The 274,494-nt window shown below is 48.2% G+C and overlaps 6 protein-coding genes and 1 long non-coding RNA gene across 16 annotated transcripts; 2 read left to right on the forward strand and 5 right to left on the reverse strand.

Annotated features, from left to right (window-relative positions):
* Positions 1 to 273: 273 nt before the first annotated feature.
* Positions 274 to 25,485, reverse strand: LOC149856411 (uncharacterized). 3 transcript variants are annotated; one of them, XM_090020367.1, is made up of 3 exons: positions 22,489 to 22,889; positions 21,365 to 21,905; positions 274 to 12,312 (listed from the first exon to the last, which is right to left on the reverse strand). In XM_090020367.1, the coding sequence occupies exon 3, from the start codon at positions 12,095 to 12,097 to the stop codon at positions 7,601 to 7,603; it is 4,497 nt and encodes a 1,498-aa protein (XP_089876493.1). In that variant the 5' UTR covers positions 12,098 to 12,312; positions 21,365 to 21,905; positions 22,489 to 22,889; the 3' UTR covers positions 274 to 7,600. The 3 variants fall into 3 exon arrangements, with proteins under 3 accessions (XP_089876493.1, XP_089876494.1, XP_089876492.1); XM_090020368.1 differs by lacking the exons at positions 21,365 to 21,905; positions 22,489 to 22,889 and adding an exon at positions 25,400 to 25,485; XM_090020366.1 differs by lacking the exon at positions 21,365 to 21,905.
* Positions 25,486 to 40,329: 14,844 nt separating this feature from the next.
* On the reverse strand, positions 40,330 to 49,556 carry SPATA24 (spermatogenesis associated 24). 2 transcript variants are annotated; one of them, XM_090064232.1, is made up of 5 exons: positions 49,326 to 49,556; positions 46,032 to 46,162; positions 45,096 to 45,166; positions 43,666 to 43,768; positions 40,330 to 40,754 (listed from the first exon to the last, which is right to left on the reverse strand). In XM_090064232.1, exons 1-5 carry the CDS (start codon positions 49,470 to 49,472, stop codon positions 40,652 to 40,654), a joined length of 555 nt encoding a protein of 184 aa, XP_089920358.1. In that variant the 5' UTR covers positions 49,473 to 49,556; the 3' UTR covers positions 40,330 to 40,651. The 2 variants fall into 2 exon arrangements, with proteins under 2 accessions (XP_089920358.1, XP_089920359.1); XM_090064233.1 differs by having other exon boundaries at positions 40,330 to 41,081.
* Positions 49,557 to 49,641: 85 nt separating this feature from the next.
* On the forward strand, positions 49,642 to 69,608 carry LOC149856413 (uncharacterized). Of its 2 annotated transcripts, XR_016444387.1 has the most exons (4): positions 49,642 to 49,691; positions 53,045 to 53,326; positions 68,108 to 68,270; positions 68,965 to 69,608. It is a non-coding gene; the product is annotated as an uncharacterized LOC149856413 (long non-coding RNA). The 2 variants fall into 2 exon arrangements; XR_016444386.1 differs by having other exon boundaries at positions 49,649 to 53,326.
* On the reverse strand, positions 54,570 to 93,211 carry DNAJC18 (DnaJ heat shock protein family (Hsp40) member C18). Its single transcript, XM_090064231.1, has 8 exons — positions 93,081 to 93,211; positions 92,822 to 92,993; positions 89,476 to 89,621; positions 86,176 to 86,361; positions 74,642 to 74,754; positions 72,453 to 72,562; positions 66,086 to 66,258; positions 54,570 to 61,164 (listed from the first exon to the last, which is right to left on the reverse strand). The coding sequence occupies exons 1-8, from the start codon at positions 93,115 to 93,117 to the stop codon at positions 61,040 to 61,042; spliced, it is 1,062 nt and encodes a 353-aa protein (XP_089920357.1). The 5' UTR covers positions 93,118 to 93,211; the 3' UTR covers positions 54,570 to 61,039.
* A 14,413-nt stretch (positions 93,212 to 107,624) lies between these two features.
* ECSCR (endothelial cell surface expressed chemotaxis and apoptosis regulator) lies at positions 107,625 to 164,318 on the reverse strand. 2 transcript variants are annotated; one of them, XM_090020551.1, is made up of 9 exons: positions 164,169 to 164,318; positions 158,228 to 158,394; positions 130,248 to 130,289; positions 123,063 to 123,182; positions 117,383 to 117,487; positions 115,773 to 115,871; positions 114,970 to 115,006; positions 114,048 to 114,147; positions 107,625 to 111,108 (listed from the first exon to the last, which is right to left on the reverse strand). In XM_090020551.1, the coding sequence occupies exons 2-9, from the start codon at positions 158,283 to 158,285 to the stop codon at positions 111,100 to 111,102; spliced, it is 570 nt and encodes a 189-aa protein (XP_089876677.1). In that variant the 5' UTR covers positions 158,286 to 158,394; positions 164,169 to 164,318; the 3' UTR covers positions 107,625 to 111,099. The 2 variants fall into 2 exon arrangements, with proteins under 2 accessions (XP_089876677.1, XP_089876678.1); XM_090020552.1 differs by having other exon boundaries at positions 123,135 to 123,182; positions 164,169 to 164,314.
* SMIM33 (small integral membrane protein 33) lies at positions 131,785 to 172,716 on the forward strand. 3 transcript variants are annotated; one of them, XM_090020555.1, is made up of 2 exons: positions 131,785 to 131,823; positions 172,097 to 172,716. In XM_090020555.1, exon 2 carries the CDS (start codon positions 172,127 to 172,129, stop codon positions 172,556 to 172,558), a length of 432 nt encoding a protein of 143 aa, XP_089876681.1. In that variant the 5' UTR covers positions 131,785 to 131,823; positions 172,097 to 172,126; the 3' UTR covers positions 172,559 to 172,716. The 3 variants fall into 3 exon arrangements, with proteins under 3 accessions (XP_089876681.1, XP_089876680.1, XP_089876679.1); XM_090020554.1 differs by lacking the exon at positions 131,785 to 131,823 and adding an exon at positions 131,897 to 131,979; XM_090020553.1 differs by lacking the exon at positions 131,785 to 131,823 and adding an exon at positions 168,911 to 169,040.
* A 9,517-nt stretch (positions 172,717 to 182,233) lies between these two features.
* On the reverse strand, positions 182,234 to 215,648 carry STING1 (stimulator of interferon response cGAMP interactor 1). 3 transcript variants are annotated; one of them, XM_090064684.1, is made up of 8 exons: positions 215,544 to 215,648; positions 201,996 to 202,146; positions 189,835 to 190,079; positions 188,550 to 188,730; positions 186,432 to 186,540; positions 186,037 to 186,275; positions 184,951 to 185,137; positions 182,234 to 183,361 (listed from the first exon to the last, which is right to left on the reverse strand). In XM_090064684.1, the coding sequence occupies exons 3-8, from the start codon at positions 190,077 to 190,079 to the stop codon at positions 183,168 to 183,170; spliced, it is 1,155 nt and encodes a 384-aa protein (XP_089920810.1). In that variant the 5' UTR covers positions 201,996 to 202,146; positions 215,544 to 215,648; the 3' UTR covers positions 182,234 to 183,167. The 3 variants fall into 3 exon arrangements, with proteins under 3 accessions (XP_089920810.1, XP_089920809.1, XP_089920811.1); XM_090064683.1 differs by having other exon boundaries at positions 201,996 to 202,394; positions 215,544 to 215,632; XM_090064685.1 differs by lacking the exon at positions 201,996 to 202,146 and having other exon boundaries at positions 215,544 to 215,639.
* Between the last annotated feature and the right edge of the window lie 58,846 nt (positions 215,649 to 274,494).

Here is a 274,494-nt window from a genome sequence, read left to right on the forward strand (position 1 = left end):
CAGGAATGGTGATGGTTCTGTTGTGGGGTGTAGTTATTGTGGGGGTGGTGGAGATGTGTTGGCAGGTTTACATTTTTGTCCTGGCATGTTCTGGTCCCCACATCTGTCTCACACATATTGTCTCCCATCGCCTTTGAACCTCGCTGCCACACATTTGCATTTTCACAGACCTGCATTTTGCATATTCTACCCAGGACAGCACACAAAACAGCAATGGAGTCTCCCTATGCCTGAAGAAGGCTGTTTGTGCCCAAAAGCTTGCAAAGAACAATTTTCCAGCTATTTAGTTGGTCTAATAAAAGATATCACATCTACCCAAAGAACCTGGGCTGCCTGTGTCCTTAGACCAACATGACTACAACCAACAACCCTAATTACTACACTTAGGTAATTTACTGCTTTATACCACAGCTTGCTTGTGAGATAAGACCCTGTTACTTTTGCAAGGTGCTGGGACACCTGCTTCCCCTCTGCTTGTGACTCTTTGCTAGAGAAGGGCAATGTTGGAGACAAAAATACCAATAAATAATTCCAGCACAAGCAAGGACCTCACCCAGAAAGAGTCAGGGTTTCTGTCATCCTAAGCCATCTTAAGGAAACAGATATAGACATGCTGAGAGTTTGCCCTTGTGTTCCCACTTGTCCAGCCTTCTCTCCCATTTTATGCCTTTATGGATTTTCTCTTTTTGATCGTTTCTATCAGGATCCAGTCTGGCAAAAAGGGGTGCTTTAGGAGCCTCCTTAGACAGATGTGATTCAGTGGGGTCTCCTTAGACACATGGATCTGCTCTTTCATGGGGACAGAAACTGAACTGGGACAACAGGTTGGCCAGTGAAATCACTGAGTCTTTCAATCACTTCATTGTGCTTTGGCTTAACACCTCCATAAACAGTCACACTCCAAACCTCCAGGAGAGGCCCCACCCCTTTCCTGCTGCTTCAAATACAATTGCATACACATTCTTGAAATATACTGTATTTATTTCATCACTTGTATTGCTATTTAAAAAATATATTGGTTTTTAAACTTCTCAAACGTTACACAGAATTTTCCCAGACCATAGGAAGAAACACAGATAAAGTCAGGAAAAAAAGACAATTTGAGCAGGTTCCATTTGAAGCTATGTTTCCAGTTGGTTGGGCAGGGATGTGAATAAGCGTGTATCCTCTGGAGGAAAGAGTGTGGTGTGTCATAGCTGTAGAAACCACTCTTTTGTATACAGCAAATTGATTTTGTGTGGCAACCACAATTGACCACATTGTAGAACCAAACCTGATGAGTAAATAGATGCTTTTACCACCCACACCATACAAACCATTTAGTAGAAATCTGAGTAGACCCAGCAATGTCCTGATCTTGCACCTGTGGAGCAGGATCCCACTAATGGCCAAGCTACTGTAATGCAGCTTACTCCCAACAGTTCATCACGCTGGGAGATCTGATTGCAGGGCCCAGGGCAGGTGTTCTCTAGAAGATGATCCTTCCTTTAAAACTCTTCAAAGGGCTGTGATTAACTCTTGTGTATCCTCTGAAAAAAGATCACTGCCTCCCTGACTCCTCCAGTAGTGACTCCATGAAGACCTAGTTTCTCTTTGGTATAACAATGCAGTGCACTCAGGAGCAGATGCTGCAGGCCATTCATTCCCCAGGAACCTGACAGCAGGTTCTGGCCACTATTGGCTCTTCTGATTGTACTGCCGTGCTCTGTAACCTACACTTGCCAAATAAGGTGGGACTCTCAGGAGTTTTTCATAGATTTCATAGACATTAGAACTAGAAGGGACCTCGGAAGATCATCGAGCCCAGCCCCGCGCCTGAAGGGCAGGAAGTCAGCCAGGGTCATAGGATCCCAGCAAGATAAGCATCCAATTTGCTCTTGAAGGTGTTCAATGTAGGTGCTTGAACCACCTCCGATGGCAGGCTGTTCCAGACCTTGAGGGCTCGGACAGTAAAGAAATTCTTCCTTATGTCCAGCCTGAAACAGTCTTGTAGTAGCTTATGACCGTTCGACCTCGTCCTCCCTTGAGGCGCTCTGGTGAACAAACGTTCCCCCAGCTACTGGTGGACACCCTGATGAACTTATAGGTGGCCATCAGATCACCCCTGAGCCTACGCTTTTCCAGGCTAAAGAGCCCCATGGCTCTCAGCCTGTCGACGTAAGATCTGTTTTCCTGACCTCTGATCATGCGTGTGGCTCTTCTCTGGACTCTCTCAAGCTTCTCCACATCCTTTTTGAATTGTGGAACCCAAAACTGGACGCAGTACTCCAGCTGCGGCCTCACCAAAGCTGAGTACAGGGGGAGAATGACATCCCAGGATTTGCTTGAGAAGCATCTATGGATGCAAGCCAGTGTTTTGGTCGCTTTACTAGCCGCAGCATCACATTGCAGGATCATGTTCATCTTGTGGTCAATGATGACCCCCAAGTCTCTTTCTTCCACAGTGCTAGCCAGTGTAGCACTGCTGAGCCTATAAGGATGCTGCAGGTTTTTCTTCCCAAGGTGGAGAACCTTGCATTTTTCGGTGTTAAACACCATCAGGTTCTCATACGACCATTTGCTGAGCCTGTCCAGGTTAGCCTGGATCATCCGCCTGTCTTCTAGTGTGGATGCCTTGCCCCAAAGTTTGGTGTCATCGGCGAACTTGGCCAGTCCACTTCTGACTCCAATGTCCACATCATTAATGAAAATGTTGAACAATATGGGTCCCAGGACAGAGCCTTGAGGGACCCCACTGGTCACAGGACACCATAATGAGTGACTTCTATCAATTACTACCCTCTGGGTCTGACCACGGAGCCAATTTTCTAGCCAGTGGATCGTGGTGGACCCAAGGCCACAATTGGCCAGTTTCGCCAAGAGGTGATCATGTGATACCAGATCGAAGGCTTTTTTGATGTCAAGATATATGACATTAATCTCTTCTCCCTTGTCCAGGTGATAGGTCACCTGGTTGTAGAAGGAAATGAAATTGGTCAAGCAAGACCTACCCGCAAGAAACCCGTGCTGGCTATCCCTTAGGATGTTGGCGTCGGCCAGTCCATTAAGGATAGCCTCTTTAATAAACTTCTCAGCATTGACGTGACTTTGCTTCTTGGAAGTTGGTAGGAGTTTTGCAACTTGGGGAATAACAGTTGGGCTAATGACAGCCAGTAGCATTTGAGCATCCTGCCCTAGCTAGCTAATGAATAGCTTGCCTCCCACCCTCATTGCTCTGTGATCATTTAATGAAAAATCGCATTGTGATGGACAAGAGTCAAGATTTTTGTGGCAGCCTCTCCTAGCTTTTGTGGGTTCCCAGATTACGACTGTATTACCATTACTGGCCTTTAATTTCTCTGGTCTAAGAGACACAGAAAAAGTACAAGCCTCTCAGGCCATGAAAGGTCATGATTCTGGTACTGTCTGGTGCAGGCAGAAAGGATATGTCTCTTCATATACAGCACTGAATAAATAGTTAGGCTTATTAGAGAAGGCATAACTTCCTTAAAGCATCAGATATTGCATGTGATATTCATGGAAGTATGCTTTGCTCCAGTATGGCATCTCCAAGTATCTGAAGGGCAGGTGGGACTAAAGTTTTTCTCTGCCCCCTGGCCTTTGTTCTGATTAGCTTTGTTTGCCAATCAGCTTGCATTTCAGGCTTTCCAGAATACATGCAATTGAGAAGGGTGATCAGACTTCTCCCTGGCTAGGGTTCACTAGTGTAATGCTGAGCAGGCGAGTGGGGTATGAGTCCTGGGGGAAAGCAGTGGAATGGAGGTAGGGGGGCACCTCACCCCCATGCACCCCCCTACTACCCCTACCTCCTATACATTCCCTACAGTGGTTCCAGCTCTGAATCTGGCTCTGGCTTCAGCTCCAGGGAGCAAAGAGTATCAGTGGCTGAGGACAGAGCAGCCCCTCCTGTTTGGCACTGAAAAGTGGTGTTTAAATGGCTGCATGACACACATGTTGGTAGCCAAAAAAGGAGTTGACAGCCCCATTCCTTGGAGCAGCAAACCTCTGGCTGTGGCCTCTGCACCATGCACTGCCACTGGTCAGGGTGCAGTACCAGCTGGTTATACCTCTGCTAATGTCCAAGATAAGCAGTGAGAGAAAGAAAAGTAAAGCTGGCTTAGCTGGAGAGAGTTCCTGATCTGGGCTTTTCTGGAATCTGCTTTCCATAAAGCTTTGCTGTACATGTAAAAATACTATGCATGGCACCTAGAAAGGTCTCCAGACCTCCGCTCTGTCCCTCCTCCCTTCTGTGTCCCTACTTTTGACTTTCAAATAAGCCTGTGCCTTTTCCCAGACCTAGCTAGGTCATGATAAACATTCAGAAGAGAATCAGGGTTTGATTTTACCTTTACACATGAGTCTTTATTCCCCTTACCTGAAATCTCATTGGTTTGGAAAATACCTCAAAAATGAAGTTGTGGCTTCACAAATGCCACAGGTCTCACTGCAGCCTGGGCAAGGTGTGGTATTCATGATGTCATCAGAGATGTTCTGGAGCATTTTCAGGGAATACAGAAATACCAAAAGGGTTCCCAAGAGGGCAAGAACTTCTGAAAGGTTCATTGCTGTTATTAATCTATGCAGCAGGCCAAAGCCCCTTTGTTCTAGGCGCTCTTTCTCTATAAGGCCCCTTAGCCGTGTCTACACGAGACACTGACTGTGCGATAGCCCAAGACTACTGCACAGTACCGTTGCACGGCAGAAAGCGTGATGCGAGGCTACTGAATAGTAGTCTTGAGCTACTGTGCAGTCAGTGTCATGATAAAGCCATTCATCAGCACTACTGTGCAGTAACGGAGGTTACTGTGCAGTCATTTAGGATTTGTTTACACGAGTATTAAATGACTGTAATAACTGCACAGTCAATGTCTCGTGTAGGTTGTGGCCCCTGTAGCCTTCTGTAGCCAAGAAGATAAACTGTATTTAAAAAGCACTTTTTACCAGGGGTAAATGTGGAAGTGCTTTGCAAAGATGAGTAATATTGTCCTCATTTTACTTAAAAGAAAACTGAGGCACACTTAAGTGACTCACCCTGGGCCCCACGGGGTGCATCTACATATGACACTACGTTGCTGTAGCAACGCACTACAGTGACATAGCATTGGTGGTCACAAACCATGACGCCACAGTTACATCGCCATAGCAATGCACTCCCTTGCTATAGCATGTTGCTATGGTGATATAGCAGCTAAATATAACTCAAGCCCAGCATGCGTGACACCGAACGGGCTGTTACTGCACTGTCATTTAGTACTTTCAAAAGGAAGTAAGTACTAAATGACGGTGCAGTAACAAAAGTGCTGTAGGGACGTGTAGATGCACCCACAGTGAGTCAGTGACAGAGATGGGAACAATAGGACTCTTGACTCCCATTCTCTTGCTCTGTTTGCAGCACCATGCTAGTTTCTATTAGGACATGGAGGGTGAATGGGATAGAAATCTGCTTAGCTCAGTGTTCAGTCATCCTTAGCACCTGCTGTTGGTTATCTCTTAGTGTTATCCCTCAGCCCTTCACACTCCTTTTTTAAAACATCTTTGCCCCGACCAGACACCAACTCAAAAGAGCACAGTACCATTACACAGGACCTGCCACCCACAGTGTCTGACCAGCCCGGAGGCCCTGGGGGCAGCAGCACTAAGACAAGGTGAGATGGGAATGCCAGACAGTACAGACTGTCCAGGGCCCACAGGCTGATCCCACCTACCTTCCTCTACAGAGGCAAATCTGCCCTTTTGCTCTGTGCTGCTTCACTTAATCTCCCCCCATCCTTTCTGCTCTTTCTCCCATGCTCTCTTGCACATGCTGCCCAGCCAGACAGCTCTCTTCCATCCCTCCCATCACCAGCTGCCTGGCTGCCTCACTTCCCACTCCCCCAGCTCCTTCTGGCAGCTGCAGTTTCCCAGGCAGCTCTAGTTCCTGCAGGCAGCTTCTGTTTCCTCCCCTCTGGTAGGGCAGTGGTCCCCAGTGGAGGCAACCAGGCTGCTTCTTTCTTCTTTCCAGCCACCTATTTGGGCTTCTTAGCAATGAACAGCCTGCTACCTGCAGGAACCTACACTCGGTAGGCAGCCCCTGTGACCTGGGGGCTCTCCACAGGTGATGGCTCACAAACTACAGCCTGAGAATCACTGCTTTGGTTTACTGAGCTAAAACATACATGGCTTACGCAAAGTTCTTCAATGCCACTAACATGAAATGGGGCCCCTTATGTGAGCAGAGGCTAGTCCCATGAATAAGGGTTGCAGAACTGGGCCCTTAGGGGTCTAGCATGGAGTCCTCCCCTGTCCTTCCTTGTAGAATTTACTCTCTCAGTTCTGAGTGCATGAAAATTTTTCCCTCCTCTGTCCCAACACTGGGTGGGGTGGGGTGGGGTGGGTCACTATTGCCATCCAGTACTGTCCTTCCCCCAACCACCTCTGCACCAGGGAATTGTTGTTCTGGGCTTTTGCAGACTGTAAATTCCAAAGAAAGTGAAGGAAACAATCATGTTAAAAAATGCTGGGAAAAATTGTCAGACAAAGGATCATGTACTGTAAGAAAAGGCAAAGCCAAGCCAATATTATAAAGTTTTGCAGTGTCCAGGGGGTGAAATGTGCTCCAGTGTGGTGGGAAGGTGGGAAATCTAAGGGTTTCATAAATCTAGCATAAGCCCAAACTTCAAAAAGGCTTGTGAGATGCTCTGGTCTGTACCTTCCCCCTATCACAGAAATGCATTTCACCCAAGGAGCACCTGAAGAAGCTGAGGCCAGTATATCCTGATACCACAGCATATCCTGATCCTGTAGTATTTAGGATACAGCTCTTTTTTCTGAGAATGTATATGATATATTTGCAAGTCCCATAAAAAAATGCCCCCTCAGAGGCTGGTGTCATGACACCATCAGGTGTTTTAATCTTTCCTTACATGCACACTCTTTCCCTGACATAAAACGAATAAGGCTGTAGACTTTCCAGCCACAAGGTGTACATTCCTCATTGAATGGACTTTTCCAAAAAAAAAAAAAGGCTTTGCCTGAGACTTGTAATATTTTGAATACTGGGAAGTTTCATGTTTCAAGTCTGGACCCAACAGGGAATACAGCAGGAACACAATTTAAGATAAAATGGCTGCTCCTAGTCGACAACAGGGCCTGATCAACGCCCTCTCAGTACAACTCATGCAGAATTCTGGTTGAAGGTGATCAGCACCTCCCAGGAACAGGCACAGCATTAAAGTAGTTTACTCTGCAAAGCAACCACCAGACTGGCAGCTACAGTCTGTACAGCTGAATTCTGACCTCTTTGAAGTCAGTTGCAAAAATGCTCTTGACTTCATGAGCACCAGGATGCCCAGGATTGGTTACATTTAGTTTGAAAATGACCAATAAGATTAACAGATAGTGGCATGTGCCATGCAACCTTGGTGTGCCATTACCTCTTACTGACTTCAGAAGTCCAAATATCTGGATAAGGTGAGCAAAATTCTTTTCTTTTTCACCAGGTCTTGCGGACTGGTGTAAACATGACTTCTTTTATAAAGTACTGTGATCAAAAGTAAATGTGCAATACACATCCCTTCTGGAAACCCACTGTTGAATTCTCATTATGTTGCATGTTCATATCTCACATCCTGAACATGGGCCCTTTCTCTGGCACAGAAGGACTTGAACTTGTCGCTGGAAAGAATAAGGGCTGATTAGGATTAGGACTTGAATTCATTCCGGTGGGAATATAATATAAACTCTCCATGTAGCTGCAGTCACTGGCTTGGGTAAGCGGTGGAGCTTCGCTTTTAGGAACATGGCTGAAAGTTGCATTGAAGTTTGTACTTTCTTGAGTAGGCTGTTGATTTTGCAGATCAGAGTGGGTAGGTGGCATAGCTACAGGAGGAGGTGGCAGGGGGAATGCTGGAAATCCTGAATATGGCATGTAAGATGGTCCATAAACCCCTGGATTCATGACCAGTGGGTTGAAAGGAGATTGGTAAAGCCCACTGTGTGATGCCAAGGGAACAGGTGGTATCAACACTTCGATGTACTGGCCTGTCTCTGGATCGTAGAGCATCTTCAGCTGGGGCTGCCTGGGTGGTTCCATGTAGTAGCATTTCCCACTGTCTGGATCAATGAGCATTTTTCTGTGCACGTGGGAATGTGGAGCAAAAGGCCTGGTTGGACTAGCAGCGCTTTTACCACATGGGAAACTGCTGTCGCTTCTCCTCATGAAGTTGGGTGACTCGTCACGCCGAGGAGAGGGATGTACGTGACTTGGGGGACTGGATTTGGAATGATCGGTGTCTGCCTTCCCCTCTGGTGCTTTGGGCTGAGAAGGCTCGTCGCTCATTTTGCTCGCTGAAGCTTCCCCGCCTGGCTGGAAGGACACGTTGGAACTGAATGAAGCACTGTCTGGGTTGGAGACCCCTGAGGGTGTAGGCGTTGGTTCAGATATCTGGCCCTTCGTGGGAATTGTTAAGTAGTTTGCATTCTCAGCCTGGGCAGCTGTGAAATACTGTTCATTTGTTGCCTGCCGTTTACTTAAATGATCCCTACTCTCTTGGAGCTTTCCAGATGGTGGCAGTGGCTCAGCAGATGGGCTGCTTGGTGGTCTGGTTCCTTCACTGTATTCTCTTGATCTATAGGGAGTGTTTGGATAGGCACTCTCTGGGGACATGCCATACTCTGGAACAAATACCTGGCTCCCTGGTGGCTTGAGAGCATCCAGCATTTTGCTCTCTGTCTCCTGGTGAAGTGCATTGTTAACAAAATTATTTTTTATTGGAGTATTTGCATAACTTTGGGGGGCACTTGTCACAGTTGGTTTTACAGGCTGTAGATATCTGTGGCTTTCATTGGTTGGTTCAGGTTCAGAGACCTTGCTTTTTTCTTCTGGACTGGCAGAAAGATCTTTACTATCCAAGGGTGTTAGTGAAATTATCTCATTGGATGCATGCTTCTGCAATGCCAAATGGGGCTTTTTGCTTCTGTAAGCCTCCAGTAAATGACCTGGTATAGTTGTGTTGAAGTGAATATCTCTGCGTCTCTTGGTTTCCTCTTTTGGACATGCTGAAGGTGGAAGGGTCCTCTCTGAAGCAGAAGCTTTGCTGTCTTCTAGTAGGCTGAAATTAGCTTGTGATGAGAAGTCTTTCACAGCCTTTCCCTCCAAAGCTGAGTAACTTGGAGCTTCTGTTCTGTGTGGCTGTTTTGAAAGAGAGCTCTTGACTTTGATATTAAGTTGGGATTCCTTCTGAGGGGGTTTCCCCATGGCTGCAGAAGAATGTGTTACATTTAATTTGCTCTTCTCATAAGGCACTGGCTTGTTTTCAGTTTTTTGTTGTGGTTCTTCATTCCCAGCTACAACCTTCTTCTTCGACTGAATTTTAGTGATGTGCACTGGAGATTCAGCTACAGCAGCCCCTTTGCTTTCTGTAACTTTTACAGGCATGTTCATATGTGGCTTGATGGTGGGGTTCAAACTGGTACCATGTAGATCCTGTCTTGCACCCTGATCTTGCATAGAATGTACCGACACATCTGAGTCTTTTCCATGTGACTGGTTCAATGTTGGTGTAGCGTCTTTACGTTGTATTGAGGTGCAGTGGATAAATAGTGGGGAGGTTGCAGTGGGCTCCTTTGTTGCTAGGTCTTCATTGTTGGTTTCTTCACAGGGGTATTGGACTATTTGGGAAACGTCTGAAGATTTAAAGCACAAGCTGTAGGTGTTCTTAACTAATTTCCGGACATCTCTGGGCTGATGTATTCGACCCTTCCCTTTACTTCTTGTCTCCTTGGTCTCCTCAATATGTGATGCTTCAGGGCAGCTGGTCTTCCGATCATCACACGGTTTGCCAGATGTGGGCAAAATGAGAGATGACTGTTTGATGCTGTGCACTGCTGCCGGCACCTTCCCCTCAGAGCTTCCATCTGGAGTCAGGTGCCTAGAGACAGTCAGTGTCTTCTCCTCATTTTTAGCCTGGGGCATCAGCTTCATCTCCTGTGTTTTGGATGTGAAGGTGTTTCTGGATGTCTTGCTGGGCACTGCAAGGCTTTCTGGCTCAAAGGGGCTTTTTTCCTCTTTCCATGACGTTTGCTTATTTGGCTTGATTGCTCGCTGCTTAAGGTTTGGCCATGGCTTTTGTGTTTTAGAAAATGACGGGGTGGTATCCACTCCCTTTGGATCAGCCTGTTGGGATTCAAACAGGGCACGAGCTTTCTGGTATTCTTTCCTCTTTCCAGCAACCTGCTTCTTGTTCTTGGAGCCCTCATTCACGCCATCTGCCAAGATAGGAAGTCTCTTGGACTGCAGAACATCTTGGTACTTCATTCGTTCATTGAGCTCATTAAATGTCTTTTTCAGCTTACAGACATTTTCTCTTAGCTGCTTGTTCAACACTACCCCCTTGGTCGGCCGTAGGGCATCCATGCTGTCCTGACTCATTGCTACAGACTCTGACTTTTCGCTTGTTGAATGACTTTGCATATCTTCCCCTGAATAGCTGCAGTCAGACTTGGACAGAGAACTTGACTTCTGTTCCATAAAATCCCCCATGAGGTCAGTACTTACGGAGGATGGTGCTGAAGAAGTGGAACTGCCCTGCATGGATTTTTGTTCCATTTTAATCTTTTGCTCATACTGCATTTTCTTGGCCAGCACATTTTTCACCAGGCAAGAAGCCATCTGGGTTTTGCTGTAAGAATCATTTAAAGACGCTGTTCTCATAAACTGTTTGTAGTTTATCCTGAATTCATCACTGATGATCCTGCCTTTTGTACAGGAGTCTTTCCTAAGTGGTAAGAAACCCTGCTGGGCAGTGCTCTCGCCCCTAGCAAGGAAATTCATGTCTTTTCTGTCCTTCTGTTTGAGCTGGATCTGACGTTTGGGAACAGTCCTTTTTTTGGAGTGACTCTGTCTGCTGTCAGCGTTGTCCAGCACCACATCGATACATTCAAACTGCTCCTTCCTGCATGTGTTATTAAGCTGATCTTTTTCAGGGGCTTGGCTGGCAGTTGGGAATTGTCTGCTGCCCTTTGCAGGGTTAAGCACCTCTGCTTTTCTCAGATCATGACATGTTGACCACCTGTTTATTCCATTACTGTCTTCTGACAAGGAATTGGACAAGCTGGACGATGCCCTGTTACTAGAACTGTACATATCTAGGTAGCTGCCATGGGGACACGAGAGACTCCGGAATGACAGAGCAGTGAGCTTCTGAACCTCATTATCAGCCTCATCGGAGTCACTCACAGCACTTGAGAATTCAGCACAATACTGGGGACATGCTGGTTTGCTACTTACAGGCACTCGGCTGGGCTTCTTCATCTGGCGGGCACAGAGGAACATTCCCCCGGATCTCTGCGAATTAAATGGCAAAGGCTGATCCAAATATTTAGACCCAGTGTCTCCAGGCTGCAGCTCTCTTGTGACTAGCCCCATCCTGACACTATACACAGGAGCTGAGCTATTCTTAGCCATGACTGACATCTGAACCTGTTGATTCTCCTTGTCGCTGTAGCAGCTTTGGTCTCTGCAGACTTGGTGGCTTGGGGCATGCATGCTGTTTGCCTGGCTCTGTGGCCTCTTATCTGTGACTGCTAAAAAGGCTCCTGAAGCCTGGCTTCCACAGGAAATTGAGTGAGTTCCAGTTGTAGATGCAGCAGCAGATGTGCTATCATCTCCTTCGCTGCATCGGTCAGGCCGTTCATGTGAGGCTTTATCAGAAAGACCTGGTCTCTCACCAGGAAGTTGCTCAGCTTTATCCTCCGAAGGGCTGGCCAGGAAATATTTCACAGCAGCAGAGCTCAGTTCTGAAGGACTTGCCGGTTCCAGGCCATTAGCAGGTGAGCTGGTTAACAGCCTATCTACATCATCTTCAAAAGACTCCACACAGTCCTTAAAGCTCTCAGTTCCCTCTGAGCACAGAGCAGTGTGGTAAGAAGAACCAGAGGAGTCTGATGGATTTGCTAGGATGTCCCCCATGGAAAGGCTAGGTACGTGACAATCCTTTTCTGAAACAGATTGTTTGCAGTCATAGTCACCAAACAGCTTGTCATCAATTAATCCGGGAGGCTCAGCAAGCAGCTTTTTGCTAGGAAACTGGACAGGGTTTCTTTTTACAAAGGGGATCATTTTTTTTTTATCCCGTGAAGCACACACAAAGTTGAGAACCTTCCATTTGGAACAATGCAAGTCAGGGTCCTCTGTTATTTATTGAAGCTGGTGCTATTTCCCTTGGGACTTGAGAACTTGATCTTCTGAAGAGGGTTTTATTTTCCACCACCACTGTTTAATCCAGTCATAATAAAGAGCAAAACCCTGGTCACATGTGCACTACAGAAGCCATCCTAGGAAAAGACAACAAACAGATATCATATGCCAATAGAACAACTGACAATAACTCACAGAAGCCAACACATCAACAATTTATTTATTTTTAACCAAGCAACTGAATTAAAAGATCAGACCAATGGTATATATTCAGGAAGCGGTGTCAAAATGCAATCAGATAGAAAATCTGCTCTGAGTAACAGCTGCAGGGCCCAGTCATAGTGAAATACCAGCATTGGTCTAATTGCACAGAATACTAATCTGGGAAGTGCACCCTTTCCACAATCTAATAGACCCCTTTGAAAAGGTAAGCATTTGGGGCAATACCCCCCCCAGTTGGAAACTTTCCAGTGCTCAGCACTAAATGGCCAAGAAGAGCAAGAGTCATCACAAACAAGCCCCTTTTATGATGAGCATTAGGGTATGGACAATTTATTAAAAGCTGCCTAAAGGGGTTGAATGCATAATTTTCATTTGAGTTAACAGAAACCAGGCAACTAAACCCCCTAAGCAGCTTTGCAAATCTTAGCCTTGACACTCATTGTCCAGCAGTGCAAGTTTCTTAAAGCAAAATCATTCTCAACTTTACTTTTCAAGTAATGGAGTCAAATGTTTATTAAGAAAGAAAATATGATCATTCTTGGTCAGGGCTTGTACCTTTTGATCTCACCATGGGGTAGAATTTTCCAGATCACCTAAGTGATTTAGAGTCATTCATAAGTTTATAGACTGTAAAGCTAGAAAGGACTGCTGTGAATATCTAGTCTGACCTCTGGCAAAACACAGACCTTGGGATCTCCATTAAATGATCGCTGCTTTTAATCCAACAACCATAACTGAATTAGAGACATTGCTGAATTAAAGATTTACGCTAATAGAGGATCCATCACAGCCCTTTTGATAGTGACTGGGCCTAGATCGCCTCTGCTTGTGTCAACATACCAAAGGTATGGCCATGCAGCTGTGAAGGATGGAGCTCAGTGTGAGTGTGAGAACTCAGTAAGCACCAGCTGATGTTACCATGGCAACACTAGTACTAGGTAGCTAGTTTAAGGCTTGCTGAGGTATCCTTGTGAGTTTTGCCCTCACAAGGATAATCAAAGCTGAGCTCTTTGCATGTTCAGAGAACATTCTGCATCTTTACTCCACCTTCTTGTTGGCTGTTTGCTTCAACCCATTCTCCCTTGCAAGGTGGGTCTACGGTGCAACCCACCCCCACTGTGTTCCTGCCTGGGATTGGCTAACTTGGGAGGAATAGCAGTGAAGACAAGCAGTTGGGGATGTAATTTGGACGAGTGGCTCATGTTCTCCTATAACATTAATCTCAGACCATTTTTAAAGCGCATTTTAAGGGTGCGCCATAAATTTAGTCTAATGTGCCTTAAAGCGTCTTGTGTAGATATGCCCTGTTTCTACAGGTCCTAGTACACTAGAGCACCATTCTTGGTTGGCCCTTAGGTTCTGTCATAATAAACATTAACATCATTATCGTTATTATTATGACAACAATAACACTAGAAACCCAAGTCCTACTGCCTTTCATTGAGATGTACATCCCTATGTATGAAAGTCACTTTGGAAAATGTTACCTGAAAAGCAATCTGAATATCATTATAGCACTAACAATGATGGATAACAGATGTTACCATTTTTGCAGGCTTCTTAGTTAACTGAGCTGATTGCAGTAATTGAGTTCCATTTTTAACCTTTCAGAGATATGCTCAGGAGGAGAAAAATCCTTTTCAAACATATGCACTGCTGTTATTCAAGCTTTTTTCATTTTCATTCTGCTAAGTTAATTTCACTGACATGCCATCATGCCAATCTCTGCTCCTATAGTTTCACATTCCATATTTATTTTGCTCTTTACGTTGCTACCATTATTGTGTGTGCCTGGATTTAGAATTGCACAGACATTAAACAGGGAGTCAGTGTTTGTTGTTGTTGTTATGGGCTTGGCTAAAGCTCATTGAACTCAAGGGTGTGCACTGGCCTGTTCATTTGGGATAAATGGTGCCACATAGCTACATGAACAGCCGCCTCTACCCAAAACACTGGCACATGCGAAGCCCCGGAGAGTGGCAGAATTTTGTTGGATATTGTCCAGTGAAGGCTCATATGTTTGTGACCAGATACGTCGTGAGAGAATGCAGCAAAGAAGTGCCAGCCCTAGCCCCAACCCCAAAAGGGCTGGTAGCATGGGCCTGAGAAAAATTCCAAGTTTTGGGGCCAAGTGTTGGACAGAAGGAGGCAAGAAGGAAGGATGTTGTCTCCAGTCATTTGAGTCCTTCTGCCTTCAGGGAAACAAGACTTTGTATATACCCAGTAAACAAACAGGTTTGCACCAAGGTTACTTGACTTCATCACCAGTGTCTGCCTTCCTGGGTCTAACAGGCTGTGCATGGATGGTAGGGTCCAAGAAGACTTCCAGTGAAGTCCTGGTGCTCAGGTGAGACCCGGGAATGCTGCTTTCTTAATTGTCCCAGGGCACAGAATATCCCAGTGCTCAGAGGAGAGCAGGAGATTCTTTGTTATGGGACTCAGAATAGCCCAAAAGAGCAGCAGTGAACAAAGGTGGGAAGGAGGAGGGGAATTAGTGGCTTTGCCCCTCTTCCATGCATGCTTGTACAGCAGCTCTGGGATGTGGCAGTAAGGGAAGGTCTTCTCCCTAGTGGAGGCAAAATTCTTATCAGGATACTGGGCAAGATGGACCAATGGTCTGACCCAGTAAATGACAGTTCTTATGTTATATTTTTATACCTCTCAGGTGCAGCTAGCTGGAAACCAAAGGCTGCTCATGGAAAAATGTGAAATCTTTTCTACAAAATGTTCAGCTTTCAAATGCAAACATTCAACATTTTTCCCGTTGAGCCAATTAATTTCTCCCAGAAATGGTCCAGGACCTGGGCTTTTCTAAGGAAACCTGGGAAATTTCAACCACAATGGTTTAAAAAAAAACATTCCCATACAAAACAGCCACTTGCACCAGCAGACCAGCTCCTGTCCTTCACTGCAGACTGGGCTGAAAAGCCACTGCCAATCTCCCATTTGCTCCCATTTGAACTCAGGGAGGTCATTTGTGATTGATCCATAGGGGAGCAGAATTAGGGCCTCTCTAGTCAGGCTTCACTCCTGTCATTTTCAGTGGGGATAGGTTTGGGCTCTTAGAAAGGTTCTTGCCTTTACTGTAGAGATCTAGGACTACATTAACAGGTGGATTCAGATCTGAATCCTCCTGAACTAACTCTGAGGAAGTTTGGATCCAAACCCAGGTCTGACCATTGTGGTTCAGACCCATGCCTGAATAGAATGGTTGTTTTCAGCAGTACTTGTTTCTATTTCTCTAAAAGATGAAGGATAAGAAAGCACTTGTCTTTCTGTGGCTTCAGGTACCTGTAGCAATATTTATCAATGCATTTATAATTGTTATAGTTCCATTAGAATCAGAGAATCAGAGAAAATTAGGGTTGGAAGGGACCTAAGGAGGTCATCTAGTCCAAGGGCAGGCAATTATTTTGGGTCGAGGGCCACTTAACGAGGTTTGGTGAGCTTTCGAGGGCCGTATGGGTGGCCCCGCCCCTTGACAGTTGCCCCACTCTTTGATCATTGCCCCCCCGGTCACTATCTTGGGACTGGAAATCTTACCCCTGACCTTTGCCACTGGAAGTCCTTCCCCTTGCCCCTCAGAAATACTTTTGGGAGGCGGGGGTTACCGTCTTAGAACCAGAAAAAAACAAAAACAAATCATATACTAAAAGTCAAACACCTACTATAACATTTTAATGTTATTACAAAAAATATTTTTGTCATGATTTGTGTTTCCATACTGTATATAGAGGTGAATGCACAGTAACTCAAAAATAAATTCTTAAGTCTTGTATATTGTGTGGTTGGGTGTGTGTGTGTGGGGTGTATAGTGGGTTGTGGGAAGGTATGTGTGGGATGGGTTGGAAGGGGTGTGGCTGTGTGTGGGGGCAAAGGGTATGTGGAGGGGTTTATACGTGGGGGGTTGTGGGGACAGGGTGTGTGGCATTTGTGGGGTGTGAGGGAGAGTGGAGGATTTGGGGGGTGTGGGGACCCCCCCCCCACTCCCTCCCATAAGGCAGCAGTAGGCGGGGTTGCTCATGCCTAGTGCAGGTGCTGGTGCCTGGAGGTGCAAAGCTCCAGTCAGTGCTGCATATTGTGCTGAGGAGCGCAGCCCCTGCTAGGCCTTCTCTATCACTGGCGTTCCCTGCCACACACGCATAGCACCCGTACTTGCACGGCACAGGAGGGAAGCCCCATGTGCTGGAACTGGCTGCCTTCCCTGCCCCCTGCTGCACAATTTGGGTACTTCTATATATTCATATGATTTGGATCAGTTTACTTGTGACAAACTATTTGCAAGTAAACACTCCCAGGCAGGCGTCTACACATGTAGGGATATGGGAGCAGATTTGCTGCTCCTAGCAGCAAAGTGCTCCCACTTTCTGTGGCTCTGCAATGGCCCCCTTTTACTACCAGGAGGAGCTCGAGTCTCTGGCTGGAGCTGCCTGTGGCTGGAGATCATCTTGAAAAGCCAGCCCCACTTTCTGCTCCCTGGCCAGTCACTTCCCTGGCTAGCAGCAGTGTGCACAGCACAGGGGAAGCATGTGGCAGCTGTCTTGATGCCACCTCTGCCTTGCTGCGCTATGGCTGCCTCAAGGGATGCTTGACCCTCACCACTTGACTCAAGTTCACTAAGGACAACATCCCCTGGGTTATTGTTGCAGCCTGCATGCTGCATAACATCTGTGAGGCCTGGGGGGAGCTGTTTTGTGGGGCCTGGGTGGAGAAGGCATGGCAGGCAGAGGTTGCCTGGCAATGAGAGCATCAGCTGCAGCAGCAGCAACAGTGGTGCCCACTGTCCTCCCCACCACTGAGGCTCTGGGCTAGCTGCATAACCACCAGTGGGGGCCATGGCACTGGGTGCAAGAGGCGCTGGCCAACCACCTCTTCCTGCACTCCCTGCTGTAGCCCACATGGACAGCTGTCCATGGACCCCCTGGCCCCCAGCATCACACTCACTGCGGCCATGTTTCAGAACAACAGTTTTTATTCCCCTCACATCAAACAGACCCCCTCCCCCACAACAAACAGACTCCCCCTCCCCGCCTTCCTCCCCAACAGAGCCCTCCACAACCCACCAACAATAAACACCCTCTTCCCCATGCACAATATTTAGAGCAATGTGGTGGTTTGTGTGGGTGCCTTCCAGGGGTGGGTGGTCTCCAGGACCCCATTATGGGACCTGCTGCGGGGTGGTGGGCGGCTGCCAGGGGTCAGGTGGAGCTACAGTTGGGGACAGGGCAGTGGGTGGCATGAAGGCAACCATCAGGACTAGGATGGTGTCCAGCACCTGGTGGTCATCCTCCATGGCTTCCACTGCCCTGGCCGCAAGTGCACCCTGTTTTCTCAGGGCCTCCAATGTGCTTGTGCTCCAGGCCAGGAGCTGTGCCTGGGATTCTCGGTCTGCCCGGTCCCACTTGTCCTTGCAGGTGATGTCCTCTGCCCACCAGACCAGTGCATCCACCAGACAGTCCTGCACAGCCATTACTAACTAGTCCAGGAGGAGGGTACTATCCTGGGTCCTCCTCTGCTGGAGCCAGTGCATCCATGGGGCCCCAGCTGTGGGTGGTGGCAGCCATGAGGCTGCATCTTGGCAACCTCCCCTCTGCCCCACCACAGCTTAACCCAGAGGGTTTCAAGCCATTTTTCTTTGGAGCCAATGTTGGCCTCCACGGAGGTGTACTGCTTCACATAGAGAGCTACACCTCCACCATTCTTCCCTACCAGGTCCTTTCTGTGCAGGGCATAGCCCTCTCTGGCTATGCTCCAATCATGTGAGGAGTCCCACCAGGTCTCCATAATCCCTACTAGATCTTAATGCCCACCAGAGAGCAGGAGGGCTACCTCCTCCTGCTTGTTCCCCATACTCCTGGCATTAGTGAGTCCTCCTATTGACGCCCTCGACTTCCTGTCATGCTGAAGGAGAGGTATTTCCTCAACTCCCGCAAGAGTGGCTCTCCTAGTGTCCCTATGTATGGAGCTTTCTTGCATGTTGGTCCCTGGGCAAGCTCCAGTCAGCGTTTCCCCGTCTCCCAGTAATCTTAGTTTAAAGCCCTATCTAGAAGATCGGCCATCCTGGCTGAGAACATGCACTGCCTAGCCACAGATTGGGGGTTGGGCATGCCCAGGTGCCCAGGGACCATGGTAAGTCAGGCGGCAGCCAAACCCCCTGTCCCTGCTCACTCCCCTGGAGCCAGGGGCTTGCTGGGTGCTGGCCAGGGACCTGTCCTGTTCCCAGGCCAGGACAGGCCAAGCTCCTGGCAGCACCTGTTGCTGCACCTCCAGACCCCTACTGCCTCTCCTTCTCCTCTGGCAAGTCAGCCGCTCTCCTGTGCTGCCCCCCCAGTCGACAGCACCTAGGTTTGGGGGGTGTGAGGTTCCCAGATGACTGGGATGAGGAGCTGCCCATGCCCCCACCCTCCCCACAGGGGACTTCTTCAAGTAGGCACCCTGGGGTCTGCCCCCACTCCCTGTGCCGGTGCTGCCCTCCCCCACCCCAAGTGTGCCCCTGCTGTGTGTGTCCCAGGCATTGCGTGAGGAGCTGGCTCGGGCTCCCCAAGCTGCTGGTGAAGGTTCGGGGTGGGGAACTCAGTGGGATGTGCTGCTGGCAGCCTGAGGGGCCCTGCCCAGTGACATGTTACCACAGGTGTCAGGCTGGAGTTGGGGCTTGGGCAGGCCACTCATGCTGCAGTACATGGCATGGCTGCGGCCTGGGTCTTGGGGTACGAGGATCTCAGTCATGTGCCGCATAAAGGACATGGACTTGCAGGCACTCCCTGACTGATGATTGTGGTGGGTGATGGTGACCCCCTGTGCCTGCAAGACCTTGACCTTTATGTGGCACTGCCACACCAACTAGCCTTGCCTGTGCTCCCACATCCACCCTGGCAGCCCCTCATACACATAGGTGTTAAAGCCCCCACCCCACACAAAGTGCCACTGCACCTCCGCCTCACCTCACAGTGCCATGAGGCTGCCAGTCTCCTTCTGTGACCAGTTTGGGCCCTGGGTGGTGGGGTGTGGTGTTGGTGATGACAAGTCCGTCAGGGCTCCCATGTCAGCTCTCCTGGCCTCCATGCCAGAAGAGCTGGCGTGGGAGCCCTGATGTGGGAGTCTCTGTGCTGCTGGGCCTAGGCAGCTGCCTGCAATGCCCAGCGCAGGGTCATGGTGTGAGACTGGAAGCTGTGCGGTGAGGCAATGCCCTCTGGCACCTGCAGGTTCTAGGCAGGCTGCTGGAGGTGGCTGTGGGCAGCTGGAGCTGGCCACAGTGGCCAGGAGCCTCCTGCAGCTGGGCCTAGGTGCTAACAGGCCTGGCAGGAGCCTGTAGCAGTGTGCAGGCCTGGATGACATGGGCCTGAGTAGCCACATGGGCCTGGTAGCCGCATGGCACTGTGGTGCCAAGAAGCAACACTGGAGTGCAGGCAGGCTGCCATAGTTGGCTTGCAGCCTGTGTAGAGGGACACAGTGCCCTGGTGTGGCCTCAGGCACCCTGCATGTGCCCCAGAGCTCACTTTGCCTACAAGCTTTTAAGGGCCCAGGGCTGGGGCAGACATAAAGCTGAGCCAGCCCCAGGGCAGCAGAGGCTCCCAGCCCTGGAGCCCTGGGGCTAGCTTCAGGCTGGCCCTTTAGTAGAGGGGCTGACAGGGAGCAAATTTGCTCCTGGTTGGCCTCTATACATGGCTTACTGTGCAGTAACCACTCATGAGTAACTTTGCTACTTGCATTTTCAGGTAGCAAACTTACTTATGAGTAAAAATTTTTACTGTGCAGTAAGTGTGTGTACGTGTAGATGCACAGGATTACTGTGCAGTAAGCTACGCTACTGAGCAGTAAAGCATCTTCTACAGACGTACCCTCTGAATTCTAGCCCTAAGCTCCAGTGTATCTACTACAAGCTTGGTGTCATCTGCAAACTTGCTGAGGGTGCCATCCATCCCATCTTCCAGATTGTTAATAAAGATATCAAACAAAACCAGCCCCAGGACTGACCCCTGGTGCTCTCCACTTGATACTGGCTGCCAGCTAGACATCGAGCCATTGATTATTATCTGCTGAGCCTCACAATCCAGCCAGCTTTCTATCCACCTTACAGTCCATTCATCCAACCCAGACTTTCTCAGCTTACTTGGAAGGATGCTGTGGGTAAGTATCAAGCATGTGTCAAAAGCCTTGCTAAAGTCAAGGTAAATTATGTCCACTGCTTTCCCCACATCCACAGAGCCAGTCATTTCATCACAGAAGGCAATCACATTGGTCAGGCCTGACTTGCCCTTGGTGAACCCATGCTGACTATTCCAAATCATCTTTTTCTCCTCCAAATGTTTAGAAATGGATTATTTGAGGATCTATTTCATGATTTTTCCAGAGACAGAGGTGAGGCCGACTGGTCTGTAGTTCCCTGGATTTTCCTTCTTCCCTTTCTTAAGTACGGGCACTATATTTGCCCTTTTCCAGTTGTTCAAGACCTCCCCCGATCACCATGAGTTTTCAAAGATAATGGCCAGCAGCTCTGCAATCACATCAGCCAACTCCCTCAGCACCCTTGGATGCATTGCATTTGGCCCCTTGAACTTGTACACATCTAGCTATTCTAAATAGTCCCTAACCTGTTCCTTCATCACTGAGGGCTGCTCACTTCCTTCCGAACTGTGCTGTCTGGTGCAGTAGTCTGGGAACTGACCTTGCTTGTGAAGATCAAGGTAAAAGGCATTGAATACTTCAGCCTTGTCCTTATCATCTGTCACTGGGTTGCCTCCCCCATGCAGTAAAGGACCCACACTTTTCCTGACCTTCTGCTTGTTGCTGACATAATTATAGAAAACCTTCTTGTTACCCCTTTTATCCCTTGCTAGTTGCAACTCCAGTTGTGCTTTGGCTTTCCTAATCGCATCCCTGATGCCTGAGCAATGCTCTTATATTCCTTCCAAGTTGTTTGTCCAAGCTTCCATTTCTTGTAAGCTTCCTTTTTGTGTTTAAGCTCACCAAAGAGTTCTCTGCTAAAGCCAAGCTGGTTGCTTGCCACATTTGCTATTCTTCCTGCACATCAGGATGGTTTGTTCCTGTGCCCTCAGTAAGGTTTCTTTAAAATGCAGTCAGCTCTCCTGGACTTCTTTCCCCCTCAGACTGGTCTCCCAGGGGATCCTACCCATAAGTTCCCTGAGCAAGTCAAAGTCTGCTTTTCTGAAGTCCAGGGTCCATACTCTGCTGCTCTCCTTTCTTCTTTTTGTCGGGATCCTGAACTCGATCACCTCATGGTCACTGCTGCCCGAGTTGCCATCCACTGGTACATCCCCCCACAATTCTTCCCTGATTGTGAGCACCAGGTCAAAAGGAGCAAGACTCCTTGTTGGTCCGTCCAACACCTGCACCAGGAAGTTGTCTCCGAACCCTTCCTGGATTGCCTGCACACTGCTGTATTGCCTTCCCAGCAGATGTCAGGGTGAGAACCAGGGCCTGTGATTTGGAAGCTTCTGCTAGTGGTCTGAAGAAAGTCTCATCTACCTCATCCTCTTGGTCTGGCGGTCTATAACAGACATCAACCACAACATCATCCTTATTCCTCTCCCCTCTGACCCTAATCCAAAGTCTTTCAGTGGGCCTATCTCCAGTTTCATACTGGAGCAATCATACAGCTCTTTTACATACAGCACAACTCCTCCTCTTCTTCTCCCCTGCCTGGCCTTCCTGAACAAATTAAATTAAAATTAGTTTAATCTCACTTCCCCAAACAATAGCCTGGTAAAAAACAGTCCTTGAAACATGCCACCACCCTCTGCCCTCCCCAATAGCAAGTCTAAACAGATATGTTTTAAAGCATGCCCTGAGGGGCATCATATGTGATTTATTTTAGACCAAATTCTAAAACTGCCTGAACTTGCAGAAAACACCCTTCCAACAGTCCCTTCTGTTATGCTGGGAGCCCCTTTGCTTACACACTGACTTAAGGAAAATCCAAATTTACAGTAAGCTCCACAAATTGATTAAATCCACATATTGATTTAATATGACTGTCCTTTGCTCATTTCAGAGATTCCCTTCCTCAGAGTTAAGGAACAAAAAAGAAAACTGTTCACAAATGATTGCTAAATAAAGAAAGTTAAAATTACCTTTGGAAGCTCTCAGGTTACTGTGGTAAGTAACGTGCCTTCTTGTGGGCATTTCTCAGGGTCCAAATACCAGAGGATTTATCCAGCTCCCCAAACACCATCTCAATGGGGGAATAAAACTGAGCCTGTAAAGAGTCCATCTGATGCTGAACATTTCACACTGGATGGATCCCATCAAGCCATTCTCCAAGTGGGTGCCAAACTTGCCTCAGTGCCAAGAATGCATTCTTTCTCTTCAAAGCTTGAAATCAAATCAGGCAGTGGAGTTGACAACTCCCAGCTCATCCAGATTTAGAAAAAATGTGAGTGAAGCAGTGCGTTTTATTGGGTTCAAAGCAACTGAATCTGCATCTGAACAGAAATAAGAATGTGCAGAAGTGCCAGGCTTCATAGCCAATAAAATGATACGTATTAGACCAGTCCTGCTGAAGAGGATGGTGTGTATTTTCTTTGCTTTTTTTTTTAAACATAGATCAGCAAAGTAACAGCAGCAGGTGCTGATCTAGCAAGGATGTGGCAGGGCCAAAAGCAACTTGAGCCCTGGGTCAATTGGGTTCACACAGAGACCTAAATTTAAACATTGGCAATGAAAATAAAACTTTACTAGAAATAAATCCTACAATGATTAACCCTTCAGTGTTGTGACCAACTGCAGGGCATTTTCTTTGATCAGCCACTGGGTTACGTTAGGTATGGGATTTGGGGCCTGGTTCTACAGGGGGCTGAAGTGGAGGGGGGCAGAGGGAATCCACAGTTTGCAGCAGGCACTGCCTTTAGCAGTGTTTAGGATCAGAGCTGAGCAATGAACAAGCTCTCTTTGGAGGAACAGCCTACTGCAGTTGATGCCTCTGCCATAGGCTTCCCAGGCCCCATTAGGCATCCTGACCACTGACTGCTCCATGGCCTTAAGTAGAAATTTTGAGATACCTATGGGATTTGGATGCACCATACAGCTTTGATAATCCCACCCTTAAAGCAACCAGTTCCTCACAGGAAAATATTGATTTGAGCAGGGCCAACAGGTTTCTGGAGAAATCACTCCAAAGCTACAGCTTTTAATAGGAAGTGAGATCCTTCCTATTCACCTTCCTTTAGAACTTGGGAGCTGGGTTGGAATTCTTCACGGAATTGGAAAGGATGGTGTGACAGCCCTGGTAGAGAAGTGATCTTCCACTATGAAATTCCACAAGGTGTTTCCATAAAGGACAATAAACTACAATGTCCAGATTTTTTCTGCTTTCCTGTTCTTTTGGTATTTTTCATTGAATGCTCAAGTCAGGTTTAGAGTCCAGATAACTGTGTGAGGGGTTTTCTTGTGAGGTTAGACAAGTGTTGAGCCTGATCCTCCAGACGACTGCGTGTAGAGGCTTGCAGGATTCTTCTTCAGTAATCCCTTGCAGTAGAGGATGATTGTCTTCCATGTTTCTCTTATCTGCAGGTCCAAAGATGGCCAATGAGGCCTATACAGGATCAAAAGACTCTCTCGCAGCTTGGACACATGTTTCTGTGCAGTGAGGGCGGCTCTGGGTTCTTGATTCAGTCCATGACATGCTGTTTGGTTTCTCCTGGTTTTCTGTCTCCTGTTGTCATAAAGTTTTAAAGTAGTGAGATCCTTGAAGCAGGCTTTCTCCATTTGAGGCAGTCCTTGGTGATAGCTTCTCATGAGTTGATGTTGATGTTGCATTTTTTCAAGTTGGCCTTGAGGATGTTGCTTTCTCTGCTCTCCTCTTGAGTGTATGCCTTGACTGAGCTGGGAAAATAAAACTTGCTTCAGGAGTCTGGAGTCAGACATCCAGATGACACAACTAGCCCAGTGAAGCTGATGACAAATGATCATTGCCTTGATGTACATGCTGTTTACTTGTGAGAGAAGGATAATGTTGGTGCATCTGTCTTCCCGCTGGATTCAAAGGATCTTCTGCAGGCAGCACTGATGGTTCTTCTCCAATGACTTGAGGTGTCTCCTGTGTGTTGTCCACCTCTCAGCTCTGCACAGTAAGGTGGGGATCATGACTGCTTGATAAACTATGAGCTTGGTTTCGGATCTGATGTCACAACCTTCAAATACCCATTTCCTCAGGCATCCAAAGGCTGCACTTGCACATTTGAGGTGATGTTGAATTTCTTTGTCAATGTCAGCCTTCTGTGAGAGATGGCTTCCAGGATACAAGAAATACTTAATGTTCTCCGGAGTCTCACTGTAAATCTGAATTACTGGAGCTGGGAACTACTCATTATGAGCTTGTTGATGGAAGAACTTAGTTCTGTGAATGTCAAGCGTCAGTCCCATTGTCTTATATGCCTTGGTAAAGATTAAGGAGTAAGCCCAAGATGTATAAGGACAGTTGACAGATAAAGTTTACAGGACAATGCTGTGCCTTCATTTTGATCAGCTGATCAGGGGAGCTAGGCAACCTGACTCACAGACCCTGCTGCCAGGGTGGCAATGGATGGTTAGATCCAGGGTAATGCAATGTGCAGCCCGTACTGTACATCCCATCTGCCTCTCCAGAAGGGAGCAGCAGGCGGTCACAACCAAGGCACAGCCTCCATCACTATCACCAACACTGGTCAGCCATGATAGGGGAAGTTAACAGTCACCTTTCAAGGGTGGGAATGGAGCCAAGAAGGGTTTTGTGCATCAGAGGGATGTCTCTGGGACATGTCATCCTTTACACCCTACCCCTCATTCAGGAGTGGCCAACAGTAAACATGACAGCATGAATAAACCCTTCTGCCAGCCATGTCCTCACAAAATAGCCCTGTGTAGGGACTCCTGGAAAACTCCTGCTCTAGGAGGAAACAGTCTACAAGGGCATGGAGGGGGTTCCATATTCTGCTTGTCTTTACTAAGAAGCTTAAGAGGCTCTAAACACACAGATGTTCAAGTCAGAATCCAGACAGGCATTACCTTTGCATTCTCTAGATGATTTCTTTGCTGTGGTATGAACTTCAGGTGTCTCAAGGAGCCAGTATACCATGTGTGGCCAAGAGAATCAAGGAAGCAACTAAGCAGAAGAAAAGCATATGAGAGACATAAATCAGCAGGGCAGTGCTACACAGGGAAGTGTGGATGGATAGAAATTAATCGCACGCTCTTGTCCCTTCAGTGATGTCTGCTATTCCACACGCAGTATAGGACAGCTTGCTAAACATAAACAGAGAGCCATGTTACCTTCAGAGTGCAGATGAAGAGACAAGCTTGGATGAAAGCCATGGCCTGAACCCTAGATATTTCTGGCACAGCTTTGTAAAGACACCCAAATGATGGCAGGTGTGTCTGCTTGAAGTGCATAGCTACAGTATTCTGTTGGGCTTCTTCAGGCATGGAATAGGAGTTGTCTGCCCTAGCACCATATTAACCTAAGACCTCAGACCACCTTACGATTGTATTAATTAGTCCCCACAGCTACTCAGAGAGGGAGGCTGCATGAGTGAGGCCCTGCAGTCCAAGCAAGCCTGAGTGCACTGAGTGCACTGCAAGGCCTCTCTGCCTACTACTGCTTGTCTGCAGGTGGAGCTTGCTGAGTCACTGTTGTGTTCTTAAGACTCAGGACTTGACACGTGGCCAGATCTGTTCTGTGTCCCCAACAATGCACATCCAAGCAGAGGTTTCCAGGGAGGCATCTTGTAAAACAACTGAGGACAAGTAAAATGGATCTGATCCTGCAGAGAGTTGCACTGACCTCACTAGGGTTCTGTCTGTGAATGGAATCTCTCCTACTTCTCTTGGCAGGATCAGGGACTGTAATTTGTGCAGATGCGTAAAATACAACACAGAGGGCTTACATGGTACCACGGGAAAAATTAGAGCAGAGCACAAGTGTCAAAGCCTCGAGTCCCAAGTACTCACAAGGAATCCTAGAGAGAAAATAAAAAATGTGGTTGTATAAATGTATACTGCAGGCAGCCAGGAGAACCCTGTGCCATGCACGCAGTGTGGGACTGCAGGTCATCTGGGGTATGAGAGATGGAATAGAGGGCCTGAACTATGGCCATTGCTGGAAAACTCAAGTCCTATGAGAAATATTCTTCCCTCAGCCATGTTGATGCAACCCTGCAGTAGTGTGACACAGGAGTTATCAGAGCCAGCCAGCTTAGGGGGCCATGTACTCCACTATTCTGGCTGTAGTAGTGGCCAACACCAGAAGTTTCAGGAGAAGGTGCAAGTTTGTCCCTAGTGGGTAATTAAGGAATAACCCACCTATAGGAGAAGGTTTTCCTTAGGTGTGAGTGCTCATACCAGTGATTCCCAACCTTTTTTTTCTGCAACCCGCTGCTGGGAGCGGAGTGTGGTGGTAGGGGTGGGAAGAGCTCCCGGCCCAGGGTGCAGCTCATTTTCTGTGTGGAGCGTCATCAACATTGGCCCCACGATCTTCATTTGGGTCATGGCCCAGGTTTGGGAACTGCTAGCTTATACCATGAAGCATTAGGCTTTAGCATTTTTTAATGCTACCTAATGAGACTGTGAATATTTACAGCTAGATTGGCTGAACTTCAAATCATCTCCTTCTCCGGAAGGTGGCAGGCAAAATGAACAAAGGCGGTTCACTTCTGGAGACAAAACAGGGAGACCCTGTCTGTGAGTCTGGCATCCTTTGGGCCTGAGGCTGAGGCTGCAGAGCCAGGACTAAGAATGGTCTCCTGTCATTGCTTGACCTCTAATTGAATGTTGTAGCTAACCGGAACCTCAAAAACGTTGGCAACAGGAGCACAGAGGGTGCCAGATATCATTCATCACCAAGGGATCTATTTGCCTACTGCATTCTTTGGGGGTGGTGTGTGTGTGTGTGTGTGTGTGTGTGTGTGTGTGTGTGTGTGTGTGTGTGTAAAGATATGAAAAGGCTATGTTAAAAAAGAGCATTAAATTTACCAGGTCAAGAATTCATATGTGAGGAGATGTCATAGTGAAGCTTGCCTGTACAACTCCAAGGCGGAGATGGAACTGGGACTAGCTACCTGGATCAAGGACAACAAGAAAGTTCTTTTTTAAATACATAGGGGGCAAAAAGAAGGTTCCGGGTAACGTGGGGCCCCTGCAAATCACACTAGGAAATTTGGTTGTCACACCAGATGACAAAGCTAACCTATTTAATGATTTCTTTGCCTCCATTTTCCTGAGCAGGGACCGGAACAGCCACCCCCGCTCTGGGCCCCCCTTACAGCCCAGGGGAGGCGCACCTAGGCCAAGGGTCAGTAAGGAACTAGTTAGGGAACTTCTGGAGAGACTGGATGTATTCAAATCAGCTGGTCCGGACGATCTCCACCTTCGAGTACTGAGGGAATTGGCTGAGGTCATTGTGGGACCCCTGGCACGGCTTTATGAGCACTCGTGGTGCTCTGGTGTGGTGCCAGGGGACTGGAAAAGGGCCAGTGTGGTTCCCATCTTCAAAAAGGGGAGGAAGGAGGACCTGGTAAACTATAGGCCAGTCAGTCTTACCTCGATCCTGGGGAAGCTTTTTGAGAGAATTATTCTGGCACATTTCCACGAGGGGCCAGTGGAGGAGATTATGCTTAGGGGCAACCAACATGGGTTCATTAGCCGCAGGTCCTGTCAGACCAACCTGGTGGCCTTCAAAGACCAGATCACCAAATCCTTAGATGCAGGGGTAGCAGGGGACATAGTCTTCCTGGACGTTAGGAAGGCCTTCGACACTGTCTCTCACCCCGTTCTCATTAAGAAACTGGGGGCCTGTGGTTTCGACACCCACATAGTCAATTGGGTCGCCAACTGGCTGGAGGGCCGCACCCAGAGGGTGGTGGATGGGTCATTTTCGGCCTGGAGGGATGTGGGCAGTGGGGTTCCCCAGGGCTCGGTCCTCGGGCCCGCACTGTTCAACATCTTCATCAGTGACTTGGATGAGGAGGTAAAAAGCACCATTCAAATTTGCTGATGACACTAAGATGCGGGGGGATGTAGGCACACTAGAAGGAAGGAATAGGCTACAATTGGACCTAGACAGGTTACAGGGTTGGGCGGATGAGAATAGGATGGGATTCAACACTGACAAGTGCAAGGTGGTGCACCTAGGGAGGAAGGACCAGCAGCATACCTACAGGCTGGGGAACTCCCTTCTTATCAGTGCAGAGGCAGAAGAGGGTCTTGGAGTCGTCACTGATGCCAAGAAGAACATGGGCCGGCAGTGTGGGGATGCAGTCAAGAAGGCCAACCGCACCTTGTCATGCATCCACAGATGCATCTCAAGCAGGTCCAAGGAGGTGATACTCCCCCTCTATGCGGTACTGGTCAGGCCGCAGCTGGAGTACTGCGTCCAGTTTTGGGCACCGCACTTCAAGAGGGATGTGGACAGCATGGAGAGGGTCCAGAGGAGGGCCACTCGCATAGTCGGGGGTAGCAGGGCAGGCCCTATGATGAGAGGCTACGGGACCTGAACCTGTTCAGCCTCCACAAGAGAAGGCTGAGGGTGGATCTAGTGGCCTGTTACAAACTACTCGGAGGGGGCCAGCAGGCACTGGGGGAGTCCCTGTTCCCTCGAGCACTACCAGGAGTGACCAGGAATAACGGTCACAAGCTGGCAGAGAGTAGATTTAGGCTAGATATCAGGAGGCGCTACTTCATGGTCAGGGCAGCTAGGATCTGGAACCAATTTCCAAGAGAAGTGGTGCTGGCCCCTACCCTGGGGGTCTTTAAGACAAGGCTAGACGAACACCTTTCTGGGGTCATTTGACCCCAGTACTCTTTCCTGCCATGGCAGGGTTCGGACTTGATGAGCTGCTCAGGTCTCTTCCGACCCTACCAACTATGAAACTATGAAACCTAAATCATGTCTCCTTTGTGTATATGTGCCATGAGGAAGTCTCTCTTTACATGGTCACTCACTAGTTTTTCCACAAGCACCCGCCCCACTGTGCATGGTGCTCACCCAATAAGCAGCTGTTCAATATTTTTCTTCTTGCTGTTCAGTGGGTTGCTCCAGGCCTTGCTTGGCCTTATTGGCCAAGTTAGAGCCTTAGAGCTAGGTAGGCTGGTCAAAAGGTTAATTACCCAAATGCAGCTCTGAATACAAAAGGATTCATTTCCTTATGGGCTTTTCTATGGTGTTTATCATTAGAGAATCTGAATCAAACTTCACAACACCTTGGTGACTGCAGTGGGTGGGATTAATTCCATTTTACAGATAGGGAACTGACACACAGAAGCATCAATGTCAAAGTCTCTGCTACTTTGGGGGTCTTATCTTCTGAGCCCTGTGGTCTGCTTGTTTAGATAACTTGGAATTTTGTCCCACCTCAGTTGACCAGAGCACAGTGGCATTTGATGCCTATTGCAGCTGTGACTGCACAGCACTCTGTAAACCAGGCTGCCAGGGTCTCGAGTCAGGCACCCAGAACATGAGCAATGCACAATTAGTGACCACCCATCCGTGACGTGCTGTGAAAGGCATCTGTGGTAGGAGAACAACTGAGGTAGTCACTGACCATGTCATCCCTTTGGTAAATCCATCCTTCAGGGCAGTGCTAGGTGAAGGACTCAATCCCTTTCACTGTTAATTATGGGGGAAAACAATATTTAGACACAATAGTTATAATCAAAGCTCTGATTGGTGGAAAGTTTGTGAATGTATCAAGTTGCCTTGGCCTGTAAACACCTCTCAGCACCTGCAGAGGGTTAGATGGCCCATACTTTTCCTAGAGACCAGCTACTACTGCCCTTTGCCTTTCTTTCTGGTCAGCGGTGCTGACAGCTATTTGCTCTGGAGCTGAGATGCAGTCAGCTCTGACATGCTAAGATGGGTCAGCCTGGGAACGGGTCAGTCTGAGGAAAAGCCAGATGAATGAGGAGGTGATGCTAGCAATGCAGTAGGGGCTATAGTTCAGTGGAGTGACTACATAGTGCCCTTCTTCAGGATTAGGAAGGGCAGTGCTGCTGGAGGTATCAATTTCTGGGTAAGACACCAACGCAGATCCACAGCACTTTTGACTATTAAAAGTTTTAATAGTCTATAGGCACTTTTCACAAGGGGTGTCCTGGTCAAATTCCAGGGCAGGAGATCATGTTCCACATTCAGCTCTGCCAGGGTCTGACTGGATTCACTCTTGTTCATCATTTCTCATCAAATGGGCAGACGAGAACCTGATGGTGTTTAACACTGAAAAATGCAAGGTTTTCCACCATGGGAGGAAAAACCTACAGCATCCTTATAGGCTCGGCAGTGCTACGCTGGCTAGCACTGTGGAAGAAAGAGACTTGGGGGTCATCATTGACCACAAGATGAACATGAGCCTCCAATGCGATGCTGCAGCTAGTAAAGCGACCAAAACGTTGGCTTGCATCCATGGATGCTTCCCAAGCAAATCCCAGGACATCATTCTTCCCTTGTACTTGGCCTTGGTGAGGCCGCAGCTGGAGTACTGCATCCAGTTTGGGACCCCACAATTCAAAAAGGATGTGGAGAAGCTTGAGGGAGTCCAGAGAAGAACCACGTGCATGATCAGAGGTCAGGAAAACAGACCTTACGACGACCGGCTGAAAGCTATGGGGCTCTTTAGCCTGGAAAAGCGCAGGCTCAGGGGTGATCTGATGGCCACCTGTAAGCTTATCAGGGTGTCCACCAGGATCTGGGGGAACGCTTGTTCACTAGAGTGCCCCAAGGGAGGATGAGGTCAAATGTTTATAAACTTCTGCAAGATTGTATCAGACTGGACATAAGGAAGAATTTCTTTACTGTCTGAGCCCCCAAGGTCTGGAACAGCCTGCCATTGGAGGTGGTTCAAGCACCTATATTGAACACCTTCAAGAGAAATGTGGATGCTTATCTTGCTGGGATCCTATGACCCCAGCTGACTTCCTGCCCTTTGGGTGGGGGGCTAGACTCTATGATCTTCTGGGGTGCCTTCCAGCCCTAATGCCTATGAAATCTATGAAATCTGGTCTGACCTGCAGGACAGAATCACCCAGTGCTGCTCACCAGCTGTTAGGCTGTTTCCCAGTAGTGGCTACCTTTCAGCAGTGGTTTGAGCTAACCCTCTTCCTCTGTGTGTAGAATTGCATTAAGAAGTGCACTGAGGTGGTCTGTGTCCAAACAGGCTTCTTAAACGTGAAGTGAATCTGAGCATTTCCCAATGGCTCTTGGGGTGAGATGAGTCAGCTACACCAAGCTCCTCAGAAAGTGCTGCTGTCTCTCAAAAGCAGCCTCTGGGGGCTCAGCACAAAGGGGGACTCTGTCATTGATGGCAGGACTAGGGCACAGGGAAGAGAGTTAAGAACATGGGAGCTACAGAAATGTGACCTTTCATAAATAGCCCTAAAGAGCTCAGAGAAGAGACAGCACAAGCTTTCAAGGCAGATTGATTTCTTTGTTTGGTTCCTGTTCCCTTCCCAGGGAAAATAACATCACGTAGTGAAGGCAGAGAGAGAGTAAGCATGGGAGTGAGAAGGATTTGGGCTTAAGATGTACAGCCCATTAATGCAGAATTTTCCAGCTGGCATGGCAGGCCAGCCTGTATGCCCATGCCTGAATAAATGACAGCATGGGAGACCTTACCTTTTCCCTTATAAACCACTTTCCCTTAGCTCTGACCCAGGAGGAAGATAAAGACCTGATGACCTGTTCACAAGTGTTAGCAGGGGGCCTGCTACGTGTAACCAGGCCAGGATTCTCTGGAAAGAGATGTGTGCGCTCACTGCCACTGCCCCTGGGGTGAGCTCCCAAAACGCTGCTCCTGTCCACTTTGGTTTGGCCTTTCTGCAAAGACTCTGTTGCACTTTATAGACATTAATGAATGCGTTTGCAGAGCCTGCTGGAAGATGGGGAAAGGGCATATACTTCACCTAGCACTGACAGGACTTCCTCTCTGGGGTGCAATGTGGGAGCTGGTTAACAGTGCCTTGCTGGTTACAGCAGCCAGAAAAGCCTGTGGGACCAGACCTCAGTTAGCATCTTGGTTCCCACAATGGAGGGCTGAGCATTTTCCTGAGGGAAAATGGCACCCTGGGTGAACTTGTATTTTGGTGTGCTCTCTTCCGCAAGGCAGCAGCACTAATGCAGGCAGAGGCAGGCGGGCAGGGATGTGGGGCGCTGTCCAGCAGGGAAGCAGAGCCACCCATACTGCTTGGCCTGGCTCCTCCTCAACAACAGCTGGACACAGGGAGGGGCAGGGGGCTGGACACTTCTCCTCCTGCCTGGGGTGGGAATCAACGGGAGAAGAGGAGGAAGAGTTGCACTGTATGTAAAAGAGCCATATCATTGCTCAGAGCTCCAGTATGAAACTGGAGATAGGCCTGTTGAAAGTCTCTGGGTTAGGGTCAGAGGAGAGAGCAACAAAGGTGACATTGTGGTAGAGGTCTGCTATAGACCACAAGACCAGGAGCAAGTGGTGGATGAGGCTTTCTTCAAACAGCTAGCTGAAATTTCCTAATTACAAGCCCTGGTTCTCATGGGGGACTTCAATCACCCTGACATCTGCTGGAGGGGCAATACAGCAGTGTGCAGGCAATCCAGGAAGTTTTTGGAGAGCACTGGGGACAAATTCCTGGTGTAAGCGCTAGAGCAGCCAACTAAAGGCCATGATCTTCTTGACCTGCTGCTCAGACAGTAAAGAATTGGTGGGTAGTGTGCTAGTAGATGGCAACTGAGGCAGCAGCAACCATGACATGGTTGAGTTCAGGATCTTGAGGGAAGGAAGGAAGGAGAGCAGCAGAGTAAGGACCCTGGATTTCAGAAAAGCAGACTTTGACTCTCTCAGGGAACTCATGGGCAGCATCCTCTGAGAAGCCAGTCTGAGTGGGGAGAGGAGTCCAGGACAGCTGGCTCTACTTTAAAGGAACCTTACTGAGAGCGCAGGAACGAACCATCCCAATGCGCAGGAAGCCTAGCAAATATGGCAGAAGACCAGCTGGGCTTAGCAGGGAACTCTTCAATAAACTAAATCACAAAAAGGAAGCTTATAAGAAGTGGAAACCTGGACAAACATCTAGGGAAGGGTATAAGAGTATTGCTCAGGCATTCAGGGATGAAGTCAGGAAGGCCAAAGCGCAATTGGAGTTGCAGCTACCAAGGGACATGAAGAGTAACAGGAAGGGTTTCTACAAGTGTGTCAGTAACAGAAGAAAGGTCAGGGGAAGTGTGGGTCCCTTACTGAACTGAGGAGGCAACCTTGTGACAGAGGGTGCAGAAGAGGGTGAAGTGCTCAATGCCTTTTTCACCTCAGTCTTCGCAGACAAGGTCAGCTCCCAGACTGCTGTACTGGGCAGCAGTTTGGGAAGGAGGTGAGCAGCCAACATTGTGATGAAAGAACAGGTTAGAGACTATTTAGAAAAGCTGGACATATACAAGTCCATGGGGCCAGATGGGATGCACCCAAGGGTGCTGAGGGAGTTGACAGATGTGACTGCAGAGCCGTTGGCCATCATCTTTGAAAACTCATGGTGATCAGGGAAGGTCCCGGATGATTGGAAAAGGAAAAACATGGTGCCCATATTTAAGAAAGGGAAGAAGGGGGATGCAAGGAACTATAGACCAGTTAGCCTCGCCTCAGTCCCCAGAAAAATTATGGAGCAGATCCTCAAGGAATTCATTTTTTAGCACAGGGGTTGTCAACCGGGGGTACGCATACCCCTAGGCATACTTGGAAAGGTTCTAGGGGGTATACACGGGAGGGTGGGGACAGAGCGCCACCACCCACCACCCCATGCCACCATAACCCAGGAGCAGTGCCGAGGGGGGGCGAGGGCAGCAGTGCCCCTCTGTGGGCCACACAGGAGCCACCCGGCTGGCTGGACATGAGAGCAGAGGAGGGGGAGCTAGCATACAGCAGCTGCCACAGCCATCCACCATGGTGCATCACCACCCGCTGCCCCGTGCCACCGTCACACACTGCTTTAGCATGGCTGGTTGCACATGTGACTCTGCGAGCTGCAGATGGGCAGCATGAGATTGGCAGTTATGAGACCCATCAGCAGCCTGCGGAGCTGCACATGCAACTGGGTGTGAGAAAGTGGGGTGCAGCAGGGTGGGGCGGAGCAGTGGGTGATGGCAGTGGCGGTGCGGGGTGGTGGATAGCAGTGGCTGCCACTGCATGCAAACCGCACCCCTCTGCCCACCTCCCACTCCGTGTCTGGCCGCCACCATCAGAAGGGGTACACTTTTTTAAAAAGGTTGAAAACCTATGTCTTACCACTTGGAAGAGAAGAAAGTGATCAGCAGGGATCCTGGTTTTCTCTCATAAAAACACCTGAAAATTCTCTAATAACACCCCCCACCCCAAATCCATGATTAAAATGAAATGCCTCTCTCTCTCTCTCTATATATATATATATAGATATATATATATATATATATAAGTATCAATTGAACACAATGTTTTATTGATATATTTACAATTTTAAAGCATTGTGGAAGCCTAACTCAATCATGATAATCAAATTAATTCTAAATACCTGTAAATGTTGGTATTTAATTTTGGGTTTTTTATCATGGAAAATCAGAGCTTCCCCTGCCCCCTAGCTCACTAGGATGCGGATCCAGGCCCCTCACTTCCAAGCCACAGCTGCCCCAGTGTGGCTGGTGCCCCTCACTACCTCCCCACAACTCCCTAGCCTTGCTGGTGTCCCTCGCTCCCCCACCCCAGCCCTGTTGGTGCCTTCACCTCCCACGCACAGCCCTTTGCCCTCCCCAGCAAGGCTTTTGATACAGTCTCCCACAGCATTATTGTAGGCAAGCTAAGGAAGTATGGGCTAATGAATGGACTGTAAGGTGGATAGAAAACTGGCTGGAGCATCGGGCTCACAGGGTCATTGATTCAGTTGAGCCATTGATTCAATTAAGCCATTGAATCAATAGCTCAATGTCTAGTTGGTAGCTTGTATCAAGTGGAGTTCCCCAGAGGCCAGTTTTGTTCAATATCTTCATCAATGACCGGAAGATGGAAAAGAGTGTACCCTCAGCAAGTTTGCAGATGACACCAAGCTGGGGGCAGTAGTAGATATGCTGAAGGGTAGAGCTAGGATTTAGAGTGACCTAGACAAATCGGAGCAGGGGAAGGTAAAATACACTTTTTGGCCAGCATTGCATGTGGGAGCAAGGAGTGCAGCCTGCCTGGCCCACTTCCATTGTGGGGGCTCCGTGCGGCATGCCAGCATCTCCCGCACTTGCATGGCAGTAGGGGAAGCTTCGTGCTGGACACAGCTACCTTTGCCACCCCCTACTGTGCAGATCCTAGAGCTCTGTGGGGAAGCAGGGGGCAGGGCGTCCTCCACTTCTGGCAGAGTCCCGGGACCTGTGCAGAGGTGGGGAGGCACCGGGGCAGGTATTCCCCCAGTGCTGCACATGTGTAGGAGCTGCAGGCACACTGTGCAGAGCCCTGAGCAGGCTGTACTCCTTGTCCCATACACAGTGCTGGTTGGAGTTGCGCACCATTGGGCACCAGCATCTGTGCCAGGCACACATGCCCTGAGTGCCCCCGCCTGCTGCTGATGCCGACAGTGGGGACTGCATGCCATGTGGGTGAGTGTGTGTGGGGGGGTCCCCACACCCTGCCCCACAACTCCTCCACATATACATCCCCCCAACATACCCTTTGCCCCCTGGCCACAGCCACACCCCCTTACAAACCGCCTACACCCCCCACCGCCCATGCACACAATACACAAGTGTAAGGCTTAATTTTTGAGGTATTATACAATCCCCCATGCAGCACTCAACAGCTCATTGAAACTCATTAAACAACCTGCTAGCCAAAATAATTGCCCACCCCTGAATTGGAGGATTGGGCCAAAAGGGATCTCATGAGGTTCATGGATTCACAGAAGTTTAGGACTGGAAGGGACCTCATGGGATCATCAAGTCCAGCCCCCCTGCTCTGGGCAGGGAAGACTGTTGCGGTCAGATAACCCCAGCAGGGTGTGCGTCCGGTCTCCTTTTGAAGATCTCCAGGGTAGGTGCCTGCACCACCCCTGCTGGGAGGCTATTCCAGTCTGGTCACACAAACCATGAAGAAGTTTTTCCTTATATCCAGTCTGAAACCTTCTTCTAGGAGTTTATGACAGTTGCTCCTGGTTTTACCCTGGGGTGCTTTGGTAAATAGATGTTTGCCTAGCCCTGATGCTCTCCTCGATACGTTTGTAAGCTGCCACCAAATCCTCCTGAAGTCTTCTCTTTTCTAGGCTGAACAGTCCCATATCTATCAGCATTTCCTCATATGGCTTGCACCCAGAACTGGACACAGCACTCCAGCTGCGGCCTCACCAATGCAGACTACAATGGGAGAATAACTTCCTTAGTTTTGTTTGAGATGCATCAGTTGATGCATGCCAGCATATTGTTTTCTCTGCTAACTGTAGCATCACACTGGTGGCTCATATTCATTTTATGGTCAATTATGACCCCCAGGTCCCTTTTGGAACTGGTGCTAACTAGCATAGCACCGCCAAGCCTGCAAGTTTGTTGCAGATTTTTCTTCCCCAGATGGAGCGCTTTACACTTCTCAGTGATGAACAGTATCTGGTTCTGGTCCACCCATTTTACTAATCTATCTAGGTCCACCTGGTTTGTCAGTCTACCCTGATGCATGGCCGCATTTCCCCAAAGCTTAGTATCATTGGTGAACTTTACCAGTGTGCTTTTCACTCCCACATCCAGATCATTGATAAAGATATTGAAAAGCACTTGTCCAAATACCAAACCCTGGTGGGTCCCACTGGCTATCTTCTGCGAGGTCAACACAGATCTGTCTATTAGTAATCTCTGAGTCCAACCCCACAGTCAATTTCCCTCCCATCTGACCATTGAATTGTTGAGCCCACAGTCACCTAGTTTTACTTTGAGAGCCTCATGGGACACCAAGTCAAAAGCCTTCCTAAAGTCCAAGTAAATGACATTGACCTCATCTCCCTTATCCAGGTGGTGAGTAACCTGGTTGTAGAAGGTTCAACAAGGACAAGCACAAAGTCCTGCATTTAGGACAGAGTAATCCCATGCACCATTACAGGCTGGGGGCTGACTGGCTGGGCAGCAGCTCTGCAGAAAAGGACCTGGGGGTTACAGTGGACGATAAGCTAAATTTGAGCCAGCAGTGTGCCCTTGTTGCAGAGAAGGCTAATGGTATACCGGGTTGCATTAGTAGGAGTGTTGCCAGCAGGTCAAGGGAAATGATTATTTCCCTGTTTTCACTGGGAGGGTAGTAAAACACTGGAACACGTTACCCAGAGAGTAACAGGTAACAGCGTTTCCATCCTTGGGAGTTTTTTAAGACCTGGTTAGACAAAAGCCTTGGTTAGATGAGCTAGCTGGGGATGGTCCCGCTTTGTGCAGGGGGTTGGACTAGATGGCCTCCTGAGGTCTTTTCCAATCCTAACTTTCTATGATAGGCCCAGGAAGGGTGTGGGGAAAGTGCTGCTCTGTGTGTATATGGTGCCTCACAACCATGGCGTCCTGGGTGGTCCCATGTCATCCACCCCTAAGGCTGGTTCTTTTCCTGCTGCATGTGAAACCTGTCATGGGCTTCTGGTTACTACAGCTCAACTGTCACTGATTTCTCACTGTTTTTTTTCTTAGACCCGAAACAAACATTAGTAAACCAGCCAAAGATCTGGGCTCTGGCAGGAGCTGCAGCATCCTGTGTGGGCCTTCCCCCTATTTGAGATGGGATCAGCATGGCAAGGCCAGTGGAGAACAACAGCTTCCCTGTCCAGTTAGTCAGAGCTGTTCCTAATCAATCTGGAGCTGGAGGGAGTGGGGCCTGCATAAAGCAAGTGCTTTGTCCCTCAAAAACACAAACGCACTAGTCATGTCCCCAGATTCACATGACACTTGCTAGGCTGGACTCTGACCTACAGCTGCTCAGCTGTATCAGCAAAGTCCTACTGGGCTTTACACAGCCAAGAATGTGATTGGGAGCTGGTTCCTTGGGTGGAGTTTCATGTAGCAGTGATGGACACAGCCTCTGCCAACAATTTCAAGCTAGAGCTGGCAAACAGACCTCAAATACTGGTGAGAGCATAAGAGTAAATGCTGTAGGAGAACGGTTGGTCTTGGTAGGTTGCGGGGCCTAGGATTGATGCAAAAGCAGGTGAGAGCTTAGGGTAGGGAGTGGGGGACTGGGACCAGAAGGTCCTGCCACACATTTCAGGACTGCCCACCAATACAATGATGAGGACCACTTAAAATATAAGACTATCTGGCCACACTTCTAGGACTGCACTTCTGCCCTACCTTCTCCTTTCACATCACAGGGTGCTTTGACCTAGCAGCTCTCCCCTGCCCTCCCCTCACAAGCATCCATCCTTTTAGGGAAATGTTGGAAAGCTTAGGGTCACCTGTTAGAACAGGGTGAGGAATTAACGCTTAATGACTTTTGGTGAGCTGCCAAGAGCCACAAGGGTAGCCCCACTTCTTGACAGCTGCCTCATCCCCTGATCATTATTTGGCACTGGATGTCCCATCCCTAAACCCCCTGATCTTTACCAGCAGAAGTGTCTCCCCTTGCCCCCAGAAGCAGTCCTTTTGGGGTGAAGAGGGGGTGCCTTTTGGAACCAGAAAGAAAACAAATCATATACTAAAATCAAACATCTACTATAACATATTTTAATTTTATTTCAAAAAATATTTTTGTCCTGATTTGTGTGTTTGTGTAGTGTGTATACAGGTGATTGTATAACAGCTAAACATACAGTCTTATTTTTGTGTATATATTGTGTGGGGGGGTTGTGAAGGGGTGAGGAAGGGGGTCAGAGTGTGTGTATGGGTGGGTGTAGGGGGTTGTGAAGGGGTGTGGGGCTTATGAGGAGTTTGTGGGTGGGTATGGGCTCTACTGCCACATACCCCCACATCATCCCCTGGCAGCAGCAGCAAGCCCATGGAGTGCTCATGGCTTGTGGCAGGCAGAGCCCCACAGTGGTGTGTCTCCAGCTGAATCCCGGGAGCTGCATGTGGCAGCATGGAGCTGGCCTGGCCCGCTGGCATGCACCTTCAGACTGGACCGGGCAGATGGACTCCATGCCTCCACATGGGGCTTCCAGCACTCCAGCGGGGAGCTGAACATAGAGGCATGGAGCCAGCCTGGTCTGATCGCGTGCTGCTCCCAGCTGCAGTGCCAGGAGCCCCACTTGGAGGCATGGATCCAGCCCCGCCCAGCTGCGTGTGCTCCCAGCTGCAGTGCTAGGAGCCCCACATGCTGGTACAGAACCAACCTAGCCAGCCCAATGGTGCATAGCTCCTGGAAGAAATGCTGGGAGCTGTACATGGCGGCATGGACCCCACCCAGTCCAGTGGCTTGCAACTCCCCACAGCTTCTGGTCTGTACACCACCAGGCCAGCTGTGCTGTCTCCGTGACAGCATGGGGGCCTCCAGACACTGCAAACAAGAGCTCCCCTCCCCACTCTCTAGTTCTCAAGTTGGGCCTCCACATGGGGCTCCCAGCTGGAGTGCTGGGATCCCCATGGAGGTGGAGGGACAGAGCCCACCTGGTCTGATGGCGTGTGACCTGAAAACCTACACCTCCTGTCAGCTTTCAGAGGGGCAACTGTGGATCAGTAATAACTGTTTTTGGGAGGGGCCCCGCAGGCTGGATAGAATGGCCTGGCAGGCTAGATCTGCCCCAATGGTTGTATTTTGCCTGCCTGTTAGAATCTGGTCACGCTCTAAGTTGTAAGCAGGTGGTGCCAACCTCCTCACTGCAGTAGCAGTCTCTGCAAGTCTCAGAGTATGAATGCAGTGCTGAGTCCCTGATAATTCCAATGGGCCAAGAAGGAAACTTGTCAGCAGATCTGAGATGCCCCAGCCTGCTAACATTGTAAAGGGCTATGGTGCAGAGAAGCCACAAAGGGGTCACAAGATGGGAGCTCAGGTCATTGCAAACAAAGTGAAAAAACAATCTTTGTTCTATAAAAGATAGTTTATTTGAAGTTACACAGTATATCTATACCCCACTGCCCCCAGCAGTTCTGACGATTTTTAAAAGCCTTTGAACAATTGTCATTAATGCAATATTTATGGTCATGAGGGGAAACCGTGCAAGATGTCAACAATAATGGCCGGGAAGGACCACAGAAGTCAAGCACTTGGGCACTTGCACAGAAACCCACCAGCTTACCAACTGCACCAGTACTAGCCTCCAACAGGTCTGCAGTCAAAGGTGTGACATAAGCAGAGAAGACCAGCTTTGTACTACCCTGCAAGATGACCAACTGTGCCATGGACCAGGCTAAGGCTGTCTTGCTGACATCCCTTGTACCAGGTTCCAAACAAACACTCTTAAGGTGAAACGCTCTTTCATTAAACCAGTCTTCAATGGCCTGATCCGCTGCCTGAAGAAAAGGAATTCTGTTCAGCTCAGGATATAAGAACACACCCTACTGGAAGCCAGTGTGAGAGACTATTCACTTCCAGTGAGTGGCAGTTGTGGGTCTCTGTCAGTGGGTTACTGAATCACGACAAACTTCACTCCTTACTATAAGCATCACTGTCCATTAGAGGGACTGTCAGCATTAGAAACTTTAGAGTGGGCATGTTTTATACTTGGATTGTAACAAAGTCTAGGGCATCACTTTAACCCCTTCTTCTGTTTCTTGTCAAGCACCCGGACTATGTAACATTCCTGTTGTTTCTGTATGTTTAAGTCTGACACTTGACTCCTGCAAAAAATATAATTTTCATCAGAATGCACAATGGCAGGTGGCAAACTGTAAATTATTACAGACTCCATGGGTCTTACTGTCATATTGAAATGGCCACACTAAGCAGGATGCTCTGTTAAACTAGTGCTAACAGCTGCCCTGATGGTGACCCTTGGGATTTCTCTATCAGCTAGAATTGATACAGCTTTGTTGGCACATGGTGGATTCACAGATTTAGCTTCTTGGTCCTGGCTTTATAATAATCCTGCTACAGGCAGTCAGTATTGAGCTGGTAAATCAGACTATAGGCCTGGAAGACACTGGGTGTTAGAATCATCCTGCTCCAGGTGAGGAAGCCTCTCACACTCCTGTAGCCTGATGGTCCATCCTGCATGGAGTTCCCTTAGCAGAAAGCCACATACCATTGTGACAGAAGGGAACTTTGTGGCCAGATCCCAAAGCGGCCTGCCCACCTGCCTAGGGCAGTCTGCCCTGACTTGCCTGCCATGACTTGATTGTTAACTTGATCTATTAAGTGAGGAAGCTGCCCATTTCTTGCCCCGATGCCAGGGAACGCTATCCACGGCTCCGAACCTTCCCAACACCATGGCCCATGCCTCACAGAAGGCATCCAGATTATGATTACTTCCCCCAGCCTGGGGCCAGGGCAAACTCAGTCCATAACTGGGCTTCATTCACTCTCACACTGACTCTGTCCTGCCTCACAGGGGTCTCTTGCATACCGCCCATCCTGGGCCACACTCCACTGCCCTAGCACCTCTTAAGCAACCTCTTGTGGGCTTTCGGGTTTAGCTACTCTCTTCCCAGTACCACCATGCAGCAACTTCGGTTCCCACATGTTCCCCTACTCAACATGGCATAGCCTTAGACCAATGCTGGGCTGTGTTTGCCCCAAGCTCCTCACCAGGCAACTCTATACGACACCTCACCCTGGGGTCTCCTCACCATACTTACAACTAGCTACTCCTGGGGCTGTTCCTTGCACTGGCCTTCAGGCTTGCTCCCAGTCTGGCTCTACTCAGCATGTCCCTGGGACTATCCTTCAGGTCTACTCCCAGTTCAGCCCTACTTTGTGCAGGGTCTCGCATCGTGTTCACCAACTACCCCCTCTGGGATCTCACATCCCTGCTGGGCTCAGGCACCTACAAATGAGCATACCTGGCCCCATTAGTCCCACAGCTCTCATGATTACCCACCAGATGGTGGGGGCCAGGGTTAAGGCACCCCTACCCACCTTTCACCAGGGAGGTTAGCAGTCCTAGCACTGTTGAGATTGCCCTGCCACAGGCAGTCCTACCAGGCCTTCCTACCCTAGCAGGGTGGAGTTTTAGGTCATACCTAGGACCAGGAGTCTCCAAGCCATCCCCCTAGCTCCTGCCCTTACCTCCAGGATGTTCCTAAGCCACAGCTCTGCCGGCTGACGTTTCCTTCACGACAGCTGGCAGCAAACTGCTGCCTCCCCCTATATATGCTGCCTCCCCCTATATACACTGGGTCCTGAAATGGCCGCCCTAATCAGGCACTTGCCGGCTGCCTGCCTCAGCCCTTAAAGTGGCAAGCACCCAAAGGTGTACTGCCATAATCATTTAAGGAGTTTTCACGAAGCAGAAGCAGTCTGCTCAAAGCTGGTTATTGCTGAAATAGTAGCTCATCTTGTTGCTTGCCTAATTACTGACATTTGAACTAGTGACCTAACTCTGGACCTGAGTCTTGCCCAATACTTGCCCTTGATAACGAGAAGACTCCATCATTGCATCACAGGGAGATTGAGAGGAACTGAGCCTCTGCTTGTAATGTAGCTTTTGTGTAGGTGGAAAAGTGCAAGTCTAGGAGCTCTAGGGAATGTTTAGTCTTCATTTACCCTCATGTAGAGGACAACTGCAGCAATACAAACTTCCCCTTCCACTGTCCTCCATCACCATGCTCAGGCCCTAAACTAGATGGAAAGGCTCAATGGAGGGCTCAGTCATTGACTGCTTTACTGAGACAGCTAGCATGAGAGCAGTCAGTGGCTTTTCAGGTGGGGTATGCCCATCGATGGCTGTGAGAATCCATCTGTGAGAGAGATCTCCTTCCTTCCGTTGCTGCCACACTTCTCCCCCAGTGCATTTTACAGATCCATTCCACTTGGATCACTCTCAAAATATAACTGAGGGGGGCAACAAGATGTTTTCTGCAAGGAGCTCTCCACTTTGGAAACTATGCACCTCACCTCTTGCTCTAAAACAGCCATGGTCAGCTGAGTGTGAAGACCTGCTGCAAGACCTGCCTATTTTACTGGGTTTCTTGGGAAGCAGAAGGGAAGCTGGAGGGGTACAAATCTGGGGTGAGGACAGGAAGCTTTGTCCACAATGCTGTGGTGTTGTTAGGGACTGCTGGCTGGGTTCACTTCGGAACTCAACAAGATCACTTGGTTTTTCAACTCGTGTTAAAGTATGTTAAAATCTCCTATGAAGCTTAACAAGCCCTTTATAATGTATATGGTTAAAACACCAAAATAATAATAAAAGCCTGATGATGTCAGGATCAAATGCCCACTGACTGCAATGTGAAGTCAATGCTCTAAAGGGCCGATACATACTTGAGCACCTGCTTTTGCCTGGTGATGAAGTGCTGCAGCGCCTTGATCTCATTCTCTTTGCCATTCAGGATATCCTCCTGCTTCAGGATGTGGCTCTCAATTTCTATTGAAGAAGAATTGGGAGAGTAAGTGGAACTTGTTTTAGATCCAGCTGACCTTGGCCACATTTTTCTGTGGCACAGACTGAAGCCAGATGCATTTAGTATTTCTTATCTTATCAGCTTATAAAAATTGGTACTGAAAACTGGGTGAGAATATTTTGATACACCTTAAAATGGAGAACAATTCTGCTACAGGCACTGCGTAAACACTGATGCTTGTTTCACAGGCACTGATGAAACACTGATGTTTACTAGAGTACCAAAATCTGGATAAATGCATATCCTCAGATTTGCATTCAGCACTGGTTTTCACATTACTGTACATCTGTTTTTTAAAACAGAGTTGTTTGCAATACTAGCAAAGAACCTAAAACAAGGGGACAGAAATAACTAGTTTCTATTTCACAAACCAGTGGCTTCTTAAATAGAAACAAATAATGACAATTAGCAAACCCTTGTCCAACACCTTCCACCCAGAGATCACCAAGACCACAAGGCAAGCAAATATTACTCACTCTGCAACACAGACAGATGCTGGAGCACAGGAGGTGATAACCTCTGAATGATTCGAAATCCCAGTAGGTGCCCAGCCCCTTCTCCCCCAGTGGTATCTAGAAACATAGGTCTGATCCTCTGACACCCAGTGCTGATATCTTACCCTCTAGACGCCCTTTCCCAACATTAAAATGTGAATTGCAAGATGGCACAAAGCTTTGTCCTAGCTGATGTTTTGCTGTGCCAGTCCCAAAGCTGGCTATGCATGGTTCTAGCTGTCTGGCCAAGACCTTTAAGCTGTCTGAGCACCTTCACCTGATTTGGAAAGTATAAATGCCACACAGCAGGTATTTCAAATGTGCTGCCTTCTTAGCAGAGGAAGCTGTTCTCTGCAGCTGTCACATAGAGCCAGTTGGAACCTTTTATCAGTGGCTTGGAGAAGCAAAATGTCCCTCCTACTCCCCCTTCTCTGTCTGCAGGAGGGGAAAGAGTGTCTGCTTTTTTGAGTTGCTCCTTACATCCCCTCTGCACTGCCTCAGCTCCACTATCCAATGAACTGTTGGGAGAGGACTCAAGGCTGAAAAGACTCCCTGCCCTGGACCAGTAGATTGGTGAAGACTGTGGCTGTATGGGGCATTCTTTGCCGAGGCCTGCCCCTGGAAGACCACAGAGGTGTGTGTGTGTACTCCCTTTCACACACATCAATGCAGGGCGGGAGTGCAATAGTCTATCAAGAGTCAGACTTGCTAATTACTGTAAATACCAATGATTGCCTCTTATCTGTTAAAACCGGTACAACAATGAAGAGCAGCTTTCAGCTTCCGGCACACTCACCATTGCATTTGCTTATTAGCTTGTCTTTTTGGGTCGATTCCTTTAGTGCTTTACTCTTAACACTGGCGAGTCTACAACCGAAGCAACCAAAACAAAAGCAGGCAAGGTTAGTGACAGTGTCATGCTAACTGCTGAAAAGCAAACCTGGCCCATTTCCAAAGGTTAATCTTCCTTTTGTATCCAAAATAGGGTACCAGGAAGTACAAGCATGGCTTAACTGAGGCTTTCAAAGCTGCCTGTGGGGCTCAGCTGGGAACTGAGCATCTGAAACCTTGAAGCAGCTTTCAAAGACTCAGGTTTTGTGGTGCCTGGATACCCGATTAACCAATGTGCACTCGCATGGCAGGTGCTCATGCATCCATATTCTAGCCACTGGGTTGCCAAAAACCTTGATCCTGATCCTCTTGGGTCAGGCCTTTAAACCCCTGTCAATGCCCAATTACTTCATCCTGCACCTGCCCTTTAGCGGTGTGCAGACAGAACAAAGAAACATTTAAAAACAGTCTAAAATGTTTATCTTCCAAGACTCACTTCTAGGCCCCTCATTCAGACACCTGAGGGCTGGAGTTGTCAAAATGCTTAAACCCCACTGAAGTCAACAGAACTTAAGTGAATGATTAAATACAGTCAAAGGTGTCTGTGGTGGTGCTGACTTCTATAACTTTACTGCAGTAGTAGCAGAACCCTACTCTGTTGGGCACTGTGACCATGGAACAAACAAAGCCAGAGCATTTGACTCTTGTTCAACAGAAGATTTAAATATGTCCTCAACCTCAACCACTCTTTCTGCTTTGATTGTATTAGATGCAGGTGAAAACAATTTGCTCCCACGACAAATCTGCATGCCTAATTCAGTAAAACAGGACCATGTCCAGCATGGTTACTACACAAATTAAGTCTACACTGCCTATTCCAAATCCAGTCACCAAAGCTTACGTTTTTTCAAAGACTCGCCGTTCTCTCTCGAGCTGCTTGGACAGAACCTCAATCTCCCCCAGTGCAAACTGCAGCTTCTCAGATTCCTTGACGAGCAGGATTTTGGTTTTTCTATGCTCCTCCTCTTCTTTCTGTAACATACACAGTTCCTTCATGTTCCGGGTCAGTCCCATCCCTAATCAGCACCAAATTAAACTGAATCCGTTTAACTTTTCTTACAAGATTCCAGAACATCTCACAAGCATTTTTATTGTTTTGCCAACCACTGAAAAGCAGCTGCACCCACTAGTGTGAAAGGTGGTAACTGATTAACTGCGAACAGCAAATATTACATAACAGTTTAAGACAGGAAGTGTACAAAGTTATAGTCAGTTGAGCTGCTAGGAAATTGAAAGAGGCAGACTGTATTTCTTGTAGAGGACGGAATGCTTATAGCTAAAACCAAAACGCTTCAGAGATGCATGTTTGGATCTTTAATGATCACAAGCAGACAAGGCCTCAGTTTTGAAGCAGTTTTCTAAAAGTCAATACCTCCTGCCAAACTGCATCATCCACAGTCCCAGAAATGCCTGCTCAGAGATCATCCTGGTGCACAATTCTTTCTGTGTCAATAATAAACTTAATGGTAAGTAAAGATCACGTTCAACAGCTTTCACCTTCAGGCTCACAAGCTTTTGAGTCACTGGACATTTATTAATTGAAGGGCAAAGGATAAAAAAATTCATTTTTAGAGCATTATGCATATGCTTCCTAACCAGCTAAGCACCCCTGTTTTCCCCTTCCACCATTTGTCAGGCTCAGAGGCCTGTGGTTCACTTCTAACCCATGACACTTGCCAAATAGCAATTTTAAAACCCATCTAACACTGAGCTAACTGGCTCCTATACATTCATGCTGACCCAGCCAGCAGTGAACTCACTGAAGAGGCACAATTGATGGCAGACTTCTTGATACATTTCATATTTTCAAAAAATGTTTTTAACAGAATTTTAACAAATAGAATTTAAATTATTTTTACAAAGGAGCTTAACAGGTTTTTTCTAGGAATCACAATTCACCTGCAAGTAAGGTACTGAGCTTCATCTTCTACCTAGCAATGCAGAAAACAGCAACCATTCACAGCCCCAACAGAATGGGTTATTTGCTATTTTATTCTATTCTATAAAGGGTCCTAATGCTGCACTTCATTACTGCAGCACTCAAGAGCCTCTGAGACGTGCATTAAGCAAAGTCACAAACAGCTGCTGCCTGTTTTGATCCTTCATCCTCTCACCCAGGGGAAAACAAGGGCTGTATAAGAACTTATTCTGGTAGGGTTTTATGGTCACTGAATTTTTAACCATCAGTGTTTCTCTATACCTGTTTAATCAAAGAAATGCACTGTTCACTTGATGTGTAAGGTTGGAAGGTTTGCACTAATCCTTTCTTCCTGGGGAAGTCCTTTTCAAAATGTTGAAACTAGACCATGAACTTTTATTTTTCCTCATGGGTCTCCCCCCCCCCCCGCAACTCTTTGGGCCTTGCTTTATACCTTCAGCTGCACCTGGTCAACTAAGCTCAATGGGAATGAGCTGGTTCTCTTGACAGCTCACGGTATCAGGTATTTACCTCTGATCCATCATCACTGAAGGCAAGGCAGCTGGACACAGAGGTATGGATTCAGAAAGGTGGAGGAAGGGTATAACTTGCACATAGAAATTCTCTAGCTCTAGCTGGTGGTATTAGTAGAACTGTCTTAGTTTATGGTGGTACCACAACTGCCGCAACGGAGTCCTGGCCCATACAGCTAAGTCATTCTTTGCCTTTAGTTTGTCATGTCTCCCTTGATGTCCAGGTGCAGCACCAGCTGAAGCAAGTTTTTGGGGCTGCTACCTTGAAGCAAGACTGCCCTGGGTTCAAGTGCAGGTTTCTTGCCTTTGTGGATACACAGCTGGGCTCACTTTAGCCCTCTGGCTCAGGCAGTGAGGTAACTGACGGGGTGCCTGGCTCTGTGGATCTGGCATATCTTGATTTTAGCAATGCTTTTGATACAGTCTTACACAATATTCTTGTAGGCAAGTTAGGAAGCATGGGCTGGATGTATGGACTGTAAGGTGCATAGAAAACTGGCTAGAACATTGGGATCAGAGTAGTAATCAATGGCTCGATGTCTAGTTGGCAGCTGGCATCAAGCACAGTGCCCCGGGGGGTGGTTCTGGGGCCAGTTTTGTTCAATGTCTTCATTAATGACCTGGAAGATAGCATGGAGTGCACCCTCAGCAAGTTTGTGGATAACACCAAGCCGGGGAACAGAGGTAGATAAGCTGGAAGGTAGGGCTAAGATTCAGAGTAACCTATACAAATTGGAGGATTGGGCCAAAAGAAATCTCATGAGATTCAACAAGGACAAGTACAAAGTCCTGCACTTAGGATGGAACAATCCCATGGCCCTTTACAGGCTGGGGGCTGGGCAGCAGCTCTGCAGAAAAGGACCTGGGGGTAACAGTGGACAGTGAGCTGAAGATGAGCCAGCAGTGTGCCCTTGGTACCAAGAAGGCTAACAGCATACTAGGATGCATTGGTCAGTGTGTTGCCAGTAGGTGAATGGAAGTGATTATTCCCATCTATTCAGCACTGGTGAGGCCACACCTGGAGTCCTGTGTCCAGTGTTGAGCCCCCCACTACAGAAAGGATGTGGACAAGAGGGCAACAAAAATGGCAAGGGGCACAAGTGTCATGGGACACAAGACTTATTAAGAAATACTGCGGGAACTGGGCTTATTTAGTTTAGAGAAGAGGGGATTGAGAGGGGATTTAATAGTTGAAGGGGGCCCTGAAAGAGGATGGAGCTGGACTGTTCTCAGTGGTGGCAGACGACAGAACAAGGAGCAACGGTCTCAGCTGCAGCAAGGGAGGTGTAGGTTAGATACAGGAATAATGTTCTCACTGGGAGGGTAGTGAAGCACTGGAGCAGGTCACCGAGGGTGGGGGAAGCTCTGTCCTTGGAGGTTTTCAAAACCCCGCCCAACAAAGCCTTGGTTGGGATGGTCTAGGCGGGGCTGGTGCTGGTTTGAGCAGGCCTGGACTAGATGCGACCTCCAGAGGTCCCTTCCAGCCCGAGCTTCCCACGGTTGTTAGGCGACACCTCGCACTGGAGCCGCCGCCTGGTGGGACAGACAGAGACCAGGCCCGAGACAGGCGCGGCTCCGCCGGCCTCTCCCAGGCCCTGCCTCGAGCGACTGCCGGTCCCTCCGGCTCCGTCGCCTCCACGTCCCGGGGCGGCTCTATGGGCCCGCTGCGGCCGCCCACTCTCACCGCCAGCTGCCGCGCCAGCGCCTCGCGCTGCTCCGCCCGCCCGGCGCCGCCCCGCTCCCGGCGGAGGAGCCGCTCGATCAGCGCCTCCTGGGCTGCAGCCACGTCTCGCAGCTGTCGGAAAACCAGCGCTCCCGGCCCCGCCGCCATCTCCCGAGCGCCGCTTCCCGCCGCGCGCTTGGAAATGGCCGCCCGGCGGCTCCGGCCAACTGCGAGCGGCGCAGCCAACGCTCGTAGCAACGGCGACAGCCAAGCCCCGCCTCTAGCAACCTGCCGGGAGGCCCCGCCCACCTTTAAAGGAGCAGCGTCAGCTGAGCTCAGGGCCGGGCCGGGCCGGGCCGGGCCGGGCCGGGCGCGGGGAGGAGGAAGGTGATCGGAGCCTCGCGCGGTTCCCGGCGCACGTGACTACGGCTCCTGCCCCCCCCAGCCCTGGGCTCTGCCTCCGGGGGCGGAGGGTCCCGGAGGCAGCTCCAGGCTGAGGTGCAGCTCCCGGGGTGGCTGCAACAGGCCCAGCCGGCCCTGCCCGCGCCGAGGCCGAGGAGCGGAGTGATGGTGGTCCCGGGGCGCGCCAAGCGCTTGGCAGTGACGGGAGTGACCGGAGCTGGCAGCGCGGGGCAGGGGCAAGGAGGGGGAAGCGGCTCCGCACTCCCGACCCTTTCCCTCAGTCCCCGCTGCCGCCCTTGCGCTTCCACACCTGGCCGGGGGAGGGAAGCAGGGTGGGAGCCCGAGCCCGCAGCCTGTGCCTGCCCCACCAATAGATCTATGGGGTGGGGTTCCCTCTACCCCTGGGAGTGCCCACAGTGGTGGGGAGACAGAGCGCACCCCGAGTCCGGAGCAGGGGTAGGGGACTGTGGACCTGGGCCCGTAGCCCTGGCAGCTGGGGGCCCCCTCTGGCAGGCCGGGGGGAGCAGCAGCTGTGGGAGACAGGGGGAGTGAGAGGCATGAGCAGGGCTGGAGGGTGCTGTGGGGAGCCTTTAATTTTAATAACAGATTTTGGGGATATTAGCAGAGAATTTGTGATTTTATATCAGGGAAAACCAGAATCCCTGGTTATCATTTAATCCTTTAACCAATATAATTAGAGGTTAAACATTTTTTAAAGGATATTTATATCCCTACTTGGAAAATAGGCAACAATTCTAGAGCTGGTTTCTGTCTGGCTCTTATCTGAATGTGTAGCTGGGCCCTGAACTAGAGGTGCATCTAAGGGTAATGACTGCACGACTAGCGATGCAATAACTTTTGACTACTTCTTGCCTAGTTATGTTTTCTAAAACTGTATATAATTTAGCCGAAGAGTGCACATTCCAATAGTTATATATTTTTTTAAATCTTAAACCAAATGATGTTGGGCAAGTTCCTAGCACATTAGCAAAGCATCTAGATCATTGGTTTTCAAACTTGTTGAGCTAAGCCCCCCTTTGAGTTATACTTTTGTTCATGCCCTCCCACCTCCCTCACCCCAGAGTAGTGCAGCCAGGGACAAAGCATCCCTCATCCTAGCCACTCTGCTGGCCTGGCCAGGGTGGACTCCACCTGCCATGGCTCCAGTGCCTCCTGCCTTGGTCCCACTATGGCTCTGGGCTGTACGCTGACCACACCAGGCTCCCAAAAGTGCAGCAGCCCTCTGGAGCCACCCCCGCATCTCCCCACAAGGCTGGAGTGGCACCAGCTCCTTGCAAACTACTTGCCCATGTCCCCCTGTGCTATACCTTTGTTCACATGCCCTGGAGGCGGGGGCACACCTCACAGTTTGAAAAGCAATGATCTAGACTCTAACTGAAGGTTTTGTGTTGGGTGATGATGTGCTGCACCACCTGCATCCCCCTCTTCAAAATTCTCAATTCAACCAGAATGGTGAGCATTTTGTAACAGGGACCATGTTTTCTTCCTTCTACCACCTTCTAGCACAAAGCAGTCCACCTTGGTGATAGGAGCCCCTACCTGTGGCAATAACAATCACACCAGTCCATACACAGTAGTGCCAGGATGGCTTCACACAGTATTACTAGCTTGTAACAAGCGCATTCTTGTGTTTTACTTTATGGACATTCATTTCCAATGCTAGCTGCAGGCGCTGAATGGGGGGATTAAATGTGGACCAGAAAGGGAAACTTGGGCTTTGGCAAAAAAAATGGGAGAATTGCTAGGTTAGTAAAGACAAGGCAGCTGCTTGCAGTTTCTCAGACTTCTATGGCCCTGCTGCTGCTGGTACTGCACTCAGCTACCCAGTGCTATATAGATGAGGGCTGAAATCATAGTTGCAGGTGACATCTTCTGCACGGACTCTCTCACCATTAGGCTTTAGGAGTTCTCTCATTGCTGGGGGAAGACAAGTGCTGGCAATGATGAAGGCACATATTTTTGCTACTGTGCCACCTAGGCTGCTCTGAGTGGGGTTAGAAGACAGCCATTAAAGCAGCTGTCTTTGCTAGTAGCTTCATCACTGAAATCATGTGCCTCCCCAATGAGAGAACCGTTAACACCTCTCAGTAAACAGACTCACAGTAACTACAGGAAAGGAACCAGAGGACAGTGTTGTAGCTTGGAAAAGAAAATGTTAAAAAAATGGAAAAGGATACCTACAGAACACAAATCATGTGTATTAACCTAATTCTACTAGAATAGCATTTTCTTCTCCAGTTCTTCCCATACCATCCAGCTCTCAGTTTACTGCATGCTTGTTACTATGATACTTTTTGGAAATTAGATCATCTTGAATTCCACCAAATTGTGGTTGCACTAAAATTGACTGGTATTAAAGATGTTTTTTAAATCTATGGATGGGCTGTACAATGACTGTCCTGCATTAGCTGTTGGCTAATAGGACTGTTTTGAAAGTAAATGTTAAACTACCTTTGATCCCAAAGCATTTTAGTACTTCATAATAAGGACAGCTATGTCTGGGGTGTGGGACAGGAACCAACCAGTGTACTGTACCAAGGACAGACAGTTTGATCATGCAATGAGAGCAGTTTGCTACTCTGACAATTCAAGATAGGGGTATGTGTGGAGAAAGGAGGACCTCTATTAAAAAGGTTCTTGAAATTCCCTCCTTACCCTACCCTTCAATAGTAAACTGAGTAGCAGTCAATGTTGGAAGATTTACTGCTGTCCCTGGCCCTTGGCATTTAAAAGACCTGCACCTAAAAGATTATCTCCCCCTATCAAAACAGTTCTGGCATTAGCTTTACGCCTTGTACAGTATGGCAGCAAGAATGACACATGGTCTCCTAAGCCCTTGGGAACCCCGTTGAGCCCTGAGGGAAAATGGCAGGGAACCCAAAAACTTATCTGGGGGAGAGGATGAGCCCAGACTGGTACAGCACAGAGCACTGCAACACTACTTTTCAAGCACACTATCCTGACTGGGAGGAGCCTGGCTGATGTCAGCCCTGCGTGCCACTGCCATAGGGCATTTAAAAAGGCACAGCTGAAGTGGCGGACGGGGGGAAGGAGGAAGGCAGCACCAGGCAGAGTGAGCCCGGCTGTGGAGACATGTCACAGCAGTGCAGCACCCAAGGAGCTGGGTCCCCATGGGGCATGGACATGGGAAAGCAGGGTCCCCTTGTCAGACTTCTCTCTACCTCCCCTCCCCTTTCTTCCTCCCAGAGGGGAGAGCAGGAAGGGTAGCAGCCTATTGTTTGGGCATTACATTCATTTGGTTCTAGGGGTGGTTTTTTTTGTTCTCTTCTGTTCACAAATTTTTGTTGTTCATTTAGATCCTCTGGGTTGAATAAGGAGGGCCACTTCCTGGCAGGGGAAAGCCTGAAGAATCTGGACCAGAAATAGGGGCTAGAGTGTAGGGCCAGACAGTGGAGCTACAGGCAGCATGAGCCAAGTGAGAGCCAGAGAGCTGAAGCAGCGACTGAGGTCAATGAAGTGCCAACATCCATGCTTGGTGAGCCCCGAGTCAGCTGTGGCAGTACTATGAGTACCCCTGCGGGGCCCATCATGTACACCACTGAATCCCTTTCTTTTCAAGTATCATCAAGACGTGGCAGGTAAGTTGGGGAGTTACCAGCCCAGGTACTAGTGTGATTATCCACCAGTTGAGCCACAGCATGACATCCAGACATTCAGTTTCTCTTGGGAGAGTTGCTGCTCTCCCAGGAGAAACTACAATCATACAGATGTTCAGGCCTTTTCTCTCAGGGTAAAAATGGTCACTCCAGGAGAAAAAACACCTAGGAACCAGAATTAAATCACTCCCAGGAGAGTTTCTCCCAGGAGCTCCCCCTGGGAGAGCAAACGCCTGTACAGGTACTCCTCATTTAATGTCCTGGTTAACGTTTTGTTATTGCGTTGCTGACCTATTAGAGAACATACTTGTTTAAAAGTTGCGTAATGTTCGGTTATAACATTGTTTGACAGCTGCCTGCTAGCAGGTAACTACTGTGATGTAGTTGGATTTGCTTAAAGTCACATTTTTCAAGAATGTAAACATGACTTAGTTAAGCAAGGAGTAGCTGTACCTGCCATGGCTTCTTTTCAGCATCCCCCTGCTCAGGAGAGACAGTATCACTCACTGGATTCTGCTGCTGCATCAGGAAGCAGAGTATGTCCTCTTCATATTCCTCAGATTGTGCAATAGGGAAACACAGGCTGACTGCAGTTTGCCAATCAGGCCTACCCTATGCACTGTTGCCATCTATTTCCAGGCAGACTAAGGAAGCCTGCAGAGCAGGGGCAGGCAATTATTTTGGGCAGAGGGCTGCTTACTGAGTTTTGGAAAGCCATCAAGGGCTGCATGACAGGCAGCCAGGGGCAGATAAGTATTAATTTTCTAAATTTTTTAGGGGCCCCACGAGCCAGATAGAATGGCTTGGTTGGCCACATCTGATCTGCGGGCTACATTTTGCCTACCCGTGCTTTAGAGTATACTAAGATGTGTGCACAGGTTTCCACCCTCCCTCAGCTACACAGGGTCAGCACTGCAAGTTCTGTACTCTTCAGGGCCTCAGCATTTGAATGTCTGCACACACAACTGGGTCAGTTTCTCTACCAGAAAAACAAACCTGAGAGAATTCTCCCAGATTACTTGAATGTGCACAGGCAACCAAAGATTTTTGAGTTACAAGATTTAGCAAAGCTAAGATAGTACTGTAATAGTGCTGGTTGACCTCACAAGATCAACAATGTGCCTCTGTTGTTTTTTAATAAAAAAGCCTTTATTTTCTATTTAAAAACACAAAAGTGAAACAAATTAAGTCTTCAAGAATGGAATTTAATTCTGACCCACTGACAGATTTTTTTCCAGAATTCTTATTTTAATAAGGACAGAAGAGCTTATTCTTTAATCTTGTGTAACAATACTTAGAGGAAATACAGACAAATATACAATATGTAAATCAGAACTGTACAACTGAGGTTCAACACATTGCTATATCTATAGCCTACTTGGATTCACTAAAGATAGATACACTCTCAGAAAATAAATACTTTAAATTGTTTCTTGTTGAAACAAGTTAAATAAATAAATATGAATATATTAAAGTTTTACTTTTTGTGAAAACAACAAAATAAGAGAGATGCATCTTTTGATGCGTCATACATGCAAAAGTAAGAAAGAATTTATATCTGTTTTATACAGAGAAACTCAAGCCTTTAGTTTACACTACCAGCTATATTCATCAACAAATTGTGCATGTTTAGTTTGACAAATATTCAAGAAAACACATAGTTATCCTAGGCTATGAGTCTGTATGTTCTACTATTACTTCAACTTGCAACGGAGCAAGATGCAAAACTTTCATATTGATAATCTGGTTACCTTGGGCTGCTCCTGCTAAAGTTCAGTGCATCAAAGAGCACTGCGATAAAACCACAGGTCTAAAGTATGGGGTCAGCTTCTCTCTTCAGATATGTGAATGCAACTCCCCTAGCTTCAAAGTCTTTGTGCAAGTACATCCAAGAACAAAATGTGTACCTTAGCTTGTTTGGGAGTTGGCAAGAGGAGGAGGTTAGAAATTTAAAGTGGATCATTGATAGAAAGACAACCCAGTGGCTTGTTCTGAAATGGTAATCTAGAATCTCCAGGGATAACCTTCAAAAGCTGCTTCCTCTGTTTGAAGATAAGGGTTTTCAAGGGGCACTCCCACTCTTCACTACACTGCTTAAGAAGCAAAGACAGCATTTCACCTTCAGAAGACACTCATAAGGTTGCCTCTTGTTTAGTGTCACCGTGGGACCGTATTTAATTTTTCATTACAATTTTTTTTTGAGTCAATGCATACCAGTTTTACATGATAAATCACACGACTGCACAACCATATCTCTTTTCATATTCAATCTTTCCATCAGTATGGACAGATTAAAATGTCAAATCCTTTGTTTCTAAAATATAACCTTATTTGTAAATCTGTTGGAGTTCTCAAGGAAACAGTATGAGCACCTTACAAAGCCCACCTAAAAATAATAAATATTTTTGCACGCATAACCTTAAATACTGTAGTTTGAAAAAAAAAATAAAAAATATCAGAAACCTAGATCAAATGGAATACCTACTTGGATAATATTTCCTGGTTCAAAACAGCAATTCATTATGACAGTTATCACTGTTAGCAGGGAAAGACTAGATACGATCTACTTTGTCTATTTTTCAGTACATAGGATGTCAGTGCTTTACAAAAAAAGAAAAAATGGCAAAATATTAGTATTAGCTTTCTTTTTTTGTAGAGCCACTTGTCTTTAATTCTATTACTATATTATATCATATATTATTGTAATGAATAAGGAAAATCTTATTGCTTCATAAACCATATTTATTTTTTGGTCTTGTTTTCCACATAATCATGACCTCTCCCTTACGCCCAGCAAACCCACCTAATATTACCCTAACAATGTGCTTCTTGCAGGTAATTTCCTACCTCTGTAAATCATTGAGATCTTTGGATGAAAGATGCAATAAACTAAGTGCAAAATATTCTATAAGCATCCAAATTATATTTCATTATATATGTTTAACTTCCGTACTTCCCACACCACTTTAATTTTTTTTTAATAGTTATGCTCTTGTGCGTGCGTTAGGATACAACCTTTACTCATTCAATAGCATACAATTTTTCCTTACAGGACCCCTGCATCATTCAGTGCACAGGACAGATGGCATTCAATAGGCAGCAATTCAATATTTTGTTCTCTCTGGACTGTTCAGTGTAATTTTAATTGCATGTTACCCATACTCTGAATCCAGAATTAATTTCTTCATTCATGGGTTTTTCTTTCCTATGGCCCTTTTCAGCATAGCACCCAAATCCCACATGGATATTGCTGCATTTATCTTCACGTCACTACTGTGAGTGTCATTACTATTATTTCACAGATGGGAGGCTGATCCATAACAAATACTGGATACCCTATCTGAGATGCCTAGGACAAGATTTTTCAGAGTAAATAGTATCACTCCTTGTATGTTCTTAGCTATAACTGCAGGCATATAGCATTTCTGCAGATCAGAGCGCAGAAGTTTCAAATGGATACCTGTAAAATGAGGAACAAAGCTGAGATTCATTTGGTTTAACTGACTATCCCAGCAGCACACAAGGAACTCTGTGACAGAGGTTTCTAATTCTCTGGGGAGCATTCAAAGGTCTAAACACGGGGTGCTCAACCTCTGGCCCAGAGCTAGTATATCTGGCCTGTAGGGCTCCCATGGGTTGGGAAATTCAACAGCAGAGGAACAGTGGTCATTAATATGGTCCCCTCCGCAATTCCAACCCTGCATTGATGGGCCATGCCCCCCCCCCCCTTTCTGTGGTTGTATCAGGGCCAGGCCAGGGTGGGACTGGGCCATCCCATCCACAGGGCCAGGTTGGGGCCAAGCCATGTCCCCTTCCCCCTGTGAAGCCAGGCTGCCTGTCCACCTATGTGTAGCTGGATGGTCCCTGCTATACTCTCCCTGAGTGTCAGACTGGGACATCTAGCAGGGTCTGGCCCAGAGATGGACTGGACACTGCCTGTCAGGCCCACTGAGGAAAAGGGCCGAGCACCACTGGTCTAAACCATAAGACAATTTTTTCTCTCTCATTCTGCAATCCCATGCCTTGTAGCAAGCCTTCCAAATTTCTCTTAATCGGGTATTACAGATAACTGTCTCATTAGATACACAATCCTGATTCACTGTTCCTCAGCACCATTTATCTTGAGCTCTAAAGAGACAGGGATCTTGTGTGGAAAATGGTATGCGATTACATACTTAAAGACTGAATTAAAATGTGCACATGTATGTGTACACACACAGAGGGGTCAGAACTAAATTAAGGTTGCACAAGCAAACTTAATTCTGCCATTTCCATATTTTTAAGGAAAGCAAACTGTAGCTACCTGCATCACCTATGAGTTTCAGGTCTGGACAGAGTATCAGTGTAGCTATTTATGGACAGATATCAATACACCACCTAGAACTGCAGCTAAAACAGGGCTCACCACATCAGCAGAGAGAAGCCTGAACTACCACTGCCTTTGATCTATGCATTCTGTGGAAAGACAAAAGATTTAATTCTCTGGGATAGTCTAGTCAACATATTTTAATGTAACAGTCTATAAAAAAATAACAATAGAAGTGTAATTAATTTTTACTCTGCCTCCTGCCAAGTGAAATGAAAAACTAAACACAACAGGTAGGAACCTGGAGTATAGATGAACTGTGAACAGCTCCACTGATTATGGGCCCTACTTATATATTTTGCGGTTTTGCAGAAATTGCAAAATCCGCGATTATCCGCAAAATCCGCAACAACAAAACAAAACCTATAATAAAAATAAAAATTCTGGCTCCCTAGAGGGAGCCAGCAGACCCCAGTGCCGGGGGGAAAGCACCTGCTGGTGGGTCAGCATAACAGGCAGCAGACAACATGGTGACTGGACCCTTGTCCCTCCTCCACTTGCTGGGGCCTCTCTGCCAATCAGTGCTGAGGGGCAGGGTGGCATGAAAAGCAGCCAGCTATCAGGATGGCAGCTGCCTCCTCATCTCTTGCTGGGGTCTCTCCACCAATCAGCACCAAGGGGCAGGGCTGCTGCAAAATACCCATGAAACAGGCTCTGTGGCCTGTGAACGGGCCGGAAAAAACCCTTTGTCTTGCCATGATTTAGGTAGGTCCCTAGTTATGGGTGGCCAGAAATTAACTGAGGACTGATACTCTGCAGACAAGGATGCTGGCTACATCCTCCCTCTTCAGCTTACACCACACTGCCAGGCACATGTAATATTTTGTTCTTTGCTGCTTATGAGAATGTCTCATCCTTTACCCAACAGGTAGTAGAGGAGGATGAAGGATTAACGAAGAATAAAAAATTATTGCTACAAAGAAAAAAAAGTCCTATCATAAATGAAACATTCAGGACCATTCAACAAAGCAAAAATACATGAAATAACTGCACTGAAAAGTAGAATTCATAGTGGTGCAAGGAGAACAAAATAATTTGCAGATAAAAGTCCAAACTAAAACAACGAGCCACTGAATAGGACACACAAGAAAATGATCTGGCTTCCCTTTCTCCCTCTGGTGGCTGGACAGAAATAAGATTTTTTCCCCTATAAATCTAACTCACAAACTCTCACCTTCTTGTAGGTTTTTGACTAACCTCAAACTCTCAGCTGGTTCTCAGTTAGACACAGGGAAGTTTCTGTTATGTTTTGTACAACAAGTCGCAACTTTCCTAAATTATAGTTTCATAGTTTCTAGGGTCAGAAGGGACCTGAGCAGATCATCTAGTCCGACCCCCTGCCATGGCAGGAAAGAATACTGGGGTCAAACGACCCCAGCAAGATGTTCATCTAACCTCCTCTTAAAAACCCCCAGGGTAAGAGCCTGCACCACTTCTCTTGGAAGTTGGTTCCAGACCTTAGCCACCTTGACCGTGAAGTAGCACCTCCTAATAGCTAACCTAAACCTACCCTTTGCCAGCTTGTGACCGTTATTCCTGGTCACTCCTGGCACTGCTCGGGGGAATAGTGACTCCCCCAATACCTGCTGATCCCCCTTAACTAGTTTGTAACAGGCCACAAGATCCCCCCTCAGCCTTCTCTTGTGGAGGCTGAACAGGTTCAGGTCCCGTAGCCTCTCCTCATAGGGCCTGCCCTGCTGCCCCCTGATCATGCGAGTGGCCCCCCTCTGGACCCTCTCCATGTTGTCCACATCCCTCCTGAAGTGTGGCGCCCAGAACTGGACGCAGTACACCAGCTGCAGCCTGACCAGTGCTGCATAGAGGGGGAGGATCACCTCTTTGGACCTGCTTGAGATGCATCTGTGGATGCATGACAAGGTGTGGTTGGCCTTCCTGACTGCATCCCCACACTGCCGGCCCATGTTCATCTTGGAGTCAATGATGACCCCAAGATCCTTTCTGCCTCTGTGCTGACGAGAGGGGAGTTCCCCAACCTGTAGGTATGGTGCCGGTTGTTCCTCCCGAGGTGCATCACCTTGCACTTGTCTGTGTTGAAACCCATCCTATTCTCATCCACCCACCCTTGTAACCTGTCTAGGTCTGATTGTAGCCTGTTGCATCCATTGGCATTCTAAAAGGTATCCTAAAGAATAGCTGAAACACAAAGGACTTTCACAATGCAATCACTACATTCAGATGTTCCAGATGAAAGGAAAATAAATAGGTCAGTTTAAACAGTATATGTTGGTGAGCAGGGGTTCTAACACATCCCATGCAAACAACTATAATATTGTATAGTAGGGCTGTGTCCAACTTCTAAGGTGCTGGGGGCCACATGCCCTGGGGGCCATACCAAGTGCACTGCACAGATGCCCACCTCCACCCATCACTGCATTGTACACTCATGCAAACACCCTCCACCCCTTCCTGCTGGCCCACATGCCCATCCACCACTGCATCATGCAGGTGCAACTCCACACTCCAGCATATGGCTCCAATCTCCATTCCCCCTACCACATGCTCCCAGACTCATCCTCAACTTCTCATGCTACGCAGCACTGGCCTGGCTCATGGGGCGAAGGAAGGAAGTGCCAGCTAGGAAGGAATGGGGGAGCCTGGAGACTGGCTATTATTTATCAAGAGAGGGCTGAGTGAGAGCCTGGGGGCTGCACATTAATCCCTTGTGGACTGCATGCAGTTCATAGGCTATCAATTGGACAGCCCTGTTTTACAGCAAGAAAATTTCCAAGTTCCTACTGCAATGGTTATAGTCCACCAACTTTAGCGAGACCCAAGCATACATTCAAGTGCTTACCTGAAGCTGGCATTCTTACTAGACCAGAACAAACAACAGGTCCTTTTTCAAGATTTTTTTTGTTGCAAACTATTCTGGAGGCAAGGACACCAAGTTCAGCTCAGCATGGTAACACCAGCATATTACAAGTTGAAAAGTAAATTGTTTGTATAACTGTGTATGCTTTCTGTCCGCATGATATACAGAATTAAATCTATTTTCCTGGGAAGTATCTGCTGCTTGGATAGCAGACAAACTATACCAAATAAAAGCAGGTTCCAAACTAAATTGCATCTGCTAGGGAGTAAATTTACACTGAATACCATTGGTCCTTGGAACCAAAACACTATACAGTACATTAAAAGAAATACTTGCTCTGTAGCTCCTGCTGGCTCACCCCTGGAATTTATAAAGTATATCACAATTAAAATGCTCTATAATAGGCTTTTCCCCTTCCTCCCCCACTTTTTATACAAAGGAAAATACAACATACTTTAAAAACAGCATTAAATAATGCAGGATTGGTACGCTCTGATCAACCCCCTTTGTGTATTCCAATAAGATTGGAGAGCTTTTCACAGTGCTCGAGTTTTAAAGACTCCGCTTTCTGTTTTAATCGCTCATCTCTGTATAATTTGGCCAAATTCGACAAGTCAGATTCTAAAAAATGAAAGAGAGAAAGTTAGAACAAAATTAGTGGGTTGGCTGTAAAGAATTGTACCTTAATGGTTCAATTTTACTATTCATACATTATTATAAAAAGTGAATAGAAAGTAACTTAAACTTTTTAGCAGTTACTTTTTAGAGAGACTCTACCAGACTAAATTGAGCGAGATTTTCCTGTACTTTAGGAAATGTTCCTGTAGCATTTGTAACCCAAACTTACTGTATTGTGCTGATGTGTGAAAACTGGAAAATGAAACAGTAAAAAATAAAAACAAAACTGATTTGTCTATTTTTCATTCAAACAACAAAACGTAAAACATTCAGCATAGCTACAACAAAGCAGTATTTGAAAAAATCTGTTTTAATAATCAAGGGATTAGTAACATGTTTTAAAATACTGTTAAGTAATTAGACATGACAGTCTATAAGCAGGGGTGTCAAATACACAACCTGTGGGCTGGATTTCAAGCTACTCTGTTGAGCTCATCAGGCTAAAAACCACAGTATACCTGACCTATTCCCCAAAGTTTGTGCCATGAAAGGAAAAACAGTAACAGCAATCAGATCCTTTAAAAAAAGCCTAAACACATGACACTATGAAAGTGAGTAATTAAATATAAATTTAATGGGCCAGTAGCCTACTGAACAACTGCTTCATAGCTTACAATAACAAGTGAAGTACATGCCCGATAAACTTTTCAAATAATCGTATCAAAGATAAGACAGATTTGTTCACATAAACAAAACACATGCTACCAATCGCTATTCATCTGATAATGCATAAGACAAAGTGAGGTTAATGTCTGAACAATAAAGGATCAGTGAAGAAGTTACAAAAACATTGACTAATTATGAACCCTCTAAAAGGACTCCAAACTCCTTTTCTTCAATCTGTTTTGTGCCAAACATCTTATTTTACAATCTCGACTATACTAAAGTTAGCGCAGTCTCAGCTCTATTCATTACTGGTTTGCTGGACCAGAAAGTACTCATTCTTAAATTGTTTTTAATTACTGTGGTGTTTTCATAGAATCACAGAGAAGTAGGCCTGGAAGGGACCTCCAGAAGTCATCTAGCCCAACCTCATGCCTAAGGCAGGACCCAAACCATCCTATACAATCCTTAATCTGTACTCTACGTAAGACTGCTGTGAACCCTGCCACAACAAAGACCTAATACCCTAACCTATTACAGGTAAAGCAGGGAAACAAACAATGGTAGCCAGTGTCCTGCTTCCATAAAGTGCTGTCAATATTTGTTCAGAAGATCCCAGGCAGAAGGCCATGCCCTGCACTACAGAGAAAGGCAACACGCCCCCCCCCACTTACCAATCTGACCATGGGGTAAAATTCCTTCCCAACCCCAAATATGGTGATTGGTCTGACCCTGAGCAGAGGGACAAGACCCTCTAGGCAGGAACCTCTGGCTTTGGTCCCAGCAGAAACTCTGGTACACCCCAGTCAAAGATCCCAGCTTTGGCTAAGGCCAACACTCAATGCCTCCTGAGGCATGACATTCCTTGGCTCAAAAGGCATTTGTAGGCCTACACTGAAAGGGATCTGCTACGTGCTGAATGTAACTGTCCCTAAGCCAGCTGTAAGAACAGACTGAAAAGTATCTGGAAGTACAAATTCTTAACGTGTTGTGCTGCCACTAGTGTATCCCTTTTGATGGGTTAGATATTTGAGTCTTCAGGACTGTAACAGAGTTCTCAATCTAGCAGCTTTTTATTAGCATTAATACAACTTAGAAAATCTTTCATTTAAAAGGAAGAGACTAAAACCTATACTAAGCCTAAAACTGAAGTCTATATTCAAGTGAAGTTCATAGACAGGCATACTGTACTTAGAAACTGTTACTATCAGCTCCAAGTCTGATGCATGTAGCAGAAAAGGGCACGGGGCAGGAGCAACCAGCAAAGCCTAGAAGAGTGGAAAATACCCATAGTAGAATGTAGGCATAGCTACAGCTAGATCATCCCCAACCAGTAGCTGTTCAAACTCTTCTTGAATACCTCCAGTGATGTAGAGACCACAACTTCCCTATGCAGTCTACTCCTCCACCTCACTATTCTAACAATGAAAACATTTTTCCAGATATCCAAATCTAAATGTACACTGCTGCAACTTCAAGCCTTTTGGTCTGTGTCCTCCTCTCTACAGCAAGTGAAAAAAGGTGCTTTCCCTCTTCTCTATGGCAGCCCTTCAAGTTACTTGAAGACTGCTATCATGTCCCCTCCAAAGTGCCTTTTCCACAAACTGAACATGCCCAGCTCCTTCAGCATCTCATATGACTTGCTTTCCAAACCCTTTACCCGTCTTTGCTGTCTGCCTCTGAATCTTCTCTAACTTCCCCAACATCCTTTTAAAAATGTGGAGCCAGGACTGCACACAGTACTCTAGATGAGGCACTGGCACCTCTTGTGTCATGCATCCCAAAACCCCATTCACCTTCTGTGCAGCTTCACACTGCAGACTAATCGAGTCTGTGACCTTTCTAGTCCTTTTACCTAGTGCTGCCATTCTGTCTATCACCCATTTTATATTTGTGCTTTTGATTATTCTTCCTGAGGTGTAGCACCTTCATTTGTCCACACTGAACTTCAGTCCTCAGGCAACCACTAATCTCATACATTGTAAATATAGCAGAAATTACTAAGATGCATCATGGCTAATTAACAGAGCATATATTCTTACTCTAATTTACAAACTGAGTAGCAAAACCGTAATATTTCACTTGGCAGGATATAACAGTCCTAGGCACAACATTTCTTAAAATAACCATGTACAACAATTTTTGACAGGATATACAACTCAATTGTAAATGGAAACCTTGTGCCAGACCCTCAGCTGATGAGTACATAGGTCCTTTGAAGGGGAGGAACATTTATCATTTATATAAGTGAGGATCTGGTCCTTATTATAAGCTTGTGTGGAGCAACCTTTGCCATTTAATGACACTGCATTACTAGATGTTGGACTGTCACGTTCTATACCCACCAGTGAAACCATTGTTTGGCCAACAGTTCCTCACCCTGTACTATTTGATGAATTCTGTATTGGTTGCTACTCCAAACTCTAGTGGTGGTACCTTTTCTGTGGCATTTTTCTATATGCACCTAAACAATAAATACAGCTTTAAAAGTGTTTTTGGTTAAACCAACTGCATACAGAAGAACATGCTGCACATTTATAACTTTGTGTGTAATGCTGGATCCTTCCATCTAGTTCTCAGTCCCTTTTAGATCTGCAAACTCTTCTGTATATCCCAAGGCATGACATTCCTTGGCTCAAAAGACACTTGTAGGCCTACATTGAAAGGAATCTGCTGTGTGTTGAATGTAACTGTCCCTAAGCCAGCTGTAAGAATAGACCGGAAAGTATGTGGAAATACAAATTCTTAACGTGTTGTGTTGCCATTAGTGCATCCCTTTTGATGGTTAGGTATCTGAGTCTTCAGAGCTGTAAAAGAGTTCAATCTAGCAACTGTTAATGAGCATAAATTCAATTTAGAAAATCTTTCAATTTAAAAAGAAATGACTAAAACCTGTACACTAAGCCTAAAACTGAAGTCTACATTCAAGTGAAGTTCATACACAGGCATATTGTACTTAGAAACAGCTACCGTCAGCTCCAAGCCTTCACAAACCACAAGTCTAGCCTACAAAAGACATGAGACTGGTCTTATATAATAAGATTTAACAATAAAATACCTGTTGTGTACTTTCAACTTCATTTATGGTTTTTGGGCCTTTGGTGTTCAAATTTTAAAGATTTTCTGTAAAATGATAATAGCTAGAATTTTAGGCAGTGATTTAAGAGAGACACCACCCACTAAAACACTTCTGGGTGAAAGTGGTTTATCTATTTTTACTATGTCCAAGCAAACAACAGAAATAGATTGTTCTTGTTTTCAGTTTATACCTTGTGCCCAAGAGCACTTTTTCTCTATTCCTTTTAAGTTGATAGAGACCCTTTCCTGGAACAAGTAAGGAAATTCAAAACTTCTGATACACCTTGTAACTTGGTCCCCTTCTGCAAGTACATTTTGTATCATTGTTACAAGAACAAACTAGGCACTATACATTCTGGGTAGCACTGAGCTACACAAGCGATCAACAAATTGGGTTAACATTTAAATTGTTTTAAAGCTGCAACAAAGCCCGAATTAAGGCTGTTGTGCGAACAAAGAATGCAGAATTCCACTTTTGTACAGTTTGAAGTCTTAACATTTTACTATTACTAGAAAATAATTTTAAGAAAACAATCTTGCCTGTTATCTACACACGATTCCAGATTCAAATAAAGGCAGCATGTTCAAATAAATGCACAAATAAAGTATGTTTTTCAACTTTGGACTAAGTATTAGGACACAAAGTACATCTTACAAAGTCCCAGAAGCACAGGGAGAGGTTAGAGAAGTTTTAGAATCTTTTATTGTATAGTTTTAAGAGTAGATCAAATCAGTCTGGTATAGGCCAGGTATCCAGGATTCAGGTGGAGTTCAAAACAACAAACCAGACGATCTACTGATATTTTTGCAAACCCTACATTTCTTTGTGAATGGCACACATTGATTAAATAAACATGGTGGATTTCAATATTAAAAATATTGCTACTATGAATTATCAATGTACAAGTCAAAGTGTCTGTAAAAAATGGCTCAACTACTTAAAAGCATTTAAAAAGCACTTAACCTCTCAAAAATTAACTGAAATGAACTTTAATTTTTTTTCCATAACAAATTCACCCATTTGGTCAAAAGCAGATGACAGACATACATGTGTAAAGAGCATTTAAAATGGAGTTATATATACCAAAAAGCTGGGAGTAATAATGGAAGTGTCTTCTCAAGCTTAGCCATGATATTATGATTTATGTGATGTGTATGCACATTTATCACAAAAATAACTTACTCTGTTGTTTCTCCTTCCAGCAGCTGGTCTGGATGTACTCTATATAATCTTTTTCAATGGTTTTCTCTAGCTCTTGAAGTTCTGCTCCTTGATAGTTCTTTTCAAAGTTTTTATCAACATAGTAAGGCACTTGCAAGTTCTGTGTTTCTCTACCAACAACATGACCTATGGATCTGTGAAAGCAACATGGATAAATGCATTTATAAAGCAGTACAGAAATGTTAAGAAAAGAAAAATTAAAAATTAAGGAGGGAGACTGCTCCTCTGTTTCTACTGGTACAGAGAAGCACGTGTTCTGTTGTAACTTTTTCCACAGTTACCAAATAACTTTTAATCATTCAGTAAAATATTACTTATCTCACTTTTCCATAGTGAACCTTTCACTTTCATTATACATAAAGTTTGTTGAAGAAACAGAAGGAAGGCAGCAAACACCTAAAGGCATTTATACTCTTATAAATGTGATCTAAAAGGAGCTGACTCTGAATTGATATTACCCACATTTAAACACCTGTTGAACCACACACTGCTGGGTTTCTCTGAATCATTCTTGATAATTTGGCTAAGTAACTTGCAAAATTTGAAAACAAGAAAAAAAATTCTGGGGTTTTTTTGTGTTTTCTTGCACCTTCTGGCAGCTTCCGGTCAATGCCCGTGGAAAATACTAGAGGAATTTAACAAGTGCTGTGCTCTAAGTATGCATACATGACACATGGGCCCATTCCACATGAAGGTACAGTGTGATGGTTGCCCATTTAATTTAGAATTCTGCAATCTCACATCAGTAAAGAAGTGGTTAATCAGATAGAAAGACAAGGCAGAGCGGCACCTTAGACACTAACTGGTTCAGAGGCATGTGCTTTTCATAGGCTTCTTTCAGATCATCTGAAAAAGCAGACTCTCCTATGAAAGTGCATGCCTCTGAACCAGTACATCAGTCAGAAGGCAGGGCAGGGTGGCAACTTTAAAACTATCTCACATTCTATTTTTCACCCACATCAAGGAAAGTTATAAAATCTTGTTGAAATAAGACTAATCAGGAGAGAGCTAGGTACAACTTCCCTCTAACAATCTGAACTGTCAGGTAAAATAACTGGTCTCAAGGTCTCAGAACAACAGCAGCTTCCCTATGCCTGAAGAAGGGTATTTGTGCCTGAAAAGTCTGCAGAGAGCTTTGTTCCAACAACTCAGTTGGTCTAATAAAAGATATCACCTATACCAAAGAACATCATTTGCCTGTATCCTTAGACCAACATGGCTACAACCAAAAACCCTCTCAGAGCACCCCGCAGTTAGGAGAGATGTGTACAACTAGGTAATCTACCACCTCCACTGGCTTCAAACTGCTTTCTTCTCTTTCTGGTTTGTTTTTGTTTACCTAGTCTCTTTGCAGCGTCATAGATTTCATAGATGTTAGGGTCAGAAAGGACCTGAGTAAATCATCAAGTCCAACCCTCTGCCATGGGCAGGAAAGAGTGGTGGGGCCAGATGACCCCAGCTAGGTGCTTGTCCAGTCTCCTGTTAAAGACCTCCAAGGTAGGGGAGAGCACCACCTCCCTGGGAAGCCCATTCCAGATTCTGGTAAGCCTTCCTGTGAAGAAGTTTTGCCTGCTCTCCAATCTAAATCTGCTCTCTGCCAGTTTGTGGCCATTGTTTTTAGTAACTCCAAGGGGTGCCCTGGTAACTAGAGCATCCTATTCCTTGCTGTCCCCCCCGACGAATTTGTAGACGGCTACTAGATCCCCTCTCAGCCTTCAGATTTATTGCCCTGAATGAAACACCAGGAACTCAAGGAATGACTGTCACACTCCATCTCCTATGAATCTTTCCCCCTCCATGACTCAGTTTATTTCTTTGTCCCTTCATTTTTTTGACTGAACCTGCTTTTCTTTTTACAAAGTCCTGGGGGACAGGTCTTAATGCCCCCCACCTCCCCCTTCTCCCCCCACATTTTTCAAAAGGAAGTTTTGAGTTTTTCCTTTTAATACTTATTTTCAAATAATTAAATGTGCTTACATGCAGGGCTGATGCATGACTATTTTGCTAAAATGGGAACGGTGCAGCAAGAGGTACAGCCTATTTGGGGACCCACTGAAGAATTTCAACTGAGGCCAAGATCAGCAACTGAAAAGAGTAGCAGAGAAGCAGCTTTCTGTCTGCCAGGCATGCACAGTGACATCTTGTGGTAAAAACAGAACAATTTATTAGACATATTAAAGTAACTACCTTCTGTATAAATGCTCAGTATGACAACTTCATAAAAATCACAGAATCATAGAAAATTGTGGTTGGAAGGGACCTCAGGAGCAAAAAGCAGGACCAGCCCCAACTAGATTATCCCAGCCAAGGTTTTGTCTATCCAGGTCTTAAAACCTCCAAGGATGGAGACTCTACAATCTCTTTTGGTAACTTGTTCCAGTGTTTTACTACAGTCCTTGAGAAAAAAGTTTTTCCTAATATCCTACCTAAACTTCCCTTGCTGCAACTTGAGACTGTTGCTCCTTGTTCTGTCATCTGCCACTACTGACAACAGTTTAGCTCTGTCCTCTTTTGAAACCCACTTTAGGTAGTTGAAGGCTTCTATTAAGTCCCCTCTCAGTCTCCTCTTCTCTAGACTAAATATGGAGAGGCTGAGGGAACTGGTCTTAAGTCATGTCCCCCAGCCCCTTAAACATTTTTGTTGCCCTTTGCCAGACTGTCTTCAATATGTCCACATCCTTTCTGTAGTGGGGGGCAATAAATCTGAAGGCTGAGAGGGGATCTAGTAGCCGTCTAGGTTTTCTCTGAATCCTAACCCTAACCTCCAGCAAATCTACTACTCCCTCTAACTTGGTTTCATCTACAAACTTGCTGACGGTGCACTCTATGCAATCTTCCAGGTCACTGATGAAGCTGCCATCCACTACTACGTTACCCACCAATTCTTCCCTGTTTTTGAGCAGCAGGTCAAGAAGAGCATGAACCCTAGTCGACTGCTCCAGCACTTGCACCAGACAGTTGTCCAGAACACTTTCCAAAAACTTCCTGGATTGCCTGTGTACTGCTGCAAGCTTCAAGTTATTCTGTCCTCAAGGGAGGCAAAAGACAGACTTTTCAAGCACTCTGTCTTCTAGAAGCCTTTACACACTCCCTGTGTCCTTCCCACACACACTTCATTCTGCCATTTAATATCTCTCTCTCTCAGCAAGGTACAAGCAAAGAGAGGGCTCAGTGTGTCACAAAAGTCCCAAAATGAGAGGAAAAAAGCACTGTTCTTACTGCCTTCTTAATATGCTAAATGAAAAGAAGAAATTGCCTTCAAGTTTAGCAAATAAAAGTCTCCCTGACCTAAAAGGCCCAATACTTGAGTAATTTTTCACTTCCACATATCTCATCACTCATGAAATAACTTCCCACAATCAGGATAAAAAGTTGCTTTAGCTAGAAGGACTGAACAAGTTACTACTGCCTCTGTGTGGGCTTGGGGGAAATCACTTAGGACAGAAATGTTTCCTGATACATATTTGCCAGAATGGAACACACACACACAGCCCCACCAGTCGACAACCTCTATTTTATGCATGTCTAGCTGATGTTAGCATAGAAATGAAACATACATCTTCTCTCCACCAATCAAATAAAAAATATTCACGCATTACTGTTACCACTGTCCTTCTGGAAACTCAGAAGCCCTACCTTCTCATCTTCACCAAAAGGAACTAATGAAACTTCCTTTGCTACTTCTGCAAGGAAAAATCCATGCCAGCCCTTTCCCTGACTGGACTCCTCTCTTAGGCACCAATGGATGAGCAGGCAAGTGTCCCTTCACTCAAAGACTAGGCAGAACTGTGCCAGGCACTCCCTCTCCTTCATGCTAACCAAATTACCGCTGCACAGTTCCAGATCCTGCTGGCTTACAAGAAACTATGTCAAAAAAGCATAGGCGGTGGCTAATAGGGCTCAGCTCCCCAGCAGGTGTTACCTTAGGGCAGCCCAGCCACAGGCTGCTGCTCCAGGGGGGAGGGGCAGGCACATTCAGCTACTCTGCACACTCACAGCCAGGATCACAGCCAGCCCAGCTGCAGGCAGGTACATTTCTTTTAATCTGTTTTTCTTATTTCCAGGGACTGCAGAGGCGGGGGGCCAGAGGGTAGATCAAGACCCCAATAGTGAAGGAGAGAGTGGGGTAGGGGAACATTGAATCATTCACCCCTGCCCCTGGCCCACTTCCTCCTGCACTGCGGGGATTGTCCCACAACCTGACCTGGCTGGGGCCCCATTCACTGTGAATGGGGCCCCGGCCAGCCAGGTCATGGGATAATCAGAGCCTCGCGGCTCATCCAGGAGTACAGGGTAAGGGAGCATATGCTCCCACCTTGGTTCCCCTGCAGTGTGTACAGCAGCGGGAGCTGTCCGCCCGCACCCTTGAACAAGCCATCGGGCTCCGATTGTCCCATGACCTGGCCCTGTCCTGAGGGCCCTGTAGGGAGGGAGCTCGGCTGGAACGGGGAGGGAAGCAGGGCGGGAGCTCAAGCCCGCACCCTGAGCCTGCCCCGGGTACAGATCTGGGGGCCGCGGGTCTCCCCTGCCCCCTTGGAGTGTGCACGGCAGCAGGGAACTGTACGTCCCCCTTCCCCTCCCCTGGACGAGCCACCTGCAGCCTCACTGTGCTCTTCACTGTAGCCCTGCATCCATACATTGTGGCCCCAGGCCCCAAGCTCCACCCAGCTAGGCAGCAGACTCAGCCTGCACCTGCCATGGGTACAGATCTGGGGAGGAGTCCTCCCTGCCCCCTGGGAGTGCACACAGCAGTGGAGAGCTGCCCCACCTGAGCCTGCAGCAGGGGGGGAGCGGGGCAGGATGCTGCAGACCCGGGTCTGTAGCCCTGGCAGTTGGGACCCCCCTCCAGCAGGCCTGGGGGAACAGAGGCACCAGCAAGACTATGGGGGCTGTGGGTGAAGAGTGAAGAGCACCAGCTGGGCTGGGGGGGGGCTTACATTTTAATCACAAGTTTTGGGGGTTTTGGCAGATAATTTGTAATTTTTTAATCAGAGAAACCCAGGATCCCTGGTAATTACAGTGCATTGGAGCAGACACAATTAATCGAGTGTACTAGAATGTGCTCTCTCCCTGGCTTTTGCTTACTCCCTTCTCCCTCTCCCTCCAGACCCCAGACAAATCTGTAGTTCTCGAGGATCGCTGATGCTCAGGTGCGGAACAAGGCAGTAGCTTCTGCTGTGCCAGGCAGGTGGTGGCATCAGAACCTTCCGACGGTGTCACAGCTGATGCTGACACCCACCCAATGCAGCAGAAACTCCTGCCTGGGTCCACAGCAGAGTGTCGGGACTCCTGGCAAACTGTAGCTTTGGCCAGGTTCTGGAGGGAGCGGGAAGAAGGGAGGGAAGGAAGGGAAGAGTGGCAGACAGAGATGCCGTCGCTTGCCCTGTGAAGCAGTAGCTCCTGCCTGGGTCCACAACTGATGCCACTGGCAAGTTCCAGGTCAGGGCTCTGGGTGAGGTGGGAGCTTTCACCATGCTGGGAGAGCAGTGACATGAGCTGTGGACGCTGCCAGCAGGTTCTGCATCCAGGCTCCTGAAACTGCCTGTGGTGCCCACAGGTAATGCTGTCACCTGCCTGATATGGTAGAAACCCTGCTTGGGCCCATGGCTGATAGCTGATGCTGCTGGGGCAGCAGCAGTCCTGCTCACCTGCCTGGCACCATGCAGCAACTGCAGTCGCTGGCTGTCCACAGGCCAGATCCAGTAAACTGTCAGCCATCTGCCTACAGGCCACATTGAGTTGGTTGGTAGGCTATATTTTGCCCATCCCTGGACCAGATGCATCACAGAATGCTTGGTGTCTACATGTAATATTGAATTGGTTCACTGTGGACTGGGTTAAAAGTACTCAATTTTCCAGGGACGTTTTTGAACTGTTCTAAGCAGCTGGTTTGACAGATGTGTGTCTGCCCGTTTCGTGTTTAAAATGTATTTAAACCAACGTAAGTTGTGTGTGTATCCCTAGCCTTTTACAGGGATAGCTCTTTTCTTACCAGGGGTTTTGCTGGCATAGCCACAGCAGCAAAACTGCAGTGCAAACAAAACCAAAAAAAGTGCTTTATACCAAATGGTGAGCCCTTGGTTCAGTTTCTAGCATAGCAGACTCTACTTTCTATTCGCTGCTATTATGGTAGGGCTAGGAAAACCTATTACTACAAACAGGACCAATGGCATTTCCTTAATTACAAAGTGATAATGTATATACTACAGAGCAGAAGTGAACAGTTCATAAATTCTATCGAATCCAACATCTCCCCACCTCCCCACTTAAAGTTATTTAGGACAGGTAGAAATTAAAAAAAAATAAAATAAAAAAAATTCTGACTTACGATTTGTAGAACAAGCTGAAGGGTGGGTTAGTGGCCATCAGCTGCGTTATAACTGATACAATTATGATTATGAAGACTGGCATCAATTGAATAAATGCAGAGTATGTATTCTGAAAAGGAAAACCACAGAGGATGATAAAAGCCAGATATGGAATATAGCCTATTTACTCAGAGAAATCAAGATATAATTTCCAGGTAGATGACACACTAGATGTTAAACTGACAAAAAGAGAGTTTAGGACAAGTGCTGTATTTAAATTTCAAAATAACTTTATAAAACACGAAGTTGATAAAACATATATATTTCTCCTAGCAATGTTTTCATGGAGTTTCTTTAATCCATAGTTCCATTCACAAGTATAGACACCCATCAAACACAACACAAATAAATACATTAGTTAAAGAAACAGTGCACAACTAGCAACAGTCTGCACTTGTTAATTCTCTGCAGTTTCTAAAGTTACCATGCTAGCTTTTAAAAACCATAAAACACTAAGATGAACTTTCTGCCCAAAGTGAATAAAACTCTTCTCAATGGTTTTGGTTATTTGCAATATATACTGTGCTATGGAACTCAATATATTTATGCCTTTAGTCTGTTTGAATAATTTTTTTAACTAAGCAACAGAGGTGCACTGATATAGCGGTCACGAGTTGTCAACCAGAGATACTTGGACAGGTCCTAGGGGGTACGTGCAGGCGGGTGGGGATAGAGTGCCACCGTCTCCCAGAAGCAGGGCTGGGACAGGGCGAGGACAGCAGTACCCCTCTGCTGCCGCCACACCCCAGCCAAATAAGCTTCCCCACCCTGGCCCTGTTCCTAGGAGGTGGTGGCGCTCCGTCCCCCAACACTCACTTAGCATCTGGCCCATGGTGAGGGAGGGAGTGGGCTAGGGGCAAGCGCTGCCCAACCAGGGCAGTGAATGGGTCCCTAGGACTAGAAGTGGGTCAAAGCTCCAGGCAACTCATCCAGCGGTGGGGAGTAGCAGGGGCAGCTCCTTACCACTGTGCATGCTCCTGGGAGAGGCATGGAGGGCATGTACTGCCCTGAATTTGTGTGCACTTTGAGGGCAGGCTGCCCACTGCAGGCTTAGGGTCAGGGGTTGCGCCAGCCTCTTCCTGGTGGTGGGGCTGGGCTGGGGCCTGCCCCAACCCCCTTGCGCCCCAAGCACAGCCCCAGCCTAGCACACCTGCCAGGAAGAAGCTGGCGCAGCCTTTGGCCCCAAGCCCTTGCCCCATGCACAAATCCAGAGGGGCATATGCCCGCCATGCCTCCCTAGGAGGTGCGAGCAGTGGCTGTGCCCTGGATAAGCTGCTTGTGGCTCTGCCCTGCACCCTGCCTCAGGGTCCCACATTCACCACCTTGGCTGGGCAGCGCCTATTCCTGCCCCTGCTCCACTCCCACCCTCACTGTAGGGGCCTCCCTCTGTGCTCCCCCATGCCCTTTTTCCAGACTTACCAGCAGGATGCTGCTCTTCAAGCTGCTGGGCTACATTCCTGTAAATCAGCTACTGGATCAGTATTAGCCGATACAGCTGGTTAACAATTGGCTATCGGTATCGGCCAAGAAAATCTTTATCAGTGCACCCCTACTAAGCCATTTTAGTTCAGGTAAATTATAAATGGCTATAGAGACCAGAGTCTTCTGATGTCCATAAAACAAATACACCTAGTGTACACCCCCCTCCCCACCCCCAGCTGGTGCTTAAAAGAAAAAATCCAGTCTCCCACCGTGCCTCAATCATCTTTGCTTTTAGAGTACTGAATGCAGTTGTAGCTATTTAGGCGTTAACGGATGTAGTAGGATTGCCGCTATGGAAAATCATTGTGAAAACGTGTATGAGAAGAACACTTGTCAGCCAAAGCACAAATTTATTTCATGTTAGGCCATACAACTGCCATTAGAATATAATTATTTACAGCTACTTAAACACCTTTGGACAGGTGACCAACAGGTGAAAGACCCAAATGTTCTTTATTAATTTTGAACCCCAACAGTAAGATTTTATTTAATGGATACTTCCAAAAAAATAAATAAGGAGAATGCATGCATTTAAAATTGTCTATTCTAGCTACAGAAATATTACTGGGTCTAGAGATATTCTCCACTTTAATTGTAATTCCTGAAAATAAGTATACCAACTGCACCCATGAAAATATATTTATAACAGTTCCAATTTCCTGGATACCTGAGGCCTGTTTTCTTCCTCCTCTTGCTCCTGTGTCCATGCCTTCTCAGTCCGATGCCGCCGTGGGTAATAGCGGGCATCTGTTGTTACATTTGAAAACATATGAATATTTCCTATTAAAAAAAAAAAAAAAAAAAGGTAAACTTGTCATTTTCACTCAACTGCAGTCATCAATCATCTGAGACGCTGGTTTTCCTTCAAACATGGTTTAGATAAATAGATATTCTTGAGATGTCAGACTATAAACTTCAAATAATATATATCAGATTTACATTCTAACACTGAATAGGGCAACTAGCCAGAGAGTGAAGCATCTAGGTGCACTGGTGTGAGAAGTGAAAAGTCTGTGAAATCTGACATCAAACAATGTAATTTACCAAGAACACATGGGAGGCCCATTAAGGTTTTTATACTGGAAATTCTGCTTTTATGCTAGTTTTAACATGCTCATTTATGAGACTGTATTTTGTTTTGGAACCTAAGGCTTTATGCTTCATCATTCCCAATCCATAAATTATGCTACCCTTAAGTACTACATTTACTTGACTGTACTAATCTGTTCTTATTCTTCAAGTTATCACTGGTATCACTTCAGAATTTTATAATGAGGGAAAAGATATAAGAAAAGTAGCTGCTTGAGGAAGATACAATTCAGGATTTGCTTTCCTTGCAAGATGTAGAGATACACCAGTGTACATAGCAGAATTATTTCTAAAATTTTTAAGTTAGAAGAGAAAAAGTACAATTAAAAAAAACTATTAAGTATTTTAAATTGATGAATTTAGCATCATGTGAGCACCTGAATAGATTTCATAGACATAGATGTCATAGACATTAGGGCTGGAAGGGACCTCGGGAGATCATCGAGTCCAGCCCCCTGCCCAAAGGGCAGGAAGTCAGCTGGGGTCATAGGATCCCAGCAAGATAAGCATCCAATTTACTCTTGGAGGTGTTCAATGTAGGTGCTTAAACCACCTCCGCTGGAAGACTGTTCCAGACCTCGGGGGCTCGGACAGTAAAGAAATTCTTCCTTATGTCCAGCCTGAAACGGTCTTGCAGGAGTTTGTGACCGTTCGACCTCGTCATCCCTTGGGGCGCTCTGGTGCACAAACGTTCCCCCAGATCCTGGTAGTCACCCTTGATAAACTTATAGGTGGCCATCAGATCACCCCTGAGCCTGTACTTTTCCAGGCTAAAGAGTCCCATGTCTCTCAGCCTATCATCATAAGATCTGTTTTCCTGACCTCTGATCATGCGCGTGGCTCTCCTCTGGACTCTCTCAAGCTTCTCCACATCCTTTTTGAATTGTGGAGCCCAAAACTGGACGCAGTACTCCAGCTGCGGCCTCACCAAGGCCGAGTACAAGGGGAGAATGACGTCCCGGGATTTGCTCGAGAAGCATCTATGGATGCAAGCCAGCGTTTTGGTCGCTTTACTAGCCGCAGCATCGCATTGCAGGCTCATGTTCATCTTGTGGTCAATGATGACCCCCAAGTCTCTTTCTTCTGTAGTGCTAACCAACGTAGCACTGCCGAGCCTATAAGGGTGCTGCAGGTTTTTCCTCCCAAGGTGGAGAACCTTGCATTTTTCGGTGTTCAACACCATGAGGTTCTCGTCTGCCCATTTGCTGAGCTTGTCCAGGTCAGCCTGGATCACCCGCCTGTCCTCTGGCGTGGATGCTTTTCCCCAAAGTTTGGTGTCATCGGCGAACTTGGCCAGTCCACTCCTGACTCCAATGTCCACATCATTAATGAAGATGTTGAACAGTATGGGTCCCAGGACAGAGCCTTGAGGGACCCCACTGGTCACAGGGCACCAGAATGAGTGACTGCCATCAATCACAACCCTCTGGGTCCGACCACAGAGCCAATTTCCCAGCCAGCGGATCGTGGTGGAGCCAAGGCCACAACTAGCCAGTTTGGCTAAGAGGTGATCATGGGATCAAAAGCTTTTTTGAAGTCAAGATATATGACATTAACCTCTTCTCCCTTGTCCAGGTGATAGGTCACCTGGTCATAGAAGGAAATGAGATTGGACAAGCAAGACCTACCCACAACAAACCCATGCTGGCTATCCCTTAGAATGTTAGCCTGGGCCAGTCCCTCAAGGATGGCCTCCTTAATAAACTTTTCTAGGATCTTCCCCAGGATAGAAGTCAGGCTAATGGGCCTGTAGTTAGCCAGATCCACTCTCCTCCCTTTCTTGAAGATCGGCACCACATTGGCCTTCTTCCAGTCTTCGGGCACTACACCAGAGCGCCAGGAGTTTTCAAAGATCCGTGCCAGGGGCTGGGCTATGACGCTCGCCAGCTCCTTGAGTACCCTGGGGTGCAGATTGTCAGGGCCAGCTGACTTGAAGGTATTCTTCTCAAGGTGTTCCTTCACGAGGTCAGCATTTATGGAGGGTAGGGGATCCCCATCACCCAGATTTCCCTGTCCCATAGCAGGCATGGGCATCCCATGTGACTGATGAAAGACTGACGCAAAGTACCTATTTAATAGGTTGGCTTTTTCCTGGGGGTCAGTTGTCAGTTGCCCCATCTGGTTTAGCAGGGGTCCAACATTGCCCTTGCTTTTCCTCCAGCTCCCCACATATCTGAAAAAGGACTTTTTGTTGTCCTTGATGCTTGAAGCTAGTTGGAGTTCAGTTGCAGCCTTGGCTTTCCTGGTTTGCTCCCTGCAGGACCGGACCAGTACGGAGTAATCCTTGGAGGTGAATCCCGTCCTCCATCCTTTGTAGGCTTTCCTTTTTAGCCTCAGGAGGTCCGCTAGGTCCCTGGAGAGCCAGGGGCGCTGCTGTGCCTTCTTGTTGCCTTTCCTCCGTGTTGGAATAGATTTAGCTTGTGCATTGAGGATCGCTTCCTTGAGAAGCAACCACTCTTCTTGAACTCCCATCTCCCTGGGGTCATGGTCCCTGAGGGCCTGACTGACTAGCCTCTTGAGCTTGTCAAAGTCAGCTTTTCTGAAGTCAAGGACTTCTGTGTTGCCGACTGACTTGCCAGCTTTACGGCGGATGGTGAAGGTGATCAGCTCGTGGTCGCTGTCACTCAGCTTCCCATCGATCACTAGGTCGCCGATTAGGTCATCCCCCGTAGCCAGTACCAGGTCGAGCAGCGCTTTGCCTCTCCTTGGCCCACAGACTTCTTGAGTCAGGTAGAGGTCATCCACGCACGAGAGAAAGCTTTGTGACCGCTCGGATTTTGCTGAGTGATCTCCCCAGGAGATGTCCGGGTAATTGAAGTCACCCATGACAACCAAGGTCCTGGAGCAAGCGACCTCAGTCAGTTCCCGGGCGAACTCCTGGTCAAGCTCAGGACTTTGAGTGGGAGGTCTGTAGTAGACTCCCACCGTTGTGTCCCCTGTGCCGAATTCCCCACGAATTTTTACCCAGAGGGTCTCTAGCTGTCCATGCCGGTCGCCAACATCAGCTTGCAGGGACATGTAGCTTTCCTTGACATAGAGAGCTACACCCCCGCCCGTTTTGTCAACACGATCCCTCCTGTACAGGGTATAGCCCTCTATACCTGTGGTCCAGTCATGGGTGGAGTCCCACCAGGTCTCCGTTATCCCAATGACATCATATTTCTTTGCACTGAGCAGGAGGACGAGCTCGTCCTGCTTGTTGCCCAGGCTCCTGGCATTAGTGTACAGGCAGGCAAGTGTGCCCTTGGGGCCTCTTGCCTTGCCCACAGATTGTGCCAGGGCTGGGGTGGGCTCCCTTAAGTGCCTTGGTCTGCTAGCTTTGCAAGCATCGCTCTACAGGCCAGCAGTGGCAGTAGTCCCCCCACCCCCAGCGGGCTTAGTTTAAAGCCCGGTGGAGCAGGTCAGCCAGCCTGGCTGAGAAGAGCCTCCTCCCCAGGGGAGAGGTGGAGGCCATCTCTTCCCGGCAGCTCGCTGCCTCTCTCGCCAAAGAGCGGGCTGTGGTCATGGAAGCCAAAGCCTTCCCGATGACACCAGCGCCGCAGTCTTTGGTTCATCGCGTGGATTCTCCTCTCCCTCCTCAGCCCATAGCCCGAGACTGGGAGGATTGACAAAAACACCACCTGAGCTCCCAGACCCCTAAGCCCCGTTCCCTACTCCCTGTAGTGCCTCATGACCTGGCTGGGGGTGCTCCGAGCCGTGTCATTGGTGCCCACGTGAACAAGGAGCATGGGGTAGTGGTCTGTGGGCCGGAGGAGCTGCGGGATCCTCTCCGCAATGTCTCGGATGCGGGCCCCCAGGAAGCAGCAGACTTCCCGGGCTAAGGGGTCGGGGCTGCAGATTGCCCCCTCAGTGCCCCGCAGGATGGAGTCTCCCACAACAAACACCTTTCGCTTTGACTTGGGGAGAGCAGGGGCAGTGGCTGCGGTTGAGCCTGGGTTGCCTGCGGGAGCCGGCAACTGAGCAGGCTCTGCCGGGGCTGCAAGAGGTGCGAACCTGTTGCTAAGCTCCGGCGAGGGAGGGGCCTTGGTGCGGCGGGCCTTGGGGCCCTTGACCACCTTGGTCCATGCCCCTGACTGGGCAGAGCGGGAGGTCCCAGAGTCCTCCTTAGTCGTGGAGAGAGACGGAGCTCTCCCCTGCAGCTCCCGGGGGAGAAGGGCCTGGCAGTAGGAGTCTATCTCCTGCTCGCAGTCCCTGATGGCACGCAGTCTCTGGACTTTCTTTTTTAATAAAGGAACTCTACCACAAATGTATGCCAAATCCAAGCATTTCTCCAATCATAATCATAGAAATACATTCTCATTTTTACATCAACACAAAATTAAAATAGTATTTTACACTTTTTATGGTATCCTTCATCTAAGGTTTTCAATGACTTTGTAAACATGAACAAGTTAGGACTGGAACAGAAAAGGCAAAATCCTTTTGTGACCTTTAAAGATGCCCATGAAAGAAGATGAAGACACTCTAGCAATTAGTGTTTTAACAGGTTAATGACTCACCTGCATTATTTAAAAAATATGCATACATTTGCACAAACTCAGTTTACCAGCAGCATTAATCATTAAGAAAAAGATTAATTCAGCCAGCCAAAAGAAGAAGGAACACTTTTCTCTACCTCTAGTACCTTTGGGAACATATCCTAATATCTTTGCAAAACCTAAGCGAGTAAGCAACTTTCGCAGTACGCATAACTTTTTCAGTAACTTCAGGCTATTTCAAGTCATATAGGAACAGAGCAAGCTGCAGAAACTCAGGACCCTCCCCTATAGCAGTGGTCTTCAAAGTGGGGTGCACGCACCCCAGGCAGTGTGCAAGACAATCCATTGGGGTGCAGGAAGAAAATATTAGAATTTCTATTTATGTATATTTTTTATCTAAAAAATAAAAAAGAAATTAAGTTTTCCTAATATTTAATATATGGATTGACACTGGCGCCCTCACTTGGTCCGTATGTCAGACGGTCACGTGTCACATAGGGTACGCGAGTAGTACATGTATATAATTTATAAATAAATAAATATACATATATTGGGGGTGCGTGCTCAAAATTTTTTTTTTTACCGATAGGGGTGCGCGATCAAAAAAGTTTGGAGACCATTGCCCTATAGCACCTGGCAGCATTCCTTCCTGTACTGAGGGGCCCAGCCTGAATGCTGACACTGTCCACAACAGTTGCAGTACATCATGTGAAGAGAGGCAGTCTTTTTTAACATTTGCATTTGTATTCTTAACTTCAACAACAGCATATATCTTTACATTTTAATTCCCTTTGTTTATTCATACTGGAAATGTATCTTAAAAATTAGAATAACTAAGAAAGTTAGATGGTTTTAGGTACTGTGCAAATGAGCTTTGCTCAACACCAAAGGTTTTCAGCTCAGATCCCCAGAAAAACAAACAAACCTGAACTAAAGGAATATATACTCTCACACCACACAATAGTATAGTGCTGCAGCCTAAAACAGAAAGGTTGCTTGCTGCACTCGCACAAATTCTGTTTTCATAACATATCTTGACTACAGTTTTTAAATATCTTTATTCCAATTCACATGACTAACCCTGTTTTCTTGACATTCTTCTGGGAAACAAAAATTGGGTATACTTCACTTGCTCAGAACACAGATAAATGGATCTTCCTCAATTTAAAAAAAAAACAAAACACAAAAACGCTTTTCAAGTAGGACAAGATTGGAAAAGCTCATCTAATAGTAGTTTTTGGCAGGAAGTTAGAATTTACTGTTAGCAAGAGACTGCAATAAACTCTCTACAGCATAACTGTAATTGCTATAAACAGAACTATAATTTCTATTAATTCTCCCATTTACTTGATTGCCAAGAGTAGGGTTGAGTGTTTCACTAGTATTGCTAACACCTAAATTCCTCTTCCAGTTTCCTGTCCTAGACTGTTAAAGTGTTGCTGTATGCTGTTGAAAAGCAGCCACATTCCAAAAATGGGTAAAGAGATTGGGATAGACAGGTGTGACTTCCAGCAAAGTCAATGGGAGTTATGCAAGTTGATGCCATGCTGAATATGACCCAGAGTTCATAAATTTGCTGGTAATGTCTGTAAAGCACTTTAGGATCCTTTCAGAAAGATGCCATAATATATCATGAAATTAAAGTCTAAATAAGTAATGAATCTCCCTAAGCTGCTTTAGGTTTTAAGGATTTGGGTGTTAGCAATTGTGAAGCAATACACAAGTACTAAAAAGTGTCAAGAGATCTCTTAGCAGGGAAAACAGCTTTTACTTAAAGCATGTTTAAAAATGTATTTGTTTTTAATCCAACTCAGCATGCACCTATCATTTTTCAACATAACTTGCAATATTTTTAAATGCAAAAGTTGAAAAAGTATGGATTCAGATATGCATGTTGCACTGCTGCAAGTGTATAATCTTTTCCTGTACATATTAATTAACATTGGAGATACACAGTGACACTTGGCAGGAACTCTAAAGGTATAGGTAAAAGTTTTCATTTTCTATAGTATCCTAAATAGTTCCTTGCACAGTCACGGAACTATGACGTGATTGGAATAACAGAGACTTGGTAGGAGCTTGCATGACTAGAGTACTGTCATGGATGGGTATTAACTGTTAAGGAAGGACAGAAAGGGAGGAGGAAGAGGAGGAGTTGTGCACTTTATGTAAAGGAGCTGTATGATTGCTCAGAGCTCCACTAGGCCTGTTGACCCTAACCCAGAGATTTTCAGAGGAGAGAGCAACAAGGGTGATGTCGTGGTAGGGGTATACTATAGTATCACCAGACCAGGAAGATGAGGCTTTCTTCAAACAGCTAGCAGAAGTTTCCCAATAACAGGCCCCAGTTCTCATGAGGGACTCCAATCACCCTGACATCTTCTGGGAGGGCAACACAGCAGTATGCAGGCAATCCAGGAAGTTTTTAGAGAGTGCTCAGAAGATTACCAAGTATAGCAGACTAGCTTGGCAGGAAACTCTTCAGTAAGCTAAAACATAAAAAGGAAGCTTATAAGAAGTGGAAACCTGGACAAAGAACTGAGAAGGAGAATAAGAGTATTGCTGGGGCACGCAGGGATGAAGTCAGGAAGACCAAAGCACAGCTGGAGTTGCAATTAACAAGAAGGGTTCTACAAAATGTCAGCAACAAGAGGAGGATCAGGGAAAGTATAGGTCCTTGACTAAATGGGGGAGGCAACCTAGTGACAGAGGATGCAGAACAGGCTGAACTGCTCAGTGGCTTTTTCACCTCAGTCTTCCCAGGCAAGATCAGCTCCCAGACTACTGCACCTGGCAGCAGTTTGGGGAGAAGGTGAGCAGTCAGAAGTGGTTAAGGAACTAGTTAGGGACTGTTTAGTAAAGCTGGACATGTAGAAGTCCATGGGGCCAGACATGATGCACCCAAAGGTGCTGATGAAGTTGGCTGATGTGATTACGGAGCAGCTGGCCATCACCTTTGAAAACTCATGGTGATCGGGAGAGGTCCCAGCTGATTGGAAAAGGGCAAAGTGTCCATTTTAAGAAAGGGAAAAAGGAAGATCCAGGTAACTACAGACCAGTCAGCCTCACCACAGTCTGCAGAAAAATCATGGAGCAGATCCTCAAGCACTTGAAAAAGAAGGCAATTGGGAACAGTCAGCATGGATTCACCAGGGGCAAGTCATGCCTGAACAAGCTGATTACCTTCCATAATGAGATGACTGGCTCTGTGGATGCAGAGAGACAAGCGAGTATGGTCTCTTTTGATGCGGTCTCCCGCAACACTCTCACAGGCAAGCTAAGGAGGTATGGGTTGGATGAATGGACTATAAAGTGGATAGAAAACTTGCTGGAGCATTGGGTTCAGAGGGTAGTAGTCAATGGTTTGATGTCTAGCTGACAGCCGGTATCAAGTGGAGTGCCCCAGGGGTCAGTCCTGGGGCTGGTTTGGTTCAGTATTTTCATCAATGACCTGGAAGATAGGATGGAGTGCACCCTCAGCAAGTTTGAAGATGACACCAAGCTGGTGGGGAGGGAAGTAGTAGATACGCTCAAGGGTAGGGCTAGGATTCGGGGAGACTTAGATAAATTGGAGGATTGAACAAAAGAAATCTCATGAGACTCAATAAAAATAAGTGCAAGGTCTTACACTTAAGACCGAAAAATCCCATGCACCAGTACAGGCTGGGGACTGACTGGCTAGGCAGCAGCTCTTCAGAAAAGGACCTAGGGGTAACAGTGGAAAATAAGCTGAATATGAGCCAGCAGTGTGCCCTTGTTGCCAAGAAGGCTAACGGCATCCTGGGCTACATTGGCAGGAGTGTTGCCAGTAGATCAAGGGAAGTGATTATTCCCCTCTATTCAGCACTGATGAGGCCATGTCTGGAGTACTGTATCCAGTTTGGGGCCCCCCACTACAGAAAGGATGTGGACAAATTGGAGCAAGTCCAGCAGAGGGCAATGAAAATGGTGAGAGGGCTGGGGCACATGACTTGAGGAGAGGCTGACAGAGCTGGTCTTATTTAATCAACTTAGCCAGTTTTCTATCCATCCTACAGTCCATTCATCCAGCCCATAGTTCCTTAGTTTGCCTGCAAGAATGCTGTGGGAGACCATATCAAAAGCCCTGCTAAAATCAAGGTAAAACCACATCCACTGGTCTCCCTGCATCCACAGAGCCAGTCACCTTGTCATAAAAGGCACTCAGGTTGGTCAGGCATGACTTGTCAGTAGTGAATCCATGCTGACAGTTCTCTTCCAAGTGCTTAGAAATGGATTCCTTGAGGATCTGCTCCGTGATTTTTTCTGGAGACTATGGTGAGGCTGACTGGTCTGTAGTTCCCTGGATCCTCCTTCTTCCCTTTCTTAAATACAGGCACTATGCTCGCCCTTTTCCAATCAGCTGGGACTCTTCCAATTCCCATGAGTTTTCAAAGGTGATGGCCAGCAGCTCTGCAATCACATCAACCAAATTCTCTCAGCACTATTGGGTGCATCCCATTTGGCCACATGGACTTGGCTATTTAGAAAAGCTGGACATAAACTTTTCTGCATCCTGCCACAAGGTTGCCTCCCCCATTCAGTAAGGGACCCACACTTTCCCTGATCCTCCTCTTGTTACTGACACATTTGTAGAAACCCTTTTTGTTACCCTTCGCGTCCCTTGGTAGCTGCAACTCCAGTTGCACTTTGGCCTTCCTGAGTTCCTCCCTGCCCAAGCAATACTCTTATTCTGCCCCTTAGTTGTTTGTCCAAGTTTCCACTTCTTATAAGTTTCATTTTATGATTTAGATTACTAAAGAGTTCCTTGCTAAGCCAAGCTACTCTTCTGCCATACTTACTAGTCTTCCTGCACATCAGGATGGTTTGTTCCTGTATTTTCAGTAAGGCTTCTTTAAAGTACAGCCAGCTCTCCTGGACTCCTCCTCCCCTTCAGACTGGCTTCTCAGAGGATCCTGCCCATTAGTTCCTTGAGCGAGTTAAAGTCTGCTTTTCTGAAGTCCAGGGTCCTTACTCTGCTGCTCTCCCTTCTTCCTGTTTGCTGTCAGAGGTCGTAAGCTTCCAGCTTCCAGGGAGTGCATGTCCTCTCCCTTCTCTAGCACTGACTCTGGCTGTTCTTTTTCCACAAACCTGGAGGTCTCCTCCAGCATCAAATCAATGAACTCATGGCAGAGGATGCTTTGGAGCCTTACCATCTCGTTCTGTGCTATCTTGCCTGTTCCCTGAGAGACCCCCAGGAGGCAGCACTCATATTGCAGGCCTTCTCCCACCTGGATGTCACCAGAAGGAACCTGTAAGCCACAGTCCCTACAATGCCAAATCTGGACTTGGGTGGAAGCCTCCATGGTGAGCAGTCCTGCCTGGACAGAACCCTTACAAGTACAAACAAAGGCAGTGGCAGTGGCTCTGGCATTGTGATGTCCTCCAGCCATTTCCTTGGGTCTCTTAATCTGCCTCTTTTCTCTTATTTACCTTCCTCCAAGCACACCTTCCCTAGCAAACTCTCCTGAAAGCAGGCCTCTTTACTGTTCCTTGGCCCCAAAGGGTTCCTTTTTCCCTGCTTCCTCACACCCTTCTCAAGGTGGAGGGACAAATTGACCACTGAATTGCCTGCAAACTGCTTGCATTGTTTGCTGCCTGTTTGCCTGGGGAGTCTCCTTTTATACCTGCTGGGCCTGCTCCAGCCTCTCCATAGGGCTTCTGTCAGGCACAAGCATCAGTTACTCAGCAATCATCAATCACTCAACTAGCAACACTCCCAGCTTCTCAGAGCACATGCCCCAAACACACACAGCCCACCAAACAAATACTCAGCAAGCCAAAGGCACAAGCAGTTCTGGATCACTTGCCTTTCCTGGGCAGGATCTGGTTCCTGGCTTCTCTTCCCATTCCCCTTCCTTGTCTTGCTACCAGCAAACTGCCTGCAAATTGCTTGCCCTGTTTGCTGTTCCTATTCACTTGCTCAAGCAGGGGATTGGACTATATGACCTCCTGAGGTCCCTTCCAACCCTAATTTTCTATGATTCTAGATAAGAGAACGTACATAAAGCAAGCCCAACGAGCATCATCTCTCTTTCATCCGTGGTCACAGAAGTACTCTACTTATTAAAGAGTTAGTACTGCTGCCACAGCATACCTTCATGTAGTCAGTGTCCATACCCACACACATCTTCTTGCATTTCCAAACTATACCTGAATTCAAGCAGTAGTGAAAGAAGAGTAACAGTATCCCTACCTAAGCCAGAATTTAACCTGCCTCAGCTTTTACTGCATTGAGTGTTCTTACCCCCCACAGCCCAATGGTCATTAGAAATCCTCAAAAGCAGAAAGCAGCTGAAGATGGTACCTTGGAATACACTGCATAGCTTGCTGACCCACACAGAAATGCCTGTGGTAGCAAGGAGGTAAGACCAGACTAGTTTTCATGAATTCTGAAAGTCTGAAGATATTATAAACCCAATTTAATATTGTGAACTGCAAGAGCTTTGCTAGCCACATCAGGCAAGAGAGTAAAAGCAACAGGTACTTTTGTGATAGTTTTACTAGTATGTAAAGTATCATTAGGCTCTTAAGCAATAGAAAGTAAAGAGAACTTTCCTCCACTGTTTAATATCAATTCTTTAGACTTCACAAGACATTATAAGCTGACACTAACCTGTAGGGAAGTGCCCACCAAAAAACATGTTGAATATTTCTTCAGGTGTGATATCTGCTTCAAATTCCCTGTAATAATTATAGTGCTTGGCATGGGCAGTGCTGAAAGTCTCTTCATCATTTCCAAACTGATCATACCGTAGTCGCTTTTCAGGGTTGCTCAGTACTGCAAAAGCATTACCTATTGCTGAAGAATAAATGAAAAGTGTTACCTATGAACATCACACAATATTTTCAAGTCAACAAGTAGAGTAGCAATAAATAGGCACAGGCTTAATTTCTGCTTCTCAAAGTATAACACTAGATCTTTTGGCAAGAGAGATTAATTGTTCATTTTATGTGCCATGCTAAGAAGAAAGTAAGTAACACTATAAATTCTGCTCTTATCCTGGAGAACAGCAGGAAGGTGAAGCACCCAACAGCATACTGAAGGAGTTAAAAAGCTCATTAAACTAGGGTGCCCTCCATTGTAGAAATCTACCAGAAGACTGTGACAATCCAATTTTTTACCAAGTCTGAAACCAAACAGAAGGTTCTAGACGAAGTATGTAGCTACATACCAATTCAAAGTTAGTAACTAAGGGGGATCGTTCAATGCTATTCTTGCTAGCAGCCTTTCCTGTCTCTTTCCTATTCCTTCCTTTTACATAGCCTCCAGAAGCCTGCCACATATCCCCAGAGGTATGCATACCTCAGTATAAGCAACATGGTTTTACGATCAACAGTGGCAGGGACAGAGCAAACTCCTCATATATAAACAGAAAAAAAGGAACCAAGGCCTGATGACATGGATAGACTTCATTTGACACATGCCACTACTGGCAAGTCCTTTTTAAGGCACAGAGCTAGGCAAGTTCTACCAGCCATCAGGGGACTGTTTTCAAGAATAAGGCTGTATAGCAAGGGGCCGCATCCGGCTCACCAATTCACCAGATCTGGCTTGTGGGTGGCCAGTGGGTTTGGCCACTGCATGGTGCTGAGTGGGCGGCACTGCTTTTGCCCAGCAACATCCACCTGTGATGCCATGGCATCAGCTATACACCTGGGTGGGGCTTCCGTTGCAGTGGGTGGGCTGGCTTTGGACAGGGTCAGGAGCCCAGATGCAGAACTTGCCAGTTGTGTCCTCAGCTGATGCCCCCACCCTCCCAGAACAGTGGAAGCTCCTGCCTGGAACCTTGACCCAGAACCTCTGGCAGCAACACCCATGGGCCCAGGCAGGAGCTTCTGCTGTGCCAGACCGACAGTAGTGTCTCTCTCCATCTCTCCCCCTCCTTTCCTCCCTCCAGCACCCAGCCAAAGTTGTAATTTGCCAGGACCCCCAATATTCAGCTATGAACCCAGGCAGGAGCTTCTGCCATGTTGGGCAGATGGCAGTCTCAGCAGTGGATACTGCTGGCAGGTTCTGCATCTGGGCTCTGGAACCTGCTGGCTACACCCACAGTTGACACTACCATCCACCCAGAACACCAGAAGCTCCTGCCTTTGTCCACAGCTGAGTGTTAGGGCTCCCGGTGAACTATAGCTTTGGACCAGTTCTGGAGGGAGGGGGAAAGAGGGAAAGACAGCAAGAGACAGCGCACACGCAACAGACAGCATGCATGGCACAACACAGCATGTGTGTGAGCGAGAAAGACACAGTGAGCGAGAAAGAAGAGAAGAGCAAGATGGATGTGGCCCTCGACAGGTCCCCAAAATGCATTAAATGGCCCTCTAGCCAAAATAATTGCCCACCCCTGCTCTGTAGCAACACTATCTTTGGAGAACAAATGTTTAAGTATGAGGGAAATTTCAGTAACTGGCATGTTAAAAAGTAAATAATTTAAAAATTTCTAAAATGATCTTGGTAAGTCCAAAGGCCATCAATTTTTGGCCATATTATGTACAGAGACAATAAAAAGGAGTAGGTGGTTTTCATTCTCCAGAATGTTTAAAACAAGCTCTCTCATCCCTCCTATCTATATGCCTTAACCTTGACCTGAAAGAATGCCAAAGAAGCCCAAGAGAGCACTTAGCGCCCTGCCCAATTTGAGACTGGCACTAAAAGACAATCCGGATACACAATGGCATTCACCATGATCTGAAATGAAAAAATTAGAAGGACCTCAACATGCTCACTGGTTCTGCGTCTTCCAAATGGTGTGCAAAGGATGAAACCACCCAAATGCGACCACCAATCCACTCCATGACCTACTCTCCAGAAAGACACTGCCATCTTCAGCTACATACTACCTTTCTCTTGGTAAAGTTATGTTCACATAGCTTTTGCAAACTTAAACTCAGCTGTTCCTTATATATAAGTAGAGTTTTTGTAAGATCTCAGTGCTATTTGAAATACATCTTTCATAGTCATATTCTTAAGGAAACTTGTGGTAAAGTCCAATCTCTTAACCAAAACAGAAAAAAACCCTTCACAACTTCACATCTTTCCCTACCTTAACACTGGATAATGAAGTACTTGTTTTGCTCAATTCTACCTAATGACAGTTCTATCCATATCTGTGAGATAGTAAGAAGGTAAAAGTTACAAATCTTTAAACATTGGTGTTGTTAGTACAGATTATATATTGTAAACTTATTCTAAAATCCAGAGCAGTAGAATAGTGCACTCAATCTTTTACTATTTTCATGATTTTAAGTTGTAATCTGTGAAACAACATACTGAAACATGGCTGACTAGACAACCAGGTAAGACGCTAATCAAACAGACCAGGGGCTCTTCAAGTTCCTGTAAACATGCTGGGAGTCTGCTCTGATGCACTGGAATTACAGCTAGAGTAAGGTAATTACCATGCTCCAGCATCCTCCTGCATCTCGTGTATCAGCATCTGTGCTTCAAAATGCTAAAGCTCATTCAATAAGATTTAGTTCAAGCACCCCTGCCGCCATTTTGAAGCATGGGGATGCTGATACATGAGACACTGTGGTGCTTTAATTAGAGCAGTTCTCAGAGCTGTTCTAATTAAAGTGCCTCCCCCCACCACCCCCAGAGCACATGTAAAACTGCTGCTCATAAACATCTCTGAAACTTCAGGAAAATGTGGGAGTAGATACTTCAGTGCCTTTTCCTTTATGACAGAATACTGAACTTTGAGAGGTGTGTTTGATAGGGGGACTCTCCAGTCAGGCAGCTATGGGATTTTTCTTTTAAAAAATGAGTGCATCCTATCATTGCCTGTGTAAATTAAAAACCATATAAGTTTGTATGAAGTCTTCAGCTGAAGTACAATGGTACAATGTAAAACAAGTTGTGCTGGGAAATTCTATTAAAAAAAGAAAACAAAACACTGGTCATCTCACATACCTTTAAAAGCTTCAGTTGCTCCTGGAGCTCGGTTCTTATCAGGGTGAAATTTAAGGGCCAGTTTTCGGTAAGCTTTCTTCAAATCTTCCTCACTTGCATCCCTCTCAACTCCCAAAATTTCATAATAATTCCTACACTTCTTTATTCTGAAAGTGTACACAAATTATTATTATTTTTTTTTTTTACGTACTACCTTCCTCCAAGTCCAACTTGGAAAAAGATTTCTTACAAGATACCACGTAAAATTATTCAATATGGCAAAAAAGTAGCAGTAGACACACACTGTACATTGTTAAGACACATAAGGAAGTACAGCACCATGTCAGGAATTGCAGGTGCGTTTATCACTTATCGTAAAGGAATTCTGAGGGCTAAAGAACAGTACAGACTGGGCATCCCTGTTAACTCTATCCAGCCATAAAGCAGCTGACACAGAGGCCGAAATAATGTACACTTTCCCATCAGGGCAACTCAGCCATCAATTGGGAAGAGCTCACTTAGAGGCCAGTTCTCCAAGATCACCCACCACTTGTTGCTCTACTCAGAAAATCATAAATACAATAAAATCAGATAAAATCATTCCATTTTATATCACACCCCACCTGTATCACAACTTTCACCATCAACTGGTGACTTTCATACATAATCACGCAAAAAAATCTCCATTCACTGTCACTCTGAGCATTCAGCAGTTTGTGACTATCAGCAGTTTAAGTCAGAGGCAGTGTTCCCTCTAAGCTGTGTGGCATACACAGCCGCACATGTGCGCTCATGCTGCACTGCCAGGTGTGCCTGCGTGGCCGCACACACCACACAGCTTAGAGGGAACGCTGGTCAGAGGTATCAAACTCACTTGGCCCCACAGGCCGGATTGGGCCCACAGACCAGCCCTGTGCACCAGAGCCACTGAGCAGAGCCAGTCTGGTGCAGGTGCCACATGCAGCACATGCAACAAACCAGCTCTGCATGCTGCATATACTATAGTGCATGTGCACCAATTCCAGCCCCATGCACTGCATACAGCATGCCCTGGCCCCAGCCCTGAAATGCATGAAATGTGTAACATTGGTTCAGGGCATGCACTGCATGCTGTACGCATGTCAAATCAGCCTCGAGAGCTGCAGAACCAGCCTGTGGGCCCGATTCAGACCAGACCTATATCCAACACACAGGGCCGGTGCAGTACAGGTGCCATGTGCGGCATGTGCCCTTGACCAGGCCCAGGCCCACATGCTGTGTGACGCATACACACTGACTCCAGCCCTGTGTACAGTGCATGCCAGACCAGCTCCACCAATCATGAACAGCGTGCAGAGCTGGGGTGGGGGTACACTGCATGCAGTGTATGAGGCTGGTCTGAGACTCACAAACAGCACCATGGACCAGATGATAGGGTTCCACAGGTCAGATCTGTCCCATATGCCATACCACTGACATTCCTGTCTTAAGTGATCTCCACTAGGTAAATTCATAGCTTAATGGCAATTACTGAATGATGTTCCAAGATCGAATTGGTTAGCAGACAATTCCTGGGAAAGTAATTTGGCTTGTTGAATAAACAGATGTAAAGATACATCACATCAAAATTTATGGGTTCTTTATCATTGTAAAAGCAGTATGTCAGGCCCTTGCTTAACACCTGGGTACCATGAGAGCTTGAGGGTGGCCTAAGCTGTATGGGTGCATCAGGTCTTATAGCAGCAGTTCTCAATCTTTTGGGACTTGAGGCACAGCTCAGAAAATGCTAGCTCTAGTTTTCAATCATTTTTGACTACGGAAAAATAATAGAGCAGGTTTTTTTCTGTTACAAATTACTCAGAGACCACAACAGGTCAGAATGGTTTTAACACTATGGATTCCTAATTGAAATCGGTGAGTTTATCTTGTGCTGTGTGGCACCTCAAGGTCCCCATGGAAGGATCTTGTGGCACCCTGGTTGAGAATCACTGTTGTAGTGTAACTCTTAGGGTGTGCTTGTCATGCCCTTACGGAGAGACAAACAGGGGCAATGTGCCGCCAAGGAGGGGAGCACAGGCTAGCAGCACCTAAGCCCTGACCATCTTTTGTGAAATGATATTGCCTCCCTTCAGTTACCAAGTATATACATTTTTAACAAAGCATAATTTTTATCCTTTTTACTTCATTTCTTACTTCACAAATTAAACTTCATCTCAGTAGGACGTCATATAAGCTTGCAAAAACGTGCCAAAACAGCAGACGTTCTAGCCCTACCCCCACAGATTGAGTGGTGGCACCCGCTTAGTATCTTTTGTAGGTCTCAGTGTCATAACAACCAGCAACATGCAGATCTATAACCTGGGTATCTATTCCCTAGCAACTGGACACCAGAAGTTGGTTTCATATAGGTCAGGTGAACACGAGCATCTGCCACTTAAAATAGAACAGTTAGGCTTCATTTATCTAAATTACTTTCACTTGAGAAGACTAGATGGCAAAGTCTGACCCCAAAAAAGTGAAAAGGAGCTGGGCTGGGCTGGTCTTCCAATACCACCTCTCTACTCATACCACAATGTTTAATTGCCTAAGGTACTTACCTGGGCCCCACCCCTGTAGAACCTGGGCACCTCATAAGCTGTAACATTTAGCTTGACAACATCCTTATGAAGTAGGGAAGCAACATATTAGCCTCATTTTTGGATGATCAACTCAGACAGTCCCCAGGGTCACACAGGATGTTTGTGGAAGAGCTGAACTTAAACCTGGTCTCCCACAGGCCAAGGTGGTACTTGAACCAATTCAACCTCCCTGGCAGGCAACCAGGGGTAGGGGTAGGCTGGTTCCTACTCAAGCAGTTCACAGCTGGAAGGGTTGTATATCAGGACCCAACTGTACTGACTAGGCTGTGAGGAAAATGTGGACAGTATCTGAAGGCACTGCATTACTTTGCCTCTGATAACCCTCATTTAATGACTAAGGCACCAACTCTCATGAAAAGAAATGCCCATAGTGGGTGCCTGTCTCCACACACAGACTCTCACCTGGTGCGCTCCTGGGGCTTCAAAGCTGCCCTTTGGAAACCTCTGTACCCTGACATGCAGGGAGAAGGTGTCAGGGCAGGAAAACACTGGGGAACAAACTTTTGCTGGCAACAGCAGCTCCTGGCAGCCAGGTGAAGTCACGGGAGGCCAGGCCTGAAACTACAGGGCTCCACGTCTGGGCCCGGAGCTGTGTGACATGTTCAGGGCTGCCGGCTCTGCCTGCTGGCTGGCGGGAGCACCCCGTGCTGCACCCTTGGGATGGGAGCGACCTCCGGGAGGCCCGCGTGACGCTGCCTGCCCAGCCCCGTCCTGCCCGCCCGCCCGCGCGGAGAAAGCGGCGCCGCTACCTCTGCACGCCGCACACCTGCTCCTCCGTGTACGCAGCGCTGGGCTCCGCCGCTCGCGCCGGGCCCTGCTCCTGCCTCTGCCTCGCAGCCGCACAGCTACAGCCACACAAGCCGGAGCCGCCGCCGCTCCCATCCGCGCCGCGCGCTCTCCGCCGGTGCGCGTCCAGCAGCGCTGCAAAGAGCCGCCAGTCAGACCAGACCCGACGCGGCCCGGCCCACCACCCGCCCCCCGCGCGACGCCCCCCCCGGCCCGCACTACCTTCGGCCCAGCGCTCGCCGCTGCCCAGCCCCGCCATGTTTCCGGCGGCAGCTCCTGCAGCGGTCCCGAGCGACTGCCGCCCAACCTGGCCCGACTCGGACTACGCTATCCAGCGTGCCCCGCGTGCCGTCTTGGCGTCACAATGGCGGCGTTAGCGTCACTTTGCGCGATGACGCCACCCTGCTGCCTATAGGAAGGGGGCAGCGCCTGCAATGGAGCAGTCACAGCCGGGTAGGGAGGGGCCCTGGGAGGGGCGGGGCGGGGCGGTCTCCATAGAAACCCTGGCTCTGTCAGAGCTCCGCGGATGATGGGGTCTCCATGGAAACCGCCCGCGGCCGGGGGTTGCTGGGAATTGGAGTCCGTCCGCGGCTGGGCCCGCCATTTTGCCCAGCTGGTGTAGGTGGACCCTGCTGCTGAGGCTCCCTAGGCCTCAGGTTATCCTGAGAGGGCTTAAAAAGAGGACATGTCCGGGAAAACCGGACCGATGGTAATCGTATCTCGGGAGCGTGACTGGTAGCATCCAACTGAGCCCACAACACCCGGGAGAAGTGGCGGTGCTCTGCTGCGTAGGGGTGTGAAGGTTAAATCCGGGGTTGGCAGCTACGCAGAAGGGGGGAGGGCTGCACTACCACAACAAGGACCAGGCCCCTCGTGGCTGCTCCGCCGTCTGCCCCGGCACACCAGCATCTTACGAATTGAGGTTTGAGTTTTTTGGCTCTCTGCTCAAAAAACGTTGTTGACCCTTGTGTTAAACAATCCTTTAACTGATGAGCCCAGTGATAATAACCACTTCTACCTTAGCCGTCCTAGTTTGGCTGGGGCGGGTTCAGTCCAGGAGGGAAGCAAGGGAAGGGAAGCCCTTGCTGTAGGCCAGCAGGAACCAGAAGGCGTTAGGGAAAAGGGGAAGGGAGGGTGGTACCTATAGCTGGACTTCACAGACCCTGGTGCAGCTGTTTGCTGCCTCCCCATCACCAGCACCAAGCAGCCGGGCCTCCAGGCAGGCCACTGTCACCTGCCGTGAAGCCCAGGCTGCTCACAGGAGACAGTAGTGAGGCTGCAAGTGGCTGCATCGGGGTCCACTGAGCCTACCTATAGGTACTAGTCACCCCTCCCCCCTACTCTGCTGTGTACAGGGGCAGGGCTTGCTGTTGCACCCCCTGTGGGAATAGTAGACTGTTCTTTAAAGAACATTTGCAGCTGTTTTTGTTACTCAGAAGTCATTGGGATTGCTGGGAGAGATAGACCTGAGTTATAGCTGTTGTAAAGAATTGTTTGCAAAACATTTAGTATATTTCATAGACATTAGGGCTGGAAGGGACCTTTCATAGATTTCTAGAGTCAGAAGGGACCTGGTAGATCATAGGGTCTGACACCCTGCTGCAGGCAGGAAAGAGCGCTGGGGTTAAGTAACCCCAGCCAGATGCCTGTCTAATCTCCCCTGGAACACCTCCAAGGTAGGGTAAAGCACCACCTCCCTTGGAAGCCCATTCCATATTTTGGCAACCCTCATTGTAAAGAATTTCTTCCTTATGTCCAATCTAAATCTATTCTTCATTTTGTAGCCATTATTTCTGGTAACCCCAAGGGGTAAACAGAGTGCCCCCTATTCCCTGCTGACCCCTCCACTGAGTTTGTAGACAGCCACAAGATCACCTCTGAGCCTTCTCTTGCGGAGGCTGAAGAGATTCAGGTCCCTCAGTCTGTCTTCATAGGGTCTTACCTGCAGGCCCTCAACCATGAGTAGCCCTCCTCTGAACTCTCTCATGGTTATCCATATCCCTTCTGAAGTGCCTCGCCAAAAACTGGATGCAGTACTCCATCTGTGGCCTCACCAATGCTGCATAGAGGGGAAGTATCACTTCCCTAGACCTGCTCGTGATGCACCTACTGATGCAAGAAAGTGTGTGTTTAGCATTGTGTCAACCAGGACTCCAAGATCTCTTTGCACTGTTGTGGTACTCAGAATGGTACCCCCCAGTCCATAGGTGCATTGGAGATTCTTTCTCCCCAGGTGCAGCACCTTGCATTTATCCTCGTTAAATTGCATCCTATTCTGATCTGCCCACTTCCCCAGTCTGTCCAAATCTGCCTGAATTCACTCCCTGCCCTTCAGTGTTTACTGTGCCCCATAGTTTAATGTCATCTGCAAATTTGGACAAGGTGCTTTCAACACCATCCAAATCCAAACCTTGAAGATCATCAAATCCAGCCCCCTGCTCCAGGGGCAGGAAGTCAGCTAGGGTCAAAGGGTCCCAGCAAGATAACCATCCCAACATTTCTTGAAAGAGTCCAGAGTAGGTGCTTGCACCACTTCTGGAGGGAGTCAATTCCAGGCCTTGGGGACTTGGGCAGTAAAGAAGTCTTTCCTTATGTCTAGCCTAAAATGGTCATGGACTGTTGGTCTTTGTTATCCCTTGGGATGCTCTGGTGAACAGGTGCTTCCCCAGATCCTGATGCACACCCCTTATATATTTATAGGCTGCCACCAGGTCACCCCTGAGCCTGTGCTTTTCCAAGCTGAAGAGTCCCATGGCACTCAGCCTTTCATCATAGGGCCTATTCTCTTGCCCTCTGATCATGCGTGTGGCTCTCCTCTGGATTCTCTCAAGCTTCTTTGACATCCTTCTTGAATTGTGGAGCTCAGAATTGGATGCAGTACTCCAGCTGCGGCCTCACCAAGGCTGAGTACAGCAGGAGGATGACATCCTGAGATTTACTTGAGAATCATCTATGGATGCAAGCCAGAGTTTTGTTTGCTTTAAGCTGCAACATCACATTGGCGGCTTATGTTCATCTTGTGGTCAATCATGACCCCCAAGTCTCTTTTAGCCGTGGTGCTAGCGAGTGTAGCAGTGCCGAGCCTGTAAGCATGCTGCGGGTTTTTTCCCCGAGGTGGAGTACCTTACATTTTTCTGTATTTAATGTCATCAGGTTTATATCTGCCCACTTACTAAGCTTATTCAAGACAGCCTGGATCACTGACCTGTCCTCAGGTGTGGACACTATGCCACGAAGGTTAGTGTCATTGGCAAACTTGGCCAGCAAGCTTCTGACACCAATGTCCACATCGTTGATAAAGATGTTGAAGAGAACCGGTCTAAGGACAGAGCCCTGGGGGGCACCACTGGTAATGGAGCACTATAATGATTCACTTCCATTGACTGCTACTCTCTGGATCCAGCCTTGGAGCCAGTTTCTCTACCATCACACTGTAGTGTAGCCAAGGCCACATTTGGCCAATTTTTCCATGAGGAGATCGTGGGACACCAGATCAAAGGCTTTTTTATAATCCAGATATATGATGTCAGTCTCTTCTCCCTTGTCCAGGTGATATGTCACCTGGTCATAGAAGGAGATGAGATTGGTCAGGCAAGACCTACCCACGACAAACCCATGCTGGCTGTCCCTCAGGTTGTTGCCGTCAGCCAGCTGATCAAGAAGGGTCTTTTTGATAATTTTCTCAAGAACCTTACCAGGGATTGAGGTCAAGGTGATTGGCCTGTAATTCCTGGGATGTACTTTCCACCCTTTCTTGAAGATGGGTACCATACTGGCCTTCTTCCAGTCTTCAGGTACTTTGCCTGAGCGTCACGAATTTTAAAATATTTTTGCCAGTGGTTGGGCTATGACACATGGTAGCTCCTTAAGTACTTTAGGGTGTAATCTGTCAGGACCAGCTGACTTGAAAATGTCCAGCCTCCTAAGGTGTTCCTTTACAAGGTCTACACCAATGCTGGGTATAAATACGCCCTCACCCTGGTTGTCCCATGTCGTGCTAAGCAGGGTGGTCCCTTTGGGCTGATGAAAGACTGACATGAAGTACCCATTAAGCAGGTTGGCTTTTCCCTGGGTGTCGGTTATCAGTTGTCCCATTTGGTTCAGCAGGGGTCCAATGTTACCCTTACTTTTTTTCCGACTCCCTAAACACACTGTAGTGTAAAGAAAAAGAACTTCACAATGACACCAGCACTGCAGTCTCTGGGTGACTACCTCAATCCTCCTCTCCCTCCTCAGCTCATAGCCTGAAATGGGGAGGATCAAGGAAAACACCACCTGTGCTTCCAACCCCTTAAGCCCCACTCCCAGAGCCTTGTAGTGCCTCATGACCCGGCTGGGATTGCTCCAAGCCGTGTCATTCATGCCCACATGGTTAAGGAGCATAGGGGAGTGGTTGGTGGGCCGAATGAGTTTTGGGATCCTCTCGGCCACGTCCTGGATACAGGCCCCCAGAAAGCAACAGACCTCCTGGGCTAAGGGCAGCAGATTGCACCCTCAGTCCCCCTCAGGAGGGAGTCTCCCATGATAACCACTCTACGAGTGGCCTTAGGGAGAGCAGGGGCGGTAGCTGAGGATGAGCCTGTGTTGTCTACTAGGAGCTGGCAACTCAGCAGGCTCTACTGGGGCTGCAAGAGGTTTGTACCTATAGCAAAGCTCCAGAGGGGCAGTGACCTTGGTGCTGCGGGCCTTGGGGCCACTGACCACCCTGATCCAACCCCCTGGCTGGACAGCATGGGAGATCCCCGAGTCCTTCTGTGTCCTGGAAGGTGACCTTGGTCTACCCTCCGTCCAAAAGCCACCAGCAGCTTGCTCCGGCCATGTGAAAGGCAGGCTGGCTGTGCCCAAACAAACAAACAAACTTTGGGCCCTTGCAATTTTTTTGGTGGAGCATACCCATGGTTGCGGGGGGTGGGGTGGTGGGAAGGGTGAGCTGATGGTGGGCTGTCACTGTGATGGAAGCCCCTAAATTGAAACGGTGGGTTTTTAATTGTGACCCACTGGTTTAGTTTAGAGGAACTAAACCCCCCTCACATATACAAGTGCCCTAAGGGCATGTGTAAATTAAACAGGGGTTCTAAATTGAAGTGGTGGATTTTTAAACCCACTGCTGCAATTAAAGGCCCTCAAAACCCCCATGTTGTGCACGCACCCCACACTTAGCTGCCTCTGGCAGTGAGGAGGGGAGGGTGAGCTGCTGGCAGGCTGAGTGGTCCCTGGGCTGCAGGGGTAGGGGAGATGGTGCTTTCCACTGTGGCAGTGGTGGCCCCCCCTACCCTGCCCGCAGGCATCCAGCTCGGGCAGTTCTGGGGGGCACTGTAGCCATGGAAGGAAATGCTGGCCCCCTGCACAGCTCAAGCCAGCAGGCAGGCTGGTGTGGGGGGCTGTGGAAATCAGACTCACTGCTTTTCTTCCTGGGCCTGACTGTCTTCCCAGGCTGCTGTAGGGTTTCCTGCAGAGCCCCGTGCTTTGCTCCACAGCTGTAGGAACAGCAAACTAAGGGTGTCTGTAGATGAAACAAAATTTCCCATTTACATCAACGCAACTGTGTTTGTTTTTGCATGACCCAGGATTTCCCACCCCTTTGAAGTCCAGTTAGTGCCTTAAACTAATTTGTGTCACTTTCCAGTTACCCCGCTCCATCTGTGGATTTTGTTTGTGCGAACAGCCAGACTCCAAAGACTTCTAATTAATTCCCTTCGCCATGAGGGGGCGCCGTATTCCGACCTGTAGGCAATAGGTGCCGCTGCGTGTTCTTTTTTACCCTCCTTCACTCCTCTGTCCTTCCTCACAGCACACAGTTCAGGCAGGCTGGGACAGGTCTGCTCAAGCCTATTATTGTTATTATGGGGGAGAGAAGTAATCCTTTAATTTTCTACCCCCTCTTAATTATTTGGGCCGCCTGCCACCTATAGTGTATGTTCTCCCCCCCCCGCCACCTATGTATCCTCCTGTCCTCCCGCGCCCCCTGCATGTACCCTCCACTTGTGAACCCTGCACCCCCTGTCGTTTGCTGCCACTGCAGTGGACGTAGCTCCCATTGACAGCTGTGGCATCACCGTAATGGTAAGTTTTTTGCAAGTAGTTTGAAACTTTTGAGTGAGTGGTTACATGACTTTCTTCAATATGGCAGTATTGCAAACCTGCTGAACTTCATCACATTCCTTTTCAAAACCATGACCAAAAGTCCAAGGGCAGCAGGACACTGCCTGCCAGACACAACACCTAGGATGTGCAGGTAATATGTCCCACCGACCTTGTCTGTGTATGTGTTGGGGAGGGGGACAAAAGTCTGGCTTTTCAATTGTGTGCCAATTCCCCCTCCCCCCACCCTCTTCTTTTTTCCCCCCTCCTTGCAGAAAACTTTTGTGGGCAGAACTCACCTGGGACAGCAACCAGCTCACAGCCCAGTGATGAGGAGTAAAAGAGTGCATTGAAACTATCCTCCCTTTTTTTTTTTTTTCACATTTGTATATATGTTTTATATTGTTAAGTTAAGCTTTTGAGCTACAGCATTTTCAGTAAAGTTTTATTTTTGCTGTATACAAGTGTCATGTTTTATTTGGTGTGGGTGGGTGGTTGGGTTGGTTTTTGGACGCTGATCCGCCTCAGCTTCGTGGGGATGCTGTGCTTGGGGGTTTTTTTAATGGAGTCACGGAATTACTGGGAAGGGTTGCAAAGAGTTGCAGAGTGGACTGTTTTTGGAGGGAGGTGGAATGCTTGATGATGAGTGCTAGCTAGGGTGGGGTGCAGCCAGCATGTCTTATAAAGAAAAAAAAGACTATTCTACCCCACCCACCCCCAGCAGCAAGCAGCCAATCTGCAAAACTTCTCCATGTATGGACCTCCCATGGCCTTTAGCAAGTCTTTAAAGACTTTAGTAAGTCCCTATCTTCAAAAAGGGAAAAAAAGAGGACCCAGGAAATTACAGGCCAGTTAGTCTGACCTCAATCCCGGGTAAGCTCTTTGAAAAAATTATCCTGGCACACATCCAGGAGGGCCTTGCGGGGGAATGCATGCTCAGGGGCAACCAACATGGGTTTATCAGTGGCAGGTCTTGTCAGACCAACCTGGTGGCCTTTTACGATCAGGTCACCAAATCATTAGACGTAGGGGTTGCTGTGGATGTAGTCTTTTTGGACTTCCGGAAGGCTTTCGACACTGTCTCTCACCCTGTCCTCATCAAAAAGCTGGGAGACTGTGGTGTCGATGCCCACACAGTCAAATGGGTCGCCAACTGGTTGGAGGGCCGCACCCAGAGGGTGGTAGTGGATGGGTTCTTCTCGACCTGGAAGGATGTGGGCAGTGGGGTTCCGCAGGGCTCGGTCCTCGGGCCTGCACTGTTCAACATCTTCATCAGTGACTTGGATGAGGGGGTAGAAAGCACCCTGTTCAAGTTTGCTGATGACACTAAGATGTGGGGGGATGTGGGTGCACTAGAAGGGTGCAATAGGCTACAAGCTGACCTTGACAGGTTGCAACGGTGGGCGGATGAGAATAGGATGGGGTTTAACACTGATAAGTGCAAGGTGTTGCACATGGGGAGGAAGAACCGGCACCACACTTACAGGTTGGGGAACTCTCCTCTTGCCAGCACGGAGACGGAAAAGGATCTTGGAGTCGTCATTGACTCCACGATGAACATGGGCCGGCAGTGTGGGGAGGCAGTCAAGAAGGCCAATCGTACCCTATCATGCATCCACAGATGCATCTCGAGCAGGTCCAGGGAGGTGATCCTCCCCCTCTATGCGGCACTGGTCAGGCCGCAGCTGGAGTACTGCGTCCAGTTCTGGGCGCCACACTTCAAGAGGGACGTGGACAATATGGAAAGAGTTCAGAGGAGGGCCACTCGTATGATCAGGGGTCAGCAGGGCAGGCCTTATGAGGATAGGCTACGGGACCTGAACCTGTTTAGCCTCCACAAGAGAAGGCTAAGGGGGGACCTTGTGGCCTGCTACAAACTGGTCAGGGGGGATCAGCAGGTATTGGGGGAGTCCCTGTTCCCCCGTGCGCTGCCAGGAGTGACCAGGAATAACGGTCACAAACTGGCGGAGGGTAAGTTTAGATTAGATATTAGGAGGCGCTACTTCACAGTCAGGGTGGCTAGGGCCTGGAACCAGCTTCCAGGGGAAGTGGTGCAGGCTCCTAGCCTGGGGATTTTTAAAAGGAAGTTAGATGAGCACCTTGCCGGGGTCATCTGACCCCGGTGCTCTTTCCTGCTAAGGCAGGGGGTCGGACTAGATGATCTACCTAGGTCCCTTCCGACTCTAGCTACTATGAAACTATGAAGTAGAAATCAGAATTTGTATTTCATTTTATTCCTCATCTGAAATTTTTTTTTCCACAAATGGAATTGCAATCAATTTGACTGAGAAATTACAATAAAGCTAAAATGGTACAGACTTTTTTTCTTTCTTTTTTTTTTTTTTTTAAAAACTCAGTGCTGTTGGTAGTCAACTGCTGAATACATTTTTTTTCCTTTTTAAACAGTACAGCCATTGCCAGTGAATACAAAACAATAGAATAACACACCAATTCACAATATGCTCCCATGGTCCCTTCATATGATATGGATGGATGGAGGGCTGCATGGTGGAGGCAGAGGGAGGCAGGCAGGTTACTGGCCCTTCCTGGTTGAGGGAGGGGCTTCGAGGTGGATGACTGGGGGAGTGGGATGCAAGGAGGCATCCTGCACCACCTTCCTGGTTACTGAAGGTGTCCCAGCAAGAAAATGACTGGGTCGGGGGGGGGGGGGGAAGGAAGGGGGGGAGGCCCAGGCATGGTCCCCTAGGGGTCCCCTCAGGTAGGGGCCCCCAGGCACAGTTAGAGCCCCCTTGGGTAAAGATGAGTGGCCTGACTCAGCTGGCTGGCTGAGTCAGGCCATGCTACTCTCTGTACCACTGTAACTTTGGAATTGTTCTTGGGCACAAAGCTTTGGTAGGGAGGGAGGGGCCCTCAGGGGGTGGGTAGAGGTGGGTGGGTGGGGGAGAGGGATGAAGGGAGGCATCTGGCACCCCTTTCCTGGTTACTGAACATACCCCAGCAGGAAGACGGCAGAGTCAAGGGGGAGGGGCCCGGGCATGGTGGAAGAGGGACCCCTTCAGGTGGGTGCCCCCAAGCAGGGTTGCAGCCCCCTCAGTTACAGATGAACGGCCTGCCCATTTTCTTGCCCCACTATCTGTGGCTCTGTACCTCCCCTACACCGCAGCCCATGCCTTGCCAATGGCATCCACTGTTGTCAACATCACCGGCCCCACTATGGGTCCCAGAATCCTCCATTCTGAGCCCCACCTGGATCCTCCACTCAGGTGGCCTACTCTGCCTTCATTCTAGGCTACCTAGCTCCATGAGCTGTTCCCTCTTACGGGTGCAGCGCCTCCTGGCACCTTTGGCTCACTGGCCTTGGCCTTGCTTCCAAGCCAGTTGGAACCCCAGGCCTTCAGCTCTGGGCTTCCCTCACAGTGGGCCCCTGGCCCTTTAACCCTTCCAGTCCTGGCCCCAGCATGGACCAGTCAGGGGAATTCAAGACAGGTTTGGAGTCTAGAGCCCCACTGTCTCTCCAGTGTCTACCTTCCAGACCCTAGAAGGGGGTAACCCACCCAGCTGTGGGAGATGGGGTTATTTAAGGTGCCCCAGCCCACCTTTCACCAGGGTGGTAAATGACCTGGCATTTCCTGGGGGCTTATGCACCACTGAGAGCCCCACCAGGTCACCCACTCCTGGCAGGGTGCAGTTTTAGGTTATGCCCAGGACCAGGAGCCTCCTAGCCATCCCCTACAGCTCCTCCCTTACCTCCAAGCATTTTCCATGAAGCCTTACAACCAGACAATATTGCTGCCTGGCCTGCTAGTAGGGAGCTGATTTGTTTATATAGGCAGCCAGGGATCTAAAATGGCTGCTGCAATCAAGCACCTGCTGGCTGCTTGGCTCAGGTCTTAAAGCGGCAGGCACAAACAGTGTCCTGCCACGTGGGCATTTCCTTCACTCCCTCTCCCCCAGGGAAAGAGCAGGGAGGTTGCATAATCACCTGCCTTATGCTCAGTATCTGCTTTCTCATTGTAAGGAATCAAACTGTAATTATTGGTCTATATAACATAAATCTATATCAGAAGTTGGCTATATATATATATGGTGGAGGCCAGGAGGTGTGTGCTGTGTGCAGGGTGATAAGGCAGATCTACCCGCTTTGAAATGACATGATAAGGAATTAAACAATTACAATCATTATTGACCATTAATAAATCATCATTAATTAATATTACCAGTACTATAAATTCTTATTAATATATTACTATTGGCATTAATAGTTGTCTCCTATTATTAGTATTACCTGTTATTATAAGTGTATATCAGACAAGATGAAAGTCAACTATAATAATAATGCATAATAGTTCAGTTGTTGAGAGAATCCTGAAAGAAGTGTTGTCATCCTGTTCATTTTCTCTGTCTTCCTTTCTGTTTCATCCTCTTGTCACACCAACAGGGATCAATCACCCTGCGGCTAGCAGTGGAAGGAGTCCTAAAAACCAGAGGGAGGGAGGGTAGACAGAGCATCGAAATTCGTATTGGTACCTCTAGTGCACCTTACATACCTTCCTTCACGCCCATAAAATTTCATGTGTGCTTGCATGAAGGTCCGGGAAAATTCCAAGGTTTATTGAAGTCATTACCTGTAAATGTCAAAACACCCAAAGGTGATGAAACACCCACTTAACAACAGAAAAGGCCTGGTGATGGGGTAACTAAGGCCATTGAATTTTGGGATGGCTGCTCAATGGCCCAGAATGTTGCAAAAATCAATACCTACCTGCCTGCTTGTGCAAAATAATTTTATTACAGAAGCACAGCTTGTTTTCCGTAAAGTAGCAAAAGTTTTGAGTAGCCTACTACATTACCAGGAGAGGAGTAGGCAAAACAATTTTTGTTTGCAAGCTTGATTATGTCAGAACACCAGTGGCTGCTAAGCTCAGGAGGAAAGGATGAAAGGAAATGTAAAAGTCCCAATGCCCTGGGGTGCCGGGGTGAAGTGTTAAAAAGCAGCTACATCAAGCTTCAGACCACACAACACCCTGCAGTCCCTGCCCCCCACTTGGTGCAGATGGGTGAGAAGCTGCTGCTGACAGAGAGGGGTGAAATGGTGAATGATGATGAAATACGTGACATGGAGGACATTGAGCAGGAGGAGGAGGCGGCAGTACTGCTTCTACAAATGCTGTTTACCTGAGGATTACTGCTGCAGTGTTTGAGAAGGATAGGAACTGTGCTACAAGTGTTCAGGAGCAAGTTGTGTTTCTGCTTTAACAACATTAATGACAAGAATAATAATAAGATATGGGTGCCCAGAGGACTTGGAATACACAGAGGGAAGTGAAGAAGTGGAATTTGACTGGGCTCTGTGGAGAAACCTGAGAAGGAGGAGCAGAATCTGCACGGTGTGAGCCCACGAGAGCAGCTTGGACTGGTGGGAGCGAATTGTGCTGAGCTCTTGTAATGACCAGCAGTGGCTGGAGATGTTCCAAATGAAAAGGGAGATGTTCTATCATATCGTCTCGATGCTGGGGCCCCACATCGTGAGGCAGGACACTAACATGTGTTGGCCCATCCCACCAGACAAGAGGGTTGCAATGGCCATCATGAAACTGGCCAGCCCATCCAGCCTCTGCTACATCGTGAACCAGTTCGGCATGGCTGCCTGTACAGTTGGGCTGGCAACTCGTGAGGCATGCCAGCTGCTTAAGGAGATCAGTGCAAACAAAATTATCCGCCTGGAGAATCTGCAGCAAGTCACAGATGGCTTTAATGAGACGGGGTTCCCGAACTGCATGGGGGCTTTAGACAGCACTCACATGCCAGTGCTGTGCCCTCTGGGGGTAGGAAGGACATACACAAACAGGAAATGATATGCCTCCATGATCCTGCAAGCCATGGTGAACCACCAGGGCTGGTTCACGAACATTTATACAGGGTGGACCAGCAGCACACCTGATGTGCCCATGTTCAGAAACTCCCCTCTGCCTGCCCTCGTGGAGAAAGGACACTATGCACCCGGCATGGAGCAGACAGTGATCTGTGGTGTCACCGTTCCCCTGGTTATATTAGCAGATGCTGCCTACCCCCTTACAGCCCTGGCTCATGAAACCTTATAGAGGGAGTGTGGCTGACCCACAGAAGCTGGTTTTTAACTACCATTTGAGCAGTTGCAGGATGGCCGTGGAATGTGCGTTTGGGCGACTGAAGGGACAATGGAGGGTGCTTATGTGCCGGCTCGAGATGGAGGAAAAACATATGGTGGCAGCCTGCATGCTGCACAATATCTGTGAGAGCTGTGGAGAGGTTTTCAAGGAGTTGTGGGGAGAAGAAGTGAGACAGGCAGTGGCCAGACAACAGAGACTTGGGGCAGGAGCAGCAGCACAGGGACCGAGGAGATATCCTTAAGGAGAGGCTGGTCAAGCGGCCTTTGTGCGTGATTGTCTGGCAGGATATATTGCCAACAACAATACCTAGTGCTTGTTGTAAAATAAATTCATTTTTTTTACACTTTAAATCCGTGTCTGTCTATAGGGGAGTGCGGTGTTGCTGACAGGGGGCGGAAGGGAGGATGTTCAGGGAAAGGGGGAGGCTGGGCTAGGGGTTTGCTGCTTCCAGACTATGAGTGGTTTGGGGGAAGGGGGCATTATGCACTGTCGCCCACATCTGAATGAGCCCCCCCCCCCCCCCCCCCCCCCCCCCCCCCCCCCCCACACACACACACAGGTGAGAAGGAAGGATAACTATATTAGAACTCTTGGCAGGCTAGGCAGGTGGAGGACCAAGCCGAATAGCAACCCAACCCACATTTTGAAAAACATTCCAAAAACATTTATAAAACAATTCACAACACACCTCCAAAAGCCATGTGGCACTACACAAACAGATTGATAGTGTACCTGGGCAGGGGATGGGAGGGTTCCAGTGGGAGCCCCCATTGGAAACTGGAAGATCACTGAGCTCAGGAATGCTGGGAAATGTAGTCCAAAAAAAAAAAAAGCCAGAGGAGTTTGCCACTACCAACATCGACAACAATCACCAATCAACCAGGCAGCAACAAACACCCACCGACCTACCCACACAACCACTACTCTAAATCATAGCAGTTATCATAGCAGCTATGGTAAATGGAAAACAACACATATATTTGTAACATGGTGGGATGGGAAGGGAAAGGAACAGGAGGGGAAGATTCACACAACTTATCTTTGGGATTGGGATGGGGTTGGGATGGAGTCTTTGGGATCGCGTACTGATGGAGAGAGACCAGACCGACTGAGCATAGGTGGGTGCAAGTGACAAGGATTTTGGGGTGACCATGATCATGCCCAGGGGAGACTCCCAGTGGGAGTCCGGGGGCAGGGACTGGGGAGCCCAGGTGGTTTACATGTGCCTCCTGCTGTAATACGTTAGGAAAGATGTTCTAGGGGGTAAATTGGTCTTTGACTCCCCCTACTGAAATCTGTGGGGAATGATGCATGAGGATTAACTTCCTCAAAACTGCCATTTGTGCGAACACAAACACCATGCTAAAAATGCACCACACCCAAATAAAAGGCGCATTAAAATGTTCAGATGTTCAGGCACTCTACATTAACATTCATGTCATCTACACACGCTCTAAAACTCTTTGGAGGAGTTTTAGTTTGCTGCGCCCCAAGTCATTTAAGTGGTGCAAAAGCATTTAGCCTGCTTTAAATTGTCCTGCACACATGCCCTAAGCAAACACCTAGAGCTGTTTACTTTGTTACTCAGAACTGGCTGGGATTGCTGGAAGAGACAGACTGAGCTAGAGCTGTTGTAAAGAGTTGTTTGCAAAACATTTTAGAGTCTTTCTTAAAAATAAACTCTATTTGCTTTTATTAAAGGTGTCCTTCCTAACAGCACTCATTACACCCCACACTCCTCCCTACTGCTGCAGCTGGCTTCAGGAAGTTGCACGCTGTCAGCTGCAGCAGGCTGGTAAAGCCCCTGGCTCGCTGCTGCTGCCCACCGCCTCCTGGGCTGTGCTGCCTGTCTGGTGGGGCTTGTCAATGCTTTGGCCCCCAGCTCCCCATGCTGCTCTGGGTGGGTGGGTGCAGCCCCTCCTCCACCACAGGTTAGGGTGGGGCCAGTCTGGGACTCAGCAGTCCCCTCCTGGTCTGACTTTGCAGAGCCATGGGCTGGAGCCCAGCACCAAGTCATCCTTCCCTATCCTTGCACCCCACTGGATGTGGCATCTTGCATTGCTGCAGCTGCTGCTGCTGGCAGCACCCTCACACACTCCCCTGGCCTGACCCAGAGTGGCTGCAGGGCTTGCCAGGACAAGGTGAGGAGGGTAAGGAATGACTTCCCTGGGCCTGTAGCTCAGCCCCTTGGCATGCCCCACTTGCCCCTGGACCTGGGCTTGGCAAGGACCCACCTGTCCTCATAGTTTGTCGTGAGGTTCAACCATGGAGAGCTGGGGTCCCAGGGTGCTGCCGAGTCCTTGCAGCACCCTGGGACCCCTGGGACTGGAAGCACCCTGCTGGTGCCAGGCTGGGGAGGGGAGTCCCACAGGCTGAGCCAGAGCAGCCCCACGTGGGCCAGGCCAAAGGTTGCCATACTGATTAATTGTTTAACTGTTGTAATTACAGTGACACTTAATTATTTCTGAATCATCCTTTAAGCACGAGAGATGCTGTGCTTACTTGTTTATTCCCATGCAACATAAGAAGTAACACACAGAAGCTTAGAAGACTTGAAGTGAACTTGTACACAGTGTATTGTCATCTTGCTGTTTATTATTTACATCATGATAGTGCCCACAACGTTAGGCACCTGGCAAACACATAAGGCCATTGCCATTTTTCTGAGGTGTTTAAACATCAGACTAATATTTAGGCACTCGCAAAATAAAACATTTAAATGTTCTGAAATGGATTTTTCTTTTTGGAATTTTTCACAGGCAAATTTTTTGTGAATTCAACTTTTTGTCCTGATTTGGCGAAACAAAACAAATTCAAAATGTCAGTGACAGAAAAAGACAAATCTGTATCAAATTGTGGACTGCTTTGTTTGTAACTATTTTTGTAACCTCTCTCACATTTGTGAGCTAACTGCCATTTAGTGTTCTGCATTGAGCAGCTAGCCTGACCTTGGCAAGGCTGGTGTCTTCAGGACACTATCCTGCCAGGAAGGACTATTACTGAGAGTCCTAATGGAGTGTTAGGAGTTCTGCAAAATGTGACTGTGGCAATCCTGATCAAACCATGGACCACACAACAACGCTCTGCCCTCTATGCGAATTTGACAGTGACATAGCAGAGATACATTCTCTTTCCTCAAGAGCATTAGGCTGGTTAACTAACTTTAAACTGGACTTATAAGTGTTGCTCCAAGTCAACCATGTGAAAGAAGAAGAATGAGAATGCCGTCAAGGGCTTCAAATGATGCTTGATGACTACCATGCTCAAGAGACAAAGATTTACTTCATCTGTGATACTGCATGGCGGAGGACCGGAGTTTTCCAGTGTGAGTACATAGGAAAAGAAGTTAGAGCTTGTATTTAACAGAAGGATGCTCTTCCTGGAGTGTGTACTTCTACAAGAGAAGTGAAGACAGTTGGGATTTGTTTAGCCCTTAATGGTGACCAAGTTCTGGACTCACAGATGATAAAGGTAAGGAGAAGAGGAGGTGGGTCCAGGCTCTGTTTTTTGAAAAGGTCTGTAATTTTCCAGTACTTTTTAAAGAGTAAGCATGGCTATAGTTAAGAAACTCCACATTATCTGTGAAGAGGGGAAAAGTTGGAACCAATCTTTTTGTAACCAGATTTAATCTATACAGCTTCCTCTTCTGGAATTTTACACAAGAATATTACAGTTTATTTAATTGCAACTCACATTCAAAATGGATAAAAAATAGATATAACTCAGTATTACTTGCTTGCGAACCATTGAATTTATCATCCCCTATTTTTCTATTATCTTCTGTAAAACCTGGCTGCAAGTCAAGGGGCCCAGACACCAGGGGCTGAAGGGGCCTAGAGCCCGTGAGGATGACACTGGGGGCCTGAGGTTGCCCAGACACCAGGGGCCAAGATGGACCATTGCCTTAAGGGTGCCACTGAGGCTAAGGAGGCCCAGACACCAGGGGCCAAGGCAGCCCAAAACCCACAAGGGCGACACTGGGGGCTGAGGAGCCCCAGAGCCTGTGAAGGTGACACTGGTGGCCAAAGAGCCCTAGAGCCTTCAAGCACGAAACCAGGGGCTGAGGGGCCCCAGAGTCTGCAAAGGCAAGACCAGGGAACAAGTGGGGCCAGAGCCTGTGAAGGTGACACTGGGAGCCAAGGTGGCTCAGACATCAGGGGTCAAGGGGCCCCAGAGCCCATGAGGGTGGCACTGGGGGCTGAAGGGGCCAAGTGCCTGCAAGGGTGACACTGAGACCAAGGGGGCCCAGACACCAGGGGCCTGAGGTGGCCCAGACTCTGCAAGGACAAAACTGAGGCCTGAGAGGCCCCAGAGCCCATAAGGGTGAGACCAGGGGCCGAAGGGGCTCAGAGCCCTGGGGGCAAGACAGGGGGCCAAGAGTCTGCAAGAGCTAACTGGGGGCCAGTCTGCACACAGCTTTCAAGGGTGAGACTGGGGGCAAGGGAGTCCAGACACCAGGGGCTGAGAGGGCCCAGAGCCTGCAGGGATGACACCAAGAGCCAAGATGGCCGAGACATTGGGAGCTTAGGGGATCCAGAGCCTGCAAGTACAGGTGCTGATTTTCTTTTGCTGGTGGTGCTTGTAAGCATAACCCCTGCCCCCCCCCACCAAAAAAAAAACCAAACCAAAAAAAACAAAACAAAAACAACAACCTGGCACTGAGTCCTGTGCATGCCCAGAAGAGGCAGCACATTATTTCTACCTGACTCTGGAGCATCTGTAAAGATTAGATGCTTCAGTAGGGCTTTTTGGCACTTTTATCTAATAGCTGATTGAATCAGCTTTAGTTAAAAGTGTCAAAAGACCTACTGAAGCTCCCAGTTTTTACGGATGCTTCAGAGCCCAATTGAAGTCATGTGCTGCTTCTTCTAGTAAAGCAGGTTTGTCTTTTTTTAACATCTGCAAGTGGCTCCATGGGTGCTGAGCACCTGCTAATTTTTTTTGGTGGATGCTTGAGCCCTGGAGCACCCATGGAGTTGATGCCTATAACTGCAAGGGTGAAACCAGTAGCTGAGGGGGACTACAGCCTGTGAAGGCAACCCCAGGGGCCAAGGATCCCCAGAACCCAAAAGGGCAAGACCAGGGGCCGAGGGGCTCAAATCCCAGCAGGGGCTGAGGGGCCCAGAGCCTGGCAGAAGGTGAGACCAGGGGTTGAGGTGCCCAGAGCCCATATAGGGTGAGACTAAGGGTCGAGGGGGCCCAGAGCCTGCAAGGGCAACACTGGGGGCCATCTGACCCAGAGCTTGTGAGGGTGAGACCTGGGGTCTAGCTCCCGACACACCAGGGACTGAAGGGATACAGAAACCACAACGGCAAAATCAGGGGCTGAGGCAGCCCAGACAACAGGGGCCAAGAGGACCCAGTGCCTGCAACGATGAAACCAGGGGGTGAGGGGACAGAGCCCATGAGGGTGAGACCCAGGCGGCTGGTGAACTCAGACAGGTGGGGCAGGTGGAGTGGCACACAGGAGTGGGGCAGGGGGGCGCAGTTTTGCAGCCGGCCAGGAGCAGGGGGGGCGGGGGGGGAATTGTGGCACTGAGAAGGTAAAAGTCTTTCCAGAGCTGTGTCTGGGTTCAGCAAAGCACATAAGCATTTCTTGAAGTCCCACTGACTGTATCTACTGAAGTCAATGGGAGCAGTGGACTTTTGGATGGTGCCTTTCATTGCAAATGTTAAGCTGACTTGGGGCCTTAAAGGTCAGGTCTCTGGCAAGCTGATAAAGTCTGGCACATATTCTAAAGGGCCATTAATCCAAGGAAGCAGCTCGTGTCATCAGCTGAACTACAGGATCTTGGTTTGGGAGTTGCTGGAATACTCTGAAAAAGTTTGCCCGTGTCAAAAATAGAGCTAGTATATCAAACACAAAGTAAAACTAGCTCCAGCTAGAGAAAAGGCTTCCATCCCAGAAGGGGTGGCTGTGCTTAGTTTTAGAGTAAATGTATTAATAAAAAATGATGTAATAACTTATTAAAGACAAACTTCCCCAAAACAGAAAGTAATTGCTGATTATTTAATGTCTGTTTATCGTTCCAATCATGTTGTCACTGTCTTCATAATACCTACAAAGAAATAAAACATAATGCATCAGTAAGCTTTCTTGGCTGGCAAAAGAATTCTTAATTAGGATTACAAAGGGACTAAAAGTAGAAGATCTGCCTGGGGATTCTGTCCTTCCCCCAGTCCACTTTAAATTCATATGCCATTGGCGATGTGTAGGGGGTGCATGTGGGTGCACATGCACCCCCTGAGATCAGCTGTGTACCTCCTAGAAGCATGAGCTGTGAAACCAGAAGTGCTGCCAGAAGTGCACTTCCAGTTTCACTGCTGGCTTGGCGATTGAGGTATGGAGCCCTGTTGGACATGTGTTGGTGGCAGATGGTAAGTGATGGCTGCCTTAACTTCCATAGCTCCCTGGTGCTGCTTGTCCTGCCACTGCCTGGCCCAGATCCTTCCTATAAGGGGTCCTATGGCCCACTGCCCCCGATCAACATCTTGGGACCAGAAACCCCACCCCTAACACCTGACTTTTGCCACCAGAAGTCCCTCCCCTTGCCCCCCCCCAAATACTCCCTTTGGGAGGGGGATTTCCCATCTTGGGCCCCCCACAAAAATCAAATCATATACTAAAAATCAAACATCTACTATAATATATTTTAATTTCATTTCAAAAAATATTTTTCTCCTGATTTACATGTGTTTGCATAGTGTATATAGAAATGATTGCATAATAACTTAAAATTAAGTCTTATTCTTATTAAAATAAAGTCTTATTCTTGTATATTGTGTATGGGAGGGATGTGTATGGCAGGAGTTTTTAAACTTTGCAATGCCATGACCCTGAGTGCTGGATGGTGTCAGCGGGGCATGGGGAGCTCACATGTGGCAGCCACTGCTGCCATCCAGCACTCTGCACCACCACCGTGTGCCGCTTCCCTGTGTTGCCACGCATTCCCCTGGGAAGTTTGTGATCCCCTTTTAAGTTGCTCGTCACCCCCTGGGGGTTGCAGCCCACAGTTTGAGAACCCCTGGTGTATAGGATTTGTGAAGGGGTGTGGGTGTAAGTGGAGTTTGGGAGAGATGTGAAGGTGTGTGGGGAGGTATGGGTGTGTGGGAGGTTTGTGAGTGGGCGTAGGCCACCCCTGCCACATGCCCACCACCCAGTGGTGCACAGCCCTTGCCAGCGGTGGCGGCAGCAGCAGCAGCAGGAGGGCCCTCAGAGAGCTCATGACCTGCAGCAGGCAGAGCCCCCTAACAATCTGTGGCTCCAGCTGAGTCCTGGGAGCTGCACATGGTGACATTGAGCTTGCCTGGCTCAATGGTTCATGATTCCTTGTGGCTGGAAGTTTGTGCACCATTATGCTGGTCAGGCTCCATGCTGCCATGTGCGGTTCCCAGCTTTCCTTCCAGAAACTGCATCACCAGGCTGGCTGGGCTGGCTCCTTGCCAGCATGTGGGGCTCCTGGCACTGCAGCTGAGAATGTGCACTGCCTGGCTGGGCTAAACTGGCTCCATGCCTCCAAGTGCAGCTCCCTGCTGGATTCCTGGAAGTCCCATGTGGAGACACAGAGCTCGCCCAGTCTGGCCTGATGGCATGTGGCCCCTGCCTGCAGTGCCAGGAGCCCCACATGATGGTATGGAACCAGCCCAGTCTGGCCTGAAGGCGCACACCATTGGGCTGGACAGGCTCCATACCACAAACCGCAGCTCCCAGGACTCAGCTAGAGTCATGTGCTGCCAGGAGGCTCTGCTTGTTGCAGGCCATGAGCGCTCGAAGGGCCCACCACCTGCTGCTGCTGCTGGCAGCAGGAGCTGTGTGCCATTGTGGTGGGGGGCCCACACCTACCCATAAACCCAACACCATCCACACATACCCCCACAAAACCCACACTCAGCCATACAAAACCCCACACCCTCCCACCCATGTGTGTGCCATCAGGAAGGGCAGGCTCTGTGCCACCATGTGTGGCTCCTGACTCTCCTTCCAGGAGCAGTGTGCCATCAGGCTGGTTGAGCTGGTTCTGTGCCTCCATGCAGGGCTCCCAGCACTGCAGGCAGGAGCTCTCCTCCCCACTCACCAGCTGTCCAGTCACATGCCATCATGCTCGGTGCTTCCATGTGGGGCTCTCAGCTGGAGTGCTGGGAGCCCCACGGAGGTAGAGGCACAGAGCATGCTCAGTCTTATGATTTGTGACCTCTGAAAGCCTGCCTCCCACCAGCTTTCAGAGAGGCAGCCACAGGCTGCTAATGCTATTGCCAACCCCACCATGTCAAAAATCATGAGACACACAGTTAACAATCAAGAGACTTGGAATGTAAATCATGAGATGCTATTTTTTAACTATGTACGCATGATTCCTGGGGCAAAGGCAGCAGGGCACAGAGCCCCAGCCCACAGAGGGCAGCCCACCTCTGTCCTGCACACAAATCTGGGGGGCGTGTGACTCCCATGCCTCCTCCGGCCCCAGGGCCCCTTTCACCCCAGCCCCTGTCCCACTCTCTCCCTCACCATGCGGGGGGGCCTCAATTCCCACCTCCCAACCCCTTCCCCATCACAGACTTACCTGCACCAGAAGAAAAAAATCCCAAGATTTGCTCTATCAGGAGATCATGTATCAGAATTAATTTGACTTGGAAATCAGGAGTCTCATGATTTTTTCATGAGAGTTGGCATTACTGTGGTAATAATTGTTTTTGGAGGGGACCTGTGGGCTGGGTAGAATGGCCTGGCAGATCAGATCTGGCTGTGAGCTGTATTTTGCCCACCCCTGCTCCATGGGCACAGCTTTAACATTCAGAGACCTCAGGTAAGGTTTAGGTATGCAATCAGTTTCCTCTGTGCTCATCTGAGCCAAGTTGGGCCACTGGCATTTTGTATAGGTTTGTTATTACCTTCCCAATAGAACAAGAAAGCAAAAGGACTATCACACTGATCTTCTAATCAGGTGAGGAAAATAAAATCGTAACCAATTATCTAAAGCATGAGGCTTGAAAGACAAACCTTTTCTGAAGTGGGGTAGCTCAGACTGTTGTTCATGTTTATGTTCTTCATGGAAATCAGAGTGACGCTGCTGTTCTTCCGGTTTGTAGCAGCTGAGCAACTGAAAGATGAGAAAATATGTACTGTTTAATTTCTTTGGAAATATAAGAGTAGTGGTTTTAAGAGAAGGGGTTTCTCTTCTCACACAGTTACAGTCACATAGAGAGGCTGGGTGGCTGATCATCCCAAGACTAGATTGAGGTCTTTTTGTTTCCATTACTAGTTTCATTTCCATGCAACTGACAAGAGACAGGCTAAGCCACAGAATTGGCATCCAGATCTAGCACCGCCCACCCTTCTGGTGAGGAGCTTCTGGAGATGCTGATCCGGTTTGCATCCATAAGAGATAGTCTGTGCTATGGCATTTGGACCTGAATGTGGCTTTGTTATTCTGGTCTGGGCCCATCCCCATTACAACTGAAAATTATTTTTATCTACTGTCTACTCAGTGTTCTTTAGAAAATTAGCTGTGGTTTCAGACTGATTCCTAAGTAGAAAAGAGTTCATGTCACAGAAATTCATCGCAGTTAGCAACAGAGGCAGCAAAAGCAATGGAGAAGTTAAGGACAGCATGGGAAGAGGACCTCAACTACAATCAACTAGTAGCCTTTCAACTTCAGGGTTGAAACTAACTGAGGGGAATCCAGCATCAACTACTGCTTCTGCTGTGTACTCCTTTTCTACCCTTTGTCTTCCTAATTTCCAGCTATTTACTTTTTCACAGACTGCCTCTTTTCTATCTTGCAGAACACAACTACAGTAGAGTCTCCCTTAATTATTCTCTTCCCCTAGCCAGAGTGAGTAACAGAAAAAAAGAAGTCTATGGTAGTAGGTATCCCTGTTCCTTCTTAACAGGCTACAAAGAAAGATGTGGTTACCTTACCTTTCAGATACCACAGGGTCCTCTGGTTTCTGTTTATCTGAGAAAAAAACAGATTGGTCACAAATGAAAAAAAATTCTATCATAACAAATTAATTGGCAAAGTTAAGTTTATTTAATGACCATAAAGAGTGTCATAAATACTATATAAAGAGTCTAAAGCCACTTGCCAAATATTCCATGGCTGTCTCAAAATTTACTACACAAAGTTTGGTTAGCAGACTATTGTACTCATATTTGCATAGCTTGTTTTTTAAAGATTTTTTACTAATATCAAGTATACCTTCACTACTATGGCTGCTTTGCCCTCAAATGGAGAGTGCCTGAATTGGAAATAGTTTCCACCAGGAAACCTCAATGCAAATTTAATGCAGAAATCCATGTTACTGTGATGTGGGTGAGAAGTTCAAACTGATGAACACTCAATTGAGACAGCTATAGCACTCTCAATTTTGCTCCCTTGCATGTATCGATCAGGACTATATCAAGTTATAATCACATTGATTCATGTTTTATTTTACAAAGGTAAAATATCTGCTCTTGGTTTAAAAAGACAAAATCATTTTTAATATGCATATTAAACTCATTCTTCCATCTTTTACAGAAAAATAGTATTTGTTAATTTAGGAATTATGGGGCAAGAAATAGTTCCAGGATATGGTCAAGCATGATCTGAATAGGCCCAGTTTCAAAGCCCATCTATGAGTGAAACCATCAATCTGGAACAGAAATGTCATTTAGCCCTAAAGACAGCTTGACTCTAATGCACCTGGAAAGACTATAACCAAATAAGAATATACAATTACCTTCTGCATCTTTGGAATGGTTACACCTGAATCTCAGGTAGACCACACCAACCAGGATGAACACAACAACTACCAGAATGCCTATGAAGCCGATGACACCTGACCAATGGAGAAAAATGCCATTAGGTCAACAGTATTGCAATATATGCATCTTTGGGAAAATCCAGAAGGAAGACTCCTAGGGCATTTATACACATACCTTTTCATCCTGCAACATGCTGAAGATCTTGTGGGCTGGAGCAGACTTGATTAATGTGCTCTGCACACAGGCTGATGCTCACTGCACTGCATCACATGCAGTTGTGTAAGTGGCAAAATGCATGTCAGCGTGCAGAAAATGGTGGTGCTTTGCTTTTGAACTAAAGTGCCTTCACAGTGTTTTAGTTCAAAAACACACTACCACCATTTTCTCAGCACTGACACACATTTTGCCACTTATACAACTGCATGCACTTTTAAAAGCTCCTGGCACTGAGGAGTGAGCATGTGTACAAATGCTCCTACTGACTTATATAAATGTTGGATTAGATCTTTAAAAGGAAATAGTAAGCAGATTGTTATTTTTGTTGAAATATACCAAAAAGGTATTGACCAAAGAAATATATATTGACTGGAATAAGCAACTCCCTGCTCTCTGGATGAATTTGGGCCAATAGTCCCATGTCAGGAAGTTAATAAATCTCTTCAATATGGCCATTTTTCATAAAGACTTCTAGACTGATATTGAGAAGAGGAAATAATAGGGGCCTGAATAAACAGTTATCCACCTTGGATAAGCCAATCACTGAATACAAATTTGGATATGAAATTTCATATATTCAGAGGGAAAAACTGCAAGTCATCTATGAGGATTCAGAATGTGCTTATTCGCATACGTGACCTGACTGGTTAATTCTGCTCCAGAATGCCTTATTGCTCACTGCTGAGGTCATAAACAGCAGAAACTCACCAAGTTCCCACTTGCCCACCAGCCATCCCTGAGCAAAGAGTTTCCTACAATTCAGTATTAAGAAGCAGATGTCTTTTTCTTGATGTGGGAGAAAATGGAGACTACCGATGCATTTTGCTTGTTGCTCAATGCTGTTCATGGTAAGAGTAGTGGGAGGCCCAGTGATTGGTATCTTAAGCTCAGTCCTCAACATTAACAGAATTGCAGTGGACAGTTACATCTCCCTGCGCCTCATCTCTGCCTGGCAGAAGGTAAGCCGTGAGAGGACAGAAGGGACCTATCCATTTCCCACCAAACAGGGTGTTAGAACATGTGAGTGTACAGTACAGCATAGAGTAACAATGTAAGGCAGGGGCTGAAAGCCCAACAAGGTTCTCGGAGAACATAAAGGATACACAAAATGCAGCTCCTTGGTAGTGTGGGGGCAGGCAGAACTCCACAGGGCTGGGTTTTTGCCCAAGTTGCTGGTTTTCTGTATATGAAAAGCTGGTTTGTTTGCTTTTCTTGTGCTCTGAAGGAGTCCAAAATCAGATGCGCTGAGAATGAAAGCTTTGGAGCCACCTGCCCTGATGAACCTAGGTTTCCAAAGGGCAATGGCCTGGGAATAAACCAAATACATCACCCAGCTCCCCCTCAGAGTCCTCAAAAGGCACCCCCTTACCAAAAGCTACTATCTCCAGTCCTGACTTCTCAGTAGGAGTGATGGCTGAGGGAGATATGATTGTGTTCTCTGTAGAGATCTCTTCCTTATGGGCCTCTGAAATGACTGTAAAAAAAAATTCTGTATCAATTCTTCCTTTTGAGACTCTGAAGAGAAGGTGATTCCTTGGCCATTTGAGCAAGGAATAGCACTTTAGCTTTACTGAAGAGAAATACAGCAAAGTTTGAACCTGTCCCAGTTGAAGTCAAAGGAAGTCACTGCCTTAAGTGATAGCAGGATTAGGACCATATTTTAACATCTGTGCCCTTTTCATCAAATGGTCTATATGAGGTGTGATTGTTCACAATCTCATCACAGGATTTGATCTAGTGTGCAGAGGGAGAAGCTGGGACAGGAAGACTAAGGTATGTCAGTAGCTGGGCCAGAAAGGGTCTTCTCAATTCCCATTTATAGATCTCACTCCTCAAACCAGCTCTTCTGTCAAAATCATCAACCACTCATTCAATTTTGAACAGCTCATCCACAGGAAATGCAACCCTGGTGAGGTTTTCAGGCTTTACAGAGAGCCTATGGGAACTATCAATATTACACTTACAATAATTATGACTTTAATTAGCTCAGGAAGGAGTGCAGATCTGTCCACCTTGTATTGCTGAAGCATATGACAATTTAGCTTCATTTACTAGATCAGGGTTGCCCAGTCCCTGTTCTGCAGGTCAAAATCAACCTGCAGAATCATGTAATCTGGTCTGCAGCTATCCCTCCCGGTTCAGAAATTTGGAAATTGACACTCCCACTTATCCCTTGCTGCCAATTTCCCAAGCCCCTTGTGGCTGAATTTGCCCCATCTGTGGGCTCCCTTCACTGGTGCACGGTACTGGCCTGGTTGGGGCCTGATGCAGCTCCATAGAATTGGGCCCCATGGAGGCACCACTTTGTGGCATCGGCCCTGGCCAGGCTGTTTCTTTGTAGCTGGATCAGGCCCATGCCAGGCCATTTCCGCCTGCCTGATTGGGCCCACAGACCAGATTTTGCCCATGGGTGAACCTGGCATCCAGCCTGCAGGCCAAAAAAGTCAGGTGCCACTGTACTTGAATACAAGACAACCCTGAATGTAACACAACTCCCCCCCCCCCAATACTTAGATACTATACACACACAAATTATAAATTTATTAGAAAGATCAGGGAAAGTGTGAGTCCCTTCTGAATAGGGGAACAACTTAGTGGCAGATGATGACCTGCATCTCAAGAAGGTCCAGGGAGGTGATCCTCCCCCCCTATGCAACACTGGTCAGGCCGCAGCTGGAGTACTGCATCCAGTTCTGGGCGCTGCACTTCAAGAGGGATGTGAACGACATAGAGAGGGTCCAGAGGAGGGCCACTCGCATGATTGGGGGCAGCAGGGCAGGCCCTATGAGGGGAGGCTGCGGGACCTGAACCTGTTCAGCTTCCATGAGAGAGGGCTGAGGGGGGATCTAGTGGCCTGTTACAGGCTAGTCAGAGGGGACAAGCAGGCACTGGGGGAGTCCCTGTTCCTCTGAGCACTACCAGGAGTGACTAGACATAACGGTCACAAGCTGGCAGAGGGCAGATTCAGACTAGATATCAGGAGGTGCTACTTCACTGTCAGGGTGGCTAGGATCTGGAACCAACTTCAAAGCGAGGTGTTGCTGGCTCCTACCCTGGGGGTCTTTAAGACAAGGCTAGACAATCACCTTGCTGGGGTCGTTTGACCACAGTACTCTTTCCTGCCATGGCAGGGGGTCGGACTCGATGATCTGCTCAGTTCCCTTCCGACCCTACTAACTATGAAACTATGAAACTATAGTTGGCACACTAGTTAACACCTGATACTGCTTTCTGCCTCCGTTTCTGGCAATTGCTTTTGAGAAGTAGAAGTTCAATGAGCTTTACTACTCCCACTGCCATTTTGAATCACAGGGACACTGATACATGAGATGTGGGAGGCTGCAGGCGTGCAATTACTACTATAATTAGTGCATCGGAGCAGCCTCCCAGCATGTCTACAGGCATCTGGAGCTACTAGATTTAATGTGCATTAACTAAAGCATGTTAATATACGTGTAGACACACCCAGTATGTCACTTCCACTTCCCTTGAACTGTGGACCTAGATGTGGAAAACATGGGTCAGGAGACTTGTCAACAGGATAGCATAAAGCAGTGTAAGGAATTAGAAAACAAGTGGAGAGAACTGTTGGATTTATCTAATCAGGGAGGCACCAATAGGGAAAGAGCTAGGACACAGTCTAACTTCTAAAGTTAACTGGAGTCTTCCCACTAGCATCAGCAAAAGCTCAAATGGGCCTTTATTCAGGCAAGGCTGTCAGGGGTTTTGTCTAGCTGCAGAATTGGGTCTTAGGTCATAAGGGTGGCAAGAACCTTGCCAAGGCATTACAGAAGCTCAAATCAGATCAGGCATGTCATCAGGCGCTCAGGCCCAGCTCAGCCAGACCAGGTTGGCTGGATTTGGTCATCTGGTCTATTGGCTGCCAGAATGGTACTAAGGTTATTTCAGGTGATACTGATAGCTTGGGCCACTATTAAGATTACCTGGACCATGGGAATGAAGGACTACAGTATTAATGAATTCTTGTTTAAATTACAAGATCATAATCAGTGTAATATATTAAAGGACTCAACACCTGAAATTGGTGAAACTGTGGAGCACCCACCTCCTTTGGATTTTGGACGGATAAGAGAAATAAAGGAGAGGAGATGTGTCAATAGGGTAGTTTGTTTTCCCTAACCATGGAAACACCCAATAAAGCAGTTTGGTTTTACATGTTACAACCATCCTGTTAAAAGCACACCCCACACTTACAACCAACCCCCTTCATGCCTGAAAAGTAGGCAGATACTTCAAGAAAGCAAGGAATTAAATATTCCCATGTGATTGCTCAGACAGTTTCCAGCAAGGGAGAAGTAATTTCCTAGAAGTGAGAGTAATTAAACATGGGAACAACTTCTAATTGCCTAGCTGAACTCCCCATCACTCAGGGGCTTTAAAAGAGATTAGAGATGTTTCTAAAAGAAAAGTTGTTAATCCACCTTCAGGGGGTGCTTGTACACATGACACCATTACCATGTACATGAGATGAAAATGTCATTTTGTGTGACTTAATGGCATCACACTGTACACATGCAAGAGTCTGGGGTTTTTTAAATGAGTTGGCATCATTGCAATCTAAACTACATCCCAATACAGTTTAGTTTCCAACCTGGCAAATTGCAACAATGCAGCTATCAGCTCACGCCCTGGCCATGGGAGAGGTGGGCAGGCTCTGCCTGGGGGGATGGGGGAAGGATCAGGCCCCTCACCACTTCTGTGTTCAGCAGGCTCGTGTGGCTAGCAGGATGCCTGAGCCCACCTGGGAATGGGCTGGCTTGCCCCTGGAGCAGTGCAGGAAGGCGACAGGAGGTTGGCTGGGTTTGCTGGTGGCCAGAAGGTGGCAGGGGAGGTACATGGGGCACTGAAAGCCCGGGCGGGCTGCTAGCTGGTTGGGTGCTGCCCCAACTCAGAGGCACCTGATCCAAAACTTCCCCAACCTCACCTGGGTTTCCAGAGCCCTGTGCACTGTCCCCACTGCCTTCTCCAGCTGCCAGCACACCCAGCTGCCCTCCTGCCATCTCCCTTCCAGCCCAAATGTCTATGAATCTATGAATCATGAATCTATGAATTTGTGGCACACCTTCCAAAAAGTTAGGTCCCTGCTGTTCTACAGCTTGCCCCCTCTAGTGACTATAGATAAGAGAACCCACAGAGGATTTCTGCAGCAGTTAAACAGTCTGATAACCCAAAGAAAGGTTGTTCAGAAGTGACTGTCTTCCATATAATCCTGAAACCAGTTACACTGTTTCAAGACTGTTCTACTCTGACTGAAAATACATTGCCCTGAAGTCTTTTTCCTGGAAAATGTGTCTTCATTAAAATGAAATTCCCCAGGGGTTAAGGACAGTTGCAATGCTATTTTTTGTAACTTTCTCAAATTGACAAGTTGACCCTAGCCATTTCTGTTTGAATCTCCATTTTATTTCAGTTGACAATTCCAGTTGACAATTCCCAGGGGCAGGAAGTCAGCAGGGATCATAGGATCCCAGCAAGATAAAACATCCAAGCGTGTCTTGAAAGTGTTTAAAGTAGGTGCTTGAACTATCTCCAGCAGCAGTCCATTCCCAACCTTGGGGGCTCGGACAGTAAAGAAATTCTTCCTTATGTCCAGCCTGAATCAGTTGCAGAGCAGTTTATGACTGTTCAATCTTGTCATCCCTTAGGGGCACTCTGGGGAACAGTTGTTCCCCCAGATCCTGGTGAACACCTCTGATAAACTTACAGGTGGCATCAGATCACCCCTGAGCCTGCACTTTTCCAGGCTAAAGAGTCCCATGGCTCTCAGCCTGTCATCGTAAGATCTGTTTTCCTGACCTCTGATCATGCGTGTGGCTCTCCTCTGGACTCTCTCAAGCTTCTCCACATCCTTTTTGAATTGTGGAACCCAAAACTGGACGCAGTACTCCAGCTGCGGCCTCACCAAAGCTGAGTACAGGGGGAGAATGACATCCCGGGATTTGCTTGAGAAGCATCTATGGATGCAAGCCAGCGTTTTGGTCACTTTACTAGCCGCAGCATCACATTGAAGGCTCATGGTTCATCTTGTGGTCAATCATGACCCACAAGTCCCTTTCATCTGTAGTGCTAACCAGCACAGCGCTGCCAAGCCTTTAAGCATGCCGTGGGTTTTTCCTCCTAAGGTGGAGAACCTTGCGTTTTTCAGTGTTAAACACCATTAAACAAATTAAGCCCTGCACCCACCTCAAGTGCCACTCTGATCCCCCTTCCCTTCCTGATCCACAGCTCTACTTTCTGCTCCCTTTCCTAGCTGCTGCCTGTCTCCTCCCCAATCTGCCATGTGCCACACCCAGAGACTGCCTGTGCCACTTGTGGTACATATGCCATGGTTGGCCACCCCTCTTATGTGAAGTCTTCCAGCTGTCTCTTTTTTGTGTTACCCACTGAGCCTGTCTCAGGCACTTACTCTGGGGAAATGTTGGATCTCAGAACATCAGGAGCCTGGAAGAATAACAGAATCAGTAGCAATACCACAGCTGCAACTGTATTGATTCTTGTTTAGATAAAGCAGGATTCAGATTAACATCAGACTGTGATAATGTAAAACAGCAGGCACTGTTTGGAGCCCATGCATTCTGTTTGGGCAAATACATACAGAGAAAAAACTAAAAGTACCAGCCCAGCATGCACTGAGATGTGCATAAATGTGGGGATGGATTATCTGGAAAGGAGAAGTAGATTCACTGTTCTGGTTGTTCTGACATCAGCAATTCTAATCCTTACTCAGGACTTCAGTGGAAGCTTGACTGGGTCTTTATTCAGTGAAAACTGTCAAGATCTCTACAGGTCTTTTGTTCAACTGCAGTACTGGGTCCTATGTCAGAGGGATGTCAAGAACCTTTCTAATGCATTATAGGGGCCATCTTGCTTTCCAAATGAAATCAGGCCATCAGGCACTCAAGCCCACCTCAGCCAGATTGGCTTTGCTGGATTTTGTCATTTGGCCTATTGGCTACCAGAATGGTACCCCAGGTTATTTCAGATGTTACTGATAGCTTGATTTCAATTTAGGTTATTATTAAGATCACCTGGACCATGGACATGAAGGACTTCAGTTGCAATGATTTTTTGTTTGTAAATTATAAGCTCCTGGTCAGCACCTGAAGTGGGTGAGCTTGTGGTGTTCCTGCTTCCTGTGGCCTTTGGACCTGGACAAAGGAAACACAAGACAGGAGACTTGTTGTCAGTAGGATGGTTTGTAGCAATGCGAAGCAGTAGAGGACAAACTAGAGGGAACTGTTGGCTTTCCATTGAGGCACCCAGTAAAAGAGGGAATTTGTTTTCTGAAGTAACAGCCTTGCAGGCAAACAAGACACTATGTGTGCTTTCCATCCTAGGCCCACTCCCTTTTCTGTGCCTTAGAAGTATGTTTCCCTCATGTTGCTCCAACCCTTGCAGTTCTGTATTCACACAATGGCTATCCTTGAATCCTGTGAAGTGTCACACCTTGGTCACAGCTGGAACTGAGGCATCAGACAGGTGAACCACTACTCTAAGTGAATGAAGAAAATTCTTTTTTCTTTGAAGCTTTGCTTCAAAAAGATCACCTGATTTGGGGTCAGGAAGTCTGCTTCCTACAAAACTGGTAGTGACTCTGCTTTATAGCCCTTCCTTTCTCAGCATGGAGGGTGGATTCCCTCCTATTTGCGTGTAGCTCAGGAAATCAATTCCCTCCTGGGGCCTCACTCATTGATGGTGCTTCCTTCTCTCCTGGACTCTGCTGGGGCACACATCAGGATGGTTTTGTCAAGAGTGAAATGCTCTAGTCCATTTAAAGTTATTGGAGCTCGGTATACGGGAAACTTGGAAAAGTGTAATGGCTGTTTGTACAGAGTATTTATTCACCAAGGCGCCCCCGGGGGTTACAAGAAATAATGGCCACAAGCTGGAGGAGAGCAGATTTAGATTAGATATTAGGAGGAACTTCTTCACAGTTCGAGTGGCCAAGCTCTGGAACGGGCTCCCAAGGGAGGTGGTGCTCTCCCCTACCCTGGGGGTATTCAAGAGAAGGTTGGATGTGTATCTAGCTGGGGTAATGTACGCCCAGCACTCTTTCCTGCTTATGCAGGGGGTCGGACTCGATGATCTATTGAGGTCCCTTCCGACCCTAGCATCTATGAATCTATGAATCTATATGTAACATAAGCACAGTGACAATGAGGTTAAATTGAGGCCTTTGATTTGGTGACCCATGAGACTATCAAGGTAAAGCTAGGGGACTATGGGCTCAACAATTCAATGGTTAGATGGGTGGGAAACTGGCTGCAGGGTCGGACCCAGAAGTACTAATAGATGAATCTGTGTTGACCTGGCAGAAGGTAGCTAGTGGGGTCCACCAGGGTTCAGTACTTGGAGCACTGCTTTTCAACATCTTCATCAGTGATCTGGATGTAGGGGTGAAAAGCACACTGGTAAAGTTTGCCAATGACACTAAGGTGTGGGGAAGTGCAGCTACACATCAGGTAGACTGATGATCTAGGAGGACCTGGACAGATTAGTTAGACAGTTGGGCAGACCAGAACCAGATGCTGTTCCACAGTGAGAAGTGTAAAGTGCTCCATTTGGGAGGAAAAATCCGCAACAAACTTACAGAGCACCACTGAGCAAGTAAGTTTGTTGCGGATTTTTCTCCCCAGATGGAGCACTTTACACTTCTCAGTGTGGAACAGCATCTGGTTCTGGTCTGCCCATCTAACTAACCTGTCTAGGTCCTCCTACATCATCAGTCTACCCTGATGTGTAGCTGCACTCTGCATTGGTGACGCCGCAGATGGAGTACTGCATCCAGTTCTGGGCACTGCACTTCAAGAAGGATGTGGAGAAGCTTGAGAGAGTCCAGAGAAGAGCCACTCATATGGCTTTCTCTTCAGGCCTCTAATCATACAAGGAAAGGCTGACAGGTATGGGACTATTCAGCCTAGAAAAGAGAAGACTTTTGGGGGGATTTGGTGGCAGCTTACAAATATAACAGGTGAAAGTATCAGGGGCTAGGCAAACAACTATTCACCAAAGCACCCCAGGGGAAAGCCAGGAGCAATGGTCAGAAATTCCTAGAAGAAGGTTTCAGACTGGATATAAGGAAAAATTTCTTTATGGTTCACGTGACCAGACTCTGGAATAGACTCTCAGTGAGGGTGGTACAGGCACCTACCCTGGAGATCTTTAAAAGGAGACTAGGTGTACATCTTGCTGGGGTTATCTGATCCCAGCAGTCTTTCCTGCCCAGAGCTGGGGGGCTAGACCCAATAATCTCAAGAGGTCCCTTCCAGCCTTAAACTTCTGTGAATCTCACACACATGTAACAGCAGCAGGTGCCAAGGTGGCTGGATTGGAGAGAAACCTTCATGTAGAGCAGGTTTTCATAGATTTCATAGACATTAGGGCTGGAAGGGACCTCGGGAGATCATCGAGTCCAGCCCCCTGCCCAAAGGGCAGGAAGTCAGCTGGGGTCATAGGATCCCAGCAAGATAAGCATCCAATTTACTCTTGAAGGTGTTCAATGTAGGTGCTTGAACCACCTCCGCTGGCAGACTGTTCCAGACCTCGGGGGCTCGGACAGTAAAGAAATTCTTCCTTATGTCCAGCCTGAAACGGTCTTGCAGGAGTTTGTGACCGTTCGACCTCGTCATCCCTTGGGGCGCTCTGGTGAACAGATGTTCCCCCAGATCCTGGTGGTCACCCCTGATAAACTTATAGGTGGCCATCAGATCACCCCTGAGCCTGCGCTTTTCCAGGCTAAAGAGTCCCATGGCTCTCAGCCTGTCATCGTAAGATCTGTTTTCCTGACCTCTGATCATGCGCGTGGCTCTCCTCTGGACTCTCTCAAGCTTCTCCACATCCTTTTTGAATTGTGGAGCCCAAAACTGGACGCAGTACTCCAGCTGCGGCCTCACCAAGGCCGAGTACAAGGGGAGAATGACGTCCCGGGATTTGCTCGAGAAGCATCTATGGATGCACGCCAGTCTGGGTGTTGTCAGGGGTAGTTCCAGACCCTGGACAAGCATAAGCTCATGGACAAAGGGAGTTGGGAACCCAGAGATGCATGGAGGAAAGCTCATTATTAGAGAGTTCAGAAACTCTCTTAGAGACTAAAGGGACAAAAGGGGACTGGCAAGGCACTAGAAGTGCCAAAAGAGAGCCGCTTTCCTAGTCTTGGACCTCCCTCTCAGCTTCCATCTTCTCCCACAAGACGGCTGTGAGGCTCAGAATGGTGTTCCTTCCCTTGCTAGCCAATCCAGCAGTGCCATTCTTGGGCAGATAGACCAGAAAAAGGGAAGCCAGACTGGCATGATGCCTCCTCTATGAGATGTAAATGCTGTAGTCAAAATCAGATGGGAAATATAGAATCCTATATGGAAGACACAGCACATGCTGAAGGCTGGAGGCCTTTGGATGGTATTGTATCTGGGCTCTATCTCCAGTATTTTAAACCACCAGGAAAAAGACTGGCATTGTAACCATAGTTAAGTGCTCACTGGGCTTTGGTGTCAATGTGATAACTGAAACATGACAAAAGTAGTGCACATGCCACATCAGTAATGCTCCCACTAGTTTCATGAGTGTTTTCTGCTCATCATTTTGACTGGGGTCCCTTCTGCTCCCAGAGTGCTCCCCATTGCCTGGGTAGGTGTTTCCAGTTCCTGGCCCCTGTTTAAGTGCTGGAGAGACTACTGCAGGGTTGGGGTTGTACTGGGGCTAAGTCAATGGACCCCCAGATTTCCATCTTACTGCTCTGCTTGGAAAATAGGAGAAGGAATCAGCTCCCCCATCAAGCCATTGCTATCTTTGATATTTGGCATTTTTCTTCAAGCTGCAGCTGCTGGTATCCTTTGAATTTTAGCTTTCATTTAAAAAAAAATAAAATCTTCTCATAAGAGCAGAAAAAGCTTGAAAAATGTAACCCAAGTGCACTCTAACAGTTCAGACCTCACACTAAATGCAGCATTCCAAGCAGCTCAGGAATTCTTTGTGCCTGTTTTTTTCTTAATTATCATTGTAACAGGGGGCCAGCTTGGGGCCAATCCAACCGTGGCTCACCCACCTGTTCTTGGGCTAACCACTGGCTTTCTCGCCCACCATGCCTTGGTTTTAATTGATTAATTAACAGATGTAATTAGGCAGAAGGCTGCCCATTTTCTGCCCTGCTGCTAGGGGGTGCTATCTGTGGCTCCATGCCTCTACTGCACCACAGCCCAAGCCTTGCAGATGACATCATGATGTTCTCATACACGCTAGTCCCCCCCGATGGGCCCCAGAATCCTGCTGTAGTACCCCCACCTGAGTTCCTCCCTTCAGGCAGACTCTGCCACTATCATACTGGGCCACATATCTCCCTGCCACCGGTTCCCCTTTGGGTGTGGTCCCCTCACTGGGACCTTCAGCTCACACTAGCTCTGGCCCACCTCCAGGCCAGTCGGGACCCCAGGCCCCTGGCTCTTGGGCGTCCCTCTCAGCAGGCCTCCTTGCCCTTCTGACCCTCCTGGTCTTGGCCCCCGCCTGGGCCAGTCAGGGGAAGCTCTGGCTGGCCTTGATGTATGACCCATACTCTTATCCCAGGCTCCCCCTCTCTGGGTCCTCCTCCAGACATGGGGAGCTGGGGTTACCTCACACCACGACTGGTGCCTCAGGGTCTCACAGGGGACTCTCACTTCCCACCTGGGAAGCAGGTTGTAGTGCTACAACCAGTGTTATATTCAACCCAAACTCTGCCTCCCCGCATTGGAAGACTTACTGGGGTCAGGACTCAGCTCTGTCTCTCTGGCTGAGCCCCCTCTCCCTTCACAGGGCTCCACACACTTCCCCCCTCCCACTGGGGGCTCCACACTGCTCGTAACACCCCCTGTACTCGGGGTCTCAGGGCTTCCCTCCACAGGTGGGCTCAAGTGGCTGTAGCCGTGCCTGGCCCCAACTCTGCTCCTCAGGGTCTCGAACCCCTGCAGGACTCAGGCGGCATTGGCCACACCTGGCCTTCAAACCTCCTCCTCGGGGCTTGCACCCCCACAACTACCTCCAGTGTATGCAACCCACCCAAAGGTGAGAGCTAGAGGTTAAGGTACCCCAACTCACCTTTCACTGGGGTGATCACTGGCCTGGCATTTCCTGGGAGCTCCCACGCCACTGGGAACCTCACCAGGCCACCCACTCCCAGCAGGGTGCAGTTTTAGGTCATACCCAGAACCAGGAGCCTCCTATCATCCCCTACAGCTCCTCCCTTTACCACCCCCCCCCGATGAAACTCAACAGCCCTCAGGATGATGTTGCCTGACCTCCACGCAGCCAAACTGCCCTGTTTATATAGGCAGCCCTGGACCTAAAATGGCTGCCCCCACTAGGCACCTGGAGGCTGCCAGCACCAGGGCCTTAAAGTGGCAGGCACACATAGTGCTCTGCCATAATCATTAATGAAGTAGGTGATATTGAGTCCATATTTGCAACCAGTGCACTTAATGTGCCAGGCCAACAACTCTGGGGCTCTGCTCTTTCAAAAGACAAAGCTTTGCTATCTAGATTTATCATGTCAGAAATAGCATCAAGGGATGGAAAGGGAATCTAGGCATGGAGCAACTGGTAGGAGTGGAGAGCTGTTCCCACCCCAGCACAGAGTGGTCAACTCCACTATTACTACTTCTCTGCTGCTCCTGCAGCATACCCAGGTTGCAGACAGACGTGCAGCTCCCCCACTGTAACTCATGGCAGTTTGCAAGAAGCGCCGTGAGTTACACCTATTTCCAGGACGCAAAAGACATTTGCTGTTGGGTTCTGAGGGTTGGGAGTTGAGCTGCAGTTTAGAGTGGCTGTGTCTTTGCAGCTGTTCTCCCCCAGCAATGCCCCTCTCAGTCTCTGCACTGTTTTCAGAATGAGAAGGGAGCAGAGGGAACTCATTTTGGGGGTTGCCCAGCTGGTGCTGGAGGATGGGGCAGGTGGATTGGAGCTCCACTGAGGTGAAGAGGCTCCAATCCACCCAATCCCATGCTCCACTATTGGCTGGGCAACCCTCAGAATGGGCTCCCTCCATTTTCTTCCCCCACCCCAATCACCTTCCAAAAATAGCACAGGGAGCAGGCTCAGTTGTGTCAGCCAAGCCCTGCTCCTAACCATCTGACAGATGTCAATGAAGGTGCTCTGCTTTGTATCACCTTCATCTGAACTCTCATATAATTATGGTTCAGATTGTCATGAGATTGGGCATTTTTAAAGTGCTCTGCAGCTGTGCACATCTGTTAATACACAACAGAAGAGTGCTTTCAGTGGCTGACTGCACAACAAACCATCACATCTGTCAGTGTCCTAAATTCCTTTCAGTTTTTTCCTCTCCTAGAGGGAAAAACATCACTCTCATTAGTAGTCAGGCTTCCCTGTTATTGCTGGAAGGTTGGGTTTTATGTGTGGAATTTTTAAAGGGCAGCAATGAAAAGTTGCTTGTTTCAAGGGGATAATCACTGACTTTGTTCTTGTGGCTTTGATAATGGACGGAGGATGCAGCCTTCCCCAGGGTAGGGACAGAGAAGGTTCCTGAAGAGTCTGTATGGATTAAAGAAGATCTGGCTGGATTATAAAGATATTTAGGGACCTAGTGGGATTTTCAAAGCATCTCTAGACCTAAGGATACAGGGAGGTGATGAATGAGTGTCCAGGCACTGAAAGTTGTCTATACATGACTGATGTGCCCAGGTTCTTGAAAAACCTACTAGGTGCCTATCTACATCTTTAGGTATGTAAATGCCTTTAATTTTTGAGCCTGGTCCTTAGTTCCTGATTTCAAATGAGCCTATTGCCTGCAGTCAAGGATAGACATTCAGCAGAGCTCAGCAGGCTAGGGGACACAGCAGGACCTGCTGCTTTGGAAGTCAGGCCCCCAAACCTGAAAACTAAAGGTCAGAATCTTTCTGATGATACATCCCATGAGCTGGCACCCAGGCAAGGTTAGCAGGCTTTATACAGGTACTGAGGGCTAGAGGGAACAGACAAGGGGTAGCTGCTCAACCTACATAGTCCTTTCCCAAATAGGGCTCCAAAGGGTTACACTCCTCCCATCCTTCCCCTTCCCTATCCTTGTGGGGTTAGTGCAGAGTCAACTCCTCACTTGTGCAGGGTGGGAATAGGACAACGGACTCTTCCTGGAAACCTTTGGGCAGCCACTTCCCCAGGGGTCAATTTCCCTGCTATTCTCTACAACCGGCGAGAGTGCTTGGGGAAGGCTCTGTGTTTCTTACCTGTGGGTGGCTGTGTAGCTGAGGGCTGAGCTGTGTTCACATCTGAAAGACAAAAGGGCAGCCATGAATGAAACCAGGCTTGGTTTTGCTCTTAGATGGCAGAGAGAGAGATATCCTTTTGGCAGAGCCCATTGGGTTTTTTATTCAGAAGGTCTCCACAAATCCTTCCCCAGTTGAGACATGCATGCATGTATGTGTGTGTGGCCTCTCCCTGCTTCAGCAAAAGGACTTCTCAGCCTGCAAAGAGTTTTGTGAGTCAGGTTCGGAAGAGCTGGAACAGCAAGATGCAGCTCACCTCCTCCTGTTTCCCATTGTACCCTCCTACTGGGTTCCTGCTCCAAGAGCCATGTAGTAGTTCCTGGCAAATTCCCAGGGAATTTCTCCTACTGAAATAGACTGCTGACAGCCAGCCTCTGTTCTGCCACAATGTGGCCCTTTCCTATAGTTACCTTGCCTTAACTGAAATTGCAGTGTCGAGCACCACCATCACCCTATCCCTCATGTTCTACTAAAGAGCAGAGCACTCACCAACTTAAGCATCAGAGGCAGGAGTAGAAAACCCTGCCTTCCATTTTCTTTCTCTAGTGGTCCAGTGCTTTACAACAGAGAAGTGTGTGTGTGTTGTGGGGGTGGAGTAGTCAAACCAGTGATGAATCCTGCCAAAGAAGTAGTCAGTAGGTGGCATACAATTCACAGGCCCAATTAGCCCTACATGCAGCTGTGTCATTTCATGGAACTGGAAACTGGCTCAAGCCAGACAGGCATTCACACCTGCTATTCACCTCTACTGTCCGTGCTTCAATGAGGAGCTCAGAATTACTTTGTAGGTGCCAACATCAGTCCCATCCCTGTATGCAGTAGGCTAGATTCTGTCCTTGCTAACAGTTGCACAATCCCATAGGGTTATTATCAAGTGTGGACACGCCAGTAGACACCCACAGAAAGTAACCTAATATAAGTATAAAAGTAATCATGATTTGCATGCACACACATACACACGCACACACAACATATATAGATCTATCTATCTATCTATCCCAGTGCTATTTCTCTCTCAGGCACACCCCCCTGCCGCCACACACACGTGCAGGTACACAAGTAGAAACAGAAACAGAATGGAGCCCTGTCTTATTACAACGCCCCCCCCCCCCCCCCGCACACACACACAGAGTGGAGAAAGCGAGAAGTTTTCCTGATGGGCTAAAGAGAAGGGAAGATAAAAAGACTGCTAACAACCCCTTAACACAGGCATTTTTCAGCCCTCCAGCCAAATGAAGGGACATACACTGCCTGCTGCCTACAAAGGGTTAAGCACCTTTGGGGCTCTAAAATAAATTACAGAATGAGAGCTTTGGGCCCCTCCTCCTCCTTGGCTGATGACGTGGCTGAAAGCCAGAGAGCAGCCTGACAAATGGGCAGCTGACACACAGCTCTTAGGGCGCCCCTCCACAAACCACATTGCTGGCAGTGTTCCAGGTGCCTACTGCCACATGAAATGTAGCAACTTGACAGCATAGACAGGGTGCAGGTTTGGTGATTTGGATACCTGTGTGACCTTCTGTGATGCTCCTAAGATGTGAGTTTGTTAATAATAACAATAATTAACAGCCCTAAAGTAGTTCCTTCCTTGGGCTTTTCCTTTTCAGTATCTGTCTTAGGTATTTTTGGCTTCAAGTCCCAGATCCTGGAGATAAGGGATGAGAGGAGAACTCTGTCTTTCAGTTCAGAAAAAGTAAGTTTCTAGTCCTTGTGGAGAAAAGCATGGAAATATACCCTAAGTGTAGTGCAAAGGGTCAGGAAGGGGAAGACCAATAAAAGACCCCCAAATTATTAACATTTAAAATCTCCTGCTTTTTAAGTGAGCTTATGATTTTGGAAGGGCAAGGCTGATGATTTTTGAATGGTTAGGATTTGTGATATTGAGACAGCTTTACTTCTGTGCTTTGTGCAGTGTTGGACATGCTGGGTAAAGCTTTCAGAAGAACCTGGGAGATTTGGAAGCCTAAGTCCCAAAATTGATGGGACTTAGATTCCTAAGTGCTGAATTGTTAAAAGTATTTGTGTGCCTAACTCCCACTGAAATCAAAATAAGTGGGGTACCTAAATACCATATCCAGCCTCATGAGCTGAAGTCATAAGTTCCTAAATTACTTAGACACTTTTGAAAATAGGACCTGCCATTTCCCCATAATAAGTAACATTGACCGGATACTTCATACAGACCACCAAACAGTCAGCACACAGTAATGACTTGAACTCAAGGCAAAATGTTCTATCTTCCATTACCCACTCCCACAGCCCACGGCTTGAATGGCTTGAATCTTGTCACCCATATCAAGGTAATATAACTTCTCTCCAAACTAAAATGCATACTTGCTGGTATGGCATGTGTGGCTTTTGTGGGAGCTGCATTTTGTTAGTAAACAGGACACAGAATTGTGTTGTCCTGCCCATTGTGGAGGGGCTTAGGTGCCCATCCCAGAGGCCATAGATTTTTCTGTTATAATCTGTAGGTACTTCACTATTTATTCTTATTCTGCCCCATTCCACTGGTGCAAATGTAATTACTGACAAGTTACCAAAACTTCTGTGCAGGAATATGGGCTTGACTGTGATCCCGCTTTTACTGGTGCCTATCAGGAGTAACTGCTGAAGTTTAAAAACTGGTGCAAGGGAGAATAGAACCAGTTCTGTATATTTTGCATGAAATGTATAGGGTGGGATTCTCCTTTAGCTTATACTGCCCTTATTAGAGGAAACTCCATTGCCAACAGGGGAGCTAGTGTTATAACTGGAAGAGAATCCAGCCCACTGAGCTTTCACTCTGCCATGAATCCCCTTATTCAGTCAGTTGATCAGGTAATATTATTCTGTTGCAGTAACATGTAACTTGGATGCAAAGAGAGAAAACAGTTTTAGAAATAAGTTAGCTCTGGTGCTAGATGAGCTTTGTGTTGCTTGTGAACAGAAGCAAAGGGCCTTGTTACATCTTATGCTGTAAACTGCACAAATACTAATCAGATTAGTGTTGATTGGTTTAGTGGAGCAGTCACACCTTAAGACGAAAAACCATCTCTGATTGCCCTTCACCTGCACAGCTGTGACTTGCCACTAGAGGCTTGGTGAGCAGGGGTAGGATTGGGAGCTGCACATGGCCCCAGGTGGTGGTGGTGATCCCCCATCACGTTCCCATAATGTTCTTTGTGATGTTTTGTGATTAAAAACCCTTTGAGCCTCCTAAATATAAGCCCCTTTCGATATGAGGGTGTAAAAGGATTGGGACATCTGTGACTGTGGGGGGTGTTGCTGGCCAGGGGGCACTGTGACTGCTGGGCATGCCAGAGCTGCTGTGTTTGCTCTGCCTGGCTGGAGCAACAAGCTGGTTCATGTGGGGTCTCCTAGGCATGTCAGGCAGAGTGAATGCTCCCACCCCCACCCAATCTGTTTGCTGCTCCTGCTGGGCAGAGCAAGCACTGCAGCCCTGGAGCATCCTGGGATACTGGAAGACTTCAGTTTGGGCCAGAATGGCTGGGTGAGTGGCCACACCCTAATGAAACAGAAGCAAGGTTATGCAGATTAGAGATAATCCTGTCCTGAAATAGCATAATTTTGAACCAAATAACAAGTGCTTTAAAACACATATAGATGTAAGCATGCAGCCAATCCAGGGGTTAAGAGATCCACAAGCCACCTAAAATTACTGTGTAACAAGGCCCTAAGAGTTAAACAACTGGATTAGACAAGGTCTTACTTTAAAACACTTTTCTGTTTGCACTTGCTTAGATAAAGAGTTTTAAAAGATAAAGCAGAGACCATATGCCAAGCTGTCTGGTAGGTGGACATGTTTGCTCTGCGGTCATGTAAAAGGGCATTTTCTTATTAGGTTTACGCACAGAAGAAAATGCTCTGGTCTGCATGTGAGGGATAACATTGACTTAGTGCTAGAAAGAGGGGACAGCCCAAAGACTCAAGGATATCGATTCCACTTCCACTTTTTGGTTGTGTATTATCTGCCTAATGCAATCAGTCAGCAGTTGTTGCCCTAACAGTGCAGTTAAATGGGTAGGGTGTCAGGTTGAAAGTTAGGAAACCTGGCTTCATTCCTGCCAGCAACTCACTGTGTGAACTCGGCCAAGTCATTTTAACTCTTTCTTACACCATCTGCCCATAGGGATTGTGACACATCCACTCCTGGAAAACACTGTAGGATCTATGAATGGAAAATGCTAGAGAAAAGCTAAGGCTTGGTATGTTGCAACAGATGTTTACCGTAGAATAAAACTGTCAGTACTTTATGTTGAGTAGTGAATTGTTAACTGGGCATCTTTATATGAGTGACTGGTGCCTCCTGAATCTGAGGGGGGCACTTGCAGAAGCCACTGATGGTCAGGTGGGGCACCAGCCCTACTGACAGCATCAGTGTTGACCATCAGAAGGGGCACCGACCCCATCGGGGGGACACATGCACCCCTGTGCACACCCTACCAGTCACCTATGCATCTTTATTAACCTTTTTGGCTTACTGCAACTTTCTTTGTGCAGTTCCTGCTATGTGTGTGCAGCTGTGTGGTCATACCTGGTGTATGCATGTGAGGTGGGGAAATGAATCAATGGCAGCTATTTTAGTTGGTAATAACACAATCAGAACAATAACCACTGAGATTCATGTGAAACACAGGAAAGAAGCCATGGGGAGGCTGGGGGTTGAAGGGGCTGGGGGAGCAGCCAGGGGATGCTACCTCTTCTCCAGCCCCCACTCCCCCTACTTACTGGCAAGGAGTCTGGCTTTAGCTCCCTGCCACAGCGGGCGGAGACTGCCTGAATCATCAACACTCTCTGAATCTTTTCCAAAGATTTGGAGAGCTTCGAATCAATTTGGACCTTTTTATTGGTCCCCTGATTAGATTCAGATTTGGAGATTCAGCCACTGAATTGGGTCGAATCTCCTCCAAATCAAATCAGCACCTGAAGCTTTGCACCAGTCTTTTATTTTTTTTTTGGCAGAGCCTGCCTGCCACTCCCACATTCATGTGGCCATTAATCTGTCAGATTGCCCCCGGGCTGCAGGAGAGGCAGGCAGGCTCCACAGAAAAAAAGGATTGGGCCCCTCCCTGCTTCTGCCTTCAGCAGGCTACTGTGGCCAGCAAGATGCCTGGGGCCACTTGGGAAAGGGCGGGCTTTCCCCTGGGGCAGAGTAGGGAGGTGGCAGTAGGACGGCTGGGTGTGCTGCCGGCTGGAGAAGACAGTAGGGATGGTGCATGGGGCACTGGAAGCCCGGGCAGGCTGCAACGTTCCAAACTGCAACATTGCAAACTAAACTACATTGGGATGTAGTTTAGTTTGCAATGATGCAAACTCACTTTAAACCCCCAAAACTCACGTACATGTAATATGTGATGCCATTAACCCACACAAAGGGAAATTTTCATCACACGTATACATTGTGACATTGTCACATGTACAAGGTGCCCCTGAGGTCCCTTCTAGCCCTGTGATTCTATGGTAAAGCCAGTTTCTGTTATCTTTTAGATAAGTGTAAATTTGGAACACGGCCATTGAACAGTATTGCTTTCTCCTTGGAAAAGGCTCAGTGGAGTCACTCCAAATTTGTACCAGTGTGCTAGTCTTGGAGCAGAGCAAAGTCTACATTGCCTTGTTCATCCCTTGCTCTGCCAGAGAAGTGATCTCTGCCTGTCCTCCACACCTGTTCAGTTTACTGGCTAGCCACTGGAGGAAGTATCCAAGCTCTGGCCATTCAGCTACCTGAGAGGTGTAGTTAGCCATGTTTGTATGAAGTCAAGTAGAAGGCAGGGTAGTTTTGCACCTTGCTATCTAAAGTAATGTATATATATAGCACTTGTAGCTAAAGCTCAAACTTTTGTGAACTGTAATTCACTTGTCCATCTCTTACCATTTCCATCCTAATTGCAAGGAAGTGATCTGCAGAGTTTGCTCTCCTCTGGTGCTATAAGAATCCTGCAGTCCTTTGGGTACACTGGAAACCTCATGCATTGCTCACCCCCATTAAGTGAGCGCAGGAAGCATGATCTGGCCACGAACCCAAACTTTGGGACTTTGCTTATACTCAGTAAGCTCACACTTGGTGTATATTTTCAATTGTAAATCTCTCAGGCTTTAGCTCCCTTCTCTCCCCTCTGCCCCCACAAAAAAACTTTTTTCAAAAATCTCCCAGCCAAGCAAGGGCCATGACTGCCTGGAAAATTCAAGGAGTAAATATTAAGCCACTCATTTTCCAGGTAAAATAAAAGCACCTGAGCCACAGAACATTCCTCCTGCTTTTCTATTCTGTGGCTACAAAACAGCTTATACAATCTGCATCAATCTCAACGGAAATGACTGAGTGTGACCTGACAGCAGCTGCTTTACCACATACCTTCCATGCCTCTGAATAAACAGCAGTGCCATAGATTTCATAGACATTAGGGCTGGAAGGGACCTTGGAAGATCGAGTCCAGCCCCCTGCCCCAGGGGCAGGAAGTCAGCTGGGGGCATAGGATCCCAGCAAAAAAAACCATCCAGGTTTCTCTTGAAGGCGTTCAAAGTAGGTACTTGAACCACCTCTGGCAGCAGTCTATTCCAGACCTCAGGGGCTCGGACAGTAAAGAAGTTCTTCCTTAAATCCAGCCAGAAAAGGTCTTGCAGGAGTTTATAACTGTTCAACCTTGTCATCCCTTGGGGCACTCTGGTGAACAAATGTTCCCCCAGATCCTGGTGAACATCCCGTCTAAAACTTCATAGTTTCATAGTTAGTAGGGTCAGAAAGGACCTGAGCAGATCATCAAGTCCGACCCCCTGCCATGACAGGAAAGACTACTGCGGTCAAACAACCCCAGCAAGGTGATTGTCTAGCCTTGTCTTAAAGACCCCCAGGGTAGGAGCCAGCAACACCTCGCTTTGAAGTTGGTTCCAGATCCTAGCCACCCTGACAGTGAAGTAGCACCTCCTGATATCTAGTCTGAATCTGCCCTCTGCCAGCTTGTGACCGTTATGTCTAGTCACTCCTGGTAGTGCTCGGGGAACAGGGACTCCCCCAATGCCTGCTGGTCCCCTCTGACTAGTTTGTAACAGGCCACTAGATCCCCCTCAGCCTTCTCTTGTGGAGGCCGAACAGGTTCAGGTCCCGTAGCCTCTCCTCGTAGGGCTTAGCCCTGCTGCCCCCTGATCATGCGAGTGGCCCTCCTCTGGACCCTCTCCATGTTGTCCACATCCCTCTTGAAGTGCAGCGCCCAGAACTGGACGCAGTACTCCAGCTGCAGCCTGACCAGTGCCGCATAGAGGGGGAGGATCGCCTCCTTGGACCTGCCTGAGATGCATCTGTGGATGCATGACAAGGTACGGTTGGCCTTCCTGACTGCCTCCCCACACTGCCGGCCCATGTTCATCCTGGAGTCGATGATGGCTCCAAGATCCTTTTCTGCCTCTGTGCTGACAAGAGGGGAGTTCCCCAGCCTGTAGGTATGGTGCTGGTTGTTCCTCCCCAGGTGCATCACCTTGCACTTGTCTGTGTTGAATCCCATCCTATTCACATCCGCCCACCCCTGTAACCTGTCTAGGTCCAATTGTAGCCTATTCCTTCCTTCTAACGTGCCCACATTCCCCCACATCTCAGTGTCATAAGCAAATTTGAACAGGGTGCTTTTTACCCCCTCGTCCAAGTCACTGATGAAGATGTTGAATAGTGCGGGCCTGAGGACCAAGCCCTGGGGGACCCCACTACCCACATCCCTCCAGGTCGAAAATGACCCAATCCATTACCACTCTCTGAGCCAACTTATAGGTGGCCATCGGATGGCCCCTGAGCCTGTGCTTTTCCAGGCTGAAGAGGCCCATAGTTCTCAGTCTCTCATCATAAGATCTGTTTTCCTGACCTCTGATCATGTGCGTGGCTCTTCTCTGGACTCTCTCAAGCTTCTCCACATCCTTTTTGAATTGTGGAGCCCAAAACTGGACGCAGTACTCCAGCTGCAGCCTCACCAAGGCCAAGTACAAGGGGAGAATGACGTCCTGGGATTTGCTTGAGAAGTATCTATGGATGCAAGCCAGCATTTTGCTTGCTTTACTAGCTGCAGCATCACATTGAAGACTCATGTTCATCTTGTGGTCAATCCTGAACCCTAAGCACCTCTCGTCCATAGTTCTTGTCAGTGTAGCACTTCTGATCCTATAGACATGTTGCAGGTTTTTCCTCCCAAGGTGGAGAACCTTGCATTTTTCAGTGTTAAACACCATCAGGTTCTCGTCCGCCCATTTGCTGAGCCTGTCCAGGTCAGCCTGGATCACCCGTCTCTGTTCTGGAGTGGATGCTTTTCCCCAAAGTTTGGTGTCATCGGCGAACTTGGCCAGTCTGCTCCTGACTCCAATGTCCACATCATTAATGAAGATGTTGAACAATATGGGTCCAAGGACAGAGCCTGGGGGGACCCCACTAGTCACAGGACACCATGATGAGTGACTGCCATCAATTACTACCCTCTGGGTCCAACCACAGAGCCAATTTCCCAGCCAGTTTTGCCAAAAGATGGTCATGGGATACCAGATCAAAGCCTTTTTTGAAGTCAAGATATATGACATTAATCTCTTCTCCCTTGTCCAGGTGATAGGTCACCTGGTCATAGAAGGAAATGAGATTGGACAAGCAAGACCTACCCGCAACAAACCCGTGCTTGCTATCCCTTAGGATGTTGGCGTCGGCCAGTCCATTAAGGATGGCCTCTTTAATAACCTTTTCTAAGATCTTCCCCAGGATAGAAGTCAGGCTGATGGGCCTATAGTTAGCCGGACCCACTTTCCTTCCTTTCTTGAAGATAGGCACCACATTGGCCTTCTTCCAGTCTTCAGGCACTTCACCATAGTGCCAGGAGTTTTCAAAGATTCGTGCCAGAGGCTGGGCTATGATGCTCACCAGCTCCTTGAGTACCCCGGGGTGTAGATTGTCAGGGCCGGCTGACTTGAAGGTGTCCAGCTTCTCAAGATGTTCCTTCACGAGGTCAACATTAATGGAGGGCAGGGGATCTCCCTCACCCAGACCTCCCTGTCCTGTAACACAAGACCAACACAAAGTACCCATTTAATAGGTTGGCTTTTTCCTGGGCGTTAGTTGTCAGTTGCCCCATCTGGTTCAGCAGATATCAAGATATATGACATCAATCTCTTCCCCCTTGTCCAAGTGATAGGTCACCTGGTCGAAAAAGGAAATGAGATTGGTCAAGCAAGACCTACCCACAACAAATCTGTGCTGGCTATTCCTCAGGATGTTGCCATCGGCAAGTCTGTTAAGAATGGCCTCTTTGATAATCTTTTCTAAGACCTTCCCCGGGATAGAGGTCAGGCTGATGGACCTGTAGTTTGCCGTATCCACCTTCCTCCCTTTCTTGAAGATAGGCACCACATTGGCCTTCTTCCAATCTTCGGGCACTTCACCAGTGTGCCAGGAATTCTTGAAGATCCGTGTCAGGGTCTGAACTATGATGCTTACCAGCTCCTTGAGTACCCTGGGGTGTAAACTGTCAAGGCCGGCTGACTTAAAGGTATCCAGCCTCTCAAGGTGTTCCTTCATAAGGTCAGCATTGATGGAGAGAAAGGAACCACACTCACTCAGGTGTCCCTGTCCCATAACAGGCAGGGGCTTCTCATGGGACTTGTAAAAGTTCGATGCAAAGTACCCGGTTAGTACCCATATTCCTGTCCTAAATGTCAGGCTTTATGAATGCCTTGAAAAATACTCAGGACAGACCTGTATAAAGTTGGCCTAGGGAATAAAATATTTCACCAACAGTCTTGAGCTGCAAATAGTTCACAGCAATTTCCGAAACACAAATATCACTTACCCAATTCACAGGGCGACATCTTACAGAGCACTAACACTCTGTAACATTGCATTTTCTTCTTTAAATGATGCCATACGTCTTTGAGTGCATGTATGTCACACAGAAAAAGAATCTAGCATGTGTGTCAGACAAAAAGCTGCAATAGCTATTGTTTATGCTTACTGACTTATAAACACAGCTGATGCTTAATGCACCTTGTAATAAAAATAAAGGCTTCCAAGTTGGGAATTTATGCATCAGTTTTTCAGCTCAGCTAAAGAGAAATTCTAAAGCTGTTAATCCCTTTAAAACAGAAGGTGAACAAAAGGATGTTGCTGCTTGTTGGCCTGATGATGTTAATTGCTGCTCATGCCAGTAAGTGCTAGAGAGGATCATATTTTCATGTTTCTGGAAGGGGATGGTGTGTTAGTACAATGCCCTATGAATGTTCTAGTGTAGCCATTTCCAAACTGTGGTCCCTGGAGCTGCCCCCGTGGGGTGTGTTCTGCAGCTGCTCCCGTGGTGCTCTACATGGGGTTGCATGAAGGCGACTCCACATGCAGCCCCACTCCCCCCATTCTGGCCCCAGCCTGTGGGCAGCTCATGGCAGAGTGGTGCTGCTGGAGCCGGCTTGGTGCTGCTTTGCTCCCCTCGCCTCCAGCTGGAGCCGCCCAGCTGAAGCTTCCTGCCCGCGTGCCCAGAGTGGTGCAGCAGGGGCAGGAGCAGGAGGAAGAGCTGCCACTGGAGTTAAGGGAAGCACAGCAGCACCTAGGCAGCTGCCACTGCACTGGGAACAGCCCTGCCGGAAGCTACATGTGCTGGCCAGGGCCTGGGCCGGCAGGACTGTTCAGCTCCCCTCACCTCCAGCTGCAGCCGGTCCTCCTGCTCCTGCTGTGCTGCTCCAAGTGGAGCGAGCTTCAATTGGGCAGTTCCTGCCTCAGCATGCTGGGCTCCAGCTTCAGCTCCTGGCTGTCATACCTACTCTGCCTACCTGCAGGTGGCTGTTCATCATGCCAGGTGGGCAGAACCAGGGGAGCAGAGCAGCACTTGGCTAGCTGCAGCTGCACTAGGAGCAGCTCCGGACTGGTCGGGGCCTGGGCTGGCAGGAGCAGGTGGGGGCACCAGCATGAGCTTTCCCACAGGGAGCTGGTAGGTCTTGGACCCATATGGAGCGCTGCAGGGGCAGTCACAGACTGGATCCAGTCAGTTGGCGGACTAGATCTGGCCTGAGGGCCGTATTTTGCCCACCCCCAAGTTAGAGTCCCTTCTGAAATTGCCAAGCAGAATAAGTCGGTCTCCATCTGGAATGTCAGAAAGGACGTGGTCAAGGCTGGTATAGAATTCCTCCTTGGTTTCATTGGTGGCAAGAGTTGGGGCATATGCACTGACGACAGTGCTCACTGAATTGGTTTATGAGTTCATCTTTAATGGCAAAACCAACTCCATGAAGTCAGGATTCTCTTTCCTGTTTACCCTTCCAGAAGAAAGTATAGCCATCCCTGTGTTCTTTGAGCTGCCCAGCTCGCTCAGTGAGGTCTCCAGTGACCTTACCAGGTCTCGCTTGTGCAGTTATGTTAATGTTGTGTCACCTGAGTTCTCAGGGCACAATTGCAGCGTGGTTTTCATAGATTTCATAGACATTAGGGCTGGAAGGGACCTCGGGAGATCATCGAGTCCAGCCCCCTGCCCAAAGCGCAGGAAGTCAGCTGGGGTCATAGGATCCCAGCAAGATAAGCATCCAATTTACTCTTGAAGGTGTTCAATGTAGGTGCTTGAACCACCTCCGCTGGCAGACTGTTCCAGACCTCGGGGGCTCGGACAGTAAAGAAATTCTTCCTTATGTCCAGCCTGAAACGGTCATGCAGGAGTTTGTGACCGTTCGACCTCGTCATCCCTTGGGGCACTCTGGTGAACAGATGTTCCCCCAGATCCTGGTGGTCACCCCTGATAAACTTATAGGTGGCCATCAGATCACCCCTGAGCCTGCGCTTTTCCAGGCTAAAGAGTCCCATGGCTCTCAGCCTGTCATCGTAAGATCTGTTTTCCTGACCTCTGATCATGCGCGTGGCTCTCCTCTGGACTCTCTCAAGCTTCTCCACATCCTTTTTGAATTGTGGAGCCCAAAACCGGACGCAGTACTCCAGCTGCGGCCTCACCAAGGCCGAGTACAAGGGGAGAATGACGTCCCAGGATTTGCTCGAGAAGCATCTATGGATGCACGCCAGCATTTTGGTCGCTTTACTAGCCGCAGCATCGCATTGGAGGCTCATGTTCATCTTGTGGTCAATGATGACCCCCAAGTCTTTTTCTTCTGTAGTGCTAACCAACGTAGCACTGCTGAGCCTATAAGGGTGCTGCAGGTTTTTCCTCCCAAGGTGGAGAACCTTGCATTTTTCGGTGTTAAACACCATGAGGTTCTCGTCTGCCCATTTGCTGAGCTTGTCCAGGTCAGCCTGGATCACCCGCCTATCTTCTGGCATGGATGCTTTGCCCCAAAGTTTGGTGTCATCGGCGAACTTGGCCAGTCCACTCCTGACTCCAATGTCCACATCGTTAATGAAGATGTTGAACAGTATGGGTCCCAGGACAGAGCCTTGAGGGACCCCACTGGTCACAGGGCACCATGATGAGTGACTGCCATCAATCACAACCCTCTGGGTCCGACCACGAAGCCAATTTCCCAGCCAGCAGATCGTGGTGGAGCCAAGGCCACAACTGGGCAGTTTGGCCAAGAGGTGATCATGGCATTCACTATTAGGGTTGTCTCTGATGTTCTGGGTCCCAAAAATGTGCCCTTGCTGGTATTTTTTGACTGCAGTAAAGGTGATCTCACTGTATGTGGTTATCCAGTCAGGAAGAAAGTAGACAGGCTATGTTTAGGGCACCTTGTCTAACCTCCGCTCCATGTGGGGTGAGCAGAGTAGATCCTGAAGAGGGCTCCTCAGTCACAGTTACAGCTGCCAAATCACATTCCTGCCTCATTCAAGTGCTAGACAACCTTCTTGTAACTGCTGCCTTTATGCAAGTTCATGACTAAGAACTTCACAGTCCTGCTCCCATCACCATTAGATGGTCATCAATGGGCTTGAGGAATGTGGTGGAAAAGCTATTTTCATGGAAGACACCTATGCCCCTGTTCCATGACTTCTTTTATCATGGAGAAGCTGCTGCGCTTCACCTTCCACACAGCTCTTGACAGAACGGGACCTTGCTCCAATGGCAAGGAGGCCAAGACAACTGCGGATCTCATTCCACTGCAGCCTTCATCTGCCTCCATAGCTATTGAGATTCTAACATCTTCTTCCACCTGCTCTGCTGTTGAGGATTTTTAGACCCATGGCTGGGGGCTAGGCAGACTTATTATAGTGATGACCTGTACTCGCCATGTCACAGCACTGTCAAAAGATATATGTGGCTTTTCAGGAGGGAAAGCATTGCCATCTGCTGTCTTCACCACATCCTGGTGGTGCTGCCGCTGCTTGGTCCGCAACTGCCTATTCACCAGTTACCCCTTCTTATTTCACAGCTACTCTTCCCTGAAGGTCATTCCACTATCCACCACCTATGGACATGCTGGGAAGCATACAGCTGTGCCCCACATATCTAGTCTAAATTTACAGAAAGGGGACATAAGAATAGCTTGCTACTACAGTGCCTGGGTGGGGGAGGCTCCTGCTGAGTAAATGTTGGGGGGGAGGGGAGGGGGAGACCTGGGCACTATTTGTCCATGTGTGTCTGTCCACAGTCCTTGCCTCCTGGTTGCTACCTTGCAAACTTTGGCAAGAGCCAGTGAAACTGGCAAAGTGAGACTGGCTGCAGGGGCCAGGTGCTACTGCAGCAGGCAGAGGTCTTCTTGCTGGGGAACATTCATCTGTACAAGTGTGTGCGTGTGTACATACATGTATGTGCCTGTGTGCATGCCCTCACACCTCTAATTTCACTAAGTCCTGAAGATGTAAATCAATAAAAAATGAAATAAATGCTTAAAAATAAAAATGTATATTATCTGTCAAAATTATTTAAAAAAAATGAATTCTGCCAAGCCTAAATATCTGTCAACATGGCACAATGCAGTGCTAAGGAAGAGCTCTGAATGACTGCTGCGGGTGAAGTACTGTGCTACTGTGGCTATACTACTTCTGGTACATGAACTGCCTTGTTTCACAGGTAGCTCAGGTATCTCTGATTGGCACTCCACTGTGCTGTGTAGAGGTACTGATAGTCTGACCTGCTGCAGGACATAAATCATAGACTTCCACATAGTTACTCCAGGTCTGAAGCCTGATCATTTGTGTTTGGCTAAAGCATCTTTTCCTCCACTTCCCAGGTGAGCTTGACCCAGTGACAAATCACCTTCACTTTTGAAAAGTGGTGTTGCCTAATTTCTAATTTGAAGATGTCTGCCTCTGCTACAAACTCTCTGTCTTTGGGACAACTGACAACTGACGCCCAGGAAAAAGCAAACTTGTTAATGGGTACTTTGCGTCAGTTTTTTACCAGTCTCACGGGACGCCCCTGCCCATTATGGGGCAGGGAGGCCTGTGTGATGGTGATTCCTTACCCTCCATCAATGCTGACCTTGTGAAGGAACACCTTGAGAGACTGGACACCTTCAAGTCAGCCAGCCCTGATGGTGTACACCCCAGGGTACTCAAGGAGCTAGTGAGCATCATAGTTCAGACCCTGGCACGGATCTTTGAGAACTCCTGGCACTCTGGTGAAGTGCCTGAAGATTGGAAGAAGGCCAATGTGGTGCCTGTCTTCAAGAAAGGGAGGAAGGTGGATCCTGCAAACTCCAGGCCCATCAGCCTGACCTCTATCTTGGGGAAGGTCTTGGAAAAGATTATCAAAGAGGCTATCCTTAACAGATTGGCTGACGGCACCATCCTGAGGGAAAGCCAGCATGGGTTTGTTGTGGGTAGGTCTTGCTTGACCAATCTCATTTCCTTTTACAACCAGGTGACCTATCACTTGGACAAGGGAGAAGAGATTGATGTCATACATCTTAACTTTAAAAAAGCCTTCAATCTGGTATCCCATGATCTCCTTTTGGCAAAACCAGCTAACTGCGGCCTCAGCCTCACCACGAACATTGGCTGGGGAATTGGCTCCATGGTAGGACCCGGAGGGTGGTGGTTGATGGAAGTCAATCATCATGATGCCCTGTGACCAATGGGGCCCCTCAAAGCTTTGTACTAGGACCTATACTATTGAACATCTTCATTAATGATGTAGACATTGGTGTCAGAAGTGGACTGGCGAAGTTCGTCAATGACACCAAACTTTGGAGTAAAGCATTCACACCTGAGGACAGGAGAGCTATCCAGGCAGGCCTTGACAGACTCAGGAAATGGGGAGATGAGAAGCCGATGGTGTTTAACACTGAAAAAGGCAAGGTTCTTCACCTTGGGAGGAAAAACCTGCAGCATGTCTATAGGCTCGGCAGTGCTATGCTGGCTAGCACTACAGAAGAAAGAGACTTGGGGGTCATGACTGACCACAAGATGAACATGAGCCTTCAATGTGATGCTGCAGCTAGTAAAGCGACCAAAACGCTGATCTGTATCCATAGATGCTTCTCAAGCACATCCAGGGACGTCATTCTCCCCTTGTATTAGGCTTTGGTGAGGCTGCAGCTGGAGTACTGCGTCCAGTTTTGGGCTCCACAATTCAAAAAGGATGTTGGGAACCTTGAAAGAATGCAGAGGAGAGCCATGCTCATGATCAGAAGTCAGGAAAATAGACCTTATGATGAGATGCTGAGAGCTATGGGACTCTTCAGCCTGGAAAAGCGCAGGCTCAGGGATGATCTGGTGGCCACCTGTAGGTGTTCACCAGGATTTGGGGGAATGTTTGATCACCAGAGCGCCCTAAAGGGATGACAAGGTCGAATGGTCACAAACTCCTCCGTGACCGTTTTCCCAAGGTTTGGAATACATTGCCACTGGAGGTGGTTCAAGCACCTACTTTGAACTCCTCCAAGAGACATTTGGATGTTTATCTTGCTGGGATCCTATGACCCCCGCTGACTTCCTGCCCCTGGGGAAGGGGCCTGGACTCAATGATCTTCTGAGGTCCCTTCCAGCCCTAGTATCTATGAATCTACTGCTGTGCCATCGCTTCTTTTCATGTCTTCTGTGCTAGGTTAGAGTCAGATTGTATCCAGGCTTTTCTCCCCATGAAGATACTTATACATCATAATCAAGTCATAATTAAGAAAAGCAACTAAACATAGAACAAAGGCAGAAGTCAAGGATAGATAAAATAAAGGAGTAGGGCTGGAGAGATAAAAGGGCACATGTAGACGAGATGCTGAATGTCAAGGTTGGTCAAGCAGGATTATCCATGGGTGGAGGGAGAGGAAAAAGGGTGACAAAAATGTGGGCATGGTTCACAGACATTGGCAAAGTGAGTTGGCTCAGAGAGGAGTTTGCTGTATGTGTATGTACAAGACTCTATCACAGTGTGGTCCCAATATCTAACCGGGATCTCAGCAGAACTGCAATACAAATAAGTAATGGTAATATTCAGGTCATGGTGAACACAGTTATAATTGCAATAAACATCAAAGCAATTTGAAATGACTTGCCATTGAATTCAAGTGCTGCCAAATATCTTTTTTGGGGGGGGTTTAGGCCTGAGTGATTTATGGTTAGATTGTGTAGGTGGAGGGGGGAGTGTTGAGAGTCTGCTGAGTAATTTTTGATGGGGAATACTGTTTTATAGACTTCCTGTAATGGGAAATTCCTGATAACTCAGATCTGTGTGATGGGGTTGCAGATAATCAGGTCGGGACAACAGATATGATTCAGAGTGATGACTTTGTGGAGAGTCCTATTTCAAAGAGTTTGCAAGGAGAAGAATTTTGGATCCTACCGTTCGTAGTATTTCTTCTTTAAACAGGTGTGGGGAGGTGTGTACATGTGCATCCAAACCCATGCATAGAAATAGAAAAATATTCAACTATGATTTGGTGGGGTTTTAAAATTCCCAGTTTTTTGTTTTTATTTTTTGGAATACTGGATGTCTCAAGAATTGTTGTTCCTAGGTGTACTTTCCAGTTACAGAATATAGATAGCACTTGACATTCTTGGAATGGTTATGGTCAGGGGAAGCTACAATTCAGTCTTCTTCTAAACTAGGCACCTGATATTCCTGCTTACTCTAGCAGGTTTTGGATTAGGCCCTGGAAAGACTGGTTGTCTAAATGACATGTGCTAGCAGATTAGTGGATTCCGCCTCGCGAAAATGTGTCATCCATTTAAAGGTGTAGGCACTGCACTTTATGGGGTCGGAAAGCTTGGGGTTTGAAGGGAGAGAAAACCACTCCACCAACTCAGGAGAGCTGGGTCTGCATAAACAGCAGTGGCACAAGCCTCTTTCTGGTGGGGGAGCTGAGGTGGGCTATACAGAAAATTGGGCGGGGGACTGCACTATATATCTTCTTGTCAAACAATCATTCATTTTTTAACAATACCCACTTAAGGTGCCCTGCCGCTGTGGGCAGTAGTGGGGCAGGCTCAGCTGTGTAGGGTGGGCAGTGGCAGCCTGGGATGGAGGCAGGGGCTTGGCCAGAGGCGGTTATGTGGGGGCTAAGGTGAATTTTGGGGTGGCTATAGCCCCCCCCAACCCCTCCCTGGCATAACACCCTCTGCCCTGCACCACACCCATACGGTGCTATAGCACTGGAACCATGTAAACATGGACATGGCCCTGTCTTCTTGCTCGACTATGGCTGGCCCCTTTGAGATTCTCTCTCCATATATGCAGCCGTTTCCCACAGTTTTTTCTCCTGAACTTGAATTCAGAGGTCACATGGCACTATATAGCCAATTGTACTAAAATTAATGTCACCTGTGGTTTAGATGATATATTACATAGACACTTCCAAAAAAGATATGATGATGGTGATAATGATTATTATTAAAATGTTACTTTGACTTCCTAAGGTAATTTTCATCTCAGTATATCAAAACACTTTGGTGAAGATTTTTACAAAACAGAAGCCTAAATTTAAGTTCCTAAATTCATATTCAACCATTTCCTTAAGTGACCCAATTTTCAAAAGCGCTAAGCACCCAAGACCAAAATGTAGCCATCTACTGGGTGAAACACAGCAGGTCTTTCACAGCACACAGCAAAAGTTAAAAAAAAAAGTATACGGTGGAAAATGAAGAATGCCATTTCTCATTGAAAATGCAGGGGGAGATTTAAATAAGCAGAATTTAATTTGATATGCAGCATCCTGTGTAAAGTGTTATCTGCTATTTATTTATCCATCTTCTAATAACCTCCTATAGATATTTCCATCATTCACTGTTTATCATTCTTGTCCATCATGCATGCAACAGATGTGTTATTATTTATGTTACAGTACAGATATCTGCAAAGATCAGGGTTCCATCTTGCTAGACACAGCATACGTACACAGTAAGAGATGTCTCTGCCCCCAGGATTTTACGGTGTGACAGATAGAAAATGGCTGCAAGAAGGAAAGAGTATTATTTCCATGTTATAGATGGGGAATTGAGAGCCTAAGAGTGACTTAGCCAAAGTCTCATGGAAAGTTTACATCAAATCCAGAAATTAAATCTGCATCTCCCAAGTCCCAGCTGAGTAATTTAAACATGGCTGTATCCTTCTGCTACTACACAAGGGCTGGGCCCAAGATTGTTTAGTCTTTCGTGGGCGTGCAGTGCATTGGGTTCCCTTTTCTTATGAGCTGTGTTGAAGACAGATCAGTGTTCTAGGGGAAGTTCATTAAAACCAATTGATCTTAAAAACAAACTGAAAAGCAAACAATATGGGGAAGCACGCGTGGGAGGGGTGAGACACATCACAGCAGATTTTCATACCAACAACATAGAATCAACAGCTAGAAAAAAGAAAGCAGGCAGTATTTCCCCTGGACTCCTGCCTGATCTGAACCTCATAGGCCTGCATCTTGGGCTTGTCAGGGCCCCCTGTCCACTTTTCCAGACACATCAGCTTTCCAAGCATAACATTGGTTTTGTGAAGCTATGTTTATAAAATAGGCTGCCTGCTGCCCTGGGACCTACCTGGCTCAATCCTGGTTCCAGCTTTCAAAGCAACATTGTTGTTTATAAAGCAGCGCTGCTGCTTATGCTGCCCTTGAGATTGTATTGCTTCGGGGGTCTGACTGTCTGTTTGTCTCCGGGCTTGAGTGAAATAACTTGAGAGAAATATTTGGCTTAGTCTAGATTAAGGGACAGGGAGTTTAATGCAGGCTCATTGCCCGCATTATTATTATTATTATTACTATTACTAGTATTATTATTATTATTAACTAGCACCAACAACAAAAGCTTAGCCCATGTATGCCACTTTCCGAAGACCTTCACAAAGGAGGTCAGTATCATTATTCCCATTTTACAGATAAGGAAACCAAGGCACAAAGTGCTGATGGCCTCTTTCTAGCCTGAGAGAGGTTTATTTGCATTAACAATGCTATTGTCTAGTATTCTGATGGTCCACCCTCCCCCTGAAACCAGTGCCTACCATTTTGGGGGAATCCTTGTTTTCTTTGTATCGCATCTTTTCCTGTTTGAAGAGCCTGCTGGGGCTAGGGCCAGCCGCCATTTTGTTCTCAGAGCTGTTGCAGCATGGTGCAGAGTGCACGAGTTCACTCATATATATGCTCTCTCCCCACTCCCCAAGGCAATCCCCCCCACTTTCAACCCCCACAATCCCTTCCCCCATGCCCATGCAGTCCTTTCCCCTGTCCCTCATGCTTACACAATCAGCTCCCTTTACCTTAGCTCCTCCAGGAGTGGAGTGGCCGTAGCTCAGCATTAACCCCCCCGTTGTGCGTTGGGGCATGCACCTGGCAGGATGCCCGGCTCAGGGTGGATTCTCATAATATCACATCCTTTCAGTTTCTCCTTCCTGTCCTGAAACTGAGGGGAGGAGGGGAAGAGGGAAGATGCCTAATGAAACAGGCCTGCTGAAGTCCCTTGGGGGCTGTGTAACAGCTTCCATCCCAGATGGCCTCCCCTCTGAACCTCTGCACAAAGTCCCAAACAGACAGGTCAGAGCAGCTCGCTGAATCAGATGCTCCTCTTGGCTGTGATCTGTGAGTTACTGCTTCTACCTGACAGCAACCAGTTGCCTGGGATAGCTCACCAGGGCCACGTTCACACTGGGCCAGACCTGAGGAGTTGCACTGAGTTCAGTGGGGCTGCAGGCATCTCTGTCAGCTCTGAATTCAGCCTGGGTTTTCCAAGGCCTCCTTATAAGCTCTGTGCTCACAGCCCTGTTATAGCAATTAATTAATGGTATTAAAGTAAAAATGGTAATAAGTAAGGCTAACTGCACTCTTTCTAGCATTAGTAAGTGCATCACGAGCAGGTCTAGGGAGGTGATACTTCCCCTCTATGCAGCAGTGGTGAGGCCACAGCTCAGCATTAACCCCCCTGCCGTGCGTTGGGGCATGCACCTGGCAGGATGCCCGAGTCAGGGTGGATTCTCATAATACCAAATCCTTTCAGTTTCTCCTTCCTGTCCCGAACCGTACTGCATTCAGTTTTGGGCGCCACACTTCAAGTGGGAGGTGGATAACCTTGAGGGAGTGTTCAGAGGAGGGCTACTCATATGGTTAAGGGCCTGCAGGTAAGACCCTATGAAGACAGATGATAGGGTACCTGGAGGGACCTGAATCTCTTCATCTTCCACAAAAGAAGATTGAGAGGTGATCTTGTGGCTGTTTACAAGCTCATCAGAGGGGGTCAGCAGGGAATAGGGGACACTCTGTTTACCAGGGTGCCCCTCAGGGTTAATAGAAACAATGGCAATGAACTGAAGGAGAGCAGATTTAGACTGGACATCAGGAAGAAATCCTTTATTGTCAGGGTTGCCAAAATATGGAGTGGGCTTCCAAGAGAGGTGGTGCTTTCCCCTACCTTGGAGGTGTTCAAGAGGAGATTAGACAAACACCTGGCCCGTGTTAATTGACCCCAGCGCTCTTTCCTGTCCAGAGCAGGGGTTCGGACTCAATGATCTAATAGGTCCCTTCTGACCCTAGAAATCTATGAAATCTAACATGTTGGGGTATTTACACAGCTTACACAGGCCTACTCCAAGAAGCTCCTTGTGTTAGGAGCCTGTTTTTGCTTGTCCTGCTCATCCAAGGCTCTGTCCTTGGACCCATATTGTTCAACATCTTCATTAACAATGTGGACATTGGAGTCAGAAATGAACTGGCCAAGTTCACCGATGACACCAAACTTTGGGGCAAAGCATCCACACCAGAAGACAGGAGGGCGATCCAGGCTAACCTGGATAGGCTCAGCAAATGGGAGGACGAGAACCTGATGGTGTTTAACACTGAAAAATGCAAGGTTCTCCACCTTGGGAAGAAAAACCTGCAGCATCCTTATAGGTTCGGCAGTGCTACACTGGCTAGCACTACAGAAGAAAGAGACTTGGGGGTCATGGTTGACCACAAGATGAACATGAGCCTCCAATGCGATGCTGCGGCTAGTAAAGCAACCAAAATGCTGGCTTGCATCCATAGATGCTTCTCAAGCAAATCCCAGGACGTCATTCTCCCCTTGTACTCAGCCTTGGTGAGGCCACAGGTGGAGTACTGCATCCAGTTTTGGGCTCCACAATTCAAAAACGATGTGGAGAAGCTTGAGAGAGTCCAAAGAGCCACGTGCATGATCAGAGGTCAGGAAAACAGACCTTACGACCACAGGCTGAGAGCTATGGGGCTCTTTAACCTGGAAAAGCTCTTTAGCTTGACCTGATGGCCACCTTTAAGTTTATCAGGGGTGACCACCAGTTTCTGGGGGAATGTTTGTTCACCAGAGTGCTCCAAGGGATGATGAGGTTGAACGGTTATAAACTGCAAGACCTTTTCAAGCTGGACATAAGGAAGAATTTCTTTACTGTCTGAGCCCCCAAGGTCTGGAACAGCCTGCCATCGGAGGTGGTTCAAGCACCTACATCGAACACCTTCAAGAGTAAATTGGATGCTTATCTTGCTGGGATCCTATGACCCCATCTGACTTCCTACCCTTTGGGCGGGGGGCTGGACTCGATGATCTCCCGAGGTCCCTTCCAGCCCTAATGTTTATGAAATCTTGACTGCAGGAAGGAAGGTCCTTATCTCTGCTGAGCAAGAGATGTGATGTGAAGATGGTTCCCAGCTCGCATCAACAGTACGGATGTAACTGTCTGCTGCTGACTGGGAGGGTGTGATGGGAGGGCTTACTCCACATGTGCCCTGTTCTTGTACTGTTCCTCACTACTGCTTGCCAGTGTCACAGGCAGGATACTTTGGTCTGACCCCACATAGCAATTTTTGTGTTTTTATATGTTATGTTCTTAACTTTGCCAAAGTCCAGGGAGCTGCAATCCAGGCTCTGGAGCCATTAGATGGAAAGAGGCCAGTTACAGGCTAGAGAGCGGGATGTCTTGCTCTGGGTTCAGGTTTGCCCCTACTGGTAAGTGTTTCCTCCAGTGAGTGTTCAGGACTTCATACCAGACTCTCCTTGCTGCAGGCCTTGTGTGGTCACTTCCCAGCAGGGTAACCTGGCTGCTCCTGGAGAACACAACCACTGTGCTAGCCTTTAGAGGGGAGGATGCAGTGCAAACACCCTTGCTGGGGGCAGGCAGCTCTAGTTAGTGGGCACAGAGCACATCTGGACCAGAGCCACCCTTCCCCCACCATTTTGGGAGCAGCTTGTTAGCAGAGCCAAGGCTTGCCCTCAGGCATTTGTGGGAACCTCAAAGGAGCTTTTCTTAGAGATAACAGAGGTGGGGGTGGGCCTCTTTCTCCCTTGCTCACTCACACAAGGGCCAACTGCAGTGTGGCTGTGTTACTTTAACAGCCGCTCAGCTCATCCAAAAAGAAAGCAGGATATTTTAATCATTCTTTAGTCACTTCCTATTTCACATCACTGAGACAAACGAATCACTGTGCCAGGCTCCTGCTATACTTGCTACTGGGTGGGGGCAGGGATTGGATCAATTGTTCCTGCTGTTTGGTCGAGCACAGTTACCTGGCTCCAGTGCTTCCTGGTGCATCCACGGCCCAGCGGCCACCTGGAACAAACTGCAGGTGAGCCTCCAAATGCCAAAGCCCAGGTGACTCATACAAAGTTCAACGTAGGGCACTTGCCAGAGACTTCATTCCAAACTCTGAGGGAAAGTGGATCTAAACTCTTGTTACCTTGAAACTTCCCTGACCCTTCATTGCTACTGTGGCAGTGAGTCCTGGCCAGTTGCTGGGTGAAATCACAGAATAAATCATTTACTGAATTGGTTGTGTGAAGATGGTTGTGAAGATCACTCCTAAACCCAGGCACTCAAAGAGTACAAAAAATAATCCTGTGACAAACGAGTCACTGTGCCAGACTCCCGGCCACCAGCCAGAGGGTTGAGGTTTAGCCATGACCAAGGTGCTAGGTGAGTTATGAGGCTGAAAGCCAGGCCCTGAAAAGGTCAGTCATCTTACACTGATCCAAACAGACCTTACCAGCCAAACACAAGGGATAAAAAGGCCTAGGGACCTGGAGAAGAAATGGGCTTTTACTTAGTCAAGGCATTGTCTAGACCGGAGGCATCAAAGATAGGGTGCACAGGCTGGATGCAGCCCAGGTACCCTATCATCCAGCCCCCAGTGCTGCCCATGTTGACCCACAGACAGCATGTGGGACACAGCAGAAGGCCCCAAGTGCTGCACGCAACGCCTGCTCCAGCACGAATTGCAGAGCAGCCTCCATATATAGCGCAGCTCTGGAGCAACGGGACAAGATTGTGCTATGCGCAGCACCCACTCTGGCTACTCCAAAACACACACTGCATCTGACATGTGGGGCCAGTTTGTGGGTCCAATCTAGCCCATGAACTGGCTCCACACCACTCATCTGACCCAGGGGGTCGAATGTTTGACACTCCTGATCTAGACAGAGGGAATGACCCTTTACTGGATATGGGATGTAAGAACTTTCTCCCAGATTTCATGGCTTCTACCCAGACTGTCACTTTATCTTCCTTTACTTTTTTACATGTCTGAACAACCCCACCTTTGCAGTGCTCTTGGACACTGGAGAGGATTTGACTCCATCACCTCCTCTGGCCCGTGTCCAGAATGGCTCAGCCAAGGCCTAAGTTGGACCCATATATGCAGCTCCACCTCACAAAAGCAAAAGGACGGGAAGTTCATTCTGACCAAGACAATAGGACAATGGGACTCAGATCTCCTAGCTGACAGTCACTCACATGACTTTCACCCTTCTGCAAACCTTAGTAGCTGCATCATCCAATCCTGAGGCTAAGGCTTGGCAATACATTGTTTTGATGATGCTGTACAGGGCAGTTTCATTTCTGGGCTTAGCTTGGGGCTATAGCATTTCCAAGCAGAGATGTTCAGTTACTGGAACTATTCCCTCTAAAAGACACCTACTGCTGACTCATCAGTTGTGATATAAAATGATTCCTGGAAGCACAGCCTCTGGGGCTTCTGCTACTATTTTCAGACACTCTGCAGAGAGTCTGGCAAATCTGGGAAAGTATTTATCAGAGAATAGGGAGAATCTGCTCTATGAACAAGTCTTAGAAGGTGTTCTCCTGGGATCCTCCTATTTTATTTATTCCTCTTCCTTCCCTCACAAGGCCCACATGGGACTGCCCTGTACTTTTTGGTTAAGTAGGGTAGGCAGGGGAAAGGGGCGCTTCCAGTAATAAAGCCACAGGAGTGTCCTGCTACACTGCTGGAGAGCAAGAGCTGAAAGACAAACTTGATCCCTTGCTTGGCATGGACTGAAATAAGGTACACCTTATGACAATGCCTAATACTATCTTTAACATTCTCATGGCTACCCTGAAGTTGGTCTCTATCTAGTGAATAAGGTGGCAAGGAGAAAAGGGTTGGAGAAAGCTGCATATCTGCATGGCCAACTGTGCCATATTATTTCAGTAGGGAAATTTTCCTGAGCCCACCTGGAAATCAGTCTGGCCCTAAAGTTCAAAACCCCAGGAGTGCTTGTACACTTCATCCCAATCAGTATTAACATATAAAGCCAAGAGGATCTAGACCATATTCTTGAACTAAAATTTCAGGCACAAAGATGTGGCTAACTTGTCATACGAGAGAGAGGCAATGAATTCTGCCTGTCTCCTCTAACAACCAAGAAAGAGAAAATAATTAGTTCAACTAGTTGTGCATAAATTTCATCTCTGAAAGAGGCGTGGTAGTATAGATTCACAGATGTTAGGGTCAGAAGGGATCTCAGTAGATCATTGAGTCCAACTCCCTGCCCTGGGCAGGAAAGAGCGCTGGGGTCAGATGACCCCAGCCAGGTGCTTGTCCAGACAGCCTCTTGAAGACCCCCAAGGTAGGGGACAGCACCACCTCCCTCGGAAGCCCTTTCCAAATTCTGGCAACCTTTACTGTAACAAAACTACCACAGTGGTGTAAATTATCGAAGCCATATCTACACCAAAGCCAAAGGATGGTTCTGAAGTTAGGTTATCACTAATACTGGCTGGGAATTTTTTGCTAGAACTCTTTTGTTGTAGAATTCTAATGAATTGACGAAGAAATTGGCTGTGGGAGAGGGTCTCTGTGGGATCTCTCTTCCATTTTAGTTGAAAAAATTTGAAACAGAAATTTTGAAATGGTAAAGACATCCTCCTCTGACCTTTTCTAGATTAACATGTTCCATTTTTTGGTTTGCAATGACCTTTAAGTTAGAAGTTTAAGGTAATTAATGGTAAAGCATGTTTCAAACTTGTCTTTTTTATTTTGTACAAAATATTTCAAAACAATCATGCTAGATTATTGTATTTTTGGATTGCTGATGCTTCAGAGAGTCTAACTGTTCATCCACACTCGGGACCAGAAAACATTTAAAGTAGATGAAAAAGTCCCACAGGACTAAAAAGCTATTTTCTACCTTGTGCTAGTTGTCACCTTTTCCTGACCTTGGGCAGCTCATAATTATCCCTAGGCTGTCAGGGAATGGTCCATGGAATGGGGCTGTCAACTTCTCCTTGGGAATACAAGGCAAAGTGTAATATCGTTTACTGCTGTTTTATGCCTAAATCTTATTCAGTGTCCTCTCAAGATGTTCTAGTTATATCCCCTTGTACTTCCTAAAGCAAATCCTCTCTCTCTCTCACTTCCCTCCTGCTATTTCTATCCTTACAGTTCTTGGACAGACCATTCAGTTGTTCTTTTTTATGTTTGTTGCAAATCAGGCTCTAGCTGCTCCTTTCAGTCTGATGGATATATGATTGATTATAGTACTGAGACAGCACACTGCTGGCCAGTCCTCTGACCTTTTCACTAAACCTCCTACTTCACCATCATACAGAAAGCCTCTCACCAGCTACCAGGCTGCTGAAATGAGGTTGTGTGTAACACATACATCTGTAGGATTTTGCTTTAAAATTAAAACTGACATACTAGACAAAGCTTTGGAGCCATGTCCTGAACTATCATATCTATGGCACCATAATGAGATGAGACTAACTCTGCCAAAATCTTAAAAGGGCAACTGCTGCTCAGAAGAATTAATTGAATCAAACAGTAAACTCTGCAAATGTAAAATGACAAGAACCAATAATCCATTATTAATATAACAGTAGTATTTAGAAGCCACAAATGAGATCAGGGCCTCTTTGTGAGAGACACTGTACAAACATAGGCAGAAACTCCCAAGACCTTACAATTTAAACTGGCTAAGCATCATAGGAAAAGCTGAGACTGAGAGCGGTGCATTGACACATCCAGTGCCTCAGGACAGAACAGTATCAGAATGAAGATTAAAACACAGGTCTCCTAGTCCCAGTTCAGTATCCTAACTTGTGCAGTGCACTGCCACAGAATAACATTAGTTTTACAGTGCAACCCAGTGTACCATCTGCATGGAGTATATAGATAGAGGACAAATTTGGGTTTAATTATTACTCAGAAGTAAGACAGAGATGTGACTGATATACCAGACCCATGCAAGACCATGGAAGGCGGTGTCTCCCTATGGGAAAAGCTATCACCCTGGCCAAGACACCAATTGTCTAGGACTGCTAGAAAGTTTAATAGCATGGGGTGGAGACTACAAAATAATCCATCTAAAAAAAAATCACTCCTCTGACTATGGGGCAAAATTCATCCCTCTACTACAACCAGTGGAGTTACACCAGGGATTAGTGTGGCCAAATAATATCTAGGATAATAATATTCCAATACTTGCTCCTGAGAATTACATGATGATCAAGCAGCCTGTAAATGGAGATTCAAGACCATTAGTCTGTTGCATTATTGTTTTTCCTTTCTATTTTCTGATAGGCATTCCTCTCAATCCTATTATTACCCTCACAGCGGCTATAATCCACGGACAGCTTTTCATATGGTTCTGTCATAAAAACCTTGCATCCTGAAAAAGCCTAGAGTGCTTCCTCACAGAAACCATTTTTAGAGTAACAGCAGTAATTTTACAGTACCTTCCACTGCATGCATTTAAATCCAGAAGCGCAGCTACTTCACTATCAGTACAATGGATACCTTGCTTTCTCACAACAAAGGGAAAAACAACACGCCACACTTCAAAATAGTAAACTCATTCTCTGGAGCTGTATTAGCCCTGCCTAACATCAAAAGTCACAAGTTAAAGAAAAGTTAGAAGCAGAAATATTATGAATCTCTACTGATAGATACAACCTAGCTTGGCTAAAAAGGATGATTCAGGTACTCATGTAATTGTTTTTTATATTTCCTTACATTCTTCATGTTTACATTCACAAGAAATGAACAAATTAAGAAGCAGAATCTTGTCCAGAACCATAATATTCTGCACATCTTAAACTGCAGTAGTTCTAGCAGCCCTGATTCCACACAAACTTCCATGCATTGTTATCAAATAGCTCAGTGCAACATGAATACCAGCTTTGTGAAAACAGAAAACAAGATCTTTTATTCCAATGTGATTCTAACTTCAAATTAGCCATGCTTCTATCTTAGGAGCTCAGCACTCATGTTAGGCACCTACATGAAATGCTCAGATTTTCATTGGGGACAGCCTCAGATTGAGAATGTTTTTGGGGGTGTGAGACGAGGAGCTGCACTCTTTAAACCATCTGACTTCCCTTGCTTTGTCTTTTTGCAATCTGATTTAAACACCTTACCTTGGAAGAGAACACAGCCAGATATCCAGAAAAGCATGCAGATGTTCAGTGCCGGCATTTTCTTTCCAACTTGTGCCTGTGTAGCCCTGCTAAAACTTTGTCCATACCGTGAGTGAAGCAGGGGTGAGGAGAAATTTGCTGGCCTGGGTTGATTCTTTCAGAATTTCCTGTTAAATAATAGAAGGAAACAGATTGAATCCACAGGGGAACACATGCCATGGAACTATGCTTTTGGCCATTCTAGTTTAAGAGGATATGAGACATAGTTTGCTCAATGCAAAGGAAATCTAATGGAGGCAACCAGCAACAGAACGTATACAATGGGCCCAGCTCACCATGGGCTCCAATTTCCACGTACCACTTATTTGCTTTGAGAGTGTGCAGATCCTTTGAAGGCTAGGACTGAATACAAGGCTGGCATCTTGGGTTCTAATCCTGCCACTGGCCTTGGGCAAGTCTCAGAAGGTAAATCTGTATGAAGTAGTGATACTAAGGGGCCAGATCATTGCTGCCTGACTTACAAGTCATTCCAAGGCTGTTCTGATGGGCAAGTCTCTGGAGGGATTGCCTTGCTTGGCAAAAAACTCCATCAGATTGTCTGGCAAAGCCAGCATGGGGATTCCCCCCAGCAGAAACAGCTGTATCTACAGAGTCCTGGGATATCACTGCAGAGAAACTCTGCTTCTGCCCTACATCTGTACCCCGATTCCACACCACAGGATGATTCCAATGAAGGTAGTAGTGGTGCATTCCTCCTGGCTGTAGCAGAGCCTGGGGTGGGGGGCAGCCACCCAGTAAAGAACTTATGGTTTGAGACTGGAGGTTGGGGGATGGGTTTGCCTACTCCGGACCCCAGTCCAGCAACTCCTTTCTGCCTCACCCTGAATGACAAAGCTGCATGGGCGCAGACAGAAGTGCAGCTCCCCGCTGTAACTTTGCAGGAAGTGTTCTGAGTTACAACGGTCCCCCGGACCAAACAGAAGTTCACTGTTGGTTCCAGGGGAGAGAAGGAATCCAGCTGCTGGCTGTGAGCCTGCAGCCAGTTTCCCTTAGCAATGTCCCTTCTCCCTCCCAGTCCTGCTGTTTTCAGAATGGGAGGAGGGAAAAGGAGCAGAGGGAGCTCATTCTAGGGGCTCCCAAGACAGTGATGGAGGGTGGGGTGGGTGAACTCATGCCCCCCCACCCACACTCCTCAGGGGGCTCCAATACAGCCATCCTACCTTTGGTAGGAACTGAAAAAACCCCAAACTAAACTTCCTCCACTCCCTTTCACCAAGATGAGTGGTCATTCCTTAAGGAGATGATCCTCTGAGCCCAGGGGGTGACAGGCCCAACGAGAATCAAAGGGGGCAAAAAAAGCCCCCCTGGCTCACCAAAGGCATTCAGGAACACCTGGAAGCCAAAAAAGAGGTGTACACCCAGTGGAAGGGAGGGGCTATCACCAAAGAGGAGCATACCTTCATTGCTTGGGTTTGTAGTGGGGCTGTTAGGAAAGCTAAGGCAGATATGAACTAGGGCTTGCATCAAGGATCAAGGGCAACAAACAGTCCTTCTTTAAATACATAGGGAGTATGAAGAAGGCACTGGGTAACATGGGGCCCCTGCAGGATACGCTTGGCAAGCTAGTGGTTGCACCAGAGGAAAAGGCAGACCTTTTTAACAAATTCTTTGCCTCCATTTTTTTGTGCAGGGATCAGGACATCTCCCCCACCAGGATTCAAGACAGACTCAGGAGAAACTCCACCAGGCCTAGGGTCAGGGAGGACTGAGTTAGGGAACTTCTGGAGGGGCTGGACCCTCCTACCTTGGGGTCTTTAAGGGGAGGCTTGATAATTACCTAGCTGGGGTCATATAAGCCCAGTATTCACCTCTGCCCAGGGCAGGGGGTTGGACTTGATGATCTACTCAGGTCCCTTATGACCCTACATCTATGAATCTTTCCTCCCTTCCATTCTGCAAACTGCTCAAAGGCTGGGAGGTAGTGCAGACAAAAGTTATAGAAGACACTATGTTTGGAAACATCTTCATCTGATGCAATGGCCCAATCAGCCATTTTAAGTGGTCTGCAGCCATGCACTTGTGTTTAGTCATGGCTATAGACCATTTTCTGTGTCCAGATTGGGCAAAAATTGTCACTTCTGTATGCACCCCATGTGTGGATAGGGTTAAGGACCCCTGCATGGAAGGGAAGGAGCTATCCGCCTATTTGTCAAAGCACATTTAAGTCTCATTGACTGCAAATGCCCATAAGCACAGGCTTAAAGTTGAGCTCTTTGCTGAATCAGGGCTCTTTTGGGGTATGTCTGTCTCAGTAGATTCCTTGCTAACAGGGCTGTTAATATCTAATTGATATCTGTAAAGTACATGGAAGATGAAAGCATGAAATATTAGCATCAAGATCACTACCCACCATTAGGGAAAGTCAGCATGAATGCTGCAATAACACTGCTGGTCTGGCTTCTGTAAATCCTGCAGCAGCTTCAGGGAAATCTAAACACGAAGGGTTAAATCTGACCAGAAATAATACTGTCAGTGAAATAACTCTGGTGCCACTTTGGCTAATAACTGCTGTCTTCAGCCAGGGGGAATTAAGACCTTCCTGGTGGGGGGGCAGATTATCCCATGTCTGCTTACGTCTGCAATTGTTGCATGTTTCTCTGAAGAGTCTACAGCTGTCACCATTCTTGGAGGCAGGTCTATTTGTTATGTAGGTGCAGTAAGGCTAGGCCCACCTGGAAGCTACAAACCCCACTCAGGAGGGGAAGGGAGGCAACTAACTGCATAACAATTACATTCTGGTAATTGGTAGATGGCCTGGTAGGTAGACAGTTTAGCTGTCACCAAGAGGTAGCCCAGAAGGTCCTGGGACTTGCTGGGGTTACATATTGGGTATGCATAAAATTAGAAGTGTGTGGGAAACTGCAGCCAGAACTTTAGGAGGTAGGCACATGCCAGTGTCTCCCTCTGACTACGGAAGGGACAGATGTTGGGGAATCTTTAAAGCAAGCATGGTACATGCCCACATGAATAGCTCCAGGCAGGAGCCACCAACCTGGATTCCTGATGGCTCATGGAATTAAGGTGTAATACAGGCTGGTCCACTGGAGACCCTTGTCTTTAGCAAGGGCATCCCACCGTTTAGTATCTAGAAGGGAGGAGGGTGAATGGTATAGAACTAGTGATGATGGATTGTCTGGAAGACAACTAGTTTCATAGATGTTAGGATTGGAAGGGACCTATTAGATCATCGAGTCCAACCCCCTACTCTGAGCAGGAATGAGCACTGAGATCAGATGACCCCGGCCAGGTATCTGTCCAATCTCCTTTTAAATACCTCCAAGGAAGGGGACAGCACCACCTCCCTTGGAAGTGTATTCCATATTCTGGCAACCCTCAGTGTAAAGAATTTTTACCTGATGTCCAATCTAAATTTTCTCTCTTCCAGTTTGTGGCCATTATTTCTAGCTCCCCCAGTGGACACCCTGGTAAACATTGTATCCCCTATTTCTTGCTGGCCTCCCCAGTGAGTTTGGCTTCTACCAAAATAATGCAGATATTCCTGCTGCCAGGGTTATTCAACAGCCTTTTGCACTGAAGAAGCCAGTGAGTCGAAAATCGCTGCAAGAACAATGCCCATGGAAGAGCCCAGTTCAGTGAGAGATGTGGTACCTGGCTACATTTTAAAGCTGGTCATGCTGAAGTATTCAGTGAGCTAAATGGTAAATGCCAAACCCCCATACACAGCTAAGCAAATAAAATTTGAAACTTAGAAGCACAACTACTGCAACACTTATGGCTGAACATTAATTTCACTTGCCTCAAATGCTATTTGCTATTGAAGTTCATGTGATAAGTGCATACAGAATTTACATCATGTTTAGAAACCAAGAGAAAAAAAATTAACAAGTGCACTAAGCAGGTAATCCCAGGTTGTGGGAAATGCACCAACTGGAGCTGGACCAAACTAGTTTGTTTGCTCAACGGTTTACGTTTTGAGTGTATTTGATGTCTTCCATCCTACTGAAGTGGTGTGATGGACATGGACCTTGGTTTTGACCCACTCAAGCTTCCAATATTTGTTTGAGTCCCTACATTTTCATTGTGCAGTAGATTTTAATAGTAATAACATCTAAGCACAGACCAGAAATTTTCAATGGGGAGCAAGAAGGCTTTAGCAGCTAAGCAGAAAACTGTTGAAGATGTTGGCATTTGATAAGGCTGACTTTTGGACAAAAATGTTAGCTGGGTATTCCTACTGCTACAATGAATACTAAAGTAGTTAGCAATGGTGACCATGTAATGATGGGATTTCAATCACACAGTTTACGTCTGAAGACTTTGCATGAATCTGAGCTCTCATTTAGCTGTCTTCATGCTCAGGCAAATTGCACTGCATCATTCTGTATTCCAGACACAACACAAGTAGAAGACGTATTTCCCCAACCAAAAGGGGTCAGAGTGGTATGTGTGATCGGGTACACCTCTGGAGGACAGCTGTAGCACACTGTAGTGGCCAGTCCAACCCTGTCTTGCTCACTCTAATCTCTCAGACCACCACACTATGTTCACTTGCCATACCTTAATGTATAATTAATATAAACATGGAAGGCTAAGTTCAGAAGACCCAAAAAGAGAACATGTCTGGAAAAACCTGGATGTATGTTAACCCTTCCCAGGCCCCCAAACCAAATACTCCATGCCTTGCAGGCACCAATCACAGCCCTAGTCATGGTCTCCAGTCTTCCCCATAGACACACCCCTGTCTCACAGGTCTTACACTAATTCCATTCACCTGCTTAGGCATCAGCCCACCAAGCACTCTTGTTTTAGCTTGGCCTGGCACTCTAGCCTTGGTCCACGGAGCTCTAAGCCCACACTTTCCCCAGCACTGGACCTCCTCAGTCCCCACAGACATTGCTGGGCCCACAGCCCTCAATACAGAATGCCTTGCTAACTCTTCTCTGTGGCCTCCATCCACCCCTGTAGCTACAACCCAAGTCCCTGATACGAGCATGAACTCCAGAGACAAACAGCTATAACAGAAAACCACTTATTTTTGAGATGCTGAGCACAGCTCCTTTCTCTAGCAGAATCAGGGCCAACCTGAACTCTTAGCCCTGTGCCTGGGCTTCTGTTGCCTTGGACTCTTCCCCTTGCAGTCATCTAACCTGGCTCACTGGAAACTATGGCCCAGAAGCTGCCTATTATCCCAGTCAGCAGCAAGGTCTCTCCATCCCCTCATTAGCTGCTCAAAGCCTGCAGGTCATCTTCCTGCAAGCTGTATTCCCTCTTGCTGCTTTCAGCAATGCTGTTCTCTGTTCCTTCCAGTAGTCGGGGGGGGGGCCCTGTTACTTTATTCTTTCAAGAACTAGAAATAAGTTCTGGAACTGGGGTCTGTGACATGCACAGCTCCAGGATTAGGGAGGTATACTGGACACTGCGCATTGGGTACAAAGAGAGGGAACCACCCCGCTGGATTTCAGGGGCATTTTAGGGGTCTGTGAGCAGGTTATGGTGAAAAAATAAATGGGGCATTTTTTGAGGTGGGGGGAAAGGGGCTAACTTGTTTTTTTACTTCATAATCAGTTGGACTTGCTGCCTTTAGTATCGCTTTGTTTCCAGCTTTGTTTCTCCTAAGATGCCCGGGATCATCCATGCTGGGGCACTCCCAATTGCACCGTCATTCGAATAACAGTGTCAGCCACTCAATCCTGTTGCCACTTGCCAGGTGCCTGGCTTCTGTGGCAGTGACAAGGGCCTCAACTAGTGTGTGGCTCTGTACACATAGCCTCCACAGGACTCTCAGTGTAGCTATCAGGGCTTTCCAGCTCATTACATTTCGATGGCCTGTTTTAAAGATGTCCAAACAAACAAGCAAACACATGCAGCCAGAAGGAAAGTGAAGAAAGAAGCTGGGTCCCCTGAATAGCCCTTTACTCACAGATGTGATGCTTGGAGATTAATCTAGATTAAGGCTTTCCTTCATTCTGAAATGAGCACAAATTCCTGGTCACAACAGCCCAAAATGCAGCCAAATCTCTTCAGTAAGCTCCTTGGGCTGGAGAGGGAGACAGACATTGCCAGTTCCATCCTCATGCCTGCAATATACGTGGCAGCATCCACCTGAGCTCCCTTCTCGGAAAGCCAGTCTCAAGGTAAGAACTATTGTGCTGTTAACAGCTAAGGAATGTGGGGGGGGGGATGACAAATCTTGGACTGCTCAGGAAACAGCTTTCAGATGAAGAGGAAACTGCAGTTGATCCAGCCCATCTCTCTTTTAAAGTGCTCCCAGACTTGGTTAAGGTCAGTCCAGAGTTTAGTGAAACTACTGACTCAAGGCCGAGTTCAAAAAACAATAGAACAGCACTCCTTTGTGTAGCAAGTGCCTGCACTCCCTGCCTAGTCCCTCTGGCTGAGGCAGGTGTCACTGGGATCATGTCTCATGGTCTCTGTGAAGAGAGAGGGATGTGTCAGTAGTTCAAACCCTAGCTGGTGACCTAGGAGACCTGGGTTCAATGTTCTGTACTGCCACTGATTGCCCACCTGACTTTGGGCAAATCACTTGAAGTCAATGGGAGTGGAGAATATAAATACCTTTCAGGATCTGGGCTTTATATTCTCCATGCCTCAGTTCCTCAGAGTGGGGATGACAGCACTTCTGTACCTCATAGGCATTATGGAGTGCATAGATACAACAGGAAAGAGGCCTGCTGAGTGCCTGAGCTAGCTAGATGGGTAGACATCCTATTGTTTGGAATAAAAGAACCTGAGGTTTTAATACATACAGTTAATGATTTTGTGGCTCTAATTAGCTACCAGACTTTTGCTATTCTAAAATGAGTTATTAAATACCTATATGTGACACAGCAACTGCCCTGGTTACTTCTGACATCACTGCATCCCTTCATAGTGGGACTTACTGTCCCCTGCTGAAGGCAAAACTCCCCTCAGTTTCAGTGTGAGCAAGACCAAGCACAGTGACTGCTCTAGAGCAGCAGCTAATGGTAGAGGTCAGGTGTGTGAGCATCTGCAGAAGCAGGTGAAGGGAGTGGAGGGATGAGCATGACCTATAGGTTGAGAAATGCTGCTCTAAAACAGTGTTTCCCAACCTTTTCTAGCCCAAGGCACACTTACATTAACAATTTTTTCTGCTGCACACCTGTTAAGGCATTGGCCATCCCCATACTTATGAGCTCATTGTGGTGTCAAATTCTGCAGCACACCTGTTCATTTCTGATGACGCACCTTTGAGCTGTGACACACCAGTTAGGAAACACTGCTCTAGAACTTGCATGTGGATTTAAAAATGAAGCCCTGTGTGGAATAAATCTGTCACGACATTGTACTGGGACCTAGCAACAGCCTGGCTAGACCATAGAAGCTGCTGCTTTTCTCTGTGCAAACAGATTGTGGGAGGAGGTTCATTTTAACACTGTACTGCAAGAAAAAAGTATGGATCTGGAGTGCAGGCTCTTTCCAGCAGGGGTGGTACTGTCTCTGGAGGCAGGCACATTCTGGACACAGCAGTAACTATAGTAATGCACTTGGCTCCATCCTACATGGCTTCTTGCAGCACAGTAGCATAACTACAGATAGGCTAATAGGGCACAAGCCTCAGTTGCTACCTAAGGAGGGGCCACCAGCATGGAGCTAGAGGGGCACCTTAGTCTCCCATCTGGCTCCTCCCTCTCCCTCACATACCTACGTTTCACCTTCTCCACAGCTGATCCAGCTGGAGCAACAGGGAGAGCAGAGAAGCAGCAGCAGTATGCAGTCATTGATTCACTGCTGCAGATAGAGTTGCCCTCTTATTTTTTGCTACCAAGTAGTGTTTTGCTGGCCAATTGAAATGCATATCAGCAGCTGTAAGCCTCTGGCCACTGCTTCTGTACCCTACACTGCCTCCACCCAGGGTGCAGAACCAGCCAGCAGTAACTTATCTAAGATGCTCCCCAGGCAGTATTCTGCCAGAGAAAGAGGTCAGGTATGCATCCCTTAAGCTTATGTTCAGTGCACCCTGTGGGGGCTTTGTATTGGGTCTCAGCTGAGTCACAGGAGCTTGATTAGGCAGACTGCAAAGATCCTGGTGTGTGCAGTGGGAGTGGGAAATGCCTGGCCTTTTTTAGTCTAGCACTCAATAGCATTTAAAGGAAAGAAGGAAAATGTGGGAAGCAGAATGTGGTAGAAGAATGATTTTTTTTCTAGAGAAGAACAGAAACTGGGTGACTGAGCTCTATGTGTGTGTATGGGTGAGAGAGAGAAATGATGTGGCATTTTTCCTAGATATTGTGTGTAAGAGGAGGCGTGGTAGATACGTGACTTTATTAACTAAGTAAATAAGATAGAGAGCGAGCACAAGCTTTCATGAGCCCAAGTTCATGTTATCAGATGCTGTGAAAGGACATCATAAAGCAGAGGATAAATTGGAGAGTGATTAGAATGCAGGAGGGAGGGAAGCAGGAGGGAGGGTGAGTGTTGAGGGAGGCATATAAGCAAAGAACCCATGGGAATAAAGGAGTCACAACAGCTAATGAGATTAGAATCCATAGTCCTTGTTTAAACCATAGTTAACAGTCCAGTGTGTGGATGATTTATTGTTCCACAATTGCTCATTCTAACTGGTTTTTACTTTTTTTTTTTTCTGCCCAAGAACAGCAATCCTGAGGTCAGTGATGAAGTGCCCCAAGAGGCTGAGGTTTTCTGTCACGGGCTTTTGTGCCTTTCTAAAGTTTATGTCAGATCAGTGTTCATTCATTTTTACATGTAGAGATCACCCCGTTTATCTGAAGTAGACAGCATAGGGGCACTGTAAGCACGTGATGTATTGGTAGAGCTCCAGGTGAATGAACCTTGGCTGTTGTACTCCTTGCTGTTTGGTTCAGTGGTAACACAATCTGTATTAATGTGGGGGCACAGCAGAATGGGAGTTAGTCTGTTACTTGAGAGATGTTTCTGAGGTTGGGGGCTGGGAGGAGAAGGGAAGATGCTGCCTGTAGGCAAGGACAGGTTTGTTCCCAGTAGCTACCTTGAGGCAGTCATACTTTTCCAGGAGGGGTTGGAGATCATTAATGATGTGTCTAAATCAGGGGTGGGCAAAATACCCCCAGCCCATGAAGGGATTTTGTCTGACCTGCAGCAGGTCCCTCAGTGTCATCTGGCCCATAGCACATTGTGCCGCTCCCGGGAACACAGCCTGGCTGGGGTGGCTCCACAGCTGGACACAATTTCTCAGCATCCCCAGTGGCAATGGCTTCTTCTGGGTGCTGCTGCTGCTGCAGCTACCACTGGCTCCAGCTCCACAGACACTGGCCAGGACCTGTGAGGGCAGGGCCCAAGCTCCAGGCTGATCTGCAGCCCCAGCCCCAGCCCCAGTACACTTCACCCTATGCAGGGGATTGGGGTGCCTGCAGAACCTGCTCCAGATTCACCTACCCCAGCCACAATGAGCAGCTGCAGCTAGGCAGAAGCTGCTGCTGCTGCTGAGTGCCGGCAAAAATCAGGACCTGGTGGCAGATGTGGTCACCTCCCCCTTGCAACTGCTGGGGCTTTCTCACTGTGGCCGCCTGGAACCCATGCTAGGACTGCCTTGCAGCTCCTCCCTGCTACTTCTGTCCAGCTGCCACTGCCTCTGCATTGGGGCTGCTGACGCTAAGGTTGGGCAGCAGATCCAGCCCCTCCTCAGGGTAGAAGGGTGGTGCTGGTGATGGTGGGGGCCCTGGCTGAGCTGCCCCTGCTGAAGCTGCTGCTCTCCCTAACCCATGCCAACTCCCTGCCCACAGCCCTGTCCCACATAGGGAGGTTTGGTAAGCTGTTGCATGGTCAAGGATGGCAGGGTGCTGACCTGGCCTGTAGCTTACTGCTACATCAGGGGAGTACATCAAGAACTCGGTGAACAGCTGTTCACCAAAGCACCCCTGGGGAAGACCAGGAGCAATGGATACAAACTCCTGGAAGGCCGCTTCAAGCTCAGTTCCAGGAAAAACTCCTTCACAGTCAAGGTATCCAGACTGTGTAATAAACTCTTTCCAGTGGTGATGCAGTTGCCTACCCTGGAAATCTTAAAAAGGAGACTGGATAGTCACCTTGCTGGGGTCACTTGACCCCAGTTGTCTTTTCCTGGTTAGTACAGGAGGACTGGACCTGATGATCTACAAGGTCCCTTCTAGCCCCTAACAATCTATGAATCTATGAACAACTCCCCAGGTCTCCCTACATGGACCCTGAGCCCAAATAATTGCCCACCCTTGGTCTAAGGTGTTCAAACTGGGGGCTGTAAGTGACAACCAGAGGGATTCTGTTGTCCTTGATCCAGGGTTGATATTATAGTGGTCTGGCTTTGCTGACCTGAATGGCTACAGTTTTGGGATTGCGTTGTAATTATAGGAATCCCTGCTCCAGATCCTTAAGATGTACATCCTGGTCAGTGGGATTACAGCGGATTGGGTTGTAATGTAAAGCTTGGCTGTAGATAATGGATCTAGTAGTGTCCTTATGGTAAAAGCTGGTGATATGAAGGTAGCTGCAGCAGTTGTTTAGTGTGTATAGATGTATGTAATAGGGCAGTACCCATCTCTGATGCAAGTGTGGTTGGTGACTTGGTATTTCCTCTTTTTCTGCCTAAAGGAAATCCCTCTGGCTGACAGTGTTTGCTAAGTGATGTGGCAGTTTCTTGCGTGAGTCCAATTGCAATAAAGCATTCCCAGTCCTCATGTGACCTGCTGGGAGATATTACCACTGGGTTCCAACTACCCTGAGGCTCAGAGTTTCTATACTGGAGATAATCTGGACCCTATGGAGACTGGGAAGCTAACAGGTATTATATGTCACTCGTTGGAGTGGGAGGATATTCTGCCTTTCCTCTTCACCTTTCCTCCCTCCTTGTTGTAGTGTGAAAAGATTGGGACAGCCACCAGTCCATAAGGGGTGGAGAATTTGATTGTGAGGGGGTGGGTTTGATGACAGAGTCAAGAATTTTGTCGTTCGTTCTACAGCTGCTGAGTAAATGATTAGATCACCTGTAACCTACAACACCTGACAAGAACATAGAGCTCTGGCTGAGGACAGGTGCCAGAGAAATTGGGATGTTGGGGGGGAAAAAACCCATGCAGCTTGGAAGAGCTCCAGAATCCCTTCACCAGCACACCCTAAAGGCAAACGCTGATGCAGGCTCCGCTCGCTGTGGATCTGTTGATTTTCTGGTAGTGAGCTGGGTCACTTGTGCTCTGAGCAAGTTTATCAGACACCTTGTTCTTTAGTTTAGCTCACATGTTCTCAGCATGGTCCCAGTTAGGCAGCCTGCTGAAGCACAGGCTTAACTGCCAGCACATGAGCAGTTCCCTTCACTTCCCCTGAACCTCACTGGGACTGATCATGTACTTAAAGCCCTCACTTTCCCTCTTGACTTCTTTCCTGAACTCCTCCAGTGTTCACAATTACGTTGCATTTAACCCTGTACTATTAATTTAGCCTTGGATTAAATAGTGACTGTACATGGGGCCCACTTCTAATTCACTTTGAGTCTCTGATCCTTCTTACCCCCCACTGCAGCTAGCTGAGGGTCTGTACCTGGGTGCTAGACATTGGGTTAGCTAGTACCCTGAGCAGTGCTGCATTGTTCTGGGGGTTGCATGGCCAGCTGGATCAGGGTGTGGCTGTGTCTTCAGTGCTGCACCTCAGGTGCCAGAGGTGTGCACAGGCTCCTGCTCAGGATTGAGAGGTTGGGGGAAGGGAATGGGAGACAGAGGGTGTACTATTGTTACAGCCCCGGGTGAGCTGGCATTGCCAGTCAGGCAGAACGTGACCTGCTAGCTTCTGTATCTGTACAGTGAGGTACCCCCCTCAGCACCCAGCTTTCTCTGTGCTTTCGAGCAATATCTGGACTGTTATGGTCACAGGCAGCAATAACTGGGTTCTTCAGATAATTCACTAGCAACTGATGTCAAGTTGCCTGCAGACAATAATGGCCCATCTGCTGCACTGCTAGAGTTTTATTTTGATTCCAGCTGCTCCAAGGAAGCTTCTGTGCAGGGCTAGGTGTATATTTGTCCTCTGACTGAACAGCCAAAAGCTGCTGCCAATTCAGCAGCAGTTAAGAGTGTTAAACTAGCTTTTGTCTGATCAGCATAGGGTGGGGCAAATGATGCTGACAAAAAGACTCTGTTCTTGGTCCATGTGGCCACCAGCATTCAGTCATGACTCATTCTGCCTTTCCAAAACAAGGTGCCTTACAAAAGGAAAGAGGAAAGTATGTGAAAGATGCATTCTTTGCTCCAGCAGAACAGATGCATCCTGATCATCTTCCTTAGAGACCCCTATGCAAGATACCTTCTATGAATGGAGCTGTCTCATCTGGTGCTTCCCACATTGTCCTCCCCCCTCCCCAACTCTAAATGCCATGGAGGAGTCTTTCTGGTACTGGGAATCTGCTTGACTTAAGCAAAGCTTTTGACACCGTCTCATGAATAAGCTAAGGAACTACGGACCAGATAAGTGTCCTGTGAGCTGGTTAGAAAACTGGTTGGATCATCATTCTCAATGAGCAGTCATCAATGGTTCAAGGTCTAGTGGGGAGCAGGTATCATGAGGGACTTCGTAGGGGTCTGTCCTGGGTCTGGTGTTGTTCAACATCATTAATGATTTGGCTGATGGGATTGACTGCATGCTTAGCAAATTTGTGGAAGACACCAAGTTGGGTGGAGTTGCAGAAACTGGAGGGCGGAACCAGGATCCAGAATGACCTGGGTAGGCTGGAGAAATTATATGAAATAACCACATTAAATTCAACAAGGACAAGTTCAAAGGGCAGACTAATTGCGCACACGCATATAGAATGGGGAATAAGTGGCTAGTCTACAGTACTGCAGAGAAGGACCTTGAGGTTACAGTAGACTGCGGGGGAGGCAGCCTTTTGGGCAGGCATGCCACCAATTAGCTCCACAACCTCCCCCAGTGTCACTCCTGTTGGCTTCCCCTGCTGACTGGCTGCTCTGCTTTCTGCTCCCCACCCTATCTGCTGCTGAGTTGCCTGTGCCCTCCCCAGTCTACTGTGCCTTGTAGAAAGGGCTGCCTTTGTCACCTTTAGTACATGTGTCATCGACCGGCTACCCCTGCAGTATACCAGAAGCCAACAGTGTGCTCTTGTTTCCAAAAAAGCCAACACCATGCTGGGCTGTATTAACGAGAGTGTCATTTGCAAATCAAGGGAAGTGATTTTTCCACTGTATTCAGTACTGGTGAGGCTGTATCCAGTTTTAGGCAGCCCCATGCTTCAAGAAGGATGTGGACAGTTGGGAAAGGGCCCAGAAAAGGGAGACAAAAATGGCTAGGGGCTTCAGAAATATGACTTATGAAGAAAGGCTGAAAGCATTTCATTAAGTCTGGAGAAAAGAAGAATGAAGGGAGTTTTTATAACAGTCCTCTGAAATACTTAATGGGTGATTTTAAAGAAGATAGAGATGGGCTTTTTTCTGTGGCTGTAAGTGACAGGACTAGGAGCCGTGGCCTCAAACTGCAGCAGGGGAAATTTAGATTGGAGATTAGGAAGAACTTTCTGACTATGAGGATGGCTTGGGATACCTAGAGAAGTTGTGTCCCTGGATATTTTCAAAAGCAGGTTGGACAGACACTTGCTGGGATGGTTCAGTCAGGAATATTCCTGCCTTCAGCAGGGGGCTAGACTAGGTGACCTTTTGAGGCCCTTTCCTTATGTTCCTATGTGCATAGGGAGCCAGGAGCCACACCAGTCTAGAACAGGAAGTGAGGATGCATCATCCTGAACCTGGTTTGAATGGTGCTGCAGAGCAAAGTTGTTTGTTACAAATATTCATTTTCTGCCTGATACAAGTGTCTAATATGCTTTACTTCCCACAGGTGAGCATTCTCCCTCCCTGTTGATTAGCAATGAACATCTCCAGTCCAAGCACCCAGCTGAGACAGGATGAGCTCCAGGACTTCATGGCATTCACCCCTGTCTCTGTCATCAGGGGTACGTCGAAGGATTCTGACACCCTGCCGATGATTTCGGTCATTGTGGCCATTTTTGTCCTTGTAGCCATCTTTATTATTGTGGTGGTGCACTATGGCCCCCTGCTCCGGACCACACAGATCACACTGCACCATGAGCCCATGCCACAAGACTTGGAGAGCGGTGTCCATTTAACTGACTGGAAGAAGCTGGGCTCCCAGTGGAAGAGCAACGGGCCCTCTGCTCAGGACTGCTGGAGAGACCCAAGTAGAACTGATGGGGCTGGGCTGAGCTTTCAGTGTTCCTGTAAGCATCACCTTCCCTGTGGGAATGCAGAGCCCAGCGTCATAGAAATCACATACCTGTAAATGGCTGGCAGTGGGCCTGCCCAGGGGGATGACAGGGATGTTGAAAAAGAACAGTGTTCAGAATTTGGGCTCTGCCAGGGACACCTCCCCATCCCCCCCAGTATTTGAATGCTGTGACTTTAGCATCTTCCGGTCATCAATGTTCCTGTCTTAGGCAGACTCACCCAGTAAACTCCTGAAATGGGACATACTCAGTAGATTAACAGCACCTAAAAAAATAAATAATTTGTGTGGCTGCCAGCACCTGTGTTGGGAACACCCAGGGGCTCTTTCAGATGTGCTCTGCAAAGGGAACTAGGCCAAGATCCAAACCCACCTCTCCCCCACCTGAGCTTGCTGGGAGAGGAGGAGCTGGGCAGGAGTCTGAAGGTACTTGATCCCATGCCCATGTATGCAACCCATCTAGCTGCTGCTTAGTGCTCGTTTCCATCTGCTGATCTAACAGGGCAATGGCATGTCCTGGTGCTGCTGTCATCATACTCCTGATGCGGTAAATATGCAGCTCTCGTAGCTCCCACCCCACAAGACTCTGTGCACGTAGCGGCTTCTAGACATTTGGTGGCACTAACGGTTGGTGTTCTAGGTAATGGCTGAATTCCCAGTGCAGGCTCTGTGGCCAACTCCAGGCCACCTCGGGGTTTCGGTCAATTTCTCCTTCTGTCCGCTGTTTACCTTGGAGCTGCGTGCTGATCTGTCTGGGAGTGGCTGATCATCAGGGATGCAGCCTCTGACCCGTGCTGGCTGAAAAACAGGACTAGCAGGCCTTGGAACAGCTCCTTGGCAGAAGCTGAAAGGTGCATTGTTCAGCCTGAAATTACTTTCCACATTAAGGAATTTTTCACGTATACTGTGTGCTCATTGTTTGCTCACACAACGTGTCTTTCAGGTGTAGAGCAGCCTTCAGAGGTCTCCAACGTTTCCCTGCTCCCATCTCTCCCCTTCGTTCAGATGCTGAACCACCGTTTTTACTAGCTTGGTGCTCTGCCTATCATGGGGGGGATTGGCTCGGCTTATTTTTTGGAAGGTAGGTGCTCCAGTATTAAAACGTCTCCCACTGCTTGGCCCACTCTCCTTGTTGGTGTTTCAGCAGAACAACTAAGGACTGCGTGGGCCACGGACATAAGACTCCCTTTTTCTGCCCTGGCATGGGACACGCACAAGTAGTGGTAGAAGTACAGCAGCCTAGGAAAGCTGGCACTGCCCCGTCCACACCAGCTGCATTCAGTACTGAGAGTGGACTTTGGTCTGCAGGGCTGCAAACCCTTTCACTCCAGTGGTAATAAGATAGCAGGAAGTCTGCCACCCAACCAACCCAGCCCTTCCCTTGCCTGAGCAGCTACATTGTCTCCCTTCGGGTGGGGGTGAATTGACAAGACAATTTATGGCTTTCCCACAACTACCTCCACCTAGAAACCAGTTATAAAAATTCAGGCTGAAGGACTGTGTTTCTCCGGCAGACACAGAAATGACTAGCCTTGAGCAAACTGATCTGAGAGCAGCAAAACAGGAAAGGAGTGACAGCTCTTCGGGAAAGTCAGGGCCGGCTTGCAACATAGAGACATTCCCTCTGTGCTGGAAATGGGGCTGTGGCCTCTCTGAGGGAAGTGCTGAGTGTAGCTGAAGGACTTGGGGACGCAGGGCTTGTGGGGTCTTCAGTGGGACTGAATGAACTGTCCTAGTCGGACACACTGAATACCTGGAAGGGAGCAATATAGTGTGGGGCCTATGTCCAAAGCAGCAGCACAGGAAGCCAGTGAAGTAGCAGCAGCACAGGAAGTAGCTTTTAGTGCTGATTAATCTTCATTCCAGTCAGTAGGGTCTGGTTGACACACCACTCCCTCCTTGGCACAACAAAGAAAGTAGGGGAGACTTGCATAAAAAATGTGTCTGAGGAGGCAGAACCTGCTCTACCGGCAGCAGTACCAAGGCAACTCCAGTGCTCTATGGCACACAAACCCTTCTGTCTAGAAAAGCCTCCCAAATGGTGGCTCTGGGAACTAGAGATTCATGCCACTTCATTCCCTTCTTTGCATTCTCCCTGGTAACCAATAGGGGCCAAAGGCTGTAAACTCTCTCTTGAGCCTGTGGTTTTGGAGTTATTGGACAAGAGTTGTAGTGGTAGCGCTGGGGCAGGGATGCCAGGTGCATTACTAGGAAGGAGGAGTTGGGGGTATGTGTGCAGTGACTGTATAGTGTGGGCCAGCAAATGGTGGCTGGGGATGGTTCTAGCAAACATCAAATAATTACAGACCTACTTAATTCATGGGCAGACAAAGGATTTTTCACAACTTGGTCACAACATGAAGAGTCAGTTTTTACTATTGGAATGTCTCCAAGCAGCGGCAAGACCTTGGAGGGAAATACTGTGGGATCCAGGAATATGTAAACATGACCTCCCAGCTGTTTTCTGTATCAAAGTGGAGGCTATTGTCCCAGCAGGTGAATCTACATTTCCAGAGAGGTTTGTTTCCCCTGGAGCCAGGTAGCAATGGAAGGAACCAGAATATACCACTCTCAGTCATCCATACCCAAAGCCCCAGAGATGGGGACAGGCTCAAACACCATTCCAGGCCTCCTGCTGGAGCACACACTGCAGCCACAGTCATAGTTTCATACTTTCTAGGGTTGGAAGGGACCTGAGTACATCATCTAGTCTGACCCCCTGCCATGGCAGGAAATAATACTGGGGTCAAACGACCCCAGCAAGATGTTCATCTAACGTCCTCTTAAAAACCCCCAGGTTAGGAGCCAGCACCACTTCTCTTGGAAGTTGGTTCCAGATCTTAGCCGCCCTGACCGTGAAGTAGCGCCTCCTGATATCTAGCCTAACCTTGCCCTCTGCCAGCTAGTGACCGTTATTCCTGGTCACTCCTGGCGGTGCTCGGGGGAACAGGGACTCCCCCAGTGCCTGCTGATCCCCCCTGACTAGTTTGTAACAGGCCACTAGATTCCTTCTCAGCCTTCTCTTGTGGAGGCTGAACAGGTTCAGGTCCCATAGCCTCTCCTCATAGGGCCTGCCCTGCTGCCCCCTGATCATGCGAGTGGCCCTCCTCTGGACCCTCTCCATGTTGTCCACATCCCTCTTGAAGTGTGGCGTCCAGAACTGGGTGCAGTACTCCAGCTGCAGCCTGACCAGTGCCACATAGAGGGGGAGGATCACCTCCTTGGACCTGCTTGAGATGCATCTGTGGATGCATGACAAGGTACGGTTGGCCTTCCTGACTGCATCCCCACGCTGCTGGCCCATGTTCATCTTAGAGTCGATGATGGCTCCAAGATCCTTTTCTGCCTCCGTGCTGACAAGAGGGGAGTTCCCCAGCCTGTAGGTATGGTGCCGGTTGTTCCTCCCCAGGTGCATCACCTTGCACTTGTCTGTGTTGAATCCCATCCTATTCACATCCGCCCACCCCTGTAACCTGTTTAGGTCTGATTGTAGCCTGATGTTTCCTTCTAGTGTGCCCACGTCCCCCCACATCTTAGTGTCATCAGCAAATTTGAACAGGGTGCTTTTTACCCCCTCATCCAAATCCCTGATGAGGATGTTGAACAGTGCGGGCCCGAGGACCGAGCCCTGCAGAACCCCTCTGCCCACGTCCTTCCAGGTTGAGAAGGACCCATCCACTACCACACTCTGGGTGCGGCCCTCCAGCCAGTTGGTGACCCAATTGACTGTGTGGGCATTGACACCACAGTCCCCCAGTTTCTTAATGAGAACGGGGTGAGAGACAGTGTCGAAGGCCTTCCGGAAGTCCAGGAAGACTATGTCCACTGCTACTCCTGCATCTAATGATCTGGTGATCTGATTGTAGAAGGCCACCAGGTTGGTCTGACAGGACCTGCCACTGATGAACCCGTGTTGGTTGCCCCTAAGCATGTAGTCCCCTGCTGGCCCCTCATGGATGTGTGCCAGCATAATTTTCTCAAACAGCTTACCTAGGATCGAGGTAAGACTAACTGGCCTGTAGTTTCCTGGGTCCTCCTTCCTCCCCTTTTTGAAGATGGGAACCACGTTGGCCCTCTTCCAGTCCTCTGGCACCACACCAGAGCACCACGAGTACTCGAAGCTGTGACAGGGGTCCTGCAATGATCTCGGCCAATTCCTTTAGGACTCTAGGGTGGAGATCGTCCGGGCCGGCTGACTTGAATACGTCCAGCCCCTCCAGAAGCTCCCTAACTAGTTTCTCACTAACCTTTGGCCCAGGTGTGCCTCCCCTGGGGCCCGAGGGGGGCCCAGCAGGGAGGTGGCTGTTCTGGTCCCTACTTAGGAAGACAGAGGGAAAGAAATCATCTTCAGAGACAGATTTATTTCTCAGTGCCCAGGTGAAGTTGCATCATTTGATTTTTGTATCCTGTGTGAAGGACAACACTCACCCCCAGCAGCCTGGCACCCTTCTCAGGTATGTCTGCCTATGACAGTATACCTGCTGCAGCAGGACGCTCCGTTCTCTTCAAAGTTAGTAACCCAGTGCTCAGAGCAAGTGCCATGCTCACACACTAGCTCCTGAATTGGAAGAAGTGGTGCTGCGGGTGGATGAATAGGCATGTTCATGTGTATCAACGCTGCTTCTGGTACAGGAGCAGGCACTGTTTTATTACTAGAAACCCTGAGCACCTGTATTGCTTATATAGATTTGTGGCTGGGCCTCTTCCACTTATCCCACTGTGTCCTGGCTCTGTGCCCTGCTCCAGTCAACTGAAAGTCCTTTTGCACATGGGTTGCATCACTGTCACAACCAGGGTGGTTGCAAGATGTTGCATTGACCGTCCATGAGCAGTCTCGTTCAGGTATAGAGTGCTTACAGCTTGGACAGCAGCTTACAGCTTGGACATAGCATCTAGCCAGGTATCTCCATCCTGTGCTGCAAAGGGAGTGCAGCCTCCTTGGCCTGTGCACTGAATAAATCAAACCTGATTAAGGATGCCTGGATCTGGCCCAGGAGAACAAACACAGGAAGCACCACAGACAGCTGAGTCAGCAACTCTATATATTTCAGGTGATCACTTTCCATTTTATTGTTTTTATAAGGGAGATCCTCCTAAGCAAGCTCTTAGTGTGCAGAGAAATGAATCAGCTGGGGGTAGTGAAGAAGAGAAAGAAAACATCCAAAAAATCTGATTCACTTTATTTATAAGATAAGTCATTCTAACATTCCCAGTCATCTAGTCATTGGCAGAGGGGAAGTCAGGCAAACTGCCCATTGCTGACAGAGATGGACACTGCAGGATAATCTGGTGAAAAGGATGAATGGGCAGGAGAAAAAGCCTGGGAATACCAAGCTGCAACTCCATTTCCTAGTGACAGAGAGAAGCCAGTGCACTAAAAGTGCTCTGCATTGCTTAGGCTCAGTGTCGTAGGATCAGGCTGTCTCAACCTTGAGCAGACACTAGTGCAGCTGTTACACTCAGTTCAGACATGCACCCTTAACTTGCAGGAAGGTAGGTGCCTGAGCAAAGGAAACTTGTTCCTGAGCAGAGGAAAGCAGTTGAATGGCAAAACCACAACTGCCTTTTAACCACCTAGCTGAGCTAGCTCTAAGACTGCCTTGCTTTCATCCCCTTGCCTCTGTGTCTACAGACACATCTATACTACCTCTGTGCTGTGCCTGGGAGCACTGCCACACAGCACGCTCTGCCCAGTCACTCACACTGCACATATATGAAATCCAAGAATTTGAGGCAGGGCAGTTGCCTCTGAACAGCCCTGAGTGCAGGCCAATAAACGTGCCCAACGGTGTGCCAAGAGCAGTGTGGGAGCCATTCTAAGGTAGCTCTGATGTAATGCGTCAGTGATGGGAGCTGGGATGCATGAGTGGGAGTGCATGGGCAGGTAGGTTTTACAGAGGCACTTCCAGATGAGATGCAGAAACACTGATTTGCCTAAATGCCCCAGAGCTTTGCAGAAGAATCCTTCACTAGCCTGGAGCTGCCTCTCCCAAGGTGAAAACGGGGAGCAGATGCAGCCAGTAGGGATGGCCACAGATACACCTGCTTTATGCCAGGAGTGCAGGGATTATGATAAAGCCTTCCCAATAAAGAACACTGCAGTAGAAGGGTATGTGGGAATGCAGACAATGGGACTTTCAAGAAGTGTTTGATATGAGGGAATGGCAAGTAGGGCTGTGCGAAGCTTTGGTCCCTGATTCGATTTGGTGGCCAAATCTCTGAATCTGAATCAAATCAGAGGACCTTTCATCTCTCTGAATCCAACTGGAATCTTCTGAATGAATTCGGAAAGATTTGGCAATTTGGACATAGGCACAGCTTTAAATGTTTTTTCTACCTACCTCAAGGTAGTAGGTGGCTTGTGAGTACTGCGATGCTGGGGCACATGGGGTGTCCCACAGGAATGCAGGGAGCTCCCCAGCATGTTTGGCAGCAGACCCAGAAGTGGACCATAAGCACTTTTGGTTCACTTCTGGGTCCACCAGAGAGTATGCTGGGCACCCCCCCCCGCACCCCCCCCAATGCAGTAACTGGTATCTCCTGGGTCGGGGGGGGGCACCCAGGGATCCCTATGGCTGATCACTGAGCTGGGGGGGTGTGGGGGGCCCCCCGCATGCTCCCCAGTGGACCCAGAAATGGACCGAAAGTACTTCTGGTCCACTTCCAGCTTTGTCGCTGAGCACATGGGGGCCCCCCCCGCCACACTAATGTGGGACACTCCATCCACCCCAGCACTGCAGAGTTCACAAGCTGTGCTGGTGTCCCAGCTGCCTGAGGAGGGTTTGGGATTGAGAGTATGGTCGGACGTAGAAAGGTAAGAAAGTTTTATTGACAAAAACATAACTACGCATAGTAACAAGACAAACAACGACAGACAAGAACAATTCACATCGGCAACTTATCAGCAATCCCTTCTGATGCCTGATGCACACTAAGTTTCTCTTTTCACAAAGTTCAGTGAAGTCAGGTATCCCCAATCAGTGCTGTCCGAGAAGTACTGGGAAGGACCCTGGAATTCAGTTCTTGGGCTCCTCGAGGTCCATGGGCCCACTGATCCAGGCAACAGCTAACTAATCCTTTTCACAGAGCTGTATCTTCCTTCTGAATGGTTTCCAGATATTTTAGCCTATAGCTTTTGAATTGTACTGATAGTGTACAACCACGTAGATTCCTTTTACTTTGACTGTTCTTAGACTGACCAATAGCAGTACAAACTTTCAATTCCTTTGATAAGATAATTTTATAGTTTATAGTTTCATAGTTTCTAGGGTCGGAAGGGACCTGAGCAGATCATCTAGTCCGACCCCCTGTCATGGCAGAAAAGAATACTGGGGTCAAACAACCCCAGCAAGATGTGCATCCAACCTCCTCTTAAACACCCCCAGGGTAGAAGCCTGCACAACTTCTCTTGGAAGTTGGTTCCAGACCCTAGCCGCCCTGACCGTGAAGCAGCGCTTCCTGATAGCTAACCTAAACCTACCCTCTGCCAGCTTGTGACCATTATTCCTGGTCACTCCTGGCAGTGTTCGGGGGAACAGGGACTCCCCCAATACCTGCTGATCCCCCCTGACTAGTTTGTAACAAGCCACAAGATCCCGCCTCAGCCTTCCCTTTGGCAGGCTGAACAGGTTCAGGTCCCGTAGACTCTCCTCACAGGGCCTGCCCTGTTGTCCCCTGATCATACGAGTGGCCTCCTCTGGACCCTCTCCATGCTGTCCACATCCCTCTTGAAGTGCGGTGCCCAGAACTGGACGCAGTACTCCAACTGCGGCCTGACCAGTGCTGCATAGAGGGGGAGGATCACCTCTTTGGACCTGCTCGAGATGCATCTCTGGATGCAAGACAAGGTGTGGTTGGCCTTCCTGACTTCCTCTCCACACTGCCGGCCCATGTTCATCTTGGAGTCAATGATGACCCCAAGATCCTTTTCCGCCTCCGTGCTGACAAGAGGGGAGTTCCCCAACCTGTAGGTATGGTGGTGGTTGTTCCTCCCGAGGTGCATCACCTTGCACTTGTCTGTGTTGAAACCCATCCTATTCTCGTCTGCCCACCCTTGTAACCTGTCTAGGTCTGATTGTAGCCTGTTGCATCCTTCCAGTGTGCCCACGTCCCCCCACATCTTAGTGTCATCAGCAAATTTGAATGGGGTGCTTTTTACCCCCTCGTCCAAATCACTGATGAAGATGTTGAACAGTGCGGGCCCGAGGACCGAGCCCTGGGGGACCCCACTGCCCACGTCCTTCCAGGTCGAGAAGGACCCATCCACCACCACCCTCTGGGTGCGGCCCTCTAGCCAGTTGGTGACCCATTTGACTGTGTGGGTGTCTACACCACAGCCCCCCAGTTTCTTAATGGGAACGGGGTGAGAGACAGTTTAACTACATTACAGGGCCTTACTTCTTTAAGGCTTTGCTAAATTTACTAGGCTTTACTTTATATAAGGCCGTATTACATTTTAAACTTTAATTAGGCTTTTAGCAACAACATATTGTTTAATAGTTACACAAATACAGAAAAACACTTAGTCTAATCTTCATAGAGCCTTCAGCAAGCACCTTTATCACACAGGCATAGTTTTCAGCTGTCACTCGCTGGTACCTCGAGGTATGTAGAAAAAATGTTTAAAGCTGTGTCTTTGTCCAAATCACTGATTCTCCGAATCAGCATCAAATTGTCAGCCAAATGGAATTGGGGACAGTGATCCGTGTCACAGGCAGGGACCCAAAATACCAGGAGGGAGCCCTGGGGTCAGGAACCCCCAGAGGGGAAAGAGAAAAAAAGTAAAGAAAGATACTCACCTGCAGTGGGACTCGCGGTGAAGCAGGAACATGTGGAGGAAACCGCGTGGCTTGTCAGCCATGTCTTTATGCAGCTGCGGCTGGCCGGTGACATCATCTGTGATTGCTGGCTGACGGAAATAAATTGGGCTGCTGGCAATGAGGCAGGGGGGAGATCAGTGCAATGTAGCATGCAATTCTGACTGGATCAGCAAGTCACACAGAAGGAACCCATGTTCTATCCCAGTTAGAAAACCAGCTGCCCTTCTTAAAACATGCACCCCAATTGTGGGGAAGCTCTTTTTTGGGAGAAAGCTGTGTGTTGTTTGTGAGAACGTGGAATTTTGTATGTGATTTGATATTAGAATGGAGGCTCTTGTAATGACAGGAGATTGCCTTGAACTTGCTTCTCCTATGTTTCTTGTTGGCCTGGGTTCCTTCTGTGTGACTTGCTGATCCAGTCAGAATTGCATGCTACATTGCACTGATCTCCCCCCTGCCTCGTTGCCAGCAGCCCAATTTATTTCCGTCAGCCAGCAATCATACTGCCAGGAGAAGCAAGTTCAAGGCAATCTCCTGTCATTACAAGAGCCTCCATTCTAATATCAAATCACATACAAAATTCCACTTTCTCACAAACAACACACAGCTTTCTCCCAAAAAAGAGCTTCCCCACAACTGGGGTGCATGTTTTAAGAAGGGCAGCTGGTTTTCTAACTGGGATAGAACCACCCTGCTTTAAGCAGGAAAGGGAGGGTGAGTCACCTAAAGATGTGGCCTGTCCCTGTTCCATGCAGCCAAAACTCTGGAAAAAAATGTTCTTCTTCATTCTCCTTAAAAATAAGGTGCTTATTATATTCAGGGGTATGTTGCATGTGAGAAAACACAATATGTACCAGTCTTCTTAGTATAGCACTAAGGCCTGAAAGTACAAGAAACTGCAGTAACTGCTAAGCATGTTAAGAGTTAATTTATTACAAAAAGCTGATGCTTAAGATCCATACATGTATGGCAGTACAACAGTAGGTAAAGTATTAGGGTATAATAAGATGATAAGCATGCAAGTAGCTTATAATAGTCATGTTTGATTTTCCCACCTCCCCAAAATCAGACAAAAGGGGTGCTCAGCTTTCTGTAGGAGAACAGGCTAAATCTAAATTTCTACTTAGGACTGCTCTATAGCTTGCCCTCTTCATTATATATGATGACTTACCTATATTAACCACACTAAAGTTGATACTTGGTAGCAGCCACCCCATCCCCAAAAGCCCCATTGAGGGCCAGGTTTCGTAGTCAAGCTTCCCTCTAGCTCACCCACCCCTCCCAGACAGTATTCACCCAAATCACCCAGACAGTACCCAGGAAACTGGCACAAAGGCCATCAGCACCTGTCTCATAGCATTCAGTATCTGACTTCCAGTGCTTCTCCACCACACCTCTCATCTCTACTGCCTAGAATGAGAGCCAAGCACAGCAGGAGAGACAAGTAGTTTCATCACAGGGTCAGGAAGCTTTCTGTTCCTCAAGCTGAGCTCTCTTAGGAATCAGCCTGCCTACTATTTTGTCTGTCCTGTTGTGCTTGACATACCACCACAGCAAGGCATAGAAGGGGCAGCTCATATAGCTTAAGGTTGACACAATTTTTTTTTCCTGCCCTGGCAGGGGGTCGGACTTGAAGATCTATAAGGTCCCTTCCGACCCTACTTCTATGATATGATTCTACAATAACAGTGGTAAAGTTGTAACCCTGAGAGAACTGTGATTTCAGAAAGTGTGTGATGATGGGAAACAGTGCACATAGCACAAGGAAGAAGGCCGCAGTGCTGTACTCTTGTTCACTTCAAGATCACAAAGAGAATACAGAAACCGGGCTTCCACGTGTACATGTTTCAGAAAACATCACTACGGAGAGACCTGGGCAGCTCGGAACTGCTGATCAGGAGGTTGGGCTCTGTAGAGAAGACATTTGTGGGCTGTGGGTTGTGGTGATTGCTGTTGCATATGGCGTATTCTTCACAATGCTGTTGCCTAATGTGTCTTAGGATCTCCTTTGACAGGAAATGGCTCTCACTGGCTCCTGACTCTGGAAAATAAAATGGAAAACAAACCCCATCAGCTTCGTTGGGCTGGAAGCCCACGAGACGTAAGGAAGCAGTAGCTCTCACTGGTTGAAACACAGAATTTGTTTTGTAGGAAATTTGATATTTCAATACTTTTTTATTCAGGACAAATAACTTTTGAAATTTCTCACAAAGCAGAAATTCCTAAAAGAAAAAGGAAAAATGTAGGTTGGGAATTTATTTGGAATCTTGATTTTACATTGCTTTGACTATTTTATTACGTGTTAATTGTTGTACTACTGCTAATGATTTAAGAGATAAAATAGCTGAAATCATCAACTTTTATTTTATTGTTAAAGACTGATTGAAACATCTCATTATTCCACAAACAGAAGACACTTTGGTCTAAGCAACAAAACTGTTGCATTATACCACACACATTTTGATCTAGAAAAAATTAGATGTGTCAATCAATACTAGTCACTCAGTTATTTCAGCATAAAATAAAAGCAGGGTTTTTCAACAATTTTAATGCATCATATTATAATACAAGATGAATAACAATGAATCAACAGCTACTGACATACCAAGAATTATCATATATTAACTCATAAAACAAAAATAAAAATATAAATATTTTGTGCTTTAATAGCAAATAAATACATATAAATGTAAATATAAAATACAAAATAAAATTTCAAATCAATTTTTGCTTCTGAAAAAATTCATTTTTAATTTTTAAAGGTATTTTCTGAAAAGAAATGTTAAATTTTGAATAGCATTTCCTGGTGAGGATTTTCTTCAGAACTGAAACACATTCCACTATGTTTCAGTTTCAACACGGCGTTTTTCCATTCTTAACATTCTGCAGAAACATTTTCAGCCATCTCTGCTCCAAACTCTCCTGCATTTTTCCACAGGGAGGTACCCATGTGTGTCACACCCACTGTGTTACTTGCCCCCATTGGCTAGAGATACAGTAGTCTGTACTGGATAATACATGGATATTACCCTCTTTGCCAGGGAAGGTTCCTGTATCAAGACCCAGAGGATCCAGGTTTATCTCTAATGTTGGTAACCCATCCAGGAGCACTGCATGATATCCAAAGTTCCCCTCAAGGGCCTGCCTGCCTTTCTGCTGGAAGAAGGGAACAACGTACCTCTGACTGGTATTTTTCAAATCAAGATCATTTTGGCAAAAAAACACCTTATGTAGATGGAAGTTTTTCATTTATTAAAATGAGGTTAGAATAAAACGATTATAGAATACTTAATATTTAGAATATTTTAAAAAATCAGAATAAAACTGGCTTTTTAAATGGTAAAAATAACCACTTTTTAAACTTCTCCTTCCATTGGAAAGACAGGAAACAGGAAGGACATTAAAGAAAGTAGGGAAAAAACCCATTCTAATTTTTAAAAAAATAACTACCCCTTCCTGTCCCAGTCTTGTATGTTCCAGGGCAGGGTGTATAAACAGGCTTCATGCCATAGAGACCAATGAGCATTTTTTAGCTCCTCTGCTACAGAGCAGAGAAAATTAGAGAGCATCAGTGAGACAGTAACCCAGTCCTGCTCTGTGCTCCTGGGGCTGCACCAAGTTCCTGCTCACCTTCATACACAATGAGCCGGTAGGAGCCTGAACACTCCTTGGAGTTCTGCAAGATCTCCTCCAGGGTCCTGTAGAAGAGCTTGGCTTGCTCCAGGCGATCTTCCCGGCTGAAGGCAGCACTTTCGTCATGAGACATTGCAAAGAGGGTCTTTAGCGGGGTGGCATACTCCACAATGCAGTAATTCACCTAGAGGGTTGGGAAAGAGGGAAGAACAAAGACTGTTCTGCAGTCCTAAAGCAATGGCTATGGGGCTTCTTGTTAGAGATCTGCTTGCCAGGCAGCCATTCCCAAGAATGCCCCACCCCTTGGAGCATCTGTCCCCATCCACAGTTCCCAGAGCTCTGTCTAGGAGGAGCTGACCTAGGTTTGTTTTTTTTGGAGGGAGAGGAGGGGGAGGGGGAACTTTTACAAGAACCCCCACACCACAACTCGCTCCCCATTTCACCCTGGCTCTGTCACATTTGTGCCTGCAAGAAGCCCTCCACAACTGCTCTCTGCTTCCTTATGGAAGGGAGGGGCCTACCCTATGCTGGCAGACTAAGTGGGAAACCGATGCTCTTCTCCATGGGAGCAGTAGGGAAGGACAAGCTGGTAAAAGGGGGATCTACCATGGCCCAAGAGCTCCAGAGACACATGGGACAAGGCTGAAGCACTTGAGATGGTTATCAATAGTCTGCCACTGATTGGCTCTGAAACAGGTAGGCCCAGCTGCACTGCATGTCTAGGGGCTTTTGCCTGAAATAACCACTTCCACCAGAACAAGAGAGTGTGCAGCTGGATTCAGTACCTTTAGCGCCAGACGGCATTTTTATAGGATGACACACATGCCACTTTCCCCCTCAACCCACAAGATTTTGTTCTGAACCAACGCTTCAAAGGCTGCTCCCACATCCCTTGGGAATATGGCTACCATACTTTGCTCAATTCTTAATTTTGGAGAAAGCCCAAATCAGAGTCCTGGATGCAATTTTCCCAGTCTTTGGAGGAGTTTAGACCCATAACTAAGCCTCCTGTCTCAGGCCGCTTTTGGCTTGTGCCCTTTCTCCTATGAATCTTCAACCTGAAACATCCTATGGTAGACATACCTTTCTGTCTTCATCTATAACTTCACAGACATTTTGCTTGTACACTCTTCCCTTAGTGCCAGCTTGGTCCAGCCTCAGCTCTGGGAGATCCCTCCAGAAATGGATGTTGCTATCAGCTTTTTGCAGGTCATCATATATCTCACAGTTGAGTGGGATCAGGATGTGCAATTTCCAGGTCTCCTTCCATTTTAGCAAATTGTTATTGGTTCTGTTGAACTTTTCTATTGAAACTTTAAGGCCTTGGAGAAAGAAGGACATTGAGAAGAGGAGACTGAAATGATGATAGAAGCTGTCTGATTGGCTACTCAGCTCCTTGTTATTATATTAAAAAGGAAGTTATTTTATAAAGCAATTTTATTGCTAGATTAGACGGTAACACCGCAAAAACTACTTACGTGGCAGCACTATTTTTAAATAGCCAACATAATAAGACCAGGCTAGTCCACAGGCTACATTGTGGTTGTACTTTTCACAGATTTCAGAAATTTCCACAGCAGTGGGACTCTATGGATTGGAGGCAGAAATGTCATTAAGTTAACAGCTTCACAAGCCAAGTAAGGTTTCATCCCACTCCACCAGCTTCCAGATAGCCCTGTCTCTCTAAATACAGTTGCAAACAAAGCAACTGTGCTTTCCCCTCCAGGGTGACCACATGTCCTGGTTTAGGAGGGACAATCCTGGATTTCAGAGGCAGTCCCAGCTGTCTATTGAGAATTATAATAGGCACCCCAGAAATGCAGAGGTGTGGGGTGCAGTCTGACCAGGAGTTGGAGTGACAGAGTGCCTTGCCCTCACCAACTCATGAGCATGGTGATAATGGGGACGGTGTCCTGGTTGTCCCAGGTGAATGTCCCAGATGTCCCAGATTTCCTTATGGTCAGCCTACTTATAGTGCCCTTCTACAACACCCTGTGACAGAAGGTCTTAAAAGTACTTTGCTTAGCACTCAGCTACTGGCAAGGCAGTTCATTTAGCACCATCTGCCTCATTAACAGATGAGGAACCTGTGAACCAGCCTAGTGATATGGTTTACCCCTGGGCCCACAGCTTGATCAATTCTGATTACAAATACTAGTGATAACCCCTCAATTTATACCCTGCTCAGGCCTACAGCTTAAATAGCACAGCTGGAAGCAGAACTTGACTTAAAATGCTGTGCTTTAGATGCTAAAGCTGAGATGTTCAGACTCACCTAAGGGCCCATTCATCTGCATATGAATTAGGTGTTCTAAGGGCATATTCATTTTTAATGTGTATTGGGTGTTCAAATCCCTTAGTCAGCTCAGATCTTTCTTTCACCAATGCATACTTTTTTGGATCTATATTTCTTATATTGTACCATACTCTTCTCTCCATTTCATTGATTTAATCCAAAGGTTTCATACCAAAACCATGAGAAATACTCTGGGTATACACCAGTGTTTCTGTAAGCCTGCAGCACTCCCATTAATTAACCCTTTGGAGACTGCAGAAACATATACATCTCTGAAGAAGCATTTGCTTGGCTTGCAGGTTTAAAAACACCAGTCTTCTAATGTCACTGGGAGTTCTGCATGTGCCTGAGGACAGTACTGGAACCAAGGGGTATTGTGCTCATTAAAAGCTGGTTGAAACAGATTAGATAGCTGGCTCTCCCACTGGGATGAATGGCAGTATTGGGACAATGAGATCAAATATTAATGAGCTGAACTATCAAGAGGTGTTTTACTGTGTTGTTAGTCCTGAATCAGTTCATCTGGAAATACAGTGGCCTGAGCAGACAGGGCAAATATTAGCCATATGACAAGGACCTGGCCTAGGGATCAGGGAGGACGGTGACCTAGCAGGACAGCTAGCTCGGCCCCTATGTACAGCACCACTCCCTGCAAAGCAGCGCCTAACCCTTTCCCGATGTTAAGGACTAAGGGATAGTTCTTCCATGGAAGTCTCACCTTCTGTAATTGATACTCAGGATATTATTGCTTGTTATTTCTTACATCCCCCACAAACATGTGTAGCACAAGCTGTAATCCAACACAGGTCCCCCTCCATCCCCGCAGTGCTCCATGCTGGGTTCATGCTCAAATTTTATTTTGCTCTGTTCCATCCTACTGCTCCTAGTTCTACTTATAAAAGGACAGTTGGAGCTGAATTGGGGTTAATGGCTCTCACAGTGACATGTACTGATTGACCAGAATGACAAGATAAAAATCAGTGCATTTCCTGTGCACAGAGAGCACAAGATGACCCTGGATGGGTCAGCATCATATGTTTTCATTGAACCTGGGATTTCAGGCCAGCACAGCATACAGCTCTCCTGCCTAAGACGAAGCACTAAGGCTCCTTAGCAGAAAGGGTATAACAACTGCTACTGCAGATTTACACTGTAAGTAACTGCAGAGGGACTAATCTTCCCACAGGGGTAGTGTGGGATACACAGGCAAGGCCTGTGTCAGCTGGGCTTCCTGCAGGGAGTAGAAGGGCTGGTGGGGTGGGGGGGGAGGGGAGGAGAAACTAGGTTGTCCTGCCCTTACTTGAAGCCTGAACGCAATGTTGAGGAGCTGGCAGAGGCATACAAGGGTCAGGCTGAGACAAAGCTGGAGCCTATTCTGCCTGAGCAGGGTCAGGTAGGCGCACCCAGAGATCAGTAGCGGGGGCACATGCCGCTCCACATTCAGGCAGGCGTTCAGCGCCCTCCAGTAACTGCCATAGTACCTGTAGGAAAAAGAACAATGCTATGAAGTCCTGTCCTGCAGGCCTGTAGGCAGAGGCAGCCCAATGTATGGAGCTGCCCTGCCCAATGAGTGAGGGGCCCTGGGCCCTTAAAGAGTGGGCAACAGCTGGTGGGGTAATCCCAAGTGGTGTAGCAGGCAGGGATGTCATTTCTGCCAGTACTGAGGGTCTGTTAGCGAATGCTAATGTCCAAAGGCAATACAACCTTCGCTGTGCAGTGCTTTGCATTGGTGGATGTCCCTTTAAGGGAGATCTGAGAGGTACCACAGCCAAAGCTGACCCGGTGAGCATGGCTCTTTTGCAGTCACAGGGTACAGGATTACTCTCTGAGAGCTGATGGTCCTGGGGGTGAACATGTATTGGTGGGGAGCTGACTACAGCCAGGCCAATGAAAGACAACTTTCTCAAAGGAGCTTTCAGTGCCCCGATGTCACTACAGGGATGGATGATACAGCTTTGACTTGTGACTGAAGTTTTCATGCACTTTCCTGCATGAGTACTGGGGGAAGAGCCACACAGCTACTCCCTCCAGGAAAGAGAGGAAAGAAGAGAGGGATGGGGAGAGAGGAGGACGAGACTGGGTAGAGGGATGTAGGAAATGCTTACAGGCAGGGAGGAGGGGAAATGGCAAACCACCAAACGAGATGAGAGAAGAGCAGTCAGATTACACAGAGAGAGGACAGTATTGAGCTTCAGTAGGCTGGGAGGAATTCAGGTGCCTGAGTGCTAGGAGGCAGCAGGTCAAGAAAAATAAGTACAAAGCAGAGGTCTCCCAGCCTGGCCAAGCGTAGTCAGTGGTGACTTCAGGGAAGTGCTGTTGACAAAGCCTGTGTCTCCTTGCGTTCCAGACTGATGGCTCCTGGTCAGTGAGCAGAATCTTACCCCAGTTGTTTTCCTGCCTAGTGCAGGGGGGCTGGACCTGATGATCTTGCAAGGTCCCTTCCAGCCCCTAACAATCTATGCATCTATGAATCCGTGAACAGGGCACGTGCCTGCATGGCTGGGACTTGCTCACTTATTTCAGGGATCATTTAGAAGTATCCCCCCAAGTGTCTCTCAAGAGAGAAGGGCTGTAAACTCACTCACCTGGATCTGACGTGGCGGATTTCTTCTGAGAAGTAGCAGACCCCTTTGAGCAGTACTCCAATCTGCAGGGCCATGAAGTGGAAGGTGAAGCACTGTGCAGCATGATATATGTTCTCCTCCTTGAGATACAGCACAAACATACAGAGAACTATGCAAATGTAGCTTGTGTACTGAGCCCAATTCTCCCGGGGTTTTGAGATGAGGGGGTGAGCTGGGCCATTGGACCTGTCCACATCATGAGGCATCTGTAGCAAAGAAAAAAACATCTTAGAATTGTAGAGCTGGAAGAACCCTAGGGGACTTCTAGTTCAACCCCCTGCATGAATGCAAATATACTGGAGGCTGCAGGTGTCAGAGAACAGTAGTCAGACCCAGTTCACTCTCCCTTTCAGCATCCACTCACTGTCATTGTGACAGGATACTGGACGAGATGGATTGATGATCTGACCCATCCTTTTCTTGAGAGCCATCAGTGAAAAAGATTCCACAACTTGCCTAGGCATTAACACAAACAGCCAAGAAATATCAAAGAAGGTGGAGCTACTCAACAGCCACTTTTCCTGTCTTCACAGAAAATTTAAAACTGCCAGGCACCTAATAGGGATTATCTGGATAAGAAAGGGGGCAAGCTGAGGAAGGAGATACAAAAGAGATGGTCAAGAGAGCTTTTGTTCTGTCTGAACGAATTCAAGTCAGTAGGGCTGGATGAGCTTCATTCCAGGGTCCTGAAGGAATTGTAGCCCTTGGCAATGATCTCCATGAAGTTATGGATACAGGACTGGAGGGTATGCCCCTCTTTAAAAAAGGGCAAGGAGAAGGACCCAGGGAACTACAGATTGGTTAGCCATACCTCAGTACCTGGGAAGTTACTGGAGCATATCCAAAGGAAGGCCATTTGCAAGCATTTGGAGGAAGAAAGGGTGATTCCAAGCAGCCAGTATGGATTTATGAAAAACAAATCATGTCAAACAAACCTAATTTCCTTCTCTGACAGAGTAACTACTTGGGTTGATGAAGAGAATGCTGTGAATATCATGTATCTGGATTTCAGCAAGGTTTGTGACAAGGTCCCACAAGACCTTCTTATAAACAAATTGGAGAAATGGGTGTTGGAGAAAACTAATACAATGTGGATAGATAACTGGCTCAATAGCTCCAAGCAAAGGGTAATTATTAACAAGTCCATGTCAAAATGGCAGAAGGTTTTGAGTGAAGTCCCACAGGGGTCTGTCCTCAGCTCAGTGCTGTCCAACATTTATTAATGATTTGAATGCTAGCATAGACAGCTTCTTGAGCAAATCTGTGGATGACATGAAATTGGGAACAATTGTGAAAATGTTGAAGGATGCAAGCACAGTTCAGAAGGATCTCGACAGATTGTAAAAACTGGGCTAGAGCTGACAGGATGAACTTCAATGTAGACAAATGCAAGGTGCTACACCTTGGGAGGAATAATCAAAAACACAAATACAAAATGGGTAACACCTGCCTGGATGGCAGCTCTATGGAAAAGGACTTTGGTGCTTTGCTAGACCACAGACTCATTATGAATCTGCAGTGTGATGCAACCACACAAAAGGCAAATTAAGTTTTGGGATGTGTCAACAGAAGCTTTAGGTGCCAAACACAGGAGGGGTTAGTGCCTTCCTACTCAGTGCTTGTTAGGCCTCATCTGGAGTACTGTGTGCAACTGTGGGCTCTGCATCTTAAATAGGAAGGGGAGAAGTTAGGAAAGGTCCAGAGGTGGGTGACAAAGATGATCAAGGGCTTGGAAGGCAAGTCATATGAGGAGAGGCTGAAGGACCTAGGCATGGTTAGCTTGTGGAACAGACTCTTAAAAGGGGACATAATAGCAGTCTTCAAATACTTGAAGGGCTGCCATAAAGAAGGAAAGCACCATTTCTCTTGCTGCAGAGAGGAGGACATGGACCATTGGCTTGCAGTTGCAGCAAAGTAGTTTGGATATCCAGGAAAAAACTTCTTTACTGTGAGAATAGTGAGTCAGTGGAATAGATTGTGTAGGGAAGTTGTGGACACTCCATACTGAAAGTGTTCAAGAAGAAGAGGCCGGACAGCCACTGGTCGGGAATGATCTAGGCATAGCTATGTCTATGTTCTACCATGGGTATTTGTCATGCTTTTGAGCTTTGCTGGTTGCTCCTGCTCCCTCTTTTTTTGCAATATGTGTCAGGGTGTTTTTAAGCTTCCCCAGAGGCATTGTGTGTTGGCTCCAGCTGAGGCTGGGGACTTCAACTGGGGTGTGCTAATTCTCTTGGTAGGAGTAAAGCTTGAGATTCCTGGCTAGAGGGTCTTGCCCCTCCACTCAGGGTCAGACCAATTGCCATATTTGGGGTCAGGAAGGAATTTTATCCCACGATCAGGTTGGTATGGACTGTAGGGGTTTTTGTGATCCTCTATAGCAGGAGTGTGGCCCTCTACACAGGACTTCTTCCACATATAGTAACAATATGTAGAGGCAGGACTTGGGCTGCTGTGGTTTCCTTGCTTTACCTGTTATAGGTCAGGGTGTTGATAGATTCATAGATTTATAGATTGTAGTCAGAAAGGACCCCGAAGGATCATCATGTCCGACTCCCTGCCCGAGGCAGGAAAAGGACCGAGGTTAGACAATCCCAGCCAGGTGCCTATCTAGCCTCCTTTTGAAGACCTCCAAGTTAGGTGATAGTACCACTTCTCTTGACAGCCTGTTCCAGATTCTGGCCACCCTTACTGTGAAAAATTTCTTCCTAATGTCAAACCTGAATCTATTCTCCACTAGGTCTATGTTGTGTCAGAGTTGATGGTAGTCTTAGGTAGAATTTAGATTACGATTGCAGGGGATGGTTTGGATAGGGATGAACCTGCCTTAGGCAAGAAGCTGGACTAGATGACCTTTGAAGGCCCCTTTCAGTCCTACTTCTCTATGACTCTATGGGCACATCTACACAAAATGCTTTACTGTGCAGTAGACTAATTTACTGTACAGTAAAACATCATCATCTACACTTGCAGGCACTTACTGCGAAGTAAATTAGTCTACTGTGTAGTTAGCTTACTACCTAAAAATGCAGGTAGCAAATTAACTGCACAATAATTACTGTGCAGTAGCACATGTGTAAATGCTGATTGGGAGCAAATTTGCTCCCAGTCATCCCCACCGCCAGGAGCTCATCCTAAGGCTAGCCCCAGGGCCATGGGGCTCAGTGCTTCTCCAGCCTCGGGGCTAAGGCAGCTCTTAGCCTGCCCCAACCTGGCCTTTAAAATTCTGCAGTGACCCCAGGACCTGCTGCCTGCCTGTGGCCACTGGGTCCTGTGGCACTGGCTCCGTGCTGGCTGCAGCAGCTTACACAGACCCTGGTGCTGGTCCCTGGGCCAGCCCTGCACCTGTCTGCTGTGCCCTTGTGCTGGAGACACCTGCCAAGGCCTAGAAGCACATGGACTCTCAGCCGCAGCCCCTGAGGCCCATCAAGGGAGCCACATTGGCATCATCCCTGATGCCACACACCGCATCCCAGGGGCACCAACTGGTCCCAGGACAAGACTGAAGATCTTGCGGCACTGTGGGGCAACGCCAAGGTCCACAGCCTGTTTGTCTGGGGGGGGGGCATTCCAACACCCACACCTACAAGGCCCTGGTAGGCCACATGCAAAAGCATGGGCATGACCAGTTGGCGTGACAGTGCCGCATAAAGTTCAAGGCCCTGTGGGCACAGTGGGTCCATGTCACCAACTACAACTACTAGTCAGGGGCTGCCCACAGGACCAGGCCCTTTATGCAGCAGCTGGACCACATCCTTATACCCAGGACCTTGGGCACAGCCAAACTGTATTCTCCAACATGGACAGATGGCCTGTCAGAGCCTCCGCCATGGCCTAACAGTGGTAACGAATCTTCTGTGGCATCAGGGGCATGTCCCAGCATGTTCCCCCACAAACCCTCCTGCCCTGTCCAGCAGTTCTGGCAGCCTCAGCCCGCACCCTCCATGCCAGCTCTAGATGCACTGCCCCACCTAGGAGGACAGCCCAAGGATGGCACCACTCAGTCTGAAAAGCTCCAGCTCCTCCCCAGAGGGGGCCACTGCCCAGCCAGCCAGGCACCACACCACTACACCCCTACACCCCAGGATGCCGGCAGGAGCTTCATGTCGTCGCTGCCGGGGGACACACTTGGGCTACTGGGGATGCCTGCCATGCCCATCCAGGATGCTCTGCAGTGGGAGGAGGGCCCTTTTCCCCCATAGCACACAGGAAGCCAGGAGGTAGCCATGGGCCCCCCCACGTGGAGAAAAACATCAATGTTGGTGGTGATGTCCTTGGCTGTGGGGGGCAGGGACACATAGTGTAGGCACAAGTACCCCTCCAGATGACAGCGCATGTTGCAGGAAAGCAAGGGCTTGCTTGCCGCACCATTGACTATCAGGGCCAGGTTCTCAGTTGTCCCTGAGGCAGCATGGTGGTCATCATCAGCAGGGAGTAGTGGGTCAGGCACCTCTTGGTGCATGCAAACAGCTTGTCACAGCACACTCAGAGCACTCTCACCAGGGGCACACTTGCCCCCTGCCTGCCAGCCTCACCAAGGCATGTGCACCAGTGGCAGCACAGCCAGAGCCCAGGGTGCTGGGTGCCTGTCCCCAGGATCCAGCCCATAAGTGCCTTCACCCACTGCCCCCTATCCTGGGAGGACACACAGAACACAAGGGGAGGGGCACTCTGAAGTGCTTTGGGTTAGGGTACAAGGCAGTCAAGGGGAAAGAGACTTAACGGTGGGAGTCTACTACAGACCTCCCAACCAGGGAGAAGAGCTTGACCAGGAATTCTTGGGTCAGCTCACAGAGGTAGTGAAGGCTAAGGATGTGGGTGTCATGCGGGACCTGAATTTCCCGGACATCTGCTGGGAAGAACAGTCAGCCAGGTCTGAACACTCACATAGGTTCTTGGCCAGAGTGCAGGACCTCCATCTAACCCAGGAGGTGCACAGCCCCACCAGGGGAGACACCTTGTTGGACCTAGTGCTGGCCACAGGTGATGACCTGGTGAGGGGGCTGCGGGTGCGCAACCACCTGGGCGACAGCAATCATTGCCTGCTGGAATTCACCATCCAGCGCAAGGTGGCAAAGGCATGCAGTAAGGCAGCGGCCCTAGATTTTATCAGGGCAGACTTCAACGAGCTAAGGAGGATAGCTGGGGATGCACTGAGGTCCCGGAGTGGAGGGGAGCCAGGTGTGCAAGGAGAGTGGTCGCTCCTTAAGGAGACGATCCTCCAAGCCCAAAGGAAGGTAATCCCAATGAGGATCAAAGGGAGCAGGAGAGCACACAAGCCTCCGTGGCTCACCAAAAGCATCCAGGAATGTCTCCTTGCTAAAAAGGAGGCTTACACCCAATGGAAAGAAGGGGTCATCACCAGGGAGGACTATTCTGCAGTTGCTCGGGGATGTAGGGGGGTAGTTAGGAAGGCCAAGGCAGAGATGGAACTGGGACTAGCTTCCCAGATTAAGGACAATAAGAAGTCCTTTTTTAAATACATAGGAGGTAAAAAGAAGGTCCCGGGTAATGTGGGGCCTTTGCAAGATGCGTTGGGAAACTTGGTCGTCACACCAGACGACAAAGCTAACATGTTTAACGATTTCTTTGCCTCCGTCTTCCTAACTAGGGACCAGAACAGCCACCTCCCTGCTGGGCCCCCCTCGGGCCCTGGGGGAGGCACACCTAGGCCAAGGGATAGCGAGGATTTAGTTAGGGAGCTTCTCGAGGGGTTGGACGTTTTCAAGTCAGCCGGTCCAGATGATCTCCACCCTAGAGTTCTAAAGGAACTGGCCGAGGTCATTGCAAGTCCCCTGGCACGGCTTTACGAGCACTCGTGGTGCTCTGGTGTGGGGCCGGAGGACTGGAAGAGGGCCAACGTAGTTCCCATCTTCAAAAAAGGGAGGAGGGATGACCCGGGAAACTATAGGCCAGTTAGTCTTACCTCGATCCTAGGCAAGCTGTTCAAGAAAATTATTCTGGCACATATCCAGGAGGGGCCAGCAGGGGACTGCATGCTTAGGGGCAACCAACACGGGTTCATCAGTGGCAGGTCCTGTCAGACCAACCTGGTGGCCTTCTACAATCAGATCACCAGATCATTAGATGCAGGGGTAGCAGTGGATATAGTCTTCCTGGACTTCCGGAAAGCTTTTGACACTGTCTCTCACCCCGTTCTCATTAAGAAACTGGGGGACTGTGGTGTCGATGCCCACACAGTCAAATGGTTCGCCAACTGGCTGGAGGGCCGCACCCAGAGGGTGGTATTGGATGGGTCCTTCTCAGCCTGGAGGGATCTGGGCAGTGGGGTTCCTCAGGGCTCGGTCCTCGGGCCCGCACTGTTCAACATCTTCATCAGCGATTTGGATGAGGGGGTAAAAAGCACCCTGTTCAAATTTGCTGATGACACTAAGATGTGGGGGGATGTGGGCACCCTAGAAGGAAGCAACAGGATACAATCAGACCTAGACAGGTTACAAGGGTGGGCGGACGAGAATAGGATGGGTTTCAACACAGACAAGTGCAAGGTGATGCACCTGGGGAGGAACAACCAGCACCATACCTACAGGCTGGGGAACTCCCCTCTTGTCAGCACGGAGGCAGAAAAGGATCTTGGAGTCATCATTGACTCCAAGATGAACATGGGCCGGCAGTGTGGGGAGGCAGTCAGGAAGGCCAACCGTACCTTGTTATGCATCTACAGATGCATCTCGAGCAGGTCCAAAGAGGTGATACTCCTCCTCTATGTGGCACTGGTCAGGCCGCAGCTGGAGTACTGCGTCCAGTTCTGGACGCCACACTTCAAGAGGGATGTGGACAGCATGGAGAGGGTCCAGAGGAGGGCCACTCGCATGATCAGGGGACAGCAGGGCAGGCCCTATGAGGAGAGGCTACAGGACCTGAACCTGTTCAGCCTCCACAAGAGAAGGCTGAGGCGGGATCTTGTGGCCTGTTATAAACTAGTCAGAGGGGACCAGCCGGCATTGGGGGAGTCACTGTTCCCCCGAGCACCACCAGGAGTGACCAGGAATAACAGTCACAAGCTGGCAGAGGGCAGGTTTAGGCTAGATATCAGGAAGCGCTACTTCATGGTCAGAACGGCTAGGATCTGGAACCAACTTCCAGGAGAGGTGGTCCTGGCTCCTACCCTGGGGGTTTTTAAGAGGAGGTTAGATGAACATCTTGCTGGGGTCGTTTGACCCCAGTACTCTTTCCTGCCCTGGCAGGGGGTTGGACTAGATGATCTGTTCAGGTGCCTTCCGACCCTATAAACTATGAAACGATGAAACAATGTTCATAGTTTGCATGGGGAAGAGGGTGCTTTATTGATGGTTGGTTGTGGGATCTGGTGTTTGAGAGGGTAGGAGGGGCTATGTAATTCAGGAGGGAGGGAGGGCTGGAGGGGGACTTCTTGTGGAAGAAAATAAAGTGCTTTGTAGAAAACTGTCCAAAGTGAGTATGTTGCTGGGGGTGCAAAGTGGCTAGATAGCCTACAGAGGGGGTGCAGAAGCAGGTGGTCTGCCAGTGCCTCTTGCATATGGTGCTCTGGCCCCCACTCTCAGGCAGGTCTGGGGCTTCAAGGGTGCGGGAGGTGGAGCCGGGGAGTGCCATCGCTGCTGCCACAGCTGGAGCTTCTGCTGCCAGGCATCCTCTGCCCACTGTCTCCTCCGCCCAGGCCTCACAGAAGAGCTCACTCTGGGCCTCACAGATTTTATGCAGCACGCAGGCTGCAACAATAACCCAAGGGATGTTGGCTTCCATGACCTTGCGACGGGCAGTGCGGGTGCACCAGCATCCCTTCAGGTGGTGCCCGAAGGCACACTCCACTAGTGCACAGGCCTGGCTGCAGGCAGCTGTGGCTGGAGCCTCCAGCTCCCTCTTGCTGCTGCAGGGGGGCAGAGAAGGAGCAGCTCCTAACTGCTGGCTGCATGGAATCATACAACTGTAAAACCAGAAGGGACTTGTAGGATCATGAAGCCCGGTCCCCTGCTGTGGGCAGGAAGTTATTGGGCTTAGACAAGCTCAGCAAGGTGCCTGTCCAACCTCTTGAACACCTCCAGTGATGGTGACTGCACGACCTCTGGTGGGAGCGTGTTCCAGATTCTAGCAACCCCTATGGAGAAAAAAGTTCTTCCTTATGTCTAGCCTGAATTTGCCCTCTATAAGCTTATGTCTGTTTGTCCATGTCCTGCCTCAAGTGTCCTCCTGAAGAGTTGTTTCCCCAGATCTTTGTGTTCTTCCCCGATGTACTTGTAGGCCACCTCTCAGACTTCAGGACACCTCTGACTTCACTTACTCAGGCTGAACAGGTCCAACTCCCTGTCTCTCCTCATAGGGCTCATCTTCCAGGCCTTTGACCATATGGATGGCCCCTTCTTCTACCCTCTCGAGCTCATCCATGTCCCTCTTGAACTGCAGTGCCCAGAACTGGACACAGTACTCCAGCTGAGACCTCACCAGTGCCAAATACAGAGGAAGGAGCACTTTCCTTGTTCTAGTGGACACACATTGGTTAATGCATGCCAGAGCTCTATTTGCTTTCCTAGAGACCTCATTGCACTGCTGGCTCATATTCATCTTCTGGTCTATCGTAACTCCCAGATCTCGCTCAGATTATGTGCCAGCCAGTGGGCCACCACCTATCATGTAGTTGTGGTGAGGTTTCTTCCTACTTAAGTGAAGGACTTTGTATGTATGCATGTTAAATCTCTTCTGATTCTGCTTTGCCCAAGAGTCCAGCTTGTTGAGGTCTTCCTGGATCCTAGCCCCTTCCTCCAGTGTTCCTGCGTTACCCCACAGTTTGGTGTAATCTGCAAACTTAATAATTGACCTTTCCACCCCCTCATCCAGATCATTGATTAATATATTAAAGAGCCTGGGTCCAAGCACAGATCCCTGGGGGACACCACTGGAGACAGCCTTCCAGGATGAGGCCAGCCCATCAATTACCACCCGCTGGCAGCGGCCTCTAAGCCAACTGTCTACCCACCTCTCTGAGGACTAGTCAAGTCTAGCACCCTCAAGTTTGTCTGAGAGAAACCCATGGGAAACCGAATCTTTACTGAAGTCTAAGTAGATCACATCCACCACGTGTTCCTTGTCCAGATGTCTAGTTACATGGTCATAGAAGGACACAATCTTTGTCAAGCATAATCTACCCTCAACAAAGCCGTGCTGATTGGCTCTTAACACCCTGCTCATTTCCAGCTTGCAAATGATGGCCTACTTAATAAGTTTTTCAAAAAATTTACCTACAACCAACGTCAGACTGACCAGCCTGTAGTTTGCAGGGTCATCTCTCTTTCCTTTTTTGAAAATGGGCACCACATTGGCCCTCTTCCAATCATCTGAGACCACTCCCAAGTTCCACAACTCTTCGAACAACTTGGCCAGTGGTGCTGCTGTTAGCTCAGCCAATTCTTTCAGGACTCTTGGGTGCAGGTTGTCAGGCCCCGCAGACTTGAAGACATCCAAGTGCTGCAGGACATCCCTCACCTGTTCAGGATCGATTCTGTGTAGTTTGTTGTCTTCCCTATGCTCCTCAGGCCTCTGATCAGGCATGTGTAGATGCCTGCCCAGGGCTGGTTTACTGTGTAGTAAATTACTGCACCATAAACCCAAATAGCATTAACTGCACATGTAGACATGCTCTATGAGTCACAGCCTTGCTTTATAGCAATTGCTAAAGTACGTGGTGGACAGGCAAAGTGACAGGCACAAGGCAGCCTTGCACATCCAGCGCTCACTGAAGAACCTAGGGCATTTTACAAAATACAGACCTTCCTACAGTGCAGGGATACAGCAGCCACCTATGGTGTGGTTTTGCCTGGGTGCCAAGTCATGGATCTGCAGTGGCTCTTTCCAGTGGACAGGGTTCATGCAAGTGGACAGGAGGAAGCAACAGAGGCACTTTCAATCAGACTTTACAAAGAGCACCTCCATGGCTCCAGTCCCTGCATGGGATTGGGTATGAAATCAGGTGGCTGCTATTATGCCCTGGACTGAATGGACAGACTGCACCTTCCAGATGTGTTGTATCCAGACCATTCACAGGTCCCCTGGACAAAGTGGTCTTATTCAGGCTTCTCCCCAAGACCAGAATTTTTGCCCTAAGTAGATTCTATGAGGTGGTATCCATTTTCCTCACAAGGGAGAAGAATTTGGCCCTTGAAATGCAAAGTGCAGCCTTTGCGAATCTGGCTGTGAAGCTTTAGCCAGAGAGTAAAGCCCCTCCTAGAGCAGCTCTTTACAAGTCAAGTGATCTTCTATTACTGCAATGAGTGAAGGACAGTACAGAGTTTTTTGTCCAGTAGTGGAAATCAAAAGGTACCTAGCAAAGGTACCTTTGCAGCATCCTGATTCTGGGGCTAAGCACTAGGCCAGACCCAAGTCACAACTCAGAGCAGCCCTAAGGCTGATCTAAGTTGTGTTGGCTGCCAAGAGCCCTAAGGAACTGGCCTGGTAACTGGGGATTCTCAAGACACAGGCCCATGCCAGCCACAGTCATTTCCCCTAAGTGTGCACCAAGGGCAAGGTGGGGAGCTGGCCTACAGTTGCTTGTATTTTCTCTATACCAGGGACTCCCCTTACAGAAGAGGAACTTTACTGGGAAACAAATCAATGAGGAATGACATCGTAGTCCTCAAGTGCTCCAAACACTGGGTTTTTCCCTGATCTGCACAAGCCTACCTTCAGAGCTGTACAGGGAGGCAGCAGTCTGGCCTAACCTAATTGAGGAGTTCCTGGAAAGGCCCCATGTGTAATCTCAACACGAGCTACAGAGGCATGGGCCCCTGGTGCCTCCTGAGTCTGGGGAGGCACCCGCAGAAGCTGGCATCGGTGGCGGGGACGGGGCTGGTGAGCACTTGCAGAAGTTGCTGGCGGTACCAGCAGTGGGGATGGCCCTGTCGGGGGGGCGTGTGCCCCCACCCCCCCATATCCCCCTTACCAGTCACCTATGTACAGAGGGAATAAAATACAGACCATGCTTCTGATCCACACAGAGCACCCCATGGAGGTTTTTATTCAGCAAATTAAGAAAAAAAAAAGACTTTTTCTACGGCTTTGCTTTCATCAGATAGGGGGAGAGGGGTGTCAGAGCCCCTTTCAATTTTTAGTGCATTCACCACCCTAGCACCTCTGCACAGATGGCAAGGCTTTTGTAACTGCTCAGATGAGAACTGGAGGTAGAGAAAGGCTAAGTGATTTGCCCAGGTTGATATACGGAGTCAGTGGCAGAACAGGGACTTGAATTAAGGGCTCCTGTGTCTCCAGCCAACAACTTAACCCCCCCACCCCCTTTTTTCCCTCCTTTAAGATAGACTAGCACACACCTTGCAGCTCTGGCCCTGAACAGCTGTACTGCATCTATCTGAGAGTTCTGTGCTGGTGCCCATCACAGCAGTACCCCAGGGCCGGCCTCATTAGATTAGCAATGGCAAGACCTTAAGCAGACTTCATGGAGCAACTGGCTGGTGCCCTGCTCACTTTCTGTTCCCCAGATATGCTACTGGTGGCTGCACGCAGCAACCTACGACTGTGACTGCCAGCAGGTTAGTGCAGGGGACCCATGTCACTGAGGAAGGTCCCACCCACATAGTTGGCCAGGCTGCAGGTGAGAGCTTCCCGTGGACGCTCACTCTCCTGTTAAACTGCCTCAAATAAAAAAGCTTGATCTCCGCCGCCATGTAATCGTCTCTGGCTTTGAGAGGTTTCTGTGTGAAATCTCTTCCTCTTGTGGTTCAGCTCCATTTAGGCAGAAGTCCAGCAGCCATGGTATCTGTGGTGCTGGGGGCAGGGGGATTGGCAGGCTGCTGCTGGGGTTGTCATACTTTTATCAGCAGAGCTGCTAAAGTCCAGGGACTCGCACAGCCACTTCCTGTGTAGTGAATGTATGCACAAGCCACCCCCAAACTCTACCTCTGCTTGCTCAGAGCCAATAAGGAAAGGGGGTCAGATACCCTTGGTGGTTTCTTCTAGGTCGCGGGTTGAGAACCCAGAACACAGCTGCCTCCACCCCCAAACACAGACAATGGGCACTTGAGTCTGAGCCCCTCCACCAGCATTTGTTTTACTCTACTTGCTAGCCCACTTCTGTGATGTGTCCAGTGGACATGTCCTACCCCGCCCCGTGCACTCACCTGTACAATTTGCTGTCCGTAGTTACAGGAGCTACTTGAATCACAGCCACTCTGGAAAATGAAGCCAGACAACTGCAGCCTCACTCGGTGCCTCAAGACAAGTCAAATTTCCGCACAAAACTATCACCCAGGGTGGTGTTTATTGTAGTTCCTGCAGCAACACCACAACAGCACAGTGAAACTGAAACAAGCTGACAGTATCTGCAACAGTTGGCCCCATGCTAGAGAATCTCACACTTGGGAGTCCTGCAGGAAGCATGCAGCCTGGGATTTTGTGCAAGCTGCAGAGCAGAGGAGGAGCTTGAGATACTTGTAGCACAGAAGCTATTGCAGAGGCACTGCCATTCCTAAGAGTACCTTCATCTCAGCCACCTCCCCGAGTATAAGGATGTTTGTTCCCTGGAAAAATAAAGGAAGCAGAATGTGCTGCCAACTGTGGAAATCATTAGCATTTTAGAGTTGAACATCAGGAAGGACCCCTTCCCTCCGCCAAAAAAAAATAACAACAAAAAACAACAACCAAAAAAGCAACCAAAAAACCCCCAAAAATTGACGGACAGGCCAACAGGGTTATTTAAGGAGAATTATTTCAAGAGCTTGGGTGTCTAGACACAGCCAAGAGTGGCTGTAGTCACAAACCAGCAGATTAGAAGGGGAAGGGCCGGGGAATTCCAATACATACAAACACTAACGACATTGAAATGAATAATATGTGAATATACCAATGGAAGTTGGGTATTTATCCTATGTCCCTTGGAAAACCCCCATATGAATAATGAAAGACACAAACAATTACTTCCCAAAGCTGAGCTTGATTCAAAGTTCAGTGAAGTCTGAGAATCTTCACCGGGTATTGGATCACGCCTATCAAGCCCAAATGCAATTAAAAATATGAAAGGTTTTCATTTCTTTATGCCAAGAATTAGGTTCCTAAATCCATACTTAGGCACCTGAGGCCCCACTCCTGCCAATTCATGCATATTAAGCTTCATTCTGGAAGTATTCCCTTCAGTAAAGCTAAACTTGACCATCCCTGAATTATAAAGGTGAAAATAAAGCTCAAAACCACCATCGGGTTATTTCCATCTGAACTACAAGCAAACCTACAGAACTTGATCCCCTCCCTGTCCAACCCAGAGACTTTTGACATGCTTTCTAAACTCCACAAACAAGGGAACCCCGACAGACCTATAATATCCACCATGAAACCCTAACTGAGGAAATAACACATTTCATCAAATCCATCCGAAAACCTCTTGTCACCCAAACAGCAAGTTTTGTCCAAGACACAACAGACTTTCTATGAAAACTTAAAAACACAGACCACCTTCCCAGCATTACCCTCCTAGCCACCCTGGATATTACCACCTTATATACCAACATCCCATGCCAGGATGGCATCCAAGCCTGCCTTACATACCTATAAGAACAAGATTACAATTTAGAATACAGACTTCAAGCTATTACTGAATTTATACGTTTCATCCTCACACACAACAACTTCACTTTCAATAACCAACACTTCCTCCAGACCATGGGCACAGCTATGGCCCCCAAATGGCCCCAAAATATGCCAAACTTTTCATGGGCCACTTAGAAGAATTCCCCATGCTATACCTAAGATATATAGATGACATCATCATCATCATTTGGACCTAAAACCTGCAATCTCTGATTGATTTCCATCACAAATTCAATAATCATCAGCCCTCTATCAGACTCTGTCTTGAATACTCCAGCACCAACATGTCCTTTTTAGACACTATGATCAATATTCAGAATGGTAAAATACAAACCATCATATACGAGAAACCCACGGACCGACATACAGATCTGCACAGAACCAGCAATCACCCTAAATCAGGGCAGGCAAAATACAGGCCACAGGCCAGATCCAGTCTACTAGGCACTTTCATCCAGCCGAGTCCCGCCAGCACACAGCTTCCAGGCAGGACTGCTGCTGCCACTGCTGCAGCCATTGCTGTAGCTCCTGGGGGACCAGCTCAGCATTGTTGGTGTCCCGCTTACTCATGGCAGCAGTTAGAAAAGTGGCAGGGGGGGAGCACCTGGGCAGGGGCAGGGAAGATGAGGATGGGGCTAGTAGCAGCGTGGAGCCCACACCCAAGGGGGAGTATGGAGCTTGGGTAGGCAGGATGTGGGTGTGAGGGACAGCGGGAGGTGTGGGGACACTGTCCCCCATGGTGTGCAGCCCCACTTCCAGCAGCAATAGCAGCAGGCAGGGACGCTTGGTGCGCTCGTGCCTGGCACAGCCACTGGTGCCCAGTGGTGCAGCTCTGCTCTCACGTGTTACCAGGGAAAGCCCCACACAGGAGCTGGCTGCACAGGTCCTGGGACTCCATGGGGAAGCAGGGGCCAGGGCTCCCCTCCACTTCTGGCAGAGTCCCAGGATATATGTGAAAGGGGGTGGGAAAGTCAGCCAGCTCCAGTGCAGGGCTTTCCCTGGTAGTACACGAGTGCACAGCTGCTTGTGTGCACAGGGAATCCTTGTGATAGAGGTGGCCCGACTGGGCTCTGCCACTGCTGGCTGGAGCCATGCGCCACTGGGTGTCAGCACGAGTCATAAGCACCCCTGTTGGCTGCTGCTGCTGGAAGTGGGTGCTGGCTTAGAGAGGAGGGTGTGGAGGCAGGACTTCTGGTCCCAAGATGTTGACCAGAGGGTGGGGCAACTGTCAAGCGGTGGGGTAGCCCTCAACAACAAACCAAAATTCGTTAAGTGGCCCTCCAGTCAAAATAATTGCCTACCCCTGCCCTAAACACACCAAAAAAGCTATAATATACCACCAGACCCTCTGATACCACCAGTTATCCACTGAGGAGAACACCTGTGATCGTCACCTCACACATCTCAAGCGAGCTTTCATCCAACAAAGATACTCCTCCAGAGAGACAGACCCACAGAAGTTTAGGGCTGGAAGGACCTTGTGAGATCATCAGCTCCAGCCCCCCTGCTTTGGAAGAGCCACTCAGATACCGTGTGAAGAACAGCTGCGGTACAAAAAGAAAATCACCACAAATCACACACCATTAGTTATGACATACCATCCTTCCCTGGAACCTATATGGAAAATCCTCAAACAACTGCAACCATACTAAAAGAAGGCCAAATTCTTAAAGAGATCTTCCCAAAACCACCCATCCTAGTCTTTAAACCAGAACCAAACCTCACCAATCTCACCACCAGAAGCAAATTTCCTATGGTCCAAAGCACACCAAATGGATCCAGACCATGCTTGGACAAGAAATGTAAAACCTGCCAACACATCTCTACCAGCCCCACAATAACTACACGCCACAAAAGAACCATCGCCATTTCTGAATTTTAGACCTTCACCTCCAGAAATGTAATATATCTCATCCAGTGCACCAAATGCCTTGATGGAAAACATGTAGGAAAAAACAAACAACTGCGTACCAGAATGAATGCACATCAACAATCTATCGAAGACAAAAATACCCAATTACCCGTGGGTGCACGCTTCTCACGAGATAACCACGCTCTCTCTTGTCTCTCAGTTCTAATCCTCAAAGGGAATTTACAAAACACCTTTCATAGATGAGCCTACAAACTTCACTTCATAAATCTACTGGATACAAAAAATCATGGACTAAATACAGACATCGGATTTACGGCACATTATAACTTGCCTGACATCTGATAACCCCAGGTAACCTGTCTACATTTTACCAGCTACATTCTATCTCCAGGTCAACATTCCCACACTTACCCCACACCCACCTGTCTCATACCTATTTTCTCCCATCCCTCTGATCCTGCCTGCTACACATTTGCATTTTCACAGACGTGCATTTGTATATTGTCTTCTATTCTATCCAGGAAAACAAAAAAAAAGAGCAGCAGACTTTCCTTATGCCTAAAGAAAGGTATTTGTGCCCAAAAGCTTGCAAAGAACAATTTTTCCAACTACTTGGTTGGTCTAATAAAAGATATCACATCTACCCAAAGAACCTCAGGCCCCAGGGGAGGCAGTGAGGATCTAGTCCGGGAACTTCTGGAGGGACTGGATGTATTCAAATCAGCTGGTCCGGATGATTTCCACCCCAGAGTACTGAGGGAATTAGCTGAGGTCATTGCGGAACCCGTGGCACGGTTTTACGAGCACTCGTGGTGCTCTGGTGTGGTGCCAGAGGACTGGAAGAGGGCCAACGTGGTTCCCATCTTCAAAAAAGGGAGGAAGGAGGACCCGGGAAACTATAGGCCAGTTAGTCTTACCTCAATCCTGGGTAAGCTTTTTGAGAGAATTATCCTAGCACATGTCCACGAAGGGCCAGCGGAGGAGGTTATGCTTAGGGGCAACCAACACGTGTTCATTAGAGGCAGGTCCTGTCAGACCAACCTGGTGGCCTTCTATGACCAGGTCACCAAATCATTAGATGCAGGGGTAGCAGTGGACATAGCCTTCCTGGACTTTAGGAAGGCCTTCGACACTGTCTCTCACCCCGTTTTCATTAAAAAAACTGTGACTGCTGTCAAATGTGTCGCCAACTGGCTGGAGGGCCGCACCCAGAGGGTGGTGGTGGATGGGTCATTTTCGATCTGGAGGGATGTGGGCAGTGGGGTTCCTCAGGGCTCGGTCCTCGGGCCCGCACTGTTCAACATCTTCATCAGCGATTTGGATGAGGGGGTAAAAATCACCCTGTTCAAATTTGCTGGCAACACTAAGATGTGGGGAGAAGTGGGCACCCTAGAAGGAAGCAACAGGATACAATCAGACCTAGACAGGTTACAGGGGTGGGCGGATGAGAATAGGATGGGATTCAACACTGACAAGTGCAAGGTGATGCACCTGGGGAGGAAGAACCAGCACCATACCCTCAGGTTGGGGAACTCCCTTATCGTCAGTGCAGAGGCAGAAAAGGATCTTGGAGTCATCATTGATGCCAAGATGAACATGGGCCGGCAGTGTGGGGAGGCAGTCAGGAAGGCCAACCGTACCTTGTCATGCATCCACAGATGCATCTCAAGCAGATCCAAGGAGGTGATACTCCCCCTATATGTGACACTGGTCAGGCCACAGCTGGAGTACTGCGTCCAGTTCTGGGTGCTGCACTTCAGGAGGGATGTGGACAGCATGGAGAGGGTCCAGAGGAGGGCCACTCTCATGATCGGGGGCAGCAGGGCAGGCCCTACAAGGAGAGGCTATGGGACCTAAACCTGTTCAGCCTCCACAAGAGAAGGCTGAGGAGGGATCCAGTGGCCTGTTATAAACTAGTCAGAGGGGACCAGCAGGCATTGGGGGAGTCCGTGTTCCCCCGAGCACTACCAGGAGTGACCAGGAATAACAGTCACAAGCTGGCAGAGGGTAGATTTAGGCTAGATATCAGGAGGCACTACTTTACGTTCAGGACGGCTAGGATCTGGAACCAACTTCCAAGCAAAGTGGTGCTGGCTCGTACCCTGGGGGTCTTTAAGACAAGGCTGGACAAACACCTTGCTGGGGTCCTTTGAGACTTCAGTACTCTTTCCTGCCAAGACAAGGGGTTGGACTTCATGATCTGCTCAGGTCCGTTCAAACCCTACTAACTATGAAACTATGAAACCTTGTCTGCCAAAGTGAAAATACAGACTAGAGTGGATAAAATTATCAGTGTTTCCAATCTGAAGAGTTTAGAAATCGTAAGTCAAGCCCCTACTCCCAATGTCATGCAACTGGCTGAAAAAGGAATTGTGATGTTTTAAAAAACTAATATAATTTTCATTCTCTTGATCTGGGTCCCTGACCCTTTATGATATGTACCAATCATATTTTGATACTTATTGTTATACAGAGAAGACCAAAAATCACTTTTTGTTGTTTTTAATAATGAAAGATGAGATTCTCAAAAATTCATATGACTCCAAGAGGTAGGGCTTTAAAAAAAACTTACACATATGTAAGATGGCCATCTATAAGTATGTAAGGGGTGAATATCGGGAGCTGGGAGAAAAACTGTTCACTAGGGTACTCTGGGGAGGACAAAGAACAATGGCCATATATGGCTGGAGGATGGTTTCAGGTTGGAGGTAAGGAAGAACTTCTTTACAGTAAGGATAACCAGAATAGACTCCCCAAGGAGGTACTGCAGTCCCCAACTTTGGAAGTCTTCAAGAGGAGACTGGACAGACACCTTGCTGGGATCATTTTATACCAGAGCAGGGGGGTTGGACTCGATGATCTTTTGAGGTCCCTTCTAGTTCTTAATTTCTAAGGTTATATGATATGAGATATATAATAAAATTACAAGAACTGGCAATACTGACTTAGGCTCTTATTTTTCAAAAGTCTTGTTATAGCTAATAGTCAAATACACTTTTCCTCAAAATGGGGGTGGGAGAAGGGAACCTATCCTTTATCCTGAGAAAAAAATATCTTCTCTGTATAAACCCATTAGGTCATATGGAGGAAATAAATTGCCACAGTCATAGATATCAATCACATATTGTAGGATTATGGGACAAGTATATTTAACATGAGTAACAAAGGACAACTTGACATACCAATAAGTAAAATTGAAACAATGCAGCAGCAGATAAAATGATAAATTACCAGATCAACTGGTAAGTAGTTAGATAAGCACATAGCTACTATGCAGCAGCATCACAGAAAAGTAAGTTAGGACTGTGTAAAAGATGTAAAATATAAACATCCTACATCCGACTGGTTCTAGGTTTGTTTAAAAACTTAAAAATGTGTGCATAAAAAGGGGACTGACTTGAGCCTAGATCTCAGTAGAGCCAGGTGAAAGTAGACTGTTTACACTAGTGTTGATCCTACTATAAATATGGCTGGATGCTTCTTGCAGCATTTTTTGCTATGGGTACTAGAGGTTTAAGTGCTCAAGCCACACTAACGAGCGCTCCAAGTCTAAGGCCACGGTGCCCAAACTTTTGGCCCTGAAGGCTGGACAAATGGTGCAGAGTCTGTTCATAGGCTGGATCCTGTCCGTGGGTCTGGCCCTGCATGCTCCAGGCCCACTGCACCAACCCTGTGCTTGTTACCCTAGGCCCAACCCCAGCCCAGCATGTGCTGGACTGCGTCTGTGCACAGGGCTATATCATCTGGCCTGTGTGGTTTGAAAATTTGGTGGTAAAGGAGTGGCAGCAGTGTTAATTGCTTCCCTACCATCAAATTTCTGGAGCCCGAGAGAGCCCTGCAAGCTGAATCATATGGCTCCATAGGCTGAATCTGGCCCACAGGCCAGAGGTTGAGCACCCCTTATCTCTGGTACTAATTCCCTTAACTGCTATGTTTATTAAACAACTTTGACAATGTGTCCCAAATGAAACCAACACAGAAAAATCTGCCTGAGTTTGCAAAGACTCTGAGGCAGTTGTTTCAAGCTGCAATCTCCTGAACCCATTGCAATATAAATTAACTTAGATACCAGGGATGACGTTTTAAGTGCCAACATTGTTAATTATTTAATTGCTCAAAGATGCAGTCTTCTCTGAGTAATTGCTTATTTTGGGCAAGTCTTCAGTATTACTCAGTAGGGTTACCAGGAGTCTTGTGGTTCATTTTTCTAAAGAAAAACTTGACTTGCAAAGGTGAGAGAGATGCTGGATTGCAGCATCAGCTATACACACCAGTCTGAAGAAGCTTGTAAACAGGAAGCTGTTCAGTGAAGAGCCATAGATGCACAATGCTATTAATCAAAGCAGGGATGATAGGGAAAAGGCTTGTCAGAGATGTCTATGCAGCATTTTTCATACAGGGTTCAGGCAGCAGCTCTGTGGGTTCAGCTAATACAAGCAGAGAAGTATATTCAAAACACAGTCAATACTCAACACCAACAGCAAAGCATCGATTTGAAGAAAGGGCCAGATTTCCAAAAGCATTCATTACCCACCCAGCCATTCCCACTGAAACTCTAAAATTTAGAGTTTCACATGAAGCCTCAGGGACACTTGTCTTGCATACAGAAAACCAGGACTGGAAAAACTGGTGCATACAGTCATTTTATCAGTGCCAGGGACTACAAGCCTCCCAGTGACTTGCACGTTCCAGGTGGCGTGTATGAGACGGGGGAAGACACCTCAGAAATTCCAGAGCCAAACATTGTGAAGATCCCTCAATTACATTTCAAAGAAACTTCAGCCTCTTTCTTAACATTAAAAACAAGGTAAATATGAAGTGTCAGCTGATCATCTCAATCATCTATTTGCTGTGTAATCTCCCTGCCTAGTTTGTCACGGTGTGCTGTGACAATGAGTCCCATGAGCCATAGGAACCTGCACATTAAGAGGACTCCAGATCAGGCTGTCTTCTCTCTCAGCTAATAATATCTGACTGTTACGCCAGCATACAGCCATTTCCTGCCTCTTTGAGTTTGTGTAACACAAGAAGGCTATGGGGAGGGGAAGGAACAGGTTTACTACAAACCAGAAGTGGATCTGCCACTTGCTATAACCGCAATATTTGAACCAATTCAGCCTCTCAGCACTCTGTCAGTCTTAGCCTGCACACATGTAAGGCTCCTGGCCTGCTTCTCTACCCAGCCCAGGAAAGACTTGCTGCTATAGAAAGTCTCTACACATGCAGTTTAGGCTAAAATGGTTTGTCTGCCCCACCCTGAAGTAGCAATTGCCCTTCTTTCAAATTTCTGTAGTAGTCCTGTTGGCCTATGACATGATGGCTCCAGGGCTCTGGCAACTTCCCACTTGCGTCTGTGGACAGCAGCCCCAACTGACATGTTTCAAAGATCCAGCTATACAACCATACAAGCCCTTTGAAACTTTCCAGAAGCAGGAGAAGCACTCCCAAATAGTCCCTCATTCTAAGAGGTACCATCTTGAAGTGTTTCAGTTCCTGTTACTTGTACACAGGGACAGGGCACCCATATCTCCTCCAGAACTCCACGGTGCTCTGCTCCCCACACCCCTCCACAGGGGAAGGAAGGAGAGCAGAGTATACAGTCTGCAAGCTAAGTGGCCGGCTGCAGGCTGCCGAGCCACTGATGGCTGCGGGGTCTAGCCCCGAGTTCTGGACACTCCTGCACTTGGGGCCTTGGCCAGTGCCTGTGCCAGGATCTGCAGCCCTAATCCCTCCTTCCTCTGCTCTGGTGATGGGTGAGCAGTGAGGTAGAGGGAACTGGGGCTGGAGAATAGGAATCTTGGGAGCAGAGGAGAGCTGGAGTGTGTGTCCCCAATTCCTTATGCCCTCCACAAACACTGCCTGTAGTGCTCCCTGACTAGAAAGCCAAAGCTGCATACTGCCACAGAAATTTTGAAATGATCCAGGCAAGGGGAGCCACAGGGGCTGTATGCATGTCCTCTGGCTGAATTTTTAAAGCATTTTCAAGCCCATTCCATTGGGAAACATTTCAAAAGCTACTTCTGTCCACAGCCGAAGTTGTATGGGATTGACTGGGTCCAGAAACCCTGGCCTTTAAAGGGGAAGGCCAGACCACTACATACCTACTCAGCCTCTCATAGGGTTTGTTAGGACCCCTTAGCATCATGCATCCAGATGCTGGTCTCATTGCAGTCACTGCTTTCAGTTCTTGGAATTATTTTAACTTCTACAGACTGCAGAAGAAAAAAGCAAGTGATTCAGACAAAGAATAAAAGGATCCCAGGCAGCAGTAGCAGCTCTCTCATAGGAAGAAGTTACACTTACAGTTCACAGGCTGGCAAAGGCTTCAATTATCTTCTGACTCAGTCTTGCAGTAGCTTTGTGCAGGAAAGTCCCCAGTGAAGTCAACTAGAGCAGCTTGCAAGGAATGGGCATTAGCCAAAAGAGCCTCTTTCACTGGGTACTCAGTGCCAGAAGGATGGTTTGTCTGTATGCTGTGCTATCTCTCCCATCCATAGGTCTCAACTGCCTGCTCCCCGACTCCTGAGTCAGGAGTCCTGACAACCCTAGGTAGGTGTGTGATCCAGCAAAAGCCACAGAGGAGCAGGTCAATGTACTGTTTCAGGCACAGCCACAAGTACAGATGCCTCTTGCAGCACAAGTCCCTCAGTAAGTTGTGAAACAATCACCATGAACTCTGCAAGTCTCCCAGGTCCTGCATCCAACTCTCTCCCCCCCACCCTGGCTACTGACTTCCAGGCGCCCTGGCCCTGCTGAAATTAGTAGCCTGCCTGACCCTCCTGGGCTCCCACCTCAGGCCTCCCGGCCTTACCTGCTCAGTTCCTCAAGCTCTTTCCCTCTGGGCATGGACCTCCATACGTCCCCTTAGTCCCTTTCACAAACCACCAAAGCTTAACCACAGGATCCCGAGGAAAGGAAGGATGGAGAGCAGCAGAGTAAGGACTCTGGACTTCATAAAAGCAGACTTTGACTTGCTCAGGGAACTTATGGGTAGGATCCCCTGGGAAGCCAGGCTGAGGGGGAGAGGAGTCCAGGAGAGTTGGCCGTACTTTACAGATGCCTTACTGAGAGTGCAGGAACAAACCATCCTGATGTGCAGGAAGTCTGCAAGTATGGCAGAAGACCAGGTTGGCTTAGCAGGGAACTCTTCAGTAAACTAAATCACAAAAAGGAAACGTATAGAAATGGAAACTTGGACAAACAACTAGGGAGGAGTATAAGAGTGTTGTTCAGGCATGCAGGGATGAAGTCAGGAAGGCCAAAGTGTAATTGGACTTGCAGCTAGCAAGGGATGTGAAGAGTAACAAAAAGGGTTTCTACAAGTATGTTGGAAGCAAGAGAGGATCAGGCGAAGTGTAAGTCCCTTACTGAGTTGGGGAGGCAACCTTGTGACAGAGGATGCAGAATAGGCTGATGTACTCAATGCCTATTTTGCCACAGTCTTCACAGGGAAGGTCCGCTCCAAATCTACTGCACCAAGCAGCACAGTTTGGGGAGGATAGGAGCAGCCCTCAGTGGCAAAAGAACAGGTTAGGAACTATTTAGAAAAGCTGAACATATACAAGTCCGTGGGGTTGGATGGGATGCACCCACAGGTAACAAGGGAGTTGGCTGATGTGATTGCAGGGCTGCTGGCCATCATCTTTGAAAACTCATGGAGATCAAGAGAGGCCCCAGATGACTGGAAAAGGGCAAACTTAGTGCTCATATTTTAAAAAGGGAAAAAAGAGGATCCAGGGAGCTAAAGAGCAGTCAGCCTCACCTCAGTCCCTGGAAAAATCATGGAGCAGATCCTCAGGGAATCCATCATGAAGCATTTGGAGAAGAAGGTCATTAGGAACAGTCAGCATGAATTCACCAAGCGCAAACCATACCTGACCAACCTGATTTCCTTCTGTGGTGATGAAATGACTGGCTCTGTGGATGTGGGGAGGGGAGGTAGGCAGCCTGCAGCCAGCCCCTAGGGAACAAGTGGGGACACAGGGCTTGGGTGGCACACACCTGGGCCAAGGCATGCCTGGCCAGCTTACCATGGTCCCTGGGCACCTGCACATGACCAACCTCCAATCTGATGCCAGGCAGCACAGGGCCCCTGGAGCAGAGTATCTTGTCTCTCAAATGTTGCAAACTCTCACAAAAGCCTTCTGTCTCTTGCCTGTGCAGGGCCAACAACTGGATGCAGGGGAGAGGCCACAGGGGCCCACAGAACTGCTGCCACAGGCTTGCTGCCACCCACCACCTGGAGGCACCAGCTGCACCTGCTGCACAGCCAGGATGGGACCCACCTGCTCTGGTGGCTGGTGGTCACAGGAGAGGGATAGGTGGCAGACCAGTGGGCATGGCAGGAAAAGGACCTCACCCAGGAGACAATCTGAGAGAGGGCGCAGCTGTGGGCATGCCATGGTTACTGGGCTAAGCTGGAGGCCTTGGAGTGGCAGTGCATGGAGCTGCTGGAACAGCAGCTAGCCACCCAGAGCAGCCCAAAGGAAGCTGTGCCCATGCCCCGCCATGCCTGGCCCCTGGCCCTGCAGGGTCCCTGGGTTCTGCCTGCTGCTCCACAGCAGGCCCCCAGCAGCACCCTAGAGCAGGTCCTGCAGTGCCTGCCGGCTACAGGCATCCCTGGCCTTCACCATGGCCCCGGGACCCACAGAGGAACTGTCTATGGCACCTGCTGCATTGGGCTCTCCACTCTGGGCGGCCCTACCACTCAGCCCCTCACAGATGGACTCAGAGACAGGGTCAAACACATGAAGTGTCTGTGAAGTTTGGGGAACGGAGTTTTTATTGTTGGTGGGTGGGGAGGATGTATGTGTACAGGGGACTGCTCGTCCCCAGGTGGAGCACTTTACATTTCTCAGTGTTGAACTTCATCTGGTTCCAATCTGCCCAAAAGCTAGCCTGTCTCGGTCTGCCTGTATCTATAACCTTTCTTCAAGCATGTTCAAGCATGACCACGTTTCACCTTAGGGAACCTGTGTTTGCTAGGCTTAATCTGCCAGGTGATCTGAGCTGGGCTGATGGATCCCAGTCCCACCCTCTTCCCTTCTGCAGGAAGGGAGGGGGATGAGGGAGGAAGAGTGAGCTGCCGGCTGGGAGCTTGAGCTGCAGGGGGGAGGGGAGGAAATGGAGCACACCCAACTTGTGGTCACCCCAGCACCCCCTCTCCAGCTCTGGCTGGGCTGGCAGCTCACTTCCCCCCTTCCCTCCTTTCCTGCAGACAGCCAGGGAGCTGGGGGGGCGGGGGAGGAAGGGAGACTGGGCTTCAGACAGGCTCCTGCAGCTGAGCTTGATCCCCTTGCCTGACCCAACAAGCTAATATAAAAGCACCATGGATCAGAGCAGAAGTCTGCTGGTCTGGCAGTGCCCTTCAAGTCAGGTTCTGTCTTGAGACCAGCAACTGTGTTGGAAGTTGCTGCATGCTGAAGCTTGCAAAAAGAAATGGAATACAAAAGAGAATGAAATGCAGTGAAAGACTGTGTGTGAAGAGGACTTCCAAGGCAAGTGCTGGCTTTCACTGGTCTGACTTATAATTAAGGGCAAGAAACACGTAGGGCCTGGGTAAACTATACATGTACATTGGAATGATCTGCATCCATTTTGCACACTCATGTAAATTAGATTAGGACACAGGCAGGCAAATGAGCAGCAGTCCCAGGCTAACTGCTCACACTAGGTACTATCATAGCGCCTTTCCAGTGGTTAGCTGGAAACAGGTAACAGCTACCTGAGGAAGTGGACAGTACATTTTTTACCAGATTTTCCCTGGGGCAATGCTACACTGGCTGTGTAAGCTGTGCGCTACCAGGGTCTTTTCACTTATTGTTTACACTGAAGTAAAAGCTAGTTACTTCAGTGCAGGTGTATGAGAAGATATGGGAAAGCCACCAAAGCTCAAGCATCTTGCCATGAAATCTCCAGTTTTCACAAGCAAGAGTTTAGGATAATCCAGAGTGAGATTAATAGGAATGCAAAATCCTTCATAACCATGATACATTTTCAAATCTGCCTCTCCATGGAAGGAGACTTTGCAGGTGTGAATTCCAGCAGACACCAGGCCATCAGGCACACAGCTAGCAAGCTCCTAGAGACACCTCTTTTTGGCATGCAGAATGCTATCCACTTCCTTCCTAATCAGCTTCCCAAAGGAAAATGGACTCCAAACATTGCAAGGGAGAGAGGAACAGCATCCCAAATAGTGAATATAGGAACCTACCTTTAAGCACCAGGCTCCAGACGTTGCTGCAGCTTGTCCTAATGGCACTAATAATTTTTCAGCCTTGCCAGGGAAATGCACATCACCCTGGCTATCTGAAACTTACTAGATATCACCTGATTTCCTATCACCAGATGTGTTACAAGACAGCAATGGAAAGTGTCAGAAGATGGGTTTCTGGCTCCACCTGTTGGCAGATGCAAGGCACAGTCCCATGATACTGGTCTGATCATGAAGTTGGATCCCGTACACCAGGGAAGTAGAATTCATCTGGCCCTGTGAGCCAAACGAGTGACACAGGCTGGTTCAGGGGCTGGATCAGGCCCATGGGCCCCCTTCCCCTCTGCATGCCAGATATACTGCACTCAAGGTCCATTTCAGCAGCTCTGGAATGTGCAATGCATGCAGCTTCTGCAGGCAACACGTACAGCATGGGTCCCAGACCAGCTGGAGTGGGTACTTTGTGTGGCACAGATTTCAGAGTGGCAAGAATAGATTCATAGATGTTAGGTTTGGAAGGGACCTCAGTAGGTCATCGAGTCTGACCCCCTGCCCTGGGCAGGAAAGAGCGCTCGGGTCAGATGACCCCACCTAAGTGCTTGTCCAGTCTCCTCTGGAAGATCCCTAAGGCAGGGGAGAGCACCACCTCCCTCGGAAGCCCATTCCAGATTCTGGCAACCCTTATTGTGAAGAAGTTCTAATGTCCAGCCTAAATCTGCTCTCCATCGCTTTGTGGGCATTGTTCCTAGTTACTCCAGAAACTATGGCTACAAATTCACACTGCATAGGTGCTGTATGCAGTGTGTTTCCTGCACCTTGCCCATGGGGCCAGGTCAGTATGTACCGCACGTGGCACCCAGAGGCATCATCAAAGGTTGCCTGTGGGCTGGATCTTTGACACCTCCCCTGTATACTAGTGATTCTCAATCAGGGTTGAGAACAAGGGAGCTGCTTCACCTTGGGGTGCCATGAGGTTATTAAGAGTGCCATGGGGTACCACACAATATTAGCACTGTTATATGTGAAAACACCTACATGTGATTTGCAAGATAAACCCAGAGATTTCAAATCTGAATATATAGCATCAAAAACTCTGACCCACTTTGGTCTGAGTTCTTTGCAACGTAAGAATTGCTCTGTTGTCTTTCCGTAGTCAAAAAAATGAGTGAAAGCTCATTCCAAAAGCATTATCCAGAAGGTGGGGCTTGAGTCTAACAAGGCTGGGAACCAAAGCTATATAAAAACTATTGTTGCTAGGCCTCAGCCCTGTATGAGAAACTGTGTGCAAACTTATGTGTTTGTTTGTAGATGCGGAATCTGCTAGCACATGCATGGGGCACATCTGCTTGACTATTTCTCTGCCTACATGAGTTTCCAGTAATGCTGTATGCATGTGCATGTGCTTTTATATATGCATTGATATATAAGACATATATCCCCATGCACATGTGTGCCCACATGCATTTGAATCCATGTGCATGTTTGTCTGCAGAGACATCACTGTCACATGCACGCCATAACAGTGGCACCCATGCGCGAGGCACCAAGATGGCAAGCCCCGCCCTTCTTCCCTGTAACCATCACAAAAGGGTAAAACAAACGCTGCCATACCATTACTTTCGTTATCAGAGCGTCACCAACATAGGTGAAGTCAGATAGTCTACAACGCCAAATAAGGCCAGGACACAGCACCCTGAGAGGTGATCGGTGAAAACAGCCAGCTCACCATTGAGCGCGACACCAGAGTGATATAAGGGAGTGCACAGCCGCACTCAAGTGAGGTCGTTCATCACCTGCTTCGATTATCACAAGGGACGCTAGCCTGATCACTTAGCTTCCGCCTCCCGTTCGCAATTAGCAACCGCCGAATGCCGCTTCATTGTCGGCCCCAACATGATTAGTAGTCTACTTCTCTGCATCTCGTTTCTCTCCTCAATGCTCACTGTGAGTAAATAAACCTCTACCTTCAACTACTCTCTGCCTCCGTGACTATCACTTCACCTCCAGTCTCTTCAGGCGACATGAGCTGGACTTGCATTAACCGTCCCATGGAGAGCTAACCGGCCCTTCTAACCCAGCCGTTCCGGACCCTTGTGCTGCGATCGGACAGCAGTGTGACAATCACATACATGCAGTGAGCCTGCACAATTCAGCTAGGGACAGAAGTTACACAAAAAAACAGTTTAAGTCATTAGAAACTGGCTTAAACTTGTAACAAAACAGAAGTTCAGTGCATATAAATCAGTTTCAAAATGGCTCAAACTGGTTTAAGATAAACCTGGTCAAATGTAGTGTAGCCCAAGTATACAAGGGTTTGTACTTCCCTCTCCAATTGAGGGAATTATTGGCAGGGCAGTGTGCTGCAGAGGGACACAACAGCGCAGCAGCCACCTCTGTACCCTATGGAGTCAGGCCCAGTCAATCAATTACTTAACTATACACAAATGTATTATTACAACAAAACCATTAAAGGGTAAGGACCTATATATATATATATATGTACAAATTTACAAAACAATAAAGTCTATACCATATATCTATATATATCTCTATATCTCGATAGATAGATATAGATATATACACATACACACACAACCAATTATTATTCAAAAATACAGATGAACAACAGAACAACCCAGAACAAAAGATATTGATTGGGCAACCTTATAACTCTATTAATATACAAACTATTACTTCAACTTATTCACATAAAATATAAGGCACAGTCTACAATATAACCAGCAATCCTTAGACTACTTGGGTGCCCTCCAGGTCAGGGACCCCATTCCCAAGGTACCACTACAGGAAAGGAGGTGGGGGGAAAGAAAAGGAGAGGGAGACCCCAAAGACTCCTAAGCCCCCCCACCCCACTATCACCCAGGAGCAGCCCACGTGGTGCCCCTTCACAACCCTGAAGGTGGGGGGTCCCTCCCCTGTGGGGACCCTCTCTTCAGGGTAACTTACTACTCCACAGTCCCAGAGGGTTGCCTCCTGTTCTCCAAGTTGAGCCCTGTCCCCTGCTGGGCTTTTCTGCCATCCAACTCTGCTGCCACTGGCCCTGCTGAGGGTGACATACGCTGCTGTGTGTAGTGGGCGCTTCGCCTTGTGTTAGGGGTTGGAGGCCCAGACAGCCTTGTGTAGCACCAGGGTTCGGTCTGCTCCCAGACCCTCTGTGCAGCATTGTCTGCAATGAGCTGCTGCCCTGTACCAGCAACTGTAGACCTGAGCCACCTCAAGCAGTTCCCAGGGTTTCTCACCCTCTATGTAGTCCCTCCTACACTCAGCTCCCAGCTTCATGTGGAGACTGGGGACCTGAACTGCCCAAATGGCTCCAGAGATCCTGCTCTGTGCACCAGCCTGACTTAATTGATTTGGGTCAAAGTGATTTATGAAACTTCTGTCCCAGACCCCTTCCTGGTTCAAGTTAAATCACAGTCCCCCAGCATACTTTCCAGCCCTGGGCTGTGTCATGCTGTGCTGTCTGCTCCAGCAGAGAAGGGTTTGGAGGAGTAGGGGGGAAAGGCAGGGACTGGCAAACCCCAGCTGGGGTCTTGGGCCAAAGAGGGGGGTTAAATAAGTACAGAGTGCTTCTCCTGAGTACAGAGCTGCCCTGCCTTGCTAAAACCTGCTGGCTGCAACTGTGGACTACAAAACCCAGAGACACCTGGAAGCAGGAAGAGGAAGTGATGAGCAATCCTGCAAAGTCCTGCTACTGTGAGTCTGGACTGCAAATCCCAGAGACCTCAGGAGCAGCTGGCTTTGTTCCAGAAAGCCATGATCTAGCACCCCCTGGCTTCTGGCCTGAGCCACTGCAGGTATGTGGCTGTTTTTTCTGAATCAAAAGTGAATGTCTGTCTAGTTGTTTCTCAGTTTAATCGCTGCAGTTTAAACTAACCTGAAAAGATTGAATTGATTTACCCTCAGGCTTTTTGATTGTCTGTACTTAGCCTTCTTATGGTTGCATGAGGACCCTTGCATGCCTTCAGGTGTATGCTTGTATGTATTCCTATCTGCTTGGGTGCCTTTTTATGCTAACTTGCCAGACCTCTTCTACCCCTTTTAGCATTGCACTTAGGCTAAAAATATAGAACATATTTTTAAAAGATTCCATCTGCAGATGAATAGATCACCTATTTTGGTGGTACTCTTCATAGTAGCTGCAAGACAAACAACTCACCTGCCTCATCTAAATGCAGTGAACTTAAAACTTATAAATGATGCAACATAACTCACCCTGCTTGAAATGTGGATGCCAACACTGGGCTCTGCTCTTGTACGTAGAAGAGGATAAGGATAGGGCACATAGGACAAGCAACAGCCAGCCACTTGTGAAGATATCGCAGGACACTGGAAGCGGGACGCTTCTGACAGCGGATAAGGAGAGCAGCACCACATACCGCACTTGGTAGAGTGAGGGGAGAAACGGCTCGGGGTGAGGGGCAGTGGTCTACCCAGGCCAGACAATGGGTCAAACCCCAGTGGGGTCATAGGGGCAAGTCACTCCGTTACCTTAGCAGTAGGGCAGGGGAAGAAACCAGATAGGTTCTTCCCAACTTAGTATTTGTGTTGGTTTCTTTTCTTTTCCCCCTTTTGGGGCTGAGAGACAGGATGACGTGATGCAGGCAAGACAGCTCTGCACCGTATTTTCCTTGTCCCCTTCTTTGTTGTTTTGGAGTACTGGTTAAATTTAGAGTCCCAGGTGGAGACTGCCTTGGGGCTGGAGGGGGTTACGTCTGAAGCCCTACAGCTAGCTGAGTGAGTTATCTTGGGAGGTAGAGTCTAGGGTGTGATAAGGCTACGAAGACCATCGAGCTCAAGAGGTGCAATATCATCACTTGGGGGGTATGGCCAAGAAGATCTGGTGACTCACCGAAGGTTGGCGTGAGGTTGGGGTGTAGGGGAGGTGGAGCCCCACGGACAAGTGCCTGGTGGACTCCCCACCGTAGAGGAGCCCTGGGTGGTTGGCCCTCCCACTGGAATAACATTCAAAGTCATGGCAAGTGAGATTGGGGGAGGCCACCCAGGTGATAGACATCTACCAACCGGCTTACAAGAGACCATAGGACGTCTGCTGCCGGCCATCTGGACCAAGGCTGCATGCAATCGAATGTTTGAAACAAGGTGGGCACAGTCTTGAATTTCATTTTGAGTCGAAACAGCTGTTCCATTCCATTCTGTCAAAACTGAAAGGCTGTTTCGAGGCTGTTTCGAGTTTCACTCGTGATGGGAAGTGAGACCAGCTGGGCTGACTTCCCATCCCCAGCGAGGCACAGCCCAGCTGGGCTGCCTACTGGCCCGGTGCAATCTAGCATGGGGAGGGCAGGAAGAGGAGCGTCGCCGCCTCTTACTGGATCATGTGCTGGGGATGGGAAGTCAGCCCAGCTGGACTGACTTCCCATTCCCAGCTTATGGTCGAAATGTTTCGACCATGGGGAGGGGCCACTTTTCCCCACACTCAGCACCAGCTCATTCCCTGCTGGGATCAGGGGGTCAGGGCTGCATGCTGCCTACCACCTGTGCTGTGGGACTGGGAGTGAGCGGGTGCATGAGGCCCACACCTGTGTCCCAGGGCCAATGCTGGCGAGGCCCAGAGCAGAGCAGCAGGAGTTCAGGGGTCCTGAGCAGCAGGGGCTCTATGGACCTGGGCCAGCTCCCCCCTCTCCCTGCTGGTGCAGCCCAACCCATCTCCACAGACCCTTGCCAGCCTTTGCCCCACTCTGGGCCCCACCAGCATTGGCCTTGAAACATTTGTCCCAAGACATTGGGACATTGTTCCCAAGATGGTGACTAGGGGGCAGGGCACCTGTCAAGGGGTGGGGCTACCCGTGCAGCCCTCAACAGCTTGCCAAAACTGGTTAAGTGGCCCTCCACCCAAGATAATTGCCTGCCCGTGCCACAAAGCCTGCCAAGTTTCAAGGAAATAGGTGTGGGGTTTGGGGGAAACTGCACCCCAAATTCTTGAAAGCAAAAATCACATTATATATATGTGTTAAGCCACAGTGGCGTCAAAAATGCAGGCATGCTAGCCCCTGTGAAGGCCACAAAGCCTGCCAGCTTTCAAGGAGATAGGTGCAGGGCTTCTGGGTTCTGGGGCCCTGTACCTCTAGCTGCTGACAGGCAAAACTCGTGTCATGTGTGCTTATGCAACTGTGTCTGTCTCGGGGCATGGAGGGGGAGAAACTACTGCAGACCTGGCTGCTAGGCCTTGCTGTGGCCACAAAGCCTGCCAGCTGTTAAGGAGATAGGTGCAGGGAGGTTCTGGGGCCCTGCAACCCTAGCTGATGACATACAAAACTCGTGACATGGGTGCTTATGCAACTGACTGTCTCTGTCTTGGGGCAGAAGCAGTTCCCAGCTCTGTCTTGATTCTTTCCTCTTCTTAGTAGGTGTTAATCCTTGCTCATTAATTCATTACCCTACCTGGCTACTGTGTCACGCAATCAATCATGATTCACTCAGGGACCAGCTCAATACACAGTAGTTAATGAGCAAGGATTAACACCTACAAAACGACAGACTAAGGAGAGGAAAGACTCGATACAGAGCTGGGAACTACTTCTGCCCCAAGGCAGAGACAGTCAGTTGCACAAGTACCCATTTCACAAGTTTTGCCTGTTAGCAGCTAGGGATACAGGGCCCCAGAACCCCCCTACACCTATCTCCTTAACAGCTGGCAGGCTTTGTGGCCACAGCAGGGCCTAGCAGCCAGGCCTGCAGGAGTTTCCCCTCCTGGCCCCCAGTGTCCCAAGACAGACACAGTTGCATAAGCACCCATGACACAAGTTTTGCCTGTCAGCAGCTAGAGGTGCAGGGTCCCAGAACCCAGAAGCCCCTGCACCTATCTCCTTGACAGCTGGCGGGCTTCATGGCCTCATCAGGGGCTAGCAGGCCTGCAGCTTTCACCCTGCTGCACCTTAACACACAGTGTTACCCATGTCATAACCCCCAAGTTTTGCTTGTCCGCAGCTTGAGGTACAGTTTTCCCCAAACCCCTGCATCTATCTCCTTGAAACTTGGCAGGCTTTGTGGCCTCAGCAGGGGCTAGCATGCCTGCAATTTTGACCCCACTGTAGCACATACACGTGACACAAGTTTTGCTTTCAAAATTTTGGGGTGGAGTTTCCTCGAACCCCCTGCACCTATCTCCTTGAACTCTGGCAGGCTTCCTGCCCTCAGAAGGGGCTACCATTCCCGCAAGTTTCCAAATCCAAATCAGGCCAGAAATGACAAAGTTATAGGCTGTTTTGTCCTTCCCCATTATAGCCTATGGGCAAAACATCAAAAGTGTTGAAACAGCAAAATGTTTCGAGTTACCGCATTTTGTTTCAAGGCTGTTTTGACTATATCTGTTTTGTTTTGATTTTGCTGTTTCAACCTTAAAACAGGTTGAAACAAAACTAGCGGCAAAATTTCGCACAGCCTAATGGGCAGCCAGGCCTGGGAGCCGGTAAGGAGTCAGAATTACCAAGTCAGAGGACCATGCAGAAGGGGCTATTACCATTTTCACTGGACAAATGGGGAAGGGGAGCAGAAACATGCTGTGGCTCTGTCCCTCCCACCCCTCCTGTGAACAATGGGTCAGGCTTTACCTCATAGTCTTTCTCCTCTATCTGGCTGTAACACCAACCGTGGGAGCCCACCTTGCTTGCCCCCTCTACTCTCTGAGGGTCCCACCCTGTTGTCTTTTCTGCCATGCCTTGATGTTATCACTGGACAAGGAGCCTGCCCCTAGAGGGCAGGGAGACTTGGGGTGTAAGGCCCTTGTTTGGGCTAAGGCCCCCTGGCCTTGTCCCATTTTACTGTGGCTAGCCCCTCCCCTTGAGGTCCACTGCCTCAGGATCATAGGCTTCAGGCCCCTTAGTCCCTGGTCTCATCCTCGCAGGCTCCAGGCTTGCATCCCCAGTCTTTGCTGTCATCACAGTCCTTCTGCTAACACCTATCACTAGACCCTTTAAAGGGTCTAGGACCTAAGGGGCACCCTTCCCAGCGGCCTCCCTGTCCCTACAGCCACAATGCAGTCCTTCAGTATTTAAAACTGAAATGAAAAGACACGAACATCTGTTCTCAAACAAAAGGTTCCAAAGCCTTAACACCATACCATGGCAGAACTACCATGCAAGGCCCCAAAATACTTATTTTTGGCTGTCTGGTGGTACAGGAGCTTCCTACAGCTCCCTGCAGCCTGGAATCCTTTCTCCTTGTCTGGTCAAGTTCTGTTCCTCCCTAGAACTCTGCTGCCTAAAGGGTTAAACTGCTTCTCTCTTGCTTCAGGTCCTAGGCTTATATACCTCTTGCTGGGTCACCTGACTCACTACTTCCATCCCAGGCCTGTAAATTACTGGCTGCACCTGGGGTGGGAAGCCATTTTATTCAAGGGCCCTTTGCTACTATTAGTTTGTCCAGGAGGCTGGAGCTGGCTAACTGATCCTTGGCTCCCTCTTTCCTTCAGTAATGGAGCAGGAGCCCCATTGCATACCATCACAAAGGGCACCACTAGAGGGACACTTCCTAAGTCCCAAACATAGCTGCTGACCACCTTCTGCAGTCAGAATATAGGTTTGGTGCCTGAGGCAGTAGGGTGAGGTACCCTGGGCACTGGGCAAGTCAGTGAAATGTGTGGGTTGTTGTCATTTAGAGAGAAGGTGACCTCTCAAAGTCCCAGCTGCCAGGTTGTAGAAGCTGGTTCCCACTTTTTTCTCCACCTTCCAATTCATTGGTGAATCTGGTACATTTATGGCCTTTGCAGAGTATGCAGCTGGATTCAGCCAAACTGCAGAATGTCCCACAAAATCAGTATCCTTGAGATGTCTGCATGGAGACTGGCAAGTATGGTTCAGAATGATCTTGATGAGCTGGCAAAATTGCTCAAAATTAATTGAATGAAATTTAACAAGGAAAGTGCAAAATTCTGCACTTAGGATGGAACAATCATATGTGCAAATACAGGCTCAGGAATGATTGGCTAGTAGTGCAGAAAAGGAGCTGGGGGTTATAGTAGCATGTAGGCTGAACAGAGGCCAACAACATATAGGCTGTATTAATAGGAGCTCCAGGGAAATGATTCTTTTGTTCTGATCAGCACTGGTGAGGCCTTATCCAGAGTACTGTGTCCAAGTTTGGGTACCAAACAAAAAACAAAAAAAGACACAGACAAATTGGAAAGAGTCCAGCAGGGGGGAACAAAAATTATTAGAAGTCTACAAAACATGACTTATGAGAAAAGGTTGTGTAACAGCTGCAAAACTTGCCTGGCTGCAAGCCAAGTGGGTGAACTGAGCTTAAGATCTCTGCAAGAAAAGGGTGGTAAAACTTTGCAGAGGGTGCATAGCTTTACCAGACAGGAGGGGACGCAGTGCACACTGCACGCTTCTTATTGGAATGTTTAAATTGTGACCAGACCCTTCATTGCAACCCAGGGGCTCTGGTCGGCTACTACTGAGCCATAAAAACTGAGGGAGGGAAATAAAGAAGAAAAGCTGGGAGGATCCAAATCTAGCCCTAGTCAGGGGAGACCGAGCTGAAACTTGTCTAGAGAGCAGGCATCAGGATGGGGGAGAGCCTGTGTCATGAACGCTGTATGCCCCTGGAAGCTGGCGGGGCATGGTGAATTCCCACAGGTGGTGGTGGTACTGTTGGTGGTGGGGGGCGGGTGATGGCGACAGAGAAAGAGTGAGGAAAGTTTGCTAAGCAAAACTGGTAGGCTTGCTGGAGCTGAGAGAAGCAGCAGGGTCAGAGACCTGCAGAGGGAAATCCCTGTCTGTGGGTGGATGTCCTAGAAGGGGGAAGACAGCTCTGAGAGGGAGTAGGCTGAGAGAAAACAAACCATCATGGGTTTGTGTGGGGACACTATCACTAGTGTTTTCAGGAAGTGTATTTCCAGAAGGAAACAAATGAAACCTATCGCCTGCAGCACCTGTTCAGAACCTGTTTTGCTGTGTTACCAGGAAGGATTAAAAGAGTCCATTTTCCCAGGAGCAGCTGAAGCCTCGCTTCTATCACCTAGTGGTGGATCATAGTTATAGCTGTGTTGCCATTTATTGTTATGGGAAGTGGATTGTGACTTGAAAGAAATCAATTGGGTTATGGGGGTGGAAACTGTTTTAAAGGGTTATAACAAGGTGAATTGAATTATTGTGGTTGTTTAATACAAGTGAGGCCGCCCAGTGTGCTGGAATTATCCACCTAATGTTGTAGTTGTAAATTTTATCTAAACTGTTAGTTTTATTATTAACTATTATTATTTTATTTTTGTTTTTTATTTTTTCTGTATGTAAATTGGTTGTATATAATAAAGAATAATGCGTTCATCAGGTTCAGAGCAAATTCCAGGGCAATTAGGGTGAGAGACACCTCTCCACAAGACACCTCAGTCAGTAGTCTGGCACTGGAAGTAGTCAGTAATTTGGCTACTACCACCCTGAGGACCCAAAATCCAGTGCATCACTCAGCCTTAGTGTGCTGGCATGGGTTACAGTTGGAAGAGTGGGGATTATTTAGTGTTGAGAAGAGAAGGCTAAGGGAAGTCTGATAACAGTCTTTATATACCTGAAGGGTGGTTATAGAGAGGATTTGTCCCGGCAAAAAGAGGTCATTTTATAAAATAAATATATTGTGCTGACTACAAATTGGCCAAATCTCTAAAGTATATGAAGAATGAGTCCCTGACCAGACAAAATCTTAATGAAGGGACAAAAAGACCAAAAAATGTGGCTTGGACAACAAATACCATATTATATACATAGCATATGCACCTTTTTTCCAAAATTAGTATTCCAAAATTGGAGTATCTTAAGCAAGAAAGCTGATTTTTCTACTCAGAATAGAAGCACAGAAATGCTATAAGATGGCTGCTGCTTCTTCTCCTTTTCTTACCTCTAGTAGCAGCAGTGGCATTACAGTCAAAACATCCTTTCTTTGGCAGAGTTGCCTGCATCTCGTCCCCACCCTGCCCTGTCTAGGCAAGCAGCAGCAGGGCATAGGCCCCACTCCCAGCACTACTGTGCCCTCATCAGCACTGGGAGTGGGGGCTCTGCCCTGCCGCTACTTGCCCAGCTGGGAAAGGGGAGCGGGGTGTGGGATGCGGGCATGGTGGAAGGCGCTGGGAGTGGGTGCAATATTACTTGCTTTTCCTGCAGACTGTTTTGTGCAGAAAATCTCAGTGCACTTGTTATTGGCAGGAGTTCTATAGCAACAGAGAGGCAAAAGTGACCCTGCAGTTTACTAGATCCGTCAACCCCTGTTCCTAAAATTTACAAGTCCTTAAGTTTTTCATTCCCTGCTCAGGAATTCCTTTGAAAAGTGACACTGTTACCTGAACTGCTACTGCCCTGGGGGATAGTTTGTATCATGCTGCATCCAGCTCTTGACACACTCAGCAATAGTAAGTTAAAATGTTGACATTCCAGTGATGTATTCTCACTGTTTCTGGATCGCTGAGTGCTGTTTGTAGATGTAGTGACATTCAGCTCAGTTGGTTAGAGCATGGTGCTAATTTCATAGACATTAGGGCTGGAAGGGACTTCAGAAGATCATCGAGTCCAGCCCCCCACAGGTTTTCCTTCCCAAAGTGGAGAACCTTGCATTTTTCAGCGTTAAACACCATCAGGTTCTCGTCTGCCCATTTGCTGAGCCTGTCCAGGTCAGCCTGGATCACCCTCCTGTCTTCTAGTATGGATGCTTTGCCCCAAAGTTTGGTGTCATCAGTGAACTTGGCCAGTTCAAGTTCTGACTCCAATGTCCACATCATTAATGAAGAGGTTGAACATAATAGGTTCAAGGACAGAGCTTTGGGGGACCCCACTGATCACAGGGCGCCATGATGATTGACTTCCATCAATTACCACCCTCTGGGTCCGACCACGGAGCCAGTTCTCCAGCCAGCGGTTTGCTCCCTGCAGGACCACACCAGTGCAGAATATTCCTCCTTGGAGGTGAATCTCATCCTCCATCCTTTGTAGGCCTTTCTTTTTAGCCTCAGGAGGTCTGCTAGATCCCTGGAGAGCCAGGGGGGGCTGCTGTGCCCTCCTGCTGCCTTTCCTCTGAGATGGAATCAAATTAGTGTGTGTATTGAGGATCGCTCCCTTGAGGAGCAACCACTCTTCCTGAACTCCCCTTCCCCTGGGGTCGTGGTCTCTTAGGGCCTCACTGACAAGCCTCCTGAGCTTGTCAAAATTGGCTTTCCTGAAGTCAAGGACTTCCATGTTGCTGACTGACTTGCCAGCTTTATGGCCGATGGTGAAGGTGATCAGCTCATGGTTGCTGTCACCCAGCTTCCCATGGATCACTAGGTCACCGATTAGGTCACCCCCGTAGCCAGTACCAGGTCGAGCAGCACTTTACCTCTCGTTGGCCCGTAGACTTCTTGAGTCAGGTAGAGGTCATCCACACATGATAGGAAGCTTTGCGACCGCTTGAATTTTGCTGAGTGATCCTCCCATGAGATGTCCAGGTAATTGAAGTCACCCATGACAACCATAGTCCTGGAGCCTGCGGCCTCAGCCAGCTCCTGGGTGAACTCCTTGTCAAGCTCTTGACTTTGGGTGGGAGGTCTGTAGTAGACTCCCACCATTGTGTCCCCCTGTGCCATGTTCCCCATGGATTTTAACCCAGAGGGTCTCTAGTCATCCACCCTGGTCACCAACATAATAAAACCAAAGTTGCAGGTTTGAGCCCCACTTGAACTAAATTAGTGGTTTCCAATCTTTTTTAATGTGCAGACTCCTAAAAAAATTTCAAATGGAGGTGCAGCCCCCTTTGAATTTTAAGTGTGGGTATTCATATACTTTTGATTGGACATAGCCTTCTTTCAGACCCCCAAGAGTCTTCAGACCACAAGTTGAAAACCACTGGATTAGATGATCTCTTGAGATCCCTTCCAGCCTTACTTTTGTATGATTCTGTGTACATTAAGTCCAGCAAGGCTCTGAACTTTCTAACCCTAGACCCAGTAACTGCGAAACACTTAAGCACATCAGACTTCTAAACCTGTCTTTTTTGCCCAAACCAGAATCTCAGTCTCTCTAATAAATGCTTATTGATGTCTGGCCATCTGCTTAAAGTGAATACTGCTAAAAAAGAATCCTTGTCTTGCCATCCTTTTACCCCTTTTTTCACTATCACTATGGACACCTCCACCATCCTACGGGTTGTTCATGCTTGTAACCTCAGCATCAACTTTGATTCTGATATCTATCATTGGTTTCATATATCCAAAGTCTTGCAAATTCTTTCTGGATAATATCTCAAAGGGCCTTGTTACACTTTATACTGTGAGCCGCACAAATGTTGATTGGTGTTAGTGCTATCTCAAGTTTGGAGCAGTCACACTTCAGGCCAGCAGCAGTCTGAAAGGTAAGAATCCCCTTTTTCCCATTCCAGCTTCTCCCTTGTCTCCCCCATTTTCCCTTGGGGCTCCCCCTGTCTGCCCTCCCACACCTGTAGCTGCCCATGCTGTCTATCCCAGGGGAGCAGGCAGGTAAGGGTTAACCTGCCCGCCCTGCTGCTGTTGCTGGGCTGCTGCTCTTCTCAGGGCTGAGCCAACCCAGAGAGCAGCAGGGGCAGCAGGTGGCCAGGGAGATAAAACCTTCTCTGTCAGCAGTCCCAGAAGAGACAGTACAGGAAGCCACAAGGAAGTGGTGGGGGAAGCAGTGGGCAGGGATCTGGGGTGCTGGGGGCAGTGGACATAGGTGGATTAATGGACAAGCCAGCTAGGCCTGAGTGCGGGCTGCAGTTTTAAACTTGATGCATTTCTGTTACCCAGCAGGGAGATAAAAATGGCGCCCAGTTTAAAGCCACGGCTTTGGCATGTCTTCCCCAGGAGCTGGAAGTGGGGTTCCTCCACCAAAGGCAGGGGGGCAGGGCTGGGGCCAGGTCAGGCCTGGAGAGCTGGGCCTGGGGGAAGGGGCAGGAGGGGGTGGGCCACTGCCACCTGCAGAGACACTGTGTGGCGCAGCACTCCCAGCCCAGCCTTGTGCATTTGTGCAGCCTCATGGCACAGAGCTGGACAGCAGCTCCCTGGAGGAAAGAGTAATAGGGGCTGGACAGGGTGCTAGACGGAGCTGCAAGCGGCTTGGTGCCGGGCTGGGGTGCTGCCTCTGTGATTGAGAGTGGGGGAAGGGGGAAGTCCTCTGAAAGGAAATTTCTGTGTCTCTGTCCATCTCTGCATCTGTGTGTGCTCATGTGTGTGTATGTCTGTGTGTGTATCTGTGTTCATGGCTGGAAGAGTGTGTTTGTGACTGTGTCCATGTGCAGAAAGCACAGCCTAGCTCCCATGTGGGGTGGGGGCCTCCAATTTTATGTTTTCTCAGGGCCCCAGTACACCTCAATCTGCCTCTGGGAGTGGGCCAGATCCAGGCCAGCAGGGAAGGAGGGCAGGGTGTTTACACTAAGGTATAGCCTAGAGTGGCTACATATTAGTATAAAATAAGCTGGGCAGCAAAGATCAGAGATAATCCTGCTCTGGAGTGGCATAATTTTGAGCCAAAGAATAAGTGCTTAAAACCAGTTTCAGATGTTAATATGCTGACAGTCCAGGGATTAAGAACTCCAGAAGCAGGGTGACCATATCTTCATAGATTTCATAGACATTTGGGTTGGAAGGGACCTCGGAAGATCTTTGAGTCCAGCCGCCAACCCCAGGGGCAGGAAGTCAGCTGGGGTCATAGGATCCCAGCAAGATAAACATCCAAATTTCTCTTGAAGGCATTCAAAGTAGGTGCTTGAACCACCTCTGGCAGCAGTCTATTCAAGACCTTAGGGGCTTGGACAGTAAAGAAGTTCTTCCTTATGGCTGGCCTGAAATGGTCATGGAGGAGTTTCTGACCATTCAAACTTGTCATCCCTTTGGACATTCTGGTGAACAGATGTTCCCCCACATCCTGCTGAACTCCCTTTATAAACTTATAGGCAGCCACCAGATCACCACTGAGTCTGCACTTTTCCAGGATGAAGAGTCCCATAGCTCTCAGCCTCTCATCATAAGGTCTGTTTTCCTGACCTCTGATCAAGTGCGTGGCTCTCCTCTGGATGCTCTCAAGCTTCTTGGCATCCTTTTTGAATTGTGGAGCCCAAAACTGGATGCAGTACTCCAGCTGCGGCCTCACCAAGCTCAAGTACAAGGAGAGAATGACATCCTGGGATTTGCTTGAGAAGCAGCTATGGATGCAAGCCAGAGTTTTGCTCACTTTACTAGCTGCAGCATCACATTGATGGCTCATGTTCATATTGTGGCCAATCATGACCCCCAAGTCCCTTTCGTCCGTAGTGCTAGCCAGTGTAGCACTGCCGAGCCTATAAGCATGCTGCAGATTTTTCTTCCCAAGGTGGAGAACCTTGCATTTTTCAGTGTTAAACATCATCAGGTTCTCCTCTGCCTATTTCCTGAGGCTGTCTAGGTCAGCCTGGATCACCCTCCTGTCCTCAGGTGTGGACGCTTTACTCCAGAGTTTGGTGTCATAGGCAAATGTCCCAGAGACCAGGGTGATGCCGGCAACTCACCTGCAGCAGGGGACAACACTCCCAGAGAACCCGCATGGCTCGTGAGCCGGCTTTTCATACAGCTGCGGCTGGCCGGTGACATCAGCACCAGATGCCGGCCGGTGAAGATAAAAGCGGTGGTGGCGGCAGCAGAAGGGGCGGATGGCCCCGGAGCAGGGAATCCGTCGGCAGCGGAGGAGGCGCATGGGGTCCAGCGACGTCAGGAGAAGAACAGGGATCAGGAACACGAGGAGCCAGGGAGAAGGATCCCATGGCAGCCCCCGGGACCTGGTGATGGACAAGAGGCGCCCAAACGGGACGGTGGCAAAGAGGAGCCATCACAGAGGGCGTGTCGGGACCAGGTGAAAGCCCGGCTCAGAAGGGTGGTGAGGATCCCAAGGGAGGATCATGATCGAGGCAGGATTGCCGCCGGGAACACGAGCACCGGGACATATTGGAGTTAGGGACCTAGGGATAGGAGTCAGGAGCCAACTCTATATCCAGAGAGGCTCAGCCCGTTAGGTATAAGGGGTAGGGACAAGGGAAGAAGGTGGATGGGCAAGACGAGCCATGCGACTCCACAGGGTCGGCTTAAGAAGGTGGTGTGAGGCCGGGGTGTAGGGGTGGTGGAGCCCCGTGTACATCCGCTTGGTCGGACCTGGGCAGCGAGGGACCCGCTAGGCGACCCCCCCTATTGACGGTACAACAAGACGTGGCAGGAGAGAGTGGGAGTGGCAACGCAGAGAAAGAACAACCGCACTGCCCTCAAGGGTCCTGGAGCTGGGCGACGACAGGAAGGCTGTACCCTCGGGAGTGAACAAAGCCCGGCGGGCACAACGAATTTGGCCAGTACACTTCTGACACTAATGTCCACATCATTAATGAAGAGGTTGAACAAAATAGGTCCAAGGACAGAGCCTTGGGGGACCCCACTGGTCACAGCGCACCACAACGATTGACTTCCATCAACCACCACCCTCTGCGTCCTACCACAGAGCGAGTTCCCCAGCCAGTGGATTGTGGTGAAGCCAAGGCTGCACTTGGCTAATTTTGCTAAAAGGTGATCATGGGATACAAGATCAAAGGCTTTTTGAAGTCAAGATATATGACATAAATCTCTTCTCCCTTGTTCAGGTGATAGGTCACCTGGTCATAAAAGGAAATAAATTTGGTCAAGCAAGACCTACACACAATAAAACCGTGCTGGCTATTCCTCAGGATGTTGGCATCTGCCAGTCCTTTAAGGATGGTCTCTTTGATAATCTTTTCTAATACCTTCCCCAGGCTAGAGGTCATGCTGATGGGCCTTGTGAGGGAGTGGGGCCTAGGAGCGGCCGTGAACTCCCTAGCGCCCCCTACCGTCACATTAGGGTGAACTTAGCACCCTCAGAATCTCGCCCACCACGACTTTGATGACCAATAAGTTGTATGGGAGGCTGCCTCTGTTTCCCTAGTTGACGGTACCGATGTTCCTGCCCCTACTCCAAAATGGGGTATCTCTATGCGCCCCACCTTAAGGGCTATGCGTGCCTCGAAACCTCCCCTTCAGCACGCCCCAAGCCTCGCAGCTGTTCTCTGGGACGTTTGTACGGTCCCTCGTCCCTATGGTGCCCTCTTTCTCTCTCTTGGGCACCTTGGGCTCCTCGCCCACCTGGCGCCCCGTTGGGCTGGGCTCGCTATCTTCCAGCCTGCTCCCTGGGCCTGTCCCGCCGGCGTCCGGCTAATCGCTGGCACCCCCTGGGTCCGGCTCGCTACTGCCGCCCTAATACCGGCGCCCTTGGGCCAGCTCGCTACCGCCGCCCTAATACCGGCGCCCTTGGGCCGGGTTCTCGCCGGCGTCCGGCTAATCGCTGGCGCCCCCTGGGTCCGGCTCGCTACCGCCGCCCCAATACCGGCGCCCTTGGGCCCGGTTCTCACCGGCGTCCGGCTAATCACTGGCGCCCCCTGGGTCCGGCTCGCTACCACCGCCTAATACCGGTGCCCCTTTGCCCGCGTTCCTCGCCGGCTTGCACTCTCTCTCTTTTCCTGCCCCGCTCTGGGGCCTTGCCCTCTCTGGGGCCGACACCGCACGCCTCACGCTCGTTCTCTGCCCCGCTCTGGGGCCTTGCCCTCTCTGGGGCTGACACCGCGCGCCTCGCGCTCGTTCTCTGCCCCGCTCTGGGGCCTTGCCCTCTCTGGGGCCTTTACCGTGCTCCACACGCTAGGGGCACAGGTGATCGTCGCCGTGACTGTCCCCTTGACCCTTCTCTGGGTCCAGTTGCCCCACTGGGCAAAACACTGCCCTTCTGGGCTGGGGTCTGCAACCCCGCACACCGCGCTTCCCTGGCGCAATACGGTGCCTCTCCGGCACAGACAATAGTGCTCCGCTGGCTCCGTACTCCAAACCATAAACTCCAAGCCCCACCAGGCCTCTCAACCCTACCTCCCTTCAGGGTGTTCTTGTTCCCCGCATCATCACAGCCGGTTAGTGTGGTAAGGCTGCGACCAATTAACTCGGGCCACTCAGCTCAGCCGCAGAGCTCCTGCTCCTGCGGCAGCCAGAAGGGAACTGTGGGGCAGGCTCCGGCCTAAGCTGCTTATAAAGGCCTGGCCCTGCCCCCTTCTGGCCACGTGACCCGCCTGGTCGCCCTGGTAACCGGCACCTGAGCTGCCCGGGTGATTGGCAGCTCTGCCAATCACACTCACAGTCACGGGGCACTTACGTGACTCCGTGACAGGCCTGTAGTTTGCTGGATCCACCTTCCTCCCTTTCTTGAAGATAGGCACCACATTGGCCTTCTTCCAGTCTTCAGGCACTTCACCAGAGTGTCAGGAGTTTTTGAAGATCCATTCCAGGGGCTGGGCTATGATGCTAGTCAGTTCCTTGAGTACCCTGGGGTGTAGACTGTCAGGGCTGGCTGGCTTGAAGGTGTCCAGCCTCTCAAGGTGTTCCTTCACAAGGTCAGCATTGATGGAGGGTAAGGAATCTCCCTCACCCAGGCCTTCCTGTCCCATAAAGAGCAGGGGCGTCCCTTGGGACTGGTGAAAAACTGACGCAAAATACTCATTTAGCAAGTTGGCTTTTTCTTGGGTGTCCATTGTCAGTTGTCCCATCTGGTTTAGCAGGGGTCTAATGTTGCCCTTGCTTTTCCTCTGGCTCCCCACATATCTAAAAAAGGACTTCTTATTATCCTTGATACTTATAGCTAGTTGGAGTTTAGTTGCAGCCTTGGCTTTCCTGGTTCGCTCCCTGTAGGTCCAGACAAGTGCAGAATATTCCTCCTTGGAGGTGGAGCCAGTCCTCCATCCTTTGTAGGTCTTTCCTTTTAGATGCAGGAGGTCCGCTAGTTCCCTGCAGAGCCAAGGGGGCTGCTGTACCCTTTTGCTGCCTTTCCTCCAAGACATAATAGACGTTGCTTGTGCACCCAGGATTACTCCCTTGAGGAGCACCCACTTGTCCTGAACTCCCCTCCCCTTTGGGTCGTGGTCCCTCAGGGCCTCACTGACAAGCCTCCTGAGCTTGTCAAAGTCAGTGTCACAGGGAGGAACAGAAAAGAAGACCCCAAAAGGCCAGGGGGGAGCCCCAGGGTCAGGAACCCTTGAAGGAAAATGAAAGTAAAAGAAAAAAAAATGGGAACTTCTTACCTGCAGCAGGATCTGTGGCAAAGCCGGAGCCAGAGGCGGGGACCTGCATGGCTCATTAGCTGCACCATTATACAGTTGCAGCCAGCTGATTATGTCAGCCACAAGAGCCGTCCAGCAGAAATAAAACAGGCCACCAGCAAGGAAGAGGGGGGCAGATGGAGACCAGCGGGAGCTCAAGCAGGGAAGGTTCTCCCTGAGCCCCTACGGGGGGAAAAGGGGCTGGAAGCTGCTTCTCCCAGTGGGGGGAGAATGCAGTAGAGCACACTGTGGGACAGATGCTGCTGGCAGCAGCAAAAGGAGCTAGAGACAGCTCCCCATGACCGGGGACCCGGACTAAAAGGCAGAGGGGAGCAGGAAGATCCCTATGCCAGGGGCTACAGCTGAGGAGCCGGAGAGACCAGCATACCTCAAGATGTCAGACTAGGTGGGACCGTTGAGGGCTCCGGAAGACCCGAGGAGATGCACAAGGCCCCAGTGGTATAGAGACGACCCGACGGGTGATGTGGGGACAGGTGTCCATTGAGGGACTACAGCAGGTCCAGCGAACCCACAGGCTGGGTGTCAAAGGAATAGGAGTACAGAGTAGCCCGCAGGCTACCCCTGACCCATATAGGGCAGAATAGGGACCAATGGTACCTGAGGGCCGGTATTGGTGATTAGGGCAGAGGAGCTGGGGATAAGGGGCAGCAGGCCTCTCTAAGTGTCTCGGTACTTTTTTTGTTTGTATTTTATGTTTCCCACTGATGGAGGAGTTGAGGTGCAGGGCTTGTGGAGCCTGATTGTTGTTTAAACCTAAAGGTGGTTGACAGCCGCATGGAAAAATAGACGGCTGCAAGGTGCGGGTAGTATATTGTGGGTTGGGCCCCGTAGGCCAATAGGACCTTCTCGGTGAGCACACTTGGGGACTCAACAGTTGGGGACCTTGCCAGAAGGACATCTGTGACCCGTCAAGGCAGGGTGTAAGGGCAAGGTAGAGGGGAGGTAGAGCCTCACAGAAGACCACCAGACAGACAACCCATTGTCAAGAGACTCCCAGTGGTCAGACCCCCCACTGAAATAAGATCCAAAGTCGTGGCAGGAGAGATTGGGGGAGACTACACCAGAGGGAAACACCCACTCGACGGAATATCCAGGACAGACAGGTGAACACCACTGAACACCTGGGCCAGAGCGGCACATGACTGGATGTTCGAGGCCAGACGGGCATAGTGCTTTCCTGAAGTCGAGGACTTCTGTATTGCTGGCTGACTTGCCAGCTTTATTGCAGTCAGTGAAGGTGATCAGCTCATGGTCACTGTCACCCAGTTTTCCTTCCATCGTTAGGTCACTGATTAGGTTGTCCCCTGTTGCCAGTACCAGGTTGAACAGTGCTTTACCTCTTGTTGGTCCATAGACTTCTTGTGTCAGATAGAGTTCATTCACGCACGAGAGAAAGCTTTGCGATCATTTGGATTTGACTGAGTGCTTTTCCCACGAGATGTCTGGGTGGTTGAAGTCTCCCATGACAACCATGAACCGGGAATGTGCAGCTTCAGCCAACTCCCTGGCAAACTCCTGGTCAAGCTTTTGATCCTGGGTAGGAGACCTGTAGCAGACTCCCACCATTGTGTCCGCTGTGCCGTGTTCCCCACGGATTTTCACCCAGAGAGTCTCCAGTTGTCCACTCTGGGTGCCAATGTCAGCTTGCAGGGATGCATAGCTTTCCTCGACATAGAGAGCTACACCCCTGCCCCTTTTGTCCACTCAATCTCTCCTGTACAGGGTATAGCTGTCTATACCTATGGCCCAGTCATGGGTGTAGTCCCACCAGATCTCCGTTATCCCTATGACATTGTAATTATTTGTGTTAAGCAGGAGGACAAGTTGCTCCTGTTTATTCCCCAAGCTCCTGGCATTTGTGTACAGGCAGGCAAGTGTCCCTTTGGGGGCCCTTGCCTTGTCTATAGATCATTCCAGGGCTGGGGCAGGGGTGGGCTCCCTTAAGTGCCTAGGCCTGCCAGCTTTGCAAAGGGTGCTCAGCAGGCCAACAGTGGCCTGAGTCCCCCTATCTCCTAGTGGGCTTAGTTTAAAGCCCAGTGGAGCAGGGGATAAACATTTTAGGGAAATCCAGGACAGGGTAAGGAAATCTGGGATGGGGAGTGCATATGCACATGCACACGCAGTGTCTCTGCACACCCCTTTCCACACAGATGCACACACATGCAGTCCTGACCCTGTCACTCCCAGGAGCCCTGATGGTGGAATGGAGCCAGGTGAGACAGCACAGAGCCACTCCCAGCTAGGTCCAGTCTCTGCACGTGGGGTATGGAGCCTGGCTATGGGCCTCCATGCTGTCCTGTCCTGCCCTGCCATCACATCTCATGCTGCACAAGTGCCCAAGCCCCAGCCATGGCCCCCTCCCCTGGCCTGCCCCACGCCAGTTGATCCTTGCTGCAGGCAAGAGGAGCCAGGCTCAGCCCAACTCACCTCCCACCTCCAGCTTGCTCAGCAGAAGCCAGATCAGGCAGCTATGGGTAGGGTGGTCCTAATCCAGGACTTCTGCTTGAGTTCACACCAGGGCACTGGGATGGCCTATGAAATCCAGGACCATCCTGGCCAAACTGACACATATGATCACCTTATCTGGGAGCCACCCAAAATTACCATGCAACAAGGCCCCAGTAAGAAACAGCCTTTCCTGTCCATCTTCACAGGTAATGTTTTAGCCCAGGCTAACGGCCATCTTATGTCTTGACTGGTGCAACACCCTTGTCACTGTCCTTGACAAATGCATTGTTACCCCCCCCCCATTTCCATTTAGACTGCCACTGCAAATGTCAGCTTACATAAATCTGTGTTGGTGTATGGGATCTATTCTGAAGGTCACCCATAGCAGCACTGAAATGTGTGTGGTGCTTTTTCCTGTTTATGTGGCCTGAACCAAAGCTGCCTACACTGTGCTTCTTGTTTCTCAAGTAAAGTCCTCCAAGAATTGATCTGTGGTACTTATTTCTCCTGCTGCAACCTCACTCTCTGTTGTCACAGGCAGTAAAGAGGAAGTCAGGAACAGGAAACAGTGGTATTGCTACAGGCAGATTTGCTGCACTGACTCCAGTGAGTCAGAAGCACTTTAAAAGATGGGGTAGGCAAGGAGGGGAGCAGGGGTGGATTGGCCTCCCACCTGAGAGTTCAGCAGAGCTCCCAGGGCTGGCTGGGACAGCCACCAATGATTGAAGACAGGAGAATACAGGGCAGATGGTCAGCAGATACAATCTTCAAGACAGCATTAACCTTGACCCTGAATAGCAATACAAACATAGCTTTCCTGGCTCTGACTAAGTTGTACCTCTATAAACATCTTCTGACTAGCTCAACCTACTGTATCACATCAGACATAAATGGCTTATCTTCTCTTTCAAGATACTTTCTCCATCCTCTGCCTCTATGCAGCCCTTGTTCCATAGTGAGATGTCAACTGTCATTTCCAGTCATTGTTCCAGCCGCAATGTAGCAGGGACAACGCCATGAAGAGAGACTTACCTGAAGGTGGAGAGGAGCGGAACCAACAGGATGCTGCTAGAGACTAGAAGTGTGGAAAGAATGGAGCCATGGCGAAAAAAATCTCTGTACTGAAGATAGAAAAAAAAAGTTACAATAGGTCCAGGGAGAGCTGGGGCCAGCTTTGGCACCAGCACAGACCCACTTTATGGCAGTGTGCTGGTGCCGATTTCCTGGCCAGCCCCGTGAAGGGGGCATAAAAACCCTGGCAGACCATGAACAGCAGGGACCAGAATTGAGTCCTCTCGTGGACCCAGAGGAGCCTGGAGCTGATCACAGCCCCACAAAGGGAAGGTGGTGGCAGCCCCAGGAGGGGTCAGACAAAAATAAGCTAAGCCCAGGATGGCCTAGTTACTTACCTGAAACCGAGCAGTGGATCCCAGACACAGCTGCACAGGACTGGGAAAACAGCAAGCCTGAGGAGAGAAAGAGAAACAGATCCATGGAGTATGATGGATGCAAGCCAGAGAGAGAGAAGAGCACACTGGGAAGCAAGGTAACCTGGGGCTGGTTAAAAAATTGCAGGCCAGTTACAATACAGCCTACATCCAGGCAACACACAGTCTGAACTAGACTTTTCTAACTTTAAAGGGCAAAGCAAAGTCTGTACCATGACCAGCCCTAGTAGTGGTCGGAAATTAACATCCATGGTTGGCATAAGGCAGGGTGTAGGGGAGGTGGAGCTCCAAAGTCTATGGGCCAACGAGAGGCAAAGTGCTGCTCGACCTGGTACTGGCTACGGGGGACGACCTAATCGGCGACCTAGTGATGGATGGGAAGCTGGGTGACAGCGACCACGAGCTGATCACCTTCACCATCCGCCGTAAAGCTGGCAAGTCAGTCAGCAACACAGAAGTCCTTGACTTCAGAAAAGCCGACTTTGACAAGCTCAAGAGGCTAGTCGGTTAGGCCCTCAGGGACCATGACCCCAGGGAGATGGGAGTTCAAGAAGAGTGGTTGCTTCTCAAGGAAGCGATCCTCAATGCACAAGCTAAATTTATTCCAACATGGAGGAAAGGCAGCAAGAAGGCATAGCAGCCCTCCTGGCTCTCTAGGGACCTAGCGGACCTCCTGCGGCTAAAAAGGAAAGCCTACAAAGGATGGAGGACGGGATTCACCTCCAAGGAGGATTATTCTGCACTGGTCCGGTCCTGCAGGGAGCAAACCAGGAAAGCCAAGGCTGCAACTGAATTCCAACTAGCTTCAAGCATCAAGAACAACAAAAAGTCCTTTTTCAGATATGTGGGGAGCCAGAGGAAAAGCAAGGGCAATGTTGGACCCCTGCTAAACCAGATGGGGCTACTGACAACTGACGCCCAGGAAAAAGCCAACCTATTAAATAGGTACTTTGCATCAGTCTTTCATCAGTCCCATGGGAGGCCCATGCCTGCTATGGGACAGGGAGATCCGGGTGATGGAGATCCCCTACCCTCCATAAATGCTGACCTCGTGAAGGAACACCTTGAGAAGCTGGATACCTTCAAGTCAGCCGGCCCTGACAATCTGCACCCCAGGGTACTCAAGGAGCTGGCGAGCATCATAGCCCAGCCCCTGGCACGGATCTTTGAAAACTCCTGGCGCTCTGGTGTAGTGCCCGAAGACTGGAAGAAGGCCAATGTGGTGCCGATCTTCAAGAAAGGGAGGAGAGTGGATCTGGCTAACTACAGGCCCATTAGCCTGACTTCTATCCTGGGGCAGATCCTAGAAAAGTTTATTAAGGAGGCCATCCTTGATGGACTGGCCCAGGCTAACATTCTAAGGGATAGCCAGCACGGGTTTGTTGCAGGTAGGTCTTGTTTGACCAATCTCATTTCCTTCTATGACCAGGTGACCTATCACCTGGACAAGGGAGAAGAGATTGATGTCATATATCTTGACTTCAAAAAAGCCTTTGATCTGGTATCCCACGATCACCTCTTGGCCAAACTGGCCAGTTGTGACCTTGGCTCCACCACGATCTGCTGGCTGGGAAACTGGCTCCGTAGTTGGACCCAGAGGGTTGTAATCGATGGCAGTCACTCATCGTGGTGCCCTGTGACCAGTGGGGTCCCTCAAGGCTCTGTCCCAGGACCCATCCTGTTCAACATCTTCATTAATGATGTGGACATTGGAGTCAGGAGTGGACTGGCCAAGTTCGCCGATGACACCAAACTTTGGGGCAAAGCATCCACGCCAGAAGACAGGCGGGTGATCCAGGCTGACCTGGACAGGCTCAGCAAATGGGCAGACGAGAACCTGATGGTGTTTAACACCGAAAAATGCAAGGTTCTCCACCTTGGGAGGAAAAACCTGCAGCATCCTGATAGGCTCGGCAGTGCTACATTGGATAGCACTACAGAAGAAAGAGACTTGGGGGTCATCATTGACCACAAGATGAACATGAGCCTCCAATGCGATGCTGCGGCTAGTAAAGCGACCAAAACGCTGGCTTGCATCCATAGATGCTTCTCGAGCAAATCCCGCGACGTCATTCTCCCCTTGTACTCGGCCTTGGTGAGGCCGCAGCTGGAGTACTGCGTCCAGTTTTGGGCTCCACAATTCAAAAAGGATGTGGAGAAGCTTGAGAGAGTCCAGAGGAGAGCCACGCGCATGATCAGAGGTCAGGAAAACAGATCTTATGATGACAGGCTGAGAGCCATGGGACTCTTTAGCCTGGAAAAGCGTAGGCTCAGGGCCATCCTTCTGATGGCCACCTATAAGTTTATCAGGGGTGACCACCAGGATCTGGGGGAACGTTTGTTCACCAGAGCGCCCCAAGGGATGACGAGGTCGAACGGTCACAAACTCCTGCAAGACCGTTTCAGGCTGGACATAAGGAAGAATTTCTTTACTGTCCGAGCCCCCAAGGTCTGGAACAGTCTGCCAGCGGAGGTGGTTCAAGCACCTACATTGAACACCTTCAAGAGTCAATTGGCTGCTTATCTTGCTGGGATCCTATGACCCCAGCTGACTTCCTGCCCTTTGGGCAGGGGGCTGGACTTGATGATCTCCCGAGGTCCCTTCCAGCCCTAATGTCTATGAAATCTATGAAATATATGAAAATGGGAAACTGGATGGGAAGATTAAAGGAGGAAACCAGGAAAGGCAGGACATACAACCATCCTCCCAATAACAAGCTCATTCCAACAAGATGTGGCAATCCAAGACATCTAGCCTAACAGTAGACTGTCAACCACTAAGGGGATGGCAGCATCGAAAAAACCCGTAACAGTAGGACTTACTACTGAGCGGTTCTGTGAGTGATTCACTAGTGAGTGGCACAGGAGGTTACACCCAATCAATGGTGTGTTAGAGCAGCAGTTCCCAAACTCTGACAGATTATGTACCACCTATTTAAAATGATACAATCTTAAGTACCACCACCAAATTTTTCAGTTCAACCTAAGTACCACCAGCAATTTTTTGTCATATAAAGTAATTATAATAAACCTGTTAATGTGTACCACTGACAGGTTGTCTGCATACCACTGGTTGAACCTGTTCCACAGATTGGGAACTGCTGTGTTAGAGTTTCAAGCAGGTCGTCTTTGTGCTTTCTCCACTGCCACCTCTAAAGCTTCTGAGATGTTCCCCATATGCATCTGCAAAGCCACTTCCTTGTCCTCCTTCAGCCTCCGCTTAACACTCTCTTGCCCCAGTGCCAACAAAAAACATTATCATGGTTCAACTGCTGATGTGCTGAGCCCACTGCCGCTCATCCGCATGCTGGCCAACCTTAACTTGTTTCCTTTGATTTCCCTCCTCTGTCTGCATTCACTTGTATGTTGTTATCTCATATTTAGGGTGAAAGCTTTGAGACAGGGATTATTGTTTGGTTCTGTTGTAGAGCACAGTGGAGTCATGGTCAATGACTTAGGCTCCTACATGGCACAGGAAAATGAATGAATGGTATCATTATCATGACCATTATTATTGTTGTTGTTGTTATAGATAAGCACATGTTTGAAAGTTGTAAAATGCCTGGCAGGATTAGGTCCTGAGCTGGTCCCAATTGGTTAGGTCCCAGTACACTTCAACTCTGATCCAAAGAGAGCATGTTCCAGCAGCATATTGCAAACCCCAATCTCTTTCATGTCAGGAGCAATGCAACAGCAGAAGGAGGGGGGTGGCCGTGTGGACCCTGGCATGCTCAGGTTTGGCTGCAGCCCAACTTCAATCACTCGCCCACCATGCCTTGTCTTATTGAAGGCTGCCTATGGGCTCTGATTGAGCCTGAGGCTGTGTCAATCACCACTGGGCCCCTCCTGGGTCCCCTCAGTCACAGTCCTGCACCCCTAGGCTAGTAGCCCTTTCTGCCTGCCTGTTCCTCTGCTAGGTACCTGCAGCCTTAAAGGCTCATTGTGTGGCTCTGTTCCTACCCTACACCACACCACAAGCCTCACAGGAATCCTTTCCTACTGATGTTGTCTATTTAAACTCTCAGACCCTCTGGTCCCACATGCAGCCCCTCCTCTGGACTTGTGGACTCTCTGGCCTGGCTCAGCCCTCCCCTGGGCACATGGTCCCTTTGGTCCAGGTCTCAGCCTTTCCCTAGACTCATCAACCCCTTACTGGGCCTCAGCTCTCTTTCGGTCAGGTGAATCTCTCATTAGTCCCCTACTCCACCTGCAGGTAGCCTCTCCTGCTTGTTCCCTTAAAAGTGCAGGTGCACCCCGCTGCCCTGCTGCAAACATGCTGTACAAAACAACACCCAAATTCAGCTGTATCCATATGAAGAAATAGAGATTCTGAATATGTCAGGACTCTGTCTCAAACTTCTCCTGAAGGAATGTGCCTACTCATTCCTCTGCTTCAGGTCTGACGTTTGTGGTCAGGGAGGCCAGAACACTGGAACTGGGAAATGTCCACCCATAGCTGAGGTACCTAATGAGTGTCTGTTCAAGCCTCTGCCATCCTTGGCTTGTCTCCTAGACAGAGAACCCTCAAGGCTGTTAGGGAGTGTCAGCTATGGCATGGGCACCTTCCCGAGAGAACTGAAAAGAGGGTATGGGTTAGTTTATGGTGTTCATATATTTAAAAAATGGGAACATCATCAAGCTAAAAAATACTCTCATTTCAGCCAGCGCTGTACCTTGGCTGTTCCAGGTCACACTTACAATCACCATTGCTGCCAGGGTTTCAGAAATGGTTTGCGTCCATTTGTCCCTAGTTTGTTCACTTTGCGTATTTCACATCTGCCTGCAACTTTCAAAGTATCCTAGGGAAGTGAGTTTTCCAAATCCCAGTGAAAGTCACTGGATGTTCAGTGCCTCATTCACTTAGGCCCTGTTGAAACAGCAGCCTTTGTACATCATCCATTTCATTTTTTCCTGTGTATAATCAGTTTCTTTCACCTGTTATTCATGCCAGCCCTTTGCACTGAGATGGGGAGAAAGCAGCATTGACAAGTAGGAACATGTGATTGGAAACTATGACTGTTGGCAGGGGGACTCCAAACCCAGCATGAGACCTGAAATAACTTTGAACTCATTGCTTGGAACTGATTAGCTTTAAGCTTGACTATCTCTAAGACTGTCTTTCTTATACCTCAGCTGGAACAGAAAGCTTGAGATTTTAATATGATCAGATTTATTTAACTATATAGTTACCGACCTGTGTGACAGTAATGCCTGCAGGCCCCGGCCCCAACTGAGATCAGGACCCCACTATGCCAAGTGCTGCATAGACACAGAGAGGGGCAGTTGTAGGCTTGTAGAGGCTTATCACTGAAAGAGACAAGACAAAATGTGGGTGAAGAATCTGGAAGGAACAGATGTATTGTTGTTTTACTCTCTTTGTACACACACATGGGCGCGCGTGCACACACACACACACACAACCAACATCTCTGCTCCAAAGTGGGGAAATAGTAATTGTATGGGAAATGCCATAGAAACACCGCCCTCAGCTACTAACTGCATATTAATGATGGTCTCTGCAGTTGAGAAAGGCAAGAACAATGGTGTCTTCTGAAGGAATGCCTGTCCAGGTCACATCAGCCAAAAGTTCAGGGTCTCCGTACAGGGCACAAAGTAATACCATATAGAGATACCTAAGGTAGCTCTAAAAAGTCAGCTCAGGTCCTGGAAAGGAGTAAGGAGTATAATTATATTAACATAAGACTCTGCCTGAACTCATTAGCTCCGCTGAGAAGCAGTGTATTTACATCCATGTGGACTGTAGGCTTTTCCATTACCACCACTTCAGCCCCCTTGCTGTGATTTTAATCATGCAATTTCTACTCCTGTCTCCAGGTTTGTCAGCTAAACTGGTTTATCTTTGTCACAGTCCACCAGGCCAGCCAGCCTAGTGGGTAGAACTGGGCATAGAGCTGGGAGTTGCAGGGGTAAGGGTCTTCTTAAGGGCCTCAAGTCAGGAACCAGAAATCAGAAATCTAGTTACCAGGTCTGAAAGAAAATCCAAAGGGCAAGGTCAAAGAAAAAGCCAAACCAGGTCAGGAGCCAGAAAACAAACCTGCAAGGAGAATCTAGAGCAGCAGTTCCCAAACTGTGGATCATGACCCCAAATGGGGTTACAACATCAGCAGATGGGGTCGTGGGGATGGGGGGCTGTGGGTTGGGAGTGAGGGGCCATGCCAAGAAAATGGGGTTGCACTGAGGAAATGGGGCCATAAATGGGGCCAAGCTGAAGAAAAGTTTGGGAAGCACTGATCTAGAGGCCAAAATCTAGGAGCAAGCCAAAGGCAGAGGCCAGGAAACAGGGAAGTCAGAAATGTTACTGGGACAGAAGCTGCTCAGAGCCTGAAGACCAGTGTGTTGCACAGCAAGAGCTGGTTGCCACTCCAGAACCGTACACTCTTAACCAGCGTATTCTGAGGTCAGGGAGAAGTTCTGGCTGTTCTGTTATAGCACTGATGGGATTCAGTTTTTCTCACACAAGCAGAAGTAATTATACGTGCAAATACCCTATGCCTTTCTCCGTTCTACTTCTCTCAGCCATTTATAGGACATTTATAGATACCCACTTGGCTGGGATATGTAGCAAGAAAGATTTACTGGGACTTTCATGGCTAGAGCAGAGACTTTTATGGAAGCCCATCTCTGCAGTAAAGATGGATAGACTGGGAGGATGAACTAGAGGTCTTTTATTTACTGGGTAGAATGGTTGAGTGACGTATGCATTACCTGGCATTTGGCGGGGCATTCAAGCAAATACCCACATCATCCTGAATTCCAAAGAAGGCTCAGGTCTTGGAGCAGAAGAGAAGATGATTCAGAAGATTTAGAGCCTATCCAGGAGTCTTACTGTTCTCTGCACAGCCTGGGTTTCCATTTAGAAAGTTCCTGATGTTTTCTGTTGTGAAAAGCCCTCTAGGTTTAATCATTTCTTGGCTCCTGGTTTATATCAAAGTCTGCCTCGAACCATTTGAACACTGAGCTCTGCAGTCTCTAACACCTCTCCAGAAAAGAGCTAGGAGGTTTATGCTCACTTTTCTGCCATGCTGCTGCAAATGGGAAGTTTGAATTTTTGCAGCTAGAATTTATGCCCTTATGTTTCCAAAACACGGACTTCACCTAGCTGGGCTAAAAGATGAGTCTCCCACTGGAGTTGCTTTTATGTTTTACCTTTTTGGGTAAGCCAACGCTTTACATTGACATGTTTGTCACACTCAACATGCCTCCACCATAGTGGCAGTGTGCCCTGGCCAGGATGTTCCTGAGTCTACCCTGCCCACCCATTCCTGTCCAGACCTAGAAATACACCAGTGAATCAACTCTGGGGTTTGTCCCCAGCAGGCAGTCAGGCACACCAGAGAGAGAGGTCTTGACTGTGGCTGCAGAAGGGCACCCTGGAGTGGCCTCAGCAGTGTACTTCCAGGTTTATAGCATGCAAGTAGGAACAAGTGAATCGGTGTGCTTGGAAACACCCTGGCTGGGGCACACAACTACTTGCCCTTGGCATCTAATAGGCCTCAGGCTCACCTGTGTGGTAAGTACAGTGGAAAACAGGCACATGGCTCCTTTCAATCTTTATGAGAAAATTTAAATGAAAAATTGAAGGCATGATATGGAGTTGCTCAGGGCTTTATCTGCAGTGAAAACATTTCAAAGCAAATGAAAATATTATGTTTATCAATTTTTTGTTGATTTTTTTCATTAGTCCCTGACCTCCCAACTTCCAAGCCCAAAATCTTTTAGGTTTTGGTTGGCTGTTAAAGACGGACAAAAAATATGGCTGACATATTCTGGGATTTTGAATGAAAGGCCAGCCAATATTTTTTTTTCTTGTGAGATAGAACATAGAAAAGTGTTTTACATAATAAAAAGATCTGAGGATTTAGACTATCCCTCCAGTTTGAAAGACAATATCCAACTGTGAACAAACGTATATTTTTAAAAATAGGATTACTGCATTAACCTTCCCAAGCAAGACTGATAACAAGCTAGGAAGCTGCCATTTTAAGGTTGCCATTGCCAAGGACTGACATAATGCAGAATCTAGCTGTGAGCAGGGGCTTTGAGCACTATTGAGTCCTTGGGCTTGAGGGTGTTAATATAAAAGCAGTTTGGTCATTACTGGTCAGTTAGGGCTGAAGTCTCTGCTTTTACATCACTCTAGCGCTGGAAGGGAGCCAAAAAGCAGCTGCAGCAGAACATGTTTTCCCGACTAGATACAGAACCAACTCTGCTGTTCCCTGGTCTTGGCAGACCCCTAGAAAACAGATCATCTGGGGTGCATGGGATGCACATGGATGGGACAGGGTTCAAGCAGAAGAATTCCGGGGTATGAGGGAGTGTGACCACATACAAATTCTTAAGGGTATCTGCTGTAAGCACAGTCTTGTCAAGCCCGAATCATGAGTTAAACTCCAAAATTATGAGCTTCGAAAAAAAATTATATTGTTTTGTTTCTGTTTTGCTTTTTGCTTTTTGAATTCCCCAAGGTGTGCATGTGAACTAATGGTGCCAGCACTCCCAGAGGTACTGAGCAAAGTGATTTGCAGAAGCTCTCACCCTCACAACATTTTGCTTCCTTGCCCTCATCAGCCTTACCCCCATGTAGGTACTGTACAGGTATAAACAGGCCTCTTAGCCTGCTGGCTTTTGCAGGGGAACTGGCTCCCTTATGGGGTCCTCAGCCAGGTCTTCAAAGCAAAGTTCAGTTTTTAAGCAAGCAAACAAAACAAAAGCCCTGTCCTCTCTTTTACAGTGAAGGGAGATCTTTTTTGCTCTTGCCCCAGCACAGCAACCTGCAGGAAATGGTTTCCTTTATTGCTAGTGTGGTGGACTTACGATGCAGCCTGGCCCACCTGGGCTTGGATAATCTCTGTTGTGATTGGTGGAACATATCCATCAATCAAGTGATTGCTGGAGCATATCCACCAATCAGATGATTGCGGGGAGGGGCTTACTCTGCCCCCTGTGGCGGTGGGGGTTGGGGGATCTGGACCTGATTGAAGCCTGCACATTTCAATTCCAGCAGCACTCTGGGGGTGGAGCCTCCAGACCGAATAAAAGGCGCAGCGTACCCAGTATGTGGCAGATGCATCGGGGGATGGAAAGAAGAGTGGGGCTAAGAAGAGCTGGGAGAGCTGCCCAGCAGGGTGGAGCAGATGCCCTGAAGAGCCCCTGAAGACGCCTCTCGATCTGTCCAGAGTGACGATTGGCTCTGGGTTTGGATCCAGTTGGCGCACAGCATGGCATGTGGGCCGAGACTGTAGGAGTTGTTCAAGACAGCTATGGTCTGCAACCCCAGCACGAGGCTGGGAAACCCTGGTACACGTGGCAGTACACAGGGCCACAAGGGTGCAGGCAATGCTGCATGGAGGGCCCAGGATTGGGGCGAGCCCTGGTGCCATACGAGGTGGCCTGGGCCTCCAACCCCTAGCAGAAGACTGAGCCCATGGTGCACAGAGATGGTGCACAGGGCCTCCAGTAACCAGCGGTCCAAGGAGGATACAGGAGTCCTGGGACCTTGCATGTGGTGACACTTGCAGCAGAAAGACAAGGACCATCAAGGCCCCGGAGTTGTGAGTTGCTGGGGAAAAGGGTCCCACAGGGAGGGGTAATCTCCATATTTAGCAGGGGGCAGGAGCCATAGGAGAGCACCCCCGTGATACTTAGAGGCTGTCTGAAGGTGTGAGAGGCCAAAAGGGGTATTTGGTTTTTCCACACTATTCCCTGGAGCCTGACAGGACTTTGGGGACCCTTAATAAGTTCAATTTTACAACTGTTGCTGTGTGCCTCAAATTTTGTAAACCAGCACCCTACATTTTGTTAAACCCACTGTGATTGGTTGGTTATTTGATTCATATACATAAATGCCCTATAGAAATCATCGTCAATAATCTCGCCAGTAGTTCATCTGTACTTATCTGTTGTTTGCTTGTGTTAACCTGTTGTTTACCTATTTCAGTTTATCCACTTACCAGTGACAGGTGTGAAGCCTCTGAGGGGGCATAATCTTCTAGCCTTTATTTAATAATAATCTATCTATCTATAACTATTGTATATTGGAAATATGTTTATCGGTATGCTTTTATCTAAATCTTGTATATAATAAATTTGTATATAGTTAAGTCATCCCTTGTCCTGACCTGACTCTATAGGGAAAAGAGGGAACTGGCCAGTACTCACAAATCCCTCTCACAGCACTCCTGCCTGGCCAACATTTCATTCGAGAGAGCACTTATCCTGGTGCACCCGGGCTACACTTGCTTGTTTTCTCTTATAGTTTCATAGTTTGTCGGGTCGGAAGGGACCTGAGCAGATCATCAAGTCCGACCCCCTGCCATGGCAGGAAAGAGTACTGGGGTCAAAGGACCCCAGCAAGGTGTTCGTCTAGCCTTGTCTTAAAGACCCCCAGGGTAGGAGCCAGCACCACCTTGCTTGGAAGTTGGTTCCAGATCCTAGCTGCCCTGACAGTGAAGTAGTGCCTTCTGATGTCTAGCTTAAACCTACCCTCTGCCAGCTTGTGACCATTATTCCTGGTTGCTCCTGGCAGTGCTCGGGGGAACAGGGACTCCCCCAATGCCTGCTGATCCCCCCTGACTAGTTTGTAACAGGCCACTAGATCCCACCCCCCTTCTCTTGTGGAGGCTGAACGGGTTCAGGTCCCATAGCCTCTCCTCGTAGGGCCTGGCCTTTTAAAGCTCCCAGTAGGACACTCCTTGCTTACGCAAATGCCCCACAGCTGTGCTTTCTTAACAAGGCTGACTGTTCCTTCCTTAAAGGGACAGACTGTCCTGTTATTCCAGGTCTCAGTTTCTGTATTAGTTCTGTTCAACTTCCAGATCTCTTACCAGCTCTGTCCCTCATCAAAACTATGCCCACCTTTATTGTTCGTATCTGCTCCTTTTGCAGCTCCAGGTGTTCTTCATTCCCTTCCCATGACTAATGTTGCAGGTAGGGAGGAAGAGTAAAAGAACCATGCTAGGAAGGGAAAAGAAAGGAGTGGAGCCGATGTGCTTTCTGCTTCCCTTCTCTGCTCCTGTGTGAATGTGTGCTGAGAGCTCTGCCAGCCTCTTGCAGTGTACTGCAGGCAGTAAATGGGGCAGAGAGGCTATCAGAGAAGGTGCAATTCCAAACAGGGCTGACTTTTATGAAGAACCTGGAGTCTCTTCCGTCATGGCCAGACTGGATCCAACCCTATCTGCAATGCTGTGATATGCCAAAAAAACCCATAAGAGGCAGCTGCATTGCATGTCAGATGGGCACAGACATTTTCATTTGTGAAATGCATATAGGAATTGGTTGGTATTCCTTTAAATAGTTGCTCACTAGTGGTGCTTATACTGTGTTTGGTGCTGAAAAATCTGTCAGAGCAGCAGTGTGTATATGTAGCTAGGGCTTGTATAGTTAGCATGCATGGAATCTGGATTCCAGTGGGCCTATGTAATACCTTAATTTACTGTGTAAAGAAAAGAAGACACGACAGCTTGTGCAGATGAGGCACTGCTGTTCTATTTAGTAAAGGGAACTATAACAGCTCATATAGATAGAATGAGTGAGTCTCTTCTCTTCTACCATTTACATCGTGATGTGAATGTTTTTTGGTGACATGCCTCTATGTGGAGGAAGGGTTGCAGACTGGAAGCAGTTTGATTTGCATGTCTGTTAATTAGAGAGCCAGAAGGGGACAGAGGGTGAATGGTTAAGATGGGAAATGAGGAGGAATAGGGAGTTTGGAGCCCGGTGGTGCTGGGACCCAGCTGCTGGCTGTGGTTTAACAGAACAAACTTGTTGCTTGCAAATTACAGCTGTGATGGCTATTTTATATGAAATCTCCCTCCTGAAATATCTTAAAATATCCTAAGGTGTGACAGAACAGAGACCCCAGACATCCCCTTTTGTATTTGTTTGTGGGGAAGTGCAGGCTCTCCAGGTTGGGCAAGGTTCTAGGTGGCATTTCTTGTAATGGGATGGGGACAGCACAGAGGTGGCCCAGCCCAGCCTAACACATATACACACGACATGCACCACGCCCCAAAACACATTTGCTTGACTTGTTGTGGGTCTGTTGCTTCGAGACAGGAAGGAATTATCCCCAAAGAAGACAGGTAGAGACCATGACATCTATCTGTCTATCTATTTTGTTGCCTTTCCCTGGAAAGAGTACTGTGGAAGGAACATCTGCTGGCCTCATGTGGCCAGTTCCTTTACATTCAACTTCCTGCCATAGCATGGTGGTCTGAGGCATTGGTGGCTTTTGGATCTCCTGAGCTTCTTGTTCCAAATGCCAAGGTAGTCTGCCTTTGAAAGCATTTTATGTTTGTACTGAAAAATGTTTTAAAATTTTACCTCTTTTTTTAAACTGAGTTTGGCATGCTTCTAAGTGAGTTCTATTTTCTATGAAGCTTAAATCATGGTAACTATGTGATATAACTATTAACTACTATTAACATGTTCCTGCAGGTTCACAAACAGAAATGCATTGACATTTTCTGTTGTCCTAGCCTGTAGTGAACATATTACCATATTACCATATCATCACTTCATTGCAGAACACTGACTTTCTCCTTATGCATTATTCCCTAATTCACAGGGCACCTATACATGACCAGGGAGCTGCTCCGATGCGCTGTAATTACAGTGTGTCAGAGCAGACACAGTTAATCGAGTCTGCTGAAGCACGGTAATTACCGCACTCCAGCATCCTCCAGCATCTCGTGTTTCAGGGTCCCCATACTTCAAAATGGCAGCAGGGGCACTTTATTTAAAACTCGCCAAATGAGCTTTACATAAAACACCCCCATTGCCATTTTGAAATGCGGGTATACTGATACATGAGATGCTCCAGGCATTTTAATCAGAGTGGCTCCTGGAGCTGCTCTAATTAAAGCACCCCCCCACACACACACACACACTCACACTCCTGCAGCATGTGTATAAATACAGGGACTCAGTCCAATAGACCAAAAGTCCTTCCAGCAGGACACACACAACAAAATGCAGATCCGATCAGATTTGACAGAAATCATAAACCAATAACATTGAAATAATTTTTCTTGCTTTTGACTATTGCTTTTTGTTTATTATTGCCCTGGGCTTTTGCTGAGTTGGTCTATAGATAATATGGCACTTTTTGTAAATTTTTATGTACAGCTATCTATTTTTGGCTTTTGTAATGCCCCTGGCACCCTGGTATCTAAGTCATTCCTGAAGGGAATAGGAAGGAATCTTTTTGGCTGTGCATTTTGCATACTAGAAGTTCCAAACAATTGACTTCTGTGTAATCTTTATAGAATATTATTAACAATTATTACTAGTCCAGGGACTTGTTAGGAGATTTTGTTATTGTGATTTAATGTGCATTACTACTCTGAAAAATGACTGCAAAAACAGCATCATGTTCATTTAATTTCAGTGACTTTGAATCAAATTTGCTTACTTTCCAAGTAAAAAGATGGCACTTCTAACTTACTATCCTGCAAATTCCCCCTTCCTGCCCCCCTGGTGAATCTGTCAGTTGAGCTGGGTACTTTTCCAGAACTCACTTCCAAATAATGAAGATTGTACAGTGGAACTTGTTGTAATCAACAGCTGTGTTGATACAAGAACTAGATCAGATTCAAGATCACTGTCCTAGAGCTGTATCAGCTCTAAAGGATGTAATGGGAGTAAAATGTGGCAAGACGTCCCTACTATACATTTGTATTGTGTTGTGGTATATAGTCATGGCCCCATTGTGCTAGAGGCTGTACTGATATATAGTAAATGACAATCCCTGCTCCAAAGAGCTCTTCTAGTCAAGGAAGTTGCAGATCTGGCTTCACATATAAAGAGATGAAAGATAGCTGAGGAGAGAGAAAATAAGAATTGCTGATGGAAATGTTATTACATTTGATTTGTCTCATACCCCCTAAAGACATAAAACCTGAAGAAACTACAGAGACAAATTAAATCCTCTTTTTCCAGCTACTGAAGAAAATGTAGGCTACTTTGCTGTCTGTCTCTGAGTCAGAGACAGAATGTTCCTCTCTCTAACCCTGGGCTCCCCTTTCCTCACTGCTTCATGCCTGTTGTTCTGCAGATTTTCTTTGAAGCTGGTCACCTCGTGTGCACAGAACAGAGGGATGTTTTTCCAATTGTGCCTTATCTCTTTGCGTCTTTCTTCTTAGCATTCTAACAATGGCCCTGCTGGTTGCATATAGATTGGATTTTGCCACTTGGATGGGAAGTTCATCCATTCTGTATCTTTGCAAATGAGCAGTTAAGCTTTCACTGAAATACAGCAGAAAATATTGGCCTGTTCTGCACAGATGATCCAGAGGGGGAGAGGGTACAGAAACAGGTCAAGGTATGAGTTCAAGGAGCGCCTGCATGAGAGAGAGCTTGACTAATATACCTAGGAATTACCTGTTGCCTCAAGGTTTAGTCAGCTAGTGCAACCAGTTGACCAACCCTCTTGCGTGGGTGATGTCAACAGAGAGACGTAGTTAGCCATGTTAGAGACTTTCTAACTAAAGGAGATAGATAGCTTGCATGTATACACACACACACACACACACACACACACACACTCTTTGCTGTCAACAGCCAGTGCTGGGGGGGGCACATGGTTCTCCTTTAAGGAGCAGCAGTGGGGTATTGAGACTGACATGAGCCATATTGCCCTGAGGCAGCAGGATAGATCCTGTAACCTCTATTCCATTGCTATGTTACGTGAGGATAGTAAATATTAAGGTTGTGCAAAGCTTTGGTAGCCAATCCAATTCGGAGAAGATTTAGGCCAATTTGGCAGCTGAATCTCTAAATCTGAATCAAATCGGGAGATCCATTAAAAAGTCTGAATCGAATCGGAAGCCTCCGAATCGATTCAGAGATTTCGCCATAGACTAAATAGGCAGCAGTCCTCGACCACACTGAACACAGCCACCTCCAGCTGGTAAGTCTGTTGTGGTGGGTGGAGGGGGAAGGGAAGGGAAGGGAAGGGGCATGGGGGATGGGGCAAATCAACGCCCCCACAGCGAGGGAGGTATTGGGGCTGGGACAAGCTGCCTACCCGGGGCAGGGCGTTGCAGGACTTGGGTAGGGGGGCTCCTGCCACTGTGCGCCACTGTGCACCACCGGTCCAGGAGTTGATATTCCAGTTGCTCCTCCAGTGGCTCTTGTCGCCAGTCCAGGAGGGCATGGGAGTGGGTGTGTGCCCCCGGATCTGCTGGGCCAGGCTGGGCTGGGCTGCATCCTGGGGCCGCCTTCCCTGCAGAGCACAGTGGAGCAGGGGCTATGACGGGGTGCTGCAACTGTCCTAAAATTTCCCATAGCCCCTGCTGCAGTCCTGCCCTGATCTGGGTGCACGCACCTGCCCCCATGCCCTACCACTGCTCACCCAGCCAGGGCAAAGCCGCGACTTGTCTGGGAGGTGTGGGGAGGATGGGCAAGCAGTGGGAGGGCATAGCCCCCACTCCCAGCAACTTCTGTCCAGAGCAAGTGGCATCTGCATTGCACTCCCTGCCGCCCTGGCTGGGCAAGCGGCAGCAGGGCATAGCCCCCACTCCCAGCAGTGCTGCACCCGCATCCTGTGCCCCTCCCACCCCAGCACCTTCCACCACCCAGCTGGATAAGCAGTGGCAGGGCAAAGCCCCCACTCCCAGCACCTTCCACCACCCATCTGAAATGCAGCCCAGCCCGGCCCACGCCATGCAGATCTGGGGCCACTGCCCGCTCCCATGCCCTCCTAGACTGGCAGTGTGCAGCGGTGCACAGCGGCGGAAGCCCCCCTCCCCGAGTCCCATGCCCACCCACCCCAATCCCGCCCTCGCTGTAGGGGTGTTGATCTGGGTGCTGGGGGCCTGTTCCCAGGCTGCACCTCCTAGATGCCCCCACCCCACTGTCCCCCACCCCAGGAGGGCACACAGAGCAAAATGTACATAGCCTACACAGGGAAGAGGCTGCTTTATTGGTGGTGGGTTGGTGAAGGGGCTCTGTGGTTCATGAGTGCAAGGAGCTCCTGCACAAGAGAGGGCCTGATTAATATACCTAGGAATGATCTGTTGCCTCAAGTTTTGTCAGTTAGTGCGATCAGTTGGGAGGGAGTTGGGGGACAGAGTCTATTGTGGGGGAGGAAGCAGGTGAAGGGCTTTGTTGCTGGGGAGGGTGGGTGGATGGGGTCTGTGTTTGTGGAGGGGAATAAAGTGCTTTTCAGATGTCCCATTTCACCCTTCCTGGAAGCACTAGGCTTCCCATGGCTGACTTAACTGCCTGTACACGAACGCCAGGACCTTGGGAAATAAACATGAGGAACTAGCTCTTCTCCTATGTGAAAATGACTATGACCTTGTAGGGATAATGGAGACCTGGTGTGACTCTACCTATATTTGGTTGGTTGCTTTAGAGGGTTAAACCTTGTATAGGAGAGACTGTGTGGGGAAGAGGGGTGGGGGTTCATAGATTTCATAGATGTTAGTGCTGGAGGGGACCTTGAAGATAATTAAGTCCAGCCCCCTGACCCAGGGGCAGGAAGTCAGCTAGGGTCAAAGAACCCCAGCAAGATAAGCATCCAAGCATTTCTTGAATGAGTTCAGAGTAGGTGCCTGTACCACATCTGGAGGGAGTCTATTCTAGGTCCTGGGGGCTTGAACAGTAAAGACATTTTTTCTTATGTTCAGCCTAAAATGGTCTTGTAGGACTTATGACCGTTGGTCCTTGTTTTTCCTTAGGGAGCTATGGTGAACAGACATTCTCCCAGATCCTGATGAACACCCTTTGTGTACTTATAGGCAGCCACCAGGTCCTCCCTGAGCCTGTGCTTTTCCAGGTTGAAGAGTCCCATAGCTCTCAGCCTCTCTTTATAAGACTTATTCTCTTGCCCTCTGATCATGTGTGTGGCTCTCCTCTGCACTCTCTCAAGCTTCTCCACATCCTTCTTGAATTGTGGAGCCCAGAATTGGATGCAGCACTCCAGCTGCGGCCTCACGAAGGCCGAGTACAGTGGGAGGATGACATCCTGAGATTTACTTGAGAAGCATCTATAGATGCAAGCCAGAGTTTTGTGTGCTTTACCAGCTGCAACATCACATTGGTGGCTAATGTTCATCTTGTGGTCAGTCATGACCCCCAAGTCTCTTTCAGCCATGGTGCTAGCGAGAGTAGCACTGCTGAGCCTATAAGCATGCTGTGGGTTCCCCCCCCCCGCCCCGAGGTGGAGTACCTTACATTTACCAGTATTGACCATCATCAGGTTTGATTCTGCCCACTTATGAAGCTTATTCAAGTCGGTCTGGATCATTAGCCTGTTCTCAGGTGTGAACGCTATGCCCCAAAGTTTAGTATCATGGGTGAACTTAGCCAATACGCTTCTGACAACAATGTCCACATCATTGATAAAGATGTTGAAGAGAACCAGTCCAAGGACAGAGCCTTGGGGGACACCACTGGTCACGGTGCACCATAATGACTCGCTGCCATTGACCACTACTCTCTGGGTCTGACCTGAGAGCCAATTTCCTAGACATCGGACTCTGGTTTAGCTGAGGCCACAGTTGTCCAATTTTTCCATGAGGAAGTCATGGGACATCAGATCAAAGGCTTTTTTAACTTCCAGGTATATGATATCAATCTCTTCTCCCTTGTTCAGGCGATATGTCACCTGGTAGTAGAAGGTGATGAGACTGGTGAGGCCAGACCTACCCGCGACAAGCGCATGCTGGCTATCCCTCAGGATGCTGCCCTCAGCCAGCTTATCCAAAAGAGTCTCCTTGATAATTTTCTCAAGAACCTTACCAGGGATTGAGGTCAAGCTGATTGGCCTATAATTCCTAGGATCTACTTTCTGCCCTTTCTTGAAGATGGGTACCATATTGGCTTTCTTCCAGTCTTCAGGTACTTCACCTGAGTGCCACAAATTTTTTAATATTTTTGCCAATGGTTGGGCTATGATACCTGCCAGCTCCTTGAGTACTCTAGGGTGTAATCTGTCAGGACCAGCTGACTTGAAGATGTCCAGCCTCTCAAGATGATCCTTTACTAGATCAACATCAATGCTGGGTATAAGTACGTCCTCACCCTGGCCATCCTGCGCCATGCTAGGCAGAGCAGTCCCATTGGATGGATGAAAGACCGACGCAAAGTACCCATTAAGCAGGTTGGCCTTTTCCTGGGTGTTGGTTATTAGCTGTCCTATTTCGTTCAGCAGGGGTCCAATGTTACCTTTGCTTTTTTTCTGACTCCCTACATATCTGAAAAAGGACTTTTTGTTATCCTTTATATGTGAAGCCAGATGGAGCTCGGTTGTAGCCTTGGCTTTCCTGATCTTCTCCCTGCAGGTATGGACAGTACTGATTACTCCTCCCTGGTGGTGACTCCGACCTTCCATACTTCATAAGTCTCTCTTCTGAGGTGTAGGCAGTCTTCAAGTTCCCTGCTGAGCCAAGGGGGTTGCTGCGCCCTTTTGCTACCCCTTCTCCATGATGGGATGGACAACCCTTGTACTGTCAGGATCACTCCCTTGAGGAGCAACCACTCCTCTTGGACTCCTCTTCCTGTCAAATCATGGTCCCTTAGGGCCTCGACAGCAAGCCTCCTGAGCTTGTCAAAGTCAACTCCTGGTCCAGTTCTTGTTTCTGGTTAGGAGGTCTGTAGTAGACTCCTACCATGTCCCCTGAGCCACGTTCCCCACGTATTTTGACCCAAAGAGACTCCAGCCATCGTTCTTGGGTGCCAGTGTCAATCTGGAGGGACGTGTAACTGTCCTTGACATAGAGAGCTGCACCCTCACCCCTTTTACCTGAATGATCACACCTGTACAGGGTATAGCCATCTATACCTGTGGCCCAGTCTTAGGTGGAGTCCCACCAGGTCTCTGTTATCCCTATGAGGTCATAGAATCATAGAATCAATGAGTCAGAAGGGACCTAGACAGATTATCAAGTCCGACCCCCTGCCATGGGCAGGAAGGAGCACTGGGGGTGGCAGGGGTCATAAGACCCCAGCCAGGTGCCTATCCAGTCTCCTCTTGAAGATTTCCAGGGAAGGTGAGAGCACCATCTCTGTGGGAAGCCTGTTCTAGGCTCTGGCCACCCTTACAGTGAAGTAGTTCTTCCTCATATCTGACTTAAACCTATCCTCCCTCAGCTTGTGGCCATTGTTTCTGGTGACTCCAAGGGGGGCCCTGGTGAACAGACTTTCCCTGAGTCCCTGCTGGTGGCCGCTGATAGGGTTGTAGGCAGCCACAAGATCCCCCCTCAGTCTCCTCTTGCGGAGACTGAAGAGGTTCAGGTCCCTCAGCCTTTCCTCATAGGGCTGGCCATGGAGGCCCTCAACCATATGAGTGGCCCTCCTCTGGACCCTCTCCAGATTCTCCACATCCTTCTTGAAGTGCGGCGCCCAGAACTGGACACAGTACTCCAGCTGTGGCCTGACCAGTGCCGCATAGAGGCGGAGCAAGACTTCTCTGGACCTGTTGGCGACTCATATTCATCCTGGAGTCAATCCTGACTCCAAGATCCCCCTCTGCCTCTGTGCTGCTGAGAGGGTCAGCCCCTAACCTAGAACCATAATGCTGGTTCCTTCTCCCCAGGTGCAGCACCCTGCACTTGTCCTTGTTGAACCGCATCCTCTTCAGATCTGCCGACTTCTCTAATCTATCCAGGTCTTCCTGGATGTGGTCCCTGCCTGCCCGTGTATTCACTTTACCCCACAGCTTGGTGTCATCAGCAAACTTGAACAGAGTGCTCTCCACACCCTCATTCAGGTTGCTAATGAAGATGTTGAACAGCACCGGCCCAAGGACTGAGCCCTAGGGGACTCCGCTGCCCAAACCCTCCCAGGTCGACATCAACCCGTCCACCACCACCCTCTGGGTGCGCTCCTGAAGCCAGTTTGCCACCCATGTGACTGTGCATTTGTCAATGCTGCAGTCCCCCAGCTTGCCCACCAGAATTGGGTGGGACGCTGTGTCGAAGGCCTTCTGGAAGTCCAAGAACATGACATGGACTTCCTCCTTCACATCTAAGACTAGGTCGTAGTCTTTCCTGTTTAGCAGGAGGACCAGTTCCTCCTGTTTATTCCCCAAGCTCCTGGCATTGGTGTAGAGGCAGACAAGTATCCCACTGGGGGCCCTTGCCTTTCCTACAGATCATTCTGGGGCTAGGGTAGGGGTGGGTTCCCTTAACTGTCTTAGCTTGCTGGATTTACAAGGGTTGCCCAGTGGGCTAGCAGCAGCAATAATCCCCCCAACTCCTGGCGGGGTGTTGCTCTCTACATCAAGGATCAGGTCTCCTCCCTGCAGAATGAGTTTTATAATCAGGAAGGGCATCTTGAGACCCTCTGGGTCAAGCTTTGAGGAGAATATGGGGAGGGTGACTGTGACAGGTGCGCCCCTTTGGGGTCTGTCTACTGGTGACCTTGCCCAGCTGCTATGGGCCAACCGCCTGCCTTCTCTCCCGCCACGCCCTGTTGTTGATTGATTAATTAGAAGATGTTAATTAAGCGGGAGGCTGCCCATTTACTGCCCTTATGCATGGGGTGCTATCTGCAGCTCCTTTCCTCCCCTACTCTGCAGCCCAAGCCTTGCAGATAGTACTCACATCATTTGGTCTGAGCCTTATTCTAGTCTGGCCCCCTTGTCCTCCCTGGGCTCTCCATGGCTCTGTCTTGCTCTGTGCCTCACTGGGCGTTCGTCAATGCTGCCCCCTCTCTGGGGCTTCTCGCTGCCCCCCCCCGGGGCTGGGGTCTCCATGCTGCCGTGGGTCCCCTATGAGGCCTCCTCCAACCCCTGATAGCTTCCCCCAAATCTCCAGTTCTAAACAGCAAACACAAAACACAAGCCCCTGGGCTATAACATAAAATCTAAGCCACCTGGCTAAAACATCATTCAATCCCTACCAGGGAATTCTCCGCGCCATAACAGCAATCAGGAGCTGCTCGTGCAGTCAGGCTTCTCTCCTTTGCTTGCTCTGGCAGAGCTCCTTCTCCCTTAGCTGCTAGCGGGGAACTGCCAGCCTGGCCTCAGCCCTGGGGTTTAAATGTGAGCCAGGCCCTGCCCCTTCCAGTCAGCTGACCGCTGGCAGGTGTGGGTCACCAGCAAACTTTGGTTGCCCTGCCAACCAGCAGCTGGGGCTCCTCACTCACTGCTAGGGCTCTTCCTTAGCAGTTTCCCATCTTTAAAAGGAGCAGGGCACCTAAGTGCTCTGTGACAGTGACATACTTGCAGGAGTCTACTATAGACCTCCACACCAAGAGGAAGAACTAGATCAGGAATTCAATAGGGAACTGTTCAAGGCCATGTGCTCCTGATGTATGATCATCATGGGGGACTTCAGCTTCCCTGACATCTCTTGGGATGAGTGCACTGCCAAATCTGACAGGTCGTGTAGCTTTGTCACTTGCATTGCATTGCATTGATGACCTCTACCTAATGCAGGAGGTCTATGGGCCAACTAAGGGAGAGGCATTGCTTGATCTGGTCCTGGCCAAAGGAGAGGACCTCCTGGTGACCAATGTGAGGATTGTGGGAAAGCTTGGTGACAGTGATCATGAATTGGTCACCTTCTTAGTTCACCAAAGAGCAGGCAAACCCCTCAGTTAAACAGAAGTCCTTAACTTTGGGAAGGCTGACTTTTGCAAACTCAGAATTGCTCAGTCAGGCAATTAGAGGCTATACCAGCCTAGAAAAGGGAGTACACGAGGAATGCTAATCTCTCAAAAACATAATCCTGGAAGCACAGGGGAAACGCATTCCATCTCACAAGAAATGCAGTCAGTGGTCAAGGAAGTCCCCCTGGTTGAACAAGGAATTGTTGGACTTCATTAAACTCAAAAGAGAAGCCTACACCAGCTGAAAATGGGAAGCATCACCAAAGAAGACTACTCAGCACTCGTCCACACCTGTAGGGAGCAGTCCAGAAAAGCCAAGGCACAAACCAAACTCAGGCTAGCTACGGGGATCAAGGACAACAAAAAGTCCTTCTTCAGATATGTAGGAAGTTGAAAAAAGAACAAAGATAGCATTGGGCCCCTGTGAGATCTAACAGGGCAGCCGACATCCAACACCCAAGAAAAAGCCAATCTCCTAAATTACTTTTTCGCATTTTTTTACCCTCCCAAGAGGATCACACTGTCAGAAAGGACACAAACCACCCTGGAAGTGGATGGTGGGCCCAAAATTGATGTGGATCGGGTGAGGTAATACCTTGAGAAACTGGACATTCACAAGTCCACAGGCCCAGACAGAATGCACGCAAGAGCCTTGAAGGAGGTGGCAGACAACATTGCAACCTGTTGGCAAAGATATTTGAAAATTTGTGGCACTTGGGCAAGGTCCCAGAAGACTGGACAAGAGCCAACATGGCCCCTATCTTCAAGAAAGGGGGGAGGGATTACCCAGGGAATTATAGACCAATCAGTCTGACATCCATCCCTGGCAAAATCCTGGAGAAAATTGTCAAGGGATCCATCAACACTAGACTAATGGAAGGCAAGCTTCTGAAGGCCAGCCAACACGGCTTTGTGACTGGCAGGTCTTGCCTGACCAACCTCATCTCCTTCTATGACCAGGTGACATGAGACCTGGACAAGGGAGATGACATGGATGTCATATATCTGCATTTCAAGAAAGCCTTTGACCTAGTTCCCCATGATGTCCTCATGGCTAAGCTGGGGAACTGTGGCCTTGATCATCTTACAGTCCGAAGGCTAGGTAACTGGCTATGGGGTCAGACCCAAAGAGTACTAGTTGATGGGAGGAAATCAATGTGGTGTAGGGTAACCAGTGGAGTCCCTCAGGGCTTGATATTTAGGCTGGTACTCTGTAATATCTTCATTAACAATCTCGAGTTGGGAGTCAGATGCGAACGGGCAAAGTTTGTGGATGACACCAAATTATAGGGGAGGGTGGTCACACTGCAGGACAGGCTGGGGATACAGGCTGACTTGGGCATGCTCTCAAGGTGGGCTGACCAACACTTGATGGCCTTCAATGTAGAGAAGTGTAAGGTGCTACACCTTGGTAGGAAGAACCTTCCACTTACAGGCTCGGCAGTGCTATGCTCACTAGCACCACAACCGAAAGGGACTTGGGGGTCTTGACTGACTACAAGATGAATATGAGCCACCAATATGATGCTGTGGCGGCAAAGCAAACTGAACTCTGCCGTTCATCCACCGATGCATCTCAAGTGAAACCAGGGAAGTCATTCTCTTGCTTTACTCAGCTCTGGTGAGACCACAGCTGGAGTACTGCATCCAGCATTGGGACCCCCACTTCAGGAGGGATGTGGAGAAGCTTGAGAGAGTCCAGAGGACAGCCATGCATATGATCCAAGGCCTGGAGGGCAGACCATATGAGGAGAAGCTGAGGGACTTGGGACTCTTCAGTCTGGAAAAGAGAAGGCTCAGGGGGGACTTGGTGGCAGCTTACAATTATATAAGAGGCGTACATCAGGACCTGGGAGAAAAGCTGTTCACCAGAGCTCCCCAAGGGGTAGCTTGGTGTGGCCGGGCATCACTGTCGTGCTTGGCTGCCAGGGCCAAGCTATTTGAATTTACATTACCTGTTTAGTTTATGTTTTGAAAACAGAAGGCTGCAAATGGATCCTTGTGGATTCAAACCCTATCAGTCTCCCAGAGAATACCAGGCCACACCTTACCCAACTCATCACCAGGGCTAGCTACAACACTTGAGTGAAAAGTGATCCCCAAGGGATAACAAGGTCTAATTTCCATCTACCCTGGAAATCTTCAAGAGGAGACTGGACAGCCACCTTGCTGGGGTCATGTGACCCCAGTTGTCTTTCCTGCCTAGTGCAGTGGGGCTGGACTGGATGATTTTGTGAGGTCCCTTCCAGCCCCTTACAATCTATTAATCTAATCTATGAATCTAAGTGCTCGCCTAGAAGCCCATGTTGAGGGACCCAAGTCTGGTGGGGCTGGGAGCAGGTAAACCGAGGAAACCTACAAAGGGAACCAGGGGCCTCCCCAAATACCAGGGGCCCAGCAGGGGTGCCCATGGACCAGAAGCACCCCAGAAAGTGGCTGGTGGGACAGCTTGCTTTGCTTGGGCACAGCAGTGCCCACCATAAAATGGAGCCAGACCTGGCTTAGCATTAAAGCAGGGAGAGCCTGCATGGAAAGGGCATCCTGCCAGGAGGCATAAGGAGCCCAATAGGGGAGACAAGAGGGATACACAAGGCCTCAGAGCAACCTGTGCCCCAGAAAGGGGGTAGCTTGGTATGGCTAGGCATCACTGTCGTGCTTGGCTGCCAGGGCCAAGCTATTTGAATTTACATTACCTGTTTAGTTTATGTTTTGAAAACAGAAGGCTGCAAATGGATCCTTGTGGATTCAAACCCTATCAGTCTCCCAGAGAATACCAGGCCACACCTTACCCAACTCATCACCAGGGCTAGCTATAACACTTGAGTGAAAAGGGGTGAGGTATAGGGGAGGAGAAGCCCCACAGAAAGTACACCAATGTGATCACACCTGAACCCTTAGGGAACCACTGGTACTACCTCCAGGCAAGTGCAGGTTCACCAACTTGAACAACAAGTCATGGTGGGTGAGTGTGTCAGGTGTGACATGGCCCAAGGGGGAGGGACATGCCTGCAGCCCATTGGCAGCAGCGCAGGGTGTGAGCCTGTCACACACACCTAACAATGCTAACATTGCATGGTACTTCACAGCACTCATGAAAGGATCTCAAGATACCCCAGAGCACTGTGGCAGCCTTGGCTGAGAGGGCATTATGGCCTTGTAATCCTTAGGAGACAAATGCCTACCTTTAAAAGTCTGGTTCTTACGGAGCTGATTCTGCCAGGTACTTAGACATGTGTCTAAGCACATGGATAGTTCCAGTGAAACTAATGACTACCCACATGCTTGAAGATATACATGAGCTTAAGTACCTTGATGAACTGAGACCAATGAGCCTCTAACAGAAGAGATAAACTTCCAACCTTGTGTTTTCAGATGCTGTACAACCTGAGCACAGTTAACTCAGATGGTCTTACTTATTTCTGTCATGCAGAAGGCAAGGAAAAGTGACACCTTATAAACTAACTCCGGACTTTTCAAATGGCAGCTTGTGGGCTGCACTGGCTTGCAGGGGGTTAAGGCTGCCAGGCTGCCACTCCATCCATTGTTCCTGTCACTGCAGTGACAGCTAGAGTTTCTGGGGCAGGGCACCATGGCAGGAGGGGGCCTGGTAAGTTCAGTTCCCATGTAACAGCCAGGAGGGATGGAGGACAGAGGAGGGTTTGTCCCAGAGGCAGCACCAGTGGGTAGGCTCATCCTGTTTGCAAGGCAAATGGGCCTTTATGGTAGGGGTCTGTGTATGCAGCCCCTGCTGCATTCAGCCCACACAATGTGTGGCCCAGGGCGCACAACCAACGTGGCATGCAGCCCTTGGCTACTCTGAAGTTGGACAGTCCTGGACTAACTCAGAGGCATAAACTTTTGCAACAAACAGCTTACTTTCAGATGCTATATTATTTCTATCTTGTGCTAGCACCTACTCTGGATACCTTTAAGAAACAGTTAGATGCTTACCTTGCTGGGATCCTTTGACCCTAGCTGAGTTCCTGCCCCTTGGGCAGGGGGCTGGACCCGATAATCTTACGAGGTCCCTTCCAGCCCTAATGTCTATGAAACTATGAAACCTAGTTTAAGTGAGAACAGCCACACAGCAAAATAACACTGGTTTCTCCAGAGCCTGGAAAGTTAAAATCTGTGATAAGATCTGGTAGAGATCTGGCCCCTGATATGAATTGTGTCAATGTTACACAGATTAGGTCCTAGGGCTTATTCCTGACCTTTTTTGTCTGAATGAGTAGATCCACAGTTTGTTCTTGGCTGATTTTTTGAAGGCAAGAACGTAAATCTTATAAACACTACTCCAAGAAGTCTGCTCCGAACAAACACCTTAACATGTGCATTTGAAAAGAACAGGCATAGGAAGTTGGTTTTATGGGAAAGGCACTAGACTGAGATGTGAGAACTTCAGTTTAGTTTCCTTTTCTCCCCCAGACTTTCTCTTTGGGAGTAAGCAGGGGCCTGGGGCCATGGTTTTTAGAGGTGCCGAGCACCACCATTGAGATGGGTGCTGGGCATTCTTGGCACTTCTGGAAATCAGGCCTCAATCTGTGCTTTACACCCCTACCAGCAAAACAGAGATAATCATTCCCACAGGGGGGTTGTGTGGATACATTTGTTAACATTTGTGAATCACCCTCCGACACCAAGGCAAGGAGGACCATATATGAGAAAAACAGAGGGTGATTTAGAAACAGAGTTATCAAGAAGTCCTGCTTTGTAAGTCACAGGCTGAAATACCCTCTGTCTCTATAGCTTAGGTTGTCAAGATGTTCAACAGTCACTTAAAAATATCATCTCCTCCTTTTGTCTGCTCCCCATAGGAGCCCCATGGCCTCCTTTTTGATAGCTTCTATCCCTCCTCCCTCCTTGGTAAGGAGCTGTTCACAGGTCCAAACTGTAGTCACTACTGTGGGGCTGGCTAGGCAGCAAATGAAGAGAAAAAGTGACCTACAAAATGAGTACTTAAGAGGTTTGCCTCCTCACTCTTGTAACAGTGAAGAACAGATTGACGGGGAAGGGGATCAGATGCTCATGTTACTCAGTGGCCCTCAAGCTGGAGCTGAGGGTGGTAGAAGGTGGAGTCTGAGTAAAGTTAGGATCTCCATCTTTTGAAGGAAATAGGCGTCTTTCCTACTGATATCATGAAGAGGAAGAGACTCCTAGAGCTGTGTGAAGCTTTGGTCCCTGAGTCGATTTGGTGATTTGGCCCAATTCAGTGGCTGAATCTCCGAATCCGAATTGAATCAGAGGATCTCCGAATCGATTCAGAACCCTCTGAATTGATTCGGACAGATTCAGCCATAGACACCGCTTTAAATGTATTTTCTGCATACCTCTAGGTAGCAGGAGCTCATGATCGCTGCAATGCTGGGGCAGACGGAGCATCCCACAGAAGCATGGGGGGGCTCCCCGAAGTGCTCAGCAGCAGACCCAGAAGTGGACCAGAAGCACTTCCTGGTCCACTGGGGAGTGGGCTGGGCCCCCCACTGTGCCTCCCCTCCCTGGCTTGGCAACTGGTGTCTTCTGGGTCTGGGGCAGGCACACAGGTGATCACTGAGCCAGGCCCCCGCGCTCCCTGGCAGACTCAGAAATGGACCTGAAGTACTTCCGGTCCACTTCCGGGTTTGCTGCTAAGTATGCTGGAGAGGCCCCCTGCGCTGCTGTGGGATGCTCCATCTACCCCAGCCTCACAGCGATCAGAAGCTGTGCTGCTACCTCAAGGTGTGCAGAAAAAACTTTTAAAACTCTGCCTGTGTCCGAATTGCTAATTCACCAAATCAGCATTGAATTGAATCAGGGACAGTGATCTGAATCAATGGATTGAATCACTGTCTCTGATTCAGGCCAAATCCGAATCGAATAGGGCCTGTTTTGCACACCCCTAGAGACTACTAGAAAATGGTGTGGAAAGAAAATGGCAAACAGCTATCAACTGAATCAAAGGAGCTGAAACGTCACAGGAAAGGGAAAAAGCTGGTTTTACAAACATTTTATTTTTTTAGTCATGAGCTATGGAATTAAAGCAGGAGAAAAAATACACAGTTCCCTCAGAGAGGACAAAAATGTTGAAGTTGGGGACAGGGACAAATTCAAAAGCCACCTGAAACTAGATCATCTGAGAAGACATTTTAGAATGGTTTTGTTTGAAGGACGGGAAGGAAGGCAGCAGGAGAGCAGATGGCTACTAGAGCTCAGCATTTAGTGAAGGCAACAGTTACTATGTGGCTGCATTAGGTTATCCATCATCTCCAACAGAACCAGTGGCTCCTTCTGTCACAGAGAGGACAAGGGCTGACTGATATGTGGGTAGGAGACAATAGAAATCTCTTGTTTCAGGAAGGGCAAATATAATTTTGTGTAAAGGCACTACGCCAGGAATACTTCAACTCTTAACTATTCAAGTGTATTGGGCAAAATTAATTTCTAAAGTAATTCAGCTGGCTTCAAAAATTAATTTGGCCTGCTATGTTTGACCAGCAGTGCTTAGTGAAAAATGGCTGGCATAGGTCCTTAGCACCTGGAGACAGTTTACAGATGGGAACCCCAAGATGAAAATGGCATTTCCCTCCAGTCTGGAATTGAATGCCTACCTCTCTGAGGTGTGGAATATAGGCCCAACCCTTTTCTTCAGTTTTTCCTACTGGCTCACTTGAAAAGTTTGTGCTGGCTTTTGTGCATGCCTCTATTAGACACCTACCTCTTGTTATCCATTGGAGGAAAGCCTAGGCATGTAACATGGGGTCATACATTCCATTAAGTAGCAAGGCGTTGTGAATATTCATAGAATCATAGGAAAGGAGGGCTGAACAGGGACCTCATGAGGTCATCTAGTCCAGCCTCCTGCTCAAGCCAGGATCATCCCGGATTATACCATCCCAGCCAATATCTGTCTAATAGGGCTGTGTGAAATTTCACTGGGTTTCATTCTGACACTGTTTTGACTCATTTCGAGCTTGAAACAGTGAAATTGAAATAAAACGAAGGGCTTCAAAACAGCCTTGAAACAAAATGAGGCCAGTTAAAATGTTTCGAAAGGTTCAAAATGTTTTGAGTTTCGAAGCAGCCAGCAACCAGGTGGTGGGAGACAGGGGAGAACAAGGGCTGCACTCCTAGCAGCTCTGCAGCCCTATGTGGCTCAACCCAGAGGGGAGCGCAGCCCTGCATCTCCCTGCCTCCCATGGTCGGGCTGCGGGAAGCTGATAGCAGCACAGGGGAAGGGAACTGAGTGATCAGGTTCAGTTCCCTTCCCTAGCTCGCCGGTTCCAGGCAGCAGCACCCAGCTTCCCTCCCTCATCTGGCAGGCAGATCAGGGGCCTGCAACCCCAGGAGGACTGGCACAGCCCCTGCAGGCCTCCCAGGGTTGCAGGCCCCAATCTGCCTGCCGGTTGAGAGAAGCTGTTTCAAGTTTCCCCATTATAGCTTGTGGGTGAAATGTCAAAACAGTGTTGAAATAGCGCCACTGTTTCAATGAAACAAAACGGAATGGCAGTTTCGAATTGAAACGGAATTCAAAATGAAACGCTGTTCTGTCAAAACCTCAAAGCACAAGTTGAAATGGAACGGTGCCATTTCCCACAGCCCTACTATCTAACCTGCTCTTGAAAATATCCAGGGACTGAAATCCTACAACTTTTTTAGGTAGCCCTGTTCCAATGCCTGACCACCCTCACAGTCTGAAAGTTCTTAATATCTAACCTAAACTTCTTCTGTTGCAATCTGAGGCCATTGCTCCAACTCCTGTGCCCCACAGCCACAGAGAAAAACTCATCTCTACCATTGCCCTTCAGGAATTTGAAGACTTTTACCAAACCTTCTCCCACCTTATTCTTCTCTTTTCCAGACCAAATAATCCTAGTTCTTTCAACCTTTCTGCATAAATCATGTTTCTGAGTCCTCTCACCATTTTTATTTCTCTCTGCTGGTTTCTTTTCAGTCTGTCCACATCTTGAAGTGTAGGACCCAAAACTGGACATAGTATTCTGAGTGAGGCCTCACCAGTGCTAAGTAGAGTGGAAGAATCTCTTTTCTTGATTTGCAATTGACATTTCTGTTGATACAATGCACGATGGCACTGGCTTTTTTCACCACAAAAGCACATTGTTGGCTCATATTCAGCTCATGATCCACTAATAACCTCCAGCTTCTTTTTTTGCAGTACTGCAGATAGCCAGTCATTTCCCAGTCTGTATTTGTGCATGCAATCAGTCTGTCCTAAGTGCAGGACTTTGCACTTGTCCTTGTTGAATTTCATCTGATTAACTAAGGACCATTTTTCCAGTTTACTCCTGTCATTCTGGATCCTAGCCCTGCTCTTCAGTGTCTGCAACTCCACCCAACTTGGTTTCATCCACAAATTTGCTAAGTGTGCACTCAATCCCATCATCCAAATTATTAATGAAGATAATAAATCAGGGGTCGGCAACTCCCAGCATGCATGCCAAGCATCGCACACAAGGCCATTTTCCTTGGCATGTGTTGGGGCCAGGGCCGGGGGCAGGGAGGCAGCAGCTGTTTGCAGCTGTAATGTGGATACATAACTAGTTGAATTGTGCTCGAAAAGTAATCATCAACAGTTCAATGTCTGGTTGGAAGGAGGTATTAAGCCCCAGCTCTGGGTAGCTGCTGCCAACTGGGAGCCTGGGCTGCTCCCAGCAGGTGGCTGGGAGGCTGCAAGCCCTGCTGGGAGCAGCCTGGGCACCATGGCTGGGAGCAGCTACCCAGAGCCGGGGCCAGCTGCAGGCGGGAGGCTACAAACAGCTACTGCCTCCCTGGCCCCAGGCTGGTCCCAACTGGTGCAGTGCTGGCACCTGCTGCCTTCCTAGAGCCCGGGGCCAGGAGACAGCTGGGGCCAGGGCCAGGGATGGGGAGGCAGCAGCTGTTTGTAGCCTCCCAGCTGCAGCTGGCCCAGGCTCTGGGTAGCTGCTGATAGCCAAGGAGACTGGGCTGCTCCCAGCAGGTGGCTGGGAAGATGGATGCCCTGCTGCAAGCAGCCTGGCCCTGTGGCTATCAGCAGCTACCCAGAACTTGGGCCAGCTGCAAACAGCTGCTGCCTTCCCACTCCAGCTGCCTCCCAGCCCCAGCCCTGGGCTCTGGGGAGCAACAGATACCTGTGATGCTCCCCGTTGTGCAGCATCAGAACCCACTGGCAGGGCCCAGTGGGGGTGCAGAAAGCTGCCTGCCGCCTCGAGCTCCCCGCTGCCCTGGCCACACTTCCTCTGCAGGCGGGGGCAGCAGCGAGGGGCACAACCTTGCGTGCTGCCCACGCTGCTCCCGTGCACACAGGGGAAGTGTTACTCAGGCAGCGTGCAGCTTGCAGCAGCAGACAGCTTCCCTGTGTGGCCCCTCTGTGAGCTGCCGCTCTGGGTCGCACATACTGTGCTCCATAGGGCCCAGGGGAGGGCAGCAGGGCCAGGAGCACAACCTGTGCAACCTGGAGTGGCAGCTCACAGAGGGGGCATCACAGGGAAGCTGCTTGCTGCTGCAAGCTGCACGCTGCCCAGGTCACACTTCCCAGGTGCATGGGAGCAGCGTGGGCAGCACACAGGGTTGTGCCCCTTGCTGTTGTCCCCACCAGCAGGGGAAGTGTGGCCAGGGAAGCGGGGAACTCAGAGCTGCAGGCAGCTTTCTGAATGCCCTGCTGGCTGGGTTCCAATGCTGCTCTGCAGAAGAGGCAAGGGCAGCACGGCAGAGACCACTGCTGGTATCTGCTGCCTCCCCAGACCCCGGGGCCGGGTTTGGGGCTGAGAGGCAGCTAGGGCCAGGGCTAGGGTGAGGAGCCAGCAGCTGTTTGCAGGTGACTCAGGTTCTGGGTAGCTGCTGATAGCCACAGAGCCTGAGGGCAAGGGGCAGCAGGGCTGAGGGGCAGGGGCATAAGCAGGGCTGGGGGGCACAGGGCAGCAGGGCTGGGGGGGCAGGGGCTTTGCGTGGGGGCAAGGGGCACAAGCAGGGCATCCTGCTATGTACACCCTGCCCTCGTTTTGTTTTTCTGGTATACAAGCACTCTGGCACCTTCCAAGGTAGCCATTGTGGGTTTTTTCAGCACTCCGGCCAAAAAACGTTGCCTACCCCTGTGATAAACAGTACCAGACCCAGGACAGACCTCTGGGAATCCCACTTAATACCTCCTTCCAACCAGACATTGAACTGTTGATGACTACTTTTTGAGCACAATGATTCAACTAGTTGTGTATCCACATTACAGTATTTTTATCTCATCTGTATTTCCTTAGTTCAGGGGTCGACAACCAGGGGTACATGTACCCTCAGGGGTACTTGAGATGGTCCTAGGGGGTACGTGCAGGTGGGTGGGGATGGAGTGCCACCACACACCATCCTGCACAGGCACCGCCTGGCCAGCCGGATGGGAGGGGCAGGGAAAGGTCGCACATGGCGGCTGGTACCACTCTACATTTAGCTGCGCACTTCCCACAACTCTGTGTCTTGTCACCGGGGTACACTGCTCCATGTCTGGTCACCGGAGGTACACCGACGCAAAAAGGTTGAAAATCCCTGCTCTAGTTAGTTAATGACAATCTTATGGGAGACAGCGTCAAAAGCTTTGTTAAAGTCAAGATATATCATGACCAGTGGGCTGCAGGCAGGAGTGATGGAGTTTGGGTCAAAGGTAGGTGAGTGGGCTTTAGAACCCGCTCACCACTGCCATTTTTCCCCATTGTAGCATAGGAAAAATGCTGCTACTGCTGCTTTTCCCTGCAGTGGCACAGGGAAAGTACCTGCAGCCGGCACTTCTCCCCACAGCAACATGAGAAAGTGACTGCTTCTAAAGCTACCTACCGCCCCAGCCCCACATCCATGGGACAGATCATAGACTTACCAGGTTGGATCTGGCCTGTGGGCCATGGGTTACCAACCTAGTTTCATAATTTCATAGTTAGTAGGGTCGGAAGGGACCTGAGCAGATCATCGAGTCCAACCCCCTGCCATGCCAGGAAAGAGTACTGCAGGTGTTCTCCAGCAAGGTGTTCGTCCAGCCTCCTCAGGGTAGGAGCCAGCACTACTTCTCTTGGAAGTTGGTTCCAGATCCTAGCCGCCCTGACCATGAAGTGCTGCCTCCTGATAGCTAGCCTAAATCTACCCTCTGCCAGCTTGTGACCGTTATTCCTGGTCACTCCTGTTAGTGCTTGGGGGAACAGGGACTTCCCCAGTGCCTGCTGGTCCCCTCTGACTAGTTTGTAACAGGCCACTAGATCCCCCTCAGCCTTCTCTTGTGGAGGCTGAACGGGTTCAGGTCCCAAAGCCTCTCCTCGTAGGACCTGCCCTGCGGCCCCCTGATCATGCAAGTGACCCTCCTCTGGACCCTCTCCATGTTGTCCACATCCCTCTTGAAGTGCGGTGGCCCGACCAGTGCCGCATAGTGCGGGAGTATCACCTCCTTGGATCTGCTCTAGGTACTTGGAAATAGATTTCCTGAGGACCTTTCTGGCATAAAGGTCAAAGTGGTCTGTAGTATCCTGGATCCTCTTTCCTCTCTTTCTTAAAGATAGGCACTACTGCTTGTAGACATTAAAAAATGGTGTTTAAACTCCATGCACTCCTGTACTGAGCCCAGCACATACTCAGAAGAGGCAGTGCATTAGTTGGACACAGTATGTACAGTATATACATTGGCTCGCACAAAGTCTGTATAGATTGGGTGGTTATATTTGTACTTTTTCAGTCTTAGCCACATATGGTCTTCAGGCTTCAGTCTCTGTTCCTAAGTTCCCCAAATGTAAATGGGGACAGTCAGATTTTCCTACCTTACATAGGAATTACAAAAAATACTAAGAAAAGGAAGCCAAATAGATATATTACAGCATGCTTTTCTTTTTTCCACTTTCCAGTGTCTGTGAGCATCCTATTGTGGAGTTCTGATAGACAGGGATGTTGGAACAGAGAGAGATGCTGGCAAGGCATTCTTCTATGGAGGACTTCCAGTATTAGAATCTGCTCCCAAGTCTAAAACTAATCTGCACCGGCAACTTTTATGGCCCTCTGTAATGAAAGTCTTTTTAACCCAGGCTTTTGTGCAAGACAAGGACCTAACGGTCAGTCTCATTTGTGGCAAAGGGCAAACCTTGTCAGCCTTGATTTTGCCAGTGATTGGTTATTTTTGGCTTGGGAGTGTGGAGCAGTGTAGCTTTGCTTTTGTAGATTGTATTTTTAAACAATGAAAGAGGCACTGAGAACTCAGTATAGGTGATTATTTTTTAAACCAAACTAGTTATAAAAATAATTAGAAAGAATGATGTATTGAATATTACTAATCAGGACAACGATATGTTCTTTCAGCTTGATCACTTAGACCCTCTGAATATTTACGTATATGCCTAATACTAAGCATGAGAGTAGTTCTGTTGACCTTGTGATAGATGCATGCAATTGGGATCTTAGCTCCTTGTTCACCACAGGCTCATTTACTCCTTTCGGGAGCTGTTTGTAGTCACAGTACTGCTTACTTTGATTGACCTCCCCCACACCTGTAAGGGAACACACACACATCCCTTCTTTGGAAGGCTTAGGAGGTTATACAATTAATTAGAAACATTTACAGAGTTTAAAAACAATAGAACTACAATATTTATAGCTATAAACTGAAAAACGTGCTTATACTACTGGAGCCTAAACACAACAGCATGAAAAGCAAATCCTAATCCAAAAGCAAATCTAATGATGAGGTGCAACTGAATAGTCTCATTTCATTCCAAGGATGGCAAAGGACAGAAACAGCAGAGGCAGTGAAAATGTTAGACTAAATTAGGTTGCTATAAATTCTGTTGTAATAATCTAAGGTATTGTTATCAGCAGTTCACATACTTGTAAGACTGGTTTAAAGGTTTTAAAAAAAATAGTCTAAATCCATTTTTAGCAACCTATAGAAGTGATTAAGGATTTTTTTCTTTAGTGTGTCCTTTTGACTGTTTCAAACCTTAGCTAATTATTTCTAAATATTCAACCCTAAAGGGAAGTTGCTTTTTTATTTTCAATCTTACTGCATATAATAATTATTAATTCATTGTTTGATACTGTAGCTACCTAAACAAGAAGAGATTATATAGCTCAGGTAAAATGACACAACTCTTCACTTTGCAGCTGGTGGTTTGAATCCAATCCTGACTGGAAGTGACCAGAGGTGACTGTTGGGATGAAAGCTGGATGACCACTGGATAAAAGCTACATGAAATGCACAGGTGTGCTTGCTTACCCATCCCAGATTAGTACTACAAGCTATGCTTGTGTTAGTATTCTCAAAGAGGAGGATGGCAGCTGAATAGGAAATGAATAGGCTCTCTATGGTGACATGTACTTTTCAGGCCAGGGTTGTGGAGCAGTGGCAGGGCATTACCTAAAAATCTTGTCCTGCTGGTAACTATACTGTAACCACTAATGGTGTAGAGAAATGTATTCTTTGGGCCTGTCAAAACTGGTGTTTTTCAGGAGCAGTACATTTACTTATGCAATTTAACAATTGGTTTTCTTTAAAATACTATTGCTATCTTGACATCTTCAATAAGCCTGCCACTTGACGCATTATATAATTTTTTGCTATCACAGATAAAACATAGGTTATGTGATTGTTCAAATCATTAATACAGAGCTGTAAAATGATCCAAGTATGCTTTTACCTAAAACTTGGTAAAGTTAAAAAATATGCAATTGTAACTAGGCCTTACAGAAACCCTTTTTTCTGAGCCTGCTAAGGACAATCTAATACAACTCATTTTACAGTGTGTGGCCAGAAGCATTTTTTACTGTATTTGATACACAACCAGGGTATTCGTTTTCTCTCAGGAGCTTCAGTTGTTTCAGTTGCTCTCACTGTTTCTCTGGCAAAGTTTCATCTCTACTATCTCTCTGTTTTCAAGAAATGATGGACAAGAACTAATATTTTTCATTGAAGTTAGTGGCAAAACTTCCAATGATTTGTGATGGAGGAGGCCACAAGCCCTTTGCAAGGCAGACACACACTTTCATACCTCTCTGAACAACTTGAAAATGTACTTGTCCACTCAAGTACCCAGCTACAGTTCACAAGTAGAACCCAACATAAAAACATCCAGTCATGTTCACAGAGATCTGACCTACTCACTACTCAAGATTAATCATTTAATAATAAATTTGGATGCAAGTAAATATAGGGAAAGAAACTTCAAAGAATTCTCCTACCTTGAGCAAGGGGTTGGACTAGGTGACCACCCGAGGTCCCTTCCAACTCTTCGTATGATTCTATGATTATTAGAAACAGAAAGCACTTTGACAATGTCCTTTCCTACAAATGTTGCCTTTCTTTTGGTAGCGTGATGGAAAACCAAAGAGATAAAAGCAGTGGAAGTGGATGCAGC

The sequence above is a fragment of the Crocodylus siamensis genome, chromosome 10 (genome assembly GCF_052110815.1).
Source record: "Crocodylus siamensis isolate JL-2025a chromosome 10, ASM5211081v1, whole genome shotgun sequence".
Taxonomy (NCBI): Eukaryota; Metazoa; Chordata; order Crocodylia; family Crocodylidae; genus Crocodylus; species Crocodylus siamensis.

Excerpts from the sequence above, each read along its gene's own strand:
- SMIM33 (XM_090020555.1), top strand. The coding sequence starts at position 172,127 with ATGAACATCTCCAGTCCAAGCACCCAGCTGAGACAGGATGAGCTCCAG.
- ECSCR (XM_090020551.1), bottom strand. The coding sequence starts at position 158,285 with ATGCCGGCACTGAACATCTGCATGCTTTTCTGGATATCTGGCTGTGTT. Across the intron at positions 123,183-130,247 it reads AGCTACACAGCCACCCACAG|GTCCAAAGGCCACAGGAAGC; the intron begins GTAAGAAACACA and ends TCCTTTGTCCAG. Across the intron at positions 117,488-123,062 it reads CCTTCATGTCCATGGTCCAG|TCATTTCAGAGGCCCATAAG; the intron begins GTGATCTTAATA and ends TTTTTTTTACAG.
- DNAJC18 (XM_090064231.1), bottom strand. The coding sequence starts at position 93,117 with ATGGCGGGGCTGGGCAGCGGCGAGCGCTGGGCCGAAG. Across the intron at positions 89,622-92,821 it reads CAGGTGTGCGGCGTGCAGAG|AATAAAGAAGTGTAGGAATT; the intron begins GTAGCGGCGCCG and ends GTACACTTTCAG. Across the intron at positions 74,755-86,175 it reads TGGTGGGCACTTCCCTACAG|GAAATATTCATATGTTTTCA; the intron begins GTTAGTGTCAGC and ends TTTTTTTAATAG.
- SPATA24 (XM_090064232.1), bottom strand. The coding sequence starts at position 49,472 with ATGGCGGCGGGGCCGGGAGCGCTGGTTTTCCGACAGCTGCGAGACGTG. Across the intron at positions 45,167-46,031 it reads CGGCGAGTCTTTGAAAAAAC|ACTCGCCAGTGTTAAGAGTA; the intron begins GTAAGCTTTGGT and ends CTTCGGTTGTAG. Across the intron at positions 40,755-43,665 it reads AGGCAAAAGCAGGTGCTCAA|GCAGCGGATCAGGCCATTGA; the intron begins GTATGTATCGGC and ends CCTTTTCTTCAG.
- STING1 (XM_090064684.1), bottom strand. The coding sequence starts at position 190,079 with ATGCCTCATGATGTGGACAGGTCCAATGGCCCAGCTCACCCCCTCATC. Across the intron at positions 186,276-186,431 it reads TTTAAAAATAGTGCTGCCAC|GCCTTAAAGTTTCAATAGAA; the intron begins GTAAGTAGTTTT and ends TCTTTCTCCAAG. Across the intron at positions 185,138-186,036 it reads TTATAGATGAAGACAGAAAG|GTGAATTACTGCATTGTGGA; the intron begins GTATGTCTACCA and ends CCAACCCTCTAG.
- LOC149856411 (XM_090020368.1), bottom strand. The coding sequence starts at position 12,097 with ATGATCCCCTTTGTAAAAAGAAACCCTGTCCAGTTTCCTAGCAAAAAG.